We start from the raw sequence: 243,793 nt of genomic DNA, 5'->3' as shown, positions 1-243,793 counted from the left end.
GGTCGACTCGTTTCGTGTTAGTGCCGGTTTTTTTATTTCCTTTTAGTTTTTTTTCGGCGGTTATTTTTTTTTTTCTACTGACAAGATCTGCTTGAGCAACTTGTATCTGTCGTCCCGTGCACGCACACTCATCTCGTTCAGTGAGAGTGAGAGAAGAACACGAACCTACGGGGTCTTATTGGTTTATGATTACTCGCAGATCACCGCATATCGGACAATTCCTTAAAATACAATTCTTATGCTGGCTACACACGTAACTATATGTCGTAGCGATTTCAGACTGTGCAGATAAATCGAAGGTTCCTAGTGCCTCCACACGCCTCCGATATCGGCGTCGATCGTCCGGATCGTCAGATCGTCCTTCCTATCACACTTACGTACGAATTTACAAGTGCGACAGAGAGGCAACACGTCGAACGTGGTTCTCGGTAGGCCCTCAGTTCTCCGCAGAAGCTCACGCAAGAAACATGTCATCCATGTCATCAAAGTTAATATGATAGTTAAGTTTTCTTAATTTTTTTAATGTTCCGCGCAAATTTCTTTTTTTTTTTCTCTCATAAGAACCTTCTCCTGACAATAACAAACATAAGACAAAAAGAATTAGCGAAATTGGTCCAGCTGTTCACGCGTGATGCCGTGACCAAGGGAAATATGGATTCATTTTTATATTTTTCATAAAGGTGGGATCAGACGGTTCACTCGGATGAATGTTCTCTCGAGTGAATGTTTAATTTTCCTTTCATTTCACGTTCACACACGGCTGCTGGAAAGATTATTCATTTTTTCTTTTCTCTCACTATGGCGTCGAATGAAGTTGTGCGTCTTGGTATAAGTTTAATTATTTGTGATCATTTAATAAAGATTTTAACAAACAAGATGCAAAGAAAGCGTCGTCGGTAGTGGCTCCGACCTTGGATCGCAAGAAGAAATTTATTTGGAGCCTCGAATACATTGCTGAGAGAACTAGCCGATGAAGATCCGAAATCGTATGATGACTTAAAGTAATTTTGTAGAACTTATATTATTAGTGATAGGTCCGTTAATAGCGAAAGAAAACACTTTCATGAGAGACAGTATACCTAGCTGAATAAAACTCCAAATTGTACAACGATACCTTGCTACTGGCGATTGTTTTCGAACTCTGGGATATTTATACAGAGTACCTAGAAATACCATATATCCTACATTGTTCGTTCCACTTGAACACCATTTTATTGCTTTACATTATCTTTGTCTAGCTAGATAATAGGTAGTATACCCACAGGATTCGAGAAAAATATGCAAAATCCGAATGAACGTTCATTTCTGTGTTCACACTGTTCATTTTATGTTCATTCGGAGTGCGAGTGAAAGATGCCGAATGTAAATATCCAACATTGTTGGATTCTTTCACTAATGAATTCATTTTTAATTTTTAGTTCATTTTGTGTTCAGATGAACCGTCTGATCCCACCTTTATTTACTTGAAAAATGAACGTGCGCACACAAGCGAGCTATTAAGTGAAGTACTGCCAAAATGAGCGATCACCATCCACACGTAACGATAAAACTGTGCAAACCGGTGCAAACGCATCGACAACGATTTATTTAATATAGTTTGCAACTACCACCGATCAACGATAATCGACAACGATTTGTCATACACACGGTAGATAAAACTGCGCAAATCGGACTGCACAGATTAATCGCTACGATTTATAGTTACGTGTGTAGCCGGCATTACATAATAATAATAACGGATGCGACGCACTACACCACCGGCAGCGGGATCCGTGGGCGGAGCAAGATGTCCCGCAGGCCCCAAGCGTGCCGACAGCGGTGGCCGCCCACGTCGCGCTGGTGGTCGTGGCGGCGGCGGCGGCGGCCCGCACTCGTCGCTCGACTCGCTGGTATCGGGCGCAGTGGCGAATTCAATTATAGGCGTAGGGATGTGACGACCCCATCGCCCGCTGGTTTTACCAGTGCAATCAGTCAACGCAGGGCAGCTTGTGGCGAGCTGTTGGGGATTAGCGACCTCACGTACCCGAGTGCTCCTGGAGAGTTCTGTTACCCGCAAGGCGGGTGGGTGGGACAGGATTCTCTGCCTCTGGCTTGCCTTAGCCGGCCGGCCAGAGGGGCTACCGCGAAAACCGAAATTCGCAAATTGCGGGGATCTTACTCTTTTACTCCAATGAAGGCGTAATTAGAGTGACAGAGAAATATGCCCGCAATTGACGATTTTCGGTATTGGCGGTAGCCCTACTGAGTGGAGTCGTTAGAGCTAAGTATAAGCTCCAGGGGTGGAAGTGAAATATGCATAAGACGCGAGTTGGCACAGTGGCTGTTAACAGCCACTGGGTAGAAAGCGGCGCACACCTCTCGACACCCCCGCTCACACCGGTGTTGCCCTTGAGCCATCCTAGATGTCGCTTTTTGTGGGGGCTCATCTTGTGAGGGCGAGTCACCGTCTGCCGGAAATAAAATTGCATACCGTTTTATTAGGCAGGCGTCCGGTTTTTTACCCCATAGTTCAGTTCTTAGTCCATCGCTTTCACCCAATAACCTAGTTCATTTTAGATTCCATCATCTCTCAATAGTCCTTACACCCTGGCGGGTGCTGCCTCTGCGTGCGTCCCATGACACGGGCAAGGGCAGCCTCCGCTCGGTGTACCCCTTACATTTCATTAAAGTGTCAAAAGGGCCTCTACGTGTTGGCTTCGGCTCCGCGCACGCCTCCCAAAGGTCCGGAACACCATTGTTCCGTGATGGGAAAGACATACAAATAACGGATTTAAGTAACGTTAACGAAAGTGAATCTTGATACGAATCGTTAATTAATTTATTATTTTGCTGGTAACATAACTGTAACTGTCAAGTAAGTCATTTTTGACGAGTTCTCAGAAATTTGTTTGAGTGGATTGAGTTAAATGGTGGTTAAGTGGGATTTCTGAGCTTTGGTACTTGTACATATTATGCTACTTTAGTAAAATATGCCTAAAACCGCCAAGAACAAGGCCGCTAAAGCCGGCTCCATTTACAGAATAGCTTTACAAAACTTCGTGTAAGTGTAATTTATATAAACATTTACGCGCCATTTCCGTGTTTATAAGCAATGTTCCGTTGTGAGCGCTTTGTCTGACTAAAATATCATATTTTCAGGACGTATAAAGAAGTCGAATTGTTCCCGGGCCCGTCTCTAAATTTGATAATTGGTCCAAATGGAACTGGAAAATCGACGTTTGTTTGTGCCATTATTCTGGGACTTTGCGGGAAAACCAGCGTCATTGGAAGGGCAAAGAAGGTAATATCTAATCCCTCGATAACATCAATTGATGTTATAAAACGTTCTATCTAATAATTATAAAAGGAATTGCTACATACTGTGTGATGCTCTCAACCTAAGTATGGGAGTTTTATTTTCATGTTACGCTAATTATTAAGGTTACTTAAAATGTACCTAGGCGTGTCTGCTGCCTGCTGTGTGTCGAAGGGAAGTAACAAACACGTCATACTAAGCGGATGTCATATAAAACATAGTTGTACAGTCACCTGCAATATTATGTTACTCTTCGAAGGGCGCAAAAATATGTGACACGCTCTTATGGCTCTACAAATACGATCGTGTCAGATATTTTTGCGGCCTTCGTTGTGTAACATATTATTGCAGGTGACTGTACAACTTCTTATTTTTGTTGTTTTCCAAATTAATCTCAAATTCCTTTGTAAGAAATGAGTTTTATTAAACTTGAAACCATAGAGGTACAATAATATAGAGATGAAACGGGGGAGGGGCCAAATGACTGAACGAGATACACTTATAGAACTTTCAGTAGGAGTAGCAGAGAAAGCGGTACTATTGCTTGTCCTTGTCACAGTCTCACTTTTTGTTTGTTCCCCACCATTTATTTAGTATAGCCCCTGCTACACGGTCGCCGACAAGCCATCAGACCGCGTGGCCTTGGTCTGTCCTGGACCGTGTAGACAGTTGTTACCAACAAAATTTGACCAAAACTGACCAGGGACAGACCAAGGTCAGACGGTTAGAAGGCTTGTCGGCGACCATGTAGCAATGGTTTATGGGTTATGGTGGGCAACAAATAACCCGACCGAATTATGTAGATTGTTTTTGGTAAATTGTCAGGAATGTTAAAACGTGTTTTTAATATTGTCGCATTCTGTATGTTTTGTCCCTCACGGAGGCACGCGCACACCACTTCTATAGGATGCTACCTTCTATGCTTGAAACAAATATCAACTTGTCACTGGGAATCAAAACTAAAATACCTTACATGCCACGAAGTCCACAAACGCACCAAACGTTCTCGCAGGGAAAGACGTGGTGACGTCCACGAAAACCAGCGAACGTGTCACCGGACATCATTTCATGGAAATAGGATTTTAGGTCATAGTAAGCGATTTGTGACTATAAGCGAAGTCATCTTATCCGAATTTGTCACAAAGAATTTTACAGTGAAACCTGGTTAATTGGCACCTGGATAAATGGAAAACCTCAATAATTGCAACCAAAAGTCCGGTCCCGGTCCCTTGAGACCAAAAGGCCTCTATAATTGAAATTTTGGAACCTCTATAATTGCAATTTAGATTTTAGTGCTTTTTGTAATTTTGCCTCTGTAATTGACCACATCGCAACTAAGACCTCTATAATTGACACTGTGCTAAAAAAATCCGTTATATTTGCTCTTCTTTTTACCTCTATTATTGAAACGAGTCTTACTTATTACCTCTGTAATTGAAATAATGTAGTTGTAGACAGCAGAAACAATATTTTAATAGCAATGATCATTTTATTTATATCTTCATCCAGTATTCAATTTATTAGTGTTCCGTACAAAACTTTGTTCACGGAACACTTATGGGATCACTTCGGTCTTGCAAATCAGTTATTTATTGGGTATCTATCACAGCCTGTAGTAGGTGAAATAGTTTGGATTAAATCAAAAACAAAGTATGCTTTTTACATTCTAATAAAACTTTCTTCTACAATTCAAGGGATTTTTTTAAACCCAAATGATAAGAAAATAAGGTATTAATGTAGTGTAAAAGTGCAAGTATAGACAGAAGCAATATATAGACCAGAAACCCAGAACGTAAGCGTGTAAATCTACTTTCAATGGTTATTTGCACCTCCATAAAAGAAATTTGTCAGAACGCAACCTCTATTAATGAAAACCTCTATAATTGACAGAACGATTTTTTGAACCTCGTTAATTGACACGACCTGCTTAAATGAAAAACCTGGTTAATTGACAAAAAATGGCCAGTCCCTTGAGATTGCAATTATCCAGGTTCCACTGTATATGAAAACCAAACATCATAATTAAGTCATAGTAAGCGGTTGGTCAGTATAAGCGGAGTCATAATAAACGGATTCTACTGTAGTTGCAAATGTTGGCAAAAAGACAACATTTTTATGATACTGTATTTACTAAGTCAGTAATAAATATGTAGCAGGTAGTAATACTTATCTCATTAGGCTGCCTTAAATTAACCCATATTTGTACTATTTATGTCTGTTTCACATCATATCAATATAGTGCCCATTATTTCCATGTCAAACCAGAAATAAGCCAAGTGTGGATTCAACCATGTGTCTAGCTTTCATTCGCAGTTAAAGGCTTCCTGTGCGTCATAGACGTAACCTTTATACTCTTTCTGTTTTTTAAAGCATACTTTTTAACCCTAGAACTCCCTGCTATTTAAAAGACCGTGTTAGTTTTCTTCAGTGTTTTCAAAATTTTCTTCCTAAAGTCCCTTCATCTTCTTTTTAAATCCTTTAACAATTCCTTTACTTTCCAGGCAGTTCGTTTGTGGAATTCATAACCTTCAGACTTAAGGCGTGTAAAATCACTTCCTATTTTTAACCGTTAACCGTGCGAATGTAGTACATCGCCATAGTCGTTATGACGTCGCGTTAGCGTTCACATTCCCGCAAAAACATGTCAAAGGTCAAGAGTTGAAACTCTTGTAATAGAATATTATTTATCACTTCCGTAATGTATTTTTTTATTATTATCCTGTTCTAGTTTCTCTTATTGCTGTTGGTCGCATTGGTGTAATTTATCTTATAAATATATAAACGTGAAAGACCTGACTGACTGACTGACTGACTGACTTAAATCAACGCACAGCCCAAACCGCTGGGACTAGAAAGTCCAAATTTGGCAACTAGATTCCTTATAAGGTCTAGGGGTCCACTAAGAAAGGATTTTTCAAAATTCATCCCCTAAAGGAGTGAAATGGGGGTCCAAAGTTTGTATGGGGAAACAAGATTAGTTAGACTATTTTATTCCAAATTTCACAGGAGTATTCCTAAAGATAAATGAGTAAACACGTGTTTCAGGTTTTTTGAAAATTGAACCCCTAAGAGGGGGAAAAGTCACCAATAGGGTTGATATCTCAAAATATCAATATGGGTATCGTTTTCATAGTATTTTGAGACGCTAATAACAAAAATGGCATCAAAATTAAAATTAACGTAGCCGAAGTGAACAATCATCCCCCTGGTGGGGGTGCAATGGGGTTGAAATTTCAAAATATCAATATGGGTATCATTTCCATGGTTTTGTGGGACGCTAATTACAAAAATGGGATCAAAATTAAAATATAACGTAGCCGACGTGAACTATGGCCCCTGGTTGGGAATGCTAATTACGAAGATAGCATAGACGGTTGTAACATACACGCTGATTTACAGCCACACGTGATCCAGACTTTTGAGAATGCAATGCCTTAAAGTAAATTTTTTTAGCTATTAGCTCAGGGGAAATTTCACTAATACCTACAATGGCTGTTGAATTGTTGGATATTGATGGGACCATGTTGGCTCACACCGTAGTACCTATAATTGGAGATGGAGCCTGTCAGGCCGCGTAGGCAAGATGCCAATCGCTTACTCTCCGTAGCGATCGAAACGCAACTGTCACTGTCGCGCTAATATAGAAGAGTGATAGAGAGACATAACGCTTTTCGTTGTCGAAGCGATAGCGATTGTAACCTTGGCTAGGCCGGCTGTTTCGCGCCATCTCCTATCTTCTGTATGATACGCAGGCGATGGCCAGGGAGGTGCGCGAGCAAATCGTTAGTCACGTGGTGGCCAACTGGGAGGAGTTTGTTATTATTAAATTGAAAATTGAAATTGAAAAAAATTGAATTATGTCTCATTAACAGTAACGGTGATAATTACTCCAGCTCCGTTGAATACTGCCTTGAAATGTCGCGCCCGTTTACTTACGGTAGTCTCTGCGAGTTGGTAGCGGCAGGACAACTGTTTCCGTGGGTTTTCGAAGTTTACCGCATCAATGAGCTATATATGAGAGTTGGTACTGTGGGTAATCCGGTGGGGCAATTTTCAAGTGATTTGTCTAGCGGTCATTTTGACGTATATATTCGCAGTGAATTACTCGTAAGACCCACAATATCAGAGCCCCCTTCTTCACTCCTCTCTGTGGTTGCCAAGAAGATTACCACGAGAAGGAATGAGGAGATTACCACCCCATTTAGAATCAGACTCATCATTATCTCTTACCGCTACCAAAACAGTTACTAAAAAACGCCGTGCCAGGTTCACGAATACTACACGGAACTAACAACTAAAAGCTGCCGCAAATAAATATATGCAAAACAAATCATCAGATCACCAAACTGTCGTAAGCAATTACCAAAAAATGAACCCTGATGTACCTACACAGAGAAGCAGTAGCTAGGTATCAGCATCAGCAAGCCCACCCCGAGGTAAACCGTGACACCTCCGCTAGGTATCAGCAAACCCACCCCGAGGTAAACCGTGACACCTCCGCTAGGTATCAGCAAATCACACACACTGATACACTAAATCCATGTAAAACTCCGCACCATTTTGCAATTCTCTCTCAAGTTGCCGTTTAATGTCGTCCGAAAAACTGTCCTTATATTTTTCCCAGAGACTTAACGGGTCAGTAAGTTGACAAAAAACTAACATTATTATGAAAAGTTCACGCAGCTTGAAGGGAGAATCGCACAACGCAGCTTCCTCTAAAGTTGAGTCCCAATGTTTATCGTCCTCTAGCAATCCAAGGGAGAACCACTAATGTAGTGTATAAGGAGGTGCTATAGGTACAAAAGGCTACAACTACATAAATAAAAAATATAAATTAAAAGGTGTTAGGTACAAAACGTACATTAGATTATATTAAATAAGTCGAGCTCGATTAATCGATATAATTACAATTGGTGTCTTCAAGTCAAGAGTGAATACTGTGAATAAGCTTTTACTGAAATAGTGAGCTACACCTTCGTAGGGTTGCAAATAGAAAAAAAAAAACAAATGTTTTTTTTTTTTCAAATTTATGAAAAAAAACATGAAAAAAAACCTGGCACCATGGTTTTTTTTCTAAATTAGGTTTTTTTTTCAGATGAACAAAAATATGCCACAATAACGGTTTTTCGTGATTTATTTGTATATGTAACTTAAAACTAAGTAATTTTTGGGGAATCCCTGAATTCCCCGATGCGGCGACGAGAGGCGTTGGTGTTGCCAACAGTAAAATGCGATAACTACCACTACAGATTTCATTTATGTTGTTATTAATCAAAGTTGTTAAATTAAATTGGTTTAATGGTTAACATAAACTGACATAAAGTCTAAAACAAGTAAAACAACCGTATAAAAGTATTAACTGCCTTGCAAATTTTGAGTTTTCATACTTTTGAAAAAAAAAGTACTCCAGAAAAAAAACGTTTTTTTCACGGTTTTTTTTCATGTTTTTTCTCAAGTCAGAAAAAAAACCGTTTTTTTACAACCCTACACCTTCGGCCTTGTCATCACTTTCCAGCAGGTGAGACTAAGGTCAGTCACTGTTCAGTCCGTAAAAAAAAAAACAAAATTAAAAAAACTCTCCTGCGCGTGCGAAGCCGCGGGCAAAAGCTAGTTTATATATGTTTGTAAATATGTTGATATCATTTATGTACTTATAGTAATGTAGGTAGTTTAGTATTTGCTATTTATGTATGTATGTGTATTTTTATTATTTTCTCTAATCTTCGAATTCTATCTCTTAATGCATCACCTACTCACATTACCTACTTGTTTTTTGTTGCCTTTGTCTCCACTCTATTACCTACCCAAAGATTGTCTGGAAGAGATCGCTCTTTAGCGATAGGACCTCCTGTTGTCTACCATAGGTTAATCTATATGTATAATTTGTAATCATCAATCAATCATCATCATCATTCCACGCAGAGTCGCGGGCAAAGCTTGTCATGTGTATAAGACCCTTCCTTTCACCAGATAGTTAATATTATGTGAGACAAGGCAAATCTAATGACAAAAAACATTTATTTTAATTTTACAGATATCAGAATATGTCCGCAGTGGATGCCAGGAGGCCACCATAGAGATAGAGCTGCACCGTGAGGCCAATGAACCGAATGTCATAATCACTCGCATCCTCAACCTCCAAGATGCAAGCATATGGAAGATCAACAACAAGTCTGTTAGGGAGAAGCAGGTTCAAGAGCTCATCTCTACTATGAATATTCAGGTAATTTTATTTCATATTTACATATCACATATTGATGGATCATTAAATCAAAGTATTTTAACACTATATCTATCCAAATCTTTACTATCTTTAGGCCGCGAGCTGTGGTCGCGGGCACGATCAAAATGTATAGACTTGAATGAACCTGTTTTGGACCAACAGCGGCGGCGGCTTACCGCGCCGCCCGTCGCTCTGCTCGCCGCGGCGCGCGCCTAGGGTTACCAGATGACAGGAATTTTCCTGACATGTCAGGACTTTTGGCGTTTTGTCAGGAATGGGGACGGAACACGAAAATGTCAGGAATTTTTTGTATTGATAATGTTTTTTTATAAAGTACCTTTTTATGTACTTATTAAATTTAAAAAAAAATAATAAAACTTAAATGAATAAAACGCGGTTATCGGCTGGTGGCCATCGCAAACGTCAAAAATATTAATGCCAGGAAATAAATTCGGAAATCAGGAATTTTGTCAGGAAATTCTAAATTTGTATCTGGTAACCCTACGCGCGCCGCTACTGTCCAGTCCGCGGCCTTACGGCGCGATTCGGGAAATGAATAAGAGATGCAACAGATATGAAATAGTAAAGATATGTGACGTTCCGAGGGAAAAGGTACCATTGCCCCGGGCTGAATATTGGAGCGGCGTTAATAATAGCGTAAGCGCCAGCTGCCATAAGGTATCTCTAATTCATTTTCCGAATCGCGCCGTTATACAAAGTTGTGTTCATGATCATTGTTATAGGTAGTCTTAGGTCCCGGGGTTGAATTCCGTAGGGGTAAATGTTCTCGTCGCCTAGTACTCAACAAGCTTTGCTTAGTTTGGGGCTAGGTTAATCTGTGTAGGATGTCCTTAAATATTATTGTTATTTAGGTCTTAGTATTATATATATTTGGCCTCTACTCTACTTACTATGAGGTCAACTTGAAAGATCTCTGCAAAAGTTGATATTTCTGGCGTTGTCATAAAATCAAAGGTTAATAAAATACTATGTATAGATATGGGTCTTGCTTGACTGTTGTGGTCTCATTTACAGTGATAAGGAATCTTTGTACTCATATGGGATTTACCGGACATTATTGTATCTGAAAATACTATTTTCTTATTAAGCCCCAAACTACTGAGTTGAACATCATCTTTAGGTGGACAACCTCTGCCAACTGCTCCCACAAGACCGGGTGCAAGACTTCTCTAAGATGAATGCCCAAGAGCTACTGCGGAGTACACTAGCGGCGGTGGGCGGGCACACGAGCGTTGAACAGCTGGACGCACTGATCAAGACCAGAGCTGAGCAGCGGGGGTTGTCAACTAGACTGCTGAATAACGCGCAGCTGCTGGAGGAAAAAATACGACAGAACGAGAGGTAAATACATATTGGTACTACATACTGTACTAAACTAAAGAGGTATTATTAGTAGAAGGGGAATAGTCAAGCGGTGTAAAATATTTAAGAAAAATTTTTAACTCGAACATCACAACTGAATTATAATTATGTCGCTGTACGTGTACATTATGCAGTAAATCTGATTGTGATATGTTGAAATTGGACAATTCTGTTATCACATATTTTTATGGCGCCGTATAGCGCCATTTAGTTTAGCTGTGAAACTCGGGGGCATGAACTATCTATTATGCAAGGGTAGATATTTCACTATCACATAGAAACGGAAATATCAGTCCAACACCAGTTTATCTCTCGCTAATGAAACTGAATAACGTAATATAATATACAAAAATTACGTGACGTAAATAAAAGACACATTCCGGGAGCTGGAATCTCTTTCCTCGACAGGCGCCTGGTTTTTGGAAGTTTTACCCGATAGACGGAATATTATGGTTATGAGTTTAGGTAATATGACTAGCCATTTACATGATATGCTTATGTTTTATATTCCACCATAGCGTAGAAACGAAAGAGGCTTTTAAAATAGGTATTATCGACTCGTTTTACAGGTGGCCACATTTTTAACCGACTTTTAAAAATAGAGGTGCTATAAGGAAATATATAATCTGTAGCTATAGTTCTAGAAATGCTTCACTTGATATAAATATTTATGACACCGTTATTTCTAGATTGAAAATAATAATCGAAGCCATGCAACAACGTAAAGAGATAGAGCTGGAAATATTGATGTGCGAGCGGAAAAAGTACTGGATAGAGTACCAGGAATTGCGTGAGAAGGTGAATGAGTACAAAGGCGACAAAGAAAAGGCCCTCAAGCTGGTGGAAATCCATTCAAAGAAGTTGGAACCATTGCAGAAGGCTTTCAATAAAGTTAAAAGTGGAATTGGCAAACTCGAAGAACAGAAGTTGAATGCAGTAAGTATTTAAAATTATAAATTGATGATATTCTTGGACCAAGAAATTGGACAAGTGGAATACCAACCTTAGACGGGACTTTCGAGTTCCGCAGCTATCTATTGAACGAAAGTTGACTTATTTTGGAGTGGGTCTCAATTCCATCTTCCATCTAATATTTTATTCGACGCTTAGGGTGGTATTCCACCTGTGCAATTTCTTTGTCCAATGTCTATTTGCGTATCATATTTTGCTTAGAGAGAGAGACGCAATTTAATGCACATACGTAGACAGGTGGAACTGGAAACCAAACTTAGACGATTGAACGAAAGTTGATATATTTTGAAGTGGAGTCTTAATTCTATCTAACACTTTGTTTAACGCTTAATGTAGCGTCTCACTCTCTCATTAAGCAAAATGTGAGACAAAATACACATTGGACAAAGAAATACTTAGACCGGTGGAATACCACCCGTTAGACAGCTTCAGCTTGGACTTAGATATTGTCTGTACATGAACTTCCGTACAATTCCGCTGAATATTCTAGGAACGCTGCAAAGTCGCATATTTGGGTTATCAGTTGGTTGTAGAAATTATTTGTTTTCAGGCTCGAGAAGTCCGTGTTCTAAAAGACAAGTTGAAAGAAACAATAGAGTCAGTGAAAAAGCTAGAGTTCACTTTGAGAGATAAACACTCTACTCTGATGGAGAAAGTTGAACGTCATAAGAATAAAGAGAGAGAGCTGGGCGAGGCCAGAGCTTTATTGGATAAGTTGATTACGGATAAGAGGAAGTTTGACGAGGAAGTTAACGGTATGTACAATCGCCCAGACTGTTAACTGTACATAGGTGGACCTTACGCCTTTTGTAATAAGGTCCACCGATGTACAGTTACAAGTGTTGCTGCTTGTACTAGTCTGGAAAACCAATTATTTATTTATTTAAATTTTATTGCACAAAACAAAAAATCATGTATGGCGGACTTAATGCCTAATCCAACTTACTTAATTACCCAGTACTCGGGACTTAATTGTCCAGTAGAAAAATCCCCATATTCAAAATTTGTACGGAATTTGGCTCTTCGCGCCAATTTTTCTTATAAGTAATTGCCGCCTTTTTCTTCCAACAAAGTTTTTTTTTTTTTTACTATAATGATTGAATAATATTTAAATAGTAGTTTTAATACTACCAATTTAAGTGTAGGTAGTGATAATAGGCCTGTTGCAAGTAACAAAGAATCATGGAAATAATGGTTTCAACGAAACATATATGTTAATATGATTCTAAAAAATGGCCCAATCTCAGTACAAACTGAAGGATTATTAATATATTCAATAAAATAAAAGTGCAAAATTCTCCAATCGGCCATTTTTACTGAAACGCCAATCAGAAACGTTCCAAACAGTGACGTCATCAATCCATAACATATTTCTTAGAGCAACATAGACAACCTCATTGACCGAAATCTATACGTGGGCACCAAAGAGTTCGAAAGGTGCAAAAAAAATGTTATTTCGCCGCTAAACATTTATTACGTCCAAAAAATATTATTACACGATATAAAGTAGATATCTATTTGTTATTACTTAAATAAAATGCTAAATAATACGATATTTCAACAACAAACATTTTTAATTATTTGGCTGAATGGAACTATCATTGCCATGTTGGCTGTCGTAACTAGAAAAAATGAAAAATTAAAAAGTAAAACCGGCGTTCGGTGATTTTCACTCAAAATGTACATGTATCTAAATAATTCATCTTAAACTGCAACCGTGTGAGAGTTTTTGTGTAAAATGAGTTATTGTGATAAATTTTTGTAATGTATTTATCATCCCTAATCGTAATATATGGTGCTGAATTAACAATATCATTCGGATTCAAGGGAAATTCGTAACTGTAAGTATGTAAACAATATCTACCACCCTACCACCAACTAAATAATGACGTCACAAATGGCATGCGAGGCGTTTTCGCGCGAAGTTTAAACTAGCTATAATAAAATGCAATTATCTATGTTAAATCTTATGAGTATAACTGAAATATAGTGTTTTTCGGAACTAATACAAGTGTACCGACGATATTAAAAGGGTTTTCAAAATTTGTCATCAGGCCTATTATTGTACAATCAGCGTAGAGGGCGTAAAATTCTCTTCTTTTTATTTTTTATGTCTCATTTTGTTATTCATATACTCATACAAGTGTAATTTTGACAGCAAATTTGATTTAGATTTTTTCTATTTTTAGTATATTTCCTTTATATAAAACATTGAATTTCGTTATGTTTAGTACAACCTGTACAACTGCCAATGTACCATCACTATTTGGGAGTATTTCTTGGAATCCGTAGGTACAGAATTCATCAAATCACACTGTCCCTTTCTAACGCATGAGTTGCAAAATGCGTTCTCTGTTTCGCACATTCGACTGTCTCAATGACTAATTATTCGGAGCAGTTGTTGTCAGATAGTCAACAATTTAATGAAATATTACTAACCTTAGGGTGGTATTCCCCCTATCCAATTTCTTTGTCCAATGTGTATTTTTTCTCACATTTTGCTTAATGGGAGAGTGAGACGTAATGCCATTGGACAAAGATATTGGACAGATGTAATACCAGAATACCACCCTTACAGAGGATGCCGTCAAAATGGAGTTGGCGCAACTGCACAAGAAGATTGCGAAGGAGAACGCGAGCATAGATGGGATCAAGAAACAGAATATGGAAATACAGTTCCAGCTCGAAAGTAACGTCACGCCCGTGATACGACAGCATCAGAACAAGTAACATACTGCAATAACTTCCTAAGGCATATGTCTAACTGGGTAAAGGCCACTAAAGGCCGTTGCACACTGGATGCGATTAACATCGATAAATAAATGGCTACATTTCATTTTTAGACTCCGCTGTCCGGCTGTCCGTCTGTCCGGCCGTCCGTCTGTCCGTCACCAGGCTATAACTCATGAACCGTGATAGCTAGACAGTTAAATTTTCACAGATGATGTATTTCTGTTGCCGGTTTAACAACAAATACTAAAAACAAAATAAAATAAATATTTAAGTGGGGCTCCCATACAACAAACGTGATATTTTTGCCGTTTTTTGAATAATAGTACGGAACCCTTCGTGCACGAGTCCGACTCGCACTTGGCCGGTTATTTTTATTACAATTTAATTTATTTTTATTTAAGGTTTCAACATCTGCTTTGGTTATAATAATATTTGTACCTACATATTTTCAAATAGATTTACTCTTCCTACTTGTAATGCTAACAAACAAATTTCTATAGGCGGAGGGGGGGTCAGTTATCTCAGCAGCTGACTGTACATATGTGCCGTAGGTAACGGCTTAAAATATTCGATTTCAGAATCCGCAGCCTAGAGAACGTGGATGAAAAACGCCTCGAAGTGCTGAAACAAGCCAGCGAGCACACATACAAAGCGGTGCAGTGGCTGCGCGAAAACCGGGCCATGTTCAAGAAGAAGGTTTATGAACCTATGATACTTGAGGTATGTCAAAGAAAAATATTAATTGATTGATTGTAGTTTTTGGACAGATGTGTTTTCTTTAGTCTAAGGGCGTCCGCTAGCTGGTGCGGGTGCACGGAGCGGGCGCAAGCACGCGGGTGCTATTGTAGGTAAAATCCGTCCGCATACTCCCCAACTCTGGCCCTGGAGGCCCGGCTCTGGGTCGCGTGCAGCGCGCTACGTAAGCCAGGCTTCGCCCGATTGTTTTACTATGGGGGATTTTTCGTTTACCCGTTCACACATGGCGCCCGAAAACGCCGTCTTCTTCAACTGTACAATTCGGGGGGAACCAATTAATTAATCGATCAGTGGATCTTTAGGCACATATGTATAGCCACTGAAAACTGCTCAAAAGACCTATAGGGTGCAACAAGAATACTAATGACTAATGAGAAAGAAAATATTGAAATAATTAAGTTTTTATTTGTCTCATCCAGTTTATCATAAATCATAAACAATTGATTTCATGGTGATTCTAACGATATTGACTATTTAGGAATAAGACATATTCTCTAACAAACTTTATTTCTAGATAAACTTCACGGACCCGAGATTCGCTCGGTACCTCGAGGCCAAGGTGGCATCCCGGGACCTGTTCGCGTTCACGTTCGAATGCAGCCAGGACATGAACCAATTCACGAACATCGTGAGGATGGAGCATGGCCTGCGGACCGTGAACGCCGTCAGCAGCGAGGGGTACCCTGCCCTCTCACACTATAGGGCGCAGCAGAAGGACATAGGACAGCTGAGGTGAGAACGTTCAAAACACGTTTCATGGGCAAAGATTTCACTATGTATGTATGTCAGATTGAATGTCTCGTCAATACCATGGCTAATCTAGATTCCGTTGTCTGGCTCTATAGATTCGGTTCGGTTGTAACGGGACTGCCACCTGTTTACATTTAACATTAACTACAATCATTTTACGCCGTTTTGCGCTATTTCTAACATCTGATTCCATCGTAATTATAACTAAGACATTACAGTTACACAATCCAGATGTATTGATCGATATATTGTTTGATACCGTAAAATGTGTCAACTTTGCTCCCCACTGGGTAATTGTGCTCCAAGAGACATAATACATTACCTAATACATTAAATTTTTAAAATATATTTTAAATTTCAACTTTTGGAGCAAAGTAGGTTTACGGTACGAGTCTATTCTGAAAGGCACCCCATTACCTATAGTCCAGGTTCATATTTTACTTCGGCATCCAGTTGATATGTGTCGCTTAACTTCAAACTCGGGTAAATCCATTCGACCTTCTCAGCAAATATCTACCCTTATTCCCTTTTCTTAATACCAAAATCGCATAATCTTACAGATGGATGGACATATATATATGTCACTGCTTACCTAAACAGTATGAAATAACAGTTGGCTTCGAGTAGGAGAAACTTGACAAATTAAAAGATATGGAATGCTACATATGAGTACTGCTTTGGTTATGACAAGATTTATTTTTGTATTTTTTAGCTATCTCGGTTTCCACACGTACCTTTTGGATACGATAACGGCGCCCGATCCCATCTTGCGGTACCTGTGTGGCAATTACAATATACAAAGCATACCCATAGGAAACGACCACACCTTCAATAATTGCTCCAAAGTGCCTTCTAGCATTAAATCTTTCTTTACTGGTGAGTTCTTTTATTTATTTTTCTTTAATGTATGATGTGGACTTAATTTAATTCAGCACAATTCATACTCGGTAATATTTGGCTTGGGCCGCGTCTTTGGAGCTAAAATTGTGACAACATTGTGATATTTACTAGCGACAAGGGTAACTACTTTCATGACTCTCATCATCATCATCATATCAGCCAGAGGACGTCCACTGCTGGACATAGGCCTCCCCCAAAGAGTGCCACAATGACCGGTCTTGCGCCACCCGCATCCAGCGGACTCCCGCGACCTTTACCAGGTCGTCAGTCCACCTTGTGGGGGGTCTACCCACGTTGCGCCTTCCGGTACGTGGTCGCCACTCGAGAACCTTTCCGCCCCAACGGCCATCGGTTCTACGGGCAATGTGCCCCGCCCACTGCCACTTAAGTTTAGCGATTCGGAGGGCTATATCGGTTACTTTGGTTCTGCTGCAGATAGCCTCATTTCTGATGCGATCACGCAGGGAGACTCTAAGCATAGCCCTCTCCATTGCCCTTTGGGTGACTTTGAGCCTTCTTATGAGGCACACAGTAAGCGGCCACGTTTCAGTTCCATATGTCATCACTGGCAACACACACTGGTCGAAGACTTTCGTCTTGAGACACTGCGGAATATTGGACAAAAAGATGTGCCGTAGCTTCACAAACGCTGCCCAACCGAGTCGGATTCGTCGATTAACCTCTTTCTCGAAGTTGGACCTACCTAACTGGACAGTCTGTCCTAGGTATATATAATCGTCTACAACTTCAAGTGTAAAGTCTCCGATTGTAACAGGAGTTGGTTCTACACGGGCATTTGACATGATCTTCGTCTTGTCCATGTTCATCCTCAGACCAACTCGCTCGGAAGCTTTACTGAGGTCATCGAGCATCATACTCAAATCCTCCGTAGTCTCAGCCAAGATTACTATATCGTCCGCAAACCGAAGGTGAGTGATGTACTCGCCGTTTATGTTGATGCCAAGCCTTCTCCAGTCCAAAGTCTTGAAAACATCCTCCAATGCAGCGGTAAACAGTTTAGGAGAAATAACATCCCCTTGCCTGACTCCCCGCTGCAACGGAATAGGTTTCGAGTTCCGGTCCTGGAGTCGGACTGACATAGTGGCGTTCTCGTACAAACACTTCAGCACTTCGATATAGCGGTAATACACTTGGCACCTTTGGAGAGATTGTAGTACAGCCCAGGTTTCAATCGAATCTTCGGCTTCATGACTCTGCATGGATTGAAACATTAATTACTCTTTCTATACAGATGTATGACGTAAGAGTTCAGATTGCGCTTGTCAATTTGATTTCCATCGTCATTCGTCACTTGTTTTTTAGAAAATCATCGCATCAACATCAGCGTGTCGCGCTACAGCGGCGCGAAGTCGAGTTCGACGGTGGAGATAGGGCCCGCGAGACTTCTAGCCAACACTGTCGATAAGGACGAGCTTGACAACCACAAAACTCAGTGAGTATACAATAGGTATAGCTGGTTGCCGAGCCGAGACCCATCGAGCACAGCGGTACAAAATATGTATACGTGAAAATGCACTGTTCACGCGCCATCCAGGGCCCAAGGTCCTACCTATAGTACTTATTCAGATCAATGACATTTAAATAATATTCGATTGGAACAGAGTTGCTTTTGCTTTGTTTCGTTCAGTTTTTGAACAACGCAAAATCAACTCTATTTCCTACATTGGATGTTCAAATTTCTGTGGCAAATTTTGCATTTTTCATTTGTATGGCTGGGCCCTAGGAGGTTAAGACTTTCAGTGTCAATTATTTCTGGTATATGGGTTTGTAAGTAATCTGTTTAGTTCCAAAGGTGTTTACATTTTTGTACCTTACTCGTTTGTATGAAGGCGAAAAATGTAACATATCTTTGACGTCGACTGTACCTAACGGCATTATGAGTCTTAGAGGATATAACCAACGGAGACGCCATGTCTAAAATTTTCGGTACAAAATAGTCTGCCGTTTTTTGCGGGGGAGGGGCACATCAAATGTATAGGTACGTCATGTCAGATAAACGTCAGTCCATACGTATGGTTGACATGTGGTTGACCATTGGCCGCCTATTTTCGACAGAGGGGAACGCCTGTTAATGGCGGCTCCATTGTTAATTACTCCGAGTTATGAGTGGACAACATTTCATATTTGTATATTAACACTTGTTTTTTGTGGAAAATATTTCTTATTTAATATTTTTTGCTATTGTAATCAATATCATCAATATGGTGAGTAGCATAAAAACCGCATAGCAATTTATTAATAGTGGGTGCTTCCCTGGATGAAATCTAAAACTAGCTTGGGTTTTGCGTTGTTTTTTATCTTTTTTTTTCGTTTTCAGGCTTTCAGAACTTGAGAATAAGGCTAAAAACATGAAAGCGAAAATGCAAGATCTCCAAAACAAAGTAGCAAATTTAGAAGTCAAGCTGAACAACCTGAACATGCAGAGAAAAAAGATCACCGAAAACACTGAGAAGGTATGGTAACATCGAAACACAGACAAAACATCCTCCAGACTGAGCAGAGTCGCGCTACCCCCTCTGCCACGCATACGTTAATTTTATTCCATGTTCGATTCGAAAGTGTCTTTGTGTGACGTCAGTGTCTTTGAACGGACCAATCACGGCACGGGACTTCGCTCACCTCGTCCCGCGCACCTCCGCATTTTTGGCATCATCGGTTGCATGAAATAATTGCTCTAAACTCGAAACGAAACGATTTGCATAAATAAGTCTAATATTTTTTTATGAAATTGAGCGAAATATAGTGCAATTTTTCTGGAGAAACAACTGATTAGTAGGTACCTACTAAAACAATTTTACTAGCTAACTCACGGTAAAACTTTTAATGTTTTAGCTTAGAGCGCTCGGGATACAGATACGTCTTCAAGAGAAAAAGGTCCAAGATATTGAACACGAACCAACTTTCAATTTGCAGGAAGAAAAAGAGAAGTATGTTATAATATTATTATTTACTTTCCTATAACTTAAATCAGTTGAGGTTGAACAATATGCCCTATTATGAAATAATCTTCGAGCAACACGGAAGGGAGGCGGCATTCGCACTATTTCCCCTCTGCTGAGGTACAAGATTAGCGCGTCAATCTAATCTAGCGCGGGTAATAAAACTAGTTGCACTTGGATTTTTCACTAGACCGAGTCCAGAACTCCAGACGCGCGCGTGAACACTGCTGCACAAAAATGCCTGTTTGCTCGGTTTTTTGTTATAAAAAGAGGTCGGGGACATCAAATTTACAAAAAGAAAGTGTTACATTTCACATGTAATATTTTTTTTTACATATCATACGTTTAATTACATTCAAACACAATTATTATATTTTAGTCTCATGCATAGAATTAGATGACAAAGAACAACTGTCAATCTTCAAAAGTGTAACCAAAAATGAAATGCAAGTGTGTGCGTAAATTGTCTATGTGAGATCTAAAATAGTGATGTCATGTTACAAACTTACAACATATTAATAATCTGTCGATGTTTGATTGCTTTATCGACTACTTTTTCAAATGTGTTATTTTAAACGTGAAAATTCTACGACATTATGACGTATAAATAACACTTGCACTGCGTTTGCCATCAAAATCGTTGTAGACTTATCTTAATGTAACTCTTACTGTGTTGGAAAGTGAAGTTTAAGTTTATACGCTATACATGAACTCCTTCAAAAAGGTATAACAATCGTTATTATTTGAAGTCGATTATAAAAGCTAATATCTTAATGATGTCTTGTGAAGAAATAATTACATAGTTATTAATATACCGACAAGTTATCGATACTGTCATATGAACATTTTGTCAAGCCCTAGCGTAAAGTAACAGATTATCTTTTTACACAAAATATTTTAAATTATAGACTAATATTAAAATACAGTAGAGTCCGGTTATAACGACGCCCAAGGGACCGCTGATATTACGTCGTACTAACCGGACGTCGTACAAAACGAACTGCCAATTTTAATGTATTTTTTAATCTAAATAATTACATCATTTTGTATTTATTAATACTTATACGACAATCAAAGAAAAAAAAAACATTTTTTTTTAATATTTATTTACGTTAGTATTACGACACCTTGTCTTAAATGGAGAGACTTGTGTGTTTAGAAGAAGCCACTTTTCAAGGTACGCGTACTCACTCGTCATCCGCAAATTACTCGAATCCCGTAGAATAAAAAGTCGTAATTCTTGGGGAACTAATCAAGATGACGTTGTTTTATCACACAGTTCCTATGGCCACCTCCTGTGTCCATCATCAGATCAGCTGGAAGGTACCAAAATATTGCATTGTCACCCAACTTACATAATTATGTATGTGAAGTTTAAGCTCAATTGAATAATGGGAATTGTTTTATTTAGTTTGCAAGATTACGAAAAGTCACATCACTATTTCATCCTGCTCCGTATAGGCAAAAGGGGGAGAGTTGGGTGCGCGGGACGGAGTAAGCTTCTTACCAACAACTTGTAAAAACTACGTCGCTCGTCGTTGTAACCGGACTTGACGGACGGATTTTGAGTCAATTTCCGTCGTTAAAAGCGATCGGTCGTTATAAGCGGAGTCGTAATAAACGGTTGTGCTTTCATAGTAGCTTGTACTAAAACCAAACAAGTGCCTCTACTTACGTCGCTATAAGCGGTTGGTTGTTATATGCGAAGTCGTACTAACCGGACTCTACTGTATTAGCACACAAAGGAAGAAAAACTTACAATGAACTGTATAAACCGGCTTCTTACACTTTTTACGCTGTTAATTTGACAAAATATCGTTATGAAAATTTCGCTCGGAATATCATAAATCCTCTGAAATGAGTATTTGCTTGGACTATTTGACCCTGTGACACTGCAATCCGGCACACTACAAGACACCATCTTCACTGAATTACTTTATTTAATACTTTTCGTCCTAATCCGTGTATATTTTTCAATTTGAAAATTACCCTGATAAGCTCTTGGCCGTCCGCGGCCGTCGTCAAACTCAAAAGTGGTTACGTTTTCTCTTTGGTAGTCTGACTCTTTCGCACTCATGGGATGTTCATATACGTGATGGCTTCCCTTTCGCACACTTCAGCTGTCTGTCAAGCGCGAGCGGATGGTAGGTCTATGGTCTCATGTAATTGTTGGATTTATCGATTTTGCTCGCTCAGTACAAATTGCGGATCGGTCGAGCGACAAATCCGACTTCTCATCTCTCAGAATACAATAACATACTTCAACGAAAATGTGTTAGTGTGCGTGTTGTGACACTTGTCACTCGTCCGTACACAAAAAGAGATCGAGGTTTACAAGATTGTCTTTGACGTGTGTCATTTTCTATGTATTTGTGTCGTCATTACAGATTGGATTTTGTATGTAAGTGTGTGAGAAGTGCGACTGTGTGCACCTTTCCCCCCGCGAAAAATGGCAGAAAGATTTGTACGGTGAGATATCGCTTGGGCCCCTCCCTACCGATGTGTCGGAAGCCGGTGTTGCTCGAAGGAAATAATATAAAAAGTATAAGTTCAAATCCATTCCTGTTTGACCGCTGTCGTATTATTTCCCCGTAGATTTAGTAGTGGTATAGGTAAAAATTTTTGAACTGATCTTGTTCACTTACCTGTACTAACAATGGCATTGTTCTATTACAATCCTATTATCTGCTTTTGTTCTCGTAGGCGCCAACCAATTTACTTACAAAATAAGTTAGAAGTACATTGCATGTATATTGAATTCTAAACCTTATTTCTTGTTGAATGGGGTTAAAATGGTCTAAAAAGATAATATCATATTCAATCTTTTGGAAAGTCACATGCACCTTAGCCACGATAGGGACGTATTCTGGTGTTAAATAAAATATGTAGAAAGATAAAAATGTATAATTATTATACATATTAGTTAATGTCCACTTGCATTCGCGTTGACCCACGGTCGCCACATAATTATTATCAAGTCCAGTAAAACGTAGCCAGGGTCGTTAAAATCACAAGGTACAAAATCCAATCGAAAGCAGGGAATGTCCGGTAAAACTTAGCCAAGTTGCGTAAAAGATCAGTAGGAATTGAATAAGAACACATGTACTGAACGAGCGAAAGCCAGTTAGACACTAAGATTTAAAACTACAATCATATCATAATGTGTCCCACGATTTGATAACAAGCCAGGTAATTTTTTTTTATTGGTGTCTCGCTCGCTCTTTTATTACAATTGTAGTTAGGTATAGGTCAGAAAAAATTACCACTAAATAACATTCCGACATAAACAGATAAACCACGTGCTTATCAATTGCAACAATGCGAGTACGACCCTGGCGGCACATCTGTTATCTCTAAATGCAAAACGTGTGAATGTTATTCTTACCTTCAAAGCATTTTTATCCTTATGGTAAGACTATAGAGCCGAAAATATAATCGAATTTTATGGTATCTCATAGCTGTTTTTCTACTGAGTGTGTTCTTTTTGAGTGTCGATGGTTGTTAAATGCAAAAAAAGTTAGGTAAGCCATTATTTAGTTAGTGTATTTTGTAGTCTATTGTTTAAACAAATAGAGTCGTTAATCTATACTAACATTTCAAGGCGGTTATAATCTGCTTTTACTACGAGGGGATTATCCTAATTTGTGGTTTACCACTCAATGGTATTGTATTCTTGAGACTCTTTGAGTAAACTAGATCAGATCGTTTGATTCACACTATTGGTTTATATTATAAACTATACATGTACACTGACAAAATATTGGTAATGTCACAAGCTCAGTTAAGTTCAGTAGCCTTACCACGACTTCTTCCTAAGCACTGTCAAACTGACATATTCGATAAAGTCTGCGTAACTTATTTTCTATACATCTCGCTCGCACTAATATGCGAGCACGAGCGAAATGCATAGATAGTAAGTTCTTTTACGCACACGCTAGCGTTTACGTCAATTTGAAACTGGTGGTAGATGTGCAGAAATATGCATTCAGACATGCGTCATTGCATTGACTTCCCTCGTTTTTCCATCCACTCGACATCGGTCAGTAAATTAAAAGTAAAATTCACTCTTAAATTTAAAACTACAAGGTCGTTTTTTGGCTGGCTAATGTCGACCCCTGGAAGTTGAAGGGCTAATGAAATATTATTTACAGATGTAGACGGGAACAGAGGAACGTCGTGAAGAAGCAGTGCAAGTTGCACCAGGAACTAGTAGGCATTATGAAAAAGCTGCAGGATAAATTGCTTAATGGAGAAATGTGGAAGGTACTGCAATTACAGAAGTAAAATTAGTAAAATTCACTGAGTTAACAATACGGACGCCGACGGACGGACAGACACATGTACTTGTTGAATGCGAAATTCTAAAAAAACTATAAGGATATATGGAATACTTTCTCCAACCATAATTAATATGGAAGCAAACAGCTGCAATACTAAATTTCTTGTTATCTTTTGGATTTAACCGTATTTTAAAGAAGTAATGTAGTTTTTTTTTGGTTTTTAGGTAAAATTAGACATCAGTCGAAAGGCGACAGAAAGACAGGAATCACAATTAAGGGAACTTGAAATAGCATTGCGAGAGGCAAAGGTATGTAACATTTATATTCTTTTTGCTTATTTTTTAACTTTTCACAAGTGATTTTGTATTAAACATTATTTCTAAACCAGAAGCATGATGCTGTTGTATATTGATATTACATAAGTATGCATTACTGACAAAATGAATATCCTCATCCTCAGCATACATTAGAAGACATGGAAGCACGCTACAAGAATACGAATACGAAAGCTCACGCTAAACTGAAAGAGGCAAAGAAAGCGTGCGGGAGCGAGCTCTTGCCGCAGCATCCAAACTTCCCCTTCAAGGACCAGTTCAGTGAGTTACCGGCCGAGCTGGATAGACTTCAGGAGCACTGCTACGAGCTACAAACTAGGATGGATTGTATGGACAAGGGAGATGAACAGGTAACAGCAATCTACCATATGAGTCTGGGTTCCTAGGAGCAATCAGGAGCAGTGCTACAAAATGCAGATTGGGATGGATTGTATGGGCATGGGATACAAACAGGTGATAACAATTTACTACGTAGGTCAGGGTTTCTCGGAACAGTTTGAAGAGTTACCGGCTGAGCTGGATAGATTTCAGGAGCACTGCTACGAGCTACAAACTAGGATGGATTGTATGGACAAGGGAGATGAACAGGTAACAGCAATCTACCATATAAGTCAGAGTTTCTAGGAGCAATCAGGAGCAGTGCTACAAAATGCAGATTAGCATGCATTGTATGGTCCTCCCTTGACCATGAACAGGTGACAGCAATTTGCTACATGAATCAGGGTTTCTCGAAGCAGTTAGAAGAGTTACCGGCCGAGCTGGATAGACTGCAGGAGCACTGCTACGAGCTACAAACAAGGATGGATTGTATGGACAAGGGAGATGAACAGGTAACAGCAATCTACCAGAGTCAGGGTTTCTAGGAGCAATCAGGAGCAGTGCTACAAAATGCAGATTGGGATGGATTGTATGGGCATGGGATACAAACAGCTGATAACAATTTACTATGTGAGTCAGGGTTTCTCGGAGCAGTTTGAAGAGTTGCCGGCCGAGCTGGATAGATTTCAGGAGCACTGCTACGAGCTACAAACTAGGATGGATTGTATGGACAAGGGAGATGAACAGGTAACAGGCATCTACCATATGAGTCAGGGTTTCTAGGAGCAATCAGGAGCAGTGCTACAAAATGCAGATTGGGATGGATTGTATGGTCAAGGGAGATCAAGAGGTGACAGCCATTTACTACGTGAGTTAGGGTTTCTCGACGCAGTTTGAATAGTTGCCGGCCGAGCTGGATAGACTGCAGAAGCACTGCTACGAGCTACAAACAAGGATGGATCGTATCAACAAGGGAAATGAACGTATGTATGTTACCGTAAAAACCTGTTTTTAGTGAAAACGCGCTTTCCCTAGTTAAAAGTAGTGCCCTTCTATAAGCATTACACTAGCCAGCGGTCGATAACCTTTTAGCAGCCCAGGGCCACATAGTAATTAACGAAGTTGACGCGGGCCGCACTTTGTTAATATGTGTGACTTTATCAGACATTGTCGTTTGACAATATTACATACAAAATAGCCAGGGGGGCTCGCGGGCCGCTTGTTACCGACCGCTGCACTGGACTAAATACGAGTATAATGCTTATGGGACTAGTCTTCTCTTCAAACCTTGCGTATGTATGCATGCCACTGCCACATTGTCTATATCTGTCTATGCCATAAAAATAAAAAGCGGACATTACCTCTTTGTTACAGGTGATCAAAGAATATGAGATAAGAGAAAAAGAAATAGCGAAATTAAAGACCGACGTCAGCAGCAACAGTGACGTTCACAAGGAGCTTGAAAGCAAAATGAATGCTATCAGGTAATTCACGATCAATTATGTATTAGATGCAGGACACCCAGAACAAACTTATCTTAAGCCCCGTCTCCATATTGCGCGGCAAGCTATCGAACATTGGCTCGCACGGCAGCCACGCGTAATGGATACCGGGCTGGCTCGCGAGCCAACTCGATCATTGGCTCGCTAGAACGCGCCGCGCGACGAATCATCCATTGTCGGTGTTTCGACGCGCGGCAAAGGAATGTTCGCGCATAGTTGGGACGGATGTGTATATATTTCAGGCTCGCGCGGCCGCATACATGGATAATGAAAAGTGTCGTACTTTAATTAAATTATACGGCACTAAACAGTTTCTATGGAACAGTAAATGTAGTGATTATCGCAACAGATCATTTTTCTATTTGGCTATACTTCGTTCCGAATAATTAATTTTTGTGATATAATGTGGTCGATCGTCGGATCGCCTGCCGCGCGCGCTATAGTTCAAGATGGTGCCAAAATTGGCTCGCGAGCCAAAATACAGGTTTGCCGCGGTCGAACATTGCTCGCGCGGCCGCCGCGCGATATGGAGACGGGCCTTCAGGGTGGTATTCCATCTGTCCTATTTATTTGTCAAATGTCATTGTGTTTCACTCTCTCATTAAGCAAAATGTGAGACGCAATACACATTGCATAAAGATATTGGACAGATGGAATACCACCCTTATATTTATGCATGCTCTATATAGCTTTAATCCGACACCATCCTCAGTCCATGTTGCTCTTTTGAGAAGAATCCTGTGCCCAGCAATGGGACGTATAAAGGCCAGTGATGATAGTGAGACATTTGGACACACATACACAAACAGTACTGTTATTATTTTTACAGAGCGAAATGGCTGCCGCCATTGGAAAACTTACTGCGGGATATAGACAAAAGCTTCGGAGAAATGTTCGCCAAGCTGGGTTGCGCCGGGGAAATCAAACTCGACAAAGCTGGAAGTGATGTAAGTGCTAAAACTATGTTTCAGGTCACACATACTATCTAAAATAGAAACCCTGAGCACTCGCGAATCTCGCGATGACGATTTTTTTAAACCTTGCATTTAAAGCCTTGAGGTCAAAGGCACGCAGTATGCACTTTTTGTTGTTTTACATAAACTATTGGCTTACATAATTGATTATTAGACCTTTTAACACATTCAATACCACTAAGTGCTACGGGTTACGCTCGTAGCGCGTAGCCACGGTTTCGTCGTATGTAGCGCGTAGTCGCTACGAACAGTGTACAGTCGGGTTCTTGGTGTTGAATGTGTTAAAAGCCTATTTAAAAAAGATGTAATCAAGTTGCTCGGGTGTTGCCATAATAAACGAATAAATTAAATATATTCCCAGTTCACTAGTGTAGGTAATCTACATAATAATTTTGAGCGAGAAAAGTATCCAAATCGCTTTTTCTCGAATATTATTTCTTTCTTTAAAATATCAGCTTCATTGAATTAGGTTTCTAGTACCAATTATATTTCACAGGAGGACTACGACAAGTACGGCATTTCTATCCTGGTCCGTTTCCGGACGTCGGAACAACTGCAGCAGTTAACAAGGCACGCGCAGTCGGGCGGCGAGCGCGCGCTGTCCACCGCCATGTACCTCATGTCGCTGCAGCGGCTCACCACCGTGCCGTTCCGGTAAGACTAGACTCCGTCTAAGCTAATTTTCCATCTATTTGAATAGAACAAAGGGAGAGTCATCATATTTTCATAGAAATTTGACATTAATAATGACATTTCCACACTTTGCCATTGCAAATGCCGTGCAGAGTTACCTTGTTCCGACTATACAACTACGGCATCTCTGTCTCGGTCCGTTACCGGTTGTCTGACCATCAGTGGCGGATTTGCATTAAGGCCCAGCAGGCCCGGGCCCAGGGCGGCAAGATATTTAGGGGCGGCAAATTGTGACAAAAAATTCGCTAATGATAACAAGAAATAATTCAAAATGTATTCAATATGATGGCGGCTGAGAAAGGGGCGGCTACGCAAAGACTGCAAATCCACCACTGCTGACCATCTCCAGCAGCTAAAAAGACAGCAGGCGTGACGATTTATAATTATCCAGTGTGCGCCACTGTACCTGTATTTTATGTTTGTGCACTTCCGAAATTCTTAAACAATGTGCGGCTGAACTAATGTCACGTTTCGCGCGTGACGACGGTGTTACTATGATTGTGGCATATATGTTTACCGCATTTCTGACTGTCTAATCTGAAAAAAAAAATACTTAGGTAGAATTTACATACTCGTCGTGTTACAGATGCGTGGATGAAATAAACCAGGGAATGGACCCGATAAACGAGCGCAAGATGTTCCACCTGCTCGTCAAAGTAACAACCGAGTGTGACAACGCCCAGTATTTCCTGTTGACGCCTAAAGTAAGTAATACCCTAATAAGTGTACAGCTTTAGTGCATAATTATTTTCCTTCGTATATTTACGTCTTGCTATTTCAGTCAGTCTCGGTACAAAAAGTGAGGTTGAGTGAAGTAGCATGACAAATACAACCGTTTCCGAGAAAATACGGAGGATAACAATTATGTACTACATTTGTACTGCGATTAACACATGTACTCGATGTGTGTACCACCCTTAGAGCATTTAATAACTGGAATCGCCTTTAAGAGCTCACCCCTCTACCGAAAAACTTGCACAATTGTGCAAACTTTTGTATGGACTGACATGGCTATTTGTACGTTACGTACACCCGTACGTAAATATGCAATACATTTGACGTCCCCTCCCCTGTAAAAATCGGCAGACTGTTTCATATAGAAAATGACAGCCATGACGTCTCCAGTTACTAAACGCTCTAAGGTACAGCCTAGGAAAGTAATAAACAAAAACGAGTTGCCACATAAAATAAATAAGCCATGCATTTATGCTTCGGCAATGTCACTGTAATATTATTTACATTTCTTTTCAGCTTCTGACTAATTTGGAATACAATCCAAAGATAATGGTCCACACCATAATGAATGGCAAGCAAATTATGAACTACAAGCAGTGGAATTACCAGGAGTTCTTAAATAACGCCACATCCTACAGACCGAAGAATAGCTAGTTACGAATAGTTAACACTTAAATGTAGTTTTAAACGGATATTATAAAAGCCTTGTGTACCGAATTCAATTTGAGTACAACCAGTCTGACCTCATTTGATATTGTCATTTAATGCCAATATCAAAAATTTAACATAAGAGAGCGAATAGCTATATGTTTTCTTTTAACTTTGTAAAAGCTATGTCTATGTTTTGACTTTTGCTCACAAAATTCGGCCGTAAAAAATTGTGAATTTCTTGAGTGAGCTACTTGTATTGTCTGTCTGTCTGTTGTTGTTGTTGTCTGTATGTAGTACGTTATATTCCGATGATTGTTGTATTTAAAGCGCACAATTTAGATAAATTATAATTCTTTTAAAGGCAATGTTTAACTACAAGCAAAGACTCAATGATGGTTTAAGATGTGTAAAGCTTAAAAAAAATGATGCCCTATAATATATGACAGCTGAAAATGGTGACGCATATGTTTAATTGTCACTTGATTGTGAAACGTCAACTTTTGACAATGACAACCAGTTATTGTAATTGTATAATGGGAACCGTGCAGCGCCATCTGTTAAATTCAAAGCACGAATTTGTCTTAGTCTTTACACATCTTGCACAATCAGTACCTACAATCACTTCATCTTTTCTACAGGTGATGGGATAATAGAGTGTAAACACTCTGTGTAACAAAAACAATTGAACAGCGTACTAAACAGTCCAAACATCTACTAAGTTCAGACAAATAATGGTGGGGTCCTATTAAAACATTGTCTTTAACATTTTCATGTTAATTTACCTTTACTGCGTGTACAATTTTGTAAGCTTTAAATGTAGTCTTATTTTGCTATGAACGGTGTAATTTTAGTCGTGGTGGTGGTTTATACATCAGATTTCCTATTTTATTTTCGTACCATTGCTACACAGTAGCTTGGAATTCTTGCACATGTACCTACGAGGAAAGTCTGTATGTTCATTTCACTATTTGTCTGTCTTAACTAAGTAGGTGTTATATTATATTATATTACGTGTAGTTAAGGTGCAGTGAATACAGCCAGCAGTTTTTGATAAAAAAATGTCGTATGATAAACAATCTTGAGCCCTTTCTCTAGTAACTTTGTCGATTCGAAACCAGATTAAACAACTTTAGCTCGACAGAACATAGGTCTAACTAAATAAACGATTTATTAGAAAACATGACAATTGCTCATAGAAACTCAAAATAACAATTCATAACGATATCCACGACGCACAGCCGGCTCGCTCACGCTCAGAGAGAAGAACCTGAACTCACGGCGCCTTAAGCAAATATATGGAGTTACTAGCTGAGAGGCTTAACTATCCCCTCTTTCTTACGATAGCAGTATCGTTTTCAACAGGGATGAGTACCTTTTCAGCTGCTGGCACGAAGGGCCACATTATCCTGTATCCGCCCAGACATCAAAACTTGCCAAGACAAATGCAATTTTCATTTGTCAAATTAAGATTCAAATTAGAATGCAACAGTAGACTAAAAATATAGGCTTGGCGGCTAGAGGATATATCTTGCACCTATGTATATCAAAATTGGTTTCAACGGATTATTCACGTAATTTTAGTTGAACATTTTCTCGACAAGGAGCACCGTTCATATCGTGCGCTCGTCTTGTGATTTTTTTTGTCTGTATCACACAAAAAAAAACTTTCAACTAAAATTATGTAACCCCTTTAAAATAAATTTAATATGTTAGAGTCTCTCGGGAGTTTTATAGTTCTTGTATCTTGTAAGTATTTTTGTATCGTTGTTAAATGTCAAATACATTTTAAGTGTAGTGTAAGTTTTGGAAAATTACAAATTTATTCATTGTTTTTAACTTGTTGATAGCACTGAACAGAATAAGTTCTTATTTCGGTCTTTAGTGGTTTATGTTTGGTTCTCATATCGTTTCGAACGTTGCGACTAATTATTTGACTACTGACTGACTTGCACCATCGCACTGACCCGGGGTTAAGCGGTTAAACCGTTAACCCAGTGTCAAATTGTAGTGGTAACCATGGTAACTCCAGGTTTAACCGCTGAACCCCGGGTTAGTGAATGGTGCAAGTGGAGCTTAAGGAAGTATGGGAATGAGACCTTACACGAACACGTTGTTTTAATTTTTATGAGAGCTCTCATAAGCTGTCTCATAAAAATAATATCGTCATCGAATTGGTAGCGGTACAAAGCTCATTATGACATTTTCGAATTGGCACAGCTTTTTTATTGAATATCAAATTGATATTAGTGGTATTTGATACTAATTTGTTTTAGTTACAAAGCGTTTTTGTTAATTTGTGTAATAAGTAATAGTTATTTATCATTTGCTTACTATCAAGAGTTAGATGTTGCGAGCATCGACGTAAGACCCGTTTTTTCTAACTGTATTATTTAATAATATATTAGAAGGGGACGGGTAGTCTATCATGCGCGCGATATCTCGCGGCGCTCTCGTGCTAAGCCTACTGAGTCACTAAAATAAAAAGACACGCTTTCGAAACTAGAATGTCTTGTCTATAGTGCCTTGGGATAGAAAGATTCATTGATTGTATAACATGTGTAAAGTCTAAGATAGTGTGCCCTTTGTTTGACTTTACTAGTCTTAGACCTTGCGCATCTAATACAATAAATGAATCCGTTTTAATATATTTAACCCGGATATTATTACTCGATGCTCGCTACCGCTGCGCTGCTTCGACTGCACGCAGGGTTTTAGCAGAACTCTTACATGCTTTTTATCTTCATGGAAGCGGATTAGAATTGTTTGATAGACCGGTCAGATTATTAACACACATACTATGTCCAGTAATCGCTCATAACCATTTTTCTTTGCAATTTATTGAACTAGGTTTCCGTACTTTAATTATAAAATGGCTGTGTTATACGGAAATCTAGTTACTGCATTTGATATTTTAGTTATTTTGTATTTTGTTTCGTTTAATGTTTTAAAATGTGGTTTATGTAACTTTGAATCGATCCGGAATTTTAGGTCCTTTGTACGTACCCATATAAGCCATTTCTGATCTTTAACCACCAAAATGGACCCTGGACTTAAGAAACTATGTTAAATGGGCAGTTATAATAGATACTACGATTAGGATACGCCAATTTGACATAGTTGTATAACGACCTAGCGGTCCATGTTGACGGTGTGTAAAGTAAAAATGGAATTATTCCATTTAGTCCTTAACCCTTTACCAGGCTGACAGTTCAAAAATGTCAATCGAATATCTGTCTTACTGATCGAAAATAGAACGCATGTTTGAAGTGCCCTATGTGGGAGATATATATCCCATAGCCTGGTAAAGGGTTAAATTTTAATAAGCCTGCATACGTCACAAGTATGTTTAGTTGTTAATGTTAAGTTGAATTATACCAATGATTGCCAGTTCTAAACTATAATTATAGTTCTGATTTGATTTAAATCAATAAATATTTTATGATAATATATTTTATCATTTTAAATCCTTCTACAGAGCATGACAAACCTAATATTATTATAAGAAAGGACAACCCCTGTCCTTTAGAAATTAAAACGACATCATTTGTTAATAAAATTAGTACAAATTTAATGTAAATCATTATTTATAATTATAATGTCATAGTAAACATGATACAGAGTGTAGCCGCAAGCAGTTATAACTTGCATAAATTAATCTGCAAGCAAAAAGTCTTCTCTAGCATAGAATGAAAACATTTCGTGCTTACTTTTTATATTAAAATTGTCAATGTAAACGTTATTCTACTAACATTTATAGTTGAAAGCAAAGATTGCAATATCAAAAACGTTATATTGCATTTTAATGTTACTAAAATTTGTCAATACTTTCCCAGTTCTACGACTGGGATATCTTTCTACCCATTTGTTTAAAGACACTATCTTCGTGTGTCACAGTATCCAACTTAGGTTGGTAACCAGTATGAAGATATAAATGTGTAAGGACATCACTGCTTCAATTCCACGCCCTTGCCAGTCCATTGCTCGTCAAACTTGACATCGCACTCGAGATCCCTGAGCGCCGACTTCACGTCGAAGCCGAAGTCCTTGAGGAACCTCTCGTAAGCAGCAAACAGGATAGGTTCAACGCCCAACTCCTTGAACTTGGGGTTCATGTCGCGACACCGAGCTACCATGTTGCGGATCGCCCAGCACCCGTTTTTCTGGAAAATATTTAAATACGATGTTAATTCGTCATTCTGAAGACATCGCACATGTCTACGTTGTATGTATGTTTTTCCCTCCAAACAATGATTTTCACACTTGTTTCTTTTTTGTTTTCTTTGAAAATTTCTTTGGTGGAAATTTATTTTTGTGACAACTATCTTTCGCACGAATCTGTATAAATCCGTATTCCTATTACTCTTACTTGGTTATATACCATCCTATATGTATTTATTTATAAAAAGATTAGGTAACATCCATAGCCAAAACATTTAAACATCATATTTTAAATTCTGAGATTAAAAAATATATTTTTTTACTCTCTGTCGTAGAATTACCAACAGCTGATAAATTCGAAGTACGAATTTCTCGTACACTATACCACTTCCACTATTAAACTTTGGTTACCACAATAAAAAAATCTAGATTTCTATGATCTGACTTTCACCTGTACTGCTTCGTTCTCTGGGTGCCTCTTGAGGCAGTCGACGATGGCCTCAGGCGCTCCGCAGTCGTAGAACAGGCGGCTGTGCGGCGGCTCGCGCAGGGTTAGTGCCGCCATGCATTTTAGGGTAGACGCTGTTGTTGACGCATTGCTCTGAAAAATTAACAAGTCAACTTCATCATAGGTATTCATAACTAGCCACTGGTCAATACTGGCACGTTCAACTGCTGGGCACATTACTATGTGCAGCAGTCTCCGTTTTAGTGTTAAGGTGGAATCGTAAGTCGAAACATCTACGATACAGGTAAGTACAGTCGCCATCAGATATACGGGAACGGCCAAGCTGTCCCCAGCAACTTATGTAAGAAATAACACTAAGAAAATGAATGTTTAAAAAATATCTTTGGTTGTAACGCTTATCCGCTTCCACGGGCTATGGTGAACCCTTACCGTCTGTCGGTATGCATGCTAGTTTACTACTATCGCGGTGTAGTAGTAAAAAAACTCACCGCATGTCTAGTGAGTAGCAGCACTATAATAGGCACTATTCCACTTTTAACCAGCTGCCTCTTCACATCGTCGTTACCGGCTAAAGCTGTAATCCTAAAAAAAAATCACATTAGATTAACCAAACTTTTGATGCTACATAAATTTATTATTTCGGGTTAGCCAGGAGAATCAAAATTCAATTTTTAACATAAACTTCAAAGTCTATTTTTGGCTGGCAAATGAGCCACCGCTAAAAGAGTTTAAGTAGGTTGTTATGCCATGCCTATGTAACCCGTAACTCGAGCCGTGTTATCCCTTTTATTGATTTAACAGGATAAAATATACTCCTTGGCGACAAATTGTTTGATCAATAATACATTGAATTTTTACATTCCCTTACATCCGGGTAGGAATCCCTTATTTTGATTCAATAACAGGGCTAAATTTGTTTGATAAACATGACCACAGATGAAAAAGGAGACTATCTGTCGTTCGCAAATAAGAATTACGGTCTGAAGACTGTAAGAGAATGGCATGAACATAACTTGGACGTCCTGAAAGGAGATATTATCGGTACAACAGACAAGAACACTTCAATAACGAAAAACTGCATTGTTAAAGTGAACCAGACGTCCTGCCACGACTACAGCGATAGCACGAGTCAGTTGCGGCATAGAGCGAGACACATTAATTACTGGAAGGCCGAGTTAGAAAGAGCAATACGAGACATCGATGCGGAAATTATAGTCCTGGAATCACAAAGACAGCAACTCAAAAATGCTATAGATACTTTGAAAATACCAGAATACATCACTGAAGAGTGTTTTGATGTCAGAGCGAACAGAATGCAGTCAGATTTGGTTTACGACGAGCCCCAAGAAGCATTATTTACTGAGTCTGCTCTGATAGAAAATGTTAAGAGATTGCACAGAGAAATGCTTAGGGATATAGAGAATCAGATGGCGATGAATATAGCGGCGAAGCATGCGTTGGAAAGAGATTGGAGTAATAAATATTTGGCATTCAAATATGAAACTGAAAATGCAGACTTGGAAACTAAGGCTGTCAATATAAAGGATTCAGCAGGAGCTACCAAACTATCTGAAGGCCAGTCCAATGTGGAGTCTTGGGAATATAATACTGTATCGACTTTGGACCAGTTTAAGATAGCGATGGAAAAATCGCAAGCTTTAAGAGCTAAAGTCGAAGCGGCACTGATAAATACGGCCAGGGATCTGCGTTCACAAGATATCAAAGTAAACGATGAATTATCCAAAAGAATCGCGAAAACTGAACAAGTAAAAATTGAGTTGGAGAATCAGTTGCGCCTAACGTTGCAGAAAATAGTAGAAACTGAAAATATTTTGGAGACATTGCATGAGGAAATTATGAAGGTGTCGCAGCGGATCCAGGTGGCTCAAACCAGACTTCATACTAAGAACTACAGACCCAACATTGAGAATTGCAGGGAAGGGTCCTTAGTTGGTCTTATAGAAGAGGTAAAAGATTTAAACGACAGCATGACCCTTTTGCAAAAACGTTCATTAGAGACTGAGAAGTTGAGGGCTGAATTGATTCACGAACGAGGAAGGCTGGAGAACGAGATTATCGTTAAGAAGAAATCTCTTTTCTGCGATAATGATAGGTGTTTGTTCCTTCGCTCGCACTATCAGTCTGCAGAGAAGATGTGTGGCTTTTAGGAGCATTATTACATTATGTTTACTTGTGTGTAGCTACATATTTATTATTATCGTAAGAAAGCTTTCAACTTGTGTTTACTTATCTACTTCTACACTGCATTCAATAAAAGACATTGCAAAACAAATCATCTTAACCTCTATTTTAATTGTTAGGGTTCCGTACCCAAAGGGTAAAAATGGGACCCTATTACTAAGACTCCGCTGTCCGTCTGTCTATCTGTCACCAGGCTGTAACTCATGAACCGTGATAGCTAGACAGTTAAATTTTCACAACTAATGTATTTCTGTTGCCGCTATAACAAAAAATACTAAAAAAAAAAACCGGGCAAGTGCGAGTCGGACTCGCGCACGAAGGGTTCCGTACCATAATGCAAAAAAAAACGGAAAAAAATGCAAAAAGAAAACGGTCACCCATCCAAGTACTGACCACGCCCGACGTTGCTTAACTTTGGTCAAAAATCACGTTTGCTGTATGGGAGCCCCACTTAAATCTTTATTTTATTCTGTTTTTAGTATTTGTTGTTATAGCGGCAACAGAAATACATCATCTGTGAAAATTTCAACTGTCTAGCTATCACGGTTCGTGAGATACAGCCTGGTGACAGACGGACGGACGGACGGACGGACGGGCGGACGGACGGACGGACGGGCGGACGGACGGACGGACAGCGAAGTCTTAGTAATAGGGTCCCGTTTTACCCTTTGGGTACGGAACCCTAAAAAAAAAAAAAATTAAGTGGGGCTCCCATACAGCAAACGTGATTTTATTGCCGTTTTTTGCGTAATGGTACGGAACCCTTCGTGCGCGAGTCCGACTCGCACTTGGCCTGTTCTTTTTTATAATTTTAATCATAACGTAATTAAACCTGGGACAGGCAGGAATCTATCCCCCTACCCGCTACTCACAGCTTGCTCGCCTGCTGCACGACCGCGGCGTTCTCCGAGTTGTCAGCTAGCACTGAGAACAATACATCTGCTCCACTCTCTGCCACCGTAGCACACAGCTCGTGGCGGACTAGGAGACACGCTATTGTCGACATCAGTTCTGATACTAAAGGTGGTTTAGTGTGTTCTAGAGACAAATACATTGTATTGCGTTATTGAACCATAAATACTATAAATAGACTATACAGCTTTAGTAAATGAGCGCCCAGGCATTACACTTAATTAAATAATAACATTTTGGAAATTTTACGTACATTTTGGAAAACAGTCTTAAAAAATGTGACTTAAGGGTAACTAGTTTCTATTTTCAAGATATTTTAGATGGTTTTTATCTCCGAATTTTAATAATTTAATCAAAAATATAGTGGATATAATATCAGAATTACGTTTTATGATCTGCTAACCACAGTTTTTTTTTTATATAATAATATTTATTTATTTATGTACCTTTTAACAAGTTAGATAATGGCTCTAGTAGCTGGAATCCAAGTTCCCTGGCATGGTCATGTGCTTTTCCAAATTCCACTCTAATATCATCGTCCAGGGGGAATTTTCGGATTACTGATAACACCTCTGATAGTAACTGAAAAAAAAATTGAATAATAAATAATCTTAAATTTACTAGCAAACATCAAGATAGAAAAGTGGGCTGAATCGTGCAGAATGCAGATATCAATTTGGTATTACAAAGAACATGGTATGATATGATTATATACCATATACGATAAAAGAGCCTTTTAATTTATTTACCTTAACATTATTCTCAACTTGCAGCAAAGACTTCAAGTTGCTAGCAATATTTTTTGCAAACAATCTTTGACGGTTCATTTCATGCTTTATACAACATGTGCTTATCCATTTCAATGTGGCTATCAGGATATTCTCATCTTCTGTGTTATCCAAAATGCTGTGAAAGATACAAGTCTTGTTATGATTTTTAGTGCTTTAAGGAATCATGTCATTTCTAGGTAGTGGGACAGTGTACTAAAATTAATGTGTGAAGGTTTTTGCATCTCTTTTCTCATAAAGTCAAAGGAAAGTGATACAATAAACAATAACAAATTGTCTGGGACATAAAAGCTCAAATATTAAAATATTAAATCACAGTGTTCTGTTTGCTTGGTGATACCAAATACAACACAATGATGGTAGGTAAGCCAAAAACGGCATCTTTTCAAAGTTTCAAGTCATACTGTTGAAGTTATTTATGCTACAAGTGCGGAAAATAGGAAATTCGCAACAAGTGGTGATAAATTAAAACACAACCTGAAGGGAGTGTTTTATATTGACATGAGTTGCGAATTACTGAATTAATTAAGTACAATGTTTTACCTACTGTAAATGGCTGTTTAAATATTCGAGGACTAGTGCGGGAAAGTAGCACCATATTAATTGTAAACAATATTTTTTAAGTAAGTATCTTCTTAATACCTTTTAATAACATCAGCACCTTTCTGATCTAACAAATCAGGTTGCACATCCATTAGGGCTATTAAAGTATTCAAGACATTTATAATAAATGTTGCATCTTTTTCATTTGCTGTTTCCAGGGTCACCTTATGTCTTGCTTGCAGTAATTCTAGTAATAATGTATAGGCACCTTCTTTGCCTGCTTTTACCCTACGAGCTATGTCTTTGTTGCATTCTGCCTAGAAGAAAAAGAGTGCTATTCTCATTGAGGCAAACTGACTTGGCAAAATAAAAAGTAAACAGTTAACCCCCGCTAATACATTAATATTAAAAATAAAAATATAAAGTACCTTTACAATTTCTAATTCCTTTAATATTTCATTGTCGTCACCATTATCTTTGAGTTCATGGAGTTTTTTTATTGATTTGGAGATCTCATGATCATCGCCGGAAGACAAAACTAAATCTTTTATTATATTTGACAAATCAACGCCCTGAAAACATATGAAAATAAAATATTTCAGTTCATGCATAACTCAGTACCTAAACTAAGCTTTCTCACTAACTAGTTCTAGTAATATTAACAAAAAAATAATGCATTGCTGTGAAGGTTCTTCAAATAAGTACCTACTCTAAAAGACTTTTTGAAGTTCACAATAACAAAACTTTACCTGAGCTTCAAATTGGTTTATAGCATCTTGGATAGCTTCCTCCGCGCTCATGTCAAATTCTTGTATATTCTCTTGAACCACTTCATCATAGGTCTCTTGAGATATAACACGAACCATTTTTATGATGCTGCCGTATATTGAAATAACAAATTTTATTTGAAATTTTGCACGAACACAGTTAATAGTAATTTATTCTTCATACGGTATGTGATTCACAGAAAGAAATTCACATCCCAACCAAATAAGTCATTGAAACGTCAGTTGTCATTGTCAAATAAATGTAATGTTATGTTAATTGCGTAAAACGGGTTGAAATAACCCTATAAAAATTATTTATCCGTAAAGAGTTGAGATATATTCAGTGGTTTACCATTATAAAAGTTACTTTGAATCACATTACATTTCCATGTACTTGTTTTATACAAAATCAATAACTACAATAAGTGATCTTTTCTTTATACCCATATTCATAAATGGACATTATCTTGAAATGGATCGTGCCGTATTTTTTACAAAATAAATCGTTCGAAAACTTGGACGTTTACTGACGTTATACAAGGTAAAATGATTTTAATTCAGAATGGTCGTACTGTCTAAATTTTCCGGAATCAAATTTTCGTTTATTTTAATAGAAGACATTAAATCTGAATCCGCTTGATCGATCATGAATAGTTCATCTTTAACAAATGTTGTAACAAGGTAGACTAGAGTCTGGCTACTGAAATTTTACACAAATGTTTGGCGGGAAATTCTTAAAATCTGGGGCTGGTCACACTTTATGTTGTAGGAATTAAAGTTTTGATACTACAAAATATTTTTGATTTGTTGTGCACACGTAAAGTACGTAAACAGCGAAATGCTATACATGGAAGTATTCTGTCGGCTCAATTATGACCCAACGCAAACTACCCCGCGATAGGCGGTACTTACAAACTGCTCGATTGGCAATCTCAGTACCACCGAGATGACAGTCAGTGACAAATGGCTAAATTGATTTATAAAAAACAACGTTTTTTTGTAATTAAAAATATATTCATGTGTCGTGAAGTGGTGCAGAAGTTATTTTAGTTCATACCAAGGACAGTGGAATCACTTTTCACTTGTAGTAAACAGATAACTTCAGTAGAATTTGGAAAAAACATGACGATTTGTTTTCAATACTACCGTGCTAAGCTAAAACGTAACAACTGCATACGACTTTCATAACAACATATGACTCTTTAAATTGCGAGGATAATAGGGATGGTGTTATGCTAAATGAAGTAGACTATTTTATTAACTTGTGTTTGGTTTAGGTATTTTCTATATAATTATAAATGTAGTAATAAATTCCTTCTTACAGATTTGAATTTTCCTTTTTTATTTCATGAGATGGGGCTATAAAAAAACTACCTAGTTATTTCAAATGAATAATCAAATTTGGTATTGTCATTTTACATTACTTTCCATTCAGATTCCCACAAGATGCAATTCGCAGAGAACTATGGAAAAAAGCTGTCCAATTAGAGAGACATGAAATTGAGTGGATGCCTGGCAAGATATCTAGAATATGTTCTATTCATGAGATATAACCCGTGAGATAATCATACCCGGTCTCCTATATGTAGATACATTTTTCCTATCATGCTTTCACTGAATTAATTTAACAAATACACACATTATCTGAAAATGTTGATCATTTGAATCCACCCTCTACTGTCACATATATGTAGGTTCTCTCTCAAGCCATTTCCGTCAGTAGAAAAGAGCGGCAAACATATTAACTCACATTATAGACGGGTCTAACGCGAATTATATTCAATTACCTTGATTTACCGACGTAAATCAGTTTCGTTTCGTATAATGTGAGTTAATATGTGTTCAAAACGCGAAAGTTTAAAATATTATATTTAAGAGCGGCAAATTTAGAAAATGTAAGCGCGCGAACGGCTGTGGTCCTATACAAAATTTTAATTTTGCGCCTTTTTCTACTGACTAACTTGCTTGACCGGCTATATACATATAAAATATTCTGAACTGAAAGTGGGGATTTATTGTGACTCCGCCTGTTCAAATATTTTTGACCCGATTCGTGTACCCATGTAAATTTTGCAGACTGTATAGCCAGTCCGATTTCTAAGATCAAGTTCGCCATACATTTACTATGGCGTACTTGATCTTAGAAAAACGGACAGACTATACCTGAACGTGACTTCGCACTGCCATGCAGATTGATAATAAAATATACAAAATACTTATTATAGCGGAATACATTTATACAACAATGACATATTTACTTATGTTGAGTTAGTCTGTCATGTCATAACAACATTTTAACTAGTTATCTTTTAATCTGCATTAAATTATTATACGTGAATTATTTGACTGGTTCTTCACTGTATGGCATAAACCTATCCCTGTCCAAGTCATATTCTAATCAAATATGAACCGCGAACTCTCAGCGGCCAGTACGTACAGCAAGAAGGTTATTAGCGGATTAATGTCGCTGATTGGTAGTTATTGACATTATATGCATTTCATCTACACTTAGCTATGTACCATTAGTGTAATAAAGATGACTCTTATTTTGTTTACCAGCTTTGATTACAGGCTCTGTAAATGCCTCGTCTTATTTGAATGTAGGCGTAATTGTGTATGTGTGCTAATTTGGCCCGAGAATTTGAACGGTAATGTTCCTAAAGGCGGTATCCATGGTTATATATGATCGCAGTACGTAAAGGATATAAGTTAAATATACGTTGACGTGCACTCAAAGTCAGCTCACATAATTTCTACCACTATGTAAAGTACAGTCAACGATAAACACATATGTTAACACTTTCCCACCATATACCATTGTAACAAGGCGAAAAATGAAATGTAGTGTAAATAAGACCTAGCTCGATAATACCGTAAGATTAATCCAACACCAAAAAAAATACATAAGTACTATGCCAAATATGCTAAATGCTAAGTATCAAAATAGTTATAGAGCACCAACCTCCTAATTTGTTTACATTTGTTTAGGAGTTGTAAACATTGCAGTTTTTCGTTATACAACGCTACACGTCGACTTCGCACATTGTCGTAATTATTTACGAGCTTAAATAATAGTTTGCGAACCTCACTCAGTATAGACATTATTAATATTATTTAAAATAAACCCCTTAGAAACCGCAAACAATTTGAATGAATGACATAAATTGACAACTGACTTTTAGCTTTTTTTTTTAAATCATAGACAATTGGTGATACAACAACGAAATATCTGTCAACAATTTTTGGCTAGCCAGACTCTATAAAAGATTTTAAGATTTTACTTTTAGAACGTTACACAGATGACGCATCGACTGCTGCAAAAGAAGGATATAATTTTCTCGTAAGTATTTGTGTGTTCAATCAAGAATTTGCGTCTCTAATTTATCGGATCTAAAGTATCTAAACTATCATAATGAGTTTCCTGACGAAAATGTTCGGAGGCAAGAAAGAGGAGAAAGGCCCGACAACGCATGAGGCGATACAAAAATTACGTGAAACTGAAGAGTTGTTGATCAAGAAACAGGAATTTCTGGAGAAGAAAATCGAGTTGGAAATCCAAACAGCTAGGAAACATGGCACCAAAAATAAAAGAGGTAACTTGCAATCAAAATCTGTTAGGTAATTATATCAATTAAATGACGGTAGTGCAAGGATTCTTTGTTGACATGACCTTGTATTTTATTTGAATTTTTTGTCTTGGGGAGACTGTTGATGTTGCCATTGCTTGGGAGTCAATGTCAGTGCTGTGTATTTCGAAGTTTGTGAATTGTACTCATATCTATTGCATATACTCATGTGGGTATGAAATGATTTGACTGTATTTTGATAACTGATTTTCTAGTCTAGTTTCACACTCTTCTAGCAAAAAATAATTGGGTACCATAATCATTTAATACATATGTGCCATTAAATAAGAATCACAAGGTAATGTCATAATGATGCAATTATGAATCACCATCATAAAAAATGTGTGAATCTTTTACCTGAAGATGTACATAAGAAATACTGATTTAGAAAAGCCGTACTTGGTGGAACAATGAAGAGTTGGGTGATGTTTAGTTATTGAACATATCTTGTTTATACTTAACCAGCTACATGTTTCTCTAAGCAATCGGTCCATGTTATCCCCCTAATGTTCTATGTCATTAAAAACCCATTTCAGCTGCAATTGCCGCGCTCAAGCGTAAGAAGCGCTATGAGAAGCAACTCACCCAGATTGATGGGACACTCACCCAGATTGAGGCGCAGCGTGAGGCGCTGGAGGGAGCGAACACCAATGCCCAGGTGCTCAACACAATGAAGGATGCTGCCAATGCAATGAAACTTGCTCACAAGGATATGTTAGTATTTTATTATAAAAGTCATATACTACTGAAGTATATTATTTTCAGACACATTTTACTATCATTATTTTATTGTTAGCAACCTGTGTGCCTTGTTATTTGGAGGCTTAGTGATTAACTTTTGACTGTCCAAAATGTCAGAATAAACACTTTACTTTATTCATCACTAGTGACCTGCCCCGGCTTCGCATGAGTTACACAAAACCTTAACAAATTATACAGCTAAACCTTCCTTAAGAATCACTCTATTGAAGGGTGAAAACTCCATCAAAACATTCAGGAGTCTTATCAGGAATATACATACAAACAGACATGGCGGGACTTTGTTTTATAAGGTGTAGTGATTATCCAGTCTTTATCCATCCTATGTGTTGTTGAAAAGTATTTTAAATTTCGCGTTATCTGTCAGTGTCACCTTAATCGCGTGAGGGTCTGAGATAGCCTGAGTACATTGAATTGAATGTGTTCTAAATGATATTTTGATTTTTTGAATAAAGGTTGCTAATTAAAAAACGGAACAAGCTCAGGAGGTTAAATACTTGCCCTTAAATTTGACATATGTTATGCAGTGACGTGGACAAGGTGCACGACATCATGGACGACATCGCGGAGCAGCACGACATCTCGCGCGAGATCACCGACGCCATCAGCAACAACGTCGCCTTCCCCAACGACATCGACGAGGACGAACTCGAGAAGGAGCTGGAAGAGCTTGAACAGGTAACTTGTCCAAAGAAGTGAACGTCTACATTGAACTAATGAGGCGGTCTTCACATTGGTTGGGGATCCGCACGGCGCTCTGGTGTGCTAGCAGTGCCTCGCCGTACACTTGTATAGTGGTGTCTCACTGACGCATCAGAGCGATCTGATAACCGCGTAACTTTTATGGTGCACACTGGGTCGCAACATATCAATCGCCATAAGCAAGGTTGCCAGGCAACTGCCTTTGTTTACATGCTGCAGACCGCTTCAGGCTACAACCCAGTGTGATTGCGCCATTATCATCATCATCATCATTGGCCTTTACATCCTTTTCAGATGTTTATTACAGCTGCTGTGTATTCCGAGAGCGCCATTCTTCTTCTTCAGTCGGTCCCTCAATACTGAAGATCGTGACATCATATCCTTCTGTTCAAGACCAGGTTCCTCCATAGGGTTCTGTTACCCGCCAAGCGCATGGCCTCGTGCAGTTTTAATTGCATAGGTGCCGTAATTTGAGCACACCATCTAGTAGGAGGAGGGCCCCAAGGTCTCGTGAGCGCCATTATAAGCTAATCAAAATTGAGCTTCAAAAATGTCAATTTAATGTGACGGTAGAAGACTAGAGAAATCCCTCTCTAGTGAGAGCAATCAATTCAATGATCCCTTGTTCTCATCCACACAAGTTGTCGTACTGACACGTACTGGCGTCACATCTAACGACTTTGTTTAACTCTTTAAAGATACAATTCTTTAGTTACGATGATTTGATTGTTACACATATGACAACCATCCCTTACCGCCAAATGTTTTGCCAAGGCCTTATGTCTTTTCTTAAATTTATGCAACTTAATTAAATAATTATTTACTGTACGCGACCGTATTGTGCCACTAAATGATTCCCTGTTTTATTATGTTCGCAGGAGGATCTCGACAAGGAGATGCTGGGCATCAACGTGCCCACAGACAAACTGCCGGACGTGCCCAGCGCGGAGCTCGTCCACGACAAGCCCAAGCCCAGCAGGTCCAAGCAGACTGGTCAGTACTAATACTAATAACAACACTTTTAACCCCTCACGATATCGCGTTGGCAGAAAAGTTACCTTTGAATCTCATGGTCGCGATATATGTACATAGATATAAAATGTATTACAGTCAAATATCCCCTGGGGCTTAGAAATTTTTCCGTGCCAGTGCGAGCTACGCGCTACAAGCATAGCCGATAAAACGGGAAAAACCGTATGTAGCGAAAAGCGCCTACGAACAGAAAACCCGCCTAGCAGGTTGCTGGCAGTTTCTTGAGTTTACGAAGACCGCGAAATCGCGCGGACATGCACTTATTTACATATTTAACACCAAGCTGCAAGCTGCACCAGTGAGTCGCATAGTACATTTTATACTATAACTAGTTAGTTAGTTAGGTCGTAAACGTTGACGCAGCTGGAATTAAAGCCTGTGCACACCGGATGCGCGTGCGTAGACGTGCACGTGCACGTGCGCGTTGTAGTATACAGATCCTTATGAGAGAGACGGCACACCGCTTGCGTGACGCGCACGTGCACATCACGCACACGCAGCCCGTGTGCTCTGGCCTTTAGCGGTCTTTGGTTTGATCTTATGTTAAATTAGTGTGGGAATATCGATGCCAATGTTTTGTGGTGATCCAATTATCTTCAAATCTTTTCTTCAACAATCGAATGCTGTTAAAAATACTTTTTGATGGAGACATTAGGATTTATTCACCTTTATAATGTATAAAGCATTTATTTTCTCACTCTAGGATTTACACATTTAAACGTAAACGTCGTTTTCTCTTTACTCAATAAAAATGTTTTAACTCGACCGAAGCTAATAAATAATGTTTATATCTATTTCAGAGGACGACGAAGAATTCGCAAAGCTGCAGTCCTGGGCTACGTAGGCTGATCGAGGGTCAGCTACTTGTGCGTTGTGATATTTTGACGGTAGCGAGTCGAGTGAAGGTTTACTTTTGCACAATTAAGCTCAAACAGAAGTGAAGTGTTAACCAAAAGTGTATCTAACATAGAGTAGTTAAATAAACCCTGTTAAGTGCGAGTTCGTTTAATTCGCGCACTGTGGGTTCCGTACACTTTTCAGTTATCTCATGCAACTAAAAACTCGAAAGGTTTTTGAGAAATAAATTAAATTATAATATTAAGAATCTAGCAGAAAAGCATTACTGCTGCAGTATTGCAGCGCGATATTACTGCCGGCTGCTTTACTGCTGCAAATGTCGAAATCGAGGTTGATGCCTGGAATTTAGACAGACATTTTTGAACTGAATATACTTGTGCCGCACAGTGCCGCACACTGGTGGATTGCCGCCTTAGGATGCGCCGAATGCCACACCAAAATGTCTCCGAGAACCTTCGCCCAACATTGAAGCTAGGGTAGACTGCTTTACATCTGTGTTTCACAAACGTATGGCGGTTACCACCGCCAGCGTCAGCATGGAGCGAATTTTCTTGCATTTTTTTGGCTCGGGCATGAAGGTTGAATGTGTGATCGGTGAATATAATATATCTACAGGGAAATGGCACATTTTCTCAAAAGTAAGCCTTCACTTGAACATGTGTATATAAATATGTATGAAAAAATCGTTCGGCTTTATGTAATGCGGTTAAATGTAATCTGCCTTATATATTTACTAACTGAATTTTGTACTATACGTCTATGATTTCAAATATAGCAAATATGAAACTGTTCAAGTTGAATAGACTTCATAGGTCAAATTTGTACTCTTCACGTTTACTCTAAATGTGTTTCCTGAAAAATACTTCATAATACCTAATTCATGTTCAGTATAGTCAAGTATAGTACAAAATATCAGTGGTTAGTCCAAATATTGATAGGAACCGATGGATATGGGTAGGCAAGATGTCTGTAATATAATTTATATTTATTTGCTGTTTTTCTAATCAATATGTTGAAGAAAACTATTTTTATATTAATTTTAATTTGTTAGGTTTCGAAGATGTTTGCACTAGATAAGAAAATTTGCTACTAAACGCTTGAACTCGAATCATTGCTAAATGTCATATCACTCTATTTAGTTGATTTACCTACCTGCATCGTATGGGTACTTATATTTAGGCATAATAGTGCTTTTTTAAAAGAGGTGTAGCGGGAAATTTTATATAAGTGGTGATAAAATAGTAGGTTGTTATAGGTGTTTTATCGCTAATCATATGAAATTTCGACTCGATCATCGCCTAGCCTAGCCTCAGTGGCGAAAAAAAACTAGAAGCAAGTGCTCTGATTAATCTATTTCAATGAAAGTTGTTAAAAAAAAAGCGTTGAACCTACTCCATTTCGGCACCAGAGTTGGTTAAAAGTAAGTAGTAAATAGTAGTACATAAATATCATTTTGTTTCTCATTCGAACTAACGTCAATAAATGTAACCTAGGATTACTGCCTACATGTATGTACTAGAAGGAAGCGTATGTTTTTTAAGCTCTAATTTTACCTTGTTTATAATATAATTCAATACATTTTACCTAAAGATATCGGTGTTTTAATTCTTTAATTTTATTTAAATACAAATTAGCTGTGTCTGCATGGAGGCTATGAATTAACCAAATTAGCTAAGTATGAGCCAAATAGTTTAATTAAAAGGTTCAATCAAACAGATTTTAAAACCAAAGATGTCACTCCTGTAAAATAACACAATGTAAATAGAAAAGTATGGGTTCAATCATAAAATTAGTGTTTAGGTGTATCCGAAGGAGAGATTCGAAACTAAAGGCTGTACAGAGCCTAGAAAACGGGTGTGTAATGATAATGATCCTTATAACAATTTTTGATATATTTTCAAAAGATATAACAACTTTTGATATAATTTCATGGTGTATAACCACTTAAGCGGTATAATGAATTCTTGATATAACAACAAAATAACTATTTTCATGGGGTATAATGTTTAATCGATATAAAAGCTATTCGATATAACGTTTACTGGATATAATGAATATTTGTTATAACTATTTATGGTATAATGTATTCAACTGTATAAAAATAAGTTGAGGTTCGTCAGTAAAGACCTGGGATGCACTGTTACCGACACAAACACCAGAGAGGAGGAGGTCAACATACGCATCCACAAAGTGTTGGTGTCCGGGCTTCTCAGCAAACATACAAAGTTACGGATATATATGTCGGACCCTGACACCAGAAAGACGTATTGCAGCGTTATAGTTCATTATTTTAGACGCCTGTATAAAATCGATTAGCAATGTTGAGCTACGTATTATTTGGTTGTAACAAAATAAATAAAGTTGTGTAGAGAGTAACTCCGTCTATTGGCGCATTGTTGACATAAAGTTGCGTAGAGAGTAACGCCATCTATTGGCGTGTTGTTGAACTCAGAGATGACAGGTAGAAGGCTTTGGAACGTCGAGAGGTTTCTCTCGAGTGAGCGTAGGCACGAGTTGGCATTTTTGTCGGTATGTTGGTAGACTGGTCGAGCAGGTTTGCCAACTTGACTTTGAGGCGGGAGCAGAGAGGCTCCGCCGCTGGTAGTTCTTCTTGATCGGACCGCGCTCTGAGATCGGACGTACTCGTTAGCCAACCTCGTGCCTAACTCGCTACGTTCCTGAAGGTTTATACCTGAAGGATTATTCTGATAGCTTATAGAATCCCGCGTTCTTTAACCATTTAGCTAAGTGTTTTATTTCAAGTGTTATTTTGATTTCTTATGTTTCATTAGAAGCTCGCTTTTGTGAAATAAAGAAATGATGTGTTATGTGTTGTTTTAACTTGTTTTGAAAAGATTTGTCCTTCTGAGTTTGTTGCCGGTCCCATATAGGGCTAAATCTTCTCAGGTCAGATATGTAGGGTTGAAGCCGGCCTAGTTTGACTTGAATAAAGATTTAAACGGTTTCTTTTTACTTTCATATCGCTCGTTGAGTTAAAAATAGCAATTAGTTCTTTTAAACATTTAGTACTGAAGTATAGTAGGCACTAGTATGGTTAACGAGTCCTAATGTTTATTTCATGCACTGGTAGCAATGGTAGCATACTGGTTTAGCTGTGAAGTAATACATTATCGTACTACCCCCACGCGCCCACCGCCTTTTAGGACCATCGGTATTCGACATATAAAACCGTCATACGGCCTATCCTAATGTATGGCTGTGAGGCCTGGTCCCTAACACTAAAAGAAGAAGGTCAGCTCCTGGTAGCAGAGAGAAAAGTTTTTCGCAAGATCCTGGGACCTATTCAGAGAGATGACGGCACCTGGAGGATCCGGAAAAATGCCGAGATCGAGGAGTTAGTGGCCGAACCCAATATCGTCGGCGAAACGAAAGCGCACAGACTTCGCTGGTTTGGTCACCTACTCAGAATGGGAGAGGATCGGGCTGTCAAGAAGGCGTTCTTGGGACGACCGACTGGTAGCCGTCCGGTGGGTCGGCCCAGGTATCGCTGGGAAGACAGTGTGGCGGCGGATCTGCTTCAGCTTCGCGTCAGTAACTGGCAGGAAGTTGCGCAGGATCGGGACAGGTGGCACGCTCTCGTTTCGGAGGCCAAGATTCTCTTTGGATCGCTGAGCCAAAATAGTTAGTTAGTTAGTTAGTCGTAAGTAAAAGTAAAGTAATAAAAAAGGTCGGTTCTGGCGCTTCGCCGGCCGCTACCGCGGCACGCTCGCTTCGCTCGCTCAGCTCGCGCGCTGTAGGGTCGCAGTTCTACCCAATACTCCTCCTCGCTTCGCTCGTCGTCGTACCTAACTGAGACCTGCCTTAAGTTCGAATACGTAGGTTGTTATAATAGTAGTAAATATTACAAATTATACCAGTAAGTACTACATTATGCCAACTGAGCGTTATATCGAACATAATTATATGACATATACGTTATACGCTGTTAATGTTAGATTTGAAGTTGTTATATTATAAGTTCATTATACTTGACGATAGTTAGACTCTCTAAGAATATACCATGTATTGTTATAGCAAAAGTGCATTATGTCCCTCAATCGTTATATCTGTTGCAGTCAAAAGTGTGAACTGGTCAAAAGAACTTTTGACTGAGCATGTTGGTCAAAAGTAGTTTTACCTGAAAATCATACCTATTTCTGGCAGCAGTTTCGTTTTTAGGGCGTAGCAAAAAAAAAAAAAACCCCTAACCTACCTATTTCTGGGAGTACTTTTGACTGATAGTAACAGTCACAATTACTATTAACCAATGATTTTCAGGTAAAACTACTTTTGACCAACATGCTCAGTCAAAAGCAGTTTTGCCTGTTTTTGTCTGTTAAAAGTTCTTTTGACCAGTTCACACTTTTGACTACGACATATCGACTAAAAATATATCAAAAGTTATTATATGGACCGTTACGCACCCCTAGAAAATAATTAAAATGTTCGCACCCGAAAGGATACATTTTTGCCCGATACCCGATCATAAACTTCGCTCAATAACTATTCAATAAATTAACCCAACCTAAAGGCCCATTTACACGATACAAGATTTTTGAACATTCAATACAATAAAATTGAGGCAACAAAAAACTTGCACTATCTAAACATACGTGACATTCTTGTATTCAAGTAGCAACTTGAATTCAATACTGGCATACGTGTAAACGAAGCCTAGTGCAGTTAATTGAATACAAGAATTGCCAATCCATATTTTATTTTCGACATGGATTCCGTACGCGAAAGTGTGTTCCTTGTCGCTGCTATAGTAGCAACTGTGTTACGAGAAAAACTGTTAGAAAAACGTCACAAAAGTAGAAGAAGATGTTGGACAAAAAAACCGGTCAAGTGCGAGTCGGACTCGCGTTCCAAGGGTTCATAAGTCCGAGTGATCCTATAAGGGTTCCGTTTTTTCCTTTTGAGGTACGGAACCCTAAAAATGGATAGACAGAAGAAGTTTGCTGTGGGCTTCGAACGCTTTGTGCCTGGAGCTACGAGCTGAGGATGAAGCCGAGTTCAAGAACATGTTTCGTGTAAACAAAGTTCAGTACTTGCTCGATAAAATAAGTTCTACAATTCAAAGACAGAACACAGTGATGCGTAATGCAATTCCGTCTCACGTTAAAGTCAGCCTCGCGAGCCTCACAGTTTTTATAATTTTTATTCTCTGTGTCCCACAAACATTGATGACTTCTATAAATTTCTATGAATTTAATTATCTCCAAACTACCTAATTTAAAATCATTTTTGCTCATTTTATCAGTTTTACCACCCACAAAGAACGTTCAATATTGAATGAAAATCTACCAATGCAAATCGCTTCAATTCTTGCTTCAATATGGCTTCAATACATCATACTTGATTCAACTTGAAGTTTAGACCTGTCAAGACTTGCATGCAATTATTGCCGTTCAATAAATGTCGTTGGTGTAAACGAAATCCCACCAAAAACATAAATGTAAAAAAGGAGAGCCAAGTTCAATACAAAAATTATACATGGCTGTGGGCTTCGCCGCAAAAAGAATGGAGATCTAAATGAGTGCCAAGTTCTATGCAAAATCCAAATATGTATTTATAGGATCATAATAACATTATGAACAAGTATTAAACTCTATTTCTTTGCTTTTTTGGATACCTATAACAATTGCTGTTATTAAAAAAAAATGTGAGATCTTAAAGTAGGTTAGATTTGACTTGGCCAGTTTTCATTACATCAGTCATTTTATAAAGTTATTCAACATATATACCTATATATATTGTAATTCTGATAAAAACTGGCCAAGCCAAATCTAACCTACTTTAAGATCTCACATTTTTTTTTAATAACAGCAATTGTTATAGGTATCCAAAAAAGCAAAGAAATAGAGTTTAATACTTGTTCATAATTAGGGTTTGCAATCCGGATCCGAAATGTATGAAATTATCCGGATCTGGATCCGGATCCGCGGATATTCCCATACATTTCGGATCCGTCGTGCAAACCCTATTCATAATGTTATTATGATCCTATAAATACATATTTGGATTTTGCATAGAACTTGACACTCATTTAGATCTCCATTCTTTTTGCGGCGAAGCCCACAGCCATGTATAATTTTTGTATTGAACTTGGCTCTCCTTTTTTACATTTATGTTTTTGGTGGGATATCATTACTTTTTGTAAAGAAAACTAGGCAGGTATTGAGGTTTAATGTTTTTTCTTGCGTTTCCGCTGCACGGTTTACTTATATGTCAGTCACAATAAAAAATGTTTTTTTTGTATGGGGACCCCCCCCTATTTTTTAACTTTTTTTTATTTTTAGATTTTTTCCTACGCTTACACACAATAACCGAGCTGGATTCCAAATTTCATCCTTCTAGGTCATCTGGAAGTAGGTTAGGTTTAGGTACTTATATGTCAGTCACAATAAAAAATGGTTTTTTTGTATGGGGACCCCCCCTATTTTTTAATTTTTTTTTATTTTTAGATTTTTTCCTACGCTTACACACAATAACCGAGCTGGATTCCAAATTTCATCCTTCTAGGTCATCTGGAAGTAGGTTAGGTTTAGGTACTATAAGTCAGTCAGTCAGTCCCAAAATTTACGACTTTTTGACCTTCATATCTTTATAACCGTTTGAGCTAGCTTCATAAAATTTGGGCTTCTAGATGTCCTTATGGATATAATTAAACACACGTAGTTTTATGTGTTTACGTTAAATATGTTTTGAGTTATAGAAGGGTCAAAAGTGGCACCAAGTGGTTCGTGTAAAGATACACTCGGCGCTGGCTAGCCACTCTAGCCAGTTCCTTTGCTTGAACTTGGCTTGACACGCTGCCGCGTGTCTAGATACGGTCAAGAATATTGCATATCAAGAATTGTATACAATAATTGCATTCAAGATTTTGGTTATTGCTCATGTATAAACACTTTGATTCAATTCTTGAATTCAATTATTGCACGGCAAAACTTGCATACAATTATTGCCGATTCTTGTTCAAGAATCTTGTATCGTGTAAATGGGCCTTAAGGCAATAATACACAATGCGATAGAGGTAAATAGACGTACGAACGTTCGCGGTATGACTTCAGGCTTATTTCTTCCGTACTACCGATATCATTTGTTTGATAGTTTGTATCTGTTACTGAATAACCGCTGGTTACACTTTTTTTTAACGATTACACCCTATATTGTATATAATATAATTATAAATGCCATAACCATAAGGTCCATAAGTTATCTGCAGTCTTTAAAGCATTTTAAATATAAGTACCTACATAAACATGCATATACCTTATGGGCCAGCGCCGGCCACTCCAAGGGACGCATTTATGCGTTAGAGGGAGCAAGTGATATTGCTATCTCATTCTACCGCATGGCTGCGTCCCTTGGAGTGGCCGGCGCTGGCCCATCGTGTAGAGGAGCCATACTAGATTAAAGTTGAATTGGTTGAATAGCGACAAGGTTCTAAGTAGGTCAATATTTTATGGAACTATTAGGTACTTAGTATAAATGTTAAATCATTGTAACATTCCGTGACATAGAATCCTGGTTATATTAATCGCGTCCTAATTAAATAGCGCCATGCACTACCGATTATACAATAATTACAACAGGTGTAAGTACCTACTATAAATCTTGTAGGTACACTTGTTTGCCATGCAGGCGGCGCCGTGATTTGTGAGCTGAATTCTGATAATTGTAGTGACACTTTCGCTAGAAGGTGTATTCTGGATCGAGAGAGCGTTTGCATTGTTTATTTCTTTAAAGTTTCAGTGCCGTTCCAAGTTATAAATATGATTGACCGCCATTATATAGGGTAAACTACCCAATGATTGGTCGTTTAAAATACCAAGTCTTGATGGAATGAGACTGATGTTGCCTTAAATTAAAATAAGGTTGATAACGTAGGTACATATTATGTATAGCCCATAACTAAAAACGTATCCTCTCCGAGAAAATATCTTATCTTGCTTTGAACAATAGTGTAAAATTACCTAAAGTAAATAATAAGTAATTAGTAAAAGTTATAAGCTACGGTCAGTTCAACTTCGCCTACATTATTTGCGTAAAACGTTTAGTAAAGCCCATTCGATAATTTCGATTCACTTAATTTAGTCAACCCAGGAAGCCATTGTCCTATAACCGAATCCAAATCAGAATAGGGCCGTATGGGAACGTAATACGATGTTGTGGCCAATATTTAAATACTAGCGTCCATCACTGTTGACCATTTGGTAGGATAGTCCGAAGGGAATCATACGTCATGAAGATACTTGTTTTGGTAAGTCCAATTACTTACCTATTATTTTTATGATAGCTATCTATCTTCCTTAAAAGCGTTTTCACACGAGGCCAATAATCAGGAAAATCCACTAAGCCGTGGCGATATTAAAGGAACTATTAAATTAATATGGCACTATGCACTATTTCAATGAACTTGATTATGAGTGTTTTTTTTTTACATAAGATAATGCCAATAGTGGATTGGCTTTAATTTTAGTTGATTGTTTTCGGTAACTTTGATTAATTGTTTGAGTTAAGTATATGTCGAAGGATATGATTACTTACATAGCAGTAGGCCATACATAGGTATTGAAATACATTGAAAGATTTTTGATGTACTTATACTTAGAGTTCTTAATGTTATAATTTCCTTTCTTTCCAGATATCTCTCTTTACCATATTCCACTACTCCACAGCAACAATAGACATCGCAGAACTAACAAAAACGGCAAAAGAAAATTTGAACACCGCAAAAGAAAATTTGCAAGCCTTGCACAAGACGGCAGCTTCAGAACTCTCTAAAATTGTGATGGGGATAAACCTAGAAAACGCAAAGAAGGTGGACATATTTCACGTAATACCGAAGGTTACTTCAAAGGTTACTAAATTGAAGAATTTGCTATCAGGAGAAAGCAAAAAGTCCAGAAAGGAAGCACTGATTCTAGATCCGTATCAAGCTGAGAGGTTAAGCCACTACTTTGACCACAGTCACAGTAAACACCGCATCATCATTCATCATCATCATGATTAGGCAGGATTGGCAAATGGCCTATGATATTTGTTACCAAAACAAATCTAATCTAATTACGTATTGTAACAACGTAGGTAATGGTCAGTTGCACCAAACCGTTTGTCACAGTTAAAACCTTCGCTAAATTTATTCTAGGTACCTAAGTAGTAATGGGAATTTTCTTAGTTGACGGTTCAGTGATGTTGACCGGCCGTCAATTGTGGTTGGTGCAAACGGCCCTAAATAATTCGTGTAAAAACTTAGGTAAAATCTCTCTTGTATGTAGTGGTGAATACTTTACCAAAACACATTTATAGGTACACTACGTGAAACGGACAATTATTTGTGTCTACTTAATCTTCATGAAAATTAATTATAGGTACCTAAGTGGACAGGACACAAATCTTAGCTAAGTAGGTATAAGTATCTAAGTATATAATGAATCTGGAAATCTTACATTAAACTTACCTATTACAAATATGGAAATTATGGAATGTATCCAAAAACTTCACCACTATATACAAGAAGGGCTGTAGCTAAGTTTTTTACCTACCTATTATAGTGCCTTAGTGCCTAGCTAGACCTCGTCCTACAATTTAATAGTGAATGAAGACTGTCAAAATCTATTTCTAGCTTATATTTTTTATACTTTTGTTATAAAATATTAAAGAACCAATATTGTTTAATTATTGTATTTATGAATTTCGGGCTAAAAGTTATTTTTGATTATCATTTGTCAGAATAAATATGGGTCTATATAAAACGCTCCAATCACGATGGCAAATAAGACAACAAAGTTAACATTAATATAGGTATAAGTTTAATATAAGTAATATGCGAAATCAAATTTCTACCACTAAAAGTTACTTTCCTATATTCAATTCACTCAACAACTTGTCAAACACGTCATCAGTGTCATTATTTTTGTTGGGCATAAAATCGTCCATGAGCCCATTTTGAAACTCACCGAAATCATTGTCGGCCAACCCGAGTTCAGTCAAAAGAGTCAAATTGTCAGTCTTATCGCAGTCAGATTTGTCGAAGTTGTTGTCTTTGGTGAGGTTGTTGGTTTCGAAATTGAAGTCGGTGTCAATAGACAGTAGATGTTGGGAGGAATCTGTTGAGTCCTTATCTTTAGTCTGTCTTCTGTTGGTCACGGGGACATCTTTCTCTTCATTTATATCGTGATATTCTTGAATTTCTTTTGCATATTCGATATCGTCTTCTTCTTGGCTATCCTTAAAAAAAAACACTTGATGATGTTATATATTCCACAATGCTTAATATAAATAAACATTCAGATGAAAGAACGGCATAGAGAGGATCATTTCCAGATAGAGATGGCAGGAGTTTTAATAAGTATAAGGGTTTTAACTGCCTAAAAGTTACTGAGCTGGGGAAATAAATTTTGACTAAATATTGTGATATTTCGCAAAAAAAAAACGGACACCAATGGCACAATAAGTGCATAATTAATTTTGTTATAGATAGAGGGTAAGCACAATAACGTGCTGCAATTTCGCACTCGCACGTCGCTCTACATGTCATAACCTTTTCTCTTACACATAAATGTGCATTAAGCGTTCTTCCGTTACAAAGTTGTGCTAATAGTATTTGCTGGCGTCTACCTCATACTTACTTGGATAAACTGTGTAGTGGACTTGTACTGGAAGGCGTTTTGCGATAAGTCCACCTCTACCGGGAATAGAGTCGCATTTTCTTTCAAGTGGTCCACAGTTTCACTGAGAAAAAAGTTGGTTAGTTAATAAGATTTATGTGTTAGCATTTAGCATTAGCCTGTCCTGCCCATTATTAGTTTCAAGCTGAATCTTGATAGCTTAGTGGATGCAACTACGTACCTACAAACCGGGGTAAATTAGTCGGTAAAGATCTCGATAGCTTTTTATCAACACTGGATATGTTAGTTGAGCGGTGTTTTACTATATGTAGGTACCTAACTCAAATTTAATTATCGATGAACTGGTAGCACTTACTTGTGATAAACGGCTAAACCCTGAATAAATCGCCGCAACTGGTAGGCTACGTCCTGCGTTTTCTTGTTGTCCAATAATTCTAACTTTACCAGAACGTCAGAGCGCAGCCGCGCAAATCGCGCCCTGGCATCTTGGCGGCACCTTAAGATTAACCTGAAAAAATGCTTTGTAAGAAGTTTGCTGCAATCTTGTTTTAAAATGCTATTTAAAATGTTCAATCCTAATCTAAATAGAAAAGTGTCGACAAAACGTAACCATCGTAGACTTGGAATGGTCTTGGTTCAACATGAAATTGAACGTGATCGAACCGTAATAATAGAAGACTATCCAGGAGTAGAGGTCTCCCAACTGAAAAGATGATGTTTACGAGAAATATTCATATTTGCTTGTTTCCAACTTGTACGAGCCGTGGGTGGCTTTAGTTCGGCTCGAGCAACATACGAAAATAATTGGTCCTTCTTCAGCAGTTGACATCTTTTGACATTTGATGCATGATCACTTGCCTATATTCGTAGTTGCCAGTCTCCACCCTGTACAAGGGCTCCTGCAGCGCGTTGTATCCGTACTCTTCATCATCCATTTCCTTCACCTTGAGGCAGTACGACAGGTACTCGAACTTCGTGTCCGCGTACTTGCGGATCGTCAGCTTTGTGTCTGGAATGGCTTTTGTCAGGTATGTGCCCATGTCTGCTAGAATCTGGAAATGGAAACTCATTAATACACAGCTAGTATGCTAGTCTACCAGAATAATTGCCACACATCTTTGTTCTCTGATGGACTTTTGACATTCTTGTTGGTAGACATTTTTTGTTTAACTAACATAAGTTAAGTACCTATGTACCTATTCATGTAGGTATTGTAGCCAAACGCTAACACATTGTCTTCTTAATGAAGAACCTATGGAGGCACCTTTGCGTAACCTCAGACTATACAGTCGTTCAACGAGGGCACGAGGGGGGGTTCGCGCGCACCCAAGCTACATACATCGCTGTCATCGCATTGTTAGTAGCTCGGTACACGCCAAAGGCCGTCGGACCACTGTTACTTTTTGGCGTAACCCTGTGTCTTGGCTTCAAAGCCCGAGAACATTATGTTCTACGTGGATATTAACTTGTACTTTTATGAGGAATTACGTACGTTTGCAGCATTCCTACAGAATTCTAGATGTTTAAATATTAATGATATTCTCACCGGTTTCAAAGCCTTAAGCATCTTAATACCATCCCGCTCCAGCAGGCGGTGGTAGTGGCCGAACTTGGAAAAAGCCTCCGAGGCGCGCGCCTGCGGTTCCCGCACGCCGATGCCGGAGAATATGTCGCCTAGCGACTTGTACGTCTGCAGGAGGTCGAAGTAGGCCTTCAGCATTCTGGGGATTTGAAAGTCGGATGTCGAAATCCTGGTAGTATTTTTAGGGTTCCGTACCCAAAGGGTAAAACGGGATCCTATTACTAAGACTCCACTGTCCGTCTGTCTGTCATGAACCGTGATAGTTGCTGCTGCACTGCACCTAGACAGTTGAAATTTATGATACACTTCTGTTGCCGCTATAACAATAAATACTAAAAAGTACGGAACCCTCGGTGGTCAAGTCCGACTCGCACTTGTCTAGTTATTTTTTTTATTATAAAAGTGTAACATAGTTACGTAGTAAAATTTTCCAAAACTTTGCTATATTGCATACCGCATACCTAATTAATTTTTAACGACATTGTATACAACGCCAGATAAGTAACAATTGTAGCCATTTAACTTCAAAAGTTTACCCAAAGAGGAGTCTGAGCTGAGGGACACTTTTGGCTACTACTATAGATGGTCAAGCAAATCTTATCAGTAGAAAAAGGCGCGAAATTCAAATTTTCTATGAGGCGATATCCTTCCTACATTTTACAAATTTGCCACCTTTCTCTACTGACAAGATCTGCTTGACCAACTATAGTTTTTAGGGTTCCGTACCCAAAGCATAAAAACGGGACCCTATTACTAAGACTCCGCTGTCCGTCCGTCCGTCCGTCCGTCCCCGTCTGTCACCAGACTGTATCTCACGAACCGTGATAGCTAGACAGTTGAAATTTTCCAAGATGTTGTATTTCTGTTGCCGCTATAACAACAAATACTAAAAAGTACGGAACCCTCGGTGGGCGAGTCCGACTCGCACTTATCCGGTTTTTACGAAAGCGTGAAAGGAAGCTATACACTGACGCCAAGAATTCGTATTCGCCGTCACAAACATCTCTACTGTTCGATTCCCCGTGTCGGTGCTTTGTACCTTTTCGCATGTTCGACAAGTCTCTTATACGTGGTCTCCGTTTCTCTGAGCTCGTTCAGCTTGGCGACCAGAGTGTCGTTGCACAGTATGGCGCGCGACAGGCCGAGCGCGTCCGCCGCGCCTGAAGACATGTTCTCAACGAGTCGGTGTTTCATCTTCTTCATTATTATGTCTAAACTCTTGCCTTGCCGAGGATCAGCGTGGAGTTTGTTGTAGTTTATTGTTACTTCATCCTGGAAACAACATCAACCATTAGGTATATCAGAAGTAACAAATATTTCGAGGCCTTCTTTAACTAGACCTGTTTTTACAGAGTGCCGCGCACTTTACTGTAAATTGTGAGGTATTTGTAAATGACAATCTTGATCCTTAACGAGGCTGCTGGTGCGTTTTTTGCTCTACCTCAGGAAGGTACGTGTATTCATCTCATTCTTCCGCATCAACCGTTGGTCAAATGCTTTTCTGGAGCTTGGTATGCATAAGTAAATACTTAGTAAATAATAACTATCTATAAAACACTTGTAGAATACATATTAATATTATTTTGGTGGCAATCGTTTTCTTAAACTCATTGCTCTCTGCCATCGACTAGGCACGTTGTAGGTATATAATGTATATGACTAATCGATTGACTCTCTTGATTGTGGTACAATCGGTTACCGGTCGCAATCAGTTTCAGGACAGTTTTCAAAATAGGTAGGTATAATTATCATTACGAAGAAATACCTAAACCTACTGCAGGTACGAAAAGTAAAACACGAATATAAAAAGCTTTATCGTCTATAATGGCATTAGTTAATTAATTAAAATGTTGATGTTTTCTGTCATGACTGATGTTGATGTGTCGATTTTTGGCTCGATTCGTTTTAATACTTAATTCACGACGTTATGAAAGCCTGACGCAAACCTCGGAAATCTGTTACGGCTGTATCGCATACCTTAGCGGCTTGTATCATCTTGGCGACCTCCACCTTGGTCTTGCCCTTCACGGTTTGCCCGTTCACGCCCACCAGCTCGTCGCCGCTCTGTAGCGTGCCGTCTCTTGATGCCGGGGTGTTGTCGAAGATCTGAAAGTTTAAAACAGTTATTATGGGTTTAAACACTAGAAAACTGCCTATTAAAAAAATTACAACCACCTTTAAAAGTTCTGATAAATTATGGTCTTAAATTCATGTTATTAAATATATTAAAGAACGGGTCACTCACGTATTTTAAGTCGAAAAACGCTCGACATGTTCAATTGTTCATGTCACACATATGCATGTTATATTCGAAAATTCATTTAATACCGTATATTAGGTACTGTAACTCGTGTCTGTCTGTTTGCTATAAATTAAAATTTAAACTTTAATTTTTTTGGAGTTCCTTAACTTCCTTATTTTATTTGTACCTAATAAAAACCTAATAAAAATGCAACGTACCTATTCCATTTCACATCGATAAATCGTGCTATGCTATGACGAAGACTCTACTTACCTCTTAATCGGCGTGCAGTTCAATGTACGCTACCAACTATGCGCCGTTCCCACTGACAGGGAAGGCATCTAGATTGCAATCATGGCACAGTTTTTTTTTGGATTATGTTATAACTTCTCATACTTTGTAGCCAGCCGTTCTCTACTATGACATACTTTTTAATCGGGTACTTCAATTGTTCAAGCAAACTTCCATCACTTTCTAACTAAAGAGTGCTGGATGTTTACTAACAAGCATCACTACACCTTATAAAACAAAGTCCCCCGCCGCGTCTGTCCGTATGTTTGTATGTTCACGATAAACTCGAAAACTACTGTACGGATTTTCATGCGGTATTCACCCATCAATAGAGTGATTCCTCAGGAAAAATATCTAACTTACATTTTTAAGATATTATTTTAGTTGGATATTGTAAATCACTTGAAATGTAACGTCAGTCTCAAAAGCAATTTCAAAGGCGCCTTGACTTTATTTCCCTGGTGTTAACAATAATAACGAACCTGCACGATGTAAAGGCAAGGGCACAACGGCGCTCCCCCTCCAATGCTGATGCCTATCAGGTTCTTCTCGTCCTTGGCCAGTGAGACGCTGCCTGACGTCACCGTCATGCCCCTGAAATATCATTTATAATTGAGTACTAACTAAAGTTTGTCAAAGGACTGTCTCATTTCAATCATAGACAGGGAGAATCATACTATCTTTGTCTTACACTAGTACTAGCACCCAAAAGAAAAGGATAAGTAGGTATAGTTTTCCTGGTTCTTACTGACTGACAAATTGGTTTGACCGACTATACGTTGCTTAATGATAGACAAATAATGTTTATTATTGTAACTCGACTAATACAAGTCGTCGTGTAAACATTACTGGTCATCGTAAAAACAAGCGACTAAATCTTAGATTATCTCTACCCTAGGTTGTAAAGTACGTACATATTATCTTTGAAACATGTATTAGGTACCTACATTAGGGTGGAGCGTCGTTGTATGGAAAAAAATTAAAATTTGACTATCAATGTGGAACCGGTACCAAAAGTTGCAGTTTGTCATGTAGATTATAGTGATTATATCAAGTTACAAAATCAATACTACTTTTAGCCCTCTACCCAGGCGCTAAAGAAATTAATAAAGGTAAATTTTCATCAATTATTAAAATATACTATTTCACTAATATGTGTACATTTTATTGAAATTATATAATACTTAATAAGCGTATAATAAGTTATTACCAACATTTTAGTGCATTTTTCAATATTTATGAAATAATATAATTTCTAAATTTCATATTAAACAGCAATTTCATGCAAAACAAGGAAAATGCTACAGTGTAAAAAAATTATATAGGTTATTTTTTTTGTTGTTTATATGTTAAAGTAACGATGTTATTGATTACGAAAAGTATCATTTTATTGCAAAAAAAGGGTTACTTATATGTTTAAATAAGCGTCAAATTTCGCCCTTCGGCGCCGCTTACGCCCTTTTTGGGTCATGTTCACACGTATATTAGGCATATATATACTTATACTAGTATTATTTTTATTATCTTATCATGTTCAAAATAGTTTTCACGATTCTGTTATGGGTTGTAAACTCCAATTTGTGCACAATATCCGGGTTAAAGGGCATTTTCCATAAAACCCCTATTTACGTGGTTTTACCGTGTCATAAAAATATACGTTATAAACAAAAATAAGTATAGGAATCAAGTATATCTGTAAGAAAAAGATGTTATTTAATAAATAAAACTTGTTATAAAAAAATAAGCATAAATTAAATTTATTAAAAATATACATATTTTGCTATATATAATCGAATAGTAGAGGGCTAAAAGTATATACCAATATTTTTTTTTTTCCCTTAAAAAATAAAAAATTAGACATCCTTTTAGAAGGGTTCCATTGCTATATTCAAGAATTTTGGATTTCGCTCCACCCTAACCTACATGTATACTTTGGTTGACATACTAATTAAAAAGTTTATGTATATTCTAAAGAATTTATACAGTAAATGTGATCTACGAAAATTTCGCAATTCTAAATGATATAGTGTGCAATATCTAAGTAAAAAGGTCTGCACGTATGGTAATTCCCGTAACGATCAAATGTTGCCCTCTTCTGACCCTAGCGTAAACGTGTGCCAACTTACCAAGGAGATACCGAACTATTTGGTACTTTCGCTTTCACAAAGGTAGAAAATTACACTTGACATTATATAATTACACTTGACGCCAACCCTGCTATTAAGTATTTATTATGACATAGATACATCATGGTTTGTTTACTGTTTGTGCTAGTGGCACCCGCTACGTAGAGTTTTAAGTAATAGGGAATATTGATCCCGCTATCTAGTGTAACATTTCTGATTGGATGTTCTCAGATCATTAGTTCATAAAATTGCTACATATTAGAAAAAAAAACACTAAGTGGGTGAGATGGATGGTAATAAAAAAACTGTTTTATATTTACTTAAAGCGTATATTTTTATAAACACTAGCTCTAGCGCTACATTTGGTCTAAATGCTAGTTCATTTTCTAGCTAATACAACACACTCATAACAAACCAGAATTACTTAATTCTAATACTATGTAGACGTATGCTACGGATTTGAACCATGCTTATAAAAAATTACAGCCGTACGATACCTGACAAAGTGTCAAAGCGGCGCAGGACATCTCCAAGTGCCGCTGCGTAAATGACCCTCACGGTAACCTGCTATGCGAGGATCGCGCGGTAAAGGAGAGATGGCGCTCTTACTTCCACAACCTGCTGAATAACCAGCACAAAGAGGTGCAACCTCCGGATCTCCCTCCGAATCAAGGACTAGTGCCACCGATAACGCCGGAGGAAGTCGAGGCGGCTCTTCGCCGCATGAAGAATCGGAAAGCTGTCGGAGCCGACGGAATCGCTATAGAGGCGTGGAAGTCGATGGGCTCTCAGGGTGTGAGCATACTCACTGATATTTATAACCGCATACTCCTCACCGGGAAGATACCCAACCAGTGGAGGCTGAGTATCATTACTCCAGTATTCAAAGGTAAGGGCTCGGTGCGGGAGTGTAGCAAGTATCGCGGTATAAAGGTTATGTCTCACACCATGAAGCTCTTTGAGCGCATAATCGATGCTCGGCTCCGACAGGAGTGTACAGTCTCGGGGTGTCAATATGGGTTTCGGCCAGGGTGCGGAACGATGGACCCTGTATTTGCCCTGAGGACCCTCATGGAGGGATACAGAGCAAAGAACACGCCTCTACATTTCCTGTTTCTGGACATGGAAAAGGCCTTTGACTGTGTCCCTCGTGAGATGATCTGGTGGGCGCTGCGGTCCAAGGCTGTACCTGAGGCCTATATTGACACTATCCGGGACATGTACCACGATTCTGATTCAATAGTCAGGACCGCTGTTGGTGACACCAACCCCTTCTCTGTCACTGTTGGAGTACATCAGGGCTCTGTGCTCAGCCCGTTTCTGTTTAGCGTGATATTAGACGCCCTGTCAGCCAGCATCCGAGACTACCATGAGCAGCCACCGTGGCTATTCATGTATGCTGATGATATCGCGCTGACAGACTCTGATAAGGGCCGACTTGTCCAGCGTGTGAACAGATGGAGGGGGTCGCTGGAGAACGGCGGTCTTAAACTAAATGTGGCGAAGACAGAGTACATGGCCTGCAATAGTACAGATCCTCTACCCGTCCGCATAGGCGTGGACATGGTCGAGCGCACGGATCAAGTTAAGTACCTAGGATCTGTACTTAGCACTACCGGGGACATCGACAGCGACGTCAAAGCCCGAATTTCCGCTGCTTGGGTCAAATGGCGGGAGATGACTGGGGTTATTTGTGACCCCAAAATGCCGATTAAGTTGAAGGGACAGGTCTATAAGACCATCATTAGACCTGCCCTTCTGTACGGCAGCGAGACTTGGCCTTTACTAGAGCGGCACAAGCAGGAACTGCGTGTCACGGAAATGAAGATGCTGCGGTGGATGTGCGGAGTTTCACGCAAGGATCGCGTCCGAAACGCCCACATTCGGGGTAGTCTTGGCGTCCGTGACATTGCAGACAAACTGCAAGAGTGTCGCCTTCGTTGGTATGGCCACGTCTCGCGCAGACCGGCAAGTTACGTGGGTAACAAATGCCTGGCCATGCCGCCTCCTCCCGGTACGGGAAGAAGAGGCCGGCCCAAGAAGCGATGGCTTGATGTCGTCAAGGAGGACATGCGTGCCAACGGACTCACTACCAGGGATGCCGAAGATCGGGCAAAGTGGTCACGAAGGAGTCGGAAGGCGGACCCCGGGTCCTCGCGCCCCGCGCGGGGGCACAGCCGGGATTGACGCCAGGATGATGATGATGATGATGATGATACCTGACAAAGTGACATTTCTTCAACCAACCGTCACTTTTGACACTGACAAATCGATATCGTACCGCTGTGACTTCTTGTAAGAATTGTTCGAATCGGGCTGGTAGGCATCTTCGTCACGCAAGTGGCTACGTAATTTAGCTTAAGGGATTCTAGGGTCGGCTAGTAAAACCGGGGATCACACGGTGACAGCTGACTTACAGCAGGTTTTGGTGCTGTATCATGTATCGCTCCCGCCGCAAGTCGTTGAATATGCATTCCGTGTCCTGATCTATTTCTTGGGCTTCTTTCAACTGTCTGAATGTAATTTATAATTTTAATAACAAACGCTTACAAATACTTATATTCTAACAAATAAAAATGTATAAAAGGTAAATAATCAGAATACAGACCTATATATTTTTATTAATTTATCATTTAAAAATAAGATATTGGGGCAGGGGAAGACCAATGAGACGGAATGGTGGGACAACCTAGACCTAGACACACATTGTGAAAAGTGGCGGGACGCGGAATTGTGTGTTGGATTTGGATAGGACTAGAGATGGGCCGAATATTCGGTAATTATTCGGTATTCGGCAAATTCGGCATATTTTTCAATGTTCGTATTCGGCCGAATAGTTCGGTTCAAACAGCCGAATATTTATTTACCGAATAAACAAATTCTTTTTTTAGGGCGTCCGCTAGCTGGCGCGGGTCACGCACTGCACTTCGCGGTCCAGGCATGAGGCGGTTCCGTTTCTTTTCATAAACATTCCCGGCTAGTCCAAAGGGGAAGGTTAAAAAACACGTGCGGAGTGCAGATCGCGGACCTGTATGAACTTATTTTAGGCACTTTTAGCCCAACTGAATATTCGGTTCGGTATGATCTAAACCGAATATTCAGCCGAATATTCGTATTTGGCAAAATCCATATTCGGCTCATCTCTATATAGGACCAAATGGCGGGAATAGTAGATTGTTAACCAAGGGTTGAAAGGCACCCATTTGCGTTCGAGCGCCAATAGTCCGAGACGGAAATGGTGCCTTTCACCCGAGTTAAACACTCTACTTTTCATATCGAATGCGAGGAAACCAAACAAGACAAGACAATAATTCAACTACTTACCTAAATAGACTTACGCTCATGATTTTTCCTTAGGACTTACTTGTAATCGGAGACTTTACATGTGTGAAGAAAAATAACCCCTAGCGAAAACCATTTAGATTGCAATATTTACGAAAAAAAACACATATTTTAACAAACTTCAGTATTTTAAAATGATTTGTTCATTATTAGTATGAAAATCAGCGGGATTGCCTCTTACTTTTTCGTTCTAAAAGCCGTAACAGACTACCGCACCGCACCGCGATCTTGGTGCGCCGTAATAAACATAATAAAAATATTTTAACAATTTAAATAACAATTGATGAATGCAATAAGCAATTTTAATCTTGTATTTTATTTTATTTCATGTATAATAATAATAATAATAATATATAAATACTTAAATACATAGAAAACAACCATGACTCAGGAACAAATATCTGTATCATCATACAAATAAATGCCCTTACCAGGATGCATATACTGCTAAATAACTTTAAAAACCTAAATAAATTTAATAACGTACAAACGTTTAACTGTGGCTGTATAAGATTCTACCTTTGCTCATTTACGCAAGAGTAAGGTTTAAAAAAATATTTTTGGAGTATTCCTTTTGGTTCCCGCCTTATGTAATCGAGTAAATACAATTCAACAAAATAATTTATTTTAATAATTTACTTACATCATTCTCGATGAAAAAAATTGAAAATGGGATTAGTAAAATTGAACAATTACCAATTGTTCAAATCGGGGAAATAAAGACACTATTTTTCCATTTTGTTTCCACCCAGTTGCTCGTGGGATGGGAACGCAGAGGAGTACACCACTTTTCTGCGCTAGAGCAGAAACGTATCACTTTCTGCGCACTTTTTAGAACAACAACGACCCATTTTCAGAGCATGAGATATGAAAATTAATGAAGGTATTCATTTATTTTTAATTTGGCGTTATCACACTTGCTCATGCACTTTTTTGGTCATATGGACAGTTCCTCGGGTGTTCACCTTATCTTTTCATTCCGACTTACAGTTAGGTCACCGAGCACAGAGGCGTATTTACAAATTTGGCGCCCCGGGCCATTTTGATTTGCCGCCCCCCTTCATCAGTGACGATAAAGTATTTTATTTAAGAAAAAAAAAACCTGCAACAAGTACCTTTGGGGTGTGAAATAAAAAAAAACTAAACATTTACCATTTACTCACATAGGCATTTACATTGTTTTCCTATGTACAAATTGGTTGACAAAATCATCAATAACGCTAAAAAAAAAAAAGCGCTGGTGGCCTAGCGGTAAGAGCGTGCGACTTTCAATCCGGAGGTCGCGGGTTCGAACCCCGGCTCATACAAATGAGTTTTTCGGAACTTATGTACGAAATGTCATTTGATATTTGCCAGTCGCTTTTCGGTGAAGGAAAACATCGTGAGGAAACCGGACTAATCCCAATAAGGCCTAGTTTCCTCTCTGGGTTGGAAGGTCAGATGGCAGTCGCTTTCGTAAAAACTAGTGCCTACGTCAAATCATGGGATTAGTTGTCAAGCGGACCCCAGGCTCCCATGAGCCGTGGCAAAATGCCGGGATAACGCGAGGAAGTTTATCAATAACGCTGTCGTAATTTAAAACGTTTGTCAGCTCAGCTTCTATATTAAGAAGAGCTAAGGTATTCAGGCGCTCTCCGCTGATAGTGGAACGTAGATAATTTTTTATTCTTTTGAGTGCAGAAAGGTAACGTTACTAATGTCACTATTCTAGATACAGATTTATTTTATATGGGCCGTTTTTGTCACTCAATGACGATGCGACCTCGTTATATTTGCCTGATCTGATCGGTGACCGGTGGGTACTGCTGGGTTTTGGCCATTGAGAATCAAGGTGAGACATGGCAGTCAGGCTGGATATAGCTAAGGAGTTCGGTCGGGTCTGGCATCGAGTCTGCTCGAGGGACTATGTTATACAAATGGATCGCTAGCTTTTTTTCCGGTAGACACACATGAGCCGTATAGTAGACGGAAGCTGCTCCGATAGTGTGGACATTACCGCTGGCGTTGCACTAGGTTCTGTGCTGTCATTGCTGCATATCAATGATAATCATTGCTATGCAGACGACAGTAGTAGGGATGCGTATTACACAGGCCGTACCATTATCCCTCATTCTGTGGTGCTGGAAAGTCATGAAAAGTATTGTATTTGTACCTGATATCGAGAGCACTCTATCTGTACTGAGTTTCGGCATGGGATCGGAACACTTTAGTGAGATTCAATACCACGAAGACACAAGAACCGCCCCGCCCGTATGTATATAGTCAGATGGGTCACAAATAATGTTAGGTACGTAAGTGAAAACGCGAGCGTAGCGAGCGCGAAATTTTTTCGAGAAAATAGTAGGTAAATTTTTAGGGTTTCGTACTTTAAAAGGAAAAAAACGGAACCCATATAAGATCACTTTGTTGTCCGTCCGGCCGTCTGTCTGTCTCAATATAAAGGGTCTTGACATGACAGAGGTCGGCAAAATCGACAAGGCTTGTTATTTAAATTTTACAAATAAATAGGGGAGCGACAAAATTCTGGTCGACCCTATCTGAAGAGCTAATAAAATATTTTTTGACCCAAATTTGCCGCCCCCTAAAATCTGCCGCCATAGGCTTCAGCCTACTCAGCCTAGTGGTAAATCCGGCACTGCGCCGTACTAATACTTCTTGAACGAAAATGTTGCTTAATTTAGGTACTTGTTGGTAGATATTTTTAGCAATTGGTGGGGTTTGAAGCGTTCGTTTGTTTATTAATTTAAATGCCAATTAAAATATAATAAAAAATATAGCTAAGTTTGATTATAAATGGCGCCCAGAAAAAGTCAACCGCCCCGGGCCATGGCCCCCTTGGCCCTATGGTAAATACGCCCCTGACCAAGCAGTTACAGATGTGGTAAGGTATTTAATTCAGATTATTAAATAATCATAAGAACGGTCACACGGGTTATATTACTTGATAATGATAGTCCCAAATTTGGCGTTTATAATTATTTTGGAATAACTCTATTTCATGGGAAATAATCTTGATAGGCCTTGTGTTCGGGGTCTGCCGCAAAAATGTAGAATGTGGTATAATTAAATGAATATATTTTTTTAAATGGTGGAGGTATACTTAGTTGCAGACTTATCTTAAGTAGTTTTAATCGAATTAACAAATTCAGAGTATTTATTATTGGTAATGATTAGAGTAAAGTAAGCTGCAGACATAACTGACCCCTCTGCATAGAAACTTCTCAGAGACATTCAGTATATAGAATATTCAGTTCGCACAATTGCTTAGAAATTTCAGACACAGTTACTTAGGTAGGTAGATATTGATGTCAACAGAAAGTTTCAGAATTGTGCGAACACTATGTTCCTGAACTTACCTTAAGATGGCAGTATCATAACTAGGTATGGTAGTAGGGTTCATGTAAAAACAACTATATTGATCAACAGATTCTACATTAAAAAATTGAAGCTAATAACTCAGAGATTCCATTAGGATTTTTGTGCAGAAAAGCAGCTCGAAATGCAAATGCTATAAGTACCGATATAATGACGACGCACGGAAGTAAGAACAGAAGATATTTCACCTCACCACTGCATCACGAGGAAAATAAAATATTTGAAAGTTTTACGCAAACAACCTGCTTCCACAAAAAGCTGAATAATACTTACTAGCAGTAAAATATTACAGACCTAATCTAAATTAAAACTAAGTATTAACTATATTTCTATATTCAAAGTCCATTCTGCAAGCTAACGTGAAGAAACAACTCAAGATTAGCATCAAATTACCTCTTGTACTATAAAAAAACCGGCCAAGTGCGAGTTGGACTCGCGTTTCTAGGGTTCCGTACATAAGTCCGACTCACGCTTGACTGCACATTTCTAATAGGTTTTCCTGTCATCTATAGGTAAAGAACTATTTTGTGTATTTTTTTTTCAAAATTTTAGACCCAGTAGTTTCGGAGATAAAGGGGGGGGGAATGGTCATTTTTCGGCTATTTTCTTAAATAACTTCGAACCTATGTATTTTAAAATTATAAAAAAAACATGTCCATCTTTGGGTTACTAATTTACATATGTGTACCAAATTTCAACTTAATTGGTCCAGTAGTTTCCGAGAAAATATGCTGTGACAGACGGACAGACAGACAGACGCACGAGTGATCCTATAAGGGTTCCGTTTTTTCCTTTTGAGGTACGGAACTCTAAAAAGCAGCTTTGCACTCTGATTTCTAAGAATACGGGAAGCTATAAAGATGTGGATGAAAATATTAATGTCTTGTTCTCCTTGTTAGCGGGCGAGTGACGGGTAGTTAGGTACCTTAACTAATATATGTAAACTAATGGAACAGATACTTACTCTTTATCAGTATCCTGAGTAATTTCTTCCAGTGTTGACTCTTGACTGATGTTGGCACTGAACGAAACATTTTATAAGTTTAAAATAAACCAATTAAGGTGTTTAATTTCTGATTTTCCGCATTTAATTATCGCCAACTCACCTTTTTTCTATCGAAACCAAAAATTGCGAACGAGTTTGTTTGGATCTCCCTGGTTGTGTAGAAATGCTAAATTAAAATAAGTAATTAAAATATATATGAATGCCCAAAACATTAATAATGTTGTAGTGTATATTTAAATATTTTTAAAAGGAAGTCTAATTAATTCATATACAAGGTGGATTTTGGTACAAGATGCAGTCATTCCAAGTTATATCAATTCATTATCTACTGAATATTACGACTAAAATAAATGTCCCTTAATATCCATTGCTGATTCAGTTAGTTCTACTACTTCTTTCGCGTCGCGGTTCCTTTTTACAAGCTTTTATTTAGTTTCACCTGACCGTTGTCTGTCGGTCTGTATAGTAGGGTCAGTAAGGAACAGAAATGTATGGAAGTGCATGCACTTATAGTCTCAGGCGATGCCGCTTGGCACGATTGTTCCTTAGGTGAAACAAAGTTGATCTGGCCCGGTAGCCAGGAGATCGTACCATGCAGACCCCCCAAGAAGGGGGGGGGGGGGAAGGGTCGGCTCCCCAGGTCCAATCAATGCTATATTCCTTCCTAGTCTTAGCAACTAGGGCAAGTTATATATCATTTTCGTATAACTTAGGGACGAGGAATTCATTTTTGAAATAATTATTATACCTTCCCAAACAAAAAAAATGATTTTCGTACAAAAAATGAAAATGTTATGTAATTTTTTGTGAAAATTTTGGATGTTACAATCACAGTGTGGCGATTTGCACGAAATAAAAAATTGGACGATGTAGCCCATGTATTCTTTATTCTGGAAAATATCACTTTATAGTAGGCATTCATACAATTTTTTGTAATAAAAAAATAATTTATAGCGCGTGGCGGTAACAATTTCCATACAAATGGAACTATGCCCAAAATCAAAGATTAAAGAAGTTTACTAAAATACTGAATTTGACATTTTAAAAGTTTAAATATAATGTTTTAATAATTTTGCCATGCGGTTTTGCCCTTTTTTGGTACAAATTTGTTGTTTTTATTTTTCTTCCATACAAACGTTCTCCCCCCTATTTCCCACCCTTAAGCGTTGATTTTATAAAATTTTATTTTATCTTAAACTTAAACCTGTCGCATTTAATTGATGTTGAAAATTTCAGCTTTATATCTTCAGGGGTTTAGATTGTATGATGTCTGGAAGTAAGCAGAGTTTTGTTAGATATTATAATGTATGGGATATTATGAAATAAAATGTATTTAGCTCAAACACATGTAGATCCTAAACTACTGAACATTTTAACCTGAAAGTTTGAACATCGATTAATTACAAAAGGTGTAAGTTAGTTATAAAAACAAATTTAAAAATATCTACCCTTAAGGGGGGAAATGGGGGGGCGGGGAGAAAGTTTGTATAGAAGAAAAATAAAAACAACAAATTTGTACCAAAAAAGGGCAAAAATGCATGGAAATTAAAACATTATATTTAAACTTTTAAAATGTCAAATTCAGTGTTTTAGTAAACATTTTTAATCTTTGACTTTGGGCATAGTTCCATTTGTATGGAAATCGTTACCGCCACGCGCTATAAATTGTTTTTTTTATTACAAAAAAATGTATGAATGCCTACTATAAAGTGATATTTTCCAGATTAAAGAATACATGGGCTACATCGTCCAATTTTTTATTTAGTGCAAATCGCCACACTGTGATTGTAACATCCAAAATTGTCACAAAAAATGACATAACATTTTCATGTTTTGTACAAAAATCATTTTTTTTTGTATGGAAAGGCATAAAAATTATTTCAAAAATGAATTCATCGTCCCTAATTTATACGAAAATGATATATAACTTGCCCTAGTTGCTAAGACTAGGAAGGAATATAGCATAGATTGGACCTGGGGAGCCGACTCTTTCACCCCCCCTTTTTGGGGGGTCTGCATGGTACGATCTCCTGGCTACCGGGCCAGATCAACTTTGTTTGACCTAAGGAACAATCGTGCCAAGCGGCATCGCCTGAGACTAAAGTGCATGCTAAATGACCTTACTGACCCTACTATGTAATCAAATCTTGTAAGTTAAATTTGATCCACTTCCCGGTTTCCGATTGAGCTGAAATTTTGCATGCATGTATAAAACGGATGACAATGCAATATTATGGTACCATCGAGCTGATCTGATGATGGAGACAGGAGGTGGCCATAGGAACTCTGTGATGAAACAACGTAACCTAATTGTGTTAGGGGTTTATAGAATTGTCTCGAAGAGTAATAGTTGTCTGTCGTAAGAAAAGTACAGTCAGCGATAAAAGCTTGTACCAAAAATGTAACTTTTGCCAAAAACTTATTCATACGATGGATGCCCGTTATTCTACTTTAACCTTTTTTTAAATCATATTAGAGGAAGTTCACTAAAAATATATAAATAAGATTGATATATTTTTTATTAAATGCTTTCATTGCACTGTTGTGACAGCACTATCGTGTTCAATCTTACCAACGTTTCGAAGTTATGAATACCAGTTAGGTAGTAGATTGAATTCGCGTGGAATTCGTACAGAGCTAAAATGGTAAAGTAGTAAAAATACATAGAGCCACCTAAGAGCCACAACAGCAATGACTTGATGAGGCTTGCGGCGCGACGTTGTAAGGAGGGATTGTTCTTTTAAATTGACTAACCTCTGATAAAACGCAGTGTCGAGCAGAACCAAACAAAACCATTCCAAATAGAACTAGGATAGAATAGAATTCGAATAACAAAAAACATGATTCTCTGACATAAGTTACGTTACGATTAGAATAACTTTTTATTTCTGCAGAACACAAATCGATGGGCCCTATTATTTTAGCGTTAATGAAACCAGAAATTAAAAAAGAACATCTTTGTTTCTTGTCTGTACCTAAAAGATTTTGATGATGATGATGTTGACATTCAGAAAAAATATAGCTCTAGAGTCTAGAGCAGATTAACAACCACGGAGTAAACAATCAGTCGTGATGTTTAGTACCTAAGTAGGTACCTACCTAAGGAGATCTTAGCTTAATGATTATAATTTCGTTTAAATCCGAATAATTATTAATTTCCCAATTTTGCGACTATATCAGTTCAGTAATGAATTCGTTAGAGTACACTTATGTCATTATTCTACTTAGGTACCCATTTTTTTATTGGCATTTTGACTATGACAAAAGGCATACTTAAAAAAATCTACACTAGTAATAGAATTAAAGCATCCAATAACTATTATTAATTAGCGATTCATTAACAACCAATCATTACGAGTCCACATAATTATAATGACTTAGGTACTAGAAACTAGAAAATACTAGAAATTACACAGAACTATACTTTAAAGGATTAGTGAACCATAATTTAATTACTGTTTATCCTCAAACATGCTTCTCGTCATGTATGTGTACATCAACGGGCTGATCCTCGGGTCGTTGTAAGGAAAAACTTGGTTATACTGCCACATATCGCACAAAACACAAACCAACAGTTACACAAACAATATCACTCTGCAACATAAAGGAAGTTCACTGATAACTGGAACTGATAACAAAAACAAGTTTCCAATGCGGGTTTTTCGAATACTTACATTTTGTCTTCTTCGAAAAAATAATCGTCATCGTATTCCTGCATCGTATTATGTTTAATAAATAGTAAATTTAATCTTAAATATGTTTCGCAAGATACGTGGCTAAACGTCAAAAGGATTTGTCTTGTCAAACATATTGATTTTTTTCTGTTTGTATTTGCGCGGTAGCCCGTCGGTAAAACAGGGATAGCGTCGACCAATCAGAAGCCAGGATGTCCAAATGGCGGGAAACCGCGTTTAGTTATCGATGCGTGCAAGGTTTCTGGGAAAACATGATATTTAACCCATTCAGGGCCAGCGACTCAGTGTATGGGTCATGCTCAAACAGTTCCGCAAGGCCAGTGACTCACATGTGAGTCCTGAATAAATTCTGATTTAAACTTAAACGAAACGTAATTTGATGTAATAACGTAAGTATCATATAAGCTAACAACCATTTCTATAAGGCATATTAGGATAAAAAATTATAAACACGTTTTTTTAATGAAAACAGGGTCTCGAATATTCAAGTTTGGTTTACTATCAGTGCAATATAGTAAATATACTGAAATTCTAGATACATAATGCGATGCAAGCAAACAGAAAAATCTATATTGAAAAAATACAAAAAATATATATATATCAGAAGTTATTGACAGGGCTCAAGGTATGGGTCACCGTGGCCTGGCGCTACTTGTAAAAACTGTTAATGTTTCCGTAACAGGCTAAAATAAACTTTATTGGCTGGTTTTAAAGCTTATTTCATGTTGAAGCTGTTTGATATTGTACCATTTTACAACTGATTACTGTTTGGATGATGGTAAGCAACAATTTGTAGGAACCAAGCCGTAGTATAATAATATTTTGTTTTGTATGAGGGGTAAGGCAACGAGGATTTTCTCTCACTGTACTTTTATGTCATAATATTTGGTGATCGTTGTATTGTATCTTAGGCAATTACCTACTAACAATGATGTTAAGGTTAATTTATTTTCGTTTCAATATAGAACAAGGCGGTTGAAACAGACACCACTAACTAATATGTATTGTATAACAAATAGTTTGTGACAAATATTTACAAGTTTTTTCAAACATCGTGGTTTCTACGGCAGATTAGAAAGTAAGTACTATAATACATTTTAAGTTCTCTATTGTTACTCATATAATGGCGTTTACCAAAACAAAGATAATGACCGACCAGGTGTAAGCTTATCGGACACACTTGGACAATAAACAAGGAATGCATCCGAACGGCGGCGGCGGTATTATCTTTCATGTGGTATTTGTCACAAGAGTTCAAGATGTGATTCATCCCATCCCCCCTATTAGAGATTTATTTTGGAGTAACATGGAAAATATTATTTAGTCACGATTTATTCGTTGGCGACTTTATACTCTTCCTGTGCTGTTTAGTGATTTCGTATTTTGTGACCATGGCTATGGATTACCGGAATTTGAACCCGCCTAACCTGACCGACTGTGCTATGAACTGGACCCCGAACCTGCTTCATCCGAATGACCTGGCTACGAATTCTGGAACCCTGAACTCACCTTTGTTGAATGACACGGCTATGCACCCTGATTTGACAGCAATGATGGAAGACATAAACAACAACGATTTCGGTGTGGATGCAATTTTACCGACAGGTAAGAAACATTTGTTTTCCTTTAATCATTTGTTATCTCACTTGCTCACTTAGATAAAAGAATTTTGTTATTTTTATAAGTGCGATTATAATTTAAATAAAATGTATTTAATCGTAGTACTTATGTAGAATTGATATAAAAAATTGGCCAAGTGCGAGTCGAACTCGCACACGAAGGGTTCCGTACCATTATCTATTATACTATGTAAATTATTGTACTCTAATTTTACTGCTTATAATAAATGTTATCATTTCACAATATGTTTGTAAATTAATACCTATTATGTAAATGATTGTACAATATTTCTTTAAACTATTTCTAATAAATGTTACCATTTCAAACAACTTGTTTCATTTCATGTGTTATCGCTGACTGTAGGTACTTTGTATTCCACATGCAACTTGTACTTATCGAGACAATTGTAACAACCCACACAACACAATTAGTTTGCGTTGTTTTATCACAGAGTTCCCATAGCCATCTCCTGTTTTCATCATCAGATCAGCTCCATGTCATCATAATATTGCATTGTCATTCGGTTTACATATGTATGCAAAATTTCATCTAAATCGGAAAACGGTTCTAATTTAACTTCCAAGATTTGCCCCAAAAAACAACAACAAAAAACACGGCAAGTTAAATAGAATCAGACTAAGCTAAGTTGGCAGCGATTTTGATAGCACAGGCTGAGTACCTAAGTGTAATTTAAATGTCATCCTTATATGAAATTATGACGTTTAAATTAACACTCGCACAGGCTGGGCTATAAAATTTGCTGCCAACTTAGCTTGGTCAGACATTAAACGCTTGTAGAAAGTAAAAATATTCACTCCTACAAACTGCAATAATTAGTTTCTTTTTTGATAGGCACAGAAAATCGGTGGTTAGTAAAAATGCTGCATAATGCTGTCCAACTGGCCGGCTTCATAAGCGGCGATTTATTTACCGTTCGCGCCAGGCTCGAGACCCATAAGCTGAGTCATGCGTTTTAGCTAAAAACGGTTTGTACGGTGGCCTGGCGTATTGTGTACGCTCGGCGGTTCGTGGCCATGAATGGGTTAAGAAGCTAGCGTCTGTGCGGTAAGAGAAAAAAAAGTAAAGTTCTTAGAGTTAGACCAAGAAAAGTCTTCAACGATTTTGATAGCACACGCAGTGCAAGTGTTATTTTAAACGTCAAACTTCTATGAAACTATGACGTATAAATAACACCTGCACTGCGTATGCTATCAAAATCTTTGCAGACTTTTCATGGTCTAACTCTATCTATTCCACGACTCTTCTCTTTCCGCACCTAGAGACTCTAACAAGGAAAGGTATCAAAATAACTCAAATCGGAGCTGGCCAGTTGGGTATCTTTCTTTTTAAGTCATAAAGTAAGTCTTCATCTATAATTGTACATACCTACCTTACAGTTTTGATAAATCCGTGAATATGGAGTTGCTCTTTATATTTATTTTAAGCTATGTCTGTTAACTGTTTCAGGCTGGTTTCAGGTAGCTCTCCTCCAACTTGCAATACAATAAATTATTCAACTCTATATTTTTGTTTCTTTTCCTTTTCACGGGACCATGGTGTGCCACTTGAAAGAGTATGATTTCCCAAGCTATTATGCATTATTTTCATATTAAATATAGTATAATATTTATCCTTAATTTTAGTAATACCCATCTGTCCTTGTATGTAAGTAAAAACTATGCCTTTAAACGGAAATAGTTTAGAACTACATGCCTTGACCCCCTTTTTACCACAACCGCGCGTTGTGCGAATTAGGTAGGTATAAGTTAAATAAATGAATCAAAATGAAATAATGCATTTTGAGTACTTATAATAGGTAGTTAGAAACCGTCTAAGCTAACTCTGCACAGACTTTGACTTTGAATTGTGTGGATATGTCTCTGCAAAGTCTGTTCATAGTTAGCTTGGTCCGAGCTATTTTAACGAAATGAGAACCTCCCCTTTTTTGAAGTCGGTATTCATGTGGTATTCAATAAACGACTCAATGTAGCATGGATACGACGCTAGGCGCAGGGACTCTTACCAGTCCTACCAAAGCCAAATTGGCTTCGGCCTCCCCGAAAACATCTTTGACTCGCTGTCAAGTACAATATGTAGTACCTAGAGTTAGACCAAGAAAAGTCTGCAGTGATTTTGATAGCCCACACAGTGCAACTGTTATTTATACGTCATAATTTCATAGAATTTCATTTGCACTGCGTGGGCTATCAAAATCGCTGCAGACTTTTCTTGGTCTAACTCTACATCTAACTTTGACATTTCTCATATCACTACCAGCCTACATTCCACTCTTCCACATATTTAGTTTGGTGCGCATTTTGACGAAAAATCCATAAACATCATAATAATTAGGTATTCATTAGTGAAATGACGAAATCATTAACCAATAAGTCTCATAACTCATTGGCGTTACTTGTATTCATTCTTAACAAAGCGCTTTTACGTAAACTTCACCTCGAAATTAATAAATATTATTTTGTGACAGACACAAAACTTTAAAACCATGGCTTGTTGCAACAGAGGCTCGCTATGAAAAGGACGTCTTGGTCCGCGGCGCCGTGATATAATAACGCGTTAAGGGTTAAGTAATCGGATTGACTACTTTATATGTACGAGTAAAGGCCGTATAAAACCCACCTGGTTGGAACAGTCGGTTTTCGCTACGCACGCGATCCGGTTCGACATGAAGAAATTGTTTGTGAGTGTTTTATTGTGATACGTTTTCGTGATTTTCCACCACGTTATTGACATAAAAGATCGCACATGGTGTATAGTAATTAATTACTGATTTACCAATGAATTAGATATAAGTAATTGTGGTGTCGATTAATTAAGTCAACTAATTTAACTCAGGTTTTACCATATTGCCTTAGTGTCTGACTTTATAATTGTAAACAATGTCCGGTTATTGTGTTGAAATCGTGTTTTATAACATTTGATTGCACTACTTACGGTGTGGTTTCGTGTGTGACTAGCCCAATCAGTGTTACTTATAGTCTGGCAAATCAATTTTGTCAGTTGAAAATGCAGCAAACAAGTAGGCGTCAATACAGTCGATATCCAATACACATTTTCAATTCCGCGCCTTTTCGTTTAAAAATGTTCACGTTTTAAAATGTAGCAGCAAAATGTAGGTACCTACCTACCTAAAATTGTATTAATGTAGTGTATTGTTTCTATAATGGTGTACCTAAATGCATCTGCGGACTCAAACTGGAAGTTGATGCAACGGTCTTTCCTGTTTCCTAAATTCAAGGTGCCAGTTAATTATCTTGGGAACTGAGGAGTTCAGAACATAACTTACACATAGAATGAAAACAACGTTGAATACTGGTTGATTTCCTTGTTGAGGCTGTTGAGCAATATCGCGTGTAGGTAGCTTATGTTTTATACGGTAGGGATTTTTATCCCAAAACAATTCCGTTATTTGTATTCAAAGGAAATTACCTAACCTACTTGTTATCGGTTAATAATAAGGAGACTGATATTAATAAACGATTCAAATATGTCGTCGGATTAGGATTCCAGACTTAACTATCCAAGTATTGAATTCTTATTAAAATTATAGATTAGATAGTTCCACTGGCTCCACGACATGAAAGGTGTCTAGCCGGGGCAGTTGCATCGATAGGGGTAACGCGCATATATCCTGTGTAAAGGGTTAGAGACGCTTCCATCATCATAAAATTTTCGTTTTTCTATTTTCTTTTCCTAATAATGAGATAATGAGTAGGTTACGTTTTCAATGTCAATTTTCCAAATCGACCTAGCTCTTCGAAGCCTTGCATTTTTTGAATCATAACATTTTGCTCCACAGATAACAATATATTTCTGTGTGCTATTTTACCGATTGGTCACCGCTCCGGACCCGATCGGTCCCATCCGCGCCTTCATCCAGACGAACCTGGTCGGGTTGCCGGTTATCCACAACCGGCAGACGTGGGACTTCGACCCCGACGTGGCGCTGAGACGACGACGCCAGTTTGTGGAGCTGCATGGGGACAAGGGCGAAAGGCTGATAGAACGTTTGGGGCTAGGTATAGACGGGTATGAAGACGAGCGGCTGCTGAAGCAGAGGCTAAGAGATGAGGGACATTTAGGGGGCTTGAATTACTTTTTACCTTGATATCTATATTTTAGAAATTTAGAGAAATTGTATGATACCTAATTAATTGTTATTTTGTTAATTTAAATAAAAATGATTATTAATCCTTGATTTTGATACTTGCTTACATAGCTTTAACATCCCTAAAGTAGGTACTACTCGTGTATAATTATATATATGATACTTACAAATACACGGTGCAAGTTACATATATAGCTACCTACTCGTATCTACTTTGTTACGTTAATAATGTTAAGTATATTAACAATTTTCCTGCTCCTTAAGTTCACTTTTGTTCTGTCCAGAGGGGGTCAAATACGAGTAGTGATATGACCTAGGGGCCATACTATTTGCATACAATTATCACGGATACAGGGTTGTAATGCAATATAGTTTATATGAAAAACCAGAATTTATATGAGAGCTGAATTTATAATGACTTTCCTACTTTAGTGCTCAAAATTATCGAACAGGAAAATAATAGAAAAGAACGCAACGGACATAGAATCTTTGTATTAGCCACGAAATTAACTCTTGGCTATCATTAAAAAAGGAGAGGGGGAATTTGGTTCCAGCGGTCCAGTTCACGCTCTATCCAGACCCACGGCAGTGTGTTCGGCCGGGTTATTCCCACTAGTTACCACCAAGTTTTTACCAGTGGTAACTACTGGGAATTTTTTTCCCACCTTTTACCACTGGTATCTACTGGGAATTTTTATTCCCAGTAGTTACCACCAGTACATAATACATGAAGCTGAACAACTTCCGCCATATTTCCCAAAATGTCCCAGAAAGTTTCTACGAAACATTCCTTTTTTGTTACCAAATGTGTAAGGAAATCTGGAAATCTTTTTGAGAAATGCTCATCTAATCTATGCTTCCGATGTAGCCCACAAGTTGGCAGAAGCTACTATGCATAAGAAAACGTACAAGAACGGTAGATGATGGTAGCACTTGCTTTGGCAATGTACATGTTTATGTTTCCGATTCAGGCCACAAGATGGCAGACCCTCCAACGCGCGCAATCGGACACATATACATATGTGCACATGTATTGCTTGACATTGCCAAAGCAAGTGCTACCATCTACCGTTCTCGTCGGTACGTTTCCTTGTGCATAGTAGCTTTGATAGTAGGTGCTGCCATCTTGTGGGCTACATCGGAAGCATAAACGACACATTTACGCCACGCGCCAAAAATCTGACCGCTCCTATGCTGCCCCCTATAGTTCATGCACGGGGCCTATACAAGGTATAAATTGCTTATAGCATAAACGCCATCTAGTTAAGCCTTTCTAACTTTTTACAGACATGCGCCATCTATTGTGAAGTGGCAAAACTGCTCCGTAGCGATGTGAACAGAGATGTAGAGAGAGAATATTATTGCAGCGCGTCCGTATTTTATTTATATCAATTATATTCTAGCAATTTAGATAAGTTTAAGAGTTAGTATGTAACTATGTACTCGTAGTAGGCAAAAGAACCCTATCCTATAGGTAGGTTTGTTACAACCGTCCTTTCATTCATAAGTCACTTAGAACTTAATTTGGCAAAGTAAACAATAATAATAAAAAAAACAGCCTATATACGTCCCACTGCTGGGCACAGGCTTCCTCTCATCCACGCTGGCCCAATGATGATTGAGGACTTCACATATACCTTTGAATTTCTTCGCAGATACTGTATAATATATGCAGATTTCCTCACGATGTTTTCCTTCAACGAAAAGCTGTAAATAGCAAATGATATTCTGTACATAAGTTCAGAAAAATTAATTGGCACGAGCCAGGATTCGAACCCGCGACCTACGGATTGAATGCAATGCAATGCAAATGTTGGTAGGTTGACTTTTAAATACCTAATGATTTTGCATATTATGATCATCATCGGCAACATTAAGAGCCTGGCCCTCTGTCGTTGCAGCATTTTCCATTTAGCCTATTTTGGGTTTTCGTTTTCCCTTCCTGGTCACCATTCCTTCATTTTACCAGCACCATTCAAATTATTTTTAATATGATTGATTAAATCTACATAATTAAAATTAAACCCAATAAATTTAACAAACGGACCTAATACGTACAATAAGTACGGTGATTTTGTAATTTTTTTGTTTTAGAATAGTAATGCTAAAGCACTATGATGGATATAGGTAATGCTTCTTTAATTCTGGAGGGCAGTTCAACAACTTCTAAAGGTGGGATCAGACGGTTCATTTTGTGTTCATTTTCGCGTTTCATTATTCATCTTTCAAGCGAGCGAGAAAAAGTACATAATATTATTTCAAAGTATTCCCAAGTATTTCAGAGGTTTGTTGATAAGTAATTAAAACTATTAATTCGATATCATTTGTTTATTATTTCTTATGAATTACAATATTATCGCGAGACTGACAACATTCATTGAAAAAAAGTATCAACTAATGACAATTATAGTAATAAAAGGTATCATAAAATATGACGATTAGGATTAAGCTTTATTCTAAGCGAGTTATATTTGGAATTAAACATATATAAATATTTAATAGATTTTATAAATCGGTGTGAAATGATAAGTAAATCAAAGATTCAAAATTATGGTTGTTGTTTTTCAATTCGAACCTCCGAGAAAATTATCATCCTAATAGTGTTACTTATTAATATAATATGGTTAATAAATTCAAATATCGAGTCGTGTTGCTAAACAATATAAGGTCTCATATTGGGAAGCAGTTGTCACGTAAAATAAGTTGGAACCAAATAATGAACAATGTACAGTCAGCAGCAGAAGTTGCTAAGCGGGCGAGGTGTTCAAAATTACCTTGACACGCTCTTATTCTCTTAACAATAATGTCTCGTCAAGATCATTTTGAACACCTCGCCCGCTTAGCAACTTCTGCTGCTGACTGTAGGTACCTACTGTAGCGCTATTATCCATTAATGGTTTGCGCTACTATCCATCAATTATCAATCTTGTCAATCGCAGTTACGTGATTTAAGGGTTTGGCTGACATTGTGATTGATGCCACTGAAATAGTAAAATTTCGCTGTCGCATTGTCAACATATCGCACCTTATCGTATCATTATTGTTTATCCTCAATCAGTAATTAAAATATGAAACGCTCAAAAACATTGAAATATCGATCGAAATCACTAAGTTTGGAAGACTATGAAGAAACTAAATTTGGGTTTCGCTTGTTTTTAGATTTTTCTATTAGTCTGCGAGAGCTTTTGGCTTGTAGGTTAGTGATTAGAGGAAACATTTCAAAGATAAAAACCAACTAATCAAACTAGGTACATACAAACGATAAATGCATATAAAATTGCTTAACCTACTTAGATATGTTGTGACTGTTTCTCTTAAAAATTAGCCATTAGTTATAATACCTACCCTACACTTTTCTAGTAACATTGCAAATGTTTTTGAAGAATGCGAAATTATTTCACTAAAATAAGGCACCTCATGTTTTTGGTTCTGAATTTAATATTTTTTATCAACTAGATATTTAACATATAAACCGAAGGTCAATCAAAATAAATTAGTTCTTTCTTCATTCACATACAGTTGGCGACAGCTTAATCAACATGTCATCTTTACATCGTGTTTTTATTAAACGTAAACGTTTCATAAAAAAAGTTATGTCTATTAAGTTGTGTTTAATACCGTTAAAAGGCATCGCCAGCCGTTTTACAAACCTGTTGCCTGTAATATGACCAAAATCAGCGTGAATTAAGTACATTACAGGGGGCTTATATATTGTAATAACAGGTTATGACTTTGATCACGATTTGTTATGATGTCACTGAGCAAAGTGACATTTCTTCAAACAGAAAATCAGTTAGAGCATATTCATAACCTATTACAATTTGAATATGCGTTTTGCTCAAAGGATAAATAGTAGATACCTAGTGTCACCACTTTGAAAGCTTTATCATGTCTCATCAATCATCATCATCTTGTATTTACCATGTTCTGTGATGATAACACTAGGACCTCGTAAATTAGAGAATATTGCAGTTTTAAATCCTAATAGGCAATGCGATGACTTAAAATATCGCCATTTTGTACTGGCCACATAGTAAAAATAATTAGAACTAACCTTTCAGTATTTTTAATTCATATTTATTTGTTTGTGTAAGGACAATAATTGGGTGTATAATTAATTATCAACAAACATCAAGACATGGGTAAAACCCATGGGACTGGAGGCCTTGGTCACTTTTTCTTAGTACATATATGACGTTTATTTCAGTTTATGGGTAAAACTTTGCTTATGTTACAAATACAAGAGTACGGCAAAGTTCTTTACATTCTGGTGCATTAGCAAGTGAAAAGAAACAGGTTTTCTTACCCTAACTTACCAACTAGGGAAAATTATACCGTAATATGGCATTAAAATCATAAATAACAATATTAATTATCCATAAAGAGATCAAACACACGTTTTGCAAAGCTTTTGACCGAGTATGGTCTTTGAAAATGTAAGGACCATGTAAAATAACGTTGTAACTGAAGATTTTCCAGCATTGTTATAGTAGAAGTCAAAGCTAAGAGCTACAATTTCAAATATATTTATATATGACTGATTAATGTGAACTTTTACAGTATGTATTGATGAAAACATTGCCATTGGACTGTTTACCTGTCATTAACGTCGTTGTATGAGTACCTACTAATACATATTTTCAACTCCTATAAATTTTACTTTGTCAGAATATAATGGACTATATTTAACAAAGAATTAATGTATCGAGGGATTACTTCGCACTCGTGTGAAGTAAAAATCGTTCGTTCGTCTAAATTATAAAAAATGAAGGGTTGTTAGCATTGATAGGAAGAAACTCGTTTTCATGTGAAGTGTAACGTAAACGTCCCAGTGTTCCACATGTTAATACCCATTAGATGCCACGCTGTCATCTTTATATGACATGTGTTGGGATCTTAGTATCAATCTGATCAAACGAGAGTAAAGTTTGTTCCATGAAAAAATGTTGAACCATTAGTCTAATCGGGTTTTTGAAAAGACTTAATATCTGGGTGCACGTCGTTCGATTACCATATTCTTTTTTTAGTATTTTAACGATTATTTACGTATAGACAACCTATAGGAAATATATCGTTATCAAAAGGTACACAAACCTTTAACAAAGTTTGTGTACTCTGCTAAGTAGGGGCTCGGTTTCAAGGGGAACATACAAGGTTAAAATACTATGTGACGGTGATAGCTCAAGTCATAGATAAAGAAATAATCAGACGCGTAAATTAGTGCAAAATATTGTAGCTGAAAAGTTTACATCTGAAGTACGCGTTTTCTAGTAACTAGATTGTCAAAAGTTAGCGCTTGACAAACCAGTAACTGTACGATATAAAGTCAAAGAATTTCATTTCCGTACCATTTAGAACTTTGTCATAGTGACAATCAATATGAAAGTCGCTAATATGGGAACGCATACTATGGTCACTGTGACAAGGTACAAAATGGCACTGAAATTAAATTTTTTTGACCGTACGGGGTCATACAGTGGCATCTACTTCAGTTGTAATCGTCCTTGGTCTATGCTCGTGTTGGCTGCAGGCGCACTTCCGTCCGGAGATACTCGTACTTGTCTTGTTCGTCTTCGAAGATCTTCACCATTGCACCCTGTAATAAGTAAAAGAGTATATTTAATATTCTTAATGATTGAAGAGGCTATAATAATTGAAGAGGGTCGATAGTCTTGCTTAACCTATAGGGTTTGCGTAATCAATAATAATTGTTTGTATACAAAAAGGGACGGACAATGTCGTAGGTGACGTAGGTTTCGTACATGACTAAAGTAAATACATGATAAGTGTTAAGCGTGGTTTAGCTATAATTGTCAAATAAGATATTAAGTACCTACAGGTTATAATATATTATTATAGCTAAACAAATAATTAAAGTAGAAGACACATAATTAAGAAATTACCGTAAGTGGAAGACTTTTTACATAATTTGTACCGACAGAGTTATGTTCTCTCATTCCAATAATTGGTAATTTGTTATATATATATATATGTATGGTATTATAATTATTTCGACTAACAATTAGTATCAAAATTATACTACCAATTCAACTTATTTCTTAAACAGGTAAAATTCAAATTGGTAAAATATTTAAAAATAATCTTTTGGCCCCTACGCGGCTTGCGCAAGCGTTCGGAAACAGGCGTTTCGCCGCGCGCGTCGGTTCAACGACCCATTTCGAACATGCCTTATTTTAAATTGACAGATAATATCTTGATTTATGTTCTGACGGGAAAAAACTTGCGCAATACATTAGGTTGTTAGGTACTTGTATTTTAATGTCTAGTTTATAATGTTAACACAAGACACACTTATAAAAACATCGTAAATTTTATAGCATTTTTGGTGCATCGGAGTGGTGTTAATGGAATTGGTATAAACAATTTCAACATAATGATTAATTTGCGTTAATTACGTTAATATTAACCTTAAATTTACCATTTCAGTTGAAATTATCTGTACCAATTCCGTTAACACCACTCCGCTGCACCAAAAATGCTATATTTACGATGTCTGCTCATAATCGCCTGATATTTAATTTGTTCATCACTTGTTGTGTTTCCACAAATCACCACGTATACATACTTAAATTTTCCTCTTTTTAGTTGAATGGTTTTATATTCTTAAGTGAATATGGTACATTCGTCACTGTGCGGGTCATACTCACGAGTAAATGTTGAAACCAGTGTAACAATAAAAAAAAAATCTAACTTAATGTGACGAGAAAGGCATTACAAATGAATGTTTTAGGGAAGTATTTAACGGGAGAGGAAAACCGAGGAATAGGTGGATGGACTGTGTGAGAGTTGATATGAAACGAACGCAAGTGAATGCTGTGCCGACCCTAATGATGGGATAAGGGCAAGCAAATAATGAAAGATATATTACGATATGGTAACATACTAACATGTACAACATAAATAAATCGTAGTAACATATATTAATTACCTAGTATGCATAAGTCATTCGACATCGGTTTATTCAAAACAAACAATGACTTTTTCCGAATGAAACATTTAATTTAAGCTCCAATTAAGTCATTGTCATTGTTTGCCCGACGATGTGGGAACCACTTCTTATTGTAAGGGTCCGTAATAAATTTGATTTACTACGGTTTAATTACTTATACAGCTAGAAATATATTTTTAAACGATAAATGTGGACGAAAATATATATATGTAGTTTAAAATGTATAACAATCTTTAGTTCATATTTGACTGAATTAAGTTTTATTTATTTACCCAAAGGCATAATTTTGTTTATGGGAAAGCATAGAAACATGTGTTGAAACTATGTTATTATTTAAGTAACAAAATATAATGGTCAGAAATAAATAATTTGCGAGTATTTAGTAGGTAATTGGTTAGACTTGTCTAGCGTCTAGACTAAAGTTGCGTGATGACACGAGCTTGCTATTGTGTGTTCCGTATATCTAGTTAAATTATAAATGGCTGTAAGTTTTGAGTATAAGAGTAAATTATTTTAGTAAACGTGTGGACATGATTGCTTTATGGAAGTTGAAAAATCGTTTTAATCGAGTTAAGGCGAATTGGTATTCAGCATATATTTCTTTTGTATGGAAATGGCGTAATATTTTGCAAAATATTATTTATTTAATTTGTCAATAAAATTGTTTACCTACTAATTTTGCCACAGTTACAGTTCGCATTAATTAATTACAGAGTTTTGGTAACTTCAATCTGTTATATTCCTGCCGAACTTCCAAACGCGCTAATAATGTAACAAAAGCAAAAAATATATACATAATTTATTTTGTTTTTAATTTTCTCTGGCAAAAATATAATAATTCCCCAAAATATTCGTGACAAAACCAGCGCCATCTAACACCCAGTAGCCACAGCTATCCCTGGTTCACTGTACGCTAATATCACTGCCGAGCGGAACGAACACACCGAGGTACAGTTAATACGGTGCCGGAGTAATTCCCCAAATAAATGCAAATCTAATTAGCCATTAAACGACTGGATTGTTTGTTGTTTCGCACACGTTCGCCGATTCGGTTGTCTGCACAGATTTGCATTTTATTTTAAATTGCGTGCCTGTGATTGCCGATACGAAATGACGTTTCTAGCGCGTTAAACTCTTCCTAGTAATTTCACTGTCACTGCTACTCGTAATTACTTTTTGACCTGCTCATATATCACGCATATAAAAAAAACCTAATCGTTTTATCTTATTTATTTTATTATTATTTTATTACTAGCTGTGCCCGCCGCTCCGCCCGCGTGGAATTCGGTCTGTGTCAGTAAGCGGCTAATTTCTAATCCTAATTTCTCTCCCTCTCCCCTGGAGGCGGAACTTGAAGTAAAGTTGACAGATGGATATGCTAGAGGACTGTAGTCCACATAAAATATTTTACAGTTAGGTACCACTAAATAAAAGTACACTCCAAAATCAATAGTTTTTTTCGCCCTTATTAAAATTTTACACATGATTTTAACGACAGAGTAGTAGGTGTATATCGGACGATACAGTAAGGTATACGCGCGCGAGCGAAAGCGAAGCGGCCTGCCTGGCTAAAGCGCCACTCACCGTGGTCTTCTTCAGACTCCTGAGGAAGACCACGTACCCCTTGTAACCTTAATGCGTTGCGAGACTTTCGCGAATGAATTGATTTTTTCGGGAAGGCATGGAAATGCGTATGAAATGCGAGTCCCAAATCGTTTGACTCCGCAAACGACCAGTGCCGGATTAAGATATTTTTTTTGATGCCCTAAGCATTTCTAGACCATGGTGCCCCCTCTCCCTAAGGTCATCAAGATTACATTGAATTTCTTTGGTAAATTGAGTGACGTTCATTGCCACATTACAGCTGAGAATGGAAATCAGTCACATCATTTTATTACGAAAATTGACAGTGCCGCAGCAGTAACGTTGCAACAGAGTACCTAATGCTGCTGCAGTCGCCATATCTTAGAACGTTATTCAAAACGCGAGCGAAGCGAGCGCGAAAATGTTTCGATATAAAAACGCAGTTTGATAGACAGTTGTACAATTTTACTTTTAGTATGGAAATCAGTTACATCATTTTATCACGAAAATTGACAGTGCTGCAGCAGTAACGTTGCAACAGAGTAATGCTGCTGCTGTCGCCACCCGAATGTCACCTTTATCATATCTCAGAAAGCTATTGAAAACGCGAGCGAAGCGAGCGCGAAAATTTTTCGATATAAAAAACGCAATTTGATAGACAGTTGTACATTTTTACTTTTAGTATGGAAATCAGTTACATCATTTTATCACGAAAATTAACAGTGTTGCAGCAGTAATGTTGCAACAGAGTAATGCTGCAGTCGCCATCCGAATGTCACCTTTATCATATCTATGAATGTTATTGAAAACGCGAGCGAAGCGAGCGCGAAAATTTTTCGATATAAAAACACAATTTGATAGACAGTTGTACATTTTTACTTTTAGTCCCAACCAGGTGCGAATCCAGGATTTCATACAGAGAAGGGATGGGACAGTTTTTTATCAGCCTAGCTTCGCATAGTGCTCGATATTTAAGGGTCTCAGCGAGGTTGTTTGATGCAAGAGAGGTGAAAAGATGCAAGAAAGCAGAGCTTGGAATTGACCAAGTGAATTGAATTGGCGAAGTGTGAGCAAGGCAGAAGGCCCAGCTGCGAAAGAGGAAAGGTTGGATTTGGATCCACGCCCAAGTGTAATTAAGGCAGAAGATCAACTTTGCCGTAAGGCTGAAGGCCTCGCATAAGACCTAACGCCGAACTGCAAAAGAGTGGCTTGAAATCGAATCTATGCATGTAATCACGACTCTTCTACTGCTCGTTCTTTGGCTTCACTCGAAAGCGCTACTTGATAGGATGCTTTTAGTTTTCGGCTTTCACGGGGCCCCTTATAACACTTTGACAGTTAGGTCTCAGGATCGCGGCTAAGGAGCAACTCGGCTTGGCCGACAAATCTGGCGTGCAAGAGAACAAAATTCGCTATAAAATCGGTAACCTATGTCGAAAAAATCGGCTGGCCGCAAGCCCGAAAGCAAGATATTTTTCCATGACTTTAAGGGCCTCCGCGTAAGGTCAAATCGAAAGCCTACGTTGGGGATGTTCTTACGTACCCTCACTCTCTTACTTGATCCCTACGACCCTTCGTTATTAGATGGGTACTTGTACACGTATAAAAGTTTCATGTAGGTACGTACTCCACGACGACTGCAATGCTGATGCAGCCCTGCGCGTTTTTTTGCCAACGGTTTTGGTGCCCCCTAGACGTGGTGCCCTAAGCAAGTGCTTATTTTGCTTAAAAGGGTTAATCCGGCACTGCAAATGACAGAGGTCAATGTTTTTTTTTCAAAGTACCCACCTACGTGGCCATTATTAAGTGATGTATAGTATACATTGTATACGTATGAATATGGATTTGATATGGATGCGATATAATTACGATTCATGACGGAGAAAATTAATAATTTTATTATACGCGTGTTGATATGTGTGTTTATTTTACCACTACGTAACTATGTAAACTCATTTTTAATTTTCTTGATTACTTAATGTTTACTTAGTTCCCCAAAAGATGGCACTGTGCAATGAGGGGCAATACATTTACTGTCGTTTAATTTTGTTGTATTATTAAATCAACATAATTATTTAATTAAATTTGTTTATATGATATTGTAAGAGACCCTCTCTTAAGACCTCTTCTAAAGTTAGAGTTAATTTGGCAAAATCCTTCCTCGGTGGCTTATTCATGTCAACACGTATTAAATTCAGCGCCATCAGTTAGTTTACCAGGGTACTCTATAGTGGTAGCACATATTTGAAAAAAGTTTGCCCCTCCTTCCTAAGTAGCGCCATAAGATTCAGGGGCAAACTTAAGTCAATCGAGTTTTGTGGCTACCCCCCCTTTTAGGGGTTGAATTTTTATAGCCTATAACCTGGCCGGGGATGTTCTCGACAGATTAGTAAAGTTTGCATCAAAATCCGTTCAGCCGTTTTCACGTGATGCGCGTTCAAATAAACAGACAAACAGATAAACAGATAAACAGACAAACAGACAAAAATTCTAAAAACTGTTGGAACGTGTTCTGTTATCGATTCTAAGTATCCCCAGCCAACTTTTTTTTCGAATATCTTTCATGTACAGACTTTCGACCCTCTTCAGCTTTATTATATGTATAGAAGATAACTAGAAAAAGTTATAGACCATGTTTATGACCGTTGCTTCATGTACCTACCTACAAAATACGACAAACTTACAACTTAGGTATAATAATATATACGTATAAATGAGTAATTATTCTATAATATATCACAATGTCGCCAAGAAATATACACACTTAGTTTCTAGGTGTTTATATGTCTTCGTGTCAAATTATTCAAATAGTTCTGCAATTTAATTTGAATAATGGAGTTATATTATTGATTAATTAGTTAAAACTGTCCTACTGCAATGCGGTTTTACCTTATTGTTAATTTATACAGTTTGGCTTCATTAAATTTGTAGACAATATTGTTTGTGTTTGACGAGAATTATTTCTGGTAGGAATGCTATATATGGAGGGAAATCTGACACAAGAATTCAAAGTAATCGACTCATACAAACAACAGTCTCTTATATATTTATGGTCTGTCTGGCAGATATGTGTGGCGGACATATCTGTAAACCTTAGGCAGGAATTAGGTACATAGGTGTTCTGGAGATATAATAAAAATATATAATAAGTTACCTACTGAAATAAAAAATACAGAAAAAAAACATTTATTTTCAAATAAACTCAAGTCCATTCTATTAAAAAAATCATACTATACCATCGAAGAATTTATGCAGGATGAGTAACAAATACGTAGTAATAATATAAGTTAACGTTAAGTAAGACTATTTTTCTGTATTTAGTTAGAAGGATAATTGCCATACCCTACCAGGGTGCCATGCGACCCATTTCCATTGTGACATCTATTGTATTATACCATGGTTTGCAATAAACGATACTATACTATACTATCTGTCTGCCTTCTTATATAAAATTTATATTTAAATATAGATATATTTTCTTTTTATGTTCCTGTTTATCATTTCAAAATTACAGATAGGATTTTGCTCCTACTTAAAACTACGTTCACTTAGAAGACTCTGAGACAGCCCATATTGGCCATAACATGTGAAGTGACAGGTATATAGTACGAAGTAAAATTGTAGAAATTAAATAAAATGAAACTAAAAATTTCCATACTGAATTGTTGGCATGTTTAAGCATTTTACGTCAAAAATGTGACAGTTACGTAGGAAGTGGCGCCCTCAATATTTTTTTACAATTTTTTGACGGACTCTATGACGTTACACTTGGACTTGTAGTAACGTCATACCTATCACTTCACACTCTTGTCACTGACGAAGTTCCCATAAAATAATCATATACCTACTCATAAGTTGGATTGACTCAAATATGATAGTGACCAATAGTGACTAAAAAACTTGGGATTATATATATTTTAGCCATAAACCTAAAACAAATCAGCCGGTCATATCTCATGAATAAGGTAAAAAAGTAACATAAAAACGATCGGTGGCAAAGCTATTACATTATTCAAACTTTATTTATAGGAGATAGGACGTTGGTCTAAGACCTAGCACAGCTGTGACCGGTTGCCTCACTTCATAACGTGCATCTAGCTAACAGCTGAAAAATATTACTTTTTTTGATATCCTTATCTTTTTTGAATCTGCATTACGTTTATTAAACTTTTTCTTAATCAACAATGAATTGAGTGTAGCTTTTATTTTTTATGGTTTGTCGTTACTTATTTATGAATATAAATACTAACATATTTTGTAGGTACATGTTTTTGATAATTTAAAGACCAATGTAATGGGACATGAAAAAAGCACGTCAACTCTAAAGGGGCCCACTGATTAACAGTCCGCCGGACGGTATCGGCCTGTCAGTTACAACAAAATTTTGACAGTTCCGAACAACGGACAGGCCGATACCGTCCGGCGGACTGTTAATCAGTGGGCCCCCTTAATGGTAGAAACTTTATTATTGTATTCCATACACATTTGAATGATATTGCTGAACTAGTATCTGTGCCTAAGTCTAAACTCGATTCACAAGACTAATAAAATGTCGAATAGACTGGCATCTCAATTTCACTACGTTTAGCGGTTTGCGACCAACCCATAACTTTACACGATGAAATATACCGTCGTTTGAAAATTATACTCTAGCTCATTTTAAACATGGTACCTATAATCATGGTACCTATCATTTACACGCAGGAAAGTTTCAGGTGATAGTTCAAAGCATGGACCACAATGACCACATTTAAGTTTTAGGGTTCTGCAATCAATTAGAAACCCTTATATGTTCGCTACGTCCGTCTGTTAGTCTATTATATGTATGTTAAGTTATTTCAGGCATATTTCAGATTGACAGAAATCATAGTAGGTACCTATTAGAAACAAAGTAGGAATATACGGTAAGGTTGTGCATAGTAGCCAATATAAATAGCCTGATTGATAGTGCGGAGATCGAAATAGATTTTAAAGAAGTGCGCTATCTATGTCCTCCATCTGTGTCCTCCATAGCGAGCAAAAACGGCCGTGCTAAGCTACTAGTTTTTACTTGAGCTCACTTACATTGCACCCTTAAGGATATAGTAGGAATAAATAGTGGAGAGAGCAACAATGTATGCAAGCCTTAAGGTTATCAAGTTCTTACATTCTTGATACCTATTTAGGTAGGTAGAGTTTATATTTAATTACACAAACGGGTCTACCGCGATATACTTTCATTAGTTTTACCTTAAATTCCGACGTTTCAGCTGAGTTGCACCAGCTGTGGTCACGGAAAGACTGACGTCCCAGCAAATATCAACGGAGATACTAATAAAACAACACTGAACTACCCGAAATAAGTTTATTTTATAAAAATGTTCGTATGTGGTAGACCCGTTTGTGTATTAAATATGTGTACAAAACGCGAGAGTTTAATGTAACACTTTATAGGTAGAGTTTATATAAAGTTACATTAATGTTTCCAAGCACTTAAGGTCACGAACTTTGTGTCTGTATTGTGTATTCGAAATTGTGAGATAAAATGACATAATGATTGTACTCACAAAAAATACATATACGAGTAGGTACATAATATTTGGGATTTGAGCCCAGGATCGAGGTTTGCGAGTCACTACTTCACCAACTATACTTTAAAGTGTTTCAGGCTTAGATAAAGTGGCTTTTGCTGTGTGCCAAACCTATATACTTGTTCCGACATTACATAACCATAGATAAGTAAATAAACTATAGCATCAGATAGTGTCGTGCAACAATTTCGCATTTGCTGCTTTCTATTACGCGATAAGTTAATTGTGGCGAAATGTCCCTAATGGCTGGGCGGGGCTCCCAGGGTGCGCTAACTTTCCAGTGAAACATAATGTGAAATGAAACCAAAGCATATTTTACTTAAGTTACTACTTGTCAGGTGAATCATAGAAATATCCAACATACTATACCTACATACATAGAAAATTAGTAAGTGAATACAATTCTCCTCATTCAGATTCAGAACTTAAAACAACACAAATTCGGGATTTCGGTCACTAGTGTTTCATTCTACCGGCAAAATTCATGAAAATGTTTATTCTAAAAATGAAAGTACGGGTTACAGTCTTAGATACGTTTTTAACGTCGTTGTCTCTATACAAGTTCTGGACTGACAACTGCGTGATTTGTACAAGTTTCTAATCAATGGTAGCGCATAGCCATTTAAAATAATATGCTGTTCAGTAACATTATCTATTGTAAGTACTTAATTATTATTAACAAACAACCAATAGTTTGATCGCAATACAAATATTACTTTTCCGTGTAAGACGTAGAACAGTAGCATTGGTAAAACTACGCAGTACGTATTCCGCGATATGAAGTAATTGTGGCATAAATGTCCCTAATGGCGGCGCTCCCCGGCGGCCGCGCCCGCTTTTACACCATCAGATTGCGAGCTTGATATTAAATTAATTTAGCAACGCGACTTTGCTGTGTATGTAAACAACATGTTTTTTATGCACACGAAATTTGACTACGGATTAAAATAATGTTTACAATGAACTTAGGTAGATAAATATGTATTGTTAAGTAATGAAACTTAAAGACCGCCCGATACGTTTATTTAAGTTGGAATTCGAAGTTCTACGTGGTGATACTTAATAATCCTTAATCTAAATGCTTTGCAATCAGATACCGACGTGTAAAACATATTTTACTTTTTCTGCTATTCCCTTACCAAATCAAGTCTCTTAGCGAACCACAAGTAATAATTAACAGGATAGTTACACGGAGGGGAGACTACATGATAAGTAATAATTAGCATGTAGTATGGGGATACGCCGTGTGACTGTCCTGTAAATAATACAACTTAATAACAAGCTCTTACATTAATTTAAGCGCCAAAGTAATCGCGTTTAAGTATCCAGCGGTTTAAAAACTAACGGTTCACGTACGGTGCATGTATTATGCCTCGTAAATATTTGCCGAGGAGAGGACTCTCTTCTGTTTTAACAACATTAAAATATTGCCTTTCTTCTTAGAGCGACGGCATTCACAGCATTTAATATTTTCTAGATGACTTTATTAAACAAATACATAATTTATTTTATGGTAAAACATTATTACGTATGACATAATTTTACTAATTCTAAAACTAGAGTTTCGACACAAGATAAATAGAATAGGTTTATAAGAGTCTTGGAAAACAGTGTCGAGTCTTAAAGCAGAGCGCTCAAAGAACATACCCAGGCCAGAACTAAGTTACTGTCGGTGATATTGATGAAAACTATTATCTTATACACATACTGTATGACCTTCCCTTCCCTTAAAGTTGTGAAATACTCACTATGCTAAATGTTAAATATTGTCCTTTTAAAATTAACGATTATTATATACCTTTAATTTACCCAAACAGTTAACAAGTGTGACATGACATTTATCCAATGCCTAGGTACAAAAAAGACAGATATACCCTTAACAATGTCTATAGTTTGATTAAATTTACATACATGCATCTGTAATATTGTTTATTATCACTTATTTTCTTTCAGCACTCTTTCTGGGTAATCTTGGTAATTCTTAATTGTTGCGCCAAATATTTATTCTGTACGTATACGTATAGGTACCTACCTACTTAATACCATATAGGTACTATATATGGGCAATTTTGACCTCCTTACAGGCCAGGTTAAAACTAAACCTGTTGGTACTGTCGGCCAGGAAATACCGTGACATTTAACGGCACCTTGATCTCAGGCATTGTGTTACGTCTGCATTCGTCATGCGATCCGATTGTGCGTAAAATTACTTCTAAGGCCTTAAAGCAGACCGTGTCACATATTTAGTTTATAGAGAAGGTAGGCGTAAGCAATGTGATTTACGTAAGGGTCATATTGAATGCTATAAAAACAATATATCTATATGTCGGACGTCGGACCCTGACACCAGAAAGACGTATTGCAGCGTCATAGTTCATTATTTTAGACGCCTGTATAAAATCGATTAGCAATGTTGAGCTACGTATTATGTGTAGAGAGTAACTCCGTCTATTGGCGCATTGTTGAAATAAAGTTGCGTAGAGAGTAACGCCATCTATTGGCGTGTTGTTGAACTGAGATGACAGGTAGAAGGCTTTGGAACGTCGAGAGGTTTCTCTCGAGTGAGCGTAGGCACGAGTTGGCGTTTTTGTCGGTATGTTAGTAGACTGGTCGAGCAGGTTTGCCAACTTGACTGAGGCGGGAGCGGAGAGGCTCCGCCGATGGTAGTTCTTCTTGATCGGACCGCGCTAGAGATCGGACGTACTCGTTAGCCAACCTCGTGCCTAACTCGCTACGTTCCTGAAGGCTTATACCTGAAGGATTATTCTGATAGCTTATAGAATCCCGCGTTGTTTAACCATTTAGCTAAGTGTTTTATTTCAAGTGTTATTTTGATTTCTTATGTTTCATTAGAAGCTTACTTTTGTGAAATAAAGAAAGGATGTGTTATGTGTTGTTTTGAAAAGATTTGTCCCTCTGAGTTTGTTGCCGGTCCCATATAGGGCTAAATCTTCTCATGTTAGAGGCGTAGGGTTGGAGCCGGCCTAGCTTGACTTGAATAAAGATTTGAACGGTTTCATGTGATCTTTTCATTCTCAATTTAACCAGTCAACATTCTAATAGCAATTAGTTCATTTCATCATTTAGTTCTGAAATATAGTAGGCACTAGTATGGTTAGCGAGTCCTAATGTTTATTTCATGCACTGGTAGCAATGGTAGCATACTGGTTTAGCTGTGAAGTAATACATTATCGTATTACCCCCACGCGCCCACCGCCTTTGAGACCCTCGGTACTCGACATATATATTATACCTATAGTAATTTGTATTAACCTGATTGATTGAGTGAATTACTATTAAATTAATCTTTCCAATGAGACAAGGTCTGAAAAAAAAAGTTACCTAATAACATGCTTCGATTAAGATAATATATGTCTCGTCACGTCGTCACCGACGTGCCCGCTTTTAGACCCGTCAATATCAATGTTTAATTTAACTATGATAAATATTAACTGCAGTTTATAAAGAGGCATATAGGTATCTAGTCAAAGCATCCTGGAGAATCGCAATACCTAGATAATATTAGTATGTATATTTAAATTCAGTAAATGGCAGGCGTCGGTTAAATGTCGCGCAAATGCCAGCGCTTTCGCGATGCACCTTGCGCAGGAGTCGATTGAGAGATTATGGTTCGCAGTAGTACGCGAATAATTTGTATGTATCTGTTTGTGGCTTCGCTTGCCAGACTAAACGATAGTTTATGTCGCTAGCTAGTCTATTTTGCTAAGTAAATCATGAAATCAAAGTGATAAATCACCGGAAAATTAATGTTAAAAGGGAAGTCCGGGAGACTTGACCAGAATGTCCAGTTGGGTGAACAGAACCATTTTATTAGAAAAAGTTCTTCAATATTATCCAATGATGCCTATTTGGGCATCATAATTTGCAAAATACATAATTTGGGACTTTTTTAAAAAGAATTTTAAGAAAAATCCTTCAAGTTTCTAGATAAGCTTTTTGGTTCTGGAAATAATCGCTTTGTAAGTTGTAAAACGTGTGTCACCTCATCTCTACCTTTTATACGAGTCATCCAAAATTCAACATAATTAATTCTTTTTAATATCAAGACTTTCTTCAATACTTTTTCCAAAAATGATTTTGAGCATGAATTAACGCTCAATAATCGGACACAGTGTTTACGTGAGTCGAGACACGCATTAGTCAGTTTTTTTTAATTTTAAGTACTTGAATATTGCAGGCGAAGTAATTACATTTAATTCTGTAAGTACCTATTGAGTACATGTGTTAAGTCTACTTACTACCGAGCCAAAACACACAACATGTAATTATACTGTTTTTTTTACAGTAGCTGGGTAAACAGTGTACAAACAGTTTTCTACAAACTAAAGATTGTCAAACTGTTGTCCTGCCCTAGTCAGAACATTTATTTATAGTAGACCGAGCAAATAGGATCACAGGGCGAATCGGGTCATGCTAAAAAAGTTCTTGACATTGAAAATATTGCCTACGGCTGGGGTCGTCGCAGGTCGCAGGCTAACAGAAGAAATGTACAGCGTTATTGTAGAGCACTCATATCAATGAAATATTTCAGATATCAACGGATTTTTTATGATGATCCGATTCACCCTGTGATCCGATTCGCCTCGGTCTACCCTACAAGAAATAAGTTAGTAAAATCCTCTCAATCAACTATAATGTAATGTAGTAACTACCCCCTATTTCCATTTAATAGCTAATGCAATTGGCCAACTCAGACACGCCCTGGCTACCTAATCCTGAATTAAAGCCTATATGTATTGGACAGTAAGCTTTAAGTTATGCCTCTACGTTTAATGGTTTCCTAGGCCTTGGTAATTGGACGCACTCTCGATTTGAATTATCGACATGAATCCCAATAATTACGACTGTTATATAACTTAGCTCTGATTACAAAGAGGTAAAGTCACGCCAAACGTTAAACTGAGTAATACTCGTAAAGCTAGACCGCTTGCAGCATTGTATGCGTTTGTAAAGTGTTTAAATTAGGTAGGTGTAGGTAATCAATTAAAAAGTGAATATAGGGCTATAGTGTAGTAGTAATAGTAGTTCTACGTAGTATCCAAATTAGACGATTAAGATTTACGAGTAAATATACGGATTCAAATTTTAAAATGTTTTAGTTAAACTGATATCTTAAATATTTACGATTTTGTCTGACTTCGTAATAAATATCTGTATAATAGTTTGCATGTGTATGTAGAAGTATAATAAATTATAAGTTATTCAGTTATCTACGCAGTCCCGCTTCGCTTACATCTCAGCCACAACCTTATCTGCGAATCGGTCAGTGGCATTTATAGTGATCATGATCTCAAATGAATAGTGTTTGGACACGCAATTATTCGCATGCGTGCGCTATGTGCGCGTGCGCTCTTGTAGGTGCCGACGTGCGTGCTGACACTTGTTTTATTTTAGTGCCAATACTTGTTTTATTTTAGTACAATTGATGTTTAAGCTTGTTTTGCAAGTGGTCACGTCTAGTCGCGTCTATATGTTTATTGTTTCTAGATAGTCCTGAAAGTGGTTTTTTCCTGTTACTGTTACAATGAGCTTAAAGGAAATCTAAATAATATACTTACCTACATAATATTTTGTTATTAATATTTGGTTAAGAAGAACTGAAAAAAAAAATGTTTTTTTATGGTTCCAAGATTTAGATCTAATACAAGTTTGGTAGGGTCAAACACGTTGAGATTGAATAGTTGGATAATGTTATTCTACTATTCTCAGATGCGTATCTACAAGTAGGTATATAGCAAATGATATTTTTGTTTAATAATAATATAGACCAAATATACATACTTTTTTAATTTTGTTAAAATGAAATATGTTGAAAGTTAGGTACTTACATGTGAAAATCGCTGTTTAATCTAAGACCCTGAGCTATAGCTAAATAATTATGTTTTTTAGTCTCCAAATCTATTTGTACATACATACATACTTATTTAAATACAATGTTTTATTGTTTTTGTTTGTGGCTGGGGAAATATTTCAGAAGTATTATAATAAACGTTGCAACTTGCCATTCTGCAAGCAATCGTGATATGCCACGACATGTGCCATCCTGAGCGTGCAACTCTAATGGCGCTGGTACTGTGACGGCACATAAATTGATCTATCGACCACAGGAACCGAACTACGAACGAAGATCCATGAGATGACCCTATTAATACTCAATGTTTAGGTTTGACCTGTCTTCGTTATCATAGTACCATTTATTAACTACAAATACGGCGATTAGCCCTTTAAATATCTGTGTTAAGGGAAGAGGGCCCTGGCTCCATCTTGTCTCAAGTCAAGAGATTTTTTTTTTGCGCTTTTATTGCTGACTGTACCTTTTGTTCTTTACAAGTCTATCAACTCCTCTTGAAGACCATACTATTTTTTTATTGAAACACAGTAATGACTCCTTTGGCTACCTTTCGACTGAATAATCAGATCGTCTGCATATTAGCAAAAACCTACGAAATGTAAAAAATGAAACGCATATATAGGTATCAAAATTCATCTCAATTAAACATAGGTTAACAGCTAAAAAGGCTTGGACATGTAACTTTATAACACCTCTATGTAAAACCCTTTTTATGTGCAAATAAATGATTATGATTATGATTAAGGTTGGTTAGAAGATTTGCATTTTTGCATCAAAAACCGTAGAACTACCATAGAAATATACAGCGATGCTTTGGAAAAAGTAATAAAACCAAGCTGCCTTAGAATAGGTTGCAAAATGTAAGAAAGGTTAAAATAATTATTTTAATCTTATGTCTTCATCGTTTTTCAATTTTGATAAGTTTACTGTAATACTCGTTGTGTTATAATACCTATTGAAATGACGAATGTGTCAGGTTTTACTTGTTAGTTGCCGAAGACACGGACTTCACGTTTTTGGTGACATTACAAAGTCTGAGACATAACAGTCTGTTATCGAAATAATAGGGTAATTTAATTATGTAACTGCTAAGTTAAATAAAATCAATCTACATAGACTTACCAAGAATTTAGAGATACAACGTCGGTACTCTCTTCTGTGCTCCTAGGGACAACTTGTTTCCGATCTTCTTGTACCCTTCATTTTTACTCCGAACCTTAGGCTTCTCTACTGTCTCTACCGGACAACCTTTCATTTCCCAAACCAGGTTGGTGAGAGATTTAGGCCTGCTAAGTTTCCTTGATCTCTTTTCGGGAAGCTTGGGACCATTTCCCGAGTCCCCGGATGTCCGACCTCCTGAGTGGCTCGAATCTAGGGTGCCATCAAGTTCCATAGCTTGATGAATGTTTGAAAGACTCTTATACCTAATATTGAAGATCGGGGAATCGCCTTTCGTTAACGGTCTGATTGGACTAGCTATAGGACTAGGAGACTCTTTAGTCGGTGAGTTGCTTTTCTGTCTGAAAACCATCCTACTTTTATTATTACTGATACCATTTTTGATATACAATTTAGGGAGGTTCGGCGCTGGAGCGATGGAACATTTTTCTTTATAAACTGTTATGGGAACTTCTTTTGTGGTTACGGCAGTTTTTCGTGTCCTCTTCTCTGCTTTCTGATTTAGAGGTTTTTTGGATGGAATAGTTTCTATTGGAGGTGGCTCGGGTTTAATTTCCGTTATTAAAGGCATGTGGATAGGCGTAGCTGCAGGGGAAGATGGAGCAGTTTCGTGTTTTTGAGTTGGTTCATTTGTGTAAGATGCTTTTATGTTCTTAGGAAGAGGAGCGAAGCCTCGTACGTAATCGTAGATCCGATCGATTTCTTCGTTCTCATCAGGAATGCTATTCTCATCTCTGTGGCTACTGTAAATATGGCTATGCCTAGACAAATGTTTGTGTTGATTGGCCGTGTCTGAAGATGCACTTCTCCGTAAGAAATAACCAGTTTTAAGTAACGGTGGTGCATGAAGAGGAGCATTCAAAAGCCTTTTAGGATCACCCAGTTTTCCATCTAATACGTGAATCCTGTCAACCACTTCGACTAACAAGCGATTACATTTTTCGACGAGCCTAGAAAATTCCATAAAGTTTTTTATCTGTTCTTCGTTTTTGCATCTCAACATTTTGATTGGTGCAGCTAAAGGCAAAGCTACTAATGCGTTTCCTTCTTTTTGCAACGGTAAGGCGAAAACGTGCTCTTCTTCGAACATAGATAGGAGTCGAATTTCTGGGACAAAATGGTTTGAACTTTTTAAGCCTCTAGGAGGGGAACCATGCACAAGTCTCACAGTAATAGGCAGCCGTTTTGTCAGTAATGTTTTTGCAGTATGAACCCCACTTATATTTTCTTCCTTGGCGACGGCAGAGAATTTTCCTCTTTGATCTAAACTGAGAAGAACGACGTCTCCTTTGGAATCCGTACACTTTAAATATTTGTTTTTCCCTAAGTATGTTTCCCCTCTAGGCATGATGACTTCACCTGCTGGTAAATTTCTTGCACCGTCGGCGGTCACCGTTCCTTCTAAGTCAGTTTTACCACAAATTACTCTGATAGGTTCCCTGACAAGACAACCATCATCGAGTCTTCTCCTAGCTAGTTCTGCTACAGATTCTATGCATCTGACTGCTCTCCCTTCCTCGCTAAGTAACTCAAAATAGCCTTTGTATGTATCTGGGATGGCGATCCGTGGTCCGACACTGACCATTCGTCTTCCTTCTTTTAGTTTGATGGCTTGCGCTATTATCTTCTTGCTCTTTCCAGCTGAAACAAGCAAGGCAGTGCTCTGTAGACTAGGGCTTGGCAAAGTGGGCACGCCAAGCCCGCCGTACTGTCCCTTGATGATCTTGGCGACATTGGGCAGCCGGTATTTAGCGACGTACTCCCGGAGGTAGTTTCCTTCATCGGACCAGCGGGATGCTGCGACTACGACTTGGCCGTCCGTGGCTGCCATCGTGGGCTTTAGTCACATCTGCAAAAAAAGAAAAACGAATGTTAATAAAAGTAAACATATAAGTAGAGTTTTAGGTTCGAACATGAAAGTCGGCTGCATTTGAAATGCTTCAAGTTTAGGGCCAAAGTATTTGCTAGCCGGTGAGGTATTTTTTGATATTTTAGGCATCCTAAAACTAGGCTGCAGGTTTGGCTTAGGCAACTACTTGTCGAATCTTGTTACCCTATTAGGTGGGGTTGCCTACGGACTTCTCTTAGACTTACCTACCAAAGAGTGATGAAATAGAATGCGTGTAATAAAGCAGTAAGCAGTATATTAGCTTAATAAAAAAGGTCACCTTATTATTAAGTGTAAAGAAGCAAAGGATAAGTGTGGTCTACAATTATCCTTAGTTGATATGATTGCGAGGTCAAATAGCTCACAGTCAGGATGAAATAACTAAGTACATACCTATGCTACGTACTTAGCTAAAATACATTTCGCGTTGTATTGCAATAAATTTTCCTTATGATCGAAAGTCATTATTACGCGTATATTTTATTTACAAATGCTGTTCTCAGTGTTCCATCCCATCAACTTTACGACATGTCTTGCAAACAGTAGCGTTATAAGCCCCGGCTTGGATTCATTAGGCGGCGAGGCAGTCGTAAAACAGCAATCGCGTTTGCCGGTGTCGAGCTACCGTTACGTCATAAACGCGGAGATGCGGTATACTGGGTGCCCGTTTGATTCCCGATAATTATAAGAACATGATTTAAACGGAAGCTATTTCACTTGTGTCACGGCACTGTACGGCACAAGGATTTTTTGTACTGAATATGCTTGTGCCGCACAGTGCCAGTGCCACACACTGGTGGAATTCCGTCAAGACATCTCCTGATACAGCGACACTATTTGAAATTGTAATAACTTCGGAAAGTGTACTCGTACGTTCTATGTTTATTACGTTTTGATTTATGTTTTGAAGCTGATAAGGAAAAAAGTGAATGTTCTTAGCGTGTATAACAAATAAAATAAAAACTTAATTTAAGATCATTTTGTCAAATTTGCTAATCATTGTATCATTTTTATACCTACCTTCCTACTAACTAGTGTACGTTGGAAAGATTTGTTTTAAGAACTCATGAGAGCATGTGGTCTAGATCTCGGTGTATCCGTGCAGCGCATTGGGTGCCATTGTCCGTGTACGTTGACCTTAACTTACGCAACGTAGACGGGTCATACGTTCACCATACTGTACCACTGGGTTCCGTACCTTATCACGGCGATAACAACAGGATAGGCGCTCGTTTCTTATTTTCGCCCGGTGTCAGATTAGACGAAGCGGTGGGGCAGGCAATGGCAAAAGGCTAAGAATGGGCAAGATGAAAAGCATGTATAAATATAAATCTAGTGACGTAGCAACGCTGTCGCTAATGACTGAATGAAATCTAAACATTATCCTCTCGTAGTCGTGAATCAAACTTAGTCTGGCTTAAGATTCCATTTGCACTTCAGGTTTTATTGATTCTTAAAATAGCAAATTGGTGTAAGTGTGAGAAAAAAGGTCAAGGTGGAAAGCTGGAAAGCCTAACTTGCTGCCAAAACCCTAAAAAGGCTGAAGGAATAGGACAGCTCGTTGTAACTCCAAGATATTTAAACGCAAAATAGAGTGCTTGTAATTAATAAGATAATGTAATTATACTGATGTGTAAATTATAGTTTGTCCAGCTTCATAAGTGTAAATATAGTTTTTCTACATAATTATAGATGGCCTAGTATTTAAAGTCAGTTGTGCGCTTAATAGTTCGCATATGAGGTCGCAAAGTTCCTACTGCACAGTCTGCACACATTCTAGGTTAATATAAAGATTATAAATTTATAACAAAATGTCACGCGAATGCGTTTAAGGTCTAGTAATTAAAATATAAACCATATTAATTAAGTTTTAATATATTTGTCTATTTTTTTTATATGTGATTAGGTAGGTAAATCACAGTTTTAAATTTAAAAACATTCATTAAAATATAGGTATTTTAATGTAGAAATCGTGTTGCTAAATATATAATTATGAGGAGATATATTTAAATCATAATATTGCATTGTCATCTGATTTACATATGTAAGGTATGTATGTAACATTGGAACATGCAGTTGCTCAATCGGAAATCGGGAAGTGGGTCAAATTTAGCTTCCAAGATTTGACTCACACCTTACCTAACATACTAACATAGGGCAAGTTAAATAAAATCATCTAATAAAAATACAATGTAAACGAGAAAGTATGACTGTTAATAGCATTATTCTAATCTTTAATAAACCATCAGCCTAAACAAAAAAAACTTGCTTCTCGAATAATTGCAAAATATTAAGCTCAAAGAGATTAAACATTCGTAAACATTTTTTTTAAGTCTCTCATCGTTTTTTACTGTTACCAAAACCTTATCGGTTTTATCCAAGATGCTATCACGACTGTATCAAAAAAGCGCACTCTTCAATGAGCACGCCGTGGCCGACTGTACGTCACGACTCGGTCGCACGATTAGAGCTATTGTGCTCGCTAGATAATATTGCGTCTAACTGTACCCGATCGGTTGTAGACAAATAAGGAGCTTCGGTTAGGGCCATGAAAACAGTCGGCTTACTTTAAGCCTTGGAAAGGCCCTGAAGCGACATTTATTTGTTATATAAAAGGATCAGATTCAGATTGGGATTCAGGGTGGCAGGAGGGAGCGTATAATATTCTTAGCTTCTAAGAATTATTATTCCTGTCGCTCTACTAGGTTGCCACATACTTAGAGTAGTGCGATTGGGGCAATCTATTTTCGATCTTCTGGGGTCGTGACATCACTAGTAGCCATTATTAAAGGGGCACACTGATTAACAGTCCACCGGACGGTATCGGCCTGTCAGTTGTTCGGAACTGTTAAAATTTTGTTGTAACTGACAGGCCGATACCGTCCGGCGGACTGTTAATCAGTGGGCCCTTAAGACTGATGTGTTTTAGTGAGACGTTCGCAAACGCGGATGAAGGCAAATGTGTTGATAAATCCCAAAATTACTTCAACCATCGCACACCCGATATCGCTTGTTGGATTGTTAAATTTACGAGTTATTGCTCGGCTGTTTCATAAAATAAAGCACTTATTTTGCTGGCAACTAATAAATATAAAAAATTAAACTTTGTTCCCGCTCCCGCTCCGCGTATGGTACTGCTTGTTCTGTAGCCCAGAACTGTGACGAGCCGCTAAGCCAGGGTTCCCATGCCATCAGATTTATGGCCGCTTGATTTGTCGAGGACTAGCCCAATTTGGCAACCCTATTTATGATTCTGCGGGGAAAAATGATATCGGTACTGGTTGCAGTAACTTTGTTTTTACAGGGCAATAGAGCCACTGCAGGCGAGATACTACCTACTTGTTCTTGTGGAATAAGTGTCAATATGTATTTAAAAATTACATTATGATATTACACGGGGAGCGCTGGTGGCCTAGCGGTAAGAGCGTGCGACTTTCAATCCGGAGGTAGCGGGTTCAAACCCCGGCTCGTACCAATGAGTTTTTCGGAACTTATGTACGAAATATCATTTGATATTTACCAGTTGCTTTTCGGTGAAGGAAAACATCGTGAGGAAACCGGACTAATCCCAATAAGGCCTAGTTTCCCCTCTGGGTTGGAAGGTCAGATGGCAGTCGCTTTCGTAAAAACTAGTGCCTACGACAAATCATGGGATTAGTTGTCAAGCGGACCCCAGGTTCCCATGAGCCGTGGCAAAATGCCGGGATAACGCAAGGAAGAAGATTATGATATTACATGTTTATATGAATGCTATATAATGATATTTTTGTGTGTTTGTAATATTTAGTGGAAATTTAATATGATTTTCACTTCTCATGCTCAAAAAGTGCACCTTTATGTCGTGCGTAGACGACATAAAATCGCATTTTATGCTCTAGAGCATAAAAGTAAAATTGTCTTCTAAGACTAAGGTAATCGGTCTCAACAGCGAAACAGTTAAAACATATTGCACAATTTTACTGAGCAATAAAATTGTGTAGATGACAAAACTTGTTATATTATTTTATTTTTGCTACAATTTATTAGAAATCCGTATTTACTGTCATTAAATTTAGTAAATCACATAAAATAGGAGTCGATTATCGTTCAAAAATGCTCCGAAATGTTTGACTTGGCAGAAAACCAAGCGTCTGAAACTCTGATCACATGTTGAAAATTACAAAAAAAAAAATTAAAAAGTTAGTTGGCGGGAATTGGTTATGTATTATGTTCTTTCGCTTTACAATTTCGTGGTGTAAATTGCCGTGAAAAATATAATTTTATTTTCCTCGCAATCGAAGTGAAAAGCAGAGTGTACAACAAGGGCATAAATGTCAATTTTTACCCTCGTCTACTATTTTGGTCTTCGCTTCGCTCAGACCAAAAAATTGCCTCGGGTAAAGATGGGTCACTTTATGCCCTTGTTGTACAATCTACTATTTGACGTTATAGGTACCTACATTAAAAAAAAGTTTATTTAAGTCGCACATTTAAAATTTAAAAATTAATTCGTTGTATCAATTTTACACGAAAATGATACCCTTTAGCCTTCACCATTCAGTCAATGGTAAAAAAATCATAACTTTAACACGTAGACTTGTGCACAGTTTTTTCCCTCTAAGTAGCAATGTAAACTATTTTATATGTTTGGCAAGTTTTAAAACGTTGTCCACGTACTTTTAACTATTACCTATAAGTGATTGTGTAATTTTACTAGTTGTACTATCCTTTTAGACAAAATTATACTTTTTCGGCGCGATGTCACTAAAATTGAGTTGCAAAATACCACAATTGGGCGCAACATGTAAAAGTTAAGGAATAAACCAAATCCTCTGTGGAAAATTAACTCATGTACTTGTGAAGTTTAGCAACATTTCGCCGATCAGCCTGACAATGTAGCATCATAATAAATCGATTGCATATGCCGGGCTAACTGGCCTTAACGGTCCGACCGGTCGTCTCTTCCTGTCCAGAAAAAACCGACGCGATTCCCTTCCCAGCGGCTCCAAGACTTAATACTAACAGTAAGTCCATTTTGTACCTATTCATTTGGTTAAGGCCCTCTCTTATTAGATCTAAAAATCTTTAATCTCTATTTCTATGTCCATATAGTGGTACTTTCCCCTTCCTATGTTTTTCTATTTTTGGTAGTTTGGTACCTATATAAGTTTCTTTTCTGTGTTTGTGTCTACGAAGAAATTATTTATATTCTATTCTATTTCCATGTTTGGAAGTTAATCATAAACTGAGCAAAAATAAAAAATAATTTATCAAAGTGCATATTAATAAACTCAAAAAACAAACAAAAATCCAAATGATATAAGAACCTTAATTAATGACGAGATAATACTTATAAATACCTACTAGTACTAGTAAGTTAATGAGTCTCGTCTCAAGCACCCCATTTTGCATAATCTACCATTATGGCTAGCGTGGCTCATCAGGATGAGCCCATCCAGAGCCTGTAATTTTCATAGAGCATTTTTTTTGTTATGTAGTTATTACGCATAACTTGATGCCCTTGCCCAAGATTATTAACAGTAGGTAAGTACAGAAACGACGTTACGTAAATGAGCTGCACAGTTTGTTTAAAGAAATACATGCGTACTTAAATTACTTTTCTAATATGTCTCAAGTGAATCCACTGTTTCAAAATACAAGCTTTAGCTACAACGCGACGCAAGTTAACTTTGCTACATGTAGCTGGAGTCAGCTGGACCAAAATAAAGTAATGAAGGTGTACGGTAAATTAATATGCAGTGGCCAATTATACCGACCTGCCTGCTGGCGTTACGCGCCGTTCCCACGAATATACATTTTTATATCAGGATTATCTATAATAATATCGAGGTAATCGAGATGAAAAAAAGGTTATAAATTATGTTTAAAATGTACCTACTTAGAGGAACAGGAGGGGTGGTCGAGTTTTTTAATGATGGTTTAGTCGTTGATTTTATGACCACTTTTGCGAAAATGCCAGTGACACTAGGAAACTGCCAACTTCAGATGACATTCAGATGGCAACTGAATGGCGGCATTACTGCCGCGGCGTGGACGCGGCCGTTGTAAAAAAAACCGGTTAAGTAAGTCAGACTCGCGTTCCAAGGGTTCCGTACATTACACAATTTTTAACAATGTATATTTTTATGTGTAAATTCAATGAAATGTCTTTAATAAACCCGTAGGGGTCGGTCGGATCAAAAACTAAGTAAATAAGTCCGACTCACGCTTGACTGTATATTTCTAACAGGGTTTCCTGTCATTAGGTAAAGAACTATTTTGTGTATTTTAAAATTTTAGATTCAGTAGTTTTGGAGATTAAGGGGGTGGGGGAATGGTCGGACAGACATACAGACGCACGAGTGATCCTATAAGGGTTCCGTGTTTTCCTTTTGAGGTACGGAACCCTAAAAATTATGACGTTCGTAGCTGAATTGAATCCGTCACTCATTTTATCAAGGAAATCGATAGTGGCAGGGCCCACGTCAATGCCGCAGCAGTAACGTCGCCACAGTAATGCACATGCACGGTTGCCATGCGAATGTTACCTTTATGTTATTTAAATTAGAGGTAGAGAACTATCTATCTTACTGTTATAGACCAAAATCGTGTAAAAGAGTTCTTTTACACGATTTTTTTGGTGGAAGAAAACTAATATGTATTTATTTTATATGTACATATCTACATAGTAAAATATTTCCTAATTATTACAATTTTGTACATTTAATAATTATTTCACCATGTAGGTACTTTAGTAGGTACCTGAGTAAATATTTTATTTTAGTAATTAATATAATAGTAGGTTAATCATCAGTGATCGTACATTTTCCAGCATTTTTGGTGCAGCAGAGTGGTGTTAACGGAATTGGTAGTATAGATAATTTCAACTGAAATGGTAAATTAAGGTTAATATTAACGTAATTAACGCTAATTAATCATTAGGGTTGACATTATTTATAACAATTCCGTGAATACCACTCCGCTGCACAAAGTCGATTCGCGTGGTGTTAACGGAATTGGTATAGATAATTTCAACTGAAATGGTAAATTAAGGTTAATATCAACGTAATAAACGCTAATTAATCATTAGGGTTGAAATTATTTATACCAATTCCGTTAACAATACTTCGTGCACCAAAAATGCTGGAAAATGTACGATCCCTGTTAATGATATACAGCATTACAGCCAGTCACCAATGCGCTGTACCTACAATTAAATATAAATTAAATACCCATCAAAAACATTACAATAATGTGTAAAAAGATGCAAGTCTCGCAACGCAATTCTTCTACTACAAAAAAGTTTTGAGATGTAATGTGAAACCAAGTCGGTTATTTTAGTCAGTGCCAGGGGCCCCAGGGGGTATTAAAACCGTATCAATATTAGATATCTTCAATTTTAAATACGTATAATGACTTGGCCATCGCAGGGCTCCATAATGACATTCTAATTGAACATAACGCGCGCTAGCGCTAATCACATGCAGTTTAAGCATTACACATAAATATTTACTCGTACCGTATGTGCGATTGCCAAGTCGTAAATTATTAATATACTCGTAATAGCTGTGTAACAGGTTATCGATAAGACAAAAAATCCCTTTAAACTTAGTTGTTAATTCTGTTGCTTTTATGAACGTTTCATTAAAGTTATATTCGCATGTTAGTAAACCTCAGTTTTAACTTTGCAGCAGAGTTGTTTTTTCTATGATTTGACTGTGACACGTGCACCTAACCATATATTCATAGTAGGTACGTGTAATTTAAAAACATGAAATATAAGTATGTTTAGGTTCGTTAGAATCGTTTAAACAAGATTTGTTTATTGCCTTAATAAAATGACAAGTGGCAAATTGGTGGATTTTCAAAGTAACGACAATTAAAGGTGACTCACGCTAGGCCGGGCCGGAGCATCCGGCGCTTCGTTTTCTATGGAAAACACCACGTGATCACCGATCAGCCGTCATAGAAAATGACATATCGGACGCCTCGGCCCGGGCGCGGCCCGGACTAGCGTGAGTCAACCATTAGAATGAACCCGTATTGATGCTATAGACCGACAGCTTAAATGAGTCCTCGCCTGCGCGGTACGGGGGCGACGGGGTAGGACGACTAAGCGGTCGGTCTATAGTTTTGTTGTTGGGTAGATAAATCAAATTGTGAGTTTCTGCCATCACGGAACCCTGCCGGGTCCTCCGGCCTGCTCGCCGGACACGCAATTCCGATCTATCTGAAACCAGAAGTGCCCTCTTACGAGTTAATTTCTTCCTGGAGCGGCTGCGGCGCGTGGTGCAAGTTGAGGCTATTTTTGACTGTACAAACAGCAACACTCCTTACTGTACAACAATTCAGTGGACCTAAGGTCCACCGGTGTACAGTTAACAGTGTGGGCAACGGTAGAATAGAATAGAATAAAACTTTATTTTATATAATTTAAGTTACAGAATTATTGCCCGCCAAGTGCAAGCAGTATTATTTTACATATATGTCTTAGGTATCAAAAAGATGTAAAGTAAATGGGGCTCAGTTCAGACATGAACTGGCTCACGCGAAAGCTATGTACACATTTAAATGACAGGGATACGAGGTGGGGCCATTCGCTTGGAGAGTGGTTTTCCTCTTTCGTGTCTACACACATAATCAATTTCACCAGTACGCAGACCAGGCAACATAGGATTATGGTGGTTCGGCTTATCATATCTGTCCCCGGGTTGCGTAAGACCCGGAATTTGCTGATCTTTTAGCTTCCGGAGCATGTCTCTCGTAATAAAAAGGGATGACTTTTGTAGTCTTTATGTGATGATTAACATTTTTGTATCGGAAAGTAAGAGGGAAATCGAACTCAATTTTTAAAATTTGGTCTAAGTACTTATGACAGAATTGAGTATAATAAAATTGTTTCATCAATATTCATGATTTCTGGGATTTATTTGAACCTAATGGTGACATTCGGATAACAACTGCAGCAGTATTAGATACTGTTTCTACCCAACATTTGTTAGTGTTCCGAATCAAGTAAATAGTAGGTTACCAGATACAAATTTAGAATTTCCTGACGAAATTCCTGATATCCGAATATTTTACTTTATAAAAATATCTATCAATTCAAAAAAATCCTGACATTTTCGTGTTCCGTCCCCATTCCTTACAAAAGGCCAAAATTCCTGACATGTCAGGAAAATTTGTGTCATCTGGTAACCCTAGTTATACCTACCATACTCCTAGTAGCTACACTATGTTCTGAATATGGTCAAAATCGCTTTGCGCTTATGACGCACACCACCAATAAGCACTCGGAATTGATTGAGATGAGTGGCTAATTTAGAGTTAATTGGAGCGCGTTGAACGGCCGGCAGAGGGCAGCACCGCTCGTTTAATTGTTACACTACCCGTTGGCAACTAAAAGGCGGATTACGTTAACGGAAGACTGGCTCTTTACACCCTTTTTATATAACAACGTATGTGACTACTGGAACAAGGAACAACGGAGCAGGTACTTCGCATTATAAAGTATCTGGCCAGTGCGATTTTGCTAAGTTTCTGATTATTAGCAAAGGTTGATTTTAGGTTAGATAAATTGTTGTATTTATTGGACAAAAAGATGAACTTTGTCAAGTGTTTGTAATTTTGTAAGTGCACAGGCTGAATTTTAAAATGGATCAGTCAGGGTAGCTATCGACTCGTACATACGTATAGGGTACCATGATAATGGTCATTTAAAGATACCGTATTTAAAATTTCATTAAAAAAATTGATCCTGTTTCTATCAGGGAATAGGCCACCAGCTCCCAAACCTATCAAGATTTTGGTTAGGTTAGGGAAGAAAGAAGAAGAAATCATTGCATGTAACAAAACTTGGTTTCGGAACACTTTCTTTCCTATACTTTAGCGTTTGGTTTGATAGAAAAGTCCATCCAGTGGTCCACTTTGACACTTAAGATGTTGCAAATTTAACATTTATTTAATATTTTATTTGCATCGGAAGGTCATAAAGCATTCAAATAATTTCAACACTGGACAAACCCTCATTAAATCTACCAATAACACTAATTTGCTTTTTCAGTCTCGACACATGCTGACAGGTCATTAAATGCCATCACAGAACCATTGGCCGGACGTCAGCAGCGTGATGACATGGAACCTTGACCGCGACAATTATCGGGTAACGCATTCAATTCTCCACACTTGAAGGATGTTATATTGCTAAATCATAAATATTATGTGTAATTACCAGTCAAATTCTTGCATAGGGATTTTAACGTAGCTAAGAGCTAAGCAGGGCCTGTTCTTATAGAAGTTCATTTTTACGAAATTTATTGAATAAGATAAAATTTCTTCCTTTAATATTACGCTAGTTTGAATTTTACGATACTAATAATGTAGTTTTTTCTTAAATGTAATAAATAAATCTATATTGTAAGAAGGATGTTACAAACCAAACTCAAATATCAAAGTGTATTTTGTGATAATTTACCTTATAAAAAGACGCGGCTAGAGGATCCTCAGGAGCTATGTTGAGAATCTGTTGACAATGAAATGACAATTAATTACGTTAATAATTTATAATTCGTTTCGATATTACATACTTCAATTTGACTTTAAAACAACAGCAGTCGTCTTATCACTACACATTATAAAACAAAGTCCCCCACCGCGTCTGTCTGTATGTTCGCGATAAACTCAAAAACTACTGAACGGATTTACATGCGGTTTTCACCTATCAATAGAGTGATTCTTGAGGAAGGTTTAGTTGTATAATTGGTTTAAGTTTGGTGTAAATTGATTGAACTACCCATGCGAAGCCGGGGCGGGTGGCTTGTTTAGTTACATGGCAAAACACTTAGGTAATTAATTACGTTGCCCTACCAAACAAACACTCATAACAACCATTGGAATATGGAGTTGAAAGTTTTTAATAACTACTAGGTGGACGAAGTCGCGGGTAATGATATAATAGAAGATCGGTCTGGTAGGTCAAATAAGTTATTTTTAACGAAATATCAATATGATTCTTCTGTAAGTATGAAGTTTTGTATCGCGAGTAATGATAACGACCAGCGTATGAGATCATAGGTAAATATTTACATATTATGTAAGTTCGTATGATAATTCAAACTCAATCTGATTATTTCAAAACAAAAAAGTTCCGTATTTTCGTATGTTTGTTTTTAATTTCAGTCAGGTTTCCTACAGATGATGCAACTGCTACATATCATGAGGATTTACATTCAACTAACAAAAATTATATCTTGTTATGATTTTTATAAGATTACTAGATGGGCCCGCAGCTCCGCTCGCGTAAATGAAATAAAGAGTCTCATATTTAGTCATTAATAATAACTTATTGTATATACCGACATTATTATGTATTACACCCTGCCAGGGTTTATAACTGTGATAGGGATTTCTTATTTGTAACCGTTATTTGGATAACCTAATTCCCTTTCTGGATATTAACATTACTTACTATACGGTGACGCAACGACCCAAAGTGAGTCCTGGCCTCCGACACCAGATCACGCCATGTTTCTCGGTCTTGCGATAACTCTCGCAAGTCGCCATGGCCGAGGTTGAGCAGATCTTGAGCAACTACGTCGTTCCAGCGGTACCTATGGTGGTGACTGTTCAGCAAGAAGAAATAATCCTACCTGGTCGAGACGTATCGTATTACGCGAGAAAACAGTTCCCGAATTGATTATATCTATCTCTAAAGTCATTAAAGTATTCTCCATTGAACTGATGGGCTTATTAATATTAACTTGTTATCAACTTTGTATTTTTAGCCCATCTCGGCAGCCCGTTCCCCGGACGAATGGCAATGTTTGCCGAAGCCATGAAAGTCAATCTGAATAATATAACTCAAAAAGAAATTTAAAACAACAAAATACAAATTATTAATAATATGATGATATTGATAATATTAATTTGATTGATAAGTCATATATGGCATAAATAAGTCACTCGTATGGGCTATACACTAAGGTTGAGGTTGACAGCACTTTATATTTTACTTCGTGTAAAAAAACGACGAAATAACTGTATACCAACATGACAAACATAATTTAGGTTACTTTAACTTAACGAATAATTTGGTCAAGTCTGTAGCACCGCCGAAACGAAAACAACCGAGTGTTGCCGAGAGATGGCCGATCGTCGTCAAATAAAGATTGTTATGAAAATTTCTTTTGCTTATTGTAAATTAAATACGCATCGAAAGCGATAGTTTTTATGCTCTAGTTCTATTCTCATATTTAGATAATAGATTGGAACAGTTTTTTCTTATCATACGTGTGTCGTATTTGAGAAACGAGTCAAAAACTTTTTTAGAAATTTGTAAGGCGCCATCTCGCTTCTTCTCTCGTTTTTTATCCCGTTCTGGTTTTTCAATTTTATATATATGATGATAAGCAACCAACATTATTTAACGTGACCTTTACAGCTTCGGTTGTGACGTATTTCTTGTATCTCGTCCGTCTGAATTTGATAGGTATTTACCAAATACGACTAATGTGCATACTTACATAATAAACTTGACCTCTAATGCCGTTTTTTTTCCTTTTTACGGCACAAACATGTTAGATATTTTGATAATTTGTGAATACTTACAAAACTTGTTTTGACATTTAGACTAAAAGTATATAATGTAGATAAAATCATGGTAATTTGACTTCGGCTACGCTATCATTGTACTGACTTGGCAGTAATAATTCTCATGGAAACTTAGTCTGATCGGACTCTTTTTAGATTTTGACAAAATAAATTTGAAAACGCTATTACTTTCGACTTAGTTCGAACAGTTTTTAGGGTTCCATAGTCAACTAGGAGCCCTTAAGAGCGCTCTTACAAGAAAAGTCGAAATAATGCAAAATTGATGATACTAGTCGACGAAATTCAGGACTTTGCGCTCATTATTAGAAACAATGAGTACTTGTTCCAGTAAAAGCGTCTTCTTATCTTTATAAATATCGTTGTAAATATTAGAAAAAGGACTTATTAAATTAGTAATGATTTTTTTTCTGATGGTCGTTTCCGAAAAACCCCGTGAAGCACTGAATGGCGAGCTCTTATTTGGAAATGTTGAGAATTTTACTCTGCTAAACCTGGCTATTTTGCATTACTAATACCCTGTACTTTAGGCATATCAAACTATATTTTTCCTACATACCTTTGAGAAAGAGAAAATCAAAGTAAAACGAACTCGATTTTCTCTCCGAAACAAGTGTCAATTCCTACGAAAATCTACTTAATATCGAAGTCATTTTCATACTCAAGCAATCTGCAACGTTTGCTTATACTGTTGGTATACATTAGTGTTTATGAAATTCTACTATAATTTTTTGGCAATTTTTTGAAAACTACTCTATATTACCGATGACGCGCGCTGCGCCAGCTCAGTGCCGCGGCAGAGCTTGTAGAGGCAGGACGTGTGTCGGTCGGCTCCGCACATTTTCAACGGCGACGACGAGGTTTTTTATCATTGTGTGCGGCGGGCGCCGTGTAAAACGCTATACTGTGTGCGTGTAAACCGCAACGAGAGACTTTGATCCTAGCACTGTTTTTATAGTATTATAATTTATAATGGTACAGTTTAATAAACTACCGGACAGGATTAAAAATATTTGAAACGACCTGACATTCTATATGTATTTATTTGACTCAAGATAGTACTCAGGGTCTGATGATGGAGCCGGAAGGTGGTCACCGGTACCAATCAACCATGCAACTAAACCACTTCGTGTTTAGGCTCGTTTTATTCATCTCAACAAGATCTTTGACACAAGATAGTACTCAGGGACTGATGATGGAGCCGGAAGGTGGTCACCGGTACCAATCAACCATGCAACTAAACCACTTCGTGTTTGGGCTCGTTTGATTCGGCTCAACAAGATCTTTGACTTAAGATAGTACTCAGGGTCTGATGATGGAGCCGGAAGGTGGTCACCAGTACCAATCAACAATGCAACTAAACCACTTCGTGTTTAGGCTCGTTTTATTCGTCTCAACAAGATCTTTGACTTAAGATAGTACTCAGGGTCTGATGATGGAGCCGGAAGGTGGTCACCGGTACCAATCAACCATGCAACTAAACCACTTCGTGTTTGGGCTCGTTTGATTCGTCTCAACAAGACCTTAGACACAAGATAGTACTCAGGATCTGATGATGGAGCTGGAAGGTGGCCACCGGTACCAGTCTACCATGTAACTGAACCACTTCGTGTTTGGGCTCGTTTGATTTGTCGCAACAAGATCTTTGACACAAGGTAGTACTGAGGGTCTGATGATGGATCCGGAAGGTGGTGACCGGTACCAATCAACCATGCAACTAAACCACTTCGTGTTTGGCTTCGTTCGATTCGTCGCAACAAAATCTTTGACACAAGTTAGTACTCAGGGTCTGATGATGGAGCTGGACTGTGGCCACGGGTACCAGTCTACCATGTAACTGAACCACTTCGTGTTTGGGCTCGTTTGATTTGTCGCAACAAGATCTTTGACACAAGGTAGTACTGAGGGTCTGATGATGGATCCGGAAGGTGGTCACCGGTACCAATCAACCATGCAACTAAACCACTTCGTGTTTGGGCTCGTTTGATTCGTCTCAACAAGATCTTTGGCACAAGATAATACTCAGGGTCTGATGATGGAGCCGGAAGGTGGTCACCGGTACCAATCAACCATGCAACTAAACCACTTCGTGTTTAGGCTCGTTTGATTCGTCTCAACAAGATCTTTGACACAAGATAGTACTCAGGGTCTGATGATGGAGCCGGCAGGTGGTCACCGGTACCAATCAACCATGCCACTAAACCACTTCGTGTTTAGGCTCGTTTTATTCGTTTCTATAAGATCTTTGACACAAGATAGTACTCAGGGTCTGATGTTGGAGCCGGAAGGTGGTCACCGGTACCAATCAACCATGCAAATAAACCACTTCGTGTTTAGGCTCGTTTGATTCGTCTCAACAAGACCTTAGACACAAGATAGTACTCAGGATCTGATGATGGAGCTGGAAGATGGCCACCGGTACCAGTCTACCATGTAACTGAACCACTTCGTGTTTGGGCTCGTTTGATTTGTCGCAACAAGATCTTTGACACAAGGTAGTACTGAGGGTCTGATGATGGATCCGGAAGGTGGTGACCGGTACCAATCAACCATGCAACTAAACCACTTCGTGTTTGGCTTCGTTCGATTCGTCGCAACAAGATCTTTGACACAAGTTAGTACTCAGGGTCTGATGATGGAGCTGGACTGTGGCCACGGGTACCAGTCTACGATGTAACTGAACCACTTCGTGTTTGGGCTCGTTTGATTCCTCGCAATAAGATGTTTGAGACAAGATACTACTCAGGGTCTGATGATGGAGCTGATGATGATTGACAGGTACCCGTCGCCACCTTCGCGCTCCATCATCAGACCCTGAGTACTACCTTGTGTCAAAGATCTTGTTGAGATGAATAAAACGTGCCTAAACAAGAAATGGTTTAGTTGCATGGTTGATTGGTACCGGTGACCACCTTCCGGCTCCAACATCAGACCCTGAGTACTATCTTGTGTCAAAGATCTTGTTGAAACGAATAAAACGAGCCTAAACACGAAGTGGTTTAGTTGCATGGTTGATTGGTACCGGTGACCACCTTCCAGCTCCATCATCAGACTCTGAGTATCACCTAGTGTCAAAGATCTTGTTGAGACGAATCAAACGATCCTAAACACGATGTGGTTTAGTTGCATGGTTGATTGGTAATGGTACCTTCCAGCTCCATCATCAGACCCTGAGTACTGTCTTGTCTCAAAGATCTTGTTGAGACGAATCAAACGAGCCCAAACACGAAGTTGTTTAGTTACATGATAGACTGGTACCCGTGGCCACCTTCCAGCTCCATCATCAGACCCTGTGTATCTTCAGTGTCAAAGATCTTGTTGAGACGAATCAAACGAGCCTAATCATGTTACTACATGGTTGATTGGTATCCGTGACCACCTTAATCATCATCAGATCCTCAGTACCAGTTCGTTTTTAAACCCTCGTTGATACAAACTTTACAACCTATAGGTACCAAATGCAATGACGAAACATGTAAATAAGCGAGTAGGTACCTATAATTTCTTTCGAGTAATATACCTTCATAAGTACGAGTATGGGGCTATTCATAAATTACGTCGTTTCAAATGGGAGGAGTGGGGGGGGGTCTGGACATCGGATGATGGTAACATGACGTAGGAGGAAACAGATTCATCCGAAGCTTGATTTTTGGATGATTTGAGGGGTGGGGGGGGTCAAAAATCGTCAAAAATAGATGACGTAATTTATGAACAGCCCCTATGTACATTTGCACTGCATTTAGTATTTTCGTACTTACCAAATAACAGTTTTAGAACTTTAAAAGTTAAGTACAGTTAGTGTTGTTATGGTTGATTTCAATATGCTTCGCGAAGGATCAAGAATGTTTAATCCATCATTGTAGTGCGAGTGTGGTAGAAGGGATCGGCGTACTGAGCTCGCACGGCCTGCCGCAGCGCGTAAAATACCTAAACTCGCTCAACGCCGAAATGTAATAGCGCTCTTAAAGTTTCGCCATGTCCGTCTGTCTAATTGTTCGCGGCTAAATTAGTTAAGAAACATTTTTGTCAAGGTCCAGTTTTGATGATGGATTCCATGAGGAATTGAAGGAACTCAAATCTTGATAAACTCAGATCCAGACCCTGAGATTTGAAACGTACCCGAAGCATGATAATTTAACTTATTAAACTATTTAGTTACATCAAAATTCTTATTTAAGTATCTGAGAATAAGTGGATTCCGTAAGGAATACATACTAATATAGGTGTAATCAGTAATCACACAAAGTAACACACAGATTAACTTGACCTAATGAGCAAGCTGCAGCTCAAGATCGATTAACGATTTTAACAGGTAATCGTAAATGAAGTAGCCTTGTAATAGTTGTAATCCTCGCTGATTACTCAAATCCTCAATAGCTTATGTAGGGTGACTGCTATAGTTATTGGTCACTACATAGTAACTGGCCACTCTTAACAGTAATTCAATTGGCTTGTTTCTTTCTGATTTGTTAGGAGTGGCCAATTACTATGTAGGGACCAATAACTATAGCAGTCACCCTACCGACCCAGTACCTACGAGGAGTACAAGTTAGTAGCAGCAATGCAAATTATTTTTCACCACACCTGCACACCAGCTCCTAAAGGCTGAAGCTCATAAAGAATAAAGAGTATTCTGAAAAAACTGGTTGCATTTTATCTACAAGAATGGAAAAGTAATGTGATGCAATTTTTGAGTTGTTTCCTTATGTTAACTGGTGGATTTGAGTGATGACTTTTAAGTGATGATTTTAAACTAGAGCTCCCGATACACGTGTTACACGCTGACACGGGTACCCGTGTTCTTAAGCCCGCCGGGCTTAAGAACCCGAACTACACGAACCCGCCCGGATTCGGAAACGTTTACACGGGTACCCGTGTACACGGGTACACGGATACACGAAATAACGGATCTTATTTACCCGCCGGTTCGACCCTTCACTCTCGTGTAGCGGAGATTCGTGCTATGAAGACATACGATTGAATATGTGGAAGGTTAGGAAGATTCGATTACCTACGTTGCAGTTTTACTGGATTGATTTGTAATGTCAATAATAGGTAGGTAAGTACAATTTGTTTCAATAATCATAAGATTAAAATTAACAATATCTCAGTAACCGTTGACTTCATTGTTGGTATTTCAATTTCTTCATTGATGTAGTTTTTTGATAATTAAAGTAAACCTAAATACCACCACCACCATGTTACCATTGGTTGGGACGTCAGTCTTTCCGTGACCACAGCTGGTGCAACTCAGCTGAAACGTCGGAATTAAAGGTAAAAACAATGAAATTATATCGCGGTAGACCCGTTTGTGTAATTAAATATGTGTACAAAACGCGAGAGTTTAAAGTGTTATATAAACCTAAATGATTATTTAATACAAAAGTAGATAGTTATGCTTACTGAAACCAGAGTTGGGCATTATTCGAATCATTTTTAATCTAAATAATTATGGTGAGATTAATATTCGCGAATAAACCATTCGTTTAGAATTTCGAATAAGAAATGAATTATTCGAATAAATTACACGAAGGATTTTTGTAATACACACTCAGATGGCAAATCTGAATAGGTATGCAACTGCAGCGTATTTTAGAGCCAAGGAAAATTTTGGGAAAGGCCCCAACTGACCGTCGCCATCCATGGTGGGGACAAATGGGAATTGTTTATATGCAGCGCCTATTCCCATTTGTTCCCGGCCGGGACAAGTGAGAATACATCCGATATTTGTGTAAAATATTATTATGTAGGGTCTACCCATATGTTCCCCGCGGAGATAAATGGGAATTCACCCATTATTGGTAATTATTAGTAATATGGGAATACACCAATAATGGGTGCATTATTGGTGTATTCCCATTTGTCTCCAATTCATGTGACCTACGCCATACACGAGGCGGGGACAAATGGGAATGTTTATATGAATTTTGGTGTTCCCATTTGTCCCCGATATTGGCGTTGCCATTTGTCCCCACCTCAAAAGATTTCTATGCAGCGTCTTTCCCCATAAGTTTCTCGCGGGAACAAATGGGAATACACTCTTTATTGGTGTATTCCTATTTGTTCCTGCCCTACGTGACCGCCGCCATACGTGAGGCGGAGACAAATGGGTAAGATTTATATGCAGCACCTATTCCATCAGTTCCCGACGTAGACAAATGGGAATACATCCGAAAATTGTGTTCCCAATTATCCCCACCCCAATAAGGTGGGGAAAAATGGAAAATATTTTTATGCAGGGTCTTCACATATGTTCCCCGCGGAGACAAATGGGAATTCGACCATTATTGGTAATGACGGGTGCATTATTTGTGTATTCCCATTTGTCCCCGATTCACGTGACCTACACCATACATGAGGCGGGCACAAATGTGCATGTTGTATATGAGTTTTGGTGTTCCCATTTGTCCCCGATATTGGTGTTCCCATTTGTCCCCGAGGCGGAGACAAATGGGTACGATTTATATGCAGCACCTATTCCATCAGTTTCCGAGGTAGACTAATGGGAATACATCCGAAAATTGTGTTCCCAATTATCCCCACCCCAATAAGGTGGGGAAAAATGGAAAATATTTTTATGCAGGGTCTTCACATATGTTCCCCGCGGAGACAAATGGGAATTCACCCATTATTGGTAATGATGGGTGCATTATTGGTGTATTCCCATTTGTCCCCGATTCACGTGACCTACGCCATACATGAGGCGGGGACAAATGGGAATGTTTTATATGAGTTTTGGTGTTCCCATTTGTCCCCGATATTGGTGTTCCCATTTGGTGCCGATACAAAAGATTTCTATGCAGCGTCTTTTCCCAAATGTCTCTCGCGGCGTGGACAAATAGGAATTCTTCCGAAAATGGTGTGTTCCCATTTGTCTCCACACCAATAAGGAGGGTACAGATGGGAAATATTTATATGCAAATCCTATCACTTCTGTACCCGGCGGGGATAAATGGGAATACATCCGAAAATGGTGTGTTCCCTTTTGTCCTTACAAAATTAAGGTGGGAACAAATGGGAAATATTTATATGCGGCTTCTTTTCCTATATGTTCCCCGCGGGGACAAATGGGCATACACCCATTATTGGTTATAATGGGTGCATTATTGATGTAATCCCATTTGTCCCCTATCCACGTGACCTACGCCATACATGAGGGACAAATGGAAATGTTTTATATGCAGCGCCTATTCCCATCGGGGAACAATAAGAATACACCCGTTAATGGTGTGTTCCTATTTGTTCCTGCTTCAATGAAGTGGGGACAAATGGGAAAGATTGTTTGTCTTTTCCCACATGTTCCCGAAGGGGACAAACTGGAATACCCCCATTATTGGTGTATTTCCAGTTGTTCTCGCCCCACGTGACCGCCAATACATGAGGCGTATTCCCAGTTTCCACACCTCAAATCAACCAACCAGATAAACCGATAGAAAACATTTTCTTTTTACTATTGGGATATAAAACAGCTAAATAGTTATTTTGTAAGCTAACTATTCGACAATATTATTCGCAAATAATTGTATATTTCAGTGCATCAATAAGTTTCGTTCCCTTTTGGCACATGACAATCCAAATTCCAAAAACAAAACTAACCCTTCTTCTAAGCTTCCACCACTGTCCGCCGTAGAGATGCAGAAGGCCGAAATTGCCATTCTTCGACAGACGCAGACCGATTTGTTCGGCGAAGAATTTGCCTTGCTTCGAGAAGCTAAGCCCTTGCCCAAGTCGAGCAAATTGAATCCTCTCTGCCCGATTATTGATGAAGATGGCCTCCTCAGACTGGACAGTCGTATAAAGCACATGAAGAACGTTGACTACGCCACTGCATCACCTATTATTCTTGATGGCCGTCACCCAGCTGTTCGTCTTCTCATACGGCACTACCACGTCGAAGCTGCACACGCCTTCAACGAGCTGGTGATTAACGAGCTTAAACAAAGATTTTGGATACTCCGATGCCGTAGCGAAGTGCGCATGGTTTCCCGAAAATGTGCCTACTGTATAAAGCGTAAAGCAACGCCCCACATCCCACCAACCGGTGACATACCAGATGTGCGCCTGGAACACCACAAACGCCCGTTCACAAACACCGGGCTAGATTATTTCGGCCCAGTCGAAGTGTCAATCGGCCGACGACGAGAAAAACGTTGGATAGCCCTCTTTACCTGCATGACGACACGAGCAGTGCACCTGGAAATTGTTGCTAGTCTATCAGCAGATTCCGCAATCATGAGCATACGTCGTTTTGCTGCACGTCGAGGACTCCCGAATAAGATACTTTCGGATAACGGGACATGCTTTGTTGGAGCCAACAGACAGCTGTGCGAATTTTACAGCGACGCTGTGCAAGACTTTGCTGCCAGCAAACGCATAGAGTGGTGCTTCATTCCTCCGGCGTCACCATTCATGGGTGGTTGTTGGGAGAGACTTGTAAAGACAGTTAAGACAGCACTCCTTGTGACTCTAAAGGAAAGGGCTCCCAGAGAGGAACTACTCCATACTCTTCTCCTAGAGGCAGAGGCGCTAGTAAACTCGCGGCCATTAACCTACGTTACTGAGAACAGAGAGTATGAAAGCCTGACTCCGTCCCATTTCTTGATTGGTACCTCTTCACCGCAGCAGCTACCGGCCGTTTTAGACGATGGTGTATTTTCGTCAAGAAAGGAGTGGCAAAAAGTTCTACGACTGTCCGAGCACTTTTGGACCAGGTGGCTCAAAGAATACCTGCCCAGTCTGAAGCCGAGAAGAAACGACGGAATGCAGTATTACAATTTAAAAATAGACGACGTTGTCCTCGTAGTTGACCCCGACCTGCCTAGAGGTGTTTGGCCTATAGGCCGTATAGTGGAAGTGTTCCCGGGCAGAGATGGAATTGTCAGAGTGGCTGACGTGGCCACAAAAGGGGGCCTATTAAGGAGGCCCGCCAGAAAGTTAGCTCGACTGCCCGAAGAAGTTGTGTAGCCTTGCTACACGGGGGGGATGATGTCGAGGACTAATTTGAGGTTTTATGTGTTATTTATACTTTTTATACATTTTGTCTATGTTTTTATGGTATTTTGTTTTACCTTTTGTTTTTAGATCAGTTGTCATTAAATGCTCTGTGTGAAGCCCGGCTTTTTCGTTGCTCCCAATTTTTATAGCTATCGAAGTGTAAATTGTCCTGGATTCCGGGACAGACGGGTTAGGCCCGCGTGTATTTAAGGTCCGTTTCGCCGTGTACACGGGTACACGGGTACCCGGATACACGGATCTTAATTACACGTGTGCACGACTACACGTGTAGAACGGGTCAGAAAACCGTGTACGTGTAGTTCGGAAACGGGTACCGAACACGTGTACACGAAACCCGGACACGACCGCGAGCCCTATTTTAAACGATATATATTTAATATCGTTAATTTGGATTTGATTTGTAATGTTGTACAGTAAGTATTTGCCTCACTTTTTAATAGTTGGGCAATGAGATTGCAGCACCCTCTGCTTACTCTTCTTGGAATAAATAGCAATCTATCTAATAAGCTCTCATTTTATGAAGTTGGATATGGCGCTATAAATTTTAAGATCAGTACATATTTTTAGAACTCATGGTTTAGTAACTATACCTACAGTCACTTATAAGGATGTGAAAATGGCTTTTATTCGATATACCTGTGTCACACTCACGCGGTTTATAATGAAAACTAGTCGAATACGGCTTAAAGTTATTATTTCGAAGTTTTTGACCACCACAATGCTTGAATTCGTCGAGTGAAATAAGTTCGTGCATAAATCGATGGACGGGCTATATACCTACACCCACAAGACCCACATACTTTTTTTCTTTCATTGTGAAGTTCTCAGCTTTAAGACCAATTGAATTAAAACCCACGAGAAGCAAACCAGCTATTATTATAAATAAAAACTTAATATTTTTAATTCGAGCTATAAAGTTAAGGACCACCCACGTTTAACAATATCGCATTTGTCGCATAGGATCGTTATACCCTCTTTACGATCCAGGTGTTTTATAAAATGGCTAGATTTTACTAAGGATTTATGTCGCAGTAAAAGCTGGAGTGGTTGTATTTATGACTGCTTTCAACTACTTTTTGCAAAAGTTCTAGAAAAAATGTTACAAACCATTTTATGGGAAGATAAGTAGTGTTATTATGAAGTTATATGTACCTACGATTTTATTTATTTACTTATACATAGCTCAGGTAATTTTTACTTAATACCTACAAGTTAAAATTAAAGACACATTTACGTGTCTTTGTTTTTAGGGTTCCGTACCCAAAGGGTAAAAACGGGACCCTATTACTAAGACTCCACTGTCCGTCCGTCCGTCCGTCCGTCCGTCCATCTGTCACCAGGCTGTATCTCATGAACCGTGAAAGCTAGGCAGTTGAAATTTTCACAGATGATGTATTTCTGTTGCCACTATAACAACAAATAATAAAAAGTACGGAACCCTCGGTGGGCGAGTCCGACTCGCACTTGTCCGGTTTTTTATGTGTAACGTAACAAAAAATGTTCGTCATTCTTACAGACGCAAAAACCGTTAGCTTGCGCATTCCCTATCCAAACAATACAAACAAGCACCGTCATTGAATCCCCGAGTTATAGTGATTACGTTAGAGCGGTCGCATGTATATAGCAAGCAAAGTCAAGAGCTGACCTTTGGCCCCATATCGGTTAGTATCTCATTAACGGAACGGTCAATTGCATTGGTTGGCCGTGGTGTTTGTTAGGAGCGGATAGCGGGTGTAGATGTTTCCTTTAAGGAAACGTACCTGGGTGCGGAGCTAGTATTGTAAGTAGAGGCAAATTCAAGCTTACATTTTGATGTCATTTTGTTATTGAAATGAAATGAAATGTAAATCTTTATTTCAGGCAACTAATGGCCCATACATAAATACCTTAAAACTAGCATACATATTATATAAAAATATATTTTATAACTAAACTTTTAAAAACTAAACACTACATATCACATTATGGCTGCGATGCATTACGCAACCCCGCAGTGTCAGGGAGCCGGCCGCGGAACCGCCGAAACTTGACACCCTTCGGCCAAAACTCCTCCTTGGTGAAGGTCGCTAGACCTTACTTGCCCGTATGTCTAGCTTGGGCCAATACAATATACAACAAGCGAAATGCACGCGCGCGCATTAATATTATAGGCCCCATAATTGTTTGTCGATATAAAGCCAGTAGCGTTCAATTAGATCAGCACAGCGATCCGGAACTTATCGTTGAAATATAATGTTAAACGTTATTTGATATTTCTCTCACTAAACTTGTGTACTAAAATACCACCCTTTTATGAGCATGTATGATGGAAAAAGTATTTATTTGAGTACATAGAATGAAATACTTTTCCCTTTTCGCTGACGCTGGTAACCTGCTCCACCAGCCGGCGTTAGGTCAAAAGCCTTGTCAATACGTCCGTCCGTCTGGTTATACCAACTTGTTCTGTTATGTTACGAATAGTGATGTGCCGTTTCCGGAAAGCTTATCAAAAGAAATGATTTTGGAGTCGAGATTTTATTTATAAATAATTTATTTATTTTACCCAAGGTAAAATAAAATAAAACCATTATGCCTAAATCAAAAACAAAAGGCGTTTTGGACTTGAAAAGGTTAAATTTTAAGCCATATTTAAGTGCACTGCTATCAATATGCATTTAGATTTCGAAGTGATGTACGTGGATCATTTTACATGTAGACCTTTTAAATTACTATTTATAAGAACATACAATATATTTACGAAAACATATTTAAAAGTTAATTACATAATTAAAATTGAATGTTTCCATATATAGTTATTCTCGGCGCGATGGTGTATATTTCTCTTACAGGAATAATTCTGCACCGCAACACTAACTATAAAGTTATGACGACGCAATATGTTGATTTATGATCAATATGGACGTTTATGATCGTTTCGAAATATTATCGTAGTGTCTATCGGATCCATTTATGTTATGTCATTGAAGTTCATGGCTTGTATCATACAGCGTATAACCACAACACCGACTTCACCTTTATAGAAAGACGGATCCTTCTCAAAATCCTTATACCTACCTTTGATCGAAACATTCGAAAAATATGTTAGGTACCTTCGGCCCTCATACAGATAATGATAAAAAACAAGTTTTTTTGAAGTGAAAACTTCTTTAGCGGCGCTGTGCACTTTTTGTGATGGGGAAAAAATGTTAAACTCGCGAGAGCGTAAGACGTAACCCTCTCTTTCTACCGCGCGGCGAAAATGTATGCCTGAGCCTGCTGTTTCGTTTAGGCGGCGCAGGGCGCTTGCGCGAATGTGCGTGTGTGTTTGTGTTACAGCGTGCTACGCACATCCATGGATGGTGACAGTGTTGGGCATTCAAGAATAAAATCATTATTTGAATAAGAATTTGTACGAATAAAATCATCTCGATTTAATTCCCGTCAAAAATATTCAAATAATTTTGGTCGGGAATAATTCGTATGAGAAAAAATTGAATGAGAATAACATATTCTTAATCAAATAAATATAATCATGATTTTTATTCGAAATAATATTCCACGAATAAAAATGTGGTCTGGGTACCGTATAGGTACTAATTACGTATAATATTTAGGTAGATGTAATAGTAGTTAGTCTCTTGTCTAATTGATACCCATTTTATGGAATAAAATCTTACAAATTGACTGTCGCATAGTTTCAGTAACCGTATTATTTTTAATTTACTAACCAAATCATTAATACTAACCGTATTAAAGAGACTATTGAGCGAAACCAAGGCTCCAAAGTGTTCGCAAAGGACAAGTCTACTGGGCAAAGCCAGCTGACAAAGCTGAAACGGGAAGATGGCAGCATAGCGTCGAGCAAAGCGGAGGTTTTAGGTGAGATCGAGGGGTTCTATGGACAGTTATACACTTCGATCGCAAAGCCCGTTGACAGCTTGGTAGGAGATCCAAGAGCCAAGCTGTCCCGACATTATACCGAAGATATCCCGGACATCAGTCTGTACGAGATTAGGATGGCCCTGAAGCAGCTTAAGAACAACAAGGCGCCGGGCAAAGACGGAATCACTTCAGAGCTTCTGAGAGCGGGTGGAACACCGGTACTTAAAGTCCTCCAGAAGCTCTTTAATTCCGTCTTGTCAGAGGGCATAACGCCTGAAACATGGAATAGAGGCGAGGTGGTGCTGTTCTTCAAAAAAGGTGATAACAACCTATTGAAGAACTACAGACCCATCACGCTTCTGAGCCATGTCTATAAGCTGTTTTCAAGGGTCATCACGAACCGTCTCGAACACAGACTTGATGACTTCCAGCCTCCCGAACAAGCCGGTTTCCGAAAAGGCTATAGTACCATAGACCACATCCATACGCTGCGGCAAGTTATACAGAAGACCGAAGAGTATAACTTGCCATTATGCTTAGCGTTTGTGGACTATGAGAAAGCCTTCGATTCGGTGGAAACATGGGCGGTGCTTGAGTCTCTTCAGCGATGCCATATTGACTATCGGTACATCGAAGTGTTGAAGTGTTTGTATAGTAACGCCACCATGTCGGTCCGAGTACAGGAGCAGAGCACGAGGGCGATTCCATTGCGAAGAGGCGTAAGGCAGGGAGACGTTATCTCTCCGAAACTGTTTACTGCCGTAATGGAAGACGCCTTCAAGCTCCTGGAATGGGAAGGACTTGGCATCAACATCAACGGCGAATACATCACTCACCTTCGGTTTGCCGACGATATCGTAGTCATGGCAAAGTCGTTGGAGGAACTCAGCATGCTGCTCGATGGCCTCAACCGAGTTTCACAACGGGTGGGCTTAAAAATGAACATGGACAAGACGAAACTTATGTCAAATGCCAATGTTGTGCCCATCCCAGTCTCTGTTGGGAACTCGGTACTCGAAGTTGTTGACTCGTACATCTACCTAGGACAAGTAGTCCAATTAGGTAGGTCCAACTTCGAGAAAGAGGTCAACCGCCGAATCCAACTCGGTTGGGCAGCGTTCGGGAAACTACGTAATGTCTTTTCGTCCGACATACCTCAGTGCCTCAAGACGAAAGTCTTTAATCAATGTGTGTTACCAGTGATGACTTACGGCTCCGAAACGTGGTCTTTCACTATCGGCCTCATCTCAAAACTCAAAGTCGCTCAACGAGCTATGGAGAGGGCTATGCTCGGAGTTTCTCTACGTGATCGAATCAGAAATGAGGAGATCCGTAGACCAACTAAAGTCACCGACATAGCCCACCGGATTAGCAAGCTGAAGTGGCAATGGGCAGGCCATATGGCACGCAGAGAAGATGGCCGATGGGGTCGAAAAGTGCTCGAGTGGAGACCACGGACTAGCAAGCGCAGCGTAGGACGTCCACCCACAAGATGGACAGACGATCTTGTTAAGGTCGCCGGAAGACGCTGGATGCGGGTCGCTTCCAACCGGCACGTATGGAGGTCCAAGGGGGAGGCCTATGTTCAGCAGTGGACGTCTTATGGCTGAGATGATGATGATGATGATGAGCCAAATCATTAGGTTCAATTTACAACATGCCAATCGCTTGCGCTCCAACAGCGAAGCGCTTTCTGTCTCTATCACTCTTACACATTAGTTCGATACAGAGGCAGAGATAGCGTTTCGTTGTCGTAGCGCAAACGATTGGCATGTTGGCTACGCACCCAAGGTGCCTACCCAAGATGACAATTTTTGTTTTTAATTTAATCTTCAAATCTTTGGGTACAATTTAGCAGTTCTGGGGGCCTAGCCAACATGCCAATCGCTTGCGCTCCAACAACGAAGCTCTTTCTGTCTCTATCACTCTTACATATTAATGCGATAGAGAGACAGAGATAGCGTTTCGTTATCGTAGCGCGAACGTTTGGCATGTTGGCTACGCTCCCAAGGTGCCTAGCCAAGATGCCAATTTTTGCTTTTATTTTAATAACCAAATCATTAGGTAAATTTAGCTGTTCTGGGGGCCTAGCCAACATGCCAATCGCTTGCGCTCCAACAGCGAAGCGCTTTCTGTCTCTATCACTCTTACATATTAGTTCGATACAGAGGCAGAGATAGCGCTCCGTAGAGTTGCGTATAGTCTCTCTCTATCACTCTTACATATTAGTGCGATAGAGAGACAGATAGCCTTTCGTTGTAGTAGCGCAAACGATTGGCATGTTGGCTAAGCCCCCAGAACAGCTACATTGTAAATAATGATTTGGTTATTAAATTAAAAACAAAAATTGTCATCTTGGCTTGGTACCTTGGGTGCGTAGCCAACATGCCAATAGTTTGCGCTACGACAATAAAACGCTCTCTCTGACTCTCTATCGCACTAATATGTAAGAGTGATAGAGACAGAAAGCCCTTCGTTGTTAGAGCGCAAGCTATCATATTGGCTAGGCCCCTAGAACAGCTAAATTGGACCCAAAGATTTGGTTATTGAATTAAAAACAAAAATTGGCATCTTGGCTAGGCACCTTGAGTGCGTGCCAATATGCCAATCATTTGCGCTACGAGAACGAAACGCTATCTCTGTCTCTCTCTCGCACTAATATGTAAGAGTGATAGAGACAGAAAGTGCTTCGTTGTCGGAGCACAAGCGATTGGCATCTTGGCTAGGCCCCCAGAACAGCTAAATTTACCTAATGATTTGGCTATTAAATTAAAAAGAAAAATTGTCATTTTGGCTAGGCACCTTGGGTGCGTAGCCAACATGCCAATCGTTTGTGCTACGACAACGAAAGGCTATCTGTCTCTCTATCGCACTAATATGTAAGAGTGATAGAGAGAGACTATACGCAACTCTACGGAGCGTTAACGTTTGGCATATTGGCTAAGCACCTTGATCGGATGATAGAACTAGATAGTATATAGCGGAATTCTTCAATGTGTACTGTACCTAAATTAAAGTGACAAATATCAATTCAATCCGACTTTTAAATAGAAGGCTGAAAATCAACTTACAAAATATGTATAACCGATTGTACTACAAAAATTAACTTAATTCTAAATAACATTTTAATTGAATAAAACCTTATTTAGAATAGTCTCACTTCTAGAATTCTGTTTTTTATTCCGCATTTAAAATAAAAGTCACATGATTTATTCACCTTAATTTTATTGTAAATAACTAGTGCAAGAATTATTCTAATTCAAATCGATTTGAATAAGAATAAAATTTCTATTTTTATTCTTATTCTTATTCAAGTTAATTTTTGCCCAACTCTGGATGGTGACTACTGAATGCTGATGGCTCGACCGTCTGTGTACTCGTGAAATTCGTGTAAGTATATAAAGTGTTTAAAATATGGAAATTGAACAAAGTGCATCTATTAATGAAAAAAGTGACGAAGAAATAGCGAAAGAAAATGAGTGAGTACTTTATAAATATACTAGATGAAAACCCGGCTTCACTCGGGTGAAAGGTGACTCATAATACACATGTAGGTAGATATTTCTGTAAATAGTTATCGGTTCTCAAGGAATATTAAAGGCAAAGCAAGGCATAGATTTGTAAAGCATCCTTCATTGTGTTTAATAAATATAGGAAAATAAAAACTGCAAAAGTCAAGATGACATCCGGTGTCAGCATAGAAAAAGGGTGTAGATGTAATATTTGTAATATGTTTATACTTTATAGCATTAACCTATATTTTCATAGAAGATGTTATTAATATTTTGAGTTACAATGTCATTGAGTTTTCACTTCTGCCGGCACTCCCGGAGTGCAACCCGTTGTTGTTTTATCTGAAGTCCGTTAGGCAACAAGTAAAAACTAAGTTTGTGGTAGAGGCATGTTAAGCGGGCGTGAGCAAAGGCATTTACGATATACAGAAAAATCACATCGTACTTAATCGTTTTGACAACGCATGTTCTTTATGACAAAAGTGACAAGATGAGGCAACTCTATTTATTTTCACGGTATAACTTGACAACTGTGAACTCGGCGCGGTTAGCACGACATTTGGTAGGTCGTCAGTCTCGCGAGATACAGACGGCATCTCCACAGAGACGGGTACTTTAACTTGCGTGCGACTTCAGTCGCGTATTGAGATGAGCAGTGATCGTACATTTTCCAGCACTTTTGGTGCAGCAGAGTGGTGTTAACGGAATTGGTATAGATAATTTCAACTGAAATGGTAAATTAAGGTTAATATTAACGTAATTAACGCTAATTAATCATTAGGGTTGAAATTATTTATACCAATTCCGTTAACACCACTCCGCTGCACCAAATCGATTCGCGTGGTGTTCACGGAATTGGTATAGATAATTTCAATTTAAATGGTAAATTAAGGTAACGTAATAAACGCTAATTAATCATTAGGGTTTAAATTATTTATACCTATTCCGTTAACAAACTTCGTGCACCAAAAACGCTGGAAAATGTACGATCCCTGGAGATGAGCTATAATAGAGGGGGTCTATAATAAGTAGAATATTGCCAATAATAAATTACGTAGTTTCAATTTAGTGAAAATGAGAATTAGTTTGAAAATTGCATGAAACAATATTTAATTGTTATATTCCTTTTTGATTGAACTAATGAGATGATTTAAAAATCGTAATAACGTTAAAATTATATACTTACAGGTTGGTTCATTAGAGTCTGTAATCTGTAATTAACAATTAAGAGGAAGACTGAAATTTGAGTAAATATCTAAAATTATTTTAATCTGTTTCCTGGAAGTTATCTGAAACATTGAATGTTTGATAGTTACGTTGTAAAGAATAACTGAATAATTTCTATCACGCAACATGTGCACCAATGCTAAACGACTCGTACAATACCAAACGTATTTACTTAACAATTTTCAATCATACCGTTAAGGTCGCAGTATTACGCCACGGGTCAAACGGCCGTATTCAACTTTGACAGCTGACAGTTTCATAACTTAACAAATGGACGGAAATAACATCATGCGTTATGGAAAGTGAAGTTTTGTTTAATGCCTAAGTGTTTCCGGTGTGGCGCTACTGGTGTCACAATGACCATGAAAATGGTATTTGGGATTTAAATAAAACTAGTTGTTTCCTTTAAAATTTTATAGGTAGGTACCGACTTATAATTGAAAACCAAGATAAATTTTTCATCCATCTTCTCTTTTAGTTACAATTAAACTTGTACAAGAAAGCAATAGACAATTTGTACGATAAGATTTACTTCTTCTTTAAGAGATTCAATATTTTTAAGTTTAAATAAGTGTTCCTCTCACATTCAATCAAAAGGCGACAATTGCTATGCTCCCTTCAAGTGTTCCGCTAACCAATAAGTATAGCTTTTAGTTCATATTTCTAGTACTTATTTTAGTAATCACAATGCAAAATGCATGGGAGTTTGTGTGCTAGAGTGCATATCTAGCTGCTTTGTCAACTGTATGTAAGTACTTTACAGTGTTTTGAATGATTCACGGTTAGTTTCACTAGACTCGAAACATAGGGAACTCTAAAACAATACAAAAGGTAATCCGGTCCATATCACGGTCGATATAAGTCTATTGTAGGTACATATTGTGTAACATAGAGATAATACATATAGTTTCGGCACAGACCCCACACAGGCCCACTATTCCCAACACGGAAGGCTATTCCTAGTCATAAATCGCAACATCCTATGCCCACGCGCCGGGATCAGGCCCACACATACAGAATGTATGTATTTTGTGCAGTCTTTCAACTAGAGAAGTTTTCTCCAAGATTTTGCCTAATCATAACTTATGATTCATAAGTAAAAGTGAAGTTCGTACTATTTAAAGATCAAGATGTCGTCTATAGATTATTAATATTATTTTCATCCGTATTGTTTATACCGCAAAATAAGGAGCTTTGAAATGTTAGAGCAACTTTAAAATTTCCGGTTTAAGCCATTTATAGTTATCTAACCAGTTAAGAAGAGAAGTTTTCTCCAAGATTTTGCCTAATCATAACTTATGATTCATAAGTAAAAGTGAAGTTCGTAATATTTAAAGATCAAGATGTCGTCTATAGATTATTAATATTATTTTCATCCGTATTGTTTATACCGCAAAATAAGGAGCTTTGAAATGTTAGAGCAACTTTAAAATTTCCGGTTTAAGCCATTTATAGTTATCTAACCAGTTACACGAATAGTTTGAGTAAATAAAGAGTAATGCTAACTTTGGGACCGATATAAAACTATCAAAGTGTAGTGACTTAACTATAAATGGCTTGGCTTTTACGATAAAAATAATTAAAGTTCAAACGTTACGACAGTCACCTAAGTATAAGTCTATTGAATAAAATAATTTCGAAAATTCTATTTATTGAGATTGTATGAAGTTGAAATCCTGTTCGTAATATTTGTACGCAGGTCTAGAATACCGCGTACGCAATAATTCTACATTATCGAACCCGATAAGTCTCGAAGCTTGATTGTGTTCGTAACTCAGGAACAACATTTTTAAACTAGTTTGGTTTGCAGTTTCGACATTTTATCTGGAATGTCTGTTTCACTTTGGTCTACGAAATCTGAGGGCCGCCCGGTGAAACAGTTCAAAAAAGTAATACTCGTTAGGTGACAACCATTCCAGTTCGTGATATGATGAAATCCACGTGCAATAAATATGTCTAATATGACATTTTCTAAAATTTAAAAATGAAGTCTATAGATATTAATAAGCATAATATTTATGCATTGTAGTCACTTACAAGAAATCACAAATCACTCATTTGGTTATCTCTATTAGGTAGATTTATTCAAATAGGTTAGATTTAAAATTAGATTCCTGAGTTAAAGTATTTATTTAACGATAAATTGAAAATCAGTATAGGGACCGTGCGCGTTGGAGGGTCTGCCATCTTGTGGCCTGAGTCGGAAACATATGTGCACATGTACATTGCCAAAGCAAGTGCTACCATCTATCATTCTCGTCGGTACGTTTCCTTGTGCATATTATTGTTCTGTCCTTAGTCCTTATGTAATAGATTTTGCCATCTTATGGGCTACATCTACATCGGAAGCATAAATGACACATTTACGCCTCGCGCCAAAAATCTGACGGCTCCTATGCTGCCCCCTATAGTTTGTGCACGGGGCCTATATAAAGTGCATTTCTTTGTCAAATGTGTAGAGTGGCTTTATTAGGCCGTCCAACTTTAATGTTACCTGGAAATTGACATTTAATGGCCGAAGACAAAGAGAGTTTTATGGGGGCCGTAAAAAGGCCATAAAATTCTAGCCAACGCCGCATTGATACTTTACGTACAACTTGGTCTTTGGCATAGGCCTAGAGTTAGTGTAAATACCTATTGAAGGGTACGTTTATCTGCATGTAGTTACGATTAGGTCTTAGGGGCAATACTTTACTGGGAATCAGTCTTCATTATAAAGAGCTTCCTTATAATATGGGGTTATTGTATACTGCAGAATCTCTTAGAATAATATGGACCGAAACAGGTACGGTCAGTAGCAAAAGTGGCTAACTGGAGAAGGTAGATCTTATTGAACACCTCACCCAATAACAACTTCTGATGCAGCGTCTGATTGATACTTACATAATATATCACAAAATCTATAATCATAATAATTATATGGCACTACAAAAATGAAATTATAGTAGACGCAGTGAATTTGGACATATGGAAAACCCATTCGAATAATATAAATTTCCTAAAATGACATTGCGTAAGCTAGTGTTGTATCCGATATTTTGCCAATCATAGAAAATTTAAGTGACCTAATATAATGAATTTCGTGATACGCACCGCACGGTAGCCATAGCAAGGTTCTCAATGTATCCTGTCATAAACCAACTGGATTTGTCCTTCTTTACTTTCCTCACAGTTTTAAGGACACTTGTCAATGATTCACCAAGTTAAATTCCCAAGTACGTGCCTACCGACCCTATGGGCTACCGACCGTTTTAACCGTTATAAGTCGAGTTTTTAAACGTAAACAAGCGGCTAACCAAGTAATATAATGGGAAACTTGCTTTTTTCGTACACCACGGAGAAAATGCTAATTATTACATGACCCTTTTAAAATGTAAAATTTGTAATTTTATGATAAAGGAATATGAATACGAATATGTAGAAATTATAACCAAGAAAGTTCTTACACGCTATTGTTTAATAAATCTTCAATCATTGAATAATCAAGTAAAATAATTAATACAAGATAATATCTAGTATTTTTGCTATGGTACATCCACCTTAGCCCGGTAAAAGAGGAAAGGTAAATCAATTTACTAGGTAGGTACTTAAAATTAATAAGCCCGTTGTGTATTAACGTAGAGTTGGCCCCTTGGCCCAATACATTCCACGACTCTTCTCTTTCCGAACAGACTCTACATACATATTACTATTACTTATATAGCAAGCTCTAAAACAATAAGGAAAACGTCACGAGTTTGAAATGCCACTGGAGTTTACCAATTTTACTGGTTTTCGTATGTAATGTGTAAGTAGAAACTATTCCCCGATTCTGGCCCCACCTCTCAGTGGTCACCGATCCTGACCCCAGGGCCGATCCACCGCCCCCGCTGAACCTAAAAAAAAAAAAAAAAAAAAAAAAAAAAAAAAAAAAAAAAAAAAAAAACAAATAGCCCCCCATTTGAATTGATTGCGCTAGGTCTCAGCAGTGCCCGGCGCCTCCTTCAGGTACTTACGAAATACGCTAATTAAACAATACACCTTGCTCACCACGGTAACAATAGGCTTATCGACCCTTTTCTATTGTTCGATCTCGACTCGGGCGCGTTATTGTGTTACCGAGCATACTACCTGGATGGACCCTTCACCCACCGACGTCTTCATTCATGCCTTCTTTATGTGTGTATTATACTGTAGGTGTTTGTGATAGGTATTAGTGATAGGTATTTGCAATAGGTATTAGCGATAGGTATTTGCAATAGGTAGTACTTATTTGCGATTCATTATCTTATTATCTTACAACCTCTTGGAGCTATTTCGATTTATAAGGAATACAGTTCTAACCTAACCTAACCTAATTAGAATTTACACAAGTAATCCGTCGGTAGCCTAAACTAACCTAAACCTTCTTTTACCAAACCTAACTTGACCAAACCTAACTAAAATCAACCTAACTTCTCATTTCAAACTAACCTGCTTTCACCTAGTCTTCGTTCAAGTTATGTTTTAACCTAAATACCTAAACTTCTTACCTATCCAAACTAAAGCATCCTACATATCGTATACATACTTACCTATATTGTGCATATTTTATTTAGTTTTACCTATTTCTAACTCATTATTTTTGTCTGCGATAAATGCAATTCAACCTAATGTAGCCTTTTTTATTCTTAAACTATTCTATCTTCTTAAACTTAGTATGTAAGTATGTCTCATTATCTAATACTATAAAGTTTATTTTCACATACATTTTTATGTTCTTTGTAACACGATAGAAAGTAAACTCGTAGCTACTTGTTTCTTTGTATTATTAAAATAATAACTAGGCGTGTGAGGCATTTCTTGTGCACTTGTTTTCATTGTTATAACAGCTTAATTGCTTTATTGATAGACGTCTATTATATTTTATGCTGACAATGGATTATTATGTGGATATAATTTGGGTTTGAGTACAGGGAGCGTCTGTTTAGATGAACTTGTTGAGACATGTTACTTTGTATGATTAAAAAAAAATAACGAGACGTGTCAACTGGTTTCAACATGATTTAGTCTAATACGTCGGCATTTCTTGTGTGTTGGTATTCATTGTTATAACAGCATAATTGCTTTATTGGTAGACATCTATTATATTTTATACTGACAATGGATTTATTGTTTCCTATTATGCTTTTGAATTTGGGTTTTAGTAAAGAGAGCGTCTGTATTAGATGAACCTGTTGAGACATGATTTGAACGATACTGTATCCTGCTCACTATCACAGTATAAAAGCCGATGAGAAATGGCTTTGAGTAAGTATTACTGTCGTGGCAGTCCTCTGTATCAGAGCTCCTTGTATCTACTGCAGTATATAGAAATATAGTGTTAATTCAACAGTGAAGTGTTTAAGTGTTTATAGAAAGACCCAACAATGGATGTAAGTATGTCTTTTATTACCGTAACTTACTTTGTTTTGTTTTCACTTGTGTTCTTTGTGTTTTAATTATCAAGATTGTAGACAGTGTGTAAATTATTGTTTTATATTGTTTCAGTTCACTGAAAATACTTTCAAGAACTATTACTACCCGGATGATAATAAAGACGAATCAAGCGATGAAGAGGGTACGCTTGGTCTCAAAGTTAAACAAGCCATCGCAAAGAAACGTTCAGGAAACAATATCGATAGCTTCTTTGAACGACCTAAAAAGCAGTCTAAAGTTGTGAAACGGTCTTCAAATGTGAGCAAAAGTTCACCAGACGGTGTTGCAAACTTGTCATCCGGACAAGACGACGGGGCCTATGCATCACATTTGATTAAAATCGAGATATATGATATGCATAAAATCAAAAACGTCCCACCCATGGAACACTGGAAGCATGCGGACTTCAGATTGAAATATTTTGCGTTGGAAGACGATTTGGAGCTACAAAATACGCGAAATATTATTTATAACATAACAAAGCAATTAGCTTCTAAGGACAGTAGTGTGAAATATTTTATAGATAATAAGAAACAGTGATAGTTATAATTATTAATGATAGTAGTAGCTTAATGATTGTGTTAACGTATTTCTCATTTTTTACCTCTCCTTAAGTACATTTTCCATGTAACAGATTATTTTTGTGTCGTCTCGTTTTTTAAGTAACAAAGAATGTTAAGAAATATTTTGTAAATAATAAAATTAAAAAAAAAAATGTGTGGTTTAAAAGGTCTTTGTATTATATGAAAAAATAAAAAATCTTATTTAAGTATACGTATTATTTTATTTCACAAAAAATGTTTTAAACATATTCCTTAATATAAGGTCATTACATACAGAATTATCAGAAAACAAACTTAGCATATCTGTCATAGTTTTTCCATGATATTTAAAATACAAATAAACTAGACAATATTCACCACAAACTGAAGTAAAATGGTTTTGAAGAGGTTTATTGTTATAAAACCACTGTCTGGTGTTTCTTTTTAAAAATAAGTTATGGTAACCTGAAGGTTTCCGTCCGAAGGAATCAAAATATTCTCCTATACCAGTAACATCAATGTGTATGGCAACCCAGTGGGAGCCTGGTTTCGTGTCAGGGTCCAAATTACTAACAATAAAGACAGGTAGATCGACCCAAATAGGTATTTTGTTAGCAGCAAAAACATTTGATTCAAAAAGTGGGTTTAATTTCTTCATACAAAATTGAATCTCATTAGTATCCATAATTACTTAATTAATAACAATTTATGTCGTGATGATGCTGCAAACAATGACTACAACAAAATAAAGTAAACGAAAGAAAACATTGTATTTATATAATTATGTTATTCAACTATTATAATCTACAGATACATCACGGTTTTTGTTTATTTCAATAATGTTGTCAAATTCTGCATACACGATACAATTAATGGTGCTAGTTAGAGCCGAATCAAAGCGTACTTCTATCCGAACACTTCCATGTCTAACAAGATTCCAGTGTGAAGTTGAACTAGCAGATAAATCAGGGGTTAAATCAAAACATAACAAACAATATCCTCCACCATAATCTGTTCTACTTATTCCATTACCTTCGTTGTGAAAATGAATACCAGTTCCAGAAAATAAGGTGTGATATGCCGCCGCTATTAAACCAGAACTAAATGACGGTTGTAATGTTTTAGAAGGAATTTCATGACCATCTACAAACAAGCTAAATGAATTCATATTATAATTTTGAAAATTAAATGGATTCAAAGCTAAATTTCCATTAAAACCTGAATTTGATACAAATCCAATAATACAGCGTTTAGGAATTTGTCCGAGAAATATATTATCCAATGTTTTACCCTGGACCCCTGTTGGTATTGTGAGAACCTTAACTTCTGCTCTCGTAATGGGGTACTTCGCAGTCGTTGTTGCCAATACTTTTTGATGGGCTAACAAAACGCTAGGATTGATTTTTGTTCTTCTAACAATGAGACTAGCATCTGTTATTTGTACTTTAAGTTTTTTATCTTGATGACAAATTAAATTAAATGATTCTTTTGATCGGACTAACTTAATACGCAATTCAACACCATTTATCAAGAATTTCTCTTGGTTAAATATATCGCCATGCAAATGTCCAATCATTTCCACTTCCTTACTCTCTTTGATAAATTCTAGTCTTTTCTGAAATCCTTTGTTGTTGGCGTCAACGGTATCCATAAAACCTGGGGTATCCTCATACCATAACCCACAAGTAAGATGGGTTTTTTTGGCTGCCGGTCCATAGTTGAGAAGATTTTCCATATAAGCACGGTAAGCATATGTATTGTTTGGGGGTGATATGAGTTTTTGATTTAAATATACATCAAGTTGGTTGAAAAGGGAATGTAGCCAGTTATTGGTGGGTCCAACTCCGGCATCTGCTTTTAATTTTGTCCCATCTTGATTCAATACTTTAGCAGTAATATGTAACATTGTGTGTGATAGATCAATGTAGTCATCTCCTGATCCAGGTACTTGAAATTCAATGGGGCCATCATCACTTAAAGATGAAATTGGTTTGTAATGAATCCAATGTCCGCTTTCAATACTTGTTTGAGTTGATGGAAGGGCAAATATATCTAATTCAGATTTTGCACATTCACATGAATGACTGTGTAGAAATGACATTATTTAACTTGAAAATATATCGTTATTTTTATTATTATTTCTACTTCCTCTTCGTCGCGATGCTTTTCGAGTAATGAGCGGTTCTCTTCTTTTATTCGACATTTTATACCCAGATCCTGACATGAGAGAATCAATTTTTTCATCAGCCTTTCTTTTTAGGTTAGCGCTCGCTTCCTTAAATCGTGATCGAATGGAACTATCCATAGGACGAGAATTTACCATATCAGTTAACAAACCAACCCCTGCCCCTAAGGTTTCTTTTCCAATGGTTTTTAAACCGCTAGATAACAAAGGGAGCACTGATCTAAATAGTCCACCCAAAAAACTGCCTATACCATGTCCTCGTTGATATGGAACTCCCTTATAGACAATACCTATCCCAGAGCCGGCTTGGTGTGAATAATAATGTTCGTAAGGACAAGAGACTGACGATCTGTTGTAAATCATTTTACTCGTTGAAAGTGTAGCTTCACGCAAGAAGATCCAAATTGAAATGGTACTCTGACACCAGTCGTTGTTCTTATATCTATTTCAATGGTATCGAACTCTCTTCGTAAAACTGGTACATAATGAGCGGGTGAGAAGATGTGAGTTTTATAAGCTCCATAAATGAACTTAGTTGGATCTAAAGGTATTATTCTGAGTAATGAAGTAATAACATCTCCGACTACTTGTGGGTGTATTATATCAGTATAAACAAATATTTGAGATGGTAAACCTAAATATAAATTTGCAGGGCTTTTTCCTAATGTATTTTGTTTTAAATTTGTTTTCGGTTTAAAACCCAATTGCAGACTTAGTATCGGAGTTGTAATGATAGATGTTATTTCTTTATTTGTTGTTGCTATTCCAACCAGTTTTGTTAATCCATCATATCGAAATTTTACGTTATTTTTTAACTGTGGGTTTTCATTAAACGCTTGAAGAAAATGATCTATATTATCATATGTAGTGGCTGGTATATGAGTTTTTATATCTACTATTTTTGTAGTTTTATCGGTGGGTGATAACACCTTTTTCTTTAAATAAATGATGTTTTCGTGCTCTTGAACATTATACATGGAACAAGGATATTGAAATTCCACCAACCCAACTACCCATTCTCCATCCAATTTAATGGTCTTTGGTAATTTAGTTAAGAAATGTGCAGTCGTGTTATCCGTGTAGTAATCTGATGAACTATTACTTAACAAAGTTAGATAAAAACTATTTTCACTCATATTTTCTTTAAGTTTGATTCAGGTATCCAAGAATTAAATTTATTAGGATAACCTTGCCACTTAACTAGTATTTCCTTTCTGCCAGCAACTCGACGCGAGCGTATTATTTTATCAATTTTATACTCGTTGGAGGGGAGGTAAGTTACCTTTTGTAATTCTTTAGAATAAAATGTACCAATGATGGGTTCACCTTCTAAATCCTTTATTGTATAAACAACTCGTGGCGATCTGTTAATAATCGAATCAATAATAAATATTTCATCACTCCAATTACTTTCATAACCTTTTTGAAACACATGCTTATATTTAGTGATTCTAACATGATCACCTACATTTAGTTTTTTAGTTTCTAATGAAATTTGCCTATCTTTTTTGCGATCATATAAATTACACCAAACAGTCATAATATTATTAGAGCTAACATCAACTGGGCGCATTTTAATGCTAGAATGATAGCTATGGTTGTAAGAATGTAGAAGATCTTGTAATATATTTGTGTAGTTATATGTATTCTTATGAGTGAAGTAACGCCACATTTTCATTTTAAGTGTTCTTTGAAACCTTTCTACTATACTTGCTTTAATGTCGGGGTTATTAGTGGTATAATAATTAATATTTTTGCTCTTAAAGTAATCTCTAACCGCCTTTGAAACAAATTCTGTACCTTTATCAGATTGGATGTGACGGGGAACAGAGTTGGCTTCAGTAAATATGCTTTCAAAACATTGTTTAACAGTTGCTGAATCCTTCTTCTTCATGGCTCTTGCAAAAGCATATTTACTGAACACATCAATAACACAAAGAATATATTTGTACCCATCATTATATTGACTATAAGTACTCATATCACTTAAATCAGCTTGCCAAAGTTCATTAAAGTTCGAGAGAATGTATTTATTTCTAGTAAATCGTCTATGAATAGGTTTATGCAGCGTGTGCGTATCTTGAGATTGTAACCATTTTTTCACTTCCTCTTTGTTCATTTGACCTTTCATTTCCTTTGATAAATTATTTAAACTGCTATAGCCAGCTGGATTAGAGACGTCATAATAGATTCTGTTAATATCTAATAAGGAGTCCATCTTTCCCACTCTATTTTCTTTCCGGATCGCTTTTGCTCCCGTGTAGCAAGAGGCGTAGAAGTGTTATTATCTTTATCTGTTGAGGCTCTCGTCTTCACAGATGTGGAGGGGGTAAAGGGTTCAATCAAAGGAGTACCATTAATAAATGCTAAATTTGTAGGATTACCTATGCATGACCTAGGAACTTCGATATCTTTTAAAAGTAAAGCAAACACTTCCCATCCAATTGGCTTAGGACGTTTAAGACATCTAACGGTGTCGCTTACCAAATCAGTAATATTACTATTTTGAATGGTTTGGTTATTTATAACAACTTCACCAGTCTGTTTCCACCAAATTTTCGGTTTACTTGAAACAATGTAATCTAACAACGTTCGAGCTTTTTTTTCATAAGATTTGGGTAATATGTTTATAATTTTTGACGGACTAATTGGCATTAGTTCTTGATTTATTTCGCCAGGTGGTGTATTAAACGATGACGGTGTGGCTGCTTCAGTTACATTATCTGTAACTGACTCATTATTTTCAATCTCCTCCTTTTTGTTCACTTTTGTTTTTATAATATCATTACTTTCGTTGATGACTTGATCTACCCCCTCCATCACGATGGGTATTCTAAACGGTTTTCGATCTGTTTCAATAAAATGTAGAAATCTTTGTAATGCTTGAGAATATAACGTCCACTTTTCGCGATCATTCATTTTACTTTTAAGGATTTTTTGCATCTCTCCATCTAGCCGAGATGAGGAATTTTCGGGTGGACTCTCATTCCGTTTCAGCCTTTCAATAAAATCTGATTCAACTAATAACATTTTTTTTGTGTTTTCCATTTTGTTTATGATAAAGAGTTCACTAAAGCACTTAAAACTGCACCTAAAATAATAGGTAGAAATGCACCTCCTTTTTGAACTATAACAGTTTTTCTTATTTTATGTTTCCCTTTCGAAACTAATTTTCTTAAAATATCTTTATATTTTTTTAGTTTCGTCTTTTCTTTTTTTTCTAATGGAATTTTCCCATTTAGGACGTTATAAATGCACTCACAAATAATGTTGATCTCTTCATCGTCACAAGATTTGAGTAACGCAGTACGATATTTGGGTTTAAGCAACTGCAATGCTTCAAGTAAATGTTTATATGTGTTTACTCTTGCATGCATCATGTAGAACTGACTAAAATATGGTGATTTTTATCATATTTAAACCCCTTTTTAGGTACATACACTGTGCAATGCCCATCAAACGGAAACATTTTTGTTTTAAAACGGCATATGTCATTTGTATTTTGTTTCAGGTCAATCATGAGGTAACCATGAGCCTCCTTTGTAGCATCTTTGTAGGCTTCGTCCACAAACTTTGAGTTTTCTGGGTAAACTTGTCGTGACAGGTAGCGTATTTGAGTTTTATCCCTGGGATTTTTAAAAAATACAATGTAGCTTGTATTCAATGAAATATCACGTTGACCTCTACCTTGATGAAATACGTTTTGTGTAATATAAAAAACACTTAAGTTTCTATGATGACTACCTTTCGTAAAAATGTCAACGATTCGTCCATCTGATTCTCTCATCAAATCATCTATAATAAGAAGATTAGGTTTCTTCCCATCAAAAATTGAAAAATCTGGTATTCCTTGACTATAATTTACATTTTCCAGATTGTAGAGAGGTTGCATTTCATCATAACACCAAATAATTTCATCAAATTCAACATTACATATCTCTTTGGAGTTATTCAAAAAGTTTGTAACAAATTGCGTTTTACCACACCCACTAGGACCTGCGACAATGGTGGTGAAAGGATGATAAAAGTGAATCATTATTAAATATCGTAATCTATGTGTATGTGTGTATGTGTGTGGGTGAGTGTTGATATGTTAACGGATGGACTTTAAATGGTAATATTCAGAAAGATGATTACTATTTAAACAACTCAGATATAGTAGACAAAAAAACAAAACAAAATGATTACGTAAATTTTTTTTTATTATTTATGATCACACTTTTAACATTATTTTTTTTGTTTCATATTTACAAAAATACCTTAAAAGATACAATAAAATAAAATTCATACATTTTTTTACATGTTTACAAGTAATACCTTAAAAAATATACAATGTACAAACAATAATTTGGAATTCGAATGTTCTGTGTGATTATATTACAACTTTGAAACTTTTTCATTATTGCGGTATTTTATAATGACCCCACGCTAGAGTGTCAGAAGAGTTTTCTAATAAGTACCGTTTTGTATCTTCATGCGATAATGATATTTTATTTATTTTTTGAGTGAATATTATATGTTTTATAGACTTAAATCTTAGCATTTGAGCGCGTTGCAAATTTTTATTAAATAAACACATTTTGTAATTGTCAAGAGTAAATTTTTTTGTAACACATTTATTGACTCCTTTGGCTTTTGATAAAACACCGTATTTTTCGGTTTTCTCATCATTCTCGTCATATTTTTCAACATCTAAGGTATACATTTTAGATCTCAGACCTACAAACTCTTTTAAAATTCTACCATTATTTTCATCTTTGAAAAACCCTAATCGCTTTTTATTTATTAACGGCAAATCATATTTATTGTTAGGAGGATAGTCAGATGTATCAAAATATAAATTAAGATCTGATTTTATATCTGCGTAATAATTTTCCGTGAAAATTTGATATACTAAGCTATCAGTATCTGTATAAAGAAGCTTAAGATTGTCTGGATATTTGGTTTTCATGTAGCTGTAGTGAAAGTCATACATCAAAGTTTTCGATATATCTAATACGCAAAATCCCAGATAAATCGGTTTATTATAAAATATTTTAGTTTTATTCAATTGAACGGCCACTAAATTCTCAGAGAATATGGATAAACTATGGAACTCAGGTTTCGCTATCAAAGATTGAACCCCCTGCGTTTTTCCTCGATTTTCCCAGTGATTTAATAATTTGACATTTACGCGTTTTGCAACATTTTCCATGGTTTTACCGAACACTGAATTATTCATTAGTTTAAAGAAATCTTTTTCAAAATCGGATGATGCCTGTGATCGCATGTGGGTGTTCAAATCTATGTAACTTTTTAACCACATAGACTGCTGAAATTTAAGAATGCGATGGATTTTACTCAATTTCAAACCATTCTTCAAACACTGTTTTAGATTTCTATAATGAATGACATAATTCGTTTTTTTATTTAAATTAGGAATTAATTTTTTTTCTTTGGAATTACCCAAACAAACGTTTTCAGGACAAAATGGCAAATCTGAATGAGAGTCATGCAACTCGTTAGGGTATTCGAGATCAACTTCTAAAATTAAACCATGATCAGCGTCATCAGATATATTAAAGTCAGTATCTGTATTTACCCATTCAAATTTACCGGTAGGAAGACATTGAGACATAGCCCACCCGTAAAGGTTATTTGCATCAAAGTACATAAGAAATGACGATGGGATATTTTGATTATAATCTTCCAAAAAAATATTATTAGCCTTCGCGTATCTATTACTACATTGTGATATGCCACCTCGAATATTTTTTGATATAAAAGCTATTTTATCGATATCAGTTAGGAGTTCTAGTTTTATTTTTGTAGTTCTTAACATTGCATCCCAACTTAATCCCGGAGCAGTATAATAATGAGCGGGGTCTAATCCATACGTCTTAAGACAAAGGTTTCTAAAATTTTCAAATATATCAGTTAGTAATAGAACATCAGTTTTTAAATATAAATCAGAATAATCACCCATATTTTTGCATTGAAAATGAGACCAAACATCTTTTGCGTGATCATAATCCTCTTCTGAGATGTGACTATCAGACAAGGAACTAAAGAAATCATCTTTAGAGGGAAGAGCTGTTAAGTTTAAAGAATCGTATGATGACATGTGTTCATAGGGATAGACACCCTTTCGTAATAAGCGTTTAAAATCCTCCTCGCATGAAAAATTCAATTTTAATTCATGAAATTGTTCAGGCAACAAGTTTTTTGCCAATTTGTCAAGACTACTGGACATAAATTTAAGTGAATCGACAAATCTCAATTTAATTGTGCGATTATTTATTTGTAAGCTCTTAGAAAATGAAATGTATTTCTCTTTGTTCTCTGGAATCAGTTCAATGTCGCCTTCCGCCAAACCAAGCCCATGCACTATAAAATGACTATCATAGTTACACAAATTATGGAAAAATACAGGTACAAAATTAGGTGTCCTGTATTTTTCAGAACAAAATGTATGTGCCACTCCTTCATAAAGACCAGTATGGTAATTATAGGAAATGACTGAATCCTCGTTTAAATTTTTATCACAAATATAACATGTACTACTCTGAGCAATATGCACATTATTTGCATTAGATAAAGGCAATGGAGTTTTTACAAAAGTATTTCTCCTACAAATGGCCTTTAAGTCTTGTTCCATATACTTCATAAATTCCTGGGTGCAATTTTTGCCTTTATATGATCTGTACACTGACAATTTATCATTATAAGAACATTTAATGTAGTATCCAAAACTATATACCTCATGTTTTTGTACATTTGTTGTTGAGGATGTAGTAGGATTAATTGTACCTGTTTGAATCGGGTTTAGAAAGGCCTCGAAATCAGCATAAATAACAAAAGGTACCCTTAATTTACGTTCATAATTATCGAAAGTAAGTATATTGGAGGAAACGTTTTCATTGAACCAGTTTTTCTTTTTATCCTGTTCTGAAGGTAAATGTGTACAAACATGGAAACAATCGTTTCTTTGATGATTCATTAAATTGTTGCGAGTTGTAAAGTTCGACAAACAACCATCACAAATATGTGCAGCATGCTGTGTATTTGATAATTGTTTAGATACTAACCTAGATAAATTTTTGATATAGCAATAATGCCCCTTACTGTCTTTGGATATGTACAATAAATTCAAGTGGGTAGCTTTTTTGCACTTTGTTAAGTGTAATGGGCCTACTACGTCATGTTTTTTACTTTTCGAATTGTATTCAAGACCAAAAACGTTTATACTTATATCATTCATTTTTTCAAATTTCTGAATATCTCCAACCTTAAGTGGGAAAGTTAAATTTCTAAAATTTAATTTATTTTTATGCGCTTTATACGATTTCGCAGTGTTTGAACGATGACTTGTAGGTGGATACAAGCCTGACAATACAGCCCATCTAAAACATTTATGATCATTATTTTTTACATTAATAACTGCTTTTCTGTTCTGAATATCACGTGGTAATTCGATATAGGAAGAACCACGCAATGGATTAAATTTGTTTACATTGACATCTAGATAGTTAAATTTTACTAAACTCCATCCACTGTCTTTTCTCTCAAAGTTAAATAATTTTGTTAATATATCTTTAACAACTGACTCGAAAATATCATCTTTGTCGCTGCTAACATCAACTACATTGTTACATAATTGGAAATCAAATGTATTATTTACTTGTTTGCTCTCTTGAGTAAAATCCGCATTCAAAATAAAGTTTACTTTTAAAGCATGGTGATCAGTGAGGGAACGATCCAATAATGCAAAGATTTTCTCTTTATTTCCTAGTAAAATGGATTCGGGAGTAAATGGTTGGTGAACATTTTCATTTAATAGTATTCTGTAAGTGGCCACCCTATTCTTAAAAGCATTTTCAATTAACTGAACATTAACCCATTCAATGTCAGCCCTTAAAACATTATTTTTGTGAAGATTACTATTTAAATGATTTTTAAAATATCTTTTAGAAACAAACTTATTACACACAGAACATTCAATTTCATGATTATTATTTGTACTCACAATGACATCCGGAACTGGTTCGGATGATGTTGATGCTACAGGTTCAGCAGCTGCTGAACGGTTTTTCTTCACCAAGAATTCTTCGGTCTCCAAAACTGCAGCTGTCCTTTTTACTCCCCGTCCTATTTGAGAAGATCTATAACAATACATAATAAACATAAATATCTTAATGTCAGATAAAATAAAAATAATTACTAAAACGGTTGGTTGTATATACTAACGTAAGTCTTTTCGACACTGCTGACAATAGGCCCGCATCATCAAAACTCCATCAATCACATCTGATGACTGAGTATTCCCCTTGGAATTTTTGATATGCCCATCACATGGTGTATAATACGGTATAATATCAGAATCTTCCAGTAACGAGTGAGGTAATTTGTTTGATATATACCACATTCTTATATTTCTATGAAAATATGCTAAAATAAATTCTTTACTTAATTCCTCAATCTTATCACGAGGCAAAGTGAGACCAATATGATAGTACGTAAACACCATTATGGAAAAGGATATCACAGTACAAGCACGGCACCAAAACACTGAATGATATGAACTCGAGATACCCCGCTTATATAACCAGCACTCTCCCACCCCACGTTTATCCTAACAATAAGTTCTGGTCACAACAAGTTAGGAGGAACCCATCCTTTGTTAAACAGGTACTGGTTAAGAGTTATAAACATGTATGAACAGGAATACTTTTACTTACGCCTCTCGATGTAGTTGGCTCACAAGACGGGCAGCCTCGCATAGATCTTCATTTTCTTCTATTTCTTCACAGAGTCTGATAAGTTCAAGATCGTAGACATCACAACTCAAAGAGTCCATTATGAAATGAGAAATCATACAGTGCTTTCTTTCATTTAAATAGTTGACTACAGGTATAAGATTTCTAAGAGTGGGGACTGTAATGTAACAAATGAGAAGTATTAAATTAAAACTTGTTGTAATGTGATACAACAAAAATAATCTGTTACATGGAAAATGTACTTAAGGAGAGGTAAAAAATGAGAAATACGTTAACACAATCATTAAGCTACTACTATCATTAATAATTATAACTATCACTGTTTCTTATTATCTATAAAATATTTCACACTACTGTCCTTAGAAGCTAATTGCTTTGTTATGTTATAAATAATATTTCGCGTATTTTGTAGCTCCAAATCGTCTTCCAACGCAAAATATTTCAATCTGAAGTCCGCATGCTTCCAGTGTTCCATGGGTGGGACGTTTTTGATTTTATGCATATCATATATCTCGATTTTAATCAAATGTGATGCATAGGCCCCGTCGTCTTGTCCGGATGACAAGTTTGCAACACCGTCTGGTGAACTTTTGCTCACATTTGAAGACCGTTTCACAACTTTAGACTGCTTTTTAGGTCGTTCAAAGAAGCTATCGATATTGTTTCCTGAACGTTTCTTTGCGATGGCTTGTTTAACTTTGAGACCAAGCGTACCCTCTTCATCGCTTGATTCGTCTTTATTATCATCCGGGTAGTAATAGTTCTTGAAAGTATTTTCAGTGAACTGAAACAATATAAAACAATAATTTACACACTGTCTACAATCTTGATAATTAAAACACAAAGAACACAAGTGAAAACAAAACAAAGTAAGTTACGGTAATAAAAGACATACTTACATCCATTGTTGGGTCTTTCTATAAACACTTAAACACTTCACTGTTGAATTAACACTATATTTCTATATACTGCAGTAGATACAAGGAGCTCTGATACAGAGGACTGCCACGACAGTAATACTTACTCAAAGCCATTTCTCATCGGCTTTTATACTGTGATAGTGAGCAGGATACAGTATCGTTCAAATCATGTCTCAACAGGTTCATCTAATACAGACGCTCTCTTTACTAAAACCCAAATTCAAAAGCATAATAGGAAACAATAAATCCATTGTCAGTATAAAATATAATAGATGTCTACCAATAAAGCAATTATGCTGTTATAACAATGAATACCAACACACAAGAAATGCCGACGTATTAGACTAAATCATGTTGAAACCAGTTGACACGTCTCGTTATTTTTTTTTAATCATACAAAGTAACATGTCTCAACAAGTTCATCTAAACAGACGCTCCCTGTACTCAAACCCAAATTATATCCACATAATAATCCATTGTCAGCATAAAATATAATAGACGTCTATCAATAAAGCAATTAAGCTGTTATAACAATGAAAACAAGTGCACAAGAAATGCCTCACACGCCTAGTTATTATTTTAATAATACAAAGAAACAAGTAGCTACGAGTTTACTTTCTATCGTGTTACAAAGAACATAAAAATGTATGTGAAAATAAACTTTATAGTATTAGATAATGAGACATACTTACATACTAAGTTTAAGAAGATAGAATAGTTTAAGAATAAAAAAGGCTACATTAGGTTGAATTGCATTTATCGCAGACAAAAATAATGAGTTAGAAATAGGTAAAACTAAATAAAATATGCACAATATAGGTAAGTATGTATACGATATGTAGGATGCTTTAGTTTGGATAGGTAAGAAGTTTAGGTATTTAGGTTAAAACATAACTTGAACGAAGACTAGGTGAAAGCAGGTTAGTTTGAAATGAGAAGTTAGGTTGATTTTAGTTAGGTTTGGTCAAGTTAGGTTTGGTAAAAGAAGGTTTAGGTTAGTTTAGGCTACCGACGGATTACTTGTGTAAATTCTAATTAGGTTAGGTTAGGTTAGAACTGTATTCCTTATAAATCGAAATAGCTCCAAGAGGTTGTAAGATAATAAGATAATGAATCGCAAATAAGTACTACCTATTGCAAATACCTATCGCTAATACCTATTGCAAATACCTATCACTAATACCTATCACAAACACCTACAGTATAATACACACATAAAGAAGGCATGAATGAAGACGTCGGTGGGTGAAGGGTCCATCCAGGTAGTATGCTCGGTAACACAATAACGCGCCCGAGTCGAGATCGAACAATAGAAAAGGGTCGATAAGCCTATTGTTACCGTGGTGAGCAAGGTGTATTGTTTAATTAGCGTATTTCGTAAGTACCTGAAGGAGGCGCCGGGCACTGCTGAGACCTAGCGCAATCAATTCAAATGGGGGGCTATTTGTTTTTTTTTTTTTTTTTTTTTTTTTTTTTTTTTTTTTTAGGTTCAGCGGGGGCGGTGGATCGGCCCTGGGGTCAGGATCGGTGACCACTGAGAGGTGGGGCCAGAATCGGGGAATAGTTTCTACTTGTGTATGAGTATGAGTACCTAAGTTGGTAAGAAAGGTGGTTGGAAAGTTTAACTATAAACCGAAGGTATAACGGGAGGATATTTGACAGGTTGGCTGTAAATCGATACACGCATCGGAAGGCTAGTTTACGACGGTACGCGGGTTCGGATCCCGACAGGGCCCATAAACTACGGTATGTATTTACACGCTCCTGTGTCAGGCATATTGTTACTTTGTACTTATTTATGTTGAAGCGATTGTTTAGTGTGGTAAGTTAGTGTTGATTCAAAGTAATTTATTTTTGCTTTTTATACAATTAATTACTTCACAGTTCATATGGTGCTACTTTAGGTGCCTATGCCAAAAAGATAAAGGGCTATAGGTACAATAAAACGTTGTACGTTTCACGTGCGAATAGGTAATTCGCAACTCGTGTCGATTTAAAACACTTCCTTCGGCCGTATTTTATTAATACTTTTAATTTATGGCCACGCGTTCCAAATTTCCTACTTTTCACACTTGTATCTTAAATATATTAATGTATCATTACGCGCTCATACATCGATCTTTTAACCCTTTTTATTTAATATTTCTTACATAATGTTCTTCCGTCCAAAATAATATCTTAAAAACATGAAGCCAAATTACTTATTTGTTCTAAAATGTAAGCACCGGCATGGTTTTCATGTATTAACTGCTCTAGTAAACAACATTAAATTGTTTTGACCATAACGTTTGTAATAACGAACCGTAAATAAACAGACTAGGCCATTTATTGCACAGATAGTCATAACGCGAAGTTGCCATCAACGTCAACGGTTGAATCACACCGTTTCGCAGTCCGTTAGTGCCAGAGGGCTAATAGTTAGCGCTGACCCGACCTGGGCTTATTCCCGGCCCTGTGGGCTACTTTGGGTCACGGGTCAAACAAATCTAGAAACTGAATGACTATACCGTTATCTGTGAGTCGGACAAGACAAGAGTTTAGCGGCGTCACCGCACGCTGAGCTTGATACAGGATTTCATAACTAAAACTCTCCTTCGTTGACGTTTAACAACGCAGCGTAGTACTTGTATGAAATCCGCGAATATGATGAGTGTCTTTCTGACCTTTGTACTATCGTAGCTAATAGAAAAATGGCAATTGGCAAGGATGAGTTTGCGAAATAATGAAGTTCATTAATGTGTTTATTCTCCTTTATGATTCTAGGTCAAAGGAAAGGCCTATATTAGGCTAAAAGGTTAAGTAGCGTAAAAAATTGTGTCATGTCATAAATGGAACATAAACGGCCTTGTCTTTAAATTTAGTTGATTAATTCCCTTGGGGGAAAACTATATTAATTTCAGCTTGATACCGCCATGCGTTTCTGAGAAAATAGGACTTGACAGACGGACAGGGGGCCGATTTTTGAATTTCGATCGCTCGATTTCGTCACTCGAAAATCGGTGGAAAACGGCGAAATGCTAATTTTTTAAATACGAGCGATCGAAATTTGGAATCTAGTGGTATTGACCACTCGATTGCAATTCTATTAGTAGAATTTAAACGCCTAGTAGTGGAGATATCATTTAACGAAATACACGAAATCGAGTGGTCGAATTTCAAAAATCGGCCCCCAGGTGCCAGGTACTTACATACTGTTTTGTTGTAGATACAACAAAGCAGTATGTACCTGGATGTTCTACTACTATTGATGTTGACTGTACCTATAAGTGAGCATTTTAACACTTGCCCCCCTTTTTGTTGAAATAATTCAAAGATGGGCAATGTATATTTACCTCAATTGTAATAAGCAAATAGTGCTCGAAACACACCGTTATTACTTATACAGTTCGATATTCGGTCAAAGTGTAGACTATCTAGAAACATATCACGTCCGACCCCATATTCGGCAGTAACGAGCACCTTCCGGGAATCGAATCTTGGACCGTTATTTGTGCGGTATTGTATATTTGAGTTACGTTTTAATGATCGGTTTTGACCCATGGTTTTGATTGCTATCACCATTCTGTTACTTCTTTTGTGTTTTCATTTGATAGGTATTATTGAGTAAATAAATCTACAGTCTAGATGTTTTCTATATACTTAACTATTATAACGAGAAGAAACGTACTTACCTTATTCATGGAAATGTATCCTCCGAAACGATCACAACTCACATCACGTGTTGGTCATTTTTATTTGACAGATTGTTAACCTACTTCTGACACAATTAATTAACTTATTTTGGCTTACTGCTCGTCCTTTTGATTAATGAAGCCGGTTAAAAAGTAAATACTCAAATATTAATTTATGGTAAAATTATACAGTCGTATAATTAACTGGGCTTGACACTAAAATGGATATCTATATTCGCACGCGTGTGAGCTCATCACTTTCTACATTTCACCTCCTTTTGGGGATAATTCTTTGGCCCTTTTCTACTTATCTGCGATTAAAGAAATAAAGAAACTTGAAACTTGACAGCCCTAAGGTATACTTAAGCCGACCACTAACTAACAGTCCGCCGGACGATATCGGCCGGTCAGTTGTTCGGAACTGTCAAATTTTTGTTCTAACTGACAGGCCGATATCGCCCGGCGGTCTGTTAGTCAGTGGTCGGCTTTAGCAAATAGCAGTTAGGTACTTTTGTTTTTAAAAAAACAAGATAAATTGTATTAAAAAAAAACATGTTTTTTTTAAACGGATCATTGCCCAGTCGGTAGTGACAATGCCTATAAAGCTGAATGGAGGTCCTGGGTTTGATCATAGCAAGAATATTGGTTTCGTGATGTGATAAGAATTGTATTTTGATAAGAAAATATTAAAGTGAATATAAAACTTTGAGGCACTTACAATACCTACATACCTACCCGTCTTCCGTCGAAAGAATTTCTTTTGTTTGGGCTTAATTTAAAAAATAAATGAAGATATTGTATGTTTTAACCGTATTTTTATTACTTAAATGTTACATATCTAAATAAAAATGTGTGCTAAACTTCCAACAAATATTTTACGTCACAGTTCCATATAAAAATGAACTGTCATACGGACCATCATTCGACGCCGACGCGAGTTACTACCGTGGAATGGGGTTACTTTGATCAATTTCAAAATTAATATTAATTTATCTCCCCGAATATGGAATTTAAAAATAATTAAAAAAAATGACAATATCGGTTTTTGCTCCTCTATCGATTTCACCAATAACATTTTTTAAAATACTAATGTGTCCTTTGGGGTTACTTTGATACCCCCCTGTTTTTCGACGGAATTCGATAGTAACCCCTATAGGGACTAAAACTTCAAAACATTACAAAAAAATCCGTTGGCAGGTATAGGATTTATAAGGATTTTATTGCCTTTGGGGTTACTTTGACAAAGAGAAAAAAGGTTAGCTTAGAAAAAATCAACTTTATTGCAAAACAGTCTCATATTTTACTTATTTAAGGTAAGAAGCATAATTGAACAATAAAAACCTATCAAAATTTATTAACAATATGTAATAACAATACGATGATGTACGGATGCTTGGCGTATCGACGGCCTGCCTTCGACCACTTCTGTCACAGCCCGGTTTAAAACTTTTTCAGAGTAGTTCCTATATGCTCAGGCATTATTCTAAAACAATAATACAAAAATCAGTTAAAAAACTCGATTCGATTCCTTCAATATCTAAATAATCTAAAAAAAACTATATGTCGTCCGTTGTCATTGATCAGTGATCAAAGTAAACCCTTATAGGCGATCAATGACACCCCATGCCACAAAAACCGAGATACTAAAATGGCCGCCATGATTATGATTTGCAACAAGAATCGATGTTATAGGCTGATACATGCCTGATTCAATGGATTACATCAAATTTATGTATTTGCTATATATATATAACATTATACATTAGACGTTATACAGGCTATTAAAAGTACACAAAACTGATACTTGCATATTTTAATTTTTTTCCCATCGATCGACATGCTTGATCCCACGGACACAAATCACTAACTGACAGTGACGTTCAATCTTGCCAACCGTAAAAAAAAAACAATCCACAGGGTGCGTTCAGAAAGCGTAATATTCGAGTTTGAACACGAAGTAAAGTTTTTATCAAAGTAAACCCAGGATTCAAAGTAACCCCATTCCACGGTACTCGCGTATACCTAGCGTATACCTAGGTATACTTACCTAGGTATAAATGTAGGCCCCCTATGTCCGTATGAGGGCTGGTGCTTTCCGCATCGTCGCTTTCTGTTTTTTATCGCCACATCTACAATATGTCGCGGACGCGTAATGCGACACGCTCCTACTCAGGTGGAAGCGACAAATACAAGCTCTGTCTATTTACTACGTACTTTAGGGTCCCTTGGTAATTCTGATTAAATATAAGAGCGAAACGGGGTCCTTTTGTTTCCCATAAAATTTCAATTCATGTATTGTTTGTCAGAATATCATTATTTAGTCATAAAACTGAAATCGTTAACTCTTCAGGATTTTCGTAAGGTTATCCTATAGATTTAGGTTTGGTTAGGTTAGGTTTGTTTTATGGCAATCCTGAAAAGTGACGCATTTTTGAACCAAATAAATTATGACTAACGTAAATGCGGAGTAAAAACAATAGGTACATTACGACTTAAAACGTTTTCGGAAACAATAGAAACCCGAGCGAAACATATATCAGCCTCGAAGCGATTGTTTGTACTCCAATATTCAATAATTGCTAACCGTTAAATAAAATCTGTGAATCCAGATCAATCTCACAGATCTCACTACAAGGTTATTAAGACTGTTTATTAATTTTCAAGTTTAGATCAATTTCAGTGCCAAGGTGATGATACCGGAGCGGAGCTTTGATGAAATCTCCATTTGGAAACTAAACACGGTGAATCACAGTCCGCGCCGTATATGGAAGGCAGATCATCGGTTAATAATGGAATTACCCAATACAACTTTGTGATTGGTGTAAGTTATTCAAATACCTAAAACCTCCAAATATCTATAAGCTATATTATATTATGTTTTGCGAATGTGACTTTTATTTGAATGTCGTAAGTGAAATATTGCGTTTATTTTGCTATTGGTACAATATTTTTTTATAAAATGTAAGGAATGTAACGGTAACGTTTTTGTTATTTTTTTACAATTTAAAAAAATATGAAAATTTTAAGTATTGTATTTTATTTATCCAGTTTCCAATTAGTTGTGATAAATTGCTCATTTTCTATCTACATCTTTTTAGCTAAATCTAGTTATAAATTTCAACAAGGGTCAACATCCCTATTCTATACTTATAGCAAAATATGTTTATAAATAAAAGAAAAAAAAACAGACAACTAAAATGTAAATTGGTAATTAGACTTACCTAATTAAATTTTACGGTACTAAAAATAGAATGTGACGTGACGTGACCAACTAGGTAGGTATGCTAATTAGAGAAGGTCGAGTTACTGAATGAGTGAAATTAAGTATTTATGGTTTACCCACAACTAAAAAAAAGTCTGGCATTGTCTTTCCTCGTTAAACAAATATTTAACAACCAATGTTATTTGCTTTGCTACTGTTAAGTATTTTAACTTAAACACTCCTTTGAGTTGTTTTTTTTTATCGACGATAGCTAAGAATATTGTGGTAAGTATAAGAGTAAGTATCTTTAATTACACTTACGATAGACCACGGTAGGTAAGAAAATCGTGGTAAGTATATCTTAAATTACACTTAAGACAGACCAACAAACTCTACAAATATCTAGTAAGAAATAAAAATAGCCTATAGCTCCAGCAAATATTGCCAGGCAAGGCAACACAAATCTTTCACCGAACAAACCATAAAATGTCACTTTTAATGTTACTTTATAGTTGTATAAAATGACAATATAAACATATACAGTAATAAATTAACATATGTACATTAGCATAGCGATTACTGGTCAACATTGCCCTTATATAAAACAACGATTTACGCATTTGTGCGGGTAGTGATGTTCTCGAGTCGATATAACATATATATGTAGGTACATGCACATAAAACATCGACATTATTTTGAAAACCTAATTTTATTTTGATACTATTACGTATATACAAATAAAAGATAACGTAATCGTGTTATTAAAACGTATTTTATGTACCTAACTATTATTAATAGTCCGGTGCACCTTCTTAGTGTATAGGTAGGTACGTATTGAATCCAATTTCCAAAATGGTGTTTACACAAAAAAGGTAAGTACAGATTTAAGTCTGATAACAAACGTAATGTACCTAATAGATGATTTAACATTTGAAATCTAAGAGAAATGTTATTCGTGACTTTAGTGAGTAATCCAAATCGATTTTAGGGCTGGATAAAATGCTAACTATATATATGTGTTATTTTTAATCAAAAGGTATTGTCGGTTGTCAATAAAGCGCTATTTCCATTTAGGTTCAATTTGAAATAAACCTTATCGACAACCAACAATGTGGTATACCTTTTGGTTGAAATCATCACATATATTCAAGTTACTTTTATAATTAAGTACTTTTATTAATTATGAGTGACCCGTTTTTAATATATTTAATATTACTTTTATAATATTTCTTATCCTATATTTCCGATTTATAGTAATCTTTCTTTATATATAAGTATAACTGCGTCGTGTAAAATCCACTTATGTTTTGTTTAAGTATATTTCCCGCTAGTGAAGAATGAGATAACAATATACCATGTTTCATTAATGTTGTGACATACCTATATAGAGTTATTTATTATCAACATCTTGTTATAATAGCACATCACTAGAGTATGTGTCACTAACGACTTGATTGCACCTACGCAGATTCCTATCTGCGTACAGCCATGTGACCTTCATCAGTGACCCGAATACCCAGACATTATATAGGCTTTATGGTACCTATGCCTGGTCTATGTATGTATGTACTTACATTGTCCAGTTATGAACGTCCTTTGGCTTAATTGATAATGATTATTTATTAGTTATTACCTCCCTAGCCCCAAAGTAAAAAAAACATATTGGTTAATCCAAAATTTATTGGTCGAAAAACAGGTACAGTCTTGCAAAAATATCTTACACAGTCTTGTTTTAGAGGCATAAAAGCACGACATGCATTTATTAGCCCTTCATGCAGCGTATTATGCAGGTGCAGGTGACTACTGTGCCAGTTGCAGAAAGTTACCAAGATCTCGTATAATTCCGGAAAATTACACAAAAATAAACGGAAATTTTAATTTTGGAAATTTAAAATGGCGATGACTAAGTATACAAAAATTAGAAACGATTCCGAAAATCTTGCATGTGGAACTTTCGCACTTTTGGAATCTTTCCGACGGCAAATCCGTACAGGTGTCAAAAAAAAATTAAAACTAAGAAATTACGGCCCGCCTGTTGGCAAGCAGTCACCGTAGTCTAGGGACGCCTGCAACTCCAGGGGTGTTACAGGCGCGTTGCCGGCCCTTTTGAGTTGTTTTGCGTAATTTGCGTTGCTTATTTTTGGCGCTTTGTCCATGTCGATATTTATTATATGAAGCTAAGGCTATCTATCAGTTCAAATAACTGTCAAATATTGGTTCTTATTCTTAAGCCCTTGCTACACGGTCGCCGACAAGCCTTCTAACCGTCTGACCTTGGTCTGTCCTTGGTCAGTTTTGGTCTAATTTTGTTGGAAACAACTGTCTACACGGTCCGGGACGGACCAAGGCCGCGCGGTCTGAAGGCTTGTCGGCGACCGTGTAGCAGGGCCTTTACGTTGCGCTGACTATATTAGTTTTTTACTAACCCTAAACTGTCTGCTCTCAAACTGATTTGATTTTGATTGGAAAAGGCTTCTTACTTAATTCTTGTTCGATTTTTAGGAGACCTTTATTTAAATTTGTTAAATATGTATCAATATAGGTTTAAAGGGTTTCTACTCGTACGTATCTCTAAAACTGTAAAGTGGACAACGGCTACCTACTTATCTACTGCGTTACAATTAAACTTTTTTTCGTCGATAACCATAATCTTTTATAAGGTTGCTTCACACATAACAAAGTTGTAGAACTACTGATTCGGCCGATACGGTGTCTCTGAACCTGTCTTTATGACTTGAAAAGATTAAAAAAACTTAAGTAATTCTAGTGATTAAGGACTATAAAATTATACATTATACCTTTTTCTTAGACTTACGCCAAATGGGAATAAGTAATAATAATAATAATCAAGTAAGAAAGTAACAACGCAAACTATTAGCTATTGTCCCATGCCAGGCGTGTCTCACTCCGCGATTTCGTCGCTTTGCTACAGGTACTTAGCTAAAAGTACATCCGTTCGGCCCCAATTTTGGGGTTTGCCATAACCTAGCGGCCACATCTGTGCTGATCGTAACAGACGCGTTTTGTTAGAGAGTGAGTCTTCTGTACTTAGTACTATTATTTATTCTGTGCCCATGCCTAGTTATTAAAAGCGATGAATTGTTGGAATCCTCTATTACCTACTATGTGGATAGGGTTGCCAGATCGAAAGGCGCTATTATCGGGAAACAATATGATTTTTTCGGGATTTTGGGACTTAAGTCGGGAAAAAAAAAATTAGAGATGCCACGATTGCCACGATGCCATGATTCGGCAACTATTCGGTATTCGGCCTATTCGGACACTTTGCCCAATATTCGGTATTCGGCCGAATGTTGCCTACTATTCGGCGGAATACCGAATATCTGTTGCATCTACCTAAAAAGAAAAATTACAAGAAAATAACCAAAAACTAGGTATATTTAATATTTAAAATGTATTCTTGGAAAGTAGTTAAATACGAAGGCACGTTTTTAGGCATTTATTGATTACAAAATATTTTATTTTTATCATGGGTCTGATTTGATTGACTAATATACATTCATTAATTCTGTTCAACATAAAAATATATCTTAGCAAACGTAGTGCTTTGATGGCGAACAGTTTGCATAATAATTGTGACTCAAAATGTTCGCATGTCATGCCGAATATTCGGTATTCGGCCGAGAGAGGGGCCGAATATTCGGTATTCGGCCAAATTCACTATTCGGGGCATCTCTAAAAAAATACATTCAAATTAAAGTAATTGTATTAAAAACAACGATATTTTACATTATTGGCACTACGTCAGCTCGCTCGCTCGACGACAGTTCGGAACTTGAAATTATTGTTTTATAACGTGAAGCTGTTTTTCGGGACAGTTTACAGTTTGTCGGGAATCGGGAACACCTGCTAAAAATCGGGAGAATCCCGCCAAATCCCGACCATCTGGCAACCCTATATGTGGAGGTTCGATATCATGTCTGACATCAAGCCTCTTATTTATATGTTATTCATTGAAATAATAAAAAAAATGCATTTCACATAAGAACACTACTTTTATAACGACCATAACAATTACCTATCTCCTGAACAGCTATTATTTATCCTGCAACAACTAATTAAGACTCCATTAAGCTATATCTAGTTAAGAATCGCCTAGAGGACTCATTTATTTGTTTTTACGATTACGGCGTTTTGAGTAACTACATAATTGAAGAGTAGCGAAAAATATTACTTACTGTATTTTTGCAATACTACGAGTAAAAAGAATAACTTAAGATAATTTCGCATGGTTCAGCAAGTGTAACGACAGCTTCTATCAGTTTTGAAGAGGGTAAAATAAATTGGGTAACGGTTGTGTACGGAGAAAGGTACAATTATGAGTTTATTTAAATTAAAATACTCACTTTTTCAGCAGACAGCACAAACAGCTTGTTTCTGTAAATGAAAAGTTTTAAGTCAGTGACGTATGCAAATATAGGGTCGCCGTTAATTATTTTGTTAAAAATTACAACTGTAGATAGGTATTTCTCTCTCATCTTAGCGCTATCAGTGCCAACATACAATACTACAGCACTAATATACTCATAATATAAAATATAGATAAACTGAAATAAATGTCATATAATTTAAATTTTAGTATTTCTACTAAAATATATTATTTTAATAAAATAATTTGATTCGTTTCCTCCTAGATGATATATATTTTATGTAACGAGATAAATATCGCAATCGAGTTACACCATCAAGCCGAGTCTGGTTTATTGACCCCATTACTTCAATCACATGTTTTATTTCAAACAAGTCATAAAAGCGACGATTCGCTCTGTTGGTCACCCTAAGTAAAACTAAGTTATTTAAAAGTAACCTTTACTTACACGAGGCAAGGCAGAAAGTGCTTTGTTTTAATGGATATAGTCGTTAGCATCGTGAGTTGATAATATTTCAGAAACATGTTGTTGGTGCAAATTTTTGCATTAGGTGCAAAAATCATTTCATTTACAAAGGAACTTTTTTCACAATTTACAAGCATGTATTAGGAACGAAATAAAAAAGCCAAAAAGGCAACTGTTCAATACACGTTATTAATTTTCTATTGAAATAAAGAAAGTTAGGTAAGACATAATTAATTCAAACATCTCATATCATCCTACTCCTTTAAGTACCTTTTTGTTTTATTCTTCGTTTTAAATGGAGTCTATCATCCTACTCCTTTAAGTATTACCTTTTTGTTTTATTCTTCGTTTTAAATGGAGTCGAACATCTAACTCTACTACTATTCTAGTATTGGATTGTATTATTGTACCTATAGTATTGAATTCAATCATTGATGCAATATCAATTCACCAAAGAAAGACGGGACATTGATCTCACCGCATCCTCTTTTAATCCTTATACCGTGATATTAAATCTGCATTCAATAAACAGCCCTATTAAAGTGGCTTTAAGTTCTCTTCAACAGCGTTCAACTCATTGCATAATTACTGTAAGCAGCTTTAGGAAACGTCAATCAAACTCGAAACGTAAGTGTTTTTTTTTTATTCATTAACGAAGGATATAGAACGTAAGTCTCGTAAAAAGTATTTTCAAGCTTGGCTTCGCTTAGATTTAAGATAACGCAGTTACAAGTAATTTATTCATTGAAATCCATCAGACTATAAGTTGGATTTGATAGAATAATCAGTGTTGAGGTTTTTACAATCTGAGATTTTACGTTGCCATACATTTGATTTAAACTAGTAAGAAATTCAAGTAAGTTCATGCGATGAAAATTTGTGGTAAGTAATATAGTAATGTGGTAATCATTAAAATCAATAGTTAAATAGTTAAGTTAAGTCATGTTTATTAATAGTTAAGTTAAGTCATGGCGTCATGGGCGGGATAGCTATATAATTACGCGCGTGCGATAGAGATAGTGACAGGCGGTTCAATGTAGGAAATTCTCCGTGCTTAGTGTTCTTACTTTAGAACTTTGACTCTATAAGTATGTACCTAGCCAAGTGCGCAGGACATGGATGGCAGAACTAACCATGGTAACAAACCTGACCTGACTGTAACACATTAAACTCTCGCGTTTTGTACACATATTTAATTATTAAAACACACACAAACGGGTCTACCACGATATAATTTAATTGTTTTTACATTAAATTCCGACGTTTCAGCTGAGTTGAACCAGCTGTGGTCACGAAATTATATCGCGGTAGACCCGTTTGTGTAATTAAATATCTGACCTGACTTACCTGGACAAGACCAGAAGTATTTTTTAAGCGCACTTTCTCCGCTACTTACAAAACCTAAAGACTGGGATGTGTTAATTCATATGTATGTAAAATTATATAGAGACTAAAACATCGCATGTGTTATTGTTATTAACATAAAAGCAATCACTTAAACGTTTTCACAGAAACATTCAATTATCTAAAACACAGCAAGGCCTACCTATACGGACCATAAGGCACAACACTACTTTAATGATGTAAGTGAAACATTACCATTAGACAATACATTAAAATAATGGCCGTTCGTGTCAAGCGCGAGAGGGAAGGAAAGCGACACGAACAAATATATCTCCCACGAAGTATATTAGGTCCTAGAACTTTATATTTCGTATAAAGGCTTACGATTAAAACAAATTTAGTAAATTTTGTAAGAAGTATATAATCACTAATCATGGAATCTACTGGCACTGCAGCAGTATCTATATGTATAATAATATTGGCAGTTTGGCACTAGTGATTACATAATTATGAGGCTTTAGGACGACATGAAATATTAAAAAAACTCACGTAACTTCCCCTGTTCCCCAAATTCATAATTTACTATCAATAGTAAAAGTATCAGCAAATGTTTCTTAGTTGCGAAGTGTGTAAGTTTAAAACTAGAATAAAAACCGTTGTCCTTTTCACATTCATTTTTTGTTGTATAGGCATAGGTACCTAATTCGTAGCCGTCTTTCTAACTTTCGGTTGAGATAAATAGCTACAATAGAGAGCAATAAAGCAAAACGAAAGTTCGCAATAAAAATAAAATTGTTGGACAATAATAATGTCCATAATTTTTCTTACGAGACAGTCATAACTGCACAAATGGCATAATTTAATTTCTAGCCATAAGTACAGATTACAACTGTTATTAACGTTTAATCTCGTGTAGGTATCTAGAAAGCTGTAATGCTTGTAAAACGATATAAATGCCACTATTTTTTCCCGTAAGTGCCTTAGATTTGTGTTATTAGCTGTAGGTATGTGCGTAAGCTGTTCGATTATGCCTGCGGTCGGCAACCTGCGGCCCGCGGGCCGCATGCGGCTCGCGAAACTGTCACTTGCGGCCCGAGAGGCGCCTTGGCTATTTTGTATATAATAGTGACAAACAACAATGTCTCATAAAGTCATAAATATTAACAAAGTACGGCCCGCGTCACCTCCGTTAACTACTATGTGGCCCTTGGCTGCTAAAAGGTTGCCGACCGCTGTATTATGCAATATGGTGGGACATTGGTCACAGGTTAGAGCTTTCGTAGACTAAATAGATTAGTTTCTGTTCGTTTTGGTTCAGATTTCATTTTGCAGATGCCGTTAATTTATTTATACTGGAATGTAGTATCGCCTTTGCAACAACGAATGTCAACACCTGCTGGATTGAAATAAAATATGTACAGTCAGCAACAGAAGTTGCTAAGCGGGCTAGGTGTTCAAAATGATCTTGACGCGACTTTATTGTTAAGAGAATAAGAGCGTGTCAAGGTAATTTAGTAAACCTAGCCCGCTTAGCAACTTCTGCTGCTGTCTGTATGTTTCTCGACAATATCTAGTTATCGCTGTGACTCCTAGGCGCTGGAAGCCCCCGTGATGTCGCCGGCGCGGACGTCCTGCGCGCGCTGCACATACTAATCAGCTGGTGGTCGCCTAGCAATATATTCCCATTACTTAGGTCTTGGTCTCCCGTCACGTTTTACATAAATATAGCTGTATTCTTATAAAATAGACGTTGAGTACAGAGCCAATGACAGATTGACAGTCGCGCAAACAGTCACGCTCGGGTGAGTCAAAGTAACTGTCAGTACACACACACAACAATAACAACTTGTGTATACGAGTAGGTACATACATATAAGCAAGTTCACATCGGTTCACAAGCGCGATCGTCTCACCAGCGCTTGCTTAGCCATGGGAATAACAAAATTAATCTGAATAAATAATTATCAGCTTTTTAAATCCCTGTTTCACAAACTCTCAAATTAGGTCTAGATTGCAGGTAAATTAAAGTATTTCAAGACTGAATGACAAGCAATGGACTTTAACCAACTTAACAAAAGTCAGTATCTACCTACGTATTAATGCTGAGCTTGCTAAATTTGAATTAAAGTGGTTACTTTTGTTGTCAAAAAATACGTTGTCGAAAATGACGTTCGATTCGAGCGATCAATACGTTCGAAAATTCGTACTACTCGTCAAAACAAGCCATTACAAAGTGATGGTTGGGTATATTTAAATTCATCGGTGCGCAGACGTGGGCCGGTTGTTTATAGCCCCCTGAACGAGCGGCGATGGACGGCGTTTTGTTATGTTGTCCGATTTGGAAGTGAGTTACGTAATTTGTGTTTTCCGGGACATTGATATGGTCGGCATGGGATTAGTTAGACCAGTAAGTTCAAATGCAAATTTATGCGGTTATACATATTTAAGCCTACTAGATCCTACTAGATCTAGTAGGTTCTAGTAGGTACTACTCTAGTTCCTACTAATAGAACTATATTGTAGGTAATTAATTTGAACCAAAATACTAAGGTCACAGGTAAGTAATCTCAAAAACTGTAGACCTCTTGTTGTTTATCAATAATACAAGATTCTTGGTTTATTCATAATAATTCATATTATGCATGAATGTGTCAGCTTAAAAATGTTACTGCGCCCCGTGAGCAATCGTGAACCCCGGATAGGTATCATAACGATGAGCTCATATTTTAATAATATATTATTAGGGACCAAGAAAATATAAAGCAATTTTTTTAATGAAACGTCATACACGAGGCAAATGGCAATTACGCTAAATGCGTAATTTTTACCTCGAAGCATTCGGAAGATTATCTTGACTACCGATCGCATTCCAAGTAATTCGACACCCACGGAAAAAGCTGTAAGTGAAATTATGTTGTTTTTGTTGGAAACAGTCTCCACGGATATTGGGAAATAGGATAGTTCTGTTTAACGCTTACGCGTTAGTTAATATTTGGGTAGGGAAAAACTCGCTTCCATTGGCGTGATAAAGTAAGTGTCACTTTTTAACAACACGCAATTAAAAGAGACAGAGTCTGTCTATATCTCGCCGTCACAGCTAACGACCATCATATCCGAGAAACAGTCGCAACTGTGACGTTGACGGGACCGCACGCGCTTGAGCTAGCTCTCGAGACTTACGCACCCTAACCAACTCACTAGTTGACGTGTGTTAACGCCAGTGTTTGTGCAGGCTAAGTATTGTTGTTAGTGTGCCCCAGTGTCGAAAAGACCACTTTCGCAGTGATCGTTTGCTGGCGGATACCTAACGGTGACAACCCAAGCCCAAGCGTTAGCAGTGGCCGTTTGTTGGCGGATACCTTACGGTGACAACCCAAGCCGCAAACGGGGCGAAAGCCCGGACACATCCGGCGCTAGCCATACCAGCTTGTACTCACATCTGTCGTTTTCCAGGTCAACCGACGCCGACGCCGCACACACACGCCATCGCCATGGTCATCAACAGGACGCCTACCAAGACGACGGAGGCCGTTCAGGAGGAGGTCACAGCGGCAGCACCGGCTCCGGTACATGTGGTGGAGCTCCCGGACGTCGACCTGCTCCTGCTCGCCGGATTCGCGGGCGAACCAGACAACGATGGTCCAAAGCGTCTGCCCGCGTTTGGAAGTTTCACGGGGTCAACAATGTCAAGCCGCGGCTCGGAAGAGTTCCTTGACGTTGTAAGCTCCGTGGAGGATTCTAACGAGGGCTCAGACGCTGAGGACCAGCGAAACTCTGGGTCGCCTGTGGCCGGAGAGCCGGAGCGGTCAGCCGACTACGGGGACCAAGCACGTGGTGGTTTATCACGTGGCGATTTATCGCCGCTTGATTTATCACCACGTGTTAGGCATTCACCACGTGCCGAGAGCCCGCTGCCGCCCCAGCCGGCCGACAAGTCTCGACCTGTCACGCCGCAGCCGGCTGACAAGCCCCGACTTGTCACGCCGGCCAACTCACCGCAACGCCGCCGCCAGTCGCCTTGCCGGCCGCAGGCCGGCCTCGAGATAACCGAGGGCGCCTGGATGGCGATTTTCGAGAAACTCGACAGAGTAGCTCGGGGGTCGCTAGACAGTTGCGTCCTCGGGCCTCTCGAGGCGGCCCTACTCTCAACCCTGTTGGCGCACTCTGGGGCGCGCCAACAGAAGAGACGGCGGGAAGAGGACAGCCCGCCGGCACAGGAGGAGAAGCGGGAATGTAACCGCATCACTCCTGTGTCGCGCGGTCTTAATCAACCCGTCGTCTGCCCACAGGACTCGCAGCAGCAGCAGCCGATGGACACAGCCGTGCCATCCACACCCGCCGCCGGCGGCTCGCACCAGGCCCCGCCACGCAAGGTGTTGCTACCTGCCCCGGTAGCAAGCACCGACACGTACGCGGCCACAGCAAAAACCCCACCTAAAGCTTCTTCACTGCCCACAGATACCGCAGCCAGCAAGAAGAAGAAGCAGCAGCCGCAGCCGCCGGCCAAAAGGGCCAAACCACCCCAGATTCTGGTCGAGGTCCTCCCAGACTCGGCCCGCCACCTGACGGCCATCAACGAGCGTCTCGGTTTTGAGGCCAAAACCGAGAACGTCGAACCGACCGGGATACGGTTCTACCCCAGGACCGCAGAGGAATACCGTGTGGTATTCGCCTACCTCGACAAGGAGCAGGCACTCGACCCCCGGATCCAGTTCGTCAAGCACCCGGAGAAGTCGACCCTGCCGATGAAGGCCGCTATCCGCGGCCTGCCGTCATCTATGTCGGTGCAGGACGTGAAGGACGCCTGTGCCAGAGAGGGGTATTCAGTATCACACGCCCGACTTATCTCCACAGGTAGAGGACGAGGAGGCACCATCTTCTTCGTCCAACTCAACGGGACGGAGCGAGAAAACCCAGGTTTTCTCGACCTCACCAGCATTGCGGACATCAACACCAAGGTTCGTGTCGAACCTTGGCGAGGTAAACCCGGGCCACCGCAATGTTATCGGTGCCAGGGATTTAGGCATTCCTCACAGGGATGTCACCGACCGGTGCGCTGCGTCAAGTGCGCGCTGCCGCACCTGTCGCACCAGTGCACGCGACCCAGGGACGAGCCTGCAACGTGCGCAAACTGCCTGATGGACCACCCAGGCAACCACAAGCAGTGTGCAATTTACTTGCAGGAACTGCGCAACTGGAGGGGGGGCACCCGCTCCTACACACGCCGACCACCGACCCGCCGCCCGCAGCGAGGCCCCGACACTAGGGCCTCGGACACACCAAACCTGGTGGAGGATTACTCAACAGGTTCCCTCATGGCACCCGCCAACCAGCCGAGGCAGCGGACAACAGGACACCGAGGACGGACGCAGCCACAACACAAACCGCAGAGGATGTCGCAAGCGGAGCCCCTAGCGACGCCGCCTGCAGCGCCCCCAGCGCTCGACACCGTAGCGCTTCACAGGGACATAGTTGCCGCAGTGCAAACTGCGGTAACTGTGTCCCTGAGACCAACGCTAGACGAGTTTGTACTAGCGATAAAGTCTCTGTCTAAGCCTGACCAAAATCAGGCTTAGCTCGCCCTCTCAGCAATAACGCAAGTTATTCGCCAGCTGCACTATCTCTTACGGCCTAAAAGAGAAAGAGCTAAGAATTGTGTACTGGAACGCGCAGTCATTAACTGGTAAAATTAATGATCTCCGTACTTTTCTCCACAGCCAGGACATCGACATCATGCTGATCTGCGAGACATGGCTAAAAGCGTCACTGACGCTCAAAGCCAGCGGATACATCGTGTACCGCCTCGACCAGGCGAACCCCGAAAACGGGCGCCCATACCGAGGCCTCGCAATCATCGTCAAGATGACAATCATCCACCAACCGGTGGATATCGAGCAGCAGCCGACATCGCTATCCGCACTGGGGATAGATATCAAACTACAAAGGCATAACCTGCGTTTGTTTGCTATCTACAGGCCCTGCGGAAACTGCCGGCCGACAGAGATGCGCGACGACCTCAGGCGGATGCTGCTGGACTCCCCCGTGCCGACCATCCTGGCCGGGGACTTCAACGCCGAGCACCCCGCTTGGAACTCGTCCGCGCACTCCCAGCCGGGAAACACCATCTACCAGATCGTGGAGGACCTCGATCTGGTAGTGGACGGGCCATACGAGCCCACACACTACCACGACGCCGACCCGCTCTGTCGCGGCACCACAATCGACTTTGCGATTTCTCGCGGAGTCGACTCAGTCATGAGACACCAGGTATTTTACGACCTCACCTCCGACCACAGGCCGGTGCTCCTGACCATCGCAGACGAGGCGACAACGAGAGTCAACAGGGGACCAGGACGCCGCTACGACTGGACGGCTTTCACAGAAGCCATGGTAAAATCTCCCCGTACAGGTCCCATATCGACCGCAGAAGAGGTCGATGCAGCAGCAGCCACAATCACCGGGGACATCAAGGCGGCCCTCGACGACGCCACCCACATCATCCCGCCTTCGGACCGGCGCAAGCCGCTCCCAAGGCCGCTTCAAGCGCTTTTGGAGAAAAAGCGCTGGTACAGGAAACAGTGGCAAAGGACTAGAGCTCAGTCGGTCAAGACTGAGCTCAATAGTCTCGAGCGACTGTTAAGGGTAAAACTCAGCGAGCACAGAGCTGCAAGCTGGGAATCGCACATCGAGAGTCTAACTGATCACGTTCCTTCCATCCACAGGTTATGCCGACAACTCAGCGCGACACCCGAGCCGATACGGCCCCTAGTGGACGACACCGACGGGGAACTGAAGTACGCGGCCAAGGACAGAGCGGAAATACTCGCTCGCAGCCTTGAGCAGCAATTCAGGCCATTCCCTGACACCGACCCGCAACACACAGCGGACATCGTGCGGCACGTTCGAGACTACCTCAGCGTGCCCGTAGAGACCCACGATGATCCACTCTATTTTTCTCCTTCACAGGTCCAGGCGACAATCAGACGTCACTGCAAGCCGAAGAAGGCGCCGGGCCCCGACGAGATCCCAAACATGGCGCTCCGCCAACTGCCGCTAAACACCTTAGCGGCAGTGGCGCGCCTGTTCAACGGGATCTTGCGGTCGGGGCACTTCCCCACCATCTGGAAGTCCGGACGGGTCATAGTCCTTCCCAAGCCCGGGAAGGACAGAAGAAAGCCGGAAAACTACCGGCCCATCACGTTGCTATGCAACCTATCAAAGGTGTTCGAGAGGTTGCTGCTCCGGCACCTCTCGCCACACCTGACACCCAGGCCGGAGCAATTTGGTTTCAGGTCTCAACACTCCACCACGTTGCAGCTCACCCGCGTGCTACACCACATGGGCATGGCGCTCAACAAAAAGGAGTACACAGTCGCTGTCCTCCTAGACATGGAGAAAGCGTTCGATCGAGTTTGGCACGAAGGTCTAATATATAAACTTTCTCTGTCCACAGCCCCCCGCCGCATCGTGAGAGTCATCGCTTCATTCCTGACAGACCGACGCTTCCACGTTCAAGTGGAAGGCGCACTGTCACAGGAACGCCCGATACAGGCAGGCGTCCCTCAGGGGAGCTGCCTATCGCCCGCATGCTACGTGCGCTACACCGACGACATTCCAGTCGTAGGACAAGCGCAACTAGCCTTATTCGCAGATGACGCCGCTTACTTTGCTTCCTCATTCCAGATGCCGCACGCAGTCTCCAAGATCCAGCCGACGCTTGACGCCCTCCCTGACTGGCTCTCCAAATGGAGACTATCAGTCAACGTGGGCAAGACGCAAGCGCTTATCACAGGGGCAGCCAGGGTCCTGCCCCCACCTCCCTCTCTTCTAGGACAGCCGCTGTCATGGTCACCCACAGTGAAATACCTGGGGGTGACCATAGACAGGAGGCTCAACATGAAGAAGCACGCCGCGGAGACGGTCATACGAGCGAAAACCGCTCGTATGAACCTCCGCCCGGTCTTCCGCAGTAAGCTCCCTGTACGGACCAAACTCGGTCTGTACAAAGCTTACGTCCGATCGCGACTAACTTACGCTTCACCAGCCTGGTATTCTTTCTGTTGCAGGACCACCAGGACCAACTTGAGGCGTCAGGAGACCCTCTCGCTACGGACCATCGTCGGGGCAACGCAGTACGTCAGCAACGCAGCCATCGCCGAGCACCTGAAGTGGAGCAGCAACCTGGAAGACTTCATCATCGAGCGCCTCGCGCGGGGCATGTTCGACCGCGCGGACAACACCGACCACGATCACCTGCGCGGGATTGCGCCCCACTACACGCGCCCGCCGGACCAACACGGGGCTCGGCATCTCCCCCGAGCCCTCCTACACACCACACAAGAAGACGACGAAGAAGAAGACACGCACACACCACACCGGATGTCGCCTACATAGGCACGATGCACACGCCAGCCTAAGCTGCCGGTCGCCTTCTCTGCGTCCCCGATGCCTGGCCCCGCTCAAACGGTATCACCAGGCTAGGGGTCGCGGGGTTGGATAAACGGCCGGTGGCGAGAAAGCTGGCCCCCACGGATACACAGCCGTCCCCAAAATGACGAGCGACCGACCGCCCCACAAGGTGGGGCGCGACCCGAGACAGCCTCCGCAGCCGGAAGGCGGAAGAGGCCACTCGCACCCCTTCAAAAGGGTGCCGAAGGATTTCACAGCAGACCATCATATCCATGCTGGTTGTTAACTTGTTAGCGCCTAACTTTAGCAATCATGCAATACTTAAATCACTTTATACCCTATCAATAAAAAACTCCAAGATAAGCGTCATTTTTGGTGTGGTATTTTCTTATGCTTCTTCTTCTTGTTCTGGCCTTGTCCCATTTCTAATTGGGGTCGGCTCTCTTAATCCTCCTTCTCCAGAGATATCGTATCTGGGTCGTCGCTGGATCTAAATTGTTATTGGAGAGATCCTTTTTAATAACTGACATCCATGTTGTAAGATGGTATTTTCTTATGCTGCCCGTATAAAGCGGTGGTTTGTGTGAAAGCGATAGTACAATAGGTTGCTTGTGATATCTAGTATTAACATATGTAGGTATAGGTACCTACTACTTAATATCAAAAGAATATCTCAAAAAAATATCTTACGAAAAATCGTGTCATTTTGTTTCTATAAGTAGCAAATGTATTGCTTATAAATATAATAGTAGTAGGTAGTTAATTGAAATTGTCTTAAGTGATTTAAATAAATGCTCTGTTAAACTTTTCAATTTTTATATGACTACTTAGCATTAGCATCCATCTTTGATAAACCAAATCTGGCTATGATTATGTCCTACCGTTCTGAATTCAAATCTACCATCATTATTCATTGCTATTGACTGATAGCGTTACTTAAGATGGTAGTTAGTCGTTAGTCAGTAGTCACATGCAGATTAAGAAAAAAAAAATTCTGTTATAATTTTCCTGTTGCGGTCCCACAGCACATCCTACAACCTTACAAATACCCAACTTAAGGATGACTCACGCTAGACCGGGCCGTGCCCGGGCCGAGGCGTCCGACATGTCATTTTCTATGACGGCTGATCGGTGATCACGTGGTAATTTCCATAGAAAACAAAGCGTCGGAAGCTTTCGCCCGGCCCCGGCCCGGTCTAGCGTGAATCATCCTTTATGCGTGCATCAGCCTTTAAAAGCTTTCCCCATAAAAGGCGCTAAGTAAGTTCATTCACCTTTAGAGGCATTTATTTCGGAAATGTTACGTTTTGTTTACTTTTACACGTATGCATATAACCCTAGCACGTTGTCGTGCCGAAGAAAGGTTATTACTGAACGAATGTGTGAAACGAGTTAAGTCCACAAAAGGCTTTCATTTGAGGCTCGTGTTTCTTAGAGTCTTTGTTTGGGGCTAGAATAAGAAGATGGTAATTACCTCGACACCTGTTAAAAGGAATGACAGGTTAGGTACAATATTGCGGCACTTATCTAACTGCATTTCAGCTTAATTTTGCACTGTATTATAACATTTTGAAAATACATTAGGTTAGAGTTAGACCTTCTATGAAATTATGACGTATAAATAACATTTGCACTGCGTAATGCGTATGCTATCAAAAACGTTGCAGACTTTTCTTGATCTAACTCTAGGTATAAATCTATCAACACAAAGTAAAAACAAAAAAAGGAAAACCAAACTTGTTCGCATGAGCGCGCAGATATTTTTGATAGGTATTTAACTTTAATTATATTTATGAGGTTGACTGTCCAGTCTTGAATTTATATTAAATTTTGTTTCTGGATGTTGCAACCCATTGTTTAAGTACGGTTATCACGAGCTTTTGTCACTGACCTGACACTGACATATTCGCTAACGTCTGCGTAACTTACTTTCTCCACTCACATGATTGATATGTTTCGTGACCTCTATTTTTATTAGTGTCCGACCGAAACATGTTTTTTTGCCGAAACCGAAACCGAAACCGAATGTTCGGCTTTGGCTCTAGTTTCGGCCGAAACCGAAACCGAAACCGAACCTTTTGTAGACTTGTTAAAATCGTTGAAAAAATGACATAAAACCGCTTTTACACCCATATTATGGGGCTGTCAACACCCAATGTCCTTGAAATTGATGTTACTTAAGCAGTTTTTTAAGAAAATTACTAGAGTTAGACCAAGATAATTCTGCAACGATTTTGATAACACACGCAGTGCAAGTGTTATTTTAAACGTCAAAACATTTGCACTAGTTGCACTGCGTATGCTATCAAAATAATTACAGAATTTTCATGGTCTAACTCTATTCATTCACCAGTCAAGCCAACATGTAGATACAGGGTCAACCAAAAACGCGAGCGCAGCGAGCGCGAATTTTTTGTTGACTACCGATCTTCACCTGGGCCTAACCGTCGGAAGTGCCCCAGTGAGGCGAACTTTCATGCGAAGTCAAAGCCGTGCTTCAAGCTTCAGGATAAGTAGTTGACCACAGACTCCAACCAATGTCCATTGTATAAAAAAGCGAGATATTTCGACTTTTAATCCGAAGGTCGCAGGTACAAACCCCGGCTCGTACCAATGAGTTTTTCGGAACTTATATACGAAATATCATTGATATTTACTATTTTCTTTTCGGTGAAGAAAAACGTCGTGAGGAAGCCGGACTAGTCTCGATAAGGCCTAGTTTACTCTCTGGGTTCGAAGGTCAGTCTGATGGCAGTCGCTTTCGTAAAAACTAGTGCCTATGCCAATTCTTGGGATTAGTTGTCAATTTGACCCCAGGCGCCCATGAGCCGTGGCGAAAATTCCGGGATTACGCGAGGAAGATGATGAGTTTTCTTATTATTCCTTTGCCCAGGCCCAGTAACATGCGACAGTGCTATCTCATTTACTCCGATACAATTAGACAGTGTGCGCGTTATAGGTATTAACAGCCTCTTAAAACTGCGTCGACCGTCTAGTGGCGCCCTCATTAGTGGAATTGTGTTTTATAATAAACCAATTATTTTCTGTACCTATACATGAATCAGTATATGTAGGTACATATTAATATTGTTGTCCTACTTATTCCCCAACTTTTGGTCTTTGTCACATAATTTAGTTTCATAATACGAAGTACCATTTAGTAAGTTTCGGCTCGGCCGAAAGGTTCGGCCGATTTTTGGCCGAAACCGAAACTACAGCCGAAACATGATTTTTTGGCCGAAACTGGCCGAAACCGAAACCGAAACCGAACCTTCGGTCGGACACTAATTTTTATTTATAATAAGGGTGAGAGCTGGTAACTACAGTTGCCAGTGGATACATCTCGCTCGCACTAATATGCCAGGGCGATACCAGCGAGATGCAAATACAGTAAGTTACGCATATGCTAGCGAATATGTCAGTGACAAGCTCGTAGTAAAGCTAAAGGTAAAAAAATCATATTTTTTTGCCGACTGTAGCTTTTATTTTACTTTAGTAGACATATCTATGATTCCTCGAGAGATTTCCCAGTAGCTTAACTCCATGTACTTAGTTGCCTTATTCTTCTCCCTGACGTTCTCTGCTAGTACCATGGAATCTAAATAATGTTAGGTAAATGTAGGCTCATACAGTCATACAGTCAGCAGACAGAAGTTGCTAAGCGGGCGAGGTGTTAAAAATTATCTTGACGCGCTCTTATTCTCTTAACAATAAAGTCGCGTCAAGATCATTTTGAACACCTCGCCCGCTTAGCAACTATTGCTGCTGATTGTACCTTCGTGTTGACATTCTAATCAAACAGCCTAACAATGCTTATCACATTTTACATTGTGCATTTACAACAATAGTGTCATAGTGCGCTTGTGCGGTGGGAAACATAAGTAATTAAAATGTATGGATCAATAGATATTTGATAACTTGCTGTGAACGTCTTTATGAGTTGAAGAACAATGTATACAAACATGTTTTTTTAGAATCCCGTATGTTTTGTTGTGCGATATTATACCTGAAGGTCTGTTACGAATTTAACGTTTGGTTCCCGATATTAGAGAGAATTTTACAAAATGCTAGAATAAATTAAAATCATTAAGTAAATATCTTTAAAATACTGCTATTCTGATTCTCAGGAATAAATAATCGTACCTAGGTATTTTTACGATTTGAAGATATTAGTCGATTTTAGTGCTTAAAAGTAACTTATGCGTGTCCATTAGGTATAACACTTTAGTAAAGTATACCTACCTATAGTGACAATGACAATGGTAAGTGGAACAAAGTTAGCTTTGGGAGTATTTGACTTAAATTATAAAATATTGAATATTTAAATCTACGAAGTTTTTGTTTTAACTTTATGTATGAAATTTTTTATTGACTAATAATACTCAGTTAAATACACTCAAGAAAATGAGTAATTTAACTAATTTCACAATTACCTCGCGTCGCAGATAGATGGCGTTGAGCGTCCGTGCATAATAATGAGCCACTATTGTTCATATCGTACGACGTGCATTTTAAACAGGAGATAGCATTTCTTTGAAAGCATACATGACTACGTTAACAGAATACTGTAAGTGACGAAGTATTAAGAAGCAAAAATGATCTTTATAATTATGAGAATATAGAGTAAGACTTTTTAACCTGTATAACTTAGGAGGAGCGTGTTTATAAGCGAGGTTCGTATGACGATGTCTTGACAGAGGAAGAAATTTAAATTGAATGGAATTACGGGTGTTATTTCCTTTTATTTTTTTTAACGAACCAAGCAGTTCAGCACGTTGGTATTATTATTAATTTTTGATTCATTCATAATTCATTAATTTATTCAGACTGTTACATGGCATACAGGTGTTCTATGGTTTAAGCTTGAGATCGACTCGGACGTAGTAGATGCATCATGTAATTCTGTCCGTCTTTTGTACTTATTTATTTACAAAATATTAAATAACTAAAGACTCAAACTTTCATAGCTGTCTTGCATTAAAAAAAAACGGGTTGCACTCCGGGAGTACCGGCAGAAGTGAAAACTCAATGACAGTCTTACGTCTTACGGTCACGTGACACCTGTTACGAGTTTAGCATTTTTTCCCCATCACAAAAAGTGCACAGCGCCGCTAAAGAAGTTTTCACTTCAAAAATCTAAGATAAGAATCTGTCAAGTACTACTGGAATAATCCTGCGTACGTCTCTTGTGCAATATGTACTAATGCTAGTCCACCAAGGTAGGTCCTGCTCGCATCCATTATCTGGGATGCATTTAAATGGTAAATTGCAAGTGACCGGCCAACCCGTAACGTATTAGCGTGCCATTAGTGAATAGATGTAGGTATAAGTTGGTTAAGGATTTGTACACTCTGACTGAATTATTAGAGAGCTTATAAAATTTATATGTGTATTTTGGTTTGTTTATATACAACTCCCACCCTAATCGCATTGTATTTTTTGTTATTCTTTGTTATAATATCCGTGAAACATTATTTACAAAGCCTTGGACAAAATAAGTAAACAAAGAACCAATCAAAATTTAACGGCGACCTACATACAGATTTGTAACTCAGCTTACAACCTTTAATACCCATTTTTAGTAAAGTCATAAAGAGCATAACATTTTAAAATGTCTTTAAATTTAACAGGGAAAGTAAGATAAATGCCAACACTTTCCGAATATAGAAAATCACTTTCCGTATTGAATGACTTAGAATTAAAACTTGTTTATTTATTCGTGATGGTGATAATGACACCATTGGTTTTCCGGTAAAATCGGGTTTTATATTACTTAATAATGAACTTTTCGTGACCAGAGTCTTTAGTCATAAGTCATAAGTAGATTTTATTTATGTGGGATATATTATGCTGACACACGATTTTTCATACTTCCTGTGTTCGACGTCACACCTTCGAGGTAATTCGAGACTAAGTTTATTAGTAATCTATGCTGCAGGATTAGTCGCCATAGTACTTATATTATAAATATAAATGCAGTCTGGCAAACAATTTATTAGTAGAACAGCGCGAATTTAAATTTTATATGAGAGAGTCCCTTCGCGCCTACAATTTCTACATTTTTCTACCGATAAATTGTTTGCCACACTTTACCTATTCAAAACAGCTTAAGGTACCTTTAATTATAATATAAACGAATTTTATTGAAATAGATGGTTAAAATAAATATTTAAATATTGTCAACGATAGGTACCTATCATGCACTGCGATTTCATGTGCACGGAGCAGCATATTTCTCCCAGTGTACCATAATCTGCATGTAAATTATGAACATTATGGTAACGGCGTCTGCTGCGTGCGATGGACGAGCATTACTTAGGGCGGGGACGAGCCTCATTATTAAAAAAAAAGGATGAGGGTTTATCCGAGGCATCTGTGAAGATTGAGATCAAGTGACGTCAGCGTTGATGTCCAGAAGAACAGAAGTAATAATATCTTTGAAGACTTAGGTATGTCAGTTTGTTCTAACATAAGAGGGTAGTTTATAGGGTGACTAAAATACCATGATTTGTAATGTAGTGTAACTTTTAACGAATTATTTTGTTTTAATTACTAGTCAGTGTCGGTGTCGCTTATGTACTACATATGTTAAATTGAGTGCATTTATAATTTATCTCTTATCCAGACACGATTTTTAGGTGCCAAAAGTTGTAGCGCGTATTAAATTAAGTTAAGAACTTAATTAATTAAGCTAATAAGAGCTCGAAATTTACAAAAAAGGAAGCCAATAAAAAATAATTTGTAAATTTAGGAAAAGCAATACCAAGTATTTTAAAATCAATCCAAAAATTTTCGTTTAGGTCCTGCAAGGAGCGAAACGAATAATTCCGCAGGCAATAAATTATTTAAAAGAATCAATCTCACAACACAACATATAACATAACTATTTACATACATTTCTCTGAGATTTTATGCACCGAAACATAAATTTGCTTGTATCTCCGTAGCTAATCGTAATCCGTATCGGCTAAGTAATAACTATATGTATGCCCGTGCTACATTGTACGTGAGTTATTCCTGGCCATATTAAATACCTAAGTTAGCTTTATATGTCTAGACAAACTTATAGGGTGATTTGCATAGCTGAACCCTGAGCCTACGGGCAAGACAGTGCAAGTAGAAAGCAGGCTTTTGCCATGATCTCCAAATATGTACAATTCAATGTAGGTTCAAAGCTGTCCGCTCTTGACAGTTTTATTATGACGCTAATCGCTTGCGTTTTGTTTTAGGAACTAAATCGAAATACATTAGAATATCTTAGTAACCAAGAAGATAGGTTGACCAGTTTTAATGATAGCAGGATGGCTACTGCAGCGGTATTATTATTAGTGCGACATTACTGCGGCGGCCCTGATGCCCCCGATGTATCCGTTAATTCCTTAAAAATGAGTGAAGGATTGAAAGTCAAAATCGTGACAGTAATGTCGCGGCAAACAGCACTAAACACCGCTATAACAGTAACGCTGCTGTAATAGCCATCAGATTCAGAACATTTATAATTTAGCCATATACCTAATTAAGTAGAAAATTTAACACCCGCGAGACAGCTACGATTATTTGCATGCTCCATTGCGCATCGTGTGACCGCATCTTTAATGGCTCCTCTACCTACACGATGGGCCAACGCTGGCCAATCCAAGGGACACATTTATGCGTTAGAGGGAGCAAGTGATATTGCTATCTCATTCTACCGCATGGCTGCGTCCCTTGGAGTGGCCGGCGTTGGCCCATCGTGTTTTGCGAGCCACATTAAGGCGTTTCATAATCCGATAAGATTGGTGATGGAGTCGCCATTGCCGGACACGGCAAGGAAGTTTGATTGATTGATTGTCTGCATATTCGTCAGTTTTGATCGATTCAACGACTATACTATAGGTTAATACATATTCAAAATTTATTTCGTACTAAGGATTTATTTATGTTAGGTACTCGTGTACCTAACATAAATAAATCCTTAGTACGAAATAAATTTTGAATATGTATTAACGTATCTAATTTTGTTCAGATCAACTTTATTCTCTAAATAAAGAATTATAGAATTACTGGTATCACTCACTAATTATATTGACCTGTAAGTACCTATGAGTATGAAGTCCCAAAAAAACATCCAATAGAAATGGAGTCTTTTATACTCCGTACGTGGAAGGGAATGGAATGTGGAATGTTCTTTTTTAGTGTACCGAAGCCTTTACGAAGAGTATTAGTCATGTGTCTTTTATCCATAGTTCTTATGAGGGCATGGTAAAAGGTCTGGTCACATTTCGAACACTGACTGTGGTTTAAGCAGTGATTTTAAATACCCAAAAAAAAGAAAACTGACTTCAAAAAGGATAAAATAAAATGTTATTCCTTTTATACTGGCCAGGCGAGGCACCGTTTTGTCTTGTCTTGTATGTTTTAAGTAATGTTTATTTGGGCTCAAACGGTACTTAGTTTACATATATGTTTCTTATTACTAGTCTCTATACATAATTCATAAACCAATACAGTTAACTAAACTTAAAAATTAATAGCAACAGTCAAATTAGGACAAGGGTTTAATTAAAGAAGTTAAAACTATTTTTATACATTAAATATGCAATTAAAGTGTAAAGTTAGTGTATTTAATTCGTTTGTTCATTTAAATTCAAAAGTATTATTATTTATATTAAATAGTAATTACGTTAGGCATTTTTGAGGCTTGTATGATCTACTTATAACCTGGGAATTTTAATTATAAAATGATATATTGCCTTTGGATATTATGATCATCGGACATCGGACAAAATTGAATTGCTCAATCACGCAATCGGACTATTTTATAAAAAACATCGTTACCTGTACTGCTTTGTTTACTTTAGATTATTTCTTGAAATATCTTTATATTTCGAGTGCATACCTGAAAATAAAACAATGGATGTTAATTGAATAATTGTGTTATAGACGTAAACGTACTCATACTTTTAATACAGTATACAGTGAGCACAGGCAACAATAGTTGAATATGTGCCATTTTATGTTATTCCGGGCTACATATTAATTAACTAATATGTACAGACATTAAACATTTTCGCCATGAAACTGGAATGCGAACTTAAAACTAAGAATCGCGAATTAGGAAAAAAATAATCCTTTCTTGCACCTCGATAAAACCTTTTTTAATCTATGTGTTTCTGTAATTATCTCTGTACAAAGTATTTCTTCAAATTTATTTATTTATTTAATATTTAGGCATTGCACATAAGAAAACACACTGTACAAAAGGCGAACTTAATGCCATAAGGCATTTACCTTAGTTATTCTAAATACCACAGAGTGTAAACAGACCCTTAATGCCTCGGAGTAATTACCAATGGAGCCGCCATTAACAGGCGTTCCCCTCTGTCGAAAATAGGCGGCCAATGGTCAACCACATGTCAACCATATGTATGGACTGACGTTTATCTGACATGACGTACCTATACATTTGATGTGCCCCTCCCCCGCAAAAAACGGCAGACTATTTTGTACCGAAAATTTTAGTCATGGCGTCTCCGTTGATATAACCAACGGAGACGCCATGACTAAAATTCCTCTAAGCTTAATGCAGTTAAAGTCCTTTTTAATAGATTACTTCAAATAGACTAGTCAAATGCATGGTAATTAGTATTACACTAGCGGTCATTCATTATCTACCCAGCCCCCACATCGCCGTGACTATTCTACAGCTATGTGTGTTGAGGTCGGTTTTTGTATGTTAGCGCTAAATTGAAGGCGGATAGTTAGGTATAATGAGCTGCCAGTTCCCAATGTAGTTGATTGTAATTATCATTAATACGTACAATGTATAATTGTACATTGATGACTCTTTTAATCAATATAACTACGAGTATTTGTCACGGTCGTAACTGTGAAGAAAATATTGCTAAAATGCAATAAATTTCCTGGAATATTATCTGCAAATAATCTTGGATGAATACTAACGCAGCAATAGAAAATAAACTCTGATACGTTCCAATAAAGGTCAAAGTAACCGGACAACAATTATTTTACGCGACATTGTCCGGCGTTGACCCCGATAACGAGACAGTAACATTTTGCCGTCAAGTAAAATATATGTAATCCTTAAAACTGCGGCATAAGGATGACTTCGGTTTGATAACATGTTGTAAGATGTATTGGTAATTTGGTACGCAACTTTATGCTACTTTAACATTGCGCTTAAAAAAATATTTGATGATCCTTTTGCAACTGATTTAAGGATGAGTTTTGTTTGAAAATTAATTTGCGGTTCGTTGCTATGTGAGATTTGACTCACGATCTATTCAAAGTGGAATCCACAGAATCGCGAAGAATGAAAGGGAAATTTTTATGTCGTTCGTCATACGATATGTTAGTGACCGCTTTATGTCGCATAATGGTTGTAAAAGTAGCCTTCATAGTGCGACTTTTGGTCATATTCACGGTTCGTGAATAGGATCTTTATAACGCTTTTGAATAACACAGTATTCATGTTCTGGGTAGATCTCTCCCCATTCTATTGTTACTTACTCTTGTAATGCTATTATGACTTGATATAACTATATTGTACATGTGTTAATTTACCAACGCTTCTACGTTTCAATTAGGCTCACTATCGTTATTTAAAAAGTATTAAGGATCTACACCTACCTATTTATTCCTAATAACGTTATGTTATGGGCTGGTTCTATCTAATATCTAAATATATATCAGGGGGATATTTTGTAATTATCGAACGAGCGAGCGAAGCGAACGAAGTTCTTACATTCGACTTGGGACACGCGGCTGGCTAGGGGCACGTCCCGGCATTTCGATGTTTTTAAGCTGAACTATCAGAGGATAGTTTGATACTCAAGAACTTAAGTAAATTTGTTCTAATTTAAATGAAATTGGGTAAACGTGTAGTTGAGGGCATTATATTTTAGTCATTAAATTATGAGCAGGCTCGATCAAGGGGTTATTGAGCTAGAAGAGCTTAGAAGGCTAAAAAGCTATTTGTGAGGGGGCTTATTGCTATTCTGGTCATCTTTTTGCATGAAAGTATGGTCGAGTTTGGTATCACATGAAAGTGCTCGGCTTGCACTTTTATAATATCGTTTTTAAATTTACCATTTTGAAATAATTAGCAAGATAAAAATAAACATAATATAGGTATTTGACATTTGACAGGAAATATTTCCGCTTACCACAGATATAGTATCAGTTAAGGGCTCCACAGACCTTGTAATATATCCACGCGATTTTCGATCCATTGCCGCCTATAGTGGGACATAAAATAGTAGAAATTAAATAAAATGGAACTCTAAAATTTCCAAACTATAGTCGGTCAAACAAATTTGTCAGTAGAAAAAGGCGCGATATTCAAATTTTCTATGGGACGATAACCCTTCGCGCCTACATTTTTTAGCCGCTTTTTTCTACTGACGGAAATGGCTTGACAGACTATAAATTGTTGCCATGTTTAAGCATTTTACGCCAAAAATGTGACAGCTACGTAGAAAGTGGCGCCCTCATTTATTAACCGACTTCCAAATCTCAAAAGGAGAAGATTCGATTGTGATTTTGTTTTATGCTTGTTACTCCATATCTCCGTCATTACTGAACCGATTTTGAAAATATTTTTTTTGATTGTATACAAAAAAATATTTTTTTTTTTGATACATACAGATTAGTCCCGTTTTTGTCAAAACCCAGTTTTGATGATGGAATCCATGAGGAATCGAGGGAACTCCTCAAATCTTAAAGGCATACTTACAGTGATTTATGTGTTTTATCAACAAATCAAGCATGTACATTAAAAAAAGTGACATTTGATGAAGTGGAACTGCTGATGATGACCAGAACGGAACTCTTCAACGAAGCATAGTTCACGTTTGGCGATTTGTCCCCTTCGTTATGTTTGTGTAGCAAGTTAAGTTTGTAAGCCACATTTTTGTCAAGCTCGACTTCTGATGATGGGATCCACGAGGAGTCGAGGGAATTCCTCAAATCTTAAAGGCATGCGTATAGAGATTTTTGTATTTTCATCAGAAAATCAAGCATTTTCATTAAAAACTGTCGCATTTAATGAAGTGGACCTGCTGATGATGATCAGAACGGAACTCTTCATTAACGCATAGTTCACGTTTGGTGATTTGTCCTCTTCGTTATGTTTGTTAAGCAAGTTAAGTTTTTAAGCCACATTTTTGTCAAGCTCGAGGTCTGATGATGGTATCCATGAGGAATCGAGGGAACTCCTCAAATCTTAAAGGCATGCGTATAGAAATTTGTGTATTTTGATCAGAAAATCAAGAATTTACATTTAAAGCTGTCGCATTTGACGAAGTGGAACTGCTGATGATGATCAGAACAGAACTCTTCAATGACTACACGTTTGGCGATTTCGAATTTCGATTTTGACGGAGCTGGCCCTGGAGCCAGACCTGACCCGGATCTGGGCTCTTATCTGGACCTGAACGCGGACCTGGACCCGGACTTGGACCTGGACTTGGACCTGGACCAAGACCTAGACCTCGACCTGGACCTGGTCCTGGACCCGGAACTGGACCCGGACCCGAACTCGGACCTTGACCCGGAAAACCACTAAATAAACCACTATGATTACCTACCATAAAATGTAGGTATAAAGTATAATGATGCCAAACAATACAGAAACGAAATGCTACCTACTAGAAAAGTGGGTGGTTTTACCTCCTTTTCTACATAGTGCACCATCTATGTAAAATAATCTTTCACCGGCCCCCATAGAAGTAGTTTTTTTTTCTTGAAAATTATTTTCTACTATTTTATGTCGAACTATACGCATAAGTAGGTGCAACAAAGTCAATCGCTCTATATAATTTTTGGCAAACCGCGAGTTCTCAGTTCGGGGCGAACTAATAGTTTATTTTAAGTTTAGTTTTATTTATTTTTAGATTTAGTTTTTAAGTTTTGTAGGTTAGTTTGTATGCACTAATAAATATAGTGTGTAGGTATCTAAAAAAATATCTAAATAGCTCGTAATATTGGTATATAAAGTTTCCCACTGCGACTAAGCTGCCAACTGCGGCTGTCAAGCACAAATAATTGTAATGTAAAAAAAAGAATCCAATTTGGTATTAGTACAACGGATATCGAAGCCGCTGTGACCGCAGCGGCACCTAGCTGCGTGGTTTTGAAATTAACACCCGTGTGCTTGATCCCGCTCAATACAAACTAGTCAAATTTGTTTTTTTTTTGCTGGAATGTTAGACACTTCATCTCCACCATCCATCACTACACCTTATAAAACAAAGTCCCCCGCCGCGTCTGTCTGTTTGTGCGTTTGTATGTTCGCAATAAACTCAAAAACTACTGAACGGATTTTCATGCAGTTTTCACCTATCAATAGAGTGATTCTTGAAGGTTTAGGTGTAAAATTTGTCAACCCGTGCGAAGCCGGGGTGGGTCGGTAGTCATAGATATATACATACCTATAAACTCGCTAATTTTGCACGCACCGTGACAAATTGAGGAGTAAAACATAATAAACTTCATATTTTCATGGAAAGTTTCCGTTTATGCTGATATTCCACACTTTGTCATTGCAAAGTCTGTGCAGAGTAAGCTTGGTCCGACTCTATGGTTTACATCTACCTACACTTTGTGGTCTCCTGGGTTTAAAATGACAGATTTTAGGCAAGTGTGCCGTGGGCAAGCTTGCTCCCTGCTACGTCGAGAAACTTATAAAGGATTGTTGGCAGACGCTGGATGGAGATGGAAACACCCCAGGATCGGGGGCCAGGACAAAAACATTAAAGTTGATTATATTCCACACGAAACGTCGGAATTTAAGGTAAAAACAATGAAATTATATCGCGGTAGACCCGTTTGTGTAATTAAATATTGATTATATTCACCAGCGCATGATATGTTGATTGTGATTGGACAGGCTGACTAAAATTACTAGGTACTTACATAAAATTTATGTGTCGTTTAATTTATAAAAATATAATTTACTAAAAATTAAGACTAAAAACCACTTTACGTAAGAGTATTATTTTGTGTCACAAAACGGGTGTCCCACTTCCTTGCATTGAAAATGCGAAATTTTCAGCGTTTCCACTTGGCACCGTTGCTAACGGTCCTAGAACAATGCGTTAAACAGTCCTCTCGCGCTAGGAAGCGGGTCAAGGATTCCGAGTCAGCGGCCGCGGGGTTAAACTTGACAGTGACATGTGGAACGCAACATTTAAAAGAAATTCTAGACAGTACCAATGTGATTTTTAGGGTTCCGTACCCAAAGGGTAAAAACGGGACCCTATTACTAAGACTCCGCTGTCCGTCCTAGACAGCTGAAATCACAGATGATGTATTTCTAAAAACAGAATAAAATAAAGATTTAAGTGGGGCTCCCATACAACAAACGTGATTTTTGACCGAAGTTAAGCAACGTCGGGCGGGGTCAGTACTTGGATGGGTGACCGTTTTTATTGATAATGGTACGGAACCCAACCCTTCGTGTGCGAGTCCGACTCGCACTTGGCCGGTTTTTTTTACATTCATACGGGACGGAAGCGATTATTCATTGGCTCGGTACCGACTTCAAACACAGCAATTGACTGAATTGGTTTTTTTGTTATAGGTTTTTTTTAATACAAACTTACCGCTACTACGGCTAGATTTAAAATAAGTGTTTGTAATGGGTATCAAAGTAGTTTTAAAAACTTCCTTGTCTGTCTGTCCAATCTAACCATTCTTAACCGTACTTTAAGATTGCTTAGTCATTATCAAATTTTAAGTTTATTTGTCGTTCAGATTCTGATCAATGCTTAAGTTACAAAAATAACATATGTATATTTTTTATATATTGCTTTTCATCTAGACATGAGTAGGTACAGTAACCTTTTGTGATTAAAAACAAGCAAACAGATGAAAACTTAATAGTATAATTAAATTTGAGTTTTTTAATAACTAGTAGATTTAGTATATTTAAAGAAGAAGTCAAGTTGTTTTATTTTATAGTTTTCATTACTAATTAATATTCATATAGGTAGTCTAGAAAACCAATTTTGGTGGCAAATTTTATAAATAAACACGCGAAGCATTTTTTTGGTGTAAACTATTTGTAATTTTTGCGCGGATGCTTTGGTTTTATTTTCGCGGCTTTTCCCACGACAAGTGCAAATAGCTCCTCATATTTATAACCATAATTAAGTTGAAACATGAATGGGGACTGGTTACTGCACTGAGAATCTCGTAAATATTACAAAAATATGTAAAGATAATGTACCAGAGGCTTTGTACCTTCGGCATTATTAAACCTAAACAGTGGAGATTGGGTTCCGTTCCAAAATGTAGTTTTTTGGATCTCGATAGCTATAGTATCACACACGACATATTTTTTTGGACGCATTCAGACACGCTGTATGCAATATTACAACAATTATGATTGAATATAAAATAAAAATCATTATAATTTGAAGTGGTAACCGTTTCATAAACGCATTTAATTTTTCCATCGGATTGTTGAACCCTTCGTGTGCTTTGTCCCGTAATAAGTAGGTGTTCCAGACAATTTAGACTGTAATTTCCAATTTCAAGGTTATTTCATTCAGTATCATGATTCTACGTTTCCATTATACGTACAGGAGTCAACGTAGAGAAAAATCTCTAATTAAACGCCGAATTAGTAATTGGACCATGCTAATAACTATTTCATCACATCTCATGTTGTTACTATCGTGATGTTGGCAAAGTTGGAAAGTATCATGAACGGTTTTTACATTTGCCCGCGGGACCCCAAAAGAAGCGTAAAGTAAATCATCTGGCAGCAGGGGATAGCTCTCCGGTCACATGCTAGTTACAGACACGCGAGCCAAGCATGGCCGCAGCCGGTCCGGTTGCCGCCGAAGGGCAAAAATGGGCCAAGTTCTTACAGACTTGTTAATTATAAAACACTGATATTACAACACGTCAAGTGTTTTTCATTAGCAAGCATTTTACTGTTGATGACCGGTCTCGTTGACGCATTTAACTACACTCGACATACGTGGATGCGCGTGCACCATGCATGCATTATAGTTCTTAGAAAGATAATTATTAATGCATTTTGTTCATTTATTTGGTGTTGTTTTATTATATATATATTTTAGGTAGTTAAAAACAAATATGTATTTATTATTTTCAGGCAGCTAAGGCCTATAGATATTTGTATACATACCTTACAAACTAACATATGTATATTATACAATAAAAATCTTATAAGCGATTGGCGTAATTCATGTTTGTCACATTTTACCCGCTGTTGATATTCGTTAGTACCTTTCGTTTGTTTGTCCCCGTAGTTTGTTTGTTAGAAGGAGTTTAAGCTTAACAGAGGTTTTCTAAGAATGCAGTAAATCTCAAAACAAACTTAATAACATCACATAAAAAGTAAAAAAAAAAACACAAGAGAAAAAACTTGGCTTTCACAATACCGTGCACCTAATGGCGAATACTAGCAGCTTTTTTGTTGCTATGAAATTGTCCAATCAAAACAGTACTGAAGCGTGTGAAAATATATTTGTAAAGTTATATGTACTACCTATGTATAATTGTATTTAGCTATAATCTTGTACATAACATAGTGGCCTAAAATATGTTATAAAACATACATATATATCTGTTATTTATTACTAGTGATAAGGAACAATAATACTTAATAATATATGAAATTCTACATTTAGGTAACATTTGTATTATCTATTTCGTACATTTTTTCAAATTAAAATAAGTGTCTTGATAAGCTCACGTCAGGCCTACGGCTTTAACTTGTTATTAAAACTACATTTTTCCAATTTTTTTTTCTTAGTACTTACTAAAATTATATTTTTTTTTCAATAATTTATGGAATTAATTTAACATAACTTTTATACTATTTTTAAAATTAAGTATAGGTACATTAAAATTTTCCAAATTAAGTACATTTAAACTAGCCGACTAGCCGACTAATCGGCGCTTGAATGGCCGATTAGTCGGCTAGTCGGCCAGATCATTAGTTTCGTATAAGTTCAGGTGAAAAACAATAGTTTTGCTCCTTTGGTTGCGCTACTCATCATAATTTAGCTTGGCTAAAAGGTGTTCTCTACAAGTTCAAAGACCTATCACAAGAATCCTCGTTCAATTTCTGTCTTTAGTTCTTTTATTTTGCGATCCTGAGCAGACCAGTCAGTACAGCTTGTAGGAGGTATTTCCAAGGCTCTATTTCCCGTACGTAGTCGCCAGTTAAGAACCTATCCCCTGTGGTCAGCGTCTTTACGAGCAACGTGTCCTGACTAAGTCTCTAAATTTTGCAATAACATTAATAGTTTCTCATGGCTCCACCATTAAAAAAAAACAAAACTGATTAATAATAAAAAAATTCACAGATTTCGTGCCTCACACGACTATCGAGCACATTGGAAATGAATCTACGGAATTCGAAAAAATATTGTCGCTGAGCGACGAGAAAGTCTGGATAAGGAAAAAGTTACAAAATAAAACTACAACGTTGAATGATTTATTATTTTATTCTTAGACTAACACAAGTATCCTGGACATAACGCATGTGAACAAACAAATTGCAAAATTTCCGCACGCGTATCCAAGTTTGAATAATTGTCGCCGTGGCGCATAAGTATAGGTACATATTTCATTTTTCGATTAATAAGCAGGATATATTAATGTTCAAAGTACAAGAAAATTATTACACGGCAAATCCGTAGTCAACTCGAGAAGTGGTGATCGGCAGCGGCGCCAGCGGCCCATTTGCTGCAAGATATGAAATTTTCTTGACAGCAGTTTGACGCGACGAGAGATGACCATAACAGCGTTTGTTTATGTTGCACCAAACCTGAGTTCCAATAGGTACTACCAGGGTTCAGCATCAGCTATCTTGGGTAATGATCATCATGACGAATCGGGTGTCCAAAACAGCGTGTGCCTATGTTGCACCAAACCTGAGTTCCGCTAGGTACAACCAGGGTTCAGCATCAGCTCTATGTTGGGTACTACTCTCCTAAGTGCTCATCAAGACGAGTCGGATGACCAAAACAGCGTGTGCCTATGTTGCAACAAACCTGAGTTCCTTTAGGTACAGCCAGGGTTCAGCTCTCCCTCTCCCTCTCCCTCTCCCTCTCCCTCTCCCTCTCCCTCTCCCTCTCCCTCTCCCTCTCCCTCTCCCTCTCCCTCTCCCTCTCCCTCTCCCTCTCCCTCTCCCTCTCCCTCTCCCTCTCCCTCTCCCTCTCCCTCTCCCTCTCCCTCTCCCTCTCCCTCTCCCTCTCCCTCTCCCTCTCCCTCTCCCTCTCCCTCTCCCTCTCCCTCTCCCTCTCCCTCTCCCTCTCCCTCTCCCTCTCCCTCTCCCTCTCCCTCTCCCTCTCCCTCTCCCTCTCCCTCTCCCTCTCCCTCTCCCTCTCCCTCTCCCTCTCCCTCTCCCTCTCCCTCTCCCTCTCCCTCTCCCTCTCCCTCTCCCTCTCCCTCTCCCTCTCCCTCTCCCTCTCCCTCTCCCTCTCCCTCTCCCTCTCCCTCTCCCTCTCCCTCTCCCTCTCCCTCTCCCTCTCCCTCTCCCTCTCCCTCTCCCTCTGCCTCTACCTCTACCTCTGCCTCTATCTCTATTTCTATTTCCACCACCACAAGAATGCATAGATTGTCGAATAGTGCGTTATCTACGCCCGTCTCAAACAGGATAGATAGAGTTAGACCAAGAAAAATCTGCAGCGATTTTGAAAGCCCACGCAGTGCAAGTGTTATTCTGCCGTCATAATCCCGATAATTCACAACAAACACCGATAACGAACTCTGCGAAACATGAAGTCATAAATGTCCTGTGAAAAATGTCGTTCTGACATTTTGACTATTTTAAGGTTAGGCTACAGGGCAAACCCTTAACCCGATCGTCCTTGTTTTAGGCTCAAATTGTAGCTGACTAAATTGTCCAGAGTCGTTTTTCTCAAATTTTTGATATCATTCTTCGTTTCCAAATTATCGAGCACCAAAATCAAAAATTCGGAAAAAATTGAATTTTATTTTCACTATTTCGACCATAACTTTTTTTGTTTTTGACTTTCTCGAATAATTATTTTTGCACCTTACAGCTCTCGTGATTATGCGTCTTTTGAGCCTATTTTTTAATATCATATCTTCACAACTTTCCGAGATATAAGGGGATCGCACCTTTTCGTGAAATCGGACCGTATACTGGAGCGAACGAAAAGACATTTCCAATGTCAAAAAAACTATCGAACTTGCACATGAAATTACACGATAATCAGTTGAGATCGACCTGTAGAGGAAAACGCCAGCCCACCAACATATGATAACAATCAAACGGTCAATTATATGAACAAAAGTTTTCGTATGCACCCTGAATAGGTATTTTAGTAAAATAAACATAAAACATATGGTAAATATTGACTGTTGATTTCTTTTGTTCTGTTTTTCTTTCACTAATAAAGTGCCGACTAATCGGCCATTTTTACCGACTAGTCTGCGACCGAGAGACCAATCTGCTATGCCCTTCATGGGCGAATCCGACTCGCACTTGGTCGCTTTTTTATGTTAGAGTAATATTTTGATTTAAGTGATTCCATTAAAGAAACAATATCGATAAGTTTTATACAAATCAAAATTCGACCCATCACTGGAACGAATCGTAGGATTGTGTAACCGCTAGCACATTGTTCACAGTTTGAATTTAGGATAAAAAAAAAAACTAAACAATTAAAAATATCATGCCAGTACACCAATTCCACACACCTTTAGAACCCAATATCATTTATCTCTTTTCAAATCGCTTAGAGGGAACGAGATGCAAGTATTGTATAAAGTCGATTCTTGCTGAGTAGGTGTATTGAGTAGTTTAAACTGTTTGAATTCGGTGGCATCGACCTAATATCTGAGCATAGACGAAGCAAAAACGTGATCGGAAATACTGATGTTTATTTGTTAGAGTTTCGGCGTTATGTTATTGAATATAAGGCCTAGTTGTTGTGGCATTCAAATGTATCGAATATGGGGTACGGGTACCTGTACCTACTACTCGATGAAAAACACGGCTCAGGCGATTCATATTCGAAAGTACTTACGTTTGAAAACGTTATTCGAATGTGTTTATCTGTCTGAAGTCAGTGAGAGATACTAGAATAAGAATAAGAGTAATATTTATTTGAAAGAAAAAAACCTTGTTAGCAAATATCAATATCCTGTGGCCGCGAAATTAATCTGAAAACAACGTTAAAATCGTTCCCCATCTCTTATATGTATATGCAATACCAATACATTATTCGGTTTTACCTTGACTCCAGATTGAGGTGTTTTATTTACCTTCATCTAAGTGCTGTTATTTATTCTGCTTGTAGCTGAGTGACGTAACTAGTGGATCAGATGCAACAAACTGAATTCAGAATAATAAACAGTACCTAGACTGTTTATTGACATAAAGTCTATATTTGTTTGATTTTACCACTCAGAAAACACAAGTTATTGATAAAATGACGTAAGTGAGTTTGTATCCTTAATGCACATTTGTATCGTTTTAAAATATGTACCTATAATTATAAAGATTAGGTTTTTCATGTTGCGAGTATTGCGACACTTGGAGGCTTTCCAATTCTGAGTCGAATAACAAAATACATGAGTAAAGGAGGGAAGGCCTTTGCCCACTTTGCCACTAAAATATGCTAACAAAAAAAACGAGTTATCGAGTCTTAAGATATTATCATAAACATATGAAGAGTGACTTGCATCAGATGCAACATTTGTGTGTAAGCTACTATGCCTACTTATGTACTACCTAAGTATAATTATGGTGAATAACCCTACATTTATCCCCATTAGTGATTTTTTTTTTGTAGGCAAAAAATGGAAACCAGGATCTACTCCACTTTTAATGTCATTTCTTCCAACTATTTCTAATCACTTCCAATTTTATAAGACATTTTATCACGGAGTCTGAAAAGCTAATACCAGATCACGTTTCTTAGTAAAAAGGAGGTACCTAACATTGTCCTCTGAAACTTCGTTTCATTACGGGAGTTACGCAAACAGTGAGTCAGCCGAATTCCTAGGCCGAGTGATTACTAGATACCGATCAGGCAGTGACCCGCGCTGGCCGATCGCCGATTAGCCTTAAATGACGGCTCAAATACGAGCCTGGACCACGACTAACGTTATTGGGCCTGACTAAGCGAATTAGATTTTATGAAGCGCCAAACTAAAATCAAGATAATATTATGGGAGCTGTTACAAGAGTAGCTTACCTTGTTTTATTCTGCCATGGAATATATGTAACATCACCAACCACGCTGTGAGCTAATCAGTAAGTACTTATTTACTATCACGCGGGGTTATTAATTTGCAAATATTGCGATGTACGTAAATATTCCTACTTAAATCATATGTATGAGTCATTCTATTTTAAACATAGATTTAAAAAAATGTCTAATATTGACGTGGTCACTATACCTAACATGTAATTAGTTAACTAACCAGTAGTTTAGGTTTCGATTCATAATTTTTTGTATGTGGGTCGTTTTAGACTAGACATAAAAATTTAAAATCGCTCTCCTTCTTGATTCGACTGGTAAATCATATTACTTTTTGGCAACCGGGTTTTTTTAACCTAATTAGACCCCGCTGAATCCGAATTTGCCGGTTGCTTGATCGAATTGTTGACCGGAAGTGAGATATTTGATATTAAAGGTCCCTTTTTTTAGTTTTTCGTAAATAACTCATAAACGGTGGCTAATATAAAAAAAAATATGTTTATTATATATGTGCAAGATTTATTTTTGCTTTGAGTCATACTACACTGAGAGAAAAGGATAACAAAAACACACTTAGAATTACAAAAATAAACTTAATCCGGGGACAAGGAGAGTCAACTAATAGGAACAAATTGACTTTTGCAATTTCTATTAGTTCTTGCAATTTCTATTATCTGTTTGTTGAAATTAGATTTAGGATTTAGGATTAAAAAACCCGGTTGCCAAAAAGTAATATGATTTGCTAATCGAAATCGAATTTTACAAAAATAAGACCAGACACTTTAAACTCTCGCGTTTTGTACACATATTTAATTACACAAACGGGTCTACCGCGATATAATTTCATCAATTATAAGACCAGTCTATTTTGTACATTGTAGTTTTGTAGAGGTAAATATGTATTTTTTTCCTGAGTCACCCGTTGACTACGAATGCTGTAAAGGCTTCGAAACGAAACATCGGGCGGGATGTACCTATTAAAAATTAATTACCTAAATATACGCCACATAATCCGTTTCCATAGTTTTATTTCATGACATGAGTATTTAACTATCGCGGTAACCGAAGAATATTAAATAAAAAGTGTTTAATATCAATATCCTAAAATTGACCTCTTTAAGTCATGCCACATTGCGGTGTGCTGCTAGCAAAAGCTAGTTTTATAAAAGCTTGATACACTTAATTCCCTGCCATCTTACTTGTAAAGCCCTCGTCTGATTAAAGTGTAATAGCTGGGAGCTTAGTACGCAAGCTGTAGTAATTACGGACGTGTACGAACTGTAATTTTTTGCTGACGCTACCGGGAGCTTTGCTAGGGTTGACAGATTTTACCATTTTTAGTGCCAAGCGACTATACAAAATGAACACACCTAAAGTGTTCTTGGCAGTCAATGTGTTAAACAAAACCGAGACTATCTGGGCATCAGAGGGCTCATGCATTATTTTATATATAGGTAGTTTGTGTGTAGTCAATAAATAATATTTAATAACCTAAATCAATAATAGCAAGCACTGATATTTACCGAAAAGGACCCGAATGTATAGTATAAATAAGTCATTATTGTCATCATCAGTCACATGAAACATGTGCGTAAAATACAAATTTATAGGGATCCAGCTTTTATTTAAGTGAAAAATTCCAGAAATGTATTTATTTATGGAAAATAATGGAAATACAGTTTTGCTATCCGCAGAACACACCTTAAGCCTAAAACAGGCAGCCCTAGGAAACCGATCTTGTAAAAGGCTTGTAAAGAGAAAAAATATAGGTAATAGTGGCGTAAGATAGGTACATGGAAGTATTATAGTGGACAATGATTAACAAAAAAATCCTATAAGTATAGGACACGTATGCAGTTTTCGAAACAAGTCGTAGGTATCGTAATACATAGGTATCGAAATTAATAGGTTTCACTCAGTCATCATACTCGTATTATACGCATGCGTCAGAGGGCCTACCGCGATCCACGTTCGACGTGTTGCCTCCCTGTCACACTTACGTACGAATTTACAAGTGCGACAGAGAGGCAACTCGTCGAACCTGGTTTGGTAGGCCCTCTGTTTACTTAGCACTCCCTAATTAAAATTACGGCTAGTATCGTTTGTTACTTGATGATTATATTGACTGCAAGAATACATAGGTAATCATGTCGTAAATACAAAATCATGGGAATGAACTGATAGTTTTATATAAGCATGGACTTTAGGAAGAAAATAATAATTGTATCGGGTGCGATACTCAACGAAACCGTAGAGGAAAATTGTACAAATTTTCAAACATACGATTTTATTGGCGAGTACATTAATATAGGAAGTCACAAGTATTCCCACATATATACTATTTGTATCTCAGCCTACCATTAGGTAGAAGCCAGTTTTACAGGGCAATTACTGGCCACTGGTAAGTAATATGCGACCAGTGTGCGTGCGTGCTACGTAAAATATAATAATGTTGGGCTTCCTATACGGGTTTTCTTGGGGCCATATTCTGAACATACGAAGTGACACGGCGATATTACACGTCATGTTCTATCGGTGTACGTTAATTAAAACTTCATGCACATTCTTGTAGGTATTCTCATTAAATATGACGCTGACGCAGATCAGCGTTGACAGAAGACCAAGCACCCACTGACTTCTGGAGGAATATTCAATATCGAAAAATTGCAACTACTTGTCGAATAGCGCCTCTTACTTGAAGCAGAATTAGGGGTGTAGGTTTGATTGCTGTTTAATTAAAGTGAACCTAGTATTTGGCTGTTTCTCTTCCTTCTTAGGACGCTGTAATAAACACGACAATTATTGTCCTATATGTACTGTAGAGTTCTATTACGTAAATAGCATGGCGTGACGTTAATTAAATTCGAAATTTATTTGATGAAGACATCTTCATGAGATTAGTACGTTGTATTTATTTGTCATGAAACAAAAGCCGGCGGGAATAGAGTTCTCTGTTCACCGATAAGTATAGGAACTATTGCTGCTGACTGTACATCCAGTAGAAATCTGTATGTAAACACGGGATCCGGTAACGATTGGGCAGATATCTCTTATTACGCGCGCATACGTAATGACGCAGGATGGAGTCGAATTATCTGCTGGATATACATGAGATTATCTAATGGATAGTGTTCCTTAGATGGGATATATGGGATAAGGATTAATGATTATTTTCAAAGCTTGTTCGAAACGGTACTTTCATAGTCAATTTGATAATCCTGTTATTTACATCCACTGTGATTATCGTATCCCTTATCTATTCTAATATATTACAACCTTACCAGCTTACTTAAATTGTAGGTGTGTTGCTAAATATGTCACAATTAAGAAGATTACATCTCGTTATAGAAAACGTGTACATATGTAGACCAAACTAAACTAACGAATAATGGCGTAGCGTACCTATATAAACTCAAAAATATATTCATCTTTATTTTGCGGCAGTCGCTCAGAAAAGGATAATAATCCAATGCTGATGAAGTGTTTCAATTTAGCAAATTGCGTTATTTTTATAAAAATAGACTCTAATAACAATGTTGCAACTAATTTAACTAATGCTCTGACCACGACTCAAAAAGAGAGTATATTTTCAACGAGCCTCAAACAAAAATCCAAAGACATTTAACCTCAACTATGATAGATTACTAGTGCATTCATAATTTTAAGCTGCAAGCAAAACGTAACCAAACACCATGAGCATAAGGTTCATATTGTTTTATCTCCAGAAAAAATGACGAGACGTTATTTCTTAAGACGAGGCTCTCGTCGTGACTCCTTGTGAGGAAGTTGCAATTTTCTTTTTAATTTCTTATACTTAGCTTGAATGGCTTTGGTTAAGCTAGAAGGATAAACTATAGCTCGCTTCTACATTAACTAAGACTTTTTCTGTTTGTTTGTCTGTAAGCAATCTGCTTGAGAAGTATGAAATTACAGGTTCGTAATAGGGTTTTTTGCAGAAGGGAAAATTGATGATGTTGACTATAGATCTATAACTCTTTTAGCTAAGCATTGTTATTCTTAAAGAAATTACTTACGTTTTTTCATAGAGGTTAAGTTTAACTTTAGAAAAGTGGAATCAGTTAATTCAATTTTGGACATAATAATAATATAAAATATATTGGCAAATAAAATCACTAAACATCACTTAAGTTAAGAGTTGATATATTTGTTAGGTACTTCATCAATGTACATATCAACATGTTTCTGTCACATGTCACCTTTAACAAAAACGCGACCAATGACCCTTTTACAGATTGACATTCTTACCAACGGTTTTTCTGACATAGACAAAAAGTGACGGTTAGTTACAGTCTTCTAATATGACTAACTTCCATCTAATTAACAATTCTGATCACATCAAGATTACTGAAGCAGTTCAATGACTTATAGTAAGTTTTGTTTTTATATAAGTTAATATTAATAAAAATTAACTTCTGACTAAGCATACGTACAAACTTGGAAATTTTGAATGGAATTGGTCTTTAAAAGTTTCGAATTGAACGAATCACGATCAGAAATGCGTATCTATTTATATAGTTTTATGTACGAACTAGAAACTTGTTTGATAAAACATAAAAAACCTATTACAAGATGACTAAATTATATGTGGATAATTTGTAGTCAGACAGCCACATCGGATTGTGTTTAGAAAATGTTAAATGCATGATTTGTTATTCATATTGTATTGTTTGTTTAATATTTAAATTTAAATAAAAAATATTTACTTTTATTACTAAACAAGAAATGACTTGAAGGTGATCCAAAATTAAGCTTTTAAACCACACTTTTATGATAGTTATAAGCGTTAAACAACACATGAGATACTTATGTATGTATATACATTGTTGTTTATATTAAGATAGGTACTAAATTATGTTCCTACACATACAGATTATTAAATCAGGAAACATCATAACTCTACTATTAAGTAACACAGTACTCCGGAAATCTAAGCCCCGACACCCACAAAGAGTGAAACCCACGCCCAATCAGCTAGAACAAAAGGACTTTTACTATTGCGCCTGATTCGACACTTTTACTGCCACAAAATGGCCGCTTTCACTTCGCGCCAATTTTCGCGCCCTTTCTCTGAATAAAGACAATGGCATTACGGATAATTGTTGGCTAAATGTTACGTTGTCTGGCAAGCGAGATCACTTAAGTCATTTGATAAAGTGGCTATTATGGCTTGACGTATTTTGACTTATGTTAAAGTAAGGCATCAAATACCACCCTAAGGTTGAAACTTGCATTCCTTTTAAAAACGGATGCTCTATAAAATTTTGTATTTGGCGTATTCATTGACATAATATAACTATGTTAGGAACGTTATGAATGTTATGATCCAAGCGGGCCACAAAAAAGCCATTGTGCGATTGAAGTAACAGAAAGTGAAAAAAAAAAAACTATGCAAATAAAAAAGAAACCCACCCAAACAAAAAATATATCACTCGTGCGTCTGTCTGTCTACCCGACCATCCCCCCCCCCCTTTATCTCCGAAACCACGCAGTCCAAAATTTTGAAACAAATACACAATATAATTATTTACCTATAGATGACAGAAAATACTTTAAGAAATGTGCAGTCTAGCGTGAGTCGGACTTAATTACTTAGTTTTTGATCCAACCCCTACGGGTTTTTTAAAGACATTTCATTCACGTTACACATAAAAAATACATTGTTAAAAATCAGGTAATGTACGGAACCCTTGGAACGCGTGTCTGACTCGCACTTGACCGGTTTTTTATTATAGGTACGTAAAGATGAGATAAATAATTAGGCTCATCATTTAATGTCCTTCACGAACTTCCTGATTACTCACGAATAAATTGTACATTAATGTATCATAAATAACTAAATCAACTAAAGTAATCTCAGCAACCTCTAGAAATTTCATCTATGGTCCGACACCCGCGATTGTCAGTGACATGAATGACATTATAATCGCAAGCGACAAAACGTCTGCAGCGGATAGACGCAAGCGCCAATTGTAGCAGCCTGTCGAGTACACTCAGCCCGATATAATCTATAGTGTTATTTGTTATAGTCACTACTCGTGTATTCGGGTAGTATAAGTATAGGTACGAAACATTCATAGAATGCGCGAGATACGTAGTATACATTTACCGGAGAGTAATATTAAAGTCAGAGACGACAATGTTTTGCTTGTTTTTGGTTTACTTCCTTGTCAAATACTGGAGGTACCTTAGCTCAAATAATTCATAGTCTGACTTTCCCTAGCTTGGAATTTATTGGTAAGTATCCAATTTATTGATATGTTTATCAGAGGCCAGTAAGTTATCTGCAATAGATAAAGATATTTATTGGGGTTGACACACATTTTGTTTTCTTGTCTTAATAAAATACTTACATTATTTCATGTTACGCAAAATTTACTGTAATAATATTACAAACAGGTAGTAGTCCCGTAAATCATTTAAATGAAAGTCCATAGTTGATTTTCGTTAGCCGTTTGAAATTGATTTGACATTGTGCATGTTTATTACTAGTGAGAATAAATTGCGGCCAAAAAAAATACAAGCCAAAACCTACCTGGAGGCATTTATTTATTTATTAATTATTATTAATACACAGTACAGAACATATAATCAAACAGGTCCCTGCAAAACTGTATATACAGTTTGCCTGCAGGTAAGAGTCTCTACATACACATACTTACTATATTTTAAGTAGGTAAGTACTAATTTTAAATTATTATTAAATCTAAACACTTGTGGCACTTGCACATGTGCAATTGTCACTTAAGTGTTTGCAACAGGTACAGTTTTAAGGCGCTTTTGAACTTATTCTTATTTGGCTCATGCCGAATATTCTCCCATGAGCCGTGGCAAAAATGCCGGGATAACGCGAGGAAGAAGAAGAGACTATTCAGGAAATACGGAATTATTTTCCTAAGAGTTCTGTCACCAAAATAGTTTCTAACCGGGGGACTTAAAATTTTCGCGCGGGTACTGCTCTTGTTTTATGCTTATGATCTATTAGCATATTCTCTTAGGTTAGCATTTCCTTCAGTAATTATCATGATATCTAATTCAAGCACAATAATTGAAATGAAATATTTTTCATATTTGCTCCCACTGTACATTTCATACGTCATTTAACGTAACAGCGATTACACCTTCCATTGTAAGCAAATTTTAAAAGGACACTTCGATCGGGTGAGATGAATTTTGCAACTACTAATGTCGAGTTTTTATACCAAGCATCAAACGAAAAACGACTTTGTGGCTATTTATAAACGTTTTAATATCGCACATTAAACTTGTAGGGACATAAGACCGTAGGTAATTGACTGTTGGTAGTATGGAAAGATGATGTGACGTGACGTGACGCGCTGTTCTATAATTCATTTGTACGACACGTACCGTTGGGAAATATGTCAGCTAGCGCTTATTATTTGTAAATAATCATTATTTCGTAATAAAACATCACGTAATGTTATTTTTGTCGTCACTACGTCCCTATGAGATATACCTACCTACAGCATAGCGTGCATAGATGGAAATCGCAACTAGAATCGATGTCACTGAGTTGTGTTGGCTTTGGCATAGGTAAGTTCGCGTTTAAATATAAATAAAGTTTATTCTAGAGCGCAATAACTTAAAATTTACTTATATATTTATTCAGTGAATTAATAAAAATATAAGCCTTAATATTTTATTACGGTATTCTTGTGTAATCTGAGAAAAATATAACTCTGAGCTGAGCCGTATTTATTTTCCCTTATTTTATAATATGTATAAACTACGAATACGGGTAAACTACATACCTTTTTGTTACAGCGATGGATGTGTCTTCTGAAACAATAAAAAATGATGATTAAAAGCTTAAACATTAAAAGATTCACTAGTAAAATTGTTGACACCTGTCACCTGTGTTAAATATAGAAATAGTTATACCGGGTGTGGCCTGTAACATGAGCAAAAAATTAAACTGTAGGCTGTACTCCTCATACTGACCAACATTTGTTCAGCGACTTTTAAAAATAACTTGTGGTTTGATTTTTAATACACTTTAAAGTTTATTCTAAGACGCAATGTATTGCGAATTTTGTTATGTTTAAGGCGTGACAAGCAACGTCAATCACAATGATATGGCGTGGCGATGGCGTCCATTGAAAATAATATTTATTTTGTATGAAAAATAGGGAGTCTAATAACTTCATAATTTTTAAAAGTTGTAGAACAAAAGTGTCACCGTTTGAGGAGTACAATCTATTTTTTAATTATTTGCTCGTGTTACAGGCCACACCGTATATACGTAGATGGCAGAATTTTTAATATCTATTTTGAGGCCTATGACCAAAGTTGAGGAACTCAAATCCTGTGATGAAGTGCTAAGCATTTTTTAATACTTACAATAAAATAGACTTTAGCTGTTGTAAAGTGTGACATGTACTCGTAGTAATAGAAAACGTATATCCTATGTAACAAACTTATAATGCTTTCCTGTCTAACATGAGCGTGTGTCGTGTCTTAATAAATCTAGGTGTAACATATGGCCTAGATCAACCTAGCCCACTCTGTTCGAACATCAAACTTAATCATATAGTAACAAGGAGTTAAAGCAGTGGAAGTGGTTTATTTAGAATATTAAAAGGAGTTATTGGTGAAACTGGTGAAGCTACTTCGTTCGAAATGTATGTAACTATGTATTGCTTGGACTTTGCTATTTGTCACTATTGGCGCACATTATATAATAATTATAGTTCTTTGGTCTCCATAAATTTAGTAGGTACAAACTGGTAATGTCTGATTTTTCTGGCATTTGAATGAAATGTGTTGAATATTATAGCACGCAAACGTATTAGTAAACATTTAAATGATATTATGTGGTTATTCAAACGATATAATTTTAGGGTACCGTAATTGAAATATGAAGACTCGGTTTATATAGTTGTTGACAAAATTGCGGCATTTTGTGTTCCTTCTTCTTTTATTCATTGCTCTGGAGTTTATGCTCTATTCGTTCTATTTTCGATTCGTTACCATGTAAACCGTTTAACATATACAATATACCTACATCATCTTTCACTATAAGTGTTTTTAAAGTAAAATATAATTTGTGACCATCAAGACGGTTTTCTATTCTTCTCCTCAACGAACCAGCCCTTTTATATTTTTATATATGCACTTACAATTTTTTTTGTCGGTCATTTACATACGAGTAAGTCGTAATATACATTTATGAAATTATAACTCTTAATTCATATTAAGGCTCATGCCTATGAGAACTGCCCTTAAAAATGATGTAAGTTTTTAACAAAGTAAGGAGTTAAGGACTCCTTGAGTGAGCGAGTGAGGAGTGAAGTCATAATAGAAATAGAAATAGTTTAAATAATACGTTTACATCATACTTTTGGAACCGAGACTTTTTATTTGTGATGTGGATTCTTACTACAAGTTAGAACATAAAGAGAGAGAGAGCCAGGCTAGACAATCTTTGTGATAAGTAAGTACCTTCTAGCATTCAGAGGTCTGTGTATCGCCGGGGACACGGTAATTACTCGTCGGATAATTCGGCCACGTGCTCTAACCGGGCCACGCTCACTTTCCGATCTTGTTAATGTGCACATAGATATTAATTGCGATTAAAACGTGTGTTGTTTCTGTTTACAAAATCAAAGCGGGCTGTAATAGTTTCTTGCTACAGATTTAACCGAGTAAGACAAGAAACTGCTGACATGACTGCCTAGCGACGAGGTACTAGTACCACATAGTACATAAGTGCCTATAGGCACTTTCAATGTCAACTAGGATTTTTATTATTTATTGATTGATGAATGATATGATGAAAATTGTTGATCACATAACATCAAAGTTGATCGACGATTGTATTCTACGAGACAGTCGTAGTAAAACCCAAGAAATTGAAAATAAAATTTTCTATAAAAATAAAGAGATATTTATCCCTTCGTCATGGTTTCTCAACTTAGATATAAGTATAGCTTTTAAGTAATTTCAACAAATTTAAGCCGCCTTATTAAATCTTTACATAAAGCAACCTTGGTATCACTTTTTGCATAATCAACGTCGAGATAATTCGTTCAACACAAAAGATACGTAACAATTTAATAATCCGTGATAATAATAGCCTCATTGAAGACGGCTTAATTAAGGGCTCATTTTATTTCACTATTTTTTACTATTGCTATTTGTTTCGCAAATAACTATTCATATATTTCATTATACCTATAGGTATTGGCATGTTGTTTTGCAAGTTGCACTTAAAATGATTACTTACAGCACTTGTCTTTTAAATGGCACTCATAAAAATAAGGCTCTATGTCGCATTACGATGTTGTTCGGTTGTCCCTTTTGCGTTCATTATAATTATATTATAGCCGAGTGGTTAGTCTTGCGACTGTCGTAGTACTAGAATTCTAATACGAATACTTACTAAAAATCGGCATACATTTGCAAAGACTTTCAAACTCAAGTCAGTCACAGGCGTTAATCTGTTTAAATGCGATATAGTGGATTTAACGTCCTAAAGCACTAGCATTCTTTACCAGTCTGCGTCTGCGATAAGGTTAAACACAGACCAGTGCGAGAGATACAAAAGCAGGAAGAATATAATAAGTCGAAATTCGTTGATGAATGAGCTGATGAAACCTTTATCAGCTTTATTTTATTGTGTTATAGGTATCCAAGGAAGGCGACCACGTGGAAGAAGCCCAATGCGATGGACAGATCAGATCGGCGAAGGCACTAAATCTAAAATCCACAATGCACTGCACACTGCTGAAGATCGCAACAAGTGGAAAAGTCCACAAAATAATTCGTGGAGGCCACGACCCTCAGCAATGAGGAATACGACACAAGGAGGAGGAGGTATGAAATAATAAATTGGCTCACAAAATAAAATGTACCTTAGCCCTCACCATAGTGAAAAAAAAAACTTGATTTCGTTATACCCTTATGGTGGCCTAAATGTGTTCTTAATCTACAATAATCCCAAGGTCGTACGTAAGTGCTGACAGTGAAAGTAAGTGAAGTATCACACTCGTAGCATTACAATAGTGTTCGTTTCAATGAGGCAAGATTAATTCATAATTAATTTAATTTTAATTGTATGCATACAACGCTGACATGAGTCTGCGCTTGCCTTTGTTGGTCTCAGACGGATTGCGACACGGATTTCGACTCATACAGGTAGCCTGTTAGGCCTAGACAAACGAAAAGAAATAATGTATCGGCATGACTGATGCTACGAAAACTCACGTGACTATTCACAGTATTCACATACATTATTTTGGAAAACCACTTAATAAGTATTTAGTTCTTTGCCTAATACAGGAAAACTTCTGAGGTAAGTCCGACTTAAGAAAAAAAAATTAAAATGTGCGATTTAGTCCGACTTGCACTTGGCCGGTTGTTTAAGTACCTAACTCTAAAATGTGGCGAAACTTTGGGTTCTTAGTTGATTCCTGAACCCCAAGAACTGACCGTTATCAAGTGGTTGTGGTTGTTTATTAAAGATTGCTTTTTTTGTTTGTTAAACAATCATTCAATGTTATTATTTTATTGGCACACTTTGTAAGTAAGTAGTTAGAATACAATTTAAAATAAACAATTATTATGGTATATACACATTAGACATCCCGTATTGGGCTCTACGTTAAAGTCAAGAAGAGTGATATTTAATTAAACATGAATACTAATTATTACATTCAGTACGATCTAGTCACGAATATGCCGAAGGTCCGATTGTAAAACTTTTACTTGACCGTTACGTTGTTCATAGACAATTAGAATTCGGCAATGGCTTGATGTATAATACCCACATAACTATATCATTGATACCAATCCAAAAATCTTACTTCTTATATGAAAAACAAGCGCGAAATGATGTGTAGGTAGGTAATCACGAGGAGAGGTATACAGGGTGATCAATCCAAATTGGTCAGTATGGAGAAGTCAGAAACTATGAGAGATAGCGAAGTCTGTTCTTAGGAACCATGGCGTCGGTTTTAGATTTAATAATAATGGTATTAAATTTTTTTTAAATCTCTCATACATAACCGGGAATCGAACCTGGTCGAAGTCTCTGTAAACAATGTTAGGTATAAATTCTGCAAGTTTTTTCGTTGTTATTGTTGAAAGTTATTAAGTGTTCCATTTTCAAATTTATAATTGGCAAGCCCGCTAAACGAATGCGTTCTAAGTTAAAATAAACGCAATTTGTAATGCATAATATCAATGGAGATATAAGATATGCATAAGTGGTCTATCCAGATAAATGATTCATAGTGATGACCGATTCATATTAATGACAACATTTTGCAAATTATTTAAATTGTAGGCATTTCAGTCTAATGTTTACACAAGATTTCACAGCAAAATTTGGTCCTTAACCCATTTGGATTGATCACCCTGTATAGATCTGAAACAGTCTCTTTGATTTGGGGTTTGGGAACCCTTGTTTTTAGGGTTCTGTTCTGTACCCAAAGGCTAAAAACGGGACCCAATTACTAAGACCACTGTCCACCTGTCTGTCAGTCTGTCACCAGGCTGTATCTCATGAACCGTGATAGCTAGACAGTTGAAATTTTCACAGATGATTTATTTCTTTTGCCGCTATATCAACAAATACTAATAAGTACGAAACCCTCTCTGCGCGAGTTCGACTCGCACTTGTCCGGTTTTTGTACTGTACATTTTTTCTTTCTTTCTTTCTAAAAGGACCTGAGGAAAGCTTATTTGAGCGTCCATTAGGCCTGACCCGCTTACATGGATTACGTGGGTGTCAGGAAGCGATGGCCGATTGACCTCTGAGCTCGCCTACTCGGCGGAGATTACCTTAATCCTATTTTAATCGTTACGTTTCCTGGAAAATATCCATCCTTATATAAACTAATTAAAGACACAATTCAAAGGTTCGGTCAAATATTACGAGGTATAAGAGACGTTATTAAGTTAATGCATATTACTGGGTCGTCATATAAAATAAAAAGGAAAAATGGTGGCGTTACAATAAAGTGGGTCTGTGTTAAATGACTTTAAAATTAAAAATTGTTGTTTAAGTACACTGAGAGAAAAATCATTAGTAAACTAAACCAGGAATTAAAAAACAGTTCTGTACTGGGGGAAAAAATGAAGTTTAGTAATAATTATAGACGTTTCACTATTTCTGTAAAGTTTATTTATTTCTACAAACAGCTCAGTAATCCTAAATCTAATATCAACAAACAGATAATAGAAATTGCAAGAACTAATAGAAATTGCAAAAGTCAATTTGTTCCTATTAGTTGACTCCCTTGTCCCCGGATTAAGTTTATTTTTGTAATTCTAAGTGTGTTTTTGTTATCCTTTTCTCTCAGTGTAGGTAGGTAGTATCTAATTGAATCCTAAGAAAAGTTTTAACTGAAACATAACACAATGAATCAGTGTACATAAAGACACAGCATAAGCACGTCGGTGCGTCGGTGTCGGTAAAATATTTTATACTTTACAGAAACTTAATTCGACGCCTAATAATATTAATTATTCCGAAAGCGCATTAAATAAAGTCGATGCCTTAATTTAACTCCATTTATAACATGTCATGTATAACTCGAACTTATCTATGCGGCGGTTACTATATCACAATACAAATTAAGTTCTTTTAATTGGGTTGGCATTCGGTATATGAATTAATTATTATACATTTTTCGTGCTGATCAGACTGTAATCATAGGAAAATGCACTTTATTAAGAAGATTTTAAGTACTTTAATCGATTTTAGTAATATTATCTAATCCAATTCATATGATGAAAGATCATAATTAATTTGTTACAATGGTTTGACGATATCTTCGTAGCGTTAGCCATAGCCATTTATTTATAATATTTTTAATATTACATGTCAAGTTACTTATTAATTTTTGGTTTAACTATTTAAAATAAGATGTGACTAAATATATACAAACTAAATTAATTCAAATAAAATAAAGCGTAAACGGAAACGTAGGTAAATAAGGATATTAAAAAACCCCCTATTATTAAAAACACCTATGAAAACCTCTGTCCCCAGCGGAAGGGTGCCTATAAGGGCTATAAGGCTGAACTACAGTGACTACGTTCCCTCATTGAATGGCGATGCCTATTCTTTGACTTAAGGGGCCCACTGATTAACAGTCCGCCGGACGGTATCGGCCTGTCAGTTGTTCGGAACTGTCAAAATTTTGTTTTAAATGACAGGCCGATACCGTCCGGCGGACTGTTAACCAGTGGGCCTCTTTAGGAATGAGCCAGCCTAATTCTGTAAAGGCATTATTCAGTTGTTATATTGTACAACATTCATGTTAATTAAATAATCAGCTTAATGATATAAGAATTAGTACAATGTCAATTATTCAATTAAACATATTGATTAGGTACATACATTACAATGTATTGATTACATTATTATTAAGAAATTCCATTAATAAATTATTCGGTGGGTCAAAAAATATTTAACATCGTAAAAAGAGTAGTAGAACAACCATTTTCTTAATATTTGAAATATTTGGGTTGTCCCGGCATTTACTTTTTATACTGTATTAAGTAAAATTACCTAGGTATCTTTCGTCCCTCAGTTGAAAGTTGAACAACGTAAAATTCATACCAGTTAGCGTTCTAAATTCTTTACAGGATGTTATAAACATGAAACGTGAGTAGGTAAGTACTAGTCTATTGTTATTATACTTGTTATATCTTATTAGACATTTATTTAGGTTGACAATTGAATAAAGCGAATTGTCAATGCAGCATTTAGAAACTCGATTGTCAATTTCAGGTTAGTGGGTCTGGCAAGCCGTGATGATAGTGACCTTCGTGTTTTGATGGCTGTCATGCTGTGGACACTGGTCTGACCTGTGATAAGTGAGAGCTAATATCACGATCAAATCGGTGATCTGGTTCTCGTAACGTCAAACAAATACCGATATAATTGAGCATTAATTATAATAGTGTTAGACCAAGAAACGTTTGCAGCGATATTGATAGCTCACGCAGTGCAAGTGTTATTTATACGTCATAAGTTCATAGAATTTTGACGTTTAAAATAACTCTTGCACTGCGTGGGCTATCAAAATCGCTGCAGACCTTTCTTGGTCTAACTCTATGACTTTTTACAATACTTCTATCTATACTCTGTATCTTTAGGTACTTAAATAAAAGTAAACAAATAATGTGTACATTTTCGGGTAGCTAATAACGTTTATTGATTAACCAACCAAATACAAAACCACCTGGATCTGTCACTGAACGACCTGACTTTAACCTACATTATTTGATCATGTAATGTTTTCATCTACCCTCAACTGGCTTAAGAAGCCATTTGAGGGTAGATTATGTTAACTCTTTTTTTAAATACCTAAAGATACAGACTGTAGTAACAGCTATAATAAAAGATAGTGCGATTAAATTTCACGAATTTTGATAGTGAGATTTCTTGATTTACCATAGAGAATTCTATCGCCGGCACATAATCTTAATCGTAGTATCAGAGCGTGCCTACTACATAAGGCCGGGTGATGAGAAATGCGACTTTGTATAGTCGATTGTGTACTTTTTTTTTAATACCACATCGGTGGCAAACAATCATACGGCCCGCCTGATGGTAAGCAGTCACCGTAGCCTATGGACGCCTGCAACTCCAGAGGTGTTACATGCGCGTTGCCGACCTTTTAAAAACCTGTACACTCCTTTTTTGAAGAACCCCATACTGTAGACCCTCGGGAAAATCTCGGAAGGGAGCTCATTCCACAGCCGGAGCGTCCGCGGGAGGAAATTCCTCTTAAATCGCACAGTACGCGACCATTTAGCTTCTAGGGTGTGAGGATGAACACCCTGCCGACGACGAGCGGTGCGGTGATAGAAAGCGGCCGTTGGCATCATGTCAAATAGTTCCTCAGAGCACAGCCCATTGTACAAGCGGTAGAACACACACAAGGAGGCACAATCTCTCCTTAGACTTAAAGGTTCAATACCGCTTGTGAGTTTGGGATCATCGACGATTCTTACAGCGCGCCTTTGGACTGAGTCGAAGGGTCCAAGCTGGCATCCAGGTGCTCCTGCCCAAAGGTGACAGCAGTACTCCATATGGGGTCTGACTTGCGATTTATACAGCAGCAGTCTTTGCCCCGGAGTAAAGTATCGCCTCGCTTTATTGAGCACACTGAGTTTTTTGGATGCCAGTGCAGCCTTACCTTCCAGGTGGCTGCGGAATTGGACGTCACTGGAGATGTCAACACCGAGGATCCCAATACTCCCTGACATGGTACGGGCTGTGCCTTGGAACTGTGGGACCACAGTAAATGGGGTTTTCTTAGCGGTGAACGCGCAAACTTGTGTCTTGGTGGGGTTGAATCGCACTAAATTGTCCCGACCCCACACCGAAACTCTGGATAGAGTGCTCTCAATGTCCGACACAACCTTTTCACGACTCTCCAGCACCACAAAACGAGGGATATTGGCACGGCCTGTGTAATAGGCATCCCCAGTACTGTCGTCTGCATAGCAATGAATGTCATCGATAGACAACATGTCATTGATGTACAGCAAAAGCAGCGTTGGGGATAGCACAGAACCTTGCGGAACGCCAGCGTTAATGTCCATGCTATCGGAGCAGCTCAGAAGCTGCTCCGATAGCATGGACATTAACGCGATTGTCCGGCAGACGCATACGAGCAGTAGTAGACAGATCTACTACTGCTCGTATGCGTCTGCCGGACAAAAAGCTAGCGATCCATTTGCATAGTCCCTCCGGCAATCCATAAGATGGTAACTTCGACAGGAGACCCCGATGCCAGACCCGATCGAACGCCTTCGCTATATCTAGGCTAACTGCCAATGCCTCACCTTGACTCTCAATGGCCGAAGCCCAGCAGTGTGAGATACACTAGAAGATCACCAGTCGAGCGACCGTGGCGAAAACCATATTGGCGGTCGCTGATCAGATCGTATCTCAGGAGCTTTGCGTTAATTATACGCTCCATGACCTTGAGAGAAGAGAGGTAATAGCGATAGGCCTGTAATTCGATGGGTCCGATCTATCGCCCTTTTTAGGCACAGGGTGCACAAGGGCCGTCTTCCACGAAGATGGAACATGCCGTTTGTCGCTAGAGAGTGTGAAAAGACGCGCTAACACGGGACACAACTCAGGAGCACACTGCTTAAGCACAAGAGCTGGTATGCCGTCTGGCCTGCTCGACTTATGGACGTTCAGGGATAGCAACTCCCGCCGAATATCCCTCTGCGTGAATGAGATTTCTGGCATGGAGTATACGCACCGCGGGATGGTGGGCGGCACGGCGCTACCGTCGTCGTTCAGGGTCGAGTTCGAGGCAAAAAGAGTACCAAGAAGATCGGCTTTCTCTTTTGCACTGTGGGCCAGATCACCATCAGCTTTCCGCAGTGGTGGTAAAGACGACTGACAAAAATTTCCCTCGGCAGCTTTGGCGAGCGACCAGAACGCGCGACTCCCAGTGGGATAGCTCGCTAGTTTCTCACCAATTCTGCCGACGAAATCGTATTTAGCCCTGGCAATGGCTTTTTTAGTGGACCTCGAGGCAGCGTTTAATTTGCGTTTCACATCAGAAACGTTCGGATCCTTATTATCTACGGCCTTGGTCCAAGCCCTGTAAGCGGCTTGCTTGCTTGGTACTTGACTACATTGTACTTGTACTTGATAATACTAGTTTAAAGCGTGAAGTTATTTAAACTTTTAAAACTAATCGCCCTAAATCGACTCTTTTTGTAAAACCTAAGTTATTGGTTCACACGGTTTTTATAACTTAAATAATTAAATTCCCTTCAGTATTCTATATATAACATCATCACGATGCGCCAATTATTTTGATCGATTTTCCGGATAATCAATGATTTCTTAATGACCGGTCTTCTTAATTGCGAATATCTTCACGGTAACTTATTTTTATTAAGTTCATTTTGAATCTGATATTTACGTTTTTAGTAAAAAATACATACCTATTATATACTACCACTAGCCTCCGGGCGCAGCTTCGTTAGACGTCCTTAAAAACTTTCAACCCTATGTTTTTAACCCATAGATAGGGGTTACATTTCCAAAAATACTTTGTTACTGGAAGTCCACATCATTTGAAGATTTTTTTTTAACTCTTATTCTATATATTCAGTTGCTAGATTATGTTAATGTACCTACATGTATGTTTCTTGTTAATCAAAGAAAGCAAAATCTATTGCTCTTATTCCTCTTAGTAGGTATTTTACTACTGTATACTACACTACTGTATACACAAAACGCCAATGGATGTTGTTGATGTAACTAATATACCTGCTGCTGTAATGATGTATTTTGATCTTGATCTCTGACTGCAAACTGCGTAACAAAATCTGTTTAACACTTGCCAATATATAATATGATTTTAAGTACTATGGCCTTCATGATAAAACGAGTTGCCCATAATAATTACTACCGTAAACGAAAAAACTGTGTTTTTCTAAACGCGTCGCTTAGCGTAGATTTCCTACCAAATAATTATGAAATCGTGAGCAATTCTTGATGATGTGTTGGTACTACTCTGGGATCGTTTTAGGGTTCTGTACTTATCTATTCGTACCTAAGCCGTGATGTTACTGAATGTAATAAACTGTGGCCGAGGTGGATTTGCAAAATTTTCGACTCAATTTTCTATAAAGAGTATTTTATGTAATCGTATAACGGTGTAACAATGCCACTACACACAATGACTACACAGATTAAGTTTCAAGCGTCATTGCTGTTACTGCAGCCACGGGGGTTCTATATTGGCAAATTCCTAACAATCTAATAACAATAATAACAACAATTAGATTTTTTTTTGTAGACCACGACTTAAACAACCAAAAAACGTAAGTTATAAACCGCCATCTTAATTAGCGGTTTCTACAGGGTGAACAAGAAAAAATATTAACAAATAACTATAACTATTTTTTCCAAATTATATAAAACTACTAATTGAGCGAACGCCTACCAATACGCACTATGTGGAATTGGTCTTTATTCTGCAAATGACCATTAGTTGAGGGTAGGGGTCAATTTTTAGTGTTCCGTACAAAACTTTGCTCACGGAACACTTATGGGATCACTTCGGTCTTGCAAATCAGTTAAATGCGTTTTTTGTTTATATTGGTAAACTGGAAGCATACACGTCTAATAAATCCGTGTCGTCGCTAACCTTAACATTGCGTTCGCGCATGACTAACCGTAACCGAGGAAGTGGTTACGATAACCCACGTGACGTCATAGTCGCATCATCTTATAAGTTTCTTGTTATTTATACATTTAAATATTAACAAATATGAAATATGAACTGCTTAATTTTTTTGAAGAGAGACTTAATAATAGGTATGTTATTTGTCAAAAACAATTTAGGTATGGTTATCTTTTATCATCTACTGAAGCTATTTCTAAATAGTTAAATATCTATTCTAAAAAACCCGAATTCAATTAGGTTACGTTTTTTTATCAAAGTGTCCGTATGCCCACCTCCGGATTAAAAAAACCGGCCAAGTGGAAGTCGGTGACGGTAAGCGCCCCAAGCGCATTCAATAATTTCATTACAACATTAAAATTTTGTGACGGTCAAAAAATTACAAGAGACGAGTTTAAACCCTTTAAAAAGGTAAAAAAATGCTGACAAAATCCTTCATACATTTTCATGCACAATTTAACGTGATGTACCTACATAAACCAAGTTATTTTACCGTCATAAACACACTACACACTTCTACTGCCTTACTATAAAGACGAGTTTGGAATAACTTCGGTTTTTAGACTGCAGACAACGATGGTAATATTGAAAAACAGTTGTTCTTGATCTTACCAAAGAGGTCGTTGCTTTATAAAAGGCAACAATTATTAAATAGATCGACGTATGAAGTCATCGAAGGCGCAAAAAACAGTAATTTGAGAGAAGCTGATTGGAATGGATAGGTAGGTACCTATTTATAGTCTGCGGTAAAAACTAAAGAAGTCATGCTCTCCTCTCGTATTCAGATACTGTACATAGGTGTTCACTTATTAAACGATTAATTGAATTATGCACGTTTTTAGTAATGGGGCTGCCAAACAAAGCTGTTATTTTGCTTGCACATGTTTACTTATACAAAAATATAAGTACCCACATTATGAATTATATTATTATTTATTCATGAATGTTACTGAATCTCGATAAGAATACTATTTTCTGTCAACTACCAGACACCATAACTCTTCCAACAGTCTCGTGACATAACACGCCATAACACGAAGATCGATAAGTTACGCTTTTTATATCACATCGTAAACCATCACGCCAAAGTAATCTTGCTGAGTAGCAAGGTCTTTTTTATAAGTCTTGTTTAAGATCGCTTGGAAAGCTTTAAATAATACTAGTATTAATAACTTCTTACTTACATTAGTAGGAGGTTGTTTTATACAACCCTTAGCCGTGCTCTGTCAGGTTAATAATTTGATCATACTGATAAAATGGGAATCGATTGAATAGAACCAGCCCTGAAATCGCGAAAAATTAACAAGTACCTGACTGTCATCTACCATCTAAGACACTGTTTTACCAGGTACCTGTGCCTATATTATTTGTACCCAAAACTTTCTTACATTATCCTAAAAAAAGAATCGACGGCGACGCCTACGTCTAATCTGGCGAAATGTATAGGTAATACCGTTGTTTTTCGCGGTTTCGGGGTTATTTCACCGAAAAACTTGATAATTATAATAACAAATATTATTACCTAGACGGCCCGTACATATTTAGTTTAATTGTAGTAATATTGTTTGACACTGAATCGCCCTGTTATCTCGTCGTTTTATGATTTGAAGATTAACGTAAAGAAATCTTTCTTAATTCTTGATAGTAATATTTATTTAGGCCCTCCAAAAACTGTTCAAACAAGAACGATACTCAAAAAAGTGAACTATAGACGAGTTATTTTGTGTTTTTAAGAAACTGACAAAACGAGTTAAAACGAATTTATCAAATACACTAATTAAATCATAATCCGTGAATGAATCAAATGAGTCTAGTCTAAAAATAATACTACCTATACTATTTACAGAAACGTAATGTAGGCAAACAAATCAGACTAATATAATATATATATATATATAATATGTAATTGTTGTTAGGAATTTAATAACATGTGAAGTCAAACTGTTGAAGCGCAAGAAAGTTCTGTTCAGTTCAGATTTGGAAACAAATCTTTGAAGGACTATCAGTAATCTGTGTGATGAAAATGCCATGGCTTTGCGTTAATATAATTCTGCCTTTAACAGATTCACTGCCCCCGACGCACATGTGCGTCCACCGTCATACAAGTTTGTTCCTAGGCCACGGCCCCTGGCAGTGAATGCGTTAAACAAAGTAGACGTACTATACTAATAATTGTTTATTGAAATGTAAAATCCAAAAGTATTTTAACTACCTACCTGTAGCCTTACCACGACTATCTTACCAGTACCAAACTGACATATTCGCTAACGTCTGCGTAACTTGCTTTCTATAATTATATACGTCACGCTCGCACTTATATAATAAACATCGCAAAATATAATAAAATAAACGCTAGCGTATAATGTCAGTGTTAAACTGGAGTGGTAGCCGTACAGTACGGCCCGTACTGGTGAAAATTGTTTAAGTACCTACTTAATTATGAGTATTTAAACTTCGAACCTCTACAGAGTCTTATGATAAATATTTTTTAATATCTCATGCTCTGAAAGTGGGTCGTTGTTGTTCTAAAAGGTGCGCAGAAAGTGATACGTTTATGCTCTAGCGCAGAAAAGTGGTGTACTCCTCTGCGTCCCCGTCCCATGAACAACTGGGTGGAAACAAAATGGAAAAATAGTGTCTTTATTTCCTCGTCTGGAACAATTGGTAATTCTTTAATTTTACAAATCCCACGTTGATCCTTTTTTTATAAAAAATGATGTAAGTAATTTGTTAAAAACAAATTATTCTTGATTTCTTTCGTTGAATTCTATTTACTCGATTTCATAAAGCGGGAACCAAAAGGAATACACCAAAAATATTTTTTTAAACCTTACGCTTGCGTAAATGAGCAAAGGCAGAATCTTATACAGCCACAGTTAAACGTTTGTACGATATTAAATTGGTTTTTAAAGTTATTTAGAACTATATTCATTAAAATAAAATAAAATACAAGATAAAAGTTTCTTATATTATTAATTAAATTGTTATTTAATATTAAAAATACTTTTATTATATTATGACGTGGTGCGGCGCACCATGGTCGCGGTGCGGTCCGGTAGTCTGTTGCGGCTTTTAGAACGAAAAAGTATAAAATTAAAAAAGTACGAGGCAATCCCGCTGATTTTCATACTATAATGAACAAATTATTTTAAAATTGTTGTAGTTTGTAAAAAAATGTGTGTTTTCGTAAATATTGCAATCTAAATGATTTTCGTTAGGGGTGATTAATCTTCACGCATGTAAAGTCTCCGATTGCAAGTAAGTCCTAAGGAAAAAATCATGGCCGTAGGTTTGTTATGTACTTCAATTACTGATTTTGCGAAATTGCCTTGTCTTGTTTGGTTTCCTCGCATTCGATATGAAAAGTAGAGTGTTTAACTCGGGTGAAAGGCACCGTTTCTGTCTCGGACTATTGGCGCTCTCACTGCGTTCGAGCGCCAAACTACCTCGACAGAAATGGGTGCCTTTCAACCCTTGGTTAACAATCTACTATATGTGGTTATGTGTGTTGTAAACATAATTTTGTCAATCCCGGTTTGTTGCAGTTCACATTCTTGAATAATTTATATTTCTTAATAAAACATTTGCTGTAGTAAGAGCTTATAGTGTAGGTAGTAGGTTACGTCACCGCTCATAAGTACATAATTGGATTATGATATATTATGTGTTATGTTATGTGATAACCTGATAACTGAAGCTCAATTTACTCTGCCATTTACACTGGTAAACTTTCCCAGCGCCGACAAAGGAAAAGTAAAAGAAAACACCGGTCGTCACTTTCTCCGCGTACAACTAAACGGCCAAACTTGGCGTTGTTTTGTCACGGTGATATCTTTGTCTCTCCTTACTGGGTAACATTATTTTCTTTCGACTTTATGTTGAAAGCTGTTAGATCTTTAAGTATAAATATCACTCGTGAGTGTTATAATTATTTAAAAAAATGCTAAGTTAAGGTTTATGAATATTTTTAACACAAATGCAAAATGCTTAATATGTAGGTCAAAAATAATTAGCGATATTAGTTTTAACCATAATAAATATATTTTTTTTTAGTTTTTTAAAACATTTATTTACATACAATATATATACAGTGGTACTACTAAACGAAATTAATAACTAGCTTAAATCTAAAATAGGCCCTTGAGGCATTGTACCAAGGATGCTGGCGGCATTTCCTCGCTGTATCGCAATAACTTATCAATAACTTCGTAATTATTAATAAATTAATTGTTTTAAGAGTATTATTCTTCACTGATATTTTGATTAATCCTAGAGTAAAAGCCGTTCAATATCATCATTATAATATATTCAACCTTTATATTCACTATGTTCGCCACTTTGCCAGTCAGCACCACGTTTTGCAAGTTTTGCAACCTACTCAGCATATAATAGTTAAGTGATGAATGCTCGCCTCAGATCGTGTTGATATGCTAGTCCGTTTGTCTGTCTGTCAATGTGTCGTGATGGATTGGTTTGAAAGGGTAGATGTGTGATATGGCATGTATAATGTAGGACGAGAGGATACTTACATTATAAAAATGGGAAACGAACTCCCAATGCATTGTAATGATGACTGATGGTGATGTTATGAGTTTTTTACTTGTAGGTACTAAATTCGTGTAAGTACCACCCACATATTAACCTTTCAGTATTCTATAATAAAAAAATCAATATTTTTTACTATCATAGAAAAACATCTTATAATTAAAAAACAATAGTGGAGGCCAAATGAGATCATTTGTACATCATTTATCATTGCGCACGCTTCGATACATCAATCAATTTGTCTGTGATTGTATGGAGGGGAACACGGGCCAATTAATATGGACCTTAAGGTTATGTCGGGATAGCTTTAAAATTAACCTATATAATATGATACTAGTAGTATGTATAATCATTTATTACAAAAATAAACACACTTTGAGGTAAACAAAATATAATTCGCTGAACCTACCACTTCTTTGATTTACGACTGCTATTAAGGATGACTCACGCTAGACCCGGCTGGGGCCGGCCCGAGGCCTCCGGCGCTTCGTTTTCTATGGAAAGCACCACGTGATCACCGATCAGCTGTCATAGAAAATGACACGTCGGACGCCTCGGCCCGGGCACGGCCCCGTCTAGCGTTAATCATCCTTTAGTCCGTGCTTGGAGCACTATGCTACGTACAACAGGCCATTCCCGAGGCATTGTGGGCATAACTATACTTATTATTCGTTTAAATTAAGAATGATCAGCGCTTCCTCACTTGTACGGGACCAATGAATCCGTTTTTCACATGCACGGTAAAATACCCACACCTTTTTTGGATTGTGAGCACCACTAATTAATGAATTTCGTGAGGTGCACCTAGCAAGCAGAATAAATTACCGTATTTCCACGCAATCCCCCACTGCTAGACAAAATAAATATGTTAACGCTATGGTAATGGTACATTAAGTTAGATGTGCTTCACACACTACACTCGACGAAAGGTGGGTTATAATTTGACAGACTGACATCCAAACATGTCCAGTTGTCAGTGGCGGATTTGCAGTCTTTGCCGCCCTAGGCCCCAGGTCCTATAGCCGCCCCTTTCGCAGCACCCATCATATTGACTAATTTAAGTTATTTCTTGTTGTTATCATCAGCGAATTTTTTTGTCACAATTTGCCGCCCCTAATTTTTTGCGCCCTAGGCCCGGGCCTACTGGGCCTTAGGGCAAATCCGCCACTGCCAGTTGTTAATCTAAGGATCAAATTATATAAATATAAGATACTATATGTAGCTCTCAGTTATTAATGCTTTAAATGTTTTGCACGGTACCCAATGTTATATGCTTATTTGCTTGTTATTAATCTTTTTTTTTGCCATCCTACTACTGCTATTAGATATAAACAATTGTCTCTAGTATAATGTGTTTATAAATAAATTAAATAAGGACAGCAAAAAACGACACCGTGAACACCTCAAAATAGATTTGGTTACCATTTTGTTTCTTATTTGTTACGCCTACGTTTCGTACGCAATTTTATTCCATTGACGATGTTAAATTTAATTTACAAAACAATATTATACTGTGTGACTTTGCGCCTATAAAGGGACCAGGCTGAAAATCAGCGCTGGATATACATATGTATATCACATATCTAGCACAGGCTGAGACTGGTACCCATTGCCTATAACAATGTGAAATTAATGTTAGTACCTAAGGCGTTTATTCTCTTCGTACTAATTTTAAGATTTCTAGTTGTAAGAATGTAAGATTTCTAGTTGTCGCAATAAACGTTTTTTATCTTTATCTTTTATCTATAACGGTATTGGTATCTACACCTATTATAGAGTATACCTACACATAATTACGCCTGTTCCTAAGGAGGCGAGGCCAAAGTCCTACCTGCTAGTATTCTTTTTTGTTAAAAAATACATTTTTGTATAAATATTTCACACCTGCTCACATAATGTACAGTCAGCTCCAGATATAGTGGACTCCTCCTGCAAACAAATTTCTATGCAGGGGGGTCAGTTAATCTCTGCAGCTAACTGTACCTACTTCAATGATTTCCGACATTCGATAGAACATTTCGAAATTTGCTTACAGACGTTTCTTATTTCATTAAGTAGATAAGATTATATCCCGTCAGTATTATCTTGCATCTAAAATGTCAAAATAATCAAACGTTCAATCTAACGGAATGCTTAGTGGTATCATAATATTTTGATCCAATTAACTACTTACATAGGTATGCTATCATACTTTCTATCGAACAATTGAATTTAAGTTTGAATGTCACTCAATACGATTTACATTATGGTGTCTTTCCCGTTCTCGGAACAATGGTGGACCTTTAAGAGGGGTGCGCGGAGCCGAAGCCAACACGTAGAGACCTTGCCCGTGGGACGCAGGGACAGCACCCGCCAGGGTATAAGGACTATTATTGAGAATTGATGGATTCTAAATTGTACCTACTTACTATTTATTGCTCTATTGGGTGAAAGCGATGGACTTAATAGTATGTATAATACAATTTTATTCCCGGCAGACACAAAAAGTGACATAAGTTGGCTCGAGAGCATCACCGGTTTTATTTAAAAAAAAATGATTATGTGGTACCAATGGCTTTATTCCTGACATCCTCAGATTTATATTTTTACAGACACATTTACCTTACGTTTAGTAGACCTTTCACAACTAGGTAAAATATTTAGGTTAAATTTGAGGTATCTGCATACATCTATGTTTTACTTTTGCTTCTTTGTAGTCGTATCCGACATCCGATATCGGATCGGGTAATGTGAAAACGCTGTTATGGTCAATACTTTGTTTGTAGCTTAATCTTCGAGACAATATTCAGTGATAGTACTGATAAAGTGACGGTAAGTACCTAATATATGTATACGGGTTTCTTTTCAATTCTGAAATGCGATACCTTAAAATCGTTGAAGTACGGTTATCAACTACGACTAGAGTCTGGCTACTGAAATATTACACAAATGTTTGGCGGGAAATTAAAAAAATCTTGGGCTGGTCACACTTTGTGTAGTAGGAATTATAGTTTTGATACTAGAAAATATTTTTGATTTTCTGTGCACACGTAAGGTACCTAAGGTACATATAAGTTAAATATACGTTGACGTGCACTCAAAGTCAGCTCACATAATTTCTACCACTATGTAAAGTACAGTCAACGATAAACACATATGTTAACACTTTCTCACCATATACCATTGTAACAAGGCGAAAAATGAAATGTAGTGTAAATAAGACCTAGCTCGATAATACCGTAATATTAATCCACCACCAACAAATACATAAGTACCATGCCAAATATGCTAAATGCTAAGTATCAAAATATGTATAGAGCACCAACCTCCTAATTTGTTTACATTTGTTTAGGAGTTGTAAACATTGCAGTTTTTCGTTATACAACGCTACTCGTCGACTTCGCACATTGTCGTAATTATTTACGAGCTTAAATAATAGTTAGCGAACCTCACTCAGTATAGACATTATTAATATTATTTAAAATAAACCCCTTATAAACCGCAAACAATTTGGATGAACGACATAAATTGACAACTGACTTTTAGCTTTTTTTTTAATCATAGACAATTGGTGATACAACAACGAAATATCTGTCAACAATTTTTGGCTAGCCAGACTCTAGCACATAATTCACTTACGACTCTGTTTATCGGAGTATAATAGGTTAAACGAAGTGTCACTATCTACTGTGACATCAATTTTACTTTCTATTTGGATATTGTGTTTTCTATGAGGTAGCGTAGCATAGAATTTAAAATAAATAGACCGAAAATAATCTAACTTGTTAGTAATCACTCCATAGAATCACAAACTCATTTAAACAGATTGTTGAAAGTCATCATAATATTATGACATATGTATGTTAAATTTATACAACAGTAAACAAATAAATAATAATATACTTACAGAATGAAATATCACCGCTTAAGAATTGAAAAGAAAGAAAAATGTGTAACAGTCCTGCAAAAGAATCCGAGGCGGTTTCGTAGAAATGTACAAAAACCAAAAACGCCGACTGGAATTTTATCTTTGTCTACGCATTTCGAAGCGCTTGTAGACTTAAAAGCCAATGTAAACCTAAAAAAAAAAACTCTACTTACAAAATAAATGTTTGTAACGTTACGAGAAAAATAACGAATACGATTATTATATTAGTATGTTAAGAACGTTACGATGCCGCAGTTTACTTGCGAGATGTGTACCTATCTCTTTTCTTTTGCGCTAACGAAAGTGACATTATACATATTTTTGATATAAGAAAAAATAAAATTTTATTTCACGTATTGATTTATAGGTTTTGTTATGTTTAAATATCTAATTATTTTGTAATTTTTGTATGCAAGTGTCACCCATCCACCATAACCAACCTACAATCATAACTTTCTACATTTGATAGTACAGGCTTTGCACGAGAGTACATAAGTCATAGCTACACTTACGTTCTTTTATTATTATGAACAAGCTTATTAAAATTAAAAAAACTAAACTAAATAGGTACAGTTAGGATTGCATTTATTACTAATTATAAATAATCAGATGCACGTACACACCTATAGTAATTATTCCAATTTCCTATTATCGTTTTAAAACTTAAAACCCTTTAACGCATTGCGTTTAACTAAGTATGCCTTTGTAACATTCATAATGCAAGACGATTACTCGAGAATGCTAAGATTTCTCGCGTTCCTTGAACCCTGATTTATGGGACAACCCTGCGTGGTTGCATTAAAAATGCACAAACTTCTTCCTGCTTCGTGAAACGACGACCCAGGGCTGGTTGCGCTAGAGTTATTGTGAATATAGCTTCAGCTTATGTTATGGGCCTGGGGTCATATAAAATTAATTTGGTATTGCTTGATTAATAAAAGATGTTTTTTTATTATTATTGTGTTTTACTGCTTGCTGATTTTACCAAGATAGTTTCTGCTGATCTTACTGATGATATGATCTGAATTATGATATGATAATAGCAAAATGTTCAGTTTGCTTTTACATTTTTGTCGAAAATACCCTGATGAAATCTTGAACGGAGTTTTTAGATTTGTATGAATACGTATGTAGATGCTGTGCGGAAAGAGAATAGTCGTGGAATGTATGGGGCCCAATACATTACACGACTCTTCTCTTTCCGAACAGACTACCCTAGAGGTCTTAACAAGTCTGATTTCATAAGTAGAACTAAGTATGAATAACTAATATGAATAACTATATTAATACAAGCGTAAGATTTGTGCAGTGTTGTGTAGGTATTGTTCCTCAATGTTCTCCCAAAAGTTGTATTTCCAATAAATGTGTGTAAAATATACAAGCTTTAATGTAAAAATCGCTTTTCCATTACCTACACAGATTCTTCAGCACCTTACTGAAATTCCAGACAATATTGCTCAAAGGCGCAGCCCGCGCATCGGTTGCATATTTAAAGTGGTACCACAAAGTTAAACGTTGACTAATGACGGTACCACTGGTACCGTCGGCATTAGGGCCGATTACGCTGTCCTGCAGGAATTGATCGCGGATCGTGTTCCACTCGAGGGATGTAGCGCATATTTTGATATCTAACCAAGCTCGGAAGCAAATTTAACTGATTTGCAAGACCGAAGTGATCCCATAAGTGTACTGCGAACCATGGTATAATAATATACTCCGCCTGGTACTCCATTCCCGTCTTTTCTAGGTCACCTAACTGACACGGGCCTACGTCATCATGCGACAGCGCTATATGATAATATGCGATAGCGCTATATATAGCGGCCATGTTGTTGTGACGTAGGCCCGTGTCACTCTGGGAATGGAAGACCATGTTTTATTAGACTATGCTGCGAACAAAGTTTTGGGCGATAAACAAAAAAGGAATCAATAATTAAATTTTAACTGATAATGTCCTATCGAGCATGAACACTTCTTTTCTTACCCTTAGCCTAATTACATATTGATAAGTGTTTAGTACAAGTTCATACATTCGATACTAAAAGAAAGTAGATATCTCGGTCTATCAATGTTTGAAATGACATTGATATGTTATCGAAAATGATATATGTTACTTATTTAGTTTCCTTAAATGTATCTACTTAACTGTATGGGTATGCCGAAGTTAACGGATTCCGATAAAAACATCATGTATAGTAAATCTATAAAAACAGGATATTGTAATTTTATTAGTGGAAGCATGTCAAAACCCATTCAAACACAGATTAATGGCGTACCTAAACTCCGTTACTCTTACTCCCTTTGTGGCGAATGAGGTAAAAAAACTATCAATCGATCGGCTCTACGCTCCATTTCTCGTAATCCATTTACCTAATTACCGGGCCCGCCATACATATTGGTGATATGACACCAAAACTCGTTGTTTTATTGTGTAAATATGACAGTATAAATATTTTGCAATTGAGTTTTATATTATTCTTAAATTTCGATGTTTAGAATCGGAGTCAAAACGGATCGGACCTTTCGCCGTCCATCTGTCGGTTCAACTAGAAATAGTGAAACAGTTGAATTATACAGTGTTGCGATAGGTAGGTATTTTGAGAATTTAGTGTAATAAAGTAAATTTCCAAAATGGACACTTTTTTTCGGCCATGTTTATTAGTATTGTACCTTACATGTTGATGAATGCGACTCGTGCTTGGCACGTTTTTTTTAATGCATGTAAATAGGGAATTTAAAAGAAGGAGCAAAGCTGAGAATAAGCAGCAAAAAAATACACAGGAAAACATTGTTTTAAACAATTATAACAATAATTATTAATAATCTGATTTTTCTAGTTTATCCTCGGAAATAAAAATTAAATAATGCCTTATATGTACCTGATGTAATGTATGAGTTCGCATATATTAAAGTAGCAGGATTTCCTATTAATAAATGCTTTAAAACTCCTGCCCGATTTCTGACATACATCGACACCGTTAGATTACGGATATCGGGAACATATTGGACCGAATTACTTGGAAGTGTGTCAGCCGATAACCTGAAATCGACTTATCATTGATAAGAGAACATTATTTACTCCGCTTATTACGTTTTGCACTACTACACGTAGGTACCTACTTATATAATATATTTTTTTCATTTCTCTATTCGTAACCTACTTTTAACGAGTTATGGGACAATGATTTTGGATAACAGAGACGGCTGCTGCATCCAGCACTAGCTATGCGTATATTGTGCAAATTAAATAGAAACATAAAGCAATGTTTTTTATAATAGGTATTTACATATTATTTTTTAGGGCTTTGTAGCCGAAAGTGACTTAAATTGAATTTTATTCATGAGTAAGTCTCCGCTGTCTGGTCGTCCGGTCGTCTGTCTACGGGTTGTTCAACAATAATACATAGATAAATAAATCTAATTCTCACAGAGGCTGTGCAAAGGCTGTCCGTCGTAGTCCAACGCGGCAACGCAGCGAGCGTGATGGGCACCTTTGCGTCGGGGGCAGCCCGGGACGGGCTTCAGTAGGCAATTTTTTATACTTATTTAGTTTATATTTATATTTAAGCTTAGTTTTTAATTAGTTTTATGTTTAGTTTATGTATTATTTTAATTATGAAATAAATTTTTTACACATTCTCACAGAGTGTATTTTTCTCTCCTCGTCCTCGCAATGCTGAAGATTCCACTTTTCGAACCACTCGCTACGCACTTAGTTCAGTTTTGAAATTCTTTGCTTGCTCGGGTATCAATATTAGCACGAGTTAAAGAGCAACTTTGCCCCCCCTTGTAAAAGAAATAACTATTTCTGTGATGCCGTTCGGTAATATGTTAATCATAATCTTAAGTTACCTGTAACATTAAACGAATCATCATAAATCGTGATCCTTGAACGTTACCAAACAGACCAGGACCTAGAATTGATTCTCCAAAGTCAGACCACAGCAATAACGTCATTGCATTGACGTCATTTTCGACTCATCATGAGAAACTAGCCGTGACCTTTACTATTCAATTTATAGAAACACTTGAGTAAATATAAACTTCAGGTAAACTATTTATATATGCCTCTATCAATTAAATATTGTTATTTAGCATGTCAATATTATGTCCCTGTCTTTCTTGTTTGTTTTTGTTCATTTTCTGTTTACGGGGAACGGCCCCTATTGTGTGGGTGTGTTTTAGTTTTATTTATTTACTAGCGACCCGCCCCGGCTTTATTATACACCTAAAACTTCCTCAAGAATCACTCTATTGATAGGTGAAAACCGCATGAAAATCTGTTCAGGAGTTTTTGAGTTTATCGCGAACAAACAGACAGACGCGGCGGGGGACTTTGTTTTATAAGGTGTAGGTAGTGATTTGCGGTTTGACATACTACGAGCCCCGATGCACATGTTTTCGTCTAGTGAGACCATTTTTTGAGGTTCTCGCGTTTGTTCAAAAATAATGTTTTGACATTGGAAATGTCTTTTCGTTCGCTCCAGTATACGGTCCGATTTCACGAAAAAGTGCGATCCCCTTATATCTCGGAAAGTTGTGAAGATATGATATTAAAAAATAGGCTCAAAAGACGCATAATCACGAGAGCTGTAAGGTGCAAAAATAATTATTAAGATAGCTGATGCTGAACCCTGGTAGTACCTATTGGAACTCAGGTTTGGTGCAACATAGACAAACGCTGTTATGGTCATCTCTCGTCGCGTCAAACTGCTGTCAAGAAAATTTCATATCTTGCAGCAAATGGGCCGCTGCCGATCTTCGGCTTCGACTTCTCGAGTTGACTACGGATTTGCCGTGTAATAATTTTCTTGTACTTTGAACATTAATATATCCTGCTTATTAATCGAAAAATGAAATATGTACCTATACTTATGCGCCACGGCGACAATTATTCAAACTTGGATACGCGTGTGGAAATTTTGCAATTTGTTTGTTCACATGCGTTATGTCCAGGATACTTGTGTTAGTCTAAGAATAAAATAATTATCATTCAACGTTGTAGTTTTATTTTGTAACTTTTTCCTTATCCTGACTTTCTCGTCGCTCAGCTACAATATATTTTCGAATTCCGTAGATTCATTTCCAATGTGCTCGATAGTCGTGTGAGGCACGAAATCTGTGAATTTTTGTTTAAAAATTACTAATATTTAATGCTTATACTAATGTAATTTAATTTTATATGGTAATACTCTGCAATAACTAAATACAAGAAATACCGTTTGTACTGAAAGAAAAAAAATATAAATGATTTTTAATTTTTTTATTGACGGGTAGGATTACAACATATGTGAAAAGGGCTATATCACTAGGGAAAGCAATAGGGCTCTGCCAATGTACTGACAATTTTGTTTCGAGCCCATGCATGCAGCAGTGCTGTAGGAGAGGACAATATGATTTGGACAACGTTTTTCAGCAATAAAAGTCTCATGCAATTTTATTATACGATCAAAATAAACTACATTAAACATTGCTATTATGGTTTCCATTACTGAGTAATTTTATGTTCATGTGTAAAATTTATTAGAATAAACATAATTGTTGCGTGGAACTAGACGAAATAATTTGCATCGGGGCTCGTATAGGTACCTACTCATTTAGTTATTTTGTTTGATTGAAGTTTCTTACTCAAATATACTTTGTTACCCATTAAATGACCCATTTGTTACCCATTAAATGACCATTTTTACCCATTTAAACTAATTATTAAGGATCACGTTATCACATAATTATTGTTTCTCATTTAAATGACTAAGTACCTGACGATTATTGAGATAAGGCATCGATAAATTGGCTATCTAAGTTGTGACTATCTTTAATAAGTACATAAGTACCTGCAAAAAAATCAATTTCATTTTCATAGAGTAATTTTACCTACCCACGAAACCCAGCTGCAGAAGTGCATGGTCACTTTAGGAATTAATTCCATTCATAATGTGTTTATGCAATTTTGCAGTTCACATATTAAATTGGGTAGGGCTACATGTTATTTTTTTATTTTGACAGAAACCTTGATCTATTGGTTTAAAGTTAGTCACGCGGAGATAATAAAGCCTAACAATTTATGAGTCACTTCAAATTCCCAAGGTTAATTTCTATGTACATCACTTATGATTTTAAATATTAAAGTGCAATCAAGGCTGCCAAATGAAAGCTGTATCCAAAAATAGCTACCGTTAAGCCGCTATTAAGTTACTTAAGGTTATAATTACCAAATTAATGAAATCGCATTTCTGCTACACCTCGGTCAATGCCAAGAGATATTAATGTTTGATTAAGTAAGCGGGTTTTAAAATTGATTATGAATTAGGCGCCTTTAGTTTGTCACGTCACCATTTTGAGTATGACTGCTGCGGGAGGGGTGGTTCCATTTTACTATAATAATCAACTAAGTTGCAAAAACAGGTGTTTATTTAACTCTCAATCTTACACTCTTTAGTACCCGAATATTTATTTGCATTCAAAATAGTAGACTTTGATGATAAAATTTAACTTAAGTTTAAATTACAAAAAATAGATTGTAAGCAGTGTTTTAAATTTTGATTGTAAGCAGTGTTTTTACTTTCTTCTTACTCAATTTAATGACTGTAGAGATAATGACAGAAAAAAATAGAATCAACTTGCTCTTTTGTGTTAACTTATACATTAGGGTTGTCACTTAATCGACAGACAAAAAAACACTAGGTAGGTAATGTAAATTATGACAACTTAATATTTTAAACTTTCTTGGTTCATAGTCATAATAATCCCACGGGCTCTAAATAGATACGAGACGATACCTTTTTGTTTCATTTTCTTGCTGTAATATTAAAATTACAATTCAATGCTAATTAAGATCAATAAGCTTGCGTGTTCATGCAATTTCATTTCACGGTCTTCGCTCGCAATAACACAACATATAACTGTAGTTGAAATTAGTTCAATATGCTAAGATTCTTATCATCATTATAAATCATTGCTATCCGAGATGCTATCGCTCTTGCCATGGGTTCAACGAACTTTCCCTGTATGCAGTGAAATGAAGTGCATCTTAGTAAATATATCATACTTATTATCTAGTGTAGATTTTGTGTCAAGTGGATATAATGGTGTAACTTTGTACATTATGATTTTTCATAGCGTGAGATACCTATCGCGACTACTTTGAAAAAAAAAACTCGTATCTTGTTCTGCCAATCAAAAGAAAAATGTGGTAACTATGTATGGGATGCATATAGAGTTACTGCGTTTTAACTTTGAGTAGCAGTGCGTGATACGAGATTTTTTCAAAGTAGTGACGATATTCAGTTAGAGAACTTGTAGGCACAGGTAAGTAATAACTTACAATTGCTCACTTACGTAGCTCTTTTCTCGTTTAAATGTTTATTTTATTTCCAGAATAAAAAAGTCATCTAGATACACCATGGATATGAAGTCGAGACTTTTAATAACTATGTGCCTAACTTGGCGGTGCGGAATTGGTGAGACATCGGAGTCAAAAACTTTTGTAGACCACAAAGGATCACCTTTCCTGTAGACATCATAAAACGAACGGATTTTAAAGCCGAATTTCCTTACAGGACGCATATAGCCACGTTAGAACCTTCTAGGCTTTTACTTATTAAAAGATTTTGATGAAATTTTTTGGTTCAATTTATAATTTTACCCTAACAGTTATCTTTTGTAATGTCCACAGGAAAGACGGCCCGCTCGGTTTTCCGAGCGTTTTATACAATGGTTCAAGTCTCCCACCAGACCGCTTAGCATGATTTGCGTTGTCGCGCGCGACACCTTACCTACTAGTTAGAGTTACCTGAACCATATGCAGTAAATTGCAGTAACAAAAAAAGGGATTTTTCCTCGCAGTCGAATCTCGTACAGGTTTTGAACACCAGTAGTGGTGAGTGGATACGGTGAAACCTGCATAATTGAAATCTCAAGGGACCGGCAATTTTTGTGTCTATTAACTAGGTTTGTTATTTAAGCAGGCCTTGCCAATTAATCCAATTATGTAACGAGGTTTTAAAATCGTTGTTTCAATTATATAGGTTGCGTTCTGACAAATTTCTTTTATGGAGGTGCAAATAACCGTTTAACGTAGATTTACAAGCTTACGTTATGGGTTTCTGGTCTATATATTACCTATCTAACTTGCACTTTCACACTACATTAATTAACTACATTATTTTCTTATAATCGTTTGGGTTTCAAAAATTTTCTCTTGAATTGTAGAAGAAAGTGTTATTGGAATGTAAGAAGCATACTATGCTTTTGATTTAACCAAAACTATTTCACTTACTTACTTAGGTTGTGATAGGTACCCAATAAATTAAAGGAATTCTGTAATATTTAAAAAATAAAAATAACATTATCGTTGCTATAAAAATATTGTTTCTTATCGCTACATTATTTCAATTACAGAAGAGCTAAAATGACGGATTGTGTAGCACACTTTCAATTATAGAGGCCTTACTTGCGATGTGGTCAATTACAGAGACAAAATTAAGAAGAAGCACTAAAATCTAAATTGCAATGATAGAGGTTCCATAATTTCAATTATAGAGGCCTTTTAGACTCAAGGGGCCAGGACCCGACGTTTGGTTGCAATTATAGAGGTTTTCCATTTATCCAGGTGCCAATTAACCAGGTTTCACTGTAATTGTATAAAACGTTAAATTTAAATCTAGTGCCTAACTGAAAAAAGATTGCAACGTGTAAACTCGGTAACAACCAGCAAGACTGGTTTCAAGTTATATGACGGATTGCAACTTGAAAGTGAGCGAAACCAGGTTCGGACCTAGGTCATAAAATCTCCAAGGCTGACTATTGTGATATTTCAGGGGTGTTATTTGTATCGACCACTGCGCTGGCGAGTCGAACTTTTTCGGAACTTACTTATATCTATAATATTTGGCTGTTTCATTTTCATACATTTTGTCCGGCCATTTTCTATGGGAGGGTACATTTTTTTTTCGCGATGTTGGAGTTGGTCTCATAGTAAATGTTGCTCAGTATAATCCCAAAAGCTCTCTGGCAACGGGAATGCACTTATATTTTGGCCACCGTGTATAGGCTGTGCGCGCGACGGTAGCGCCCGCCTGACGGCGTCCACAATTTTCATCACGTCGAGAGCAATTATCGCTTTTAGCTGCTCCACCACACGTACAGTCGCCATCAAATATATCGGAGCTGCCGAGGTGGTCAAAAATATCTGAACACGCACTCTAACGCCTTCAAAATAGAGGCGTGTTCAGATATTTGTGAGCAGCTTGGCTGCTCCGATATATCTGATGGTGACTGTACCTCGAACATAACCAATATATACCTACTTAGTGAATCCTTGCATACTTTTGTTGTCAACGTGTTTTCCTACAGTCGCCATCAGATATATCGGAGCGGTCAAATCTTCACAAATATCTGAATATTCTCTATTATGATTTATAATTTATGAATACTTTAAAGTGCATGTTCAGAAATGTATAGCACCTTGGCAGCTCCTATCTATATACCTATCCGATGGTGACTGTATGTACGTGTTCTGTTGTATGTTTTTGCTTTTTGTAACGCGCTTGTGACTCCGCCGTTGAATTCGGAAGCGTCTATAGACTACTCAGCCTCAGTCAGCTTAATTATTATTATTTTATTGGTGATATTTAAAAAAATCAATTTAAATCCAGACGTCACTGTGGTGACCGGTGACCCCGACCCTTCAACTCGCCTTTGCTCGGTAAGCAGTGAGAAAATACGTCGGGTGATATTCCAATATCACATTGAGCAACGAGTCAAAGATCTGGAGAACCATTATAGTGCGTTCAGATTTCGTATAATTGATATGGATCCCGAGGTCATCGGTTATACTAGTTCATCTGACGCTTGGCTCATCCACACGGTAAGAAACGTGAAAGACCTGCCAGTAAAAGAGCAAAACCACTTTGGCACAAGAAAGCCAGGCTGTGCCGTGTTATAAATAAAAAACCTCTTGTCTATCGATAAACGATCTTATTACGATTATGTTATGATTACTATGTAATCTTGTAATTTGATTCTTTTGCAATGTTGACGTAATTTCGTAAAATAGTACTGTAACGTACCTACTCTACCTACCTAATCAAAAGTAGGTAATGAAAAGTGTACGAAATTTTAATCTTAAAAAAATATATAGCTTAAGTACCTAGTTCTTGAGATATTTAGTGTGAATGTGACAGACAGACAGTCAGACACGGATGGACAGAGTCGCACCATAAGGGTCTTATTTTACCTTTTTGATACGGAACCCTAAACAGTTATGGCAGAGGTGTTTATATGATGATGATGATGATGATCCTTTCGGTCGATTTCGACCATCACATACCTATACAGGATAGGTGTCTAGAGCCAAAAATAAATACAAATAAACACACGCTCAAAAATATTTTGACACCGACCTCTATGTAGAGTCGATGTCCAAAAATTGTTTTATATAGAGAGGTTCATTCACAGCTTGCTGTATTTAATTTGAGGTAGGTAAGGGTAAATATATTTCAATGCTCAATCTAGAATAATGAATATAAATTACTAATAATTAAGTATATAATTAATATAATTTTCATAGAGCACCTATACAGAGCCTGCGAAATATAAAAATAAACTTTTTGTACCAAGAGTTTAAATAAATAGGTAGTTGTAAATAAAACATTGAATTAACTTTGGAAGTCGTCATTTTAATTGTAATATCACATGTGGTTTATGCAAGTAGACGGTTTTACTAACAAGGAAACTGTTACTTTCTTTAACCGTATGACTTGATTGGTACCTATTGTTTCTAACTTTAACAGTTATGCAAAATGCCTTAAAAACTTACCAAACAGCTTCAAAATTCCGGATACAGTTCAAAAACCCCACATAAGCACTGTGCACAAAACTAAGAGCGTAACACATGCAGGCTGTGTTTGTGAGATTGTCAATGCAATGCCAACTTTCTACTTGAACTTTAGCAATTTATACTGAAATATGAACACTATCTGACCACGATAACTTAAAATTGCTTTAAATGTTATTTAAGATAAAGTTTTTGTTTGTTTTAAGTGTTGTTTTTATAGTTATTTGGTGACGTAAAAGTTTTCACGTGGCCGGAGCGAGCGGTCGGTCGCGGCTGCGTTCTGTGCGCATCTGAGCTGGCTCGCAGACAGTTGACCTTCGTAGAATCAAATGCGAGTGAAGTTAGGTACGACCGGTTTGGCTTTGGGCAAAAGTGCCTGTATGCTTTTTGCCTACGTATTTTTCAAGTTTGCGGTGAGCTTTGGTGTCACGGTGTTAGTTTTCGGTTTTGGAGCCAAAATTATATTTTAGGGTGTAAATATGTCTTAAATCTCCGGATGTTCCAATGGAAAGTTTCCAAATATGCGAAATTTCCCACGAAAAGGTCTTGGTTACTTCACACAAAGTTCTGTTAAAAACAAAACTTCTGAAAACAATTTTCCAAAAAGGAAAAAAACCTTCTTTCTATGTGGGCCATACTGAAAATTTCTGGATTCTGATATATTATGAGAAGACTTATTTTTTCTAAATGGCCAGCCAGGAATTTTCAATATGCCCTAAGTATAAAGTATTTCAGAAATTTACGAAGATTTCATACTTTATGGACAATTTTCGCAATTTTTTTTCATTACATTTGTTTCAGCTGTGCTGTGAGTGTCATTATGTTACGGAGGTATTACGAGTAATATAAACTAGTACTATAAGCTCCTCTTGGTTTTTAAGGGGCGTTCGGGACTCTGGGAGACTGGAACCATTTGTAGCACAGTAGCTCTTAAAGGTCTTCTTCCATTTGTTCCATACCGAATGCGACACTCTGTATAATCAGCTAGGTATGCTCTAAAGTTAGAATTCTTAATGCTTTATTCAAAAACTGTCGCACGGACACAATTTTATTAGAATTAAATTTGATCAGTCGATGGCGTCGAACTTAGTTGTACTGTACTATAATTCGCATATTTTACGTTATTGCTATCGGGTTAAGGATGGCGTCAGGATTTAGTCATAACTCACGAAGCAAGCTTGTTGAACATTTTGAAATTGCTCCTGACGTTCGGACGCCGATTATCTCAAACGGTTTCGCCGAAACAGAGCTCTGGCGAGTTTGTTTTAATTGGCATCAACTCAGGGGGCGTCGTACGGTTGCATGTTAAAAATTTCGCCATGTACGACTAACTTAAGGGTTTTTAAGGGTTCAGTATCAACATGTCTTCCCAGTAAGTGCTGGACAATCTGGAGTCAACGGGGTTAACCGGTCGAAGTATTTTGGTGCCGGCATAGGTTTAGGTACATATCTTTCCTACGAACAGTGTCAAAATCTTGTTTTTATTTCTCGGAATTTTATGGCCCTTTAATCCAAATCTCCAAAAATAATACTAGAGGTAGGTAAAACCTTTGCTGGCGCTCTATACAAACTTTTGACAGTTGCCAACCCCATTTAGAGTTGATGGAGAACTCAAAATGTTACTTATTTAAAAAAACATTGCATTTGTAATGACAGCTTATCATATGTATGACATAGGTATGTCATCTTACCAATACTTATCCCAGTTAAAATTAATTAAGAAATACAGGCACACCTATAGTGATTTGGGTATTGTTTGGGTATTTATTACCTAAAGAGGCAAGTCGGAAATGAAAGTCATTCTTTTTTTGACGACTTTAAAATTCCAAAACGAAGAGCTTCTCAATTCGGTTGTATGTTTTTTTTAAATGTTTTTACCTTAGAACTCCATCATTTCTGTGTAGTCATCAAAGTACCAACTATATGGTTCTATTTTTTGGTTCCATTTTTGTCTAAATCTAGTTTTGTTGGTGGGAACCATTAGGAATCGAGGGAGCTCCTCAAATCTTATAGGCATACCTTACATATATATAGTGATTTTTGAATTTTCATCAACAAATCAAGCATTTACATGCAAAACAGTGACATTTGATAAAGCGAAACTGCTGATGAAGGCCAGAACGGAACAGCTCTCCGACACGAATTCCACTTTTTATAAGCAACTATAATAAGGAAATTAGATTTTATAAGCAACATTTCTGAACGGTGAAGGTTCCGATGACGGATCCCATGAGGAATTGAGAAAACTCTTCAATAAAGCTACCTATACTTTTTATTTTAAAAACTAAGCATTTTGCATTAAAACACTAATATTTGGTAAAGCCTCATGAAGAGCAGAATGGAACTTCACTGCGATAAAAATGTACGTCTTAGACTAAATGTTATTGTTGTGAGATGCATAATAGTGTATTGTAAAATTATTTTTCAATGTTTTTTTCTATTAAACATTTTTATTTTTATTAAAGGCTCTACCAAGTAAGCTTACTAAAGGGTTCTAAATAAATAATTATAAAAATAGTAAGGACAATAAATAAAATAATCATTACAAATAATAATTATCTTCTAGAGATACAAACATATTTTAATATAAAAAATCAAAGCACGACGTATGATACTGAACCCAGGGAACTCTTAGAATTGAGATACTCCCATACAAAGTTGGTTGAGCGGTAAATTATTGCACAGTCAAGTTTGTAATTAAATTACGATGGATTAAATATCTGGTTTTGGTAGGTTCGATTTTAATATTAATAGCAGTTACACTGAATTACCTTATTTTGATTTAGGTACCGTAAAATGGGGTGAGTAGGGTTCGCGGGGAGAGTTGGGTTATGAATGGGGAGAGAAGGGATGACAGGGGGGTGAGATGGGATTTTAAGGCTACTGCTACAAAAATAATGTATTCCGATTTAAAATGGAGCTATAGTAATACTCATAATAAAAAAAACCTATCCACAATCTTCCAAAATCACCTTTGTATGAAAACCCAACTCACCCCAAAAACGAGGGACTACGGGGTGAGGTGGGATTTCCTGTTTATCGTCAAAGTTATGAAATTGAACTACCCAAAATAAAATAAAAACTAAAATACAAACGTCCGGAACACTTATTATATACATCATTCAGTTTGCATATGTAAAAATAAAATGTTATCGAGGTTTGAATGTCAGTTTTGCACCTACTCGCCCCATTTTACGGTACCTAAGGGTTAAGGGTTACCTTTTTTGTTGACAACTATTGACTACGTACCTTTAGTTGAGTAAGTACCATGACCATTTTCACGAAATCTTTGGCACTTGATTTTTGCCCGTTATATCGATATTTGAATTCATTGCATATAACAGTTAGCTTGAACATATTACCTAACATTTTACCAACGACGAACCCTAGATTATATACATAAGTATGCGTTTAGGGTTTGTTTGTGCACACAAAAAAAAACGCTTTTACTAAATATGTGATTTTTTGCTAATGATTTGAGATACATCAGAATGGCTTTACGTATAGGCTAATAAAATTAGATAAAAAAATAGTGTTTTGATGAATGAATTCCCAGCAAGCTGAAAATCGTTTTAGTACTTTCATTTGGTCCTAAATGCGTGTAATCCTTTTACTCTATCTTAGGAGATGTATATAAATTTCGCCTAATAAAATTATTAACCTTATAATTATTAGCCTAATAAAATTAGATTCAAAAATAGTGTTTTGATGAATGAATTCCCAGCAAGCTGAAAATCGTTTTAGTACTTTCATTTGGTCCTAAATGCGTGTAATCCTACTCTATCTTAGGAGATGTATATAAATTTTGGAAACCTTAGGAGATAACTTTTTCCTTGGATTGCCTAACCTCTCGATGTAGAAGAAACATCCACTATCAATTACAATGGCACTACCAGCAAGGTTATGTGGATCAGACACTGGTAAAAATGCGTTCTCGGATTTTTTGACATGATTTTACAAAAAAAGAAAATCTAAATGCATACTTAGGTAGGTATCACCTTGTAACCCGCTTCATAAATAATTTTGATACACAATGATCCACTTTCAGACCATGATAAATGAAAATATAATTTTATTGAACGCCCAGAATAATATCTTTGTATTTATTTAAGTACTTTTTTACGAACACCGATGGACAAGCTCATCACAGACACCATTCACACCACATCACTTGTCTTATGCTAGGTATTGTTAAACGGGTTCTTGACATATTGGCAAACCTATAACCGTCTCTTTTCAATGCGTTGACTTTTAAATTGACGTCTTGTATTTTTAACCCGGCAAGCGTGACAAAAGATGCAGACCTAGCCTTCATTTTTTATTAATTTGAATAAATTTACAATTTAAAATAAACTTTTAAGGGTCTTCGAACTTAGTATTTCTATAAACTTGCTATTCGAGAATTTCTTTGTATGTACAAAAAGGAGTGTAATTTAATGAATATCAGTTACAACTGTTAAACGCGTGTTTATTTTTGCACAAAATAAATAAAATAAATAGGTACCATATACATACATGTTTGATTAGCATAGTGGCCAGGACAAAACTTGGCAAACTGGTAGGTTTAAAGTACTTTTTTGCAGTAAACTACTAACATCATGTGATTGATTAAAAAATAAAAGAATATAGGTAGGTACATACTACATACTTATGCTATCATGATTAGTTGCAATTTTATTAACCATATTCAAAGGGTTTTTACGTTAAAGGCAAAATGCTTGTTTTACGAAAATACTTACAGATTAGTCTTGTTTAGCACGGCTTTTTCCTTTTTACATCAGTTTTATGATGCCATGGTTTCATTACTATTCATTAACTGGCAATAAAAACTTAAACAGAAAATAAAACTAATATGTAGACGCAATTGTAAATTAAAGGATCCGCGTACAAACAGCAAGTACAGCAACACTCTTAATTGCATCGGTGGACCTTATGCCTTTTGTAATAAGGTTTACCTATGGACAGTTAATTAGACAGATTAATTATTTATTTAAGGCACGGGTGGACCCGGGTATGTCCTTAAACTACGTCCAAGACCACCGGTGGACGGGCAGCAGCGTCCCTCAAATTCGGTGTACTCGACTGCGATCGCCAACCCGCCTGCCAAGCGTGGCGATTATGGCATTCACCCCCCCAAAGGGGGAGGCCTATGTTCAGCAGTGGACATCTTATGGCTGAGATGATGATGATGATGATGGACAGTTAACAGTGTGGGCGATGGTACGGCTGACAAGCCCTGAAATACCTTTTCATTACGCGGACTTCCCCTTCTCAACTACATCAAAGACCTCATCACCTAAGTAACACACGGGTGTACACACAGCTAGTTCATTTCCCTCCTTATTGGCAATATCTACATCTACCAACACTGCTGTTTCTTAGAAAATAGGTTTACATCTGCATCTCTACATTGTTTGAAGAGAAGTTAGCCCTGGTGTTATAAGGCTGGATACACACAAGATGTTCCAATTAATTCACATTTATACTAACTAGTAGTTCGCCCCGAACTGAGAACTCACAGTTAATCAAAAATTATTATAGAGCGATTGACTTTGTTGCACCTACTAGGTATCGTATAGTGCGACATAAAATAGTAGAAAATAAATGAGAGCACCACTTTCTACGTAACTGTCACATTTTTGCTTACACATGGCAATATTTAGTATGGACTTTTTTGAGTTCCATTTTATTCAATTTCTACTATTTCATGTCGCACTATAGGCGGCAATAAGGCGGCAATGGATCAAAAATCGCCTCGATTTATTGCAAGGTCTGTGGAGCCCTTGACTGATAGATTTAAGCAAAGAGTAGTATGTATAATATATAAGACAAAGAGAGCCCTCTCGTGGAACTTTTTTGCATCCATTTTGAAGTGCCATCTGTAATTCTTAACCAGAAATGTCAACGTCAATATCAGGGGAGGAGAGGCATAAATAGCGTCTAAGTATGTTGCGAACGTAAAAAACTTTGAAGAAAGGCTTCAGGATATTTATTAATACACGAAAACAGATAAGATACTTTTAAATTGACTGTTGATGTAAATAAATTACCTATCATACACGGCTGGAATAACACACAATTGACCACGAAACACAATTACACGCAGCAGGTTGTGAATCTACCCGCCATAATCTTTCTAATTTTTTGGTAATAAAGTTCTCAGCAACTGTGATGGCGTATAAAAACTTTGTTTCTTTTAACATTGTAAAACTGAAAGTATTTTTATTTTTAATGGGGTGCTATAATATTTTGAGTTTTATTTGACAAAGTTGTTTTTTTGTGACAATCGCCTCCATGGCAACGATGGCCATAAATAATCTGTTCTAACAGATGTTTTTTTGTTTGATCCATGCCTTAGATACAAGACGTTTAAGACGTTCTGACGAAATAAAGTGAAGCCATATTAAAAAAAAGTTTAGCGTTAAGTAATATAGATGTCGCTATTTTTTCGAATAAAGTGCTTTATATACGACTGTCCCTCCCCTAGATTTAAGTCATCATAGAAATCATATTAAAATAAACTGTATCTGTGCTAAGCCGAAATATTTCCTGTCAAATGTCAAATACCTATATTATGTTTATATTATTTTATTTTTATCTTACTAATTATTTCAAAAAGGTAAATTTAGAAACGATATTATAAAAGTGCAAACCGAGCACTTTCATTTGATACTAAATTCGACCATGTTTTTTGCAAATAAAATGACCAGAATAGCTAGGCCCCTCACAAACAGCTTTTTGGCCTTCTAAGCTCTTCTACCTCAATAATCCCTTAATCGAGCCTGCTCATAATTTAATGACTAAAATTTAATGCCCTCAACTACATGTTTACCCAATATCATTTAAATTAGAACAAATTTACTTAAGTTCTTGAGTATCAAACTATCTTCTGACAGTTCAGCTTAAAAACATCGAAATGCCGAGACGTGCCGCTAGCCAGCCGCGTGATCCAAGTCGAATGTAAGAACTTCGCTTCGCTTCGCTCGCTCGTTCGATTAACATTCATGACGATGGTGCCAGAATTGATAAATAAATACATTAAATAAATTACCTATGGACACAATTTTTTTAAGCCTGTAAATATTAGCCTAAATTCCGATTTTTAGCATAATAATCGGAGTTTAGTTTTTAGATAATTTAAATGATAGTTACTACCATATTAGTGACATCTTTATTAATCTTAATTATAATTCATTTATTGAAGCTAACATCATACCTTTAATTCAATAAAATTTAGGTATAAAACAACGAGACAAAAGGACAGGACTTTAATATTTAACCACCACCAACTTGTAATAAAAAGCATATAGATTATTGAAACCTTCATTAAGTCATAGTCTCTTATCGATAACTTATTAATACATACATATGTCAAGCAATTATGACACCAAATACCTAAATAAATTTAATTTTGAATATACCTAAATGTAACAATATTGAATGACACTTTCTGACAAGTCCTAGCAATAGTCGGGTCGTCACAAACTGTTAAATGCCGAAGCCAAGTTACAAAATAAAGTAATATCTTAGTGTACCAACAGCCTCACGAAGGTCCCGAGATAGGCATAGTGCGCAAACAGAAACATTGTGCCGACTTAGAAACTAAAAGAATAAGAATATTTCCAGCACTCCTACGAATCTCATGGACAGTATTTTCTGCGAATATTTACGGTATAAAGGTCTGGTAATAAACGACGTCAATATTATCATAACGTAAGTAGGCACTTCATTAGCTACGTGCATTATTTTTTTGAAAGATGTCAATTTGTCAATCGGTTCTACTTCCCGTGAAAACTATCATGTTTTTATTTCAGTGATTAAAATAGTAGTTCCCTTAACATTAAGCCTTTTGGTGGTTTGCGAAAAACCAACGCGAAACCAACATAGGTATAGGTAATTAGAACTTTTACGATGTCAGGATTGTAAGAAGAACTCTCAAGTACCTAACATTCGGATAGGTACTTACCTTAAAAATTCCAACAATACGCTTTATTGAGTAATAGATTGGACACACTAAACATACAATTTAAATAGGCGCTTCTATTTTATTCTCAACTCCATAGGTGCGCCCGCGCGCTAATTAGTGAGCAAACACGAATGCACTCACCGCCTGATGTTTTATTTTTACTCACAGCAAAAGAAAGTAAAGAGCATTACTTCAGAAAACTAAGCAAAGGCAACATTAAGGATAGTGCCGTTTCAACGCGTTCTTCCAATAGACACCACAATACAGCATACAATGTATTTTTGCTACATACTTACTATTAGTAAATACATTTACAGAATTCTTTTTTCTCATTCGCCTTCGGCTATCTAAAGACAATCGAACCCGTAGGGTGTCAATGTTGTCTAATTACTACTCCTATCCGTTTGAGTATTAGCGAGCTGTACCTATTATTAGAAATTGAACGCGTTTTAACCAAGGAATTTAGGAAAACTAGGTTTTATGAGATAAAACGCGCTTTAACTTTAAACTGGTTTACTAGCAGTAATACTTATATATGAGTAAGTACATTTTGTTATCACAACTGACATTTATTACGAATGAAATAAGGGATCTGTAGACGCCTCTGATTGCACCTAAATGAGCATAATGAGATTTATGAGCAAGCATTAATACCCACGTTTATGCATCCAATTTCAATTTCCAACTGAATGGACATTCTACTTATAACCGGACCTTTATTTCTAACTGGTTTGAGATTCTATAACTAGTCAATTTCCATGCCTTAATCACATCTATGGCTGAAACGGTTTCCTATTTCATCGTCTTATTAAATCTGATGCATTAGTACTGGGTCTTATGCAATTTGGTTTGCTAGCCCCATTAAAAACTAATCCATCAGAATTGAGGCACGTGCCCAATGTCGGTTCTAACTTGTAGGGACTTAAGTAACTTTAAATACTTACAACATTTTATTTTTATTTTACTACTTCGGTACTTATACAATTGAAAAGATGTAGGTACAGTCACCATCAGATATATTGGAGCGGCCACAATATTAGGAAATCTAAAAAAAGATATTATATTAATTTTGTGTGACCGTATCATCATATATATTAATAAACAACTTATTTCTGAGTAAATGACCTTCGGATAGCTAGAAGAATAGAAAGATGTTGGTAATATAATATGTACATGTCAACACTGTAAGGATACTTTTAGTTACAGAAAAATTCTGGCAGTGAAGTTAGCATGACGGGAAACAACGGACACACGTCTCTGGTCAAGCAAACTATAATCTCGAGACTGGTCTATAATCCCATCAAGTGATGCAAGCCTCGACAAATCGGCATGCAGACCAGCCGGCCGGCTCATGAAGCCAACTAAAGGCTTACTGATACCTAAGGTTGGTTTAATCTAGCTCATTTGGGCCACCCACCACCATGTAATAGGTAATAAGAAAAATCTCTTCTCTTTTCCAAAGTGTGTATGATGTCAGCAGGTATCAGTATTGTGTATGTACACTACTATGTCAATGTATTTTTTTTTTAATCCGGCTTTTCCTTTAAATTTGTTCGTTTTCAAATACGATTTTATAATTACATCAAGTATCATTTCCATAAAATTCACGACCCTTTTTAACACATTTTTTTGGTAATTTGTAAGATGAAGGGAGAGTGGTTTTTTACTTGTCTATAATATTATATCCTCCAATTAACCCTTTAAACTTTCTACTCGCTTCTAGCCGGTATTTATGAAAAAAAAACACATCGAACTGCAAATAAAGCAATTACAGAGATATCACCGAGGGTCATAAACTTTACTAATATGAGTTAACTTTATGCGTCTTTCCTGTGGACATCATACTTACAATAAATTGACTTTTAATTCCCTTGATGAACCCTTATAGGCTTGTTCATACCTTCTACTTCTTAGAAGCTGTATGTATATAAAACATAATTTAACTAAATCAGGCTCGTAAAGTTTTAGGAATAAGGGGGTTAGTAGGTACCTAAAATGTACTCAAATCGTATGGTCAATAGGAATGACGCCCGTTTTATGAACGGACTTGACCCTACGTCTACGTACTGCAAAAATGCATGATTTATTCATTTTTTTTTACATACTGTCCTCGGTCTTTCTTTACTATTCTGTGTTTTGTGGTTCATTAGTACGAAGAAGTATACTGATGTTTTCCTTTATGCAAAAAAGTACCTAGCAAATATTTGCACTAACCTGACACAGTGAGCTGCCGTTCTTATCCATTGCCTTTTTGTCATACATTTGCTGTGTAAACACCACATTAACGTCTTTAAAGACTCGTTGTGGTCAATGTCTTTGGGTCTTTATTTATTTAGAGAAACTAGTTAGCTCAATCGAGCGGAGTCAAGTTCACTGCCGCATCGGAACTACTTTCACCGACGAATATTATGCAAATCGCCCTTTATTGGTTATTTATTTGTTATCGTTTTGCTTTTACTTTCATTATGAACTACTTAACTACAGATTTATCCTTTTTATCTATACTAGTAGTTCGCCCTGAACTGAGAACTCGCGGTTTGCCAAAAATTATATAGAGCGATTGACTTTGTTGCACCTACTTACTCGTATAGTTCGACATAAAATAGTAGAAAATAATTTTCAAGAACAAAAAAAAGACTTCTATGGGGGCCGGTTAAAGATTATTGTACATATGTAGATGGTGCACTATGTAGAAAAGGAGGTAAAACCACCCACTTTTCTAGTAGGTAGCATTTCGTTTCTGTAAGGGTCGCAGTTTTAGCCTCACGAACTCACTTCTCTGATAGCAGTTCGGTTCTGTGAGGATTGCAGTTCGAACCTAACCAAAACCACTTTTCTAGTAGCATTTCGTTTCTGTAAGGCTCGCAGTTCTAATCTAACCTAACCTAACCCACCCTTTTTCGGTTCTGTGAGGATCGCAGTTCAAACCTAACCTAACCCACTTAACGATGCGTGCGGTGCGGTGTACGAGGGTTTGAGCGGGAGGGGCTAGTAAGTTTGGCGTCATTATACTTTATACCTACATTTTATGGTAGGTAATCATAGTGGTTTATTTAGCTTAGGTATCAGTGGTTTTCCGGGTCAAGGTCCGAGTCAGGGTCCGAGTCCGGCTCCGGGTCCAGTTCCGGGTCCAGGATCAGGTCCAGGTCGAGGTCCAGGTCTAGGTCTTGGTCCAGGTCCAAGTCCAGGTCCGGGTT

At 37.4% G+C, this 243,793-nt stretch overlaps 7 protein-coding genes across 11 annotated transcripts; 4 read left to right on the top strand and 3 right to left on the bottom strand.

Annotated features, from left to right (window-relative positions):
- Positions 1 to 2,901: 2,901 nt before the first annotated feature.
- Positions 2,902 to 32,905, top strand: LOC134804328 (structural maintenance of chromosomes protein 5-like). The gene is made up of 21 exons (XM_063777340.1): positions 2,902 to 3,040; positions 3,139 to 3,280; positions 9,330 to 9,518; positions 10,660 to 10,880; positions 11,591 to 11,837; positions 12,424 to 12,628; positions 14,452 to 14,599; positions 15,185 to 15,326; positions 15,877 to 16,094; positions 16,825 to 16,988; positions 18,336 to 18,465; positions 19,351 to 19,486; positions 19,866 to 19,960; positions 24,124 to 24,235; positions 24,477 to 24,560; positions 24,713 to 24,937; positions 26,280 to 26,389; positions 27,237 to 27,354; positions 27,878 to 28,035; positions 28,661 to 28,778; positions 29,326 to 32,905. Exons 1-21 carry the CDS (start codon positions 2,970 to 2,972, stop codon positions 29,461 to 29,463), a joined length of 3,171 nt encoding a protein of 1,056 aa, XP_063633410.1. The 5' UTR covers positions 2,902 to 2,969; the 3' UTR covers positions 29,464 to 32,905.
- Positions 32,906 to 33,374: 469 nt separating this feature from the next.
- On the bottom strand, positions 33,375 to 39,528 carry LOC134804306 (armadillo repeat-containing protein 6 homolog). Its single transcript, XM_063777321.1, has 9 exons — positions 39,282 to 39,528; positions 38,961 to 39,104; positions 38,632 to 38,849; positions 37,951 to 38,107; positions 37,648 to 37,783; positions 37,162 to 37,327; positions 34,576 to 34,669; positions 34,070 to 34,219; positions 33,375 to 33,620 (listed from the first exon to the last, which is right to left on the bottom strand). Exons 1-9 carry the CDS (start codon positions 39,396 to 39,398, stop codon positions 33,405 to 33,407), a joined length of 1,398 nt encoding a protein of 465 aa, XP_063633391.1. The 5' UTR covers positions 39,399 to 39,528; the 3' UTR covers positions 33,375 to 33,404.
- LOC134804318 (tektin-4-like) lies at positions 34,816 to 36,289 on the top strand. The gene has a single exon (XM_063777329.1). It carries the CDS (start codon positions 35,014 to 35,016, stop codon positions 36,253 to 36,255), a length of 1,242 nt encoding a protein of 413 aa, XP_063633399.1. The 5' UTR covers positions 34,816 to 35,013; the 3' UTR covers positions 36,256 to 36,289.
- A 3,062-nt stretch (positions 39,529 to 42,590) lies between the features above and the next one.
- On the top strand, positions 42,591 to 55,136 carry LOC134804542 (charged multivesicular body protein 4b). 2 transcript variants are annotated; one of them, XM_063777656.1, is made up of 6 exons: positions 42,591 to 42,892; positions 43,462 to 43,639; positions 44,212 to 44,362; positions 45,265 to 45,379; positions 46,219 to 46,284; positions 54,927 to 55,136. In XM_063777656.1, the coding sequence occupies exons 1-5, from the start codon at positions 42,712 to 42,714 to the stop codon at positions 46,260 to 46,262; spliced, it is 669 nt and encodes a 222-aa protein (XP_063633726.1). In that variant the 5' UTR covers positions 42,591 to 42,711; the 3' UTR covers positions 46,263 to 46,284; positions 54,927 to 55,136. The 2 variants fall into 2 exon arrangements, with proteins under 2 accessions (XP_063633726.1, XP_063633720.1); XM_063777650.1 differs by lacking the exon at positions 54,927 to 55,136 and having other exon boundaries at positions 46,219 to 47,869.
- A 935-nt stretch (positions 55,137 to 56,071) lies between these two features.
- LOC134804286 (PRKCA-binding protein) lies at positions 56,072 to 74,692 on the bottom strand. Of its 4 annotated transcripts, XM_063777286.1 has the most exons (12): positions 74,552 to 74,689; positions 74,334 to 74,471; positions 70,836 to 70,892; positions 65,572 to 65,667; positions 61,511 to 61,622; positions 60,473 to 60,601; positions 59,535 to 59,767; positions 58,460 to 58,634; positions 57,772 to 57,965; positions 57,269 to 57,421; positions 56,914 to 57,016; positions 56,072 to 56,512 (listed from the first exon to the last, which is right to left on the bottom strand). In XM_063777286.1, the coding sequence occupies exons 2-12, from the start codon at positions 74,426 to 74,428 to the stop codon at positions 56,138 to 56,140; spliced, it is 1,722 nt and encodes a 573-aa protein (XP_063633356.1). In that variant the 5' UTR covers positions 74,429 to 74,471; positions 74,552 to 74,689; the 3' UTR covers positions 56,072 to 56,137. The 4 variants fall into 4 exon arrangements, with proteins under 4 accessions (XP_063633356.1, XP_063633365.1, XP_063633374.1 ...); XM_063777295.1 differs by lacking the exon at positions 74,334 to 74,471 and having other exon boundaries at positions 74,552 to 74,688; XM_063777304.1 differs by lacking the exons at positions 65,572 to 65,667; positions 70,836 to 70,892.
- Positions 74,693 to 78,696: 4,004 nt separating this feature from the next.
- On the top strand, positions 78,697 to 80,408 carry LOC134799377 (uncharacterized). The gene is made up of 2 exons (XM_063771786.1): positions 78,697 to 78,890; positions 80,010 to 80,408. The coding sequence occupies exons 1-2, from the start codon at positions 78,876 to 78,878 to the stop codon at positions 80,316 to 80,318; spliced, it is 324 nt and encodes a 107-aa protein (XP_063627856.1). The 5' UTR covers positions 78,697 to 78,875; the 3' UTR covers positions 80,319 to 80,408.
- Positions 80,409 to 82,631: 2,223 nt separating this feature from the next.
- Positions 82,632 to 162,692, bottom strand: LOC134804447 (uncharacterized). Its single transcript, XM_063777489.1, has 4 exons — positions 162,662 to 162,692; positions 113,835 to 113,882; positions 101,437 to 103,342; positions 82,632 to 85,914 (listed from the first exon to the last, which is right to left on the bottom strand). The coding sequence occupies exon 3, from the start codon at positions 103,322 to 103,324 to the stop codon at positions 101,444 to 101,446; it is 1,881 nt and encodes a 626-aa protein (XP_063633559.1). The 5' UTR covers positions 103,325 to 103,342; positions 113,835 to 113,882; positions 162,662 to 162,692; the 3' UTR covers positions 82,632 to 85,914; positions 101,437 to 101,443.
- Between the last annotated feature and the right edge of the window lie 81,101 nt (positions 162,693 to 243,793).

The sequence above is a fragment of the Cydia splendana genome, chromosome 2 (assembly GCF_910591565.1).
Source record: "Cydia splendana chromosome 2, ilCydSple1.2, whole genome shotgun sequence".
Taxonomy (NCBI): domain Eukaryota; kingdom Metazoa; phylum Arthropoda; class Insecta; order Lepidoptera; family Tortricidae; genus Cydia; species Cydia splendana.
The sequence above is the reverse complement of the archived record's forward strand: the minus strand, read 5'-3'. Positions and strand labels throughout refer to the sequence as shown.

What these genes read in the sequence shown, in the direction of transcription:
- LOC134804328 (XM_063777340.1), top strand. Translation starts at nt 2,970, where the DNA reads ATGCCTAAAACCGCCAAGAACAAGGCCGCTAAAGCCGGCTCCATTTAC. An exon ending in CTTGACAACCACAAAACTCA is followed by an intron (nt 18,466 to 19,350) that starts GTGAGTATACAA and finishes TTTCGTTTTCAG; the next exon opens with GCTTTCAGAACTTGAGAATA. An exon ending in ATTTCCTGTTGACGCCTAAA is followed by an intron (nt 28,779 to 29,325) that starts GTAAGTAATACC and finishes ATTTCTTTTCAG; the next exon opens with CTTCTGACTAATTTGGAATA.
- LOC134804318 (XM_063777329.1), top strand. Translation starts at nt 35,014, where the DNA reads ATGACCACAGATGAAAAAGGAGACTATCTGTCGTTCGCAAATAAGAAT.
- LOC134804306 (XM_063777321.1), bottom strand. Translation starts at nt 39,398, where the DNA reads ATGGTTCGTGTTATATCTCAAGAGACCTATGATGAAGTGGTTCAAGAG. An exon ending in AGGAATTAGAAATTGTAAAG is followed by an intron (nt 38,850 to 38,960) that starts GTACTTTATATT and finishes TTTTTCTTCTAG; the next exon opens with GCAGAATGCAACAAAGACAT. An exon ending in GTGCAGCAGGCGAGCAAGCT is followed by an intron (nt 34,670 to 37,161) that starts GTGAGTAGCGGG and finishes ATTTTTTTTTAG; the next exon opens with GATTACAGCTTTAGCCGGTA.
- LOC134804542 (XM_063777656.1), top strand. Translation starts at nt 42,712, where the DNA reads ATGAGTTTCCTGACGAAAATGTTCGGAGGCAAGAAAGAGGAGAAAGGC. An exon ending in AAACTTGCTCACAAGGATAT is followed by an intron (nt 43,640 to 44,211) that starts GTTAGTATTTTA and finishes TATGTTATGCAG; the next exon opens with TGACGTGGACAAGGTGCACG. An exon ending in AGCTGGAAGAGCTTGAACAG is followed by an intron (nt 44,363 to 45,264) that starts GTAACTTGTCCA and finishes TTATGTTCGCAG; the next exon opens with GAGGATCTCGACAAGGAGAT.
- LOC134804286 (XM_063777286.1), bottom strand. Translation starts at nt 74,428, where the DNA reads ATGTGGCAGTATAACCAAGTTTTTCCTTACAACGACCCGAGGATCAGC. An exon ending in AGCATGTTTGAGGATAAACA is followed by an intron (nt 70,893 to 74,333) that starts GTAATTAAATTA and finishes TGTTTCGTTCAG; the next exon opens with TGCCAACATCAGTCAAGAGT. An exon ending in GGTTTAGCCGTTTATCACAA is followed by an intron (nt 57,017 to 57,268) that starts GTAAGTGCTACC and finishes CTTTTTTCTCAG; the next exon opens with TGAAACTGTGGACCACTTGA.
- LOC134804447 (XM_063777489.1), bottom strand. Translation starts at nt 103,324, where the DNA reads ATGGCAGCCACGGACGGCCAAGTCGTAGTCGCAGCATCCCGCTGGTCC.